The following is a 231,450-nucleotide window of genomic DNA, read 5'->3' on the forward strand; positions in this document are numbered from 1 at the left end:
TACTAAGGAATGTCATTTTTTATTTACTGTTTTCAGTATCTCTTTACTTGGACTAAATTTAATCAGTGGAACAAATTTTGCACGTTTCTAACTTTCTGATGTTTTCTTCCATGAAATCAAGATTGTCCACCAGATGAAGTAGGACTGTAGATTAGTATTGTCCCAATGGCATCTCCTTTAAAAGCCTCTCAAAACCTTTCATGTTACTTAAAAATGAAAAGGACTGTTTTCCTTACTCATGCCAGGGTTAAATTTTCAGTGCACTGAAATTTTTCCATGATTCCCTTTAACGTTAATCAGAGTTATACAATGAAATTCCTATATATCATACCAAAAATGTTTCTTAAGTAAATGTAGAGACAAAAGTACAAAGAACTATAAACTATTCGTCAGTTTTCTGACAAGCATCTCTTGTATTTTTTTTTTATATATTAATTTAGAAAAATGACCAAACAAAAAAGGGTAGAAAAATAATCTTCTTCTAAACAAAAAGCCAACACAGTAACAAAAGCGTCTACAAATGAGGCTTTTGGAAAATTATAGATGTATGAAGTTACCAGTCCACAGTTCGAAGATATTAAATGCATCTTTATTTTGACACAATATGTGTCAATCCATTATACATCTCGTTTGGCACATCCATCCTTCATCAGTTTCTCAAAGACCAAATAATAAAGCCTGACTAATAAAAAAAAATATTTGTAAAGTAGGCAATGTAGTATATGATATGAATGAATATTAAGAACAACAGTGTAAGAAATCTCCCTAAATCTTAATGAGTCCATTGACATGATGAAAGACCCAAAAAAACTCGCAGCCTATTGTTTCAAATCTCTCAAAAATACAACAAAACAATATTAATGGTTTGACTTAAAATAATAACAGCAAGAAAATTGAAAGTTCAGGTTAAATTCTGCACTTACGCCACACTATTATGCATAAGTGTTACATGTTTATTTAAACTGGCTTTTTTGTTACTGCTGCAGAACTCTATCTGGTCCAGATCCAAAGCCAATTAAAGTGAATGGAAAGACCCCCATTGACCTTAAGTAGCTTTGAACCAGGCCCTCTGTGCCCAGTGGAGTAAATTAAGGATGGATTTTCAGCCTTGTCTGCAACTCTAGGTTAGAATTAAGGTTCTTAGGTCTCTGGTGAGAACCAGTGAGGGGAGCCTCAAAATGTGCATCTTTGTCAAGTAACTTTTTCCAAAGTAGTTTTCTCAACAGCAGTCTGCTATCTGAATCCAGTAATATCCTAGTCCCGAGTGAATGGTGCACAGAGGAAAATCAGCACTGGGCAGCAGAAACCAGTAAGCTGTTTCTTTCTATTCCCAGTGACTGGGCATTCTCAGAATTCCCTTGGTTTTATTTTAAATTGTATCCTTAACATTAAGTGCACGTGATTTGTTTCTAGTGTAGCAGGGGATAAAGCATTGTTGGATGATCTGAGTATCTTATTTCCCATGTTTGGAAGGGACAATGTTCTTAATACAGAGTAATGATTAGCATGGGGATTGGGCATCAGCTGCTGGATATACAGCTGGTCAGAAATGTTTCCCAGAAATGTATTGGGTTCAAAAGCTTCAAATGAACCACAGGCAGGGTATTGGGCTCCCTGCAGAGGGGCTTGGCTGCATGGCTTCTCACCAGAGCTTAGTTTTTGGCTCTGCAACAGGGAGACTGGAAGCCTGGAGAATACTGGCTGGAGCCAGGGCTCTTGGACGCTTGGAAGTCCTGGGACAGGCTTGCAGAATCTGCAGCTCCAAAGTAGCTTGGTCATATGGACTGTCCCAGGGCCAGGAATCTCAGGTCTTCCAGACTCCAAGGGGGCTACCCCCCTGAGCTGTCTGACTCCTTCAGCCTGGTGAGCAAGCTACCAGAAGAGTCAGGCAGCCCAGGGACCCAGCTGGACTGGGAGTCTGAAAGCCATAGGACAGTTCACACAGACGGGCTGCCTTGGAGCCACAGACACTTGAAGCTGTGGTAGCTGCTGACCGAAGTTGATGTGATTCTTGTCACTTTCACTGGGCTCAGGGTTGAATAGCAGCCCTGAGGCTGACAGGCATGTTATGTCAATTTCATTCAGCATCTGCCTTGGTCCCTGGGAGCATATTTTGTTTTTGAAATACTATGGGTCAGTGTTTCCAAAATGGAATTTTGATGGAGTTTCTGGCTTGCTGAAATTTTGAAAAATTTGGTTTTGGTCTGAATTGGAATGAAATAAAATTGCAAAATGTCGTAATTTCCTATGAACAGTAAATTCAGACTTTTGGTGAGCTCTCTTCCTGGATTCACCTTCCAGCTCTCAATGCCCGAATTTACACTTGAGCGCAATGCGAATAACAACCACAACTGGCCAAGACATGGTTTTCCCATAACAAGTGATTAGACTGTGGAACTCACTGCTGCAGGAAGATGTTGAGGCCAAGAATTTAACAAGATTCAAAAAAGGATTGGGCATTTATATGGACAATAAGACTATCCAGCGTTGTTACAATTTTGGAAGCGATATTACACCTCATGCTTCAGGATTTAAGCTGATCTCTAACACGTAGAGACCAGGATGAGACCTAATGTAGGGGATGGATCATCCCACATCTGCTTACTGTAGGATTCTTACACCTTACTCTGACATATCTGCTACTTGCTCTGATGGAGACAAGATACTGTATTAGATGGACCTTGGGTTTATTCCAGTATGGCCGGTGCTATGTTCCTGTCCACTCACTATGATGGTAATAGATATTTTCACATTCTGGGTCAGCATGTGAAAGTAAGCTATCCCCATAAGAGTGCTGGCAGTAAACATCTTAATTAATGACAGAATGGCAACCCTAATAGTATAACGGAAATGCAGAAAAATGTCATTCTGCACAGCCTGGAGAACTCATTCCTACAATATAAAATAAAATCAGACATTTTCTCAAGTGTGGTTGGCATTATGTTATGCAGGGGCGCAAAGGAGGTTGACAGAAGTCTCCTCCATACACACTGGGCCCCTTCTTATTGTAGCTGTGACTTGTAGTGCTTGCTAATGGTGGCACAAGAATCTGCAAAGGGGGTGGGGATGGGCAAGATGAGGCAGAGCCCTGGTCTCTATGCAGAGCTGACCGAGTGCTGAGGAAAGCACATGTTGCAGAACTGCCACTGCAGTGTGCATATCCCAGGAGCCGCTGCAGAAGGATTCAACAGGAACTCCTCCTGGCAGCTTCTTTTCCACAGCAGTCCCTAAAACATGGGGTCTCAAGCTTCTTGCCTCTTCTTGTTTATCAACAGGAAGATACAAATGTTCACATCTGATGCCCACCTGAGGAGCTTCATCTTTTTAATAATCTCTCTCTCTCATTTTAGAAGTGCTAACTTCCTATCATGTCACCAGCTAGCAATAACAAAACAATTTTGTTTCTTTGCAATTTCCATATTTATTCCAGCCTGTGTTTTGTTTTCTTTCCTATTTGGAAGCATCCTTTACTTACTGTACATCTGTTCTGAAACAAAAAGATGAGAGTGGTTTATATATCAGTGTGATTTATAGAGAAAGATTTAAACTGTGAGCCAGTAAAGTAGACAGAACCCACAAAAACTGGCAGATGAAATGTATTAAATGAGAGATTGGCTATAAACCGATAAGATGACACATGTGCATACCAGCTCCTGTAATCAGAATGCATGCATTTCAGTCTGGGGGCTTCTGTAATAAGATGTATGCAAGATGATGACTTTGAGAAGGGATTTTTTTCAAGTTAGGAGACATTTGCTATGAAGTAAATTCTCTGTAACAAATCATAAGAATTTGTTTCTTTTCATGTCTGCGTGATGTAAGTAGAAACAAGACAAGGTAATCCTCCCCTTTCTTCATAACACATTTTCGGCTGGTGTTCAGTGTTATGGGTACAAGATTGAAGTTGTATGAGAGATTTTATTTGTTTATTCTCTGCTTCCACATTCACTTTTCTTTGACATTATAGAGCCACTGATGAAGGCAAACACCTCCGCCTCTGCACAGAGATGTGATGCCGTTTCTCATTAAGCAGTAAGGGAGGTTTGTATAGCTGGCTTCTTTTTTCACAGATATCTCTTTTGGTCCTCCACCTGCCATGTAGCCTCTGGAATTCAGGTGAGCAATGAATCTGAACTGAAAATAACTGACAGGGTTTGAAATGAGTGCAACAGAGACTTGCCTCAGTCTCTGTGAGGCAAATTAGGAACTCTGAAAAGCGGTGTGCATATTGCGTACCTTTTGGAAACTACAACATGGAGTATTACGCTGTATATCATTAGGTAGGTTGACTGCACTGATTCTGGCTCAGATGATAGTTTTCAGAAGACAGTTTTCAGAAGCTGCATAACCCATGGCTGATACAATAAGCCCCTGGTGTAAATAATAGTTGGCCTTCTTAGCACTTGTAGTGCTCATCATTAAAAACTCGGCACTTATCACACTGGGGCCTGAAATAGCACAGTTGTTTCCTACTGTCAGCGTTGGGAATTGCTGTGATATCTCAGATGGCCGCATTGTGGAAAGCGGTGACTGTTTCACATAGAGCTAGAGCTTTATAAATGTTAACTACTCACTCATCCTGTGGCACTTGTGAGAAATGGTTAATATCCCCACTTTCCAGATGAGGAAACTGAGGCAGAGCAGACACATGACTTGTCTAAGGGCACAGAGGAAGTCAATGTCAGGCTTAGCATTAAAACTCAGGAGTTTGATTCCTAATCTGCTGTGTTCAAACCACCAGAATACACATCTCTCTCTAGTAAGACCTATCCTATTACACATATATTAGTTACTTTAATCTCAAAGAGCCTTACAATTAATTATTTCATCTACCTTGTGGGAGGAGTTAAATATTATTATGTTATGCCTATTACAAGACGGTTACATTGAAGTACAGCTAGATTGTTATAAATGTGCAAGCTCATTGATCTGAAACATGCCATTTATGAAAAGTGCTGAATACAGGAAGCCCCGCGTATCAGCAAACATTAAGGACAAAGTTAGGAACAGGCTTCTGTTGTCTGACCAACCAGCAGGGAAGAGGTTTGTTCAAACAGGCACTTTTGAAACATGTTCTTATTCAATAGAAATTGCTGAGCTTCCCCTTCCATGAAAGCTATGCAGCAAGAAAATACCCTTTTCATTGGCCTGTATTTTGTTTGCAATACACCTCTTATTTATTTGTATTACGGTAACACCTAGAGACCCTACCTGAAATTAGGGCCATATTGCACTAGGCACTGTACAAACACAAATTAAGAGACCGTGACTGTCCCAAATTGCTCACCATCTAAATGTACAAGACAGACATGGTGGAAAAAGGAAAACAGAAAAGTGAAGTGACTTGCTCAAAAATGTTCTAGGATTTAATTCCTATCTGATTGTACTATTTTTCCCCCATTGGGGAAGATTAATAGAAATTGTGTGTTTGTGTATGGGGGGGGGGGGCAGAATTTGAAGTGAAATTTGCAAACATCAAAAACTGTATAGCCTGATAACTAAAACAAAAACAAGGAAAGAAGAAGTGTGACCACTAATCAGTGAGGATGGGATGGTAATTAAAGATAATCTAAGCATGGCTCAACACCTAAATGAATATTTTGCCTCAGTTTTTAATAAGGTTAATGAGGAGTTTAGGGATCGTGGCAGGGTGGATAATGGAAATGAGAATGTGGATGTAAGAAATTACCCACGTCAAAGGTGGAAGAGAAACTCAAAGCCAAACTTGACAAAGCCCTGGCTGGGATGATTTAGTTGGTATTGGTCCTGCTTTGAGCAGGGGGTTGGACTAGATGACCTCCTGAGGTCTCTTCCAACTCTAATCTTCTATGATTCAAACAGCATAGACCAAATGGGGGTCTGGGGTGGGCTGGATAATTTCCATCCAAGAATATTAGAGGAATTGGCATTTGAAATTGCAAGCCCCATAGCAAGCTTTTTTAATGAATCTGTAAACTTGGGGGTCAGACCCTATGACTGGAGAATTATTAATATAATACCTATTTTTAAGAAAGGAAAAAAAGTGATCCAGGAAACTATCTGCCCATTAATTTGACCCCAATTGTATCCAAGGTCTTGGAACAAATTTTGAAAGAGAAAGTAGTTAAAGATGTAGAAGTAAATGGTAATTGGGATAAAATACAATATTGTTTTACAAAAGTTAGATCATGCCAGACCAACTTCATCTTTTTCTTTAAGAAGATAACTTGAGTTTTTAGACAAAGGAAATGCAGTAGGTCTAATCTACCTGGATTTCAGTAAGGCATTTGATAAAGTTCCACATGGGAATTTTTTAGTTAAATTGGAGAAGATGGAGATTAATAGAAGAATTGAAAGGTGAATAAGGAACTGGTTAAAGGGAGACTACAGTGGGTCATACTGAAAGGTGAACTGTCAGGCTGGAGGGATGCTAGTGGAGTTCCTCAGGGATCAGTTTTGGGATCTATCTTATTTAACATTTTCATTAATGACCTTGGCACAAAAAATGAGTGTGTGCTAATAAAATTTGCAGATGACACAAAGTTGGGAGGTTTTGCCAATGTGGAGGAGGACCAGAAGACCAGAATATTACACAAGAAGATCTGGATGACCTTGAAAACTGGAGTAATAGAAATGGGCTGAAATTTAATAGTGCAAAATCCAAGGTTGTGCACTTAGGGACTAACAAGAAGAATTTTTGCTATTTGTTGGGAACTTATCAGATGAAAGTGACAAAGGAGGAGAAAGACCTAGGTGTATTGATTGATCACAGAATGACTGAGTTACCAATGTGATGCGGCCCTGAAAAAGGCTAATGCAGTCCTAGGATGCATCAGGCTAGAGGCGGTGGAACTTGGAGGGATGGGGGTGGGGAGACACATGGTCCCCCACTTTTTAACCTGAGTTTAGTAGCCTCAGCCAAGCATTGAGCGACATTGGCAGGGACTGTGCTTCATGGCAGGGGAGATGATAAGGTAGGTAGGTGTGCCCTGGGGGGGGGGGGAACACGGGCTGGGGACTGCTTTTGGGCACCCCACTCAGGGCATGTGGGGTCCAGGGCTCCCCACGGGGCACTGGGCTCCCTGGGCAGCTCTTACCATGTCCTAGTTCTGGCTTCTGGCCTGGCCAGGGCCCTGAGGGGGAGAGATGGAGCAGGGAGTGGGGCCACAGTTGTAGCACGGTGGCCTCCCCACTTCTACACAATTTCAGTGCTCCTGCATCAGGCAAGATGCTTCCAGAAGAGATAGGGAAGGCGCCTTATACAAGGCATTGGTTGAGACCTCATCTGGAATACTGTATGCAGTTCTGGTCTAGTCTCCTGTATTTAAGAAAGACGAATTCAAACTAGAACAGGTGCAGAGAAAGACTACTAGTATAATCAGAGGAATGGAAGACCTACCTTCCGAGAGGAGACTCAAGGAATTTTGTTTGTTTAGATTAACCAAAGGAAGGCTGAAGGGAGATATTTCTCTCTCTAAATTCATGAGAGGGATAAATACCAGGAAGGAAGAGAAGTTATTTAAGTTAAGGGCCAATGTTGGCACAAGAACAATTGGATGTAAATTGGCCATCAACAAGTTTAGGGCTTGAAATTCAACAAAGGTTTCTAACCATCAGAGGAGTAAAGTTCTGGAGCAGTGGGGGCAAAAGACCTAATTGGCTTAGCTTGATAAATTCATAGAGGGGATGTTATGATTGCCTACAAAGACATGCAGCCCATCGGCAACTGGTAGGCGCAAATACCCCAAAATGCTGGAGGGGGTACACTAGATGGGGAAGGCTCTGAGTTATTACAGTGAATTCTTTCCCAGGTGTCTGGTTGCTGAGTCTTGCTGACATGCTCAGAATCCAACTGATCAGTATATTTGGAATTTTCCCCCAGGTCAGATTGGCCGAGACCCTGGGGTATGTTTGCTGTTCTCTACAACATGAGGCATGGGTCACTTTCTGGTTTGAATTAGAGTAAATTGTGGATTCTCTGTAACTTGAAGTCTTTAAATCATGATTTGAGGACTTCAGTAACTCAGCCAGAAGTTATGGGTCTATTACACAAGTGGGTGGGTGAAGTTCTATGGCCTGTGATATGCATAAAGTCAAACTAGATTACCAAGATGGTCTCATGGTGAAACTGCAGGATAAGGGCCACAGTTTGTCTCCTCTTATCTTTGAAATAACCAAACAGTTGTTGGATATAGTAGTGAGCAGCTGCACTGAAGGGAATTTTTGCATCAGAGTTTGAATGGGAAAATATTTGAGGTGATTAGAACAATTGATTTTTTTAAAGAAAAAACGGAAATACAGTAAAAACAAAAAACAAAACAAAACAAAAAACACCTCCAACCCCTTAAGTATTCCACAGAGATAGACGAAGAAGAAATTGAACTTTACTTGCTGCATTCTATTATTTGGTAATTTTACTTTAATGACATTCCTTTGCCTTCACATTTCTCTGAGTTGCTACACACAAAAAAATCCTATTATTTTAAAATAGCTTTTTATTATCAGTTACTTAATAGAAACCATATTTAAAAGTGGTTAGAAAATACGACTGTGGAAGCTGTTCAGAAAAGAGACAGAAAAAACAAAAGCATCATCCAGCATTTGTAAGAAGATAACATACAGTTCTCCCCTTCCCCCCCATTTCTTTATTCTGTGGACAATGGTAATCATCCTAACCAAATGAATAATTTGACCAGTTTTTTCGTAGCTCCTTTTGCATAAGTTCTGTGGTTATTTATGAATGTTCCACAAAGACTGACAGATCCTGCTTCTCAAACCTGAATAATCAGGATTCTGTTGGCTCCTGGATTTGCTTTGAAAGTTCACTTAAAAACCCCAAACAAATCAAACCAGCAAACCCCAAACACTAAACCAAAAATGGAAGATTCACATAATCTACACAAATGTGTTTTTTTAATGACAAACTTTAACCAGCTAGCGCATTATCCCCCGCCCCCCCGCATATGTTTGACTACTTTTTATGGCCATCAGTTACTCAATACAGCTCAGAGGTAGAGCCCATTTTACTCTCTGTCCTACTAAGTTTACAGATCATAGCATGGGAGGCAGCATAGCTTTAGTGTCACAGGGTTAGGAATGTCAAGGCCTGAGTTCTATTCCTGTCACTGACCTACTGCGTGACCATGAGCTAGTGCCTTCATTTCTCTTTGTCACAGTTCCCCCCACAATAACTTACTTGTGTTTGTAAAGTGTGTTGAGAACTACTGATGAAAAGCCCTAGATAAGGCAAAGGGATTATTATTGTTTTGTCCACTGTTTGCAGCAGCACTGAGTAAACTGTGATTAATCAGGGAGCTATTAATGCTTCCTCCCCTAGGGAGGGAGCTGGGAGGAGGACAGGAAGGTGGGAAGAACAGCCTTTTCCTCTCCTGCTCTATTTGTGAAACAACAAAGTCAAAGGAATACTAATTGGTGCTGTGTGTTGCCTTTTATTGCCATGTCAGAGATATCATCCCCATTGCACTGTATGACATTTGCATATAATTGTTGTCTGTAATTAAAACCAGTCCATAATTAGCTCACTCTCTCATAGCAAAAAAGAAGACCTCACAATCAGCCCTTTCTGTATATGATGTTCATGCCAAACGTTAAAAGCGATACAGACACAATGGTGTACATCCAATGGCAACATCATCATCAGAGATCCTCTATGCATCTCCATGTGTCACTTGCTAAACGAGACTGGGGCATATCATTCACTGTCCCTCAAGGACAAATGTTAAAGGGGTGCCAGACAGCAATCTGCTACCAGCACATTGTGATCACCTTAGGTAGGCAGGGCCAGCAATGGAATTAAGGATGATTGCAAATAATTTGTTTACTCCCATTTCTTTGTGGGAAAAATTATCTAAAATTATTGACTATTTTATGCCAGTTTATTAAAAAAAAAGTAATATACAAAGTAGCTTTTTAAAATTGGTGCTGTGGAAAGATAGTGTTTTTTTAAATTCCCTCTGATAGTACTTATAAATTCTAATACTGCCTCTATTTCTCTAGCAATGTGGATTTGAACTAGTGTTGAATGAGTGATTAAAACTGGCATAATGTCTGTCTACATTTTATGCATTTGTATATGGATGTACATACATATGCACACACTGTATACACATTTAGTGGAATACTATGAAAGTATCATGATTAATAATTAAGGCTCCACCCTTATAAACAGTTATGCAACATACATAATTTCACACACACAAAGGTGTCATACTGAAGTCAGTGGGACCAGCGCCGGTGCAACCACTAGGCGAACTAGGCAGTGGCCTAGGGCGGCAAGTGGTTGGGGGTGCCTGGACCGTCCTCAGACATAGGCAGCTGGGGAGGGCATCTGAAAATTTGGGGCACCACTGGGTCCTAGTGTCCACCCTACTGGTGTTCCTACCCCTGTTCTGACCCTTCCTGCAGGCTCTGAGTCTTCCTGGGAAGGGGATCTAGTAGTTAAAAGAGAAACAGTCTCCAGCCTGCCAGGCCTATTAGCACAACACTGAAACTGTTAAAGAACCATTCAAGTGGTAATGAAGCCATTTATCAGGCATTTGCCAACCCCCAGGTATCTACTGTCAGTTTCTGAATGTACTGACAAAAACAGTTGTGCATGACTGTAATATTTACTCAGAACATGTCAGTCTACAGGACCTTAGTTTAAAATTTGCTTTAAAAATATTTCATTAGTGAGTTGGTGAAGATTATAAAATCACATCTCTAAAAAATCTTTGCATAGATTTTTAGATGCACAATCATCTTTAGCCTTAAATGCTTGGATCTTCAGACATATGGTTTTTTAAATAAATTCTTCAGAAGACCACCCTTCGCTAAAATACACATTTTAATTACTATAGTAAAAAAAAACTTACTTCCAAAGTCTTCCTGTCCTTTCTGTCCATCCATTTCTCCCTTCACCCCCTCTTCTCCGCCTCCCCCCCAATTGAAGGAAGCAACATCCCTTTGCTTCCAGATAGCTGGACAGAGTTTCCCAGTCTTTACTTCTGACTATCTGATGAACTAGTTTTAAGCAAAATCAGTATCTTAGTAAGATATAAAATCCTTTTGTTGAGTCTGAACTTTTGATGAGCTTAAACTTAACCCAGACTTGATATCTCTGTCTGAACTTTTAATCATAGCTCTGACCTGCGAACTACTCATGACACCCCTCTCCCCTTAAGTAGCCATCTCCCCTTTTCTCTTTTTGAATTTATATTTTAACCTGTTTTATCCTGTAGAATTTTGATTGATTATGCATGACCATTATGATCTGTTAATCACTTAGTTTACTTCTGTGTATAAATATTGATGCTCACCCCTAATAAACTTGCCACACTTACTCTGAAGCTTTTCAAGCTAAGGATAGTGTGAGCCCGTTGATCAACGAATTGGTGTCTGGTCTCTGACAGATTGTGAGCCCCATACCAACTCCGCACGAACTCGGGTGCTGGAGAGGTGAGTGAGGACTTGCTTTTTTGGGGGCTCGTCCGGGATTTCCTTCTGGTGCGGTGCCTCTGTCCAGTGGTCAGACCACTCATATACGAATTGGCAGGCGCCACGGGAGATGTCTCCCAGCCAATTCAATATTGAGGGGTCGTGTACTAGACAGCAGGGTAAACGCCAGTTGGAGGGCTCCTGTCAGACACCATGGGTCAAGGGACTAGCGTTCCTCTTGAGAGTCCATTGGGGATTGTAAATAAGTTATGGAACGAAGGGAAACTCCCAGTACAGACAGGAATGTCTAGGAGGAAGTTGTACACACTGTGTGTAAGGAATTGGACTGGGTATACCGCGGTATTGGCCGACCCGGAGATGAGGTGGCCTTCGTATGGCTCTTTCGAACAGGCTGCCTTAAGAGGAGTAAGGAGCCAGATTGAAAAAGACCATCCGGGACAGTTATGTTACTGGTTTTGTTGGGACACAGCAGCAGAGCTGTGGAAATCTTTAAAAATTATGGCAGTCAGGTATTCTCCCGAGAGTGAACCCCCTCCATGTTATTTCGATGAAGGGTGTAAACCACGGCGTGTTTTGACTCGTCAGTTGGTCCCCACTGCACCTGCCCCTATTCCTCCGCAGGGGGACTCTCTCCAGGGCGCAGAGGGGAATCTGCAGGACTCCAGATCGGAATCTCTGCAGAGGGATAAGGGGGAAATGGAAGGGCACACCTCGGGAGGAGTAATTATTAGGCAAAAGATCAAGCAGATGCAGCAGGTTGCATACCCCTCCCCTGGGGACGCCCAGAGGGTCCGGTCGCATCCGCAGATACTTACACCAGGGACGAATACACCCCTGCACCACCAGCTTAGTTTGTCTGACAAACTTCAGGGCATATCAAAAAACCTGTGACTGACATTTTCTATTCCCAAGTTTAGTGTTTTAATTAGGTACCTTCTGCATGTCCATTCTGCATAAGGGAGAGGGTACAGGGTTCTCTGTGGGGAACTGTGACTCTCCGCTACCGTGAGGCAGGCCGGGAGTCTTGTTGTTCTTTCTGCCTTGACCCCCGCCCCCGCTGGGCTGCAAGCTCAGGCTGCCATAGGGCATAGGGGCACCAGTTTAATAATACTGCATAGAGTTTGTGGGGGCAGTGAGCCCCAGCCATGGAGGAGCCGGCACGGCGCAGGGGGGCAGGAGCCCTGCAAAGGCGGTGGCACCACTAGCGGGGACCAGCAGTGCCTCCTGCCCAGGCTGTGGCCTGGCGCCCCCCTGGGGGGCCCCTTCAGACTGAAGAAGATGCATGCGGACAGAGGCCCCCGTGCACCCCCCAGTTCCCCCCTCGCCTCGCTCGGGCTCTGCGGCTCCCAGGCATGTGAGCCAATGCCGGGGCGCGAGGCCCTGAGACTGTTCCGGGAGGGGGAGGGGCAGCAGCAGCTCACATTCCACTCCCGGGAGCCACAGAGTCCGAGCACGGCAAGGGGGGAGCCAGGGGGGTGCACGGGGGCCTCTGCCCACATGCATCTGCTGCAGGAGCCCCCAGAAGACAGCTCCTCCTTGCCGAGCTGCTGCAGCGGCCCAAGCCCGGCAAAGCCAGTGAGTGGACTCGGGGCAGGTGGGGAGGGCTCACGGGGGGGAGGGGGGAGGCTGTGCACCCTCCAGGGGAGTTCAGGGGGCAGGGAGAAGGGAACCTGGTCTGGGGAGCAGCCCCTGGGCATGGCTGGCCCCTGGGGTCTATAAAGACTCGTTGGGATTTGCCCCTCAATGAACCAATGTTACCGGGGGGTGGGGGAGCTCAGGGTGGAAGTTTCGCCTAGGGCGCAAAATATCCTTGAACCAGCCCTGAGTGGGACTACTCAGAGTGAGTGAAGTTAAGCACATGCATAAGTCTTTGCAGGATCAGTGCCTACAAGTGGAAAGGTGTGAAGTGACTGATTCACTTGATTTTAAAACAACAATGATGTATTTTTAGAAATTTATGTGGACAGTATCTGCCTCAAGGAAGAAGAACTCTCCACCAACTGCCTTCATTTTAATCAGTGGCTCCAAGGAAGCTTATTTGAAACTTGCCCTGGAAAAGCTCCATTGCTACTTTGGGTACCTTTTTTCTCAGTTCGTTTCTTTCTCTGCAGAAAATGTTTTTGCCAAACATTTCACCATGTCATTCTTTCTCTAATCACAGAGTATCTCCTCCTCTTTCCAGGGCTCTGTGGGAAGCAGTTGGCCTAGGATAGAGGGAGGGATACATGCTCAGTCCTCTCCCAAGCTACAAAGGACAGATGAGACTAATTTAATTATTCTGTATGATATAACTTTAGCTTTTCAAAGAATTTTGCAAACATCCCTAATGTTACCCCTAGTGAAGTAGATAAATAAGGCTTGGTCTATACTACCCCCCTAATTCGAACTAAGGTACGCAACTTCAGCTACGTGAATAACGTAGCTGAAGTCGAAGTACCTTAGTTCGAACTTACCTTGGTCCACACTCGGCAGGCAGGCTCCCCCGTCGACTCCGCGGTACTCCTCTCGCCGAGCTGGAGTACCGCAGTCGACGGCAAGCACTTCCGGGTTCGACTTATCGCATCCAGACTAGACGCGATAAGTCGAACCCAGAACTTCGATTTCCAGCCGTCGAACTAGCTGGTAAGTGTAGCCAAGGCCTAAGTATTATTCCTGTTTTACAGATAAGGAGAAAGGGAGTTTACCTGATTTTTGCCCAAGGTCAAAGAGTAAATAATTGCCTAGTACTCTTGCCTCTCAATCAATGCCTAACCAGCAACCCACAGTGCCTCACTTACGCACACAATTATTTCACCATAGCCCTTCATAAAGGTGGGGGATATGTGAATAGCCCCTTTTTGCACATGAATTAACAGAGGCAAAGTGACTTACTCAGTGTCATATATCAAGAAAATGATAGGCCCAGAATTAGAACTTTGTTTTAAAGCCAACTCGGAACAGAGAGTAGGATTTTCAAGAGGTCAGTGGTGAGTGCCTTTGAAAATGCCACTCAGGATCTCACAGCCAAGTCACTGAACTTTTGGGTGTGTTAATTAGCTGGTTGAAACTTTTCCATTGGAAAATGCCGATTCAGTTTAATTGAAACATTGCATAGGAATGTGTTGATTCTGACAAAATTTGTGACAGAACCAAGGCAGGCAGGCAGACTGGCCAGCCCAGGTTCTGGGCTGCCCAACTTCCCACACAGCTACCTTCCTGGGATTCAGAGTAGCAGCCGTGTTAGTCTGTATCCGCAAAAAGAAGAACAGGAGGACTTGTGGCACCTTAAATTTGTTAGTCTCTAAGGTGCCACAAGTCCTCCTGTTCTTCTTCCTGGGATGTTGGGCAGTAGGAGGCAGCGGCTTGTGGAGCTGGTTCCCCAAATCCCTGAACAGTTGCTTCCTGGGGTTTCCTGATGCCCCTGGCAAAAGGCTCTTTGGAGGCAGCTGCCCAGGAAGCAGGATCCCTGATTTCCTGGAGCAGCTGCCCTTCCTGTCCTCCACAGCTCTCCAGGGGGTAGCTGCCTGGGGTGATGGGCAATCAGGACCAATGTGAAAAAATCTGTTTGTTCTCTCAAAATGGAATGTTTCAGAATTTTTGCATGAGGGAAATTCCCTTTTCCAGTCAGCTGTAGTGTTAAATACCCCAACTGAAAAATATGTCTGATAAGAATAATACTTTGCGTTTACATTCTGCTTTATCTTCTGTAGATTTCCGAGTCCTTTAAAAATGTGGGTAGGCACTGTGAACCCTGATGTACAGATGACACAGCTGCAGTATGTAGAGAGATTTTAAGCAATTATTTTGAGAGACAATATAGTCGCCATATTTTGGGTCCAAGAGGAATTTTCCCCCAAGTCAGATTTGGAAAAACCCTGGGGGTTTTTTTGGTCTTTTTCTACAGTGTGGGGCACGAGTCACTTGCTGGTTTGAATTAGAATAAATGGTGGATTCTCTGTAACTTGAAGTCTTTAAATCATGATTTGAGGGCTTCAGTAACTTAGCCAGAGGTTATGGGCCTATTGCAGGAGTGGATGAGTGAGGTTGTGTGGCCTGTGGTGTGCTGGAGGTCAGAGTAGATGATCATGATGGTCCCTTCTAGCCTTAAAGGCTGAGTCTGTGGCTAGAACATATGTCTACCACAACAATGATTTGTGTCTTGTTCTCAAGTTGACCACAAACTTCCTGTCTGACAAGTTACTCAAGCTTTCTATGGCTCACCCATCTATAAAGCCCATCTATAAAAGTGCACTCAATTATTAGGACCGTCAGTGGAAGAAGAGTGAGACAGGAACTTAGGATGTCCTGGTTCCAAATCCTGCCATGCATTCCACTTCACCAGGAAGCATTTTGGTGGAAAATAAAACAGGCACAGAAGGATTCCCAGACCCCGGGTTTCCCAAAATATTATGAAAGATGTCTGAGCAAGAGAGCAACTGAAAGGACTGTAAAGCAGAATTAGTTTTGTGCACATGAGTAGTGCATTTCCTTAGGTGTACACTTAATGTGTGTACATTGAGGGGCAAAGATGAATTTTAGCTATCTTATGGCTCCCCAATCCGGGGTTGAAAATAGGGGAGTGGGGAGGCACTAACTTCTTAGCATAAGCAATTTTTTTTTTTAAAGAACAAAGCTGAACTCTTTGGCTCATGCGCGGGAAGTGGTGCGGGTGAGAGATGTGCTGGCTGTGGCTTCCCGCCACCCCCATTGGCCTGGGACGGCGAACCGCAGCCAGTGGGGGCCGCGATCGGCCGAACCTGCCACGTCAGCAGGTAAATAAACTGGCCCGGCCCGCCAGGGTGCTTACCCTGGCGAGCCGCGTGCCGAACGATGCCGACCCCTGGTCTAAAGTATCCATTGTAAGTGGGAACATGGCTTTTGTGCACAACAATTTACAATACTTTATGATCTATTTCATTGCATCATAAATGTACTAATGACCAAATGTGCCATGAAACATCATAAAATGACATGAATTACAACTGCAGTCTATCTGTTTGTGAGTGACAAACAGGGGAAGCTGGCTTCAGCTCAGGTAATGTTGGCTTTTTGTATGGCAGGTCTTCAGTGTTTCAACAGCTCTGGGCCATCACATTCCACTCTCCCCATGGGCCAAATGAACCGTCATTACAGTAAGATTAGTAAATGAGGGTTTTTTTCATGTACACTCTGCTAATATTTCCAGCTTTTTAAACATTTCAGAATATATTTTAACTAAGGACTAAAGTGCTTCTGTGACACAACAATGCTTTACAGCTAATGTCTGTTCACTTCTAAATTATTCTAATGTATATTACTTTAGGCGCCATTAAACCGCATGCAGTTTCATCAGAAAATGTTCAAATCCCATAATGGGTGTAATGTCCTGTAGCCACCTCATCCACTCCATCTCACTCTGGAAGTCAGAAAGCAATTTCCTATTTTCCTATGCAGGAAGTGGAAGTGGAAGAAGAAGAAGGAGGGAATAGTCCAACAATGCCATAAGGGCCATTGTAGGGCTGACATTTCCAGTATTACCCTTATTCTCAGGAGTTTATTTTGCTATTGGCAGTAGTTTTGATCTCTAAGGAAGACAAAGACAAACAATGAAATGGGGGCATGCAACAACTCTATGGACAGACATTGTTATAAAACTGATACAGAGACAGACATCCCTATAATGTTTCAAAAGCATAGCACACGGCACAGCAAGAATCACAGATGCCACCTGCAAAAGACAGTTCATACAGCAGGTGGGAGATCACTACAAATATGTGGCCTGGGGGACAGAATACAGGAGTGTGTTGGGAGATTTGGGATGTATTCCCTGGTTTCTCACTGACTGCCTATGTCACCTTCAAGTCACTTCATCTCTTCTGCCTCAGTTTCTCTATCTGTGAAATTGGTCTCATGTTCAGAAAGAGTTTTGAGCTCTCTCTGTGAGAAGTGCTATATAAGTACAAAGTATTATTGTTTTATCATGGGCAAAATACAACAAGAACTAATTTATATCATTTCCTAGCCCTAGCTCTGCCTTTTCCGTATCAGTTTTAGTTTAGGTAATGTTGACATCCCAGAGACAGCAATCTGTAATTGTACTAGATCTTCTAGCTTTTTAAAAATGAAGTCCACTTCGTGTTCTGCTGGCTTTACATATGCGTCACAAAATCATCCAAGAGTGTGCCTTGCCTCTGATGCCGGACTCCTACCGGCTTCTTTTAGGATCCAGTTCAGAAGTGTGAGGCGCGAGAACTCAGTTCAGTTCATCTCTCTCTCTGCTAATCTCTGCTTGTACGACCTTGGACAAAATCACTTCAAGGGGTAATGTCATTTCAGATGTCACATTCCCACTGGAAGGGGAGGGGGGGGAATAAAGGAAGAGGAAGGGTGGGTCTTGATTTACCCTGTTGTCAAACTCCTACCAAGGAGACTAGAAGGGACAATGATGGGGAGAGAAGGATGAGAAGAGGGAAAAGGGGGAGGATTGATTGATTTACCACTCATCTCTCAGGCCAAATAGAGAACATGTTAGAAAAATGCAACCACGCAACCACCAGCTGTTGTTAGGGCGGCAGCAAATTGAATAGAAGATAGAGGGAGGAGGAGGCAGAAGTTGTATCACCTCTGATATTACAATCATACCACATTCAACCCTGACTTGTGCTTTAAATAGGGCAGCATTAACAGGTGTGTGAGGAGGATGGGGGGGCAGAGATGGAGAGGAAAAGCAAGGAATGGCAGCTTGTTTAATGTTACTGTTCCTCTCCATAATGAATGGATTGATGTAATTCATACACTAGTCCCAGGATGGAATTTTACAGTCCCCAAAAACCTACCCATTCCCAGGTCAGGTATGTGGAAGTTTATGAGTCAGCAGTCAAGGAACTGGATAAGATGATGACCAGATCAGCTATAAGGAGGTGTTTGGTAGAAGGAACGAATTGGAACTAGATTGGAAAGGTCTGTGTATAGGGGGCTAGAAATTAAATTAGATTTGAGGTCAAGTGAGGAGGGAAAGGGATGACATTTGGTTTTGGGGAGGGGAATGAAAGATTGAATATTTCTTGAGTGGGGGCTGAAAGCGATCAAAGCTTTCTGGTCTAAGAAATGACATGGAATTTGTGGAGAATGGAGGTGGGGTGGGGGAAAAGAACCTGATTGATAAATATACTTCTAGCAAAGTTTTGATTTGGTATTTTTCCTATGGAACACACCAAAGTAGAGTAGAACATCAGAGTTACGAACACCTTGGGAATGGAGGTTGTTTGTAACTCTGAACAAAATGTTCTGATTGTTCTTTCAAAAGTTTACAACTGAACACTGACATAATACAGCTTTAAACTTTGTTAGGCCAGGCAGAAGAAGAATGCTGCTTTTAACCATCTTAATTTAAATGAAACAAGCACAGAAACAGTTTCCTTACCTTGTCAAGTCTTTTTTTTAAACTTTACCTTTATTTTGTAGTAGTTTACGTTTAACACAGTACTGTACTGTATTTGCTTTTTTTGGTCTCTGCTGCCTGATTGCATACTTCCAGTTCCAAATGAGGTGTGTGATTGACTCTGGGAATCTACTATATACCCAAAAGCAGATGTTTCAAATAAAGCTGAGGGGGTAGGGGAGGAGATGCTCCAGATCCTGTCACCCCCATTTTCAAGATCTTTATCCATTTCCCCTGCAACTTGGTTTATAACTCCTGACCTTCCAACGCTAGCTTTACTTCCCTACCCAAATGGTGTAGATTATTCAAGGGCCAATCCTCTGTAATTTAGGCCACTTCCAGCCAAAACTGCTCAACAGGTTTAAATCCAATTGATGTCAACAGCATTCCTCAGAATCAGGGCTGGTCAAAATTATATTGCCAAGGCTATTTTTCACCTTCCAGTGGGGCCCAGGGTATCAGTTTTTGTAAGAGTAGATCCATAATAGGACTTGGGATGAGATGCTGAGTGCTCTCAATTGGTCTGGCAGTCATTTAGAGATCAACTCAGCAGAGTCATATCACAAGCCTCACTAGTGTGTATTACATGAAAAGTAAATCTGAGACTCGTTCAGGAGACTGCAAAATATGAACCTAAAACTGGAACATTGCTAGTAGTGGCGTACATTATGCTGTATTTGCTGTTAAATCTGGGGCATTAAATAGCTGTTATGTTCTCTCATTCTTTACCATCCAGCAGGCTGGTGATTCAAACTATTATGCAGTGTTTAAGAATGGTGATTAAGAAAGGCCTGACATGGCCTCTACAGTGTGTTTGTTCTTTGGGCTGTGACAAACATGGATGTTCGCTGTTTCTGTTATTAAATTACAAAATATGTGAGGGGATTATTGCTGTAGCAGTGGAAAATATGATCCCTCATTTAAGATAAAAGCTTCAGTGGGAGAAATAACATCAAACTGAAGATAGCGTGAAAATAAATACAGTGCATTGGGTCTACTTTAACTGGAAAGTCCACTGATCATAGATCTATTGGAAATATTTGAGCTGATGGAACAACCCCAATAGTTCTTTCCAAGAGATTCTGAATAAGAGTTTTGGATCAGCCCAACTTGTACTAGAACAACAATGGCTAGGTACTAGAGTTGGTTGGAAATTTGTGGGATTTTCCCATGGAAAATTGTGACAGAAAAATCATTTTTGTTTAAATTTCCAGTTGAAAATTTCAATTTTTCATCAAAAATCTGAAAAATCACTTTTCTCCACTCAATTTTTGGCAACTAAAAACTGAAAACTTTTACTGAAAAACCTAAAACATTTTTGTCTGAAACCTACTGGCTATTTTTTGGTTTTCAGACACAAAATATCAGGTGTTTTTTTTGGTGTTTTTTTTAGGAAAGCAGACATCATGCCAATTTGTTTATGCAAAACCCCAGTTTTCCTTGGCAAAAAATTTTGGTAGAAATTATTTATAGAAAATTCTTAACAGGTACTTAGTAGGGATCAGTGAATCATTTCAAATAACATCTCTCACAAGGACAATTCCCCCCAAATCTTCACTCAGAACTTAACTCAGAACCTTTTTCATGCTTAATGTTTTATTTTCATGACTCTTGGTTCTACAGAGATCAGATTAAGCAGTGCTAAAATATGACTAATGCTGTTCTTGTTAGATTCCCAGCCCAGATGGGGAGACCCAAGAGGTTTTCCTAGTTTGTTTAGGTTTGGAATCTTATCTAATCTCTCTGCCTTTGGTTTGCACTCCCTGATGGCAGAGTGGGTATTTTGGGGTTATCACTGGGCAGGGTATTTTTTGATGGGGGGGGTGGAGCTGAGCATTTTGGTACGTAGTCTAGGATTAGCTAACAATTTGAGGTAGGTACAAGGGACCAAATTCAGAATTTCATGGAATTGAACCAATTTACTACCGTGCTTTATTTGCCTCTAAGGGTATAACTACACTGCAATAAAAAACCCAGTCTCGGAGCCTGTGACATCTATACTGCTAAGAATTGCAGTATAGATGTTCCGGCTCAGGCTGGAGCCCAGGATCTAAGACCCACCCCCTTTGTGGGGTCTCAGAGCCCGGGCCCAGCCCGAACCCTAACCTCTACATTGCACATTTTAGCCCCACAGCCTGAGAACTGAGTCAGCTGACCCTGGCCAGGTGCAGCTGTGCCATGGGTCTTTCATTGCAGTATTAGATGTACCCTACGTTTACAGCTAAACTGTAACAAAGGTGTGGCACACAGGTGTGCTGGAAAGAGACTGGTGTGTATTTTGTAACCCCAGTCGTCTGGTGTGGATCAGGGTTACAAAAAGGTTATACTCCTGTCGCATGGCAGGGCTCAGTAGTCATTGACTCCAGTGGCTACTGTTACAAGATCTTCTATAAGGTTATGATGTTAATTACAGACGAGCAGTTGTGTCTACATTGGCAGCTTTAAAGGTAGCAAAATTTAAAATAACACTACATAATGTAAGTGATGCTCACTGAAGGGAAGTTTTCCCTTTGTTGTCTTCTCCCCCCGACACCTATACTCATATCCAAATGTGTCTGACTTATTTATGATTATCTGCTATAGGATCCATTCCTGATCCTACTCCCATTGACTTTGATTCCAAAAATATAAGCAATTCAGGGCAGGCACTAGAACCAAATTCTGATTGTGAGGGCCAAAGAGATTCTACATATTTTAATAAGATTTAAAGTCACCTGTATTGATTTATATTTTAAGTTCATCTTGTTTCACATGTATTTAGAAAGGTTGTTTCTATGTACAGTATTGTCTATTCACACACTTGTGTAAACTAAAATTATGTAAATGTGACAACAAAATGCTAATGAATTGACTTTTAGTGTATTGTGTTGAAGCAGGCCATAGGCCTTATGAAATGGTCTGGTGGGCCATAGGTTGGACACTTCTGCACCAGTGTAACAGAAAATTTGCCCCAGAACCACTTGCTTTGCTTGTAAAGCACCATGCAAAGTGATGGCATTGTGACGAGTTTGATCACAGAAACCCCCTTGGGGCTGCCAACTGATGTGCCAAGACTATTTCTGCCCTTGCTTTCCCTGCCAGCTTGGGACTCCAGAGCCCTGCCTGGTTGTGCCAGACACACTTGCTGGCCACAAACACAGACCCAGGTCTGAACCACGTCCCACAAACTGCGGCCTTAACTGAAAGCAGCTTAAGAAGTGTTCCTGTCTTTAACACTCAGATGCCCAACTCCCAATGGTGTCCAAAGCCCAAATAAACCCGTTTTACCCTGTATAAAGTTTATACATTGTTCGCCCTCTCTAACACTGATAGAGAGATATGCACAGCTGTTTTTCCCCCTCCCCCAGGTATTAATACATATTCTGGGTTAAATAATAAGTAAAAATTTATTAAATACAGAAAGTAGGATTTAAGTGGTTCCAAGTAGTAGCAGACAGGACAAAGTGAATTACCAAGCAAAATAAAATAGAACACGCAAGTCTATGCCTAATACAATAAGAAAACTGAATACAGATAAAACCTCACCCTCAGAGGTGTTCCAGTAAGCTTCCTTTTACAGACTAGTCTCCTTCTAGTCTGGGTCCAGCAATCACTCACACCCCCATGATTACTGTCCTTTGTTCCAGTTTCTTTCAGGTATCCTTTGGGGGTGGAGAGGTCATCTCTTGAGCCAGCTGAAGCCCAAAATAGAGGGGTCTTCCAGGGGCTTAAATAGACTTTCCCTTGTGGGTGGAGACACCCCCTTCCTCTCTCCTATGCAAAGTCCAGATCCAAGATGGAGTTTTGGAGTCACATGGGCAAATCACATGTCCATGCATGACTCAGTTTTTACAGGCAGCAGCCATGGTTCATATGCTATCTTGAATGTCTCCAGAAAGACTTCTTATGTGGATTGGAGTCTTCCAAGATCCATTGTTCATTAAGTGTTTCTTGATTTGGCACTTAATTTGCACATCCCTTTCTCAAGAAGCTGACCAAATGCTTTACTAAGGCTATTTAGAAATCAAGCAAGTACACAGAAAATATTCATAACTTTGAACACAAAAATGATATATGCATACAAATAGGAGGACTAGATTCAGTAGATCATAACCTTTACAGAGACATGTTACATGGCATATGTAGCGTAAAACATATTCCAGTTATGCCATATATACATTCATAAGCATATTCCCACAAAGCATTATGGGGTGCAACATCACAGGCATTACATACCTAAAAACACTTTACCTTTGAAGATAATGAAAACAATGGGTGGGACCTCTAAGTCTCTGGTCCTTGTTTTATTTTTAACAGGTGTGTTTGAATGAAAATCACTTTAAATGCAAATGCATGTCTTCCAAACGCATAGTGTCTCACACTTGACTTCCAGTCATTTGCTCTTTCCAGTACAGTTCCTCTTGATTAATGTGGCTTCTCTGAGGAAGAATGTGTGTTTGTTTATTATTTTAGTGTTTGGCAAGAAAAGTTTATACTGGATTGAAATGAAAAGAAAATCAAATTACAGCTGCTCCTGCTTCTCAGATATTTTCACTTTCTTAAAAAAATAAAAAATAAAATTGCAGCACAGCAGAACCTAGCAGGGGCAGGTGCAAGGCAGATTAGTGAGGTTTGCATATTATCATGTGTGGGTAATGCAGTGACCTCACACTTCCCATCCAGTCAATGGGGGGGGGGGGGGGGGGGGAGTGTCACAATAACTCCTTCCATTAGCATGGCTAAGGCCCTGGAAGACTGTGCCTGAGATGGCTTTGCTATAGTCGCTGGAATGAGGAAAGACTGGCAGATTCAGAGCAGGGGGAGAATCTCTAGGAAAACTACCTTTGCCAGCTCCTGCTTGTGTGTTCCTGGCGGCACGGAGCACACATTGCTTGGAGCTAATAAAGATAGCTGCCAATGCCTTCTCACTGAGAGGAATAGGGCTGTTCCCAGGTCTTATTTATGGGGATTGAGCTATGAGCTGGCCAACACCCTTCATAAGGAGTGGCGGCCTCTTTTATAGCTCCTTGCAACTGGTATCAATATCAGCAGCACAGCATGGCAGTGAGAGGAAGGATTGAGAGGGTAGTAGCAGCCTTATTCATAGCCTTCACCAGTTCCTCCTCACAGCTGTGTCACTGGCAGCAGTAAAACTGCCATGGCAGCAGGGAGTCTGGTCCTGCTACTCTAGTACTGACATCAGCGTTGACTGGAGGAAGACTGACCACAGTCGGAACCGAGCCTGCCTTGTATCATGAGCAGCGGAACTGGAGTTAGAGGGCCCATGTTATCAGGAGGGACTGTTATTGAGAGATCACCAGGAAAATAGGGGATGCTGAGTTAAGCTGGAAGCAATTCAGCCCCATGGACAAAGCAGTCCACAGGATTTAATAAAGTTTCATTTGTTCAACTTAACCTTCACCCAGCTTCACTTGTTGCTAATGAAACTTGGTGGCATGTAGCTGATCTGTGACTGCTAGCAGCAAATATCTTCAGTGGCCAGTGATGGGACACTAGATGGGGAGAGCTCTGAGTTACTATAGAGAATTCTTTCCCAGCTGTCTAGCTGGTGGGTCTTGCTTATTTGCCCAGGGTCTAACTGATTGCCATATTTGGGATCGGGAAGGAATTTTCCTCCGGGTCAGATTGGCAGAGTCTCTGGGTTTGTTTTTTTTTCACCTTCCTCTACAGCATGGGGCACGGGTCACTTGCAGATTTAAAAGTAGATTCTCTGTAACTTGAAGTCTTTAAATCATGATTTGAGGACTTCAATAACTCAGCCAGAGGTTATGACTGTCTTACAGAAGTGGGTGGGTGAGGTTCTGTTGCCTGCAATGTGCAGGAGGTCAGACTAGATGACCATGATGGTCCCTTCTGACCTTACAGTCTATGAGTCTAAATACATGCAGTAAGACAATAGCAAAGGGGAACAGGTGGCCAGGGTTCCATACACATAGTGAGATGTGTTTACTGAGGGAGACAACATGAGCAGGCAAAGGAGAAAAATCCTGCACTAGGACAGCATTGCAAGGAATGTAGAAGTTCAACCATTTTTTCAGTGTGTACCTACCTTTATTCCATGCAACAATGTTAACAGGAAAACACCCTATGTCATTTCAGTTGGATAGCGGGGTCTCCTGCAATGTGATTCCTCTGGCAAATTGGACTTGAATGCACCCATTACAAAGAGCAGTCCCAATCTAACAATGTACAATGACAGTATGATGCAGCCTGTAGAAAAATGTGACGACATAGTAACTAACCTGAAAAAATACCAGATGGTACCAACTGAAGTTTGTGGTGGTGGATGGTAAGCAGAACAGACCCCTGGTGGGGAAAACAGCCATCCAAGTCATGGATCTGATCAGGGTGCAGCATCAGAATTTGATAGCTGCCATGCAAGAAGCAAAAGGAGAAGTCCCATGGACAATGGGGATAATTTTAAAGGCATACGGGGATGTTTTCAAAGGTTAATGGTGCCTCGAAGGAAACCTGTGACTGGAAGTAGACCCCACAGTGGAACCTGTGTGCTTACTGCAAAGAAAAATTCCAGTGGCACTATGTAATCCAGTATGCAAGGAGCACAAACGTCTGCAGAGCAGGGGTATCATAGCACCTGCAGAGGGCAGTACAGCCCGGGTAAGCAGTACAGCCTGGGTGATAGTAAAGAAACCATCATGCAAATTAAGCATCTGTATAGACACAAAGCCACTGAATCAGGTATTGAAAACTAGCCACTATTCACTGCCCACAATTGATGACATCTTGCCAGAACTCTCCAAAGCCAGAATCTTTATGGTTTGTGATTTGAGGGACGGGCTTTGGCACATAAGACTGGATAAAGAGTCCAGCATACTGACTACCCAACACCATTTGGTTGCAACAGATGGCTGCACATGCTGATGGGCATAAACCCAGCACCAGAGGTGTTCCACAGGAAACTCACCAACTGCTAGAAGGACTGCCTGGGATAAAAATAATTGCAGATGATATCCTCATAGATGAAGGGAGCAATGATACAGAAATTGAACAAGACCATGACAGAAAACTACAAGCTTTTCTACAGTGATGTAGGGACAAGAACATTAAACTCAATCCAGAAAAAAATGTGACTGACACAGTATGAAGTGATATACATTGTGCATCTGCTCACAGCAGAGAGACTGAAAGCAGATCCCAGCAAGATCAAGGTAACCAAACACATGCCCGCTCCAGTGGATGTAATGAAAGGGGTACAGCGCTTCATAGCAATGACAAATTTTCTGTTCAGGTTCTGTCCACATCTGGCTGCAATAGCAGAACCCACAAGGCAGGATGTTGAGTGGCACTGGGCAGGTTCCCCAGGAGGAAGGATCTGACATGTTGAAACAGATAACAGATGCTCCTGTCCTGAAGTAGGACAGTCAAGAGAGCCACTGACACTCCAGTGAGATACATTGGGGAAAGGATTGGGTGTAGTGCTCTTGCAGAAGCAGCCAGTTGCTTATGCCAGCAGAAACTGAACAGAGATATGCCTACATAAAAGAAGAGCTTCTGGCTGTGGTATTTGGAGTTGGAGTGATTCCCTCAGGAGCCTTTAATGGTGCAATCATACCACGAGCCCCTAGAGAAAATCCTGGCAAAGTCCCTTTGTAGTGCTCCAAAGAGACTGCAACACACATTGATACACCGCCAGTGCTACCAGGTGGAGATCAGATATTGTTCATGATGATTAATAGTATTATCTGACACCCTAAGCAAGGCACATGTGCCTAGTATCAGCAATTTGGCGGAAGGGATCAGGACACCGAATCTATTAACGTGCTTTACTATTTCCCAGTTTGAACAGCAAAGCTGATAGAAATGTAAGAGGCTACAGAAAAGGACATCCAACTACAGGCAGTCAAGAGAGTGATACTAGCAATGTGGCCAGAAGACAAAACCCAAGTACCAATAGAAGCAGAACCATATTTTCAAATTGAAGATGAGCTGACTGCGGAGGATGGAGTCATATTTTGAGGACAGAGAGCTGCTCTCCCCACCTCACCATATGGAGAGAGTAGTCCACAGGTTTCAATAAAGTTCTGCTTGTTCAACTTAACTTGCATGAAACATGTTTTACTGCTGGGGGCTGGGTTAGGAGTAATGTGGAATTTCCAGTCTCCTCAGGGGAGGACGATATCCCTTGCACCAGCCCTATGGCACAGCACAGAACTTGCTCTGCCCTGGACTACTGTAAACTGTACAACTGGAATGCTGATTCGTGGGAGTGAAGTTTACTAGAGTGAGAATAAGTGAGGTTTACCATTTCATATGCAGTGTTCATTGTGTCTCCATATCAACTTGTGGCCAGAAAAATAACACAAGGTGCAAGGACTAATCTCATCTGATGTTAGTGCCTGCAGCCATGAAACCTAGCAGTTGGATCTCCTAATCTAAGCAACGTTGGGCCTACTCAGTAGTAATTAATATTACAGCCTTGCTGGATTATTAGCCCCAGAAATTAAGGGCTTGCTTGTGTTATGCTCAGTTGGAAGATGTAATGCTGAACATTGTTATTAAAGGTTTCAGAGTAGCAGCCGTGTTAGTCTTTATCCGCAAAAAGAACAGGAGTACTTGTGGCACCTTATAGACTAACAAATTTATTAGAGCATAAGCTTTCGTGGACTACAGCCCACTTCTTCGGATGCATCTTATGCTCTAATAAATTTGTTAGTCTCTAAGGTGCCACAAGTACTCCTGTTCTTTTTATTGTTATTAAAGGTGAGCCTAACACAGTTTCTAAACTGCCAGCCCCTATGAATGTAGCAATGTTTGAAGACCTAGCAATAGGGATGATATGTGATAAAACAGCCATTTCAAATGACATCATCACTGAAAGCACCATTCCCTACCTGAAAGAGGGACTTATGGGGCAAGGGGTGTAATACCACACCTGAGAGTCTGATGTGAATCCTGTCTTGCAGTAGTGGCTTTTCTGGAAGTGGAAAGTTTGGCTCTTCCACATTCCACTGGAAAAGCTGTATCTTGAGTTGGGTCCTGTGGGCGGTTGAGCTAGCTGGCTATTTCTAGTGTTTGTCTGACTTTAATTACTATGGAATATTACAAGGAAGAGAAACAGAAAATAGCCTTTGCATTATAAATGAGGATTGCCTTCCTGGAAGTCACTGGCTGGAATACTGTATTACAGTTCTGGTCTATTCCTATATGTGATCATTGCATAGTTTGCCAGAAACAAAGCAGAAACAGTGATGTGTTCAGGTAGAAGGGTGCTCAATGCCATAGAAATGCACATAAATAAAGATAACCATGAAAAAACACATTACATTCCTATTAGCAGTAATCTTTGTATTACTGTATCAGCTGAATAAAAGTTCCACCTCCATTAAACAACTGGTAGGCAGCTGAAGTGCTGTGACCACAGCCTATTATGCTGACTGTATAACCTCATTGTTTCCTTGTTCTCTCCCAAGGAAGAAGGGAGAGAACAAGGAAACAATGAGGTTATACAGTCCGTTATATCCACTTCTCTCTCCTCTTGTACCCAGGGCTTATCTATGCTTGAAATGCTACAGTGGCACAGCTGCACCGCTGCAGCGCTTCAGTATAGACGCTACCTATGCCGAGAGGAGGGGTTCTTCTGTTGGTGAACTTAATCTACCTTCCTGAGCGGCGCTAGCTAGGTTGACGGAAGACTTTTTCTGTCAACCTAGTGCTGTCTACATTGAGCTTTAGGATGGCTTAACTGTGGACATTTTACATCCCTGAATGGTGTAGTTAAGCAGATTTAATTTTCTAGTGTAGACCAGGGCTCAGATTGTAAACTCCATTGGGAAGGGACTGTATTCACTATGTGCTTGTACAGCACCTCACATAATGGGGTCTTGGTCCATGACTGGGGCTTCTAGATGCTACTGCAATACAAATAAGTTACCATAATAATGATACACATTCATGGCCAGCTTTTCAACAGTGCTCAATACTCAGTAGGTTTCATTCAGAACGTGGGAACTGCTTGTACTGAGTGCTTTTGAAAATCTGGCCATCGGCTGTAGAACTGTGAAGCTTATGAAGCAATGATTATTATTAGATAACACACACATCAGCATGGGCTTCATATAAACAGGGCAAGTTGTTCCAGGCTAAAATTCTCTCTTTACCTAAAGACAAGATAACACATATACAAAGTCTGTTAGGTTGTTTGTGGGTTAAAAAAATCTTACACGCTATGGTATTATACCTACAAAATAGTAATGTACACTCAGTAGATAGCACTGTTCATCCAAAGCATTTAATAAACTATGCACAATCATGTATAGTTGAAATGCCAGCATGTCTAGGGTGGAGGATGGCAGTAGCACCCAATAAAAATAAAGACCTAGACAGAGAAGAAATTTTGGTTAAGAAAGGCAGGAAAAACCCCTATTCTTGCAATATATCTATTTTAATCTAATCTGTACACAAATGCCAGAAGAACATTAATGTTCACCCAGAACTGAATTTTCTGCAGTCTTATCCAAATAAACTACACTCACTAAATTGTGACGCCCCCGGTTTATTTCTGTTAGGATGATGACGATGCGTTCTGAATCTAGTGGAATTTTAACTGTAGTTCCAGGGAGTCTGTCTTGCATGACGATACACTAGAAGCCCACTTCTACTCCAGATGAAATCTATAGTAAAACTTCTCTTGATTGCAATGGGAGCAGAATCAAGCCCCTGATGCTTTATTAAGATATTTCCTATAGTTCCCCAAGCTGTAGGAGTACCCAGTTTGTTAGAGACCCCACTGGCTGTGTTGTTAACCCAACCTTGAGTATGTAAATTGTTAAACCTCTTGTGTTTTTTGTTGCACTTTTGTGCTACCTAGAATATTATGTAATATAGCAGTGTCACATCAAACACTGGATGGTAAAATGGGGTGCCAGGGGCTGGATTTTCAGCCTTTCTGTTTTTCTCCTACATGCACCTTTGTTTTTTCTCCAGGATCACTTCCTTTACCTGGAAAAATTTCCCAATCAAATTCATAAAGCCACCATCTTGCTCTCCTTCAGAAAAGCCTGTGCTGTGAGGTTTAAAAGCATTACCTTCTGGCAGTGCTCAGGCAGGCTACTTTATGCAAACTGTGCCACGTTTATTCTTTTTTATCCTTCCCCATTTCCATTTCTGGATGTATCTGAAGGTGCAAAAACAGGCCTGTGCACATGCGTAGTTCTGACTCTTTAATGCATGAAAGTGTTAAATTTAGCTGTAAAACTCTATTGCTCCTGGAACCTATACTCTTTAATCCAGTTCTGACTGACATTTTTTGGGGGGGGAAATTACAGGCAATTTCGCTGCTGTTTTATATCAATCTGGTTTGATCAGTGGCAAACAAAATCCCTTTAAATGGCCAAATAATTTTATTTTAACAGCTATTGATGCAAACACATATAGAGCAATCTACAAATGTGCATTGATCTCAATAAACCATCATCTCAAGTAAGTATTTTCAAACAAAATTAAGCTCTCAAAGCTTCTAAAACAGTGATAGGGATTCAGTTTTTTCTGAGTTATGTCCTCATTGCAGAGTATGTCTTCGTGAGCAGTGCCCAGGTCTGAGCAGCCACACTGCAAAGCTATATCCAAATTACTTTGTCTTCTCTGTGTGTGTTGCTAGGAATTCTGGGGGCACATCCTGGGCTTCTTTGTGGTGCAGTAAAATGAGCTGCATTGTGATTCTTTCCCAGTAAATGGTGGGAGAACTCATCTGTTCTTCTTTGCACATGGGGGGAATTGTGGGAAGGCATTGGAGGATTATTGGCACTCGAGTGGTTTAACCTGTGTCTTCCCTACAAAGGCGATGGGTTACCATCCTGAGAGAAAGTGAAACCAAGGCTTGATCCCATGCCCCCAGGTAGGCCAGGCTGAAAGCACCACTAAACTCGGATGAGAGGTTTTTGTGTGCGGAGGGGAGTGGGGTTAGAGAAAACACCCAGATAAGAACCCCAGCTAATTCTGCAGTGAAAAGACACCCTCAGAGATCGGAGATAATGACTGCATGGAGTGTGTGTGTGCATGCATGATTTCAAGGGGCAAGATATCATGGGACTGATCAAATGCAAATTCCTCAGTACTTTTAAAACGATGACACTGTTGGTCAGATACGCAGCAGGTGTAAATCGGCACAGCTGAAGTCAATGGACCTACATCAATTAACACCAGCTGAGAGACTGGCCCTGTTTGTGTAAATACCAGATAATTTGCAGAAACTTGTCATGTTCTTAACATACTCTACTATAGTACTCACACTGGGTAGCTACCATGCTAAATAAAGAATACTTAAATCACGCTTGTGCTGTGTAATACCTTTTGGGGCACTTTTTCAAAGCAGTATGCAAGGGATTTAGCAAGATTCCTATTGACAAATTGGAATAACTTGTGAGGCTAAATCCTCTTGTTCTCTGCTTTGAAATTATACTCCAAAGTGCTTTTAAGTATTCTTCAGCTTTGGATTTAACTCTGTTCTTTAATGTTTGTGTATCAAAGATTTCTATGGTTTTAGGTTTATGCTACACTTTGTTGAACCTAAAACCAGAGAGAGTTCAAAACAACAATGGTAAAGATGCTCACTGTCATATTTTTCCATCCACACTGAGATGCTGCAGTTGTGGGGTGGAGTTATGTTTTTGTATCATTGACAGAAATGCTGCTGGCTGTACATACGGAAGTTAAATCAGAGCTTTGGTCATTTGCTGATACCATGATGTCATTTCATGAAGTGCAGCATTCCTGAGGGCAGTACTTCCAGCTAAGATAACTTTCATAATGTTGTTAGCCACTGTTTCAGAGACTGACCAGGTAGGCTAAGAGAAAAATGCAACCCTGCTGATGAGCTCTTGGATATGTATTCTGGACTGTACTTTAGTAAATAGAATGAAAAAAATCTTTTTTTAATTGGAGACTATACGTAATGTGAGTTTGAGAGTTTAGGCAGAACTTTACAATACACTTTGGCCAGTGAGTGACTTGTGATTTTTGGGTGACCTTGTTGTTGAGTGCCCAACTTGAGATATTTTCAAGGCACCTGATTTTGGGTGGCACTTTCTGAAAATCAGGCCCCTTTAAGGTGTCTCAAGTTGGGCACTCCAAAAATTGAGGCACCCAGAATCACGAGTCACTTGAAAATCTTGGTAAGCTCTCACACATTCTTTGCATCTCGTTACTCTGATATGGTATCACTACCCCATCGATAAACCAAAAAGAAATCTATTTCCTTTTAAAAATGTATCTATAAAAATGCTAGTTTAGTACTTTAGAATTGTAATTGTGCCATTTAAACATGAATGCATATCCTGGGACACTGACCCAGCACTTTATTGTAAGCTTACGCTGTGTAAAGCAGAGAAACTCCACTGAATTTCATGGAATTACATTAGATTAATGCTGGCGTGATATTGGAATGTGGGACCCTCTTTTTAACTTGTAAATGAGGGAAATAGAATGCAATGGGAGAAGTCTCATTAAGCCTCTGACATTCCCTCTCCTGCCAACATGTTGCTGTCTTACTGTTGCTATAGCTGCTTAGCCACTAATGGTCAACACTGAACATAATCTGTTTAAAAATATTTTTATATTTTCTAGAGGCCAATAAGCATAGCAGAAATAACACCTTACATTATAGAATGCAGGCATAAAATGAACATTTTTTTTGTTACCAATAAGGGATAAAAATTCACAAATGAGTCATCACTCCGCTTTGGTTTCCACATTCATGGATTATGCTATCACCTTAGCTTTCTGCATCTGTAAGTATGCACATATATGTTACCTAGAATCTTTGTATAGCAATATTATATAGCAAAGCTTTGAGATGAGAATATCATTCCAAAACCCTGTTTTCAATGGCTTATAGCTGTCTCAAAAGATTATCTTTTTTAGATTAATCTTGTCATGCTTGATGTTTAGTCCAGGAGAAACTTTTTTGGAAAGCTAAATAAAAATCCATTTGGCCATTTTTGAGTTACCTGATTTGTGAAACTTTTCAGATTGTTTTTTGCACTTAAATTACTTATATCCGTCTTTCCTTATAAACTTCAAAACCGTCAATGTTTGCAGTCTCAAAAGGTTATCCAGCTAATCTAAATCACTGGAAGAAATTTGGTTTGGAAATAAAGTTAGGAGCATCTGAAAATACTGCACCTGCTAAATGCCTTATAGTCCAAAGCTTTGCCTGTGAAAATATTCCAAAACCTGCAGTTTAACCTGCCTGCCAGACTTGCTGCCTTACATCTCCTCATGGATGTCCAGGCTTCTACTTTAGTTCACTATGACCTCAACTGAATTTGTAATCTTTCTCTGTAAAGCTTCTTCTGCCTCCTTCTATCATGGTACACAACATCACTTTCCTCCCATTCAAATGTGAAATCTGGGCATCCTCTGCAGCTCAGCCCTATCTTTAGAGCCTCACGGGCCAGGCCATGTCTGAATTTTGCTGCTTCTTTCTATATAATATTTCAAATTGGCCTAAATGATTCTATTGGGCTAAATGATTGCTTTGATCATCCAGCCATGCGTTCTGTCTTGTCCAGGCCCTTATCTTGTGCTTGGATTACAGTAGTTTCCTCCTCTCAGATCTTTGACTGTTTAATTTCCCCCACCCCCCCACATCTATTCCAAAACCTGCTGCCAATGTCATTTCCCTGGCTTGTCAGACTAACCACAACACCCTCTTTTTTGTATCCCTCCACTGGCTCCCCTTTCTCCACCATGTCAAACATAAACTTCTCCCCTATAGCTTTAAAGCCATTCATAACTTAGCCCTGTCTTACCTGTCAGATCTACTAGTTTATCACAACATTGACCTCTGTGAATGATGCTGGCCTCAATTGCCTGCTTGTCCACTTTTCCTACATGCAACTTTGTTTCCCAGTCAAAATTCATAAAGCCACCACCTTGCTCTCTTTCAGATGTTTCTTCCGTGACGCTTACAAAGCATTATCTTCTGACAGTGCTTAGGCAATCTGCTTGATGTAAAATGTGCCCAGTTTATTCTTTCTGTCTCCTTCCTCACCTCCATCTCTGCATTTCATCCATTTTTGCATCTTGTCTTAAGCCTAAACGGTGAGCTTTCTGGGGCAGAGATTATATTTGTTTTGATTGTTTGTACAGCACCCCACGCAATGGGAGCCTTATCCCTGAGTGGAGCTTTTAGGTACTGCTATAATAATAAAATAAATAAACTCACCAGATACGTGATCTGAGCCCAGCGAGTGGGCATAATGGGCTAAGCATCAGCTTTGATACCCCTGCACTTCCTAGCACCACAGATTCTAAGCCTAGCAGGGATGACTTCATCCTTCTTACACAAATATATTAAGTGCCATGCCAGTGACAGTGTGAGGGTCGATTAGATGAGGCCTTGAATATGTTCTCCATGTGGCTATTCAAAATTCCATGATGCTTCTTGTAATTGTGGGTGAAGGGGACTTTCCCCAGTGCCTTCACCAAAGCTGAACTTCCACTCCCTCTCCCACATCCTCTGTATTGACTGGCTGCCACCTTCTACCTTGCATCTGGGTGCCTGTGAGTGGTGTGAGTCCAATGTAGTTTGTGAAGCGCTTTAGGATCCTTTGTGTGTGTGTGTGGAGTGGGAGGGGATGAAAGAGGTTATATAAATGTATATATTGTTATACATGTTATCGATTATTATTAGATTTGTTTTTGCTTGAAGACTATAGAGAGTTAGTGGCCTTAGGACACAATGAGAGACTTAGATTTTTGCAATAGTGAAGGAAAGGGATTTTTAGTCATTGTTTCACTCTATTTAACTCAAACTTCTAAAAACATCTGACACAAAAGAGCTCAATGAAAATTTACAGACATGCTACACCATGCATCTCACCATGTATATCTGAAGACATGAAAAATATTTAAAGAACGAAGTGCAGCACCAACCACTGCACCATCCATCTGGTGCTTTCAGAAGTGGCCAAGCTCATGAAGTGGACTCGTGGGCTTTAGGGTTGGAGAAGTTGAGAACTTTCAGAAACTCAGCAGAGGTTTCTTGGGATAGGTAACTTCAAAGAAGGAAATACCTAGTAGAAATTTACTTTCCCACCAAGTAGATCCCAATCTGTCAATTTTTCTTTGTAGTTAAAGGGAGGGGGTCGGGAGAGAGAGATGTTTGACCGTCAGTGACTTGTGTATGACTGGCTGCTTGTTGATATCTTGTTTTAAATTCACCTCAGCAAGAGAAGCCACATTTCCCACCAACCGAACAGGATCAATCTATTTACAAAAATGAAAAATCCCAATTGATCTGTAGGGAATCTGCAGAAACTATATGTTCAGTTTTGCTGCAGGTCACAGCAGGGGATAGATCTGGCAATGACATTTGTCACTGACAATGCTGTCCAAGTTAGCTGGATTTCATTCAGAGAATCAACCTGGAGGTGAAAATCTCAGCTCCATTACCGCTATCCCAGGAGCCATCCTTTCATGCTCTTGCTTCTCGCTCTTTACCACTACAAGTGAACATTTCTGGAGATCTGGAACGCCTTCATTTCTATCCCTCTTTAAATGTGTTGCCATTTCCTCTTCTGTTCTATTTAACTTTATAATTCTCCACCTCCTTTTTCCCCTGGAGGTCTGCTCACCGGCCATCCTTTTGCCTACTTTCTCAGAAGGCTTTATCATTAATTTGCTGTACTCAGTGAAAGAATACAAAGCAAGGTGGCTTACAAGAAAACTAGGCTAAGACTGTTCAAACAATTTCTTAGAAATAGAGGCTGTACAAAATACAGTTGGGCAGGAAAGCATTTCCTTAACTCAGGAAAATTTTCATGATTTTGAAAAAATTTCCCATCCTGAATCAGGATGAAGTTGGAATCTCAAATTTTCATGAACCCACAAACTGGAAAAAAAAAAATCTTGAGTCAATCAAAATGATTTGTTTATATTTCAGCTATTTTTTTATTTTATTTACTATAATTAGCTTAAATTTCAAAGCAGAAATTCATTTTAAATCAGAAAACCAAATGATTTGTTGTAAACTTGAAACTTTTAACAAAATGTTTTTGGGTCAAGAAATTTGTCAAAATGGACCCTTTCCCACAAACAGTTCTGGTTTTGATGAATTAACATTTTTTGACTGGAAACGTCTTGTCGAAAAATTGCTGACCATCTCTAGTTCCAAGAATCTGGAGGGAAGCAAACACCCTCCTTAACCTTTCAGAAAAGGAATAGGGAAGAGCTAGGAAAATGTGGATCATAAAATTAGTGGTATAAATATTGGGAGACATAAAAAGTGGGATCACAAGACATTTAGACAAAATGCAATGTTCAGAATGAACCAGTATGAGTCCGCATAGAGTAAATTTTGTATGACAAGTCTGGTTAAGAACTAATAAAAGTTTGTTGAGATAAATACAGAGCGCAGATAAGGATGAATGTAATCTACTTGGATTTCCAAAAGTCATGTGACATGGTGCCATATTTTGCCTAAGATTATTTATAAAGTGTGGCCTAGCAGTTGTTGCCCTGACAGACAAAAAAACTGGTTTGATGACTGAGTTCACATTACAATAGTAAAAGGTTCAGATTACCAGGGGAAAAAGTATGAAGTCAATAGGGATCAATGCTGATACTCTTCATTCAGTACCCAAACGACTTAGAGGAGGACATCATTAATACAGTACCAAATTCTGGCTACCAGGTGTGCATAGAAGTAGCCCCAAAATCTTGCACTGATTCTGGCTCCACCCAAAATTTATGGAGAAGCCAACCTGCGACGCTTCCATGATAGGAACTATTGGAGGGACATTCAAGACCAGGGCTGAAAGCCAGGGAGGGGTGCTACTACATTTCTGTGTCTTCTCCCTGACCTGGCAATGGGAAATGCACAAGCACCCCAACACACATTATTTATGCTCTTTGCAGGGGTAATCGGTATGTGGACTGATCAGTGGGAGAGATGGTTAAACTGTGAATTAATGGTTTTGCAGTTTTAATATGCACTTATTTAAAGACATTTATGCAGAGGGCCAGAATTTAGCTCAAGGTATCTAAGTTTACAGACCCTATCTAATTGAGTGAGCCAACAAATGATGTCAAGGTAAAGTGTCAAATCCAGAGAGACATAAATAGGATAAGAGCATGAGCAGATAAATTGCTCATTAGTTTTAAATTAGACAAGTGTCAAGTCGTGTGGTATAAGGCCTAGTAATAGACATTCCAGTATGTTAAATGAGCATTCTACAGAACACAGCAGAGCAGGAGAAGGGCATAGCAAGAATGCTAGGCAAAATCATGAAACTATCAGCTCATTGTAAGGCCAAGGCTGAAAAAACAGAGAGAACACTGGGATGCATAAGTAGACGGACAGGACACAAGTCAGGAAATTTGTACATAGCATCATCCTTCTTTGCAGATCCCTGCACAACTTGCCTACTTCTCTGCCCTACTCTCTTTCTGATGCTTTCTCACCCTCTTGGGCTGCCAAACTTGCTTGCTGTTCCTAGGCCTGGAAAACCCTCCCTTCCTGGATCTGCTTTGCCTACACTCTTCCCCCCTCAAGACATTTCCCAAAACACACTTCTTCTATGAGACCTGCAATAGCTAGTCTACATTTTCACTTCTTCTGGATGGCTTGCATGAAATTCCTAGTAAAAAAAACACAAGGCCACCTGGGTTGTAGTAAAATAATATTAAAAACAGAGAGAATACTTAGGCTATCTAAAACAATGGGGTCCTGATCCTTGAGTGGGACCTCCAGATGTTACCATAATACTACTAATAAAAGAGAAGAACTGGTAGGCATAACTTATCTTGACTTGAACTCTGCAAACGTTCAGCTACATTGATACAATCCATGTAGTTACAGAAAAAAGCAAAATTATACTTTTCCTGAGAGTGCATTGTGTTCCTTTCTCACCAAACATTTGGTAGGCAGCATATCTAAACCCCAGCTTCTATCCTCCAGGTAGGTATCTGTCCCCTCTGATAGCAGATGATGTGTGTCATCATCCTACTTTATTTCTCTGGAGTTCCCCAGTTATACATTTCAGGTTGCTTTGATTGGCTCTTCTGGCATTCTCCCCAACAAAAGTATTTCCATAATGTATTCTCCAAGTTTCTCCTGCCATGTCCATTGTATGTTTCCCATATCCATTCAGGAGTGTATTCATTGCTTTGGACAAGATATTTGGGGTTCCTTTTTCCCCCTGTGCCCCTTTATAACTTAAATCAACAAATTAACAAATCAATCAAGTTCCAGGTCTCAGTTCTTATCGTCAAGGTTTCCATGGCCTAGACCCAGGGTATCTAAAACTGTGGGATGAACACTGTGGTTGACAGCTCTGCTCCTCAAGGCACACTGGAACTTTCTACCATATGCTTAAAACTCATCTGTGCAGGAAACAATGATTTCTTGGGAATCAGTCTCAGGCTGTGGAACAAAGTCCCCCAGGAACTAAGGACCATCACAAACCTCACTACCTTTGCTTCAAGTGCAAGGTGCATTTCTTTGATCTGACTTCTTATCTTAAACACAGCAAAGTGTACATTTAAAAACAAAGACAAAAATAAAATACAACACTGCATACACATTTTGAGAGAAAATGAACCACATGTGACAAATTTTAGTTATGTCACTGAATGCACTACCGTAAGGCACTTAGATACGAGGGTGATCAGGTCAGTATAAGAACATGTGTAGAATAGAATAGACCTTTTACTTTTGAAGACATATCCACAGAACAGTTGTCTTGTAGTTCATTCACATCCTCCCCGCTCCATGGGCTCTCTATTCTATCCTAATGAGCATGCTTTCACAGGTTAATTGCCCTAGCTTGCGTTGTCAGTCTAAATCCAGTTCACTTTCTGCTTTTATAGAGACAGGCCCACATTTTCTTATAATATCCTGTCAACTGTGTTAATCGTCTCTAGCAAATCTGTATTATTGTCAAATTAAAGTTGATGTGTAGCAGCACCATATATACTATATATATGTTGCTATTTTACATAATATCTAATCAGTTAGTCAGCATTTAGAATGTTATAACCTAGTCTGGGGCACCACGTTAGCAAAAAATACATTGAGGAATTAGAAAAAAGTTAAGGGTCTTAGATAACCTTTCTAAATGGTTATTAAACTCTTGGATTTGAGAATAAGGAAACTGTGTGTGGGCAAGAAATGTATGCGAAGCATTTCTAGCAGAGGGTGGTGTAAACATGTGGAACACCCCATCCAAAGCAGTAGCAGAAACAACTAACCTAGAAACTAAAACAACCCACCAACCAACACCCCATCAAGCACATCATACAAAAGAGTATTATGGGTTATTTACACTAATGGATTCAGCTGCTATTTTGATACTTTGGTCAGACTAGAAAGAGTCCTAAGCCACCTTTTGACCCATAATATTCCCACAAGGAAGCCACTGTATTTCCCTTGGAGAGAAAGAAGTGGAAATATGCAGATCTCTAGTGCAAGATTGGATTAATAATGCTTATTAAGGATTTGCCTATTCACAGGAACCTAGTCATGCAATGTTTTATAAAATTACTGTTTGAGCTTTTATATCTGTGAATTAAGTTCTTATTGTCTTGCACAGAGGGGGGACAAATCCCTTCTTTTTATAGCTCTTTCATTTTTACATTTCTTTCTGTGTCATACCCCTTCTCCATTAACACAAAGACTTCTTTTATTTTATAGGGCTGTAAAAAACAGCAGACTTCTCTCTTAATCAGTGTTGTCTAGGTTCATTGCCGGAGGGCCCGGGTCATTAGTAATAAAGGTCATTACTTGATGTTTCCAACATACAGAGACTGTCAAAATGATCCCTCCTCCTCCTTCCCCATGTCATTTCCCAATAATTAGAAACAGGCCCAGGCTTGCATTAGTTATTTTATTTATTTATTTAGTTAAAGAATAAACTGCCTAACTCTTGGAAACAAAAGCTCTATAATATTAATAGTACGTTCACAATAGACTAGAGGGAATGACAAAGCACATAAAGGTTCTAAAAGCTCAGACAAGAGGGAAAACTGTAAGCGTTTGGTATCAAATTCATACGAGGTTTCTCCAAGAAGCTGAATCAAATGCTAAGGGAAAATCTCATGGAGCCCTCCGGCTGCCATTCATGCTTGCCATCATTACCTTACATTTGATTTCTAGCATCTTAATTGAAAAGGCACTTTGTAATAAAAAGATGTGTTTGAATCATTTTGAAACCCAAGATTCTCTGGTATTCTTTTTGGCAAATGTTTCTTTTGGATCTCTGAGTTTATTAAACAGAGCTGCCTTCAGAAGCCTCTTACGCAGAGTGCGGACTCTGACTTGGGGTGGGGGCGGGGGAATTGCAAACTCTAAATCTGATGATTTGGTGGAGATTTTATACCTGCCTGGCTTTCAAATGTTGGTTTGTCTTCCCTGTTTTCTTCCCCTTTCTTCTTTCAGTGATCACTGTTGCATCTGCCTCCATAATTAAATGAATGCCATGTATTTAGTGTATATATAGGGTGGGTTTCATGCCAGAAAATTGTATAAAAGGACCCCTGGTTTATTCATTTGTACAGAGATGGAAATTTAGGAAAACAAAAATGTGTCTATTGTTACAGAGCTTTCACATACCCGCTAGGAAAACCGTATTTACAGTAAGTCTGGATGCAGACCAGTTCTTTGCAATTCTCATTCAATAAGTCTGAAATAAGATTAATGAATGCAATTATGATTCTGCTTCTCTCCATCCACTCCCCATTACCCCTCACATATACAGGACACTGTGATTCAGTGAGTAGCAGAGAGAGATGGCCTGTAAAGAGATGGCTGTTGAGATTTTTCCTGGGAATGTTAAATAACTTTAAAAAAAAAAAAACCCACACACACTAAATGAAAACAGGGCAAGCCAAAATTCAGGCCAGGGGTCAGATTTAAAGGGAAAAGGCTGAGGTAATAGCCACTCTCTAATCCTACATTCACTTGACCTCTTTGTACTAAACGTTAAATATTCTATTGCCTTATCACTGCTGCGTATTCTCAAGCTTTTCTATTACTGAAAGAATACCCTATGGAGCACAGTTCAAGAGGAGTCCACGCCTCCTCCTTTCACCCCAGCCCGTATCACTTTTCTCCACAAGCCAGCTGTTCTGTGAGTTTGTGCTTACGCCTCTTTGCATCTGCAAAACCGTTCAACTCCCCCCCACCCTCCTGCCCATTTTCTCTCACATTCCTTCTGTTTAGAGAAATGTTGGGGTAAAAGAAATAAACCAATCAAAAAACACAGTGGAGGCTTCACAGTATGAACTGGCAAATTGGCATCTGAAAGCCTGATAAATGAAAACTCTAATGACTTTCAGGAAAATGAATGTTTTGTCAAGTTGGCATCCCAATACCTTTCCCGTAGCTAGCTATTAAAACATTGCTTTATAAATGGTATACTTGGAAAGAGATGCCGTTTTTTCAGATCAATAATAAATCATAAACAGCTGCACTTTGAAGAAAGCTTTCTTTTTTATTAAGAAACTTGCTGAGAGTCACTATTGCTCCACTATTGCCTAGTACTTATAGAGACTGGCCTTCAATTAGGCATAATAATGATATTTTGTGTGTGTGTGTGTGTGTGTGTCTATGTAATATTAAGGAAGTCAAAATAGCTTCCTCATAATGCTGCTCTGAGACAGTTAGGTATTCTCATTTTACAGTGGTGCCAGCTGAGTGACTTTCTCTATATTACACAGCAAACCAGTGACAAGAGTCACAAATTAGAACCCAGGAGTCCTGACTCCTATGCCCCTGCTTTGCCAGTTCATAGTTTTTCACCCATCCAAAATTTCTGCAGTTGATTGACTCTTTAACATGACTGTTTTATAAGTGGGCAAAGGTAGCATTCGATGCAATGTGATTCTCGGAAAATGTCTGAATGTTAATCCAGTAGAAAGCCCATAATTGTTTCTAAATGATATGATCCACATGATGTGTAATTGTTTTGCACTGACCCAAATGTCAGTACACAGCCAAATGTACAACATAAAGGGGATTAAAGTTAAGTAAAGCACTTCTCTTATATGGATGATATTTTTTTTATACGTGGACCTGGTATGGGAGATGAACCATTAGCACTGAGAAATGTAATAGGGTATGAATTTTAAGATGGAAATTTCTAAAAACTGTTTTAAAAAACAAAACAACCTCAACCCCCCAACACACACAGGAACTGATTCACTAGTGTATTACTCCATTCCAGGACCAGCGCCAGGGTTTTTGCCGCCCTAGGCGGAATGCTCCTCCTCGGAGCATTCGGCGGCGGGGGTCCTTCCGCTCCGCGTCTTCGGGGCACTTCGGCGGCGGGTCCCGGAGCGAGTGAAGGACCTGTCGCCGAATTTCCGCCGAAGATCCAGAGCGAAAGGACCCCCCACCACCGAATTTCTGCCGAGGACGGCAAAATGCCGCCCCCCAAATCCTGCCGCCCTAGGCAACCGCCTAGGGTCGCCTAGTGGAAGCGCCGGCCCTGCTCCATTCCTTGTCATGTATTGCCACTGAATGCAATGATGTAGTGTGGAATCAGCCCCACAGTATTCACTTTTTAAAAATATAAGAACCTTCAGAAATGGTTGAGAATTAACAATTTGCTTATTGGTTTCAACTACCATTTTCCTGTGCTTTGCAATTACATTTTGTTTTTTATTTTGAGAAGATTAGATTACACACTTTAGCCCATCCACAATACTCTACATACTTTCAAACAATTGTAAACTATGAAACAAAGATTATAAGAACATCAAGATCACAGGGTGCATTTCATCACTAATATTCATGTGACTATCACACCATGCAGGCCCATGTGGAGTCAATATAGAAGGTTCAAGAATCACCTTCTATAGCATGGAGCACGTTTTGTGCACAATAAATTGGTGTTATTTTATTTAAAAAATATTTATAGCTGACTAATCCCCAAAGGTGGTTTTTTTTGTTTTGTTTTGTTTTTAATTCTGAACTGAAATGGGCTTCCTCCAGAAAAAAGAGCAATTCCTTGTTGTATTCTATGTTGAAAATAGGGGAAATCCTTAGTTTGACATGAATTTAATGATGCAGCAGGTGTGCTTTTGGCAAATAATGTTGTATGATTTTATTATTATTCATCATTATATACAAACCACTTGTACAAATCCTCTTTATTCCTTCACATATGAAAATCTGGATCTGTTAAGGAGACAGACTAATTAATTAGGGTGGTATAAGGTGAACGACAAAGTGTAATAAAGAACTGGAAAGCTCAGACTGATTATCAGAAAAACCTTCCTGACAGTGTGTGCTATTAGACTGGAATACCCTCCTCTCAGGGGACATGGTGGAACTTCTATCATTTGAGGCATTTAGATCTAGGCTGCATAAAGCAATAGGAAATATACTATGGGGAACAATCCTACACCAGCATGGAGATGGACTATATGACCTAACAGGTCTTATCTACAGCTCATTTCTATGACTCTTCACGTGATCATGAAAAGGTAATTAACTCTGAAACAACAGGGAAGCTGGAAAAAAGCAATACCTTCAGAGAGGGTAATTAAAATAAAACAGGAAGCATCCATTAGGGACATAAATTTGACTGCCCAGGCAGAGCTTTCTACCCTTGCATTAGTGCCTTTAAATCATATAACCATTGACCTCCAGTGGTTTAGGTCAAACGGTATCCTTCCACTCAAACATTAAAACAGAGTGATGCATGTAAGGCAGAGCTGAAGAAGTGGTGTGGTGGGTGGAGAGCTCCACACCAAGAAGTCTGGGATTGAGTTCAGATTCTTAAGTAAAGTCATTACTGGGTTTGCTTGGGTAAGGTGGCATGATCGGTGTTGTAATGTCTCCCTAAAGTTTGCTGCTGCCTCAGAATTCCCAGTATTTACTCAGAAATTCACAGGGATTGTTACATTGCTGCTTCTAACTCTTTTGGTACCAGTTCTCCTGCTCAGAAGTACAAAACTATATGGTAATGATTAATTAATACCTAGCCCTTGTGTAGCACTATTCTGATGTGTGAAAGTGAGCAAGCATTATAATCACTGATGGACAAACACCATTAAAATCCAAGGGATTGGCTCTATGAAATCCAAGGATTTCAGTACTGCAAGAGGAATTAAGCCTGTTGACTCTCACCCTCTTTAAAGATTTACAGAGTTACCAGGCCTACAGATGTTTGACAGATGACCAGCAGAATGCGTTTGTGCTTATAGTTATGAACCATAGTCTTGAGAGCTGTACAATTTCCATGCAGTACACTGGGGGTTATGTGGAAATGCATGGCTATGGCCCTGGTTTTTGCTATGCACCAGCTTGTGTGATCATGGATTAAAAAAAGGTTATTTTTGTACTGAAACTTGCATTTTATCTGCTCAAATCTAGCAAATAATAATATTGCTGGAAGTCACGGACTATGGTTAGAAGTGTTTTACTTAACTTCCAGGGCGTAGAACCCTAATAACAATGTAATGTAGTTGGAGTTTAGTTGGGCATTTAGGGTATGTCTTCACTGCATTCTGAGAGCAAGCCTCCCAGTCCGGGTCCACAGACTTGTGTTATTGGAGCTTGCGCTAGCATGCTAAAAACAGGAGTGCAGATGTTACTTTGACAATGCAGCTCAGGCTGGAGTGTGGGCTCTCAAGCCCCCCCACCCCAGGCTTGAGAGCCTGAGCTTCACCCTGAACCACAACTTCTACACACCTGCCAGCACGAGTCTGTGGACCTGGGCTGGGAGACTTGCTCCGAGAGGCAGTGTAGACATACCCTTAGGACCTGACCCAAAGCCCACTGGAGTCAATAGGGAGTCTTCCAATTGACTTCAGTGGGCTTTGGGTCAGGCCTTCCATCAAAGAACAAAATGTAACATTCTTACTTCTACGGTTTAGTTGTTCATCCTTGTATCATAATCCACAACGCTAAAATATTTGTGTCTCATTTTTTTGTGCCTTCTGCAACTGAATGGTATTTTCCTTATCTAACTCCCGTGGCAACAAAACGCATTGACTCCCTCCAGACCAATAAGAGCAGGGAAGACTTACAAGCAGAACTGATGTAATGAGGATCATATAGACCAAATCCTGCCCTTCTCACACATGCAAAACTATCATTGACTTCAGTAGGAGTTTGACTGAATAAGGTGGTCAGGCTTTTGCTGTATATGGAGCTATGAAACTGCAATACCTTTTTGTTTTCTGTGTGGTGTACCTTAAAATTTCTAATCGGTCTCTCTGAATACAGATTTCAGCAGTCATGTTGTTCTGACTCCATTGCAGAGGGACATGCTGTGTACTCTCCCATGGAGACTGCTTGTGTTTGTCTTGTTCTCTTAATCTAAAACGGAGGTCATTTGGACTGCAAATATCTGTTTTCCCATTGTGTATGGGAAAAGCAACAAGAATTCCATTGAAACAACAGATCTCTTCCCCCCCCCCCCCCCCCGCCCATCCCCTACAGAGTTGGAGATTTTATTTAAATTACCCCAAAATTGAGTAGGAAAAGAAAGTAGGATCATAAAAGCAATACAAGATACTACGGAAAAGAAAAAAAGAAAAAAAATAAGCTGCATTTTAAAAAACATCATCATGTGATTGGTATTAAATCAGTAGGATATGTCAGTCTCACCATTTTCTTGTATAGATAACTGACATGCAGAACTTTTCATCCATTTAAATGGCTTGTCAAGTGAATGTGTGTCTGTGAACAGAGGATAGTTACCATGATTTGGGGTAGAATTAAATCAGGAAAAGTCTATATTTCTGAAACACACAAAAAACCACCCCACAACAGCAAACAGAACCCCTAGGAAACTGAAGTCACAAGAGCTACACCAGCTAACAGCAGCTGAGGATCTGGGCCCCAGTTTGTGTAATTGCTGGCAGCATGGGATACCAGGTATGGGTTCTTGTATGTATCTCTCCATAAAGTAGAGGGACAGAAAACTAAATAAATATATTCTAAACTAACTCTGCATCCAATACTCTGCTAAACAATTGTATGTGCAACTAATGGCCAAACGTACTAGTTAAAAAAGAGGAGCACAGTTAAAAATGCATCCCCAATATTCTTCTTACAAACATTTTGATTTTAAAACCTCTTGAAATTGATGTGTGAATGAGTCATCCATTTAAATCAGTTGTAAGAAACAGTTAAGGGCCCACACCCAACACAAAGCCTAATAATTAAGAGAGACAGAAACTTTGTAACTAAACAAAACTGCATCCAAGAAAATACCAGATTGCGTCAATTTCTGTTTCCAAGTGGAACATACCCAGAGCCCTGAAACTGTGACTAGCTGCTTGGATCAAAAAGGGGCAACAATATTTTTAAACTTATTGGAGTGGGGTTTTTTTATATGAGAAGCTTCGCAGAAAGCTGTTTCCAAGTAATACATATTCTAACAGCTTTCTTTTTGAGACAGAGCTAATTGAACAGTTAGCATTGAAAATAACGCAGATGGGCTAAATTTAATGACACCTTCAGGATCTTAGTGCCATAGTAAAATGTCATTCTCCCTCCCTCATGCTGCCTCCCAATAAAATTAAATGCACTGGCAGGATGTGGAAACCCTGCTCATGTTAAAAACAAATATGTATAATTTTAGAAAATAAAAATTTGTGATTCTTTAAAGCTCAACAAGTAGCAGATCCATCCATTACCTATATGTTTTGGCGCTATCATTAATGAACCCCTTTTTCCTGTGTATAGGGTATATAATTGTATATTGGGCATAGAACCCTCTGGTTGGTTGCCTTGGAAACTAAGTGGTCACTGGCTACCAGAGGGTATGTCTACACTTAAAATGCTACAGCAGCGCAGCTGCAGTAGTTAAGTGTAGATGCTACCTATATTGACAGGAGGGCTTCTCCCTGAGAGGCGGTAGCTAGCCTGACGGAAGAATTGGCATAGCTATGCCTCTCAAGGGTGTGGATTTTTCACATCCCTAAGAGACATAACTATACTGATATATGTTTGTGGTGTAGACCAGGCCCTAGTATCAGCCAATGTAGGATTTGTATTCTAATCAGGTGAAGTATGAACATTCATTTTCTCCATTTATTATCTGACATCATCTCCGCGGCTTTAGAAAAAGGCTCATTTTTAGTACATCTGGCTAGAAGGTTAGTAATATGAAGCTTAACAACAAAACACTATTCACAAAGAACTCTGGAACTGCTATAGAAAGCCAATTACCGTTTTGATCAGAGCCGAGAATTGTACTGGATTCTAAAGAAAAGTATTCCTGAAAATTGTTTTTTTCACCTTGTATTTTTGGAGACATCAGTATTTATCCCATTATTTACAAATAACAAATTTTCTCTGGGGAACCTTGTGTTACAACCCTTTCGGACCTACAGCACAGTACTAGACATCTGAGTGTACTATAACCCCAAATTTCCTTGATAGCTGTTGCCTTTTAGACCCAAGTCTCCTCCCATATAAAAGGTTAATGAGACTTCTTTGGGAAGACTAATTATTCTGTCCCCATCCTCCAGTTCCTACCTGGCTTTTCTGAAGTCCTGGGCTATCTGGGGTTTAGGGTGTTTCCGAGGGAAGGAGTTTTACAACACACATGCTAGATTATACAACAGCCCTGTTTACTGAAATGGGTATTGGACTGGATAGACACAAAATAGTAGGTTATTTTCTGTTTGTTTGTTTGAATGAATGAATGACACCTTATGGAGGTGCAAGCATAAGTCATCATAAAAGGCTTTATCTATTTTTTGGATGATGGGAGGAAGGTAGAGGGGAGACTGGGAGAAGGACCTGCCTGTGTAGTTTCAGCCACCAAGTATTTTCATGGATTTCAAGAGAAGCCTTGGATGCCAGCCAAAATGTGGGAGATTTGTGTGAATTTTTTTCCCAATGTTAGCTCCAAAATTTGACGTGATTATGAATATTAACCCAATGTAGAATAAAGTAGGAATTTCTGGCTTCAACATGTAAATTGATTCTTTTGGAAGGTTTTGTGACTAGAATTGCACAAAGCTACAGCACAAATTTCATTTATTAAATATTTTTGTGTGCAAAACAGCTTTTCACATTCAAACGACAGATTTGACTTCGTGTTTTTATGTCACAAACAAGCAAGCCAAGTATGGGGGAAATGTTTCCATGTCTGCAAGTCCAAGAAAACCAATGAAAAATCTAGTTTAACTTACGAGGAAAACATTTGTTCATATCCGGTAACAAGGCTTTTTTATATTTTCAGCCGCTTGAAAATAATGCAGATACTCATATTGGTATGTTGATAAATTAATTAATTGTATTCAGACTTAGACTACACCTTAGTTAAATGCATCCAACGTGTCTGGGGCTCTACCTTGAACTAAATAAATGCTCCCCAAAGTCTTAGCATGAACTGGGATGGATTGTATCATAATGATAAAGAAGTACTGTGGACGAAGTCTAGAAGCAGAAGGACAACCCTGGAGTTGGTAGCAAGGAGTTTTGAAGCAGAAAGGGAAGTGCGGCTGGAGAATAGAAAAAAAAATCTAAATTCAAACAGCCGATGACCAGAGCAAAGCCTCATTTAGCATAGTTACTGTATTTCACATGAAGTCCACTAGGGACTTCCCTGTTGCTATCGATTTTACATGGAGGGCACTAAGATACTTTGGTAATGGGAGAGAGTATGAAACCTAGATAAATAGATTTTAGCAACTAGACATTATGGTGACTGAAGTATATAGATAATGTAAATAGATGGGGAAGGGAAATTAGAGGGGAGAAACGTGACATGATAGTTTGAAAGAAAAAGAAATGTCAGACAATGAAACCTCAATTCGGGTTAAACATCAATATAGAAAATGAAATGCAGGATGATTAGCACCTGAAAAATATTTAATAGAGTTGTGAGTATTAGAACTGCATACATTTTGGAGTAACACATATATCTGAATTACATTTTAATTAGATCAGGTAAAAATTTGCCTAATTTTTATCTGACAAAACATAGTTTCACAAAGGAAAACATTTTCATAAAAAAAATCTTTCTTGAAAAATTTGTTTTACAAATGAAACAAAAATCTTTGTTTCTGATTAAAAAACATATTTCAATTTTAATCTAAAATTGAAAGGGGGGAAATAATCCAAAATTATTTTTTTTGGTTTGTCAAAAAATTCATGAAAACTTTTAAGCAAAGTGAAGGGGTTTTTGGTTCAAAAATTGTTTGCAGAAAATTCTTACCATTTTTCAACCAATTCTGATTTTATCAGTTCTTTTCAACCTCCTTGTCTGGGTAAAAAATATTTATGGTAGTAACTTTTTTGTTCTCTATTTGGATACCATTTGGCACCCAAAACAGCCAGTAAGACAGAATTCGTGCACAAAAAGAACAATGCCCTTCAAAATCACTACAGGTGCTTTAAGTTGCTAAGTGACAGTGAAGGCCTTGACAATATAGATGTTGTCCAGCTCTGTAATAGCTAAGCTGTCAAATGAGATCATACCAAGCTTTTTTAATAGAATGTATTTGCTTCCATGCCATGAGAGGTAAAGTAATCTGTTTAGTTGTACAAATATCTGTCTAGTGCATTCAGACAAAATTCCTCGCGTAGTGTTTTCCTATTCTGAAAATTTTTGTTCTCCAAAACTCTAGAGCATTTTGGGAAAGTTCAAGAATTCTGAAGCACACAGAATCTCTAGCCCTCTTTATAAAGACTACACCATTGCAGAGCTCCTCTCATACTCCTGTAAATAAACATTGTGTGATACATGCCTGTGAAATCATGAAATCCAAGGTACATTTAATAGAGGGCTGGTAAAATGGTGATTAGAGGTACTGTAGTTTAGGTACTATGCATTAGAATTATGCTATTGGATTCAATTTGATTTTCCAGGTGTTATTTTTTGTTATTTGTATTGCAGTGGTGCCTAGAAGTTCAAGTCATGGATCAGGACCTCATTGTGCTAGGTACAAACAGAGAACAGAAACGTGTTTGCTGCACCAAAGAGTTAATTTTATAAAGACACACACACACGATCTTCCACAATATGATCACAATCTTATATATGTTGATTATGTGCTCAGATATTACCATAGCAAGTGTATTATAACATCTGGGGGATGGATCCTGCAGATGAAACCATTTGGGCAGATCCCTGTCCCTGTGCAGAGCCCTGCTGACTTAGATCAAGCTCTGCATGGGTGCAGAGGTTGGGAAGTAAGGATCCATTTGCAGGATCTAGACTTCAGATAGTTAGTGTTATAATGGTGATGTGGGCTTTATCCCAGTATCTTGACCTGTTTGTTTGTTTGTGATCATGTTTCTTAGGATTGTCAAAGGTGCTTATGGCATTGGATGGATACTCTTGTATTGTGTAGTAAAAGTGGAAATAAATAAATACCTTCTGAATAGAGATCTGTAAAGTTCAGATTTAGATATAGGTACACATTTTTCCATGTTGTGAGGTCATGCTAAGATGCTGTACTGCAGAGCACACAGGGAGTGCTCAAATTGGTGTGGAGAAGGGAAGTGACCATATATTCCCCAAATAGCAAAGGCATGCTATTTTTTTTTCCAGTCCCTTTACTCTGTTTTCAACTAGGAAAAGACAGACATACTCCCAGTTCAAGCACGGCTTCCAGAGCAAGACAAAGTGGGATAAGAAGTAAACTGGCAATTTTCCTAAAAGATCAAATGAATAGGTATAGTAGCAGTGATGATTGGGAATGTGACGGGAATGAATAGACACTTTAAGTTCAGCAGCACTAGCTGATCTATGTAGCATCCAGAGAGCTCAGTAACAATGGAGCAAAAGGAAAGATGTGAAAAGGGTTTAAATGTTTGTAAGTGATACTAGCTTTTCAAGGTGAGAGTGCAGCATGAAGGCAACCTTTGTGTCTGGATGATGACAAATGAACAGAAAGAGGGGGAGAGAGCTGCTTAGAGGCAGCCAACCAGCCTCCCTAGTGTTCATCCTCATGAAGACAGAGTGTCAATGACATGACATACCCTAGGGAAATAAGGTATGAGAAAGCTAACCCTTTCCATACAGGTCCTCAGCTTCCCCATACTGATCTCTGATAAAAGGAATATGTAGTAGCTAACTGGGGTTAGTTATGGGCAATGCTACTTACAGAACAAATACTACTGGGCCAGATGACAAAGTCCTTACTCGACTTTACTCATTAAATCCCCTTTTGTTGTCAATCTGTCATAACACTGACAAAACTTTTGTTGGTTTGTGAAACTAAGTACTAGATTATTAGTATTCATATTAACACTGTTATTAATACTGAATAATTATAAATTCCCCTGCACTACTGATGTGCAGGCACATCTCAGAGAAGTTGAGCTTTCCACTGTCCTGGGCTGTGTTCTCCACTGTGCACCCCCCTCCAGATCCCCTGGAAGCCTGACCTCCCCACCTTTGAACATCGGGGTGAAGCCCGAGCTTATTCTAAGTCAATGGCAAAACCCCCACTGACTTCAGTGGGACCAGATTTTTTCACCCAACTACCAAGGGTCCCTGTAGCCACAGGGCTTGGTGGTAGTATTGTCATCCTCATTCCAACTCAGCATTTTATATAATCAGAAAAGTTACTCCAGTCATTCCGCCGCATTATTCCCTGAATGACTAAAGAATAAGAGAGAGGGGAAAAGGAGAGTCTTGGTGTTTGGTAATTAGATACTCCATGTTTAGGGTTACCATATTTTGTGCCTCCAAATGGAGGACACTCCACGGGGCCCCAGCCCCGCCCCCGCCCCAACTCCGCCCCCTCCCAAAGTCTCCACCCCCTCCCCTGCTTCCCGCGAACATTTGATTCGCAGGAAGCCTGAAGCAGGTAAGGGGGTGTGTGGGGGGAGGAGGCGCGGCTCAGGCTGGCCCCCCGGCGGCTCCAGCCTGGGTCGGCTCAGGCCCTGGGGTGCTGGCCTGGCCCCCGGCCGACCACCCCTGGCCCGCCCAGCACTGCCGGCCCCCAGCGGCCCGGCGCCCCCCGGCAGCCCGGCGCACCCCCCGGCCCCGCGACCCCGGACCGGCTCCCGGACCGGCCCCCCGGCTCCTGGCCCCGCGGCCCGGCGCACCCCCGGCGGACCGGCTCCCGGCTCCGCGACCCCGGCCCGGCTCCCGGGCCCGGCCCCCCCAACCCCGCCACCCCGGCCCGGCTCCCGGCCCCGCGGGCCTGGCCCCCCGGCCCCGCCACCCTGGACCGGCTCGCGACCCCGACCGGCTCCTGGCCCCGCGACCCCGGCCCGGCACCGCGCCCCCAGCTCCTCGCCCGGCCCCTCGCCCAGCCCGGCCCGGCACTGCGACCCCGGCTCCTGGCCCGGCCTGGCCCCCGGCCCAGCACTGCGCCCCTGGACCCCGGCCCAGCACCGCGCGCCCGGCCCGGCTCCCGGCCCGGCACCATGCCCCCGGCCCCGCACCGGCCCCAGCCAAAGAGGCCCCGGCCGAGCCGTCCCTCCCTCCCGATTTTCCCGGACATGCCCGGCTTTTGGGGATTTCCCCCCGGACGGGGATTTGAGCCCCCAAAAGCCAGACATGTCCGGGAAAATCCGGACGTATGGTAACCCTATCCATGTTACTTTCAGCAATAGTTCAAGGACTAAGGGTTACAAAGACTGATAAGTAAAATATAAACAGAGACAAAGGCAAGGAGAAAGTGCCACTTCAAAAGGGCCGTGGGTTTTTTTTTTCCCCATACAGTATGTCACTAAATGTGAGGAGCTTCATGATATTTATCATCTCCCTCCCCCTCCTCCCTCTGCTTTCCCCCCTCTGAAGGAAAACCTATGATCCTATCTCTTTAGATGCTGCTGCTATTGGAAGGGATGTCTACATCTCCCATGAGCTGAATACTCACAGGGAGAAAGTCACATACCTTAGGTGAAAATCTGACCCTGAAATAAAAGGTTCATTTTCTTAGGTTTTTCCACTGGAAGCCGACAGGTTTAAAAATGAAATAAATGTGTTACCTCTGGCAATCCTGCAGTTCACCTTGGGTGCATATCTGTACTCTGTTTTGCTTACCACTCTCTCCTTCCCTCCCCCACGCTTCCTTTGTTGCTGACTTTAGACCTTGCAATTCACTTCTATTTCTCCTCTTTCAAGGGCATTGCAATACATTAGAGCTGTCCGACAAGTTTCCATGGGATATGATTTTTAACTGACTCCATAAAAAGAACAAATCAGAAGCAATGCATAGCACTAGTTATAGTCTTCTGTAAAAAGTTGATCTGGCTAACTCACTGAAGCCGACTTGTTTGAATGTGGGCAAAAAGAAAAATCAAACAGCCAGCAGTGAGTTGCTCTGCCAACTCTGATACCCAAGTGCAGGTTTTGTTTCCAAATTCTGGACTATTGGAGGCCAAGTTCTTCAGAGCGGTGCTAGATATACTTTGCAGACATCAGAGTTACAGATGCAATGCTCACAAAACCATCCTGCCAACCAGTGTAGGAAGCAACATGGGTACTGAATCGAGGAATGGAAGACTCTTCTATGGCCTTAAAGGCTGCAGAGAAGTTGTTAAGATGGTGGTCAGAAGATATGAAATAATGAGGGGAGATAATGGTGTCCAAGGAAAGTGAGACACTCCTCAAACATCCCCTTTAATTCTGAAAAAGTCTAGACTTTCCATCATTCTAGTATAAAAGTAGCAGCAGTGGAAAGCAGCTACGTCAGCTGTGATGGAAAACACCATAAACAGAATATGAAGAAAAATTAAGGGCATTTATTACACCTCTCTCCTTTTTCTTCTCGTTCTCCTAAATATCTCCTGATACTTCAGCGGAGTAAGAACTAGAACTGGGTGAAGACCAGATTTTTTGGTTTCCTGCAATTTTGAACAATTGGAAAAAATCATTTTGAGATTAGCAAAATTTTATTTTTGATTAAATTTTTTGGCAAATCAAAAGTTGAAAAAAATTTTTTTGCGTCAAATGAAACATTTTGTTTGGCCCAAAACTAAATATTTCATTTCACTCTGAGTACTGAATATTTAAAAAAATTTCTAACCAATGTCATGTCAAATTTTAAAAAACCTGAAACATTTCATAAATGTCAAAGCAGAATATTTTGATCTTTTTCATATTTTTTGTTGTACTGAAACCCTTTGGCAAAGCTGACAAAGTGATAAAATGTTTGGGTGTTGCCAAATCTGCATTTTTTTCTGTTGTCAAATGTGTATTTTTTGCCCTCTTCCCTCCTCCTAGCCCCCCCCCCCCCCAAAAAAGGTTTGTGCAAAATTTTTTGCCCAGCTCTAGTAGGAACCCTATGAGACATTATGTTCGGATGCTAGAGGGAAGGAATATTCCTAGCCTGCATGCTCCTATTGATGCTCAAATTTCACTTATTTAACAAGATAGACATCTTTACAGATACATAAATCAGATTTTCCATTAACTATACTTTTCTCTCAATTGACATTGTCTCCAGATTTTGATGCCTGATGTCTCTGATAGAGGGAGATAGGGATGGCACTAGATTCTGTGGCAGAAGGAAAGAGTGTAGGAGATTACTCCCCAGTTCATTTGATTTTTACCTGATGATTTACAAGGTATGTAAATTAGGAGACAACCACAGAAGGTACATTTAATGACATCTTAATGCATCATGGAATTTATGACATGGCATGAATAGCTTGTGCACTCAACCATTGGAAGCAGATGCTGCAATAATTCTACTTAATACTTAGAAGCAAAGTAAAGCATATTTTTTGTACAAATGTTTATGAAACATTAATAAGAATACTATGCACTATTCAATGCTGAACATAGAATGTGAAATCTTCTCCTATAAATATTTATAAGGGAGACATTTTGGTTCACTGTATAAATTTATCTCAAGCAGCAGTTTCTGAGATGCTCCATCATTTCTTTCCTCCTTAGCATGTGTAGGTTTCCAAAAGGAGAAACAGTCTAGAGGGCAGCTACAGTCATATATGTACGTAATACAGGAGCTGCTTTCAATCTGTGAAGGAACTGAAACTTGCGTATTTAGTGGTTTGAAATCAGGACTTTTTACTGTTGTATTAGTTTATTACCGCTGAGACAGAAACAATTAATTGGTTTCATTAAATTCAATAGAGTACATGGATTCTAGACTTTTTGTGGTAGTGCTTGGCTTTCAAAAAATAAATTCTGGAAAAAATATGCAGTTTTCCACAAATAATTGAAATGTTTGAATTAGTTATTCAGACTGGCCAGTTATAAGCCTTCAGGGAGCTGCTGTATATTTGCAACAAAAAATCTGTCCTTATTTTATTGTAAATTTGATTTACCACTCAGAAACATTATACTTTTTTCCCCCCAGTTAATTGGAGTGGTAAAGCTTTCAGTCACACTGTTTTCATTAAGGAGGTATCTTTTCTATTCACACTTATATTGTGTTTCTTATCGTGATGCTTAGTAGCCAATAAATGAGTTTTGGTATTTTTTTTTTCCAGGAGAAACAGGATACTCAGGCTAAATGATCCCCCTCACCCCCAGTTTAAAAACTGGCCTATTTGCTAATTGCTCTTTGCCATTAAGTGTCTGTCTGTCTCCAACATTCTGAGATATTGCAGCAAGTGTCAAGATTCTGAAAGGAATCATTCTTATAACTTCATTTTGTGCAAAGCATTAGCTCTTGGAGAAGTTTAAATCAGAAACCTGAGCTGCTTTGAACAGCACAATAGACTTAAGGAAGTGGGACACAGGAATAGGTATGACACTTATGAGCTTTAAAAACAAAAAGCCTCTTTTCTCCTGAGAGGTTCAGGGTTTTTCACAGTCCGTTAGTAAAAATCTATCAAAGAAAGTCCCTGAAAATTATCAAGGCACTTGAGGTAGGTGAATAATTTTCACAGAAATCCAAGTCTGACAGAACTAGTTACTTGCAAGTTTGCCATAACTCTTTGTGAAGTTAGATAATTAGTAGAGCTGTTTGGAAAATGGGTTTTGTTTCCAATGGAAAATGTTGACTTTTTGGTAGGAAAAAATCAAAACTGAAATATTTTTACCCCAAAATGAAATAGTTTGATTCAGAAATGCTATCATGGTGCCTCCTAGGAGCCTTAATTTGGGTACTTCATGCTCCCAGTAGCCTCTATGGGTTGAGCTCCCTGGTCAAACGACATCTCCGATGATGCATCTCCTTGTGACGGGTTTGGGCTCTTTGGGGTGTCACCTGATGTGCTGGGATGCCACTGAGTCAGCCTATTCTGCCAGCCTGTGTCCCCTTTACCTGGCCTTGCCGGGTTAGGTTCACAAGCTTCTTCCAGCCAAGCACACAGGCAGGGCCACACCCAGAGGCACAGAGAGGCAGAGATCCACTCTGGAAAGATTCAGCCTTAGGGGCTTGCTCCAACACTGTAGTGCCCACTCCTTTTAAGGGGTACAAACCCAAAGGTTTTATGAAATTCTCCCGCTCCCTCAATGTGGAGGGAGATATGTACAACTTCTTGCCCCCCATCCCCAGTTAGAAATTACATAAACTGACTTATATTATAAACAAGCAATGCATTTATTAACTACAAAAGGTGAATTTTAAGGGAATATAAGAGCTAACAGACAGAACAAAGCAGATTACTGACCAAATAAAGCAAAATATGCAAGCTAAGCTCAATATACTTAAGAAACAGGTTACAAAATGCAAATTCTTACCCTAAAAGTTATTTTAGGCAGGTTGCAAAGTTTATGAGATTCAGAGTTCCAGTTATATTCCTTTTCAGACTGGATCCCTGTCTCAGTCTGGACTCCTCCTCTCCCCCCCCCCCCTTCAGGTGGCATTAGCAGTCTTTCTTCTTGGGCAGACAATCCATGGAGAGGAGGGGTCCTGTTTTCTTTCCTCTCCACCCTGAAATAGGATTTACATAGGACGGGAATCCTTTGTTTCCCAACCTTGACCCCCCCTTCCATTCCAGTGGAAAGTTACAAGAAGTCCCAGGTAATATTTAGTATCAGGTGACAAGACCACCTGACTCAGTAGGATCACAGGGTCCATGAGTCAGTGACACTATGGAGCATCCGCAGGAAGGCCAAGCCTTTTCAAGTTCATTGTCCTCGCTGATGGGCTATCTGCCCTGTCTGGCTTTTTCATTGTTGTACCTGAAGTGTTAGCAGTGAGTGTCACCCAAAGTAGCATAGTTGAAATACAGATACATAGTCAATATTCTTAACTTCAGATACAGAAATGATACAGGCATAGAAATTGGATAATCACATTTAGTAAATTATAACCTTTCCGATGATACCTTACAAGACCCATCTTGCATAAAGTACATCTCAGTTATGTCATATTCATATCATAAGCATATTTTCATAAAGAATATGGAGTGAAACATCACACTCCTCTTTTACTGAGGTGAGGCAGAGCACCATGAGAATACCATGGAGCACTGCGTCATGGGACACCAAGTCTAAGTGGAGATCCCAACTCATAGAGGAGAATGAGACAACCATAGAATATCGGGGTTGGAAGGGACCTCAGGAGGTCAACTAGTCCAAACCCCTGCTCAAAGCAGGACCAATCCCCAACTTTTTTTTTTTTTGCCCCAGATCCCTAAATGGCCCCCTCAAGGATTGAATTCACAACCCTGGGTTTAGCAGGCCAATGATCAAACGACTGAGCTATCCCTCCCCACCATACCACAACAATTAGGGGTACTGTGCTGGCATACCTGAATCAAAAATATGTAGTTTTTATTTGAAATCTGAAAATGTTTTGTTTTTTGGGTGTTTTAGGGTTTTCTGACAAAATCAAAATGTTCAGTGGAAAGCAGACACTTTTTGTGAAAAAAATAATAATTTTTCATTGTAAAATAGTTAAATGGAAAAATTTCAACCAGCGTTAATAATTAGACATAGGTAAAAAATTTCAAATGCACCTAAAAAACTTAGGAGTCTAAGTCTCATTTTCAAAACTGATTTAGGACATATTTTCAAAAATATTCAGGCACCTAAAGATTCATATAGGTGCCTAGTGTGATTTTTAATAGTGCCTAGGCACATAGCTCCCATTGATTTAAAAAAATCTGCATCTTTAGACACATATGAACATTTTAACATGTGGCCCTATGTTTTGAAAATAAGACTTAGACTCCTAAATCACTTAAGCCCTTTTGAGATTTTTGCCATAATACTGAGTTCTAGGTTGGAAGGTTCTACAGAAATGCAAAATAATATGGTTACAATGGTTACAAACCAAAAGGAGCCAGCCAACCAAATCTTAGAAACTGGGACAATAAATATTTGAAATGATAATCTGTTTCATATTTCCAGCCCTTTTCCTAGAATTTGATCCTAAATTAGGATTTGCATATCACTGGGAGTTGAGAAGCTCTATAAATTTAAATAATTTAATAGTGGTCATGACAAAGCACTGGAGAATATACTAAAGGGCACAGTCCTGCACTTGCAGTAGGTTTGAGGGGTTAGACTAGGTGACCTGAGCAATATTTTCCATCTCTGATTGTAATGACTTTATTCTATGATTTCATTAAGCTCACTGCTGATATAAGAGGTTGCCTGCAAACTTTGACTTGCACTGAAAGAAGCTCTTTTTTCTTTGGTGGGGGGTGTCTGAGGAGGAGGGGACAAGATGACATGTGGTTATTTAGCTTGCAGTAGCCATAATAGTGGGAGAGCTCAATTAAATTTAATTAAGCAGGTTTAATGACCAAAATGTTAATACAGTACCAGTTTATTATTAAGATCAGGCGGTAATGTGATTTTTTTTTCTAATTAATTCATGCCTGCTACAAACCTCCATTCTGCTTGAATTTGCAGTCTTTGGCCCAAATTCTGATCTCAGTTGCTCAGACCTCCTGTAAATGTGGAGTAACTGTACAAATCAGTGGAGTTACATCAGGTTTGCACTAGTGTGACTGTTATCAGAATCTGGCTCCTAGTCACTAAACGAGTTTGAATGGTTCAGAGAAAACCAAATTTAGTACAAGTCCTGCCTGCATGGCAAACACTTTATGGCATGTTTGTGTAATAAGAGAAATTCAATTACTAGGCCATATAGTTAGTTTACCATTCTAGGGTGTCCAAAACAAAGAAGCTCAAAAATATAAGAGAGGATTAATAAAGCCCAAAGCAACTTGCACTCAAATAATTATTGTTCTCATTAACTCTTATTGAGCTGTGCAAATGATGCTAACATACTGGCATGTTAATGTTTTGAATGTATTTCATTAGTAGAATCTACCTGCCAATAAAATTAACATTTTCTTGCTTCTAGGTAGAAACTACTTGGCAATTCCTGTTATTTTTGCTGTTAAATATTAAAAGCTATGTGCAGTTTAATATTTGTTAATGGTCTAATGGACTGGTTGTGAAATTATTTTAAAAGGACCCAAAAGCTCTTCCCATCACAGCACTAAGAATGTTCTTGCTGTTTTTCTTACTTGGTACATGTGGAGGGGAAGCTGCACTTCTTGATTCTGAAGAAGCTGGGAAAAGGGATCTCCTTATTCACTGAGAAAATAAAAAGAGACAAAAGCACTGAGTGAAGGTTATATGTCCAAGCTACTGTTTTCATCACTTAAAATGAAATTCACCCAGGTGTGGCGTGTCCATGCAATATCCTCCACCTAGCTAAGCTTTGTAGTGCAGTAGTGCAGCGGACACATAACAATTGGTCATCTATGTGCTGTGAAGGGCATTTCCGCACTGGCTACTCATAGGTGGTACCATGACAGGAAGGCAGGTGTCAGTGGACATGCAGTTACATGGATCCCGTGGACATACCATTCTGTGCTAACCATTCCTTCTATAGCTGGAATAGCCCAAGCACTGAAGGCCTGGTCTTTGGTCCTGGCTTGGGATTGGGTTTCTTTCCCAACCTCTGTGCACTTTACCCTCATAAAACCCAATTAGTACAATCTTACCTCAGTAAGTAAATTCCCTCTGTGGGGTTATATTTTTACAAGATAGCTATATAGTAGAACGTCCTACTATATTATGTATTGAAAGCATATATTGTAGAAAGGTATGGGGAGGATAATCCCAAATTTTCTCTGCTTGTCAGTCTCTAAAGTCCTGGCCTCTCACTGTTTTTGCACTGATTTAACTAAATTGGTTTAAAAAACATTCTAACTAAATCACTGCGGCCCTGTAGCATGACACACTTGTATCAACTGTTTATATTGATGTTGATAGCATTAGCTGCTGTTGCTACCAAAAGGTTAAATCCCCCCATAGTAATAGATTTGGTTTAGATAAGCACCCAAGTGTTTGGAAGATTATCTAAATTGTAAGTAAACTTTCCTAATCTCTTAGGCTTGCAAAATTAGCCTGGGAATCTTGCTAGAATAGGCTGAAGATCTCTTATAGGACTCCCTTTCCGACACCAGTGGTCCATCTCTTCTTGGAACAGGATAAAAGTAACTTCCACTGACTTCTGAAACTGTCACTCAAAATCTAGCACAAGAAGAACTGAACCTTGGGAAATCCCCTGTCATGGTATGTCAGCAAGTCTGCTCTTGATCATAGCCACAACCCTGAAGCATGTGGGTGCGCACGTACACACTGAACAGTTATTAAAATAGAAATTAACCAAACTATTTCCAACTTTTTTTTTTAAAGGCAGCTCTGTTCAGTTTAAGTATCATTTTGGACAAAGCATCACTCTGTTATTTAATATAAACCATTTCGCCCTCCAAAGTGCTAGCAAACCAGAGGAAGTTTCTTCCAAATTGCTGGCATCTTTTTTTCCTGTCCTCCTGGAACTGCCAGAGAGTGCTTTTTGCTGCTAATTACTTTGGCTGAGAGAATTGACTTACATACCAGGATTTTGGACTGTGTTGGCTTTCCGGATGAAAGGGGATCTGGAAGCTTGCTTCATTTTTCTTTTGTGTGTCACCAGGCTAGCTTGCTATGCACGGTTATATTTTTGCAACTAACTAAATGAAAAGAAAGCAGCTTGGCATACTAAGTTTTCTACTGATACAGCCTTGGTTCTTTATTACAGTATATAATTAAATGACAAAATGACTCAACCAAAGCTTTTATGGATTTGTCTAGATTCTCTGGCGACTTCTAGAGATTTGAAGCAACCCCACCCCCAACCCATAAGTAGGGACTAGCTCATATTTTCTGCAGGCTTCAGTTAGCTGTGATAATATTTTGACAGGATATATGTTACAAATGTGAGGTGGAAAGCACAAAAAAGAATACAGAAGGAAGATTTCCCCTTCTCCCCCACTTAAATTTTTATTTGCAGCATCAAACAATGAGTGCCAATACATCCTCTTTCAACTATTCAGAGTCAAAACCAAATGCCTTGAGCTGTCAGTGAATCCAAACTCTTCCAAGGGCTATGAATTTTAGTGCAAATGTGAATGATATATAAACAGGCTGTAAAGGGAGCTGTAAAAAAAAAAGAGAGAGAGAGAACCAAAGCTGGTATTAGTCTGTCTTTGACTATAACTTTATTAGCATAGTACAGTCTACTAGGTGCAATCCTATACTGATCTTGCATCTGGAAATAATAAGGGGGTATATTCTCATATTGATGCAAGAGACTTTGCTGCTAGTTCCCATTAATGCTAAGAGGAGTTATATGGTTAAAGCAAAAGAACATCAAATTCAGAATATATTTCTTGACATCTTCCTGTAATGTCAACACAATATTTTAATTTTCAGCAATCTTATCTATGTCCGGTTGTGTTGTCATCCCTAAGGTATCTTATATGGAGAGAGTAAGTCTGCTCTTAAATCTGAAAATGATTCTCTATAGCAGCTAAATGTGGAGTTTGCACATTTCCTCTTTCTTTAGGAAATAAATGCCCAGAATCTGCAAACTTCAATGGCAGATAAAGGTAACAGCCAGTGATTCACAGCTTAAGACCAGAAAGGAAGATCATCTAGTTTGACCTCCTTTATATCGCAGGACATTCAATTGTACTCAGTTATCCCTGTATTGAGACCAATAACCTGGGTTTGACTAAAGCATAACTGGTGTTTGGCTAAAGTATTTATTCCAGAAAGGCACCCAATCTTGATCTGAAGATATCAAGAGATGGATAATCCACCACTTCCCTTGGTACTTTTTCCAATGGTTAATTTCTTTCACTGTTAAAAATTTGTGCCTAATATCTAATTTTGAATTTGTCCATCTCCAGCTTCTAGCCATTGGAGCCTGTTATGCCATTCTCCTTGTGAAGGTACTTACACACTAATCAAGTCACCCGGGGATCTTTTTTTTATATAAACAGCTACATGTGTTTAGCGTACATCTCTCACAATGAGGCAGTTTCTCCAGCTCTCCAATAATTTTTGTGACTTTTTTTCTGCACTCTCCCCAATTTGTCAACATCCTTTTAAACATGTGGACACCAGAACTACATGTAACATTCCAGTATCCGTCTCACCAGTAACATACAGAGAGGTGAAATCATCTTCCTACTCATATTTGCAACTCCCCTTTTTATACATCTAAGTTCTTTTCTGCCACAGCATTGTCCTGGGAGCTCACATTCAGTTGTTTGTCCAATGTGACCCTAAAATCCTTGTCAGAGTCTCTGCTTTCCAGGATACAGTCCCCCTCATTCTATATTCCTTTTTTCTTATCAAATGTAAGGCCAGAAGGGACCACCAGATCACATGGTCTGACCTCCCATACATCACAGGACACCAACTCCACCCTCACGCTTAACCCAATAACTGAAATCAGCCCAAAGTATTGCAGCCCACAGGAAACTAGACTATTATGTGCCACAGATTGCGGATAGGAGGGACCGTCATGCCCGAGGCCCCTGCAAAGGCAGGGAAATGATTAAGTGACATGTATGACTTTGCATTTGACTGTATTAAAACACATTTCATCTGAATAGGTTATTTTATCAAGCAATCCAGATCACTCTGTACAGCTGCCATGTCCTGTTAGTTATTTACCACTCTGCCTATCTTCATGTCATCTGTAAATTTTATCAGCCGTGATTTTATATTTACTTCCAGAAAATGTTGAATAGCATTGGGTCCAATACCAATCCCTGTGGACCCACTAGAAACAGTCCCATTCAATGATAATGTCCCATTGACAAATGCATTTTGAGAACTGTCAGGTAGCCAATTATTAATCCATTTTATGTTTGCTTTGGATATTGTATTTTGCTTATTTTTTTAGTCAAAATGTGCCATAATAGGTCAAATGCCATACAAAAGTCTAAGTATATTACATCTACGCTGTTAACTTTATCAACCAAACTTGTAATCTTGTCAAATAATGAAATCAGGCTTGTTTGACAAGACATACTTCCCACAAAACCATGTTGACTGGCATTAATTATATTAATAATATTTTTTAATTATTTGTCATTTTAATTCCATATCAGTTTTTCTGTTATTTTGCCCCGGGACTGATGTCAGGTTAATCAGCCTATAGTTACGTGTTATTTCCCTTGCCCCTTTAAAATATTGACACAACAACGCTAGCATTCTTTCAGGCTTCCATAATTTCCCCAATATTCCAACATTTATTATTAAAACATCAGAAGGCCAGAGATCTCCTCATCCAACTCTTTTGGGACTCTTGCATGCTGGTTATCTAGGCCTTTTAATTTTAAAATATTTATTCCTATTAAATGTTGTCTAACATCTTCCTTAATTACTAATGGACTGGAAAATGTTTCATCTTCCTCTTGTGATACACGCACATCATCCTGCATATTTCCAAATCCAGAAGAGAGACGTTCATTAAACACTTCTGCCTTTTCTTCATCATTAACAGTTTTACAATCTCTACCCATTAAAGGTCCTATACTATTTCGGAGACTTCTTTTGTTCAGTAGCTGTGCTGAGCCAAACCTTGAGATCTGCAGTGGGCATCCAGCATCTTTTTCCTAGCAATATTTCCTCTCCCATCTGTCCCTGACTCATGGATATGACTTAATTTTTCAGTAATACCACCATTCTCCTGAAACGCAGTTTTAGGTCCTCTTGCTTTTGTTCAGTGCTGGCCACATTAAGCTTCATGCCCCAATCATGACTGCATTGGGCCTACTTTCCACTGTTTTGAAAGTGCAAAGAGGCCCTAATCCTGGTGTATATAACCTCAGAACATCCTCTATAACATAGATCCAATGTAGTGGCTTCTACGTGGCCCTGTCTTGCAACTGGCATTGAAGGCATGGTCAGGGCTTCCCTGCACCTCTGGGATCCGTGAGTGATTCAAGGGCCTGAGCAGGTACAAATCTGGCTACTTTACCTTATGCCAGAGGAGCACATCAGAACATAATGCTCCTCTAGCGAGGATTAGACCTTAATCTTTTCCTGTTGACCTTGGTTATTCTTTGAGGGAATTTGATTGGTTGTCATAATAATCATTTACAATGAATACTTTGGCTTTCTGTAGCATCTTTCTGCTGTCCCAGTGAATATACTTTATAAATATTGATCAAGCCAGTTTCACAACATCTGTGTGAGACAGGTGAATTTTATTGCACCTGTGCTGCACACAGTGGAAATTGCGACAAGAGGTAAGTGACTTGTATGAATTCACATAGAGAATGAGTGACACCGCTGGGACCGGAACTCAGGAGTCCTAACTTCCTGGGTTTTGCTTTAACCACAAGTACCGGTACATCCTGAACTAAAGATTCCAAGCTATGTGTGAGTAAGTTCAGTATAAAATCCTGTTGTTCTTAATGAGGGTGGAGAGGACAAAGTACACAAATCCTCAGGTATAGCTATATACTAGCCCCATTTTCTTAAAGTCACGTCAATGTATCAGCTATTAACTTTAGGGCTTGATTACCAAGTTGGTTTAAACATCAACCATTCCCCCTCTCTCTGCCACAGATCTAGTTGAACACCCGTTCCTGGGCACTCAGCAGACTGCTGTGAGAGAATCCATTTCCATTGACTTAAACGGGCTTTGAATCAGGACGTTAATGCCCCAGAAAAGAATCCTTCATTTGGTAAAGGAAGTACAGCATCACAGCCTCAACTATAGAGAAGTTTCATCTTTGCTCAGACTCATTATGTTTTTCTATTGCTAATAATCACACTGCAAAAAAAAACAAAAACAAAAAACCTGAATACATGAATCTGTGTGGTAGTCTGTAATGTTAAGCAAAAGACTCATGCTTCAGATTTTATTTTGCTCCCTTCATTAGACAATTTGTCTAAGACTGATAAATTCCTGTTACCCGACCTGACTAGTAAACTGTGAAACACTGAAAATGAATGTTGGGAGGAGCAAGTGCTCAGCTGCATCTTAAATTACATGCCCTATTATGTAAATTACAGGCGATAGGTGGCAAGAGCCATGCAAAATGGATGGGTTAGCTACAGTCTTACTATTCTCGCTTTAAAATGTATACCAAGTAGAATCATGCATAAAACCAAAGGATTTAGGATTCCAGGTGTGTTTATAATATCACTCTCTTTCCTTTGCATAAAATAGGCAAATTTGATTAGAAGTGTGTGAGATTAAGGAATACTCTGCTGGTTTCATTCTGATGGAAGGGAAATGAGCAGTGCTTACAGTTATTTTTATTTTTTTACTCTCATCATTAGCAAACTGCAAATGTGGATGCTGTGTTGCCTTCCCAATCCAAACCAATTTCATAGTAAGCAGGCTTCCCACTTCCAAGGAATCTTCTAAAATCATGTACTTCAGGTTATACGTATATATGTATTTATTGCATTGGTGATCTTTGAGAAAACAGTGTTTTTAGAACATTCTGGAGCTGACAAACTCACTGTGCTAAACGTGAGACCTTGGATAGGTGGGCACTAATGTATCTACTTTAAGTTTTGTTTGCTGGGATAGCATTGTGTGTTGCACATCTTGTTCTTTTGGAGGCCCTAAGAGGGACGGTAGCTCTACAATCTTATTTCTGCTTCAACACAGACAACGTAAGGCAGGATGCTCAATCCTAAATGGCAGCACTGAGCAGTCACCATCTCAGTTGAGTTTATAATGAAGGCTTATTGAGATAAGAGATCAAAATTTTCTTAAAACAGTGTGTGTGTGTCTGGATTAGTGGACCTGGGAGCTTATGCCAGCTGTTTGGGGCTATAACCTCTGCCTTCAATAGTTACTTATAGATAGTGTCAGATTTTTTGAAACCTAAAGCCAGATAGCTAAATTTCTGAAAAGATCACACATTATAGAATAGGTGACCACAGGCTGTTCTACTGGAGGTAGTCAAATATTGCCTTCATCTCCTCTGAGTGTAATTGTTTTATAATTTGTATTTATATTTTTTTCCACACCAGTAATCAAATGTCCAAGACTGTATGCATAAAGCTAATAAAATTCTCATGCAGAGCATATTTAAAGGTCTTTCAAACTACCCATTAGTATAGTGAATAAGCTTATGTCATAATAATGGGCAGTGATGATGAACTGAGACTGTCCAGCAGCTCTGAAAACCATGCTCTCGTACTTTGTACCAAAGGCAGAGTGGATGAAGTGTCTGCACCTGCCCATGGAAGGTTCTTCCTTTATGGTCCATGTGGAATATAATTCAATTCATTTTCATTATGGAGTGGTGTAGCCATCAAGCCTACTGTACCAATTGAAATGCAGTAGTGAATTCAAATGGCTCATATTAGGTAGAGAGCTAGATCCTGCTCTCAGTTTATTTGTGTAAATCTGGAGTAACTCAGCTGAAACCGACGTAGCTACTCCAGCTTTACAAAAGGATAAATGAGATCAGAATCTGCCCTGCAGAATATAATAGGGCAAAATATTCTTTCCCATGGACCAATTGATTAAAAAAATAGAGAGGCCAAAATATTTTAGCCTGGACAATAAGGCAGCAATCTTTTGGTGTAGGTAGATCTCCACAGAGGAGATGATGATGATTGTTAACAGGAGGAAAAGAACAGTACCATGTTAGTTGCCCTATTGTTTCTCTTAGAAATTCAGTGGCCAACAATCAGGGCTATCTAATCTGGACTCCATATCTCTGTATAGGTAACACATGTGATTTTCCTATTTTTCTTTTTATAGTTTGTGTTTACAAAACAAAAAGATATTAGTGAGAAACATTTTGTGATTTCCCCCGCCCCATGCCCTATGCAAATTTCACTACAAAAATTGAAGAGGGTTCAGAGAAGAACCGTGAAAATGATTAAAGGATTAGACAACCTGCTTTATAGTGCTAGACTCAAGGAACTCAATCTATGTAGCTAAACAAAGAAGTTTAAGGGGTGATTTGATTATAGTCTGTAAGTACCTACATTGGGAACAAATATTTAATAATGGGTCCTTCAACCTAGCATAGAAAGATGTAACATGATCCAATGGCTATAAGTTGAAGCTAGACAAATTCAGACTGGAAACAAGACATAACATTTTTAATAGTGGCATAATTAACCATTGGAACAGTTTACCAAGGGTCATGATGGATTCTCCATTACTGCCAATTTTCAAATCAAGACTGAATGTTTTTCTAAGAGATAGTAGAGATTATTTTGGGGAGGTTCTATGGCCTGTGTTACACAGGAGGTCAGACTAGATGATCACAATGGTCCCTTCGGGCCTTGGAATCTAAAAAGATATGGGGTTGGAAGAAAGCAACAAAATTTTCCCAGGAGAATATTTCATCTGGGGGAAATTTGCGACAAATCTTAATTTGGTTCAGTGCAGAATTTAGTCATTTTGACTGCAAATTAAAATAATGAAGGCCCAAACTATGACATCAGTTTACTTGCAAACAATTGTTATGATATGGCCCAGTACAAATAAGTTGTATTGTGAACTTCTACATAGCCATTTTCCCATGATCTCACCATGCACTAAACATTCATTAGTTTAGCCTCAGATTCCTCCTATGTGATGGGTATTATTATCCTCATTTTACACATCGGGGAACTGAGGCATAACGGCTCAGTGATTTGCCCAGAGCTGGTAATAGAACTCAGGTTTCTCTTTTCAGTCCTATTCCTTAACTATATCACTATCCTTCCTCCTGTTAAAAAGAGACCACTGAGATCATCTAGTCTGACCTCCTGTACAACACAGGCCATAGGACTTCCCTGAATTAACTCCTGTTTGAACTACAGGAATGGTGCAAGAGCTTAGTCCCTCTCAGGATCACGCCCAGTGTATCCAATACAATGTGGCTCCAATTCTCAGAACAGCTAAGCAAGTACCTGCAGCTCCCGCTGAAGTCAAGGGGAGCAGCCGTTGCTATGTATTTCTGTAACATCAGGCTTCACATGAACAAGACCCACAGAATATCACACATCATCAATGTCAATATAATGAATTTCAGGATGTATATGTTAATCTACCCCGGGGGGGGGGGGAAACTAATCATTAGCATCAAGAAGAGAAAGTGATATACTTTAACCATGTTGGAGGCACATTTTTACTATGCCCTACAAAGAACCTTGGGTGAAGGTCTAAAGAGCCATTTGAAACAAGCTAGGGAATTTGAGATTTTAAAAACAAAGAGGGGGAAAAAAAGCCAGGCCAGGCATTGCAAGATTACATTGCATTAATAATACAGATACTGTACATCTCCCGCTCTGAATATAATGTGCCAAAATGAAACAGTTGTTTAAGTATAACCAGCTGGCGTGTTGGCTCGCAATGTGTTAGATGCCTCTGCCTAAGTTTAATAGGCTTTCACCAAGAAAAAAAGAAGAGGGATTTACATGATATGTTCACAAGGGTTACAGGATGCACAGATTAATCTGAAGAACAGGAAGCTGCTGACACAAGAAAAAAAAATGCTTTTTGTTGTTTTGGGATTCTCTCTCTCTCTCTCTCTCTCTCTCTTTGGAAACTTGTAGATAGGTTTATTTAAGGACAAGTCAATCTCTTATTATCCTCTTTGTGATTTCCTTCTGACTGTTTGTGGGGTTGGAATTTTTGTTGTTTCTTATTGGTTTTGTTTTTTTGTTTTCTGTCCATCTCCGACAATTCTGAATTTGGGATTTCCTTTGTTTAAAGTCTTCTTGATCCTCCCACAAAGTTCCGCCCCAGTTAGAGGTAATAGAGAGCTTTATTTGGGGTGTGAGGGGGTGAGAAAGGGAGGGGACCATTGTTCTCAGAAAGAACAGGAGTACTTGTGGCACCTTAGAGACTAAGAAATATATTTGAGCATAAGCTTTCATGGGCTACAGCCCACTTCTTTGGATGCAAAGAATGAAACCTATTCTGAGGATATATATATACACATACAGAGAGCATGAAAAGGTGAGAGTTGTCTTACCAACTCTGAGAGGCCAATTAAGTAAGAGAAAAAACTTTTGAAGTGATAATCAACATAGCCCAGTACACACAATTTGATAAGAAGTGTGAGAATACTTACATGGGGAGATAGATTCAATGTTTGTAATGGCTCAGCCCTTCCCAGTATCTATTCAAGCCTACGTTGATTGTATCTAATGTTGGCTCTTTCTGTGTTCAGAGTGCTGAAGAAAGGTGCTGCTGGAAAGGTGCATGGTGTCCTTTATTTATTTGCAAATTTAACTCCATTAATTTGGGCCTGAATAGGGACTGGGAGTGGCTGGCTGACTACAAAAGCAGCTTTGCCTCTCCTGGAATTAATACCTCACCATCAATTATTGGGAGTGGGCTACATCCACCCTGATCGAATTGTCCCTGTCAGCACTGGTTCTCCACTTTTGAGGTAACTCCCTTCTCTTCATGTGTCAGTATAATAATGCCTGCATCTGTCATTTTCACTCCATGCATCTGAAGAAGTGGTTTTTTTACCCACGAAAGCTTATGCCCAAATATATCTGTTTGTCTTTAAGGTGCCACTGGACTCCTTGTTGTTATTTTGCTATAGTGGAAATTCCAGTTTCAATCTTTACTATTAAGTTAGAACGTACTTTGAAACTATGCAACAGAGTCTAGAAAAGATCAACACCTGCATTGCTGTCTTCTTAATAAGATTATACTAAAGTATTACTGTAACCTCTTCCTTTTAGTACCCTTCAGTATATACTTTTAGAAAACCTCCAATAATACTAATGGCATTATTTTCCCCTTTCTTTTACTTCAAATTATTTATTTATTAATTTAAACATTTTTCCAAATGTAACTTTTACTTTGAGGCAGTTAGGAGAGGATGTTAGCCAAGCAGATATCAAACTCTGTACATATTGCTCCAACAAAGCAACTACAATGTGTTGCCCTTTATAAGGCCTCACTTTGTCCTCTGCTATTGAGAGAGGAAGCGTATATAGGTTATATTTCACTGTCAGTTATTTTCCTTAGGGAGCATTGCCCAGGAGTTAAAACAGCATACCTGAGAGTCAGGAGATCTGTTTCTATTCTTGACTGTGCTACTGACTTGCTCAGTGTCCTTGGGCAAATCATATAGCCTATTTGTGTCTGTTCCCCCATTTGTAAAAGGATAATATTAAATAATGCCTATCTCATTGTGAGACTTAATGCACTTAATGCAATTTATGTACACATTACCAGTCCTTTGGGACAATAGAACCTTTTTGAAATAGCATAAGAGTATTGGATTGACGTACTAGATTGAAAAATGTTCAATCTTGTCTGGTAACCTGTTTCAGATTCTTCAGCAGTGCCATCTCCCCCACAGGGCCAATTGATCATAATCCAAAAGTCTGTCCATGGAGCAAATTTCTTTCTAATCCCAGGTAGTTAGTGTTTGGTTTATATGCTGAAGCATCAGGGTTTATGGCTTATCTTGTGTTACTGTGGATGATCTTACTATTCATGTAAATATCTAATGTACTTTTATTAAAGTGATTTGCTGGTAGACTATTTCACAGTGGAACTTATTACATTTATATCAGTAGTTCTGAATATTTCAAAACTACCCTCCTAAAGCAACTTACAATTGAACTGATACAAAACTGAAATTCCGTTTTTAAGTTCAGACTATCTGCAACATGGCTGCCTAAAATAATCAGGAAAAACTTTTCAAAGAGTAGAGCGCTAGGTCCATGCTCAAAAAATGTGTGCATATGTATACACCCACCTTTTGCATACACAGATCTACTTCTGTGTAATTACATGTGCAAATAGGCATTTAGTCATACACACATTGGTAATAATATGTAAATGACAAAGCATTTTTATATCCACAAATGTGGGTGTACTGTGTTTGTGCACAGGGTGAAATTCACTTTTGTGTAGAAGATCAGCAGAAGACCTATGAAATACTGAAATTTAAATTACCTCTCAAAAGAGGAAGTTTGAGGGTGCATAGACCTTGTGCTGTCCCTTTGCCTGGGTGGGGTGGGGTTAAATTTCATTCCCTGTTTGTCCCCACACAGATGAGTTTCAGCTCTTTGAAAATGTGACCATCAGTTTTGTCACTTTGCTCCAAACCAGTTTTAGAATCCCATTCTGGGTTGTCACTCTGTGATAGCCCTTGCAGAGGTCTTGTTCCTTCATTTCATCCCAGCAAAAAAAATAGAGCTGGATTCTGTACTGTAGTATAGCCATTTACAACTGTGCAAACTGCTACTGTTCTGATTTGGGAACAATTTACACTAATTTTGACAGCTGTAAATGACAACACAAGGAATAAGGCAATGGAGAATTAGGCCAATATTGTTTAATCTTTATTAATACTTGTTTTATGATAGGCCTAGGAGCCCTCATCATGGATAGTACCACGTTATAATAGGTGCTGCCTGAACATAGAGCTAAAAGATGGTCCATCCTCTAAAGATCATACACTCTAAATGTAAGACGAGAGGTGGAGATAGACAGACCAACAGGGAATTAGAAGGAAACAATGAGATAATATTTGTCAGCATGATAAGCATCTTTGTTGGTTCAGAATAAAGTAGAGGTTCCTCTGTGTTCCCCAGAAGGAGTACTTTCTTAATGGTAACCTAGATCTTCTTCTAACCTGTGTTGGGGTTGAACATCTGTGATTCTTAGCATTTCATACAGAACTTCTTTCCTTACGTTGCACTATGATGTTCTGTCTTCATCATGGGGGCAGGAGATATTGTTTTGTCAGCCAGTGAGGGTGTTATCGGTAAGCTTTCAGAAGGTCCTTCTATGTGTATAGTTCATTAATCTTTATCCCCCCCCTTGGATTTGGTTCTGTAGTCGTTTAATTCTACCCACTATCTTTTTCATCTCCTCTGTTGCTTTGCCTGTGATTGCTACTTGCGGCTTCAGTTCTTTTATAGGCTCTTTGCAGGTTGTCTCATCTTGACCACGTGGGTTTCCATCTCATTGATCCTACTTAATAGCTGTTCATATTTGTCATCCAGTCCGGGAAACACCTGATGTTTCCTTTACTTCTTCCAGCAGTTCGGTATCCGATGACTTTGTGATCTCCTGGAAGACTCTCACTCTGCTACAGGCCACATCTCAGTGGGCCTTCCTGTAGGGGTGCACAACTCACTACATGGATGACATCTTCTGGTGCCAATTTGTCTTTATTTTTCCCTATTTCCTGGTGTACTTGTTACTTGCCATTCAGAATAATTTATGTTGTCTTTGATATTGGCTATCACAGCAGTGATAGCCAGTCAGAGCTCAGATGAAGTACAACTGCTGCTTCTGACAATCCTCTACCTTTCCTTTTTAATTACAGTCCTCCTGCTGTGATTGACTTGCAGGCATCAAAGTTCTATACAGAAGCTGGTACAAACTAAGGTCTCTGAATGTGTCCCAGTGGAATTACACTATTATAAAATCAACCTATATGAGATGCTGATGTCACATCCATTCTTTTGATACCACTATGTCTCCCCTAGGCCATATTCTGATCTCAGTTTCCGGACATTGGTGTTAATCTGTAATACCTTTATTGACATTAATGGAATTATTCTGGATTTATACTGACAAAAACTGGTCTCAGTTTCTCATCCATTGACTTCAGTGGTGTAACTCCTGATCTGTTCCTGTGCCCCATCTAAGGCAGGTTTTAATATCAGGGTGAAAGGTTTGAGAAACGTGTTGCTAGGTTTAATGTGTGTGTTTCCGGTGGGCTATGGTTAATGATAAAGGAATTCACCTCAGATTATTTCTTCTAGCTCTGCTCTAACAACAAAGAAGAACATTAAAATGTTTTCCTTTAGGGTTGGAAAGTATTGACGGAAATATTCACTAGAGTGAAATTCCCTGTCTGTACAGCACAAGGTGTATATGCCATTCAAGTTCTACTTAGGCCGTGTTTTGTGTGCTTAAACGCTTCATGCTGGCTCTTTGCACAGGCGTGAATTTCACCCTTGATGAAATATAAAACCTGGACTCTATTCAAGAATAGGTTAATGTTTTGGAAAATTAAGTTATAGAACTCACTTGTTCATGGGCATTGGTAAGTGAGTATTTGAACTAAATGGAAAGTAAACTCTTAAAGAGATGTGGTTATTTTTACCTCCAAAGAAGAAAGTGCTGAGAAATAAATTAGCTGAGCTTGATCATAAAATGTGCGGGAGATTGATGTGCCTGAAAATTTGGAACAGGGAAATCAAGTCTTTTTTTTTTTCCCTGGCTGGTATGAGATGCTAATAATACATTAGGCTTCCTGAAGTCCCCACACCATATTATGTATTGCAATCTGACCATTAACATCTGCAACAATGTTGCAAAAGTAGACTGCACAGTTATTTGCTTTATTGCCCAGGGAGGAAATGGTGACTCTTTTATGAACAGCTATGTGAAAGTTTTCATCTTATAAGATTTCCTCCCCTCCCTAAATTGTTTTTTTATGAAATTTTGGGGAAGAAGGAGGGTGCATGGGGTGGGGAGAGGTGGCTGGACTTTCTTTGTATTAAGAGGTGTGAAAACTGAGACTTGCTGGGCCAGATTTTGGTTTTGGTCAGGCTGATGTAAAGACAGAGAGTAACTACTGACTTCAGTGGAGTTGCTCTGGATTTATACTGGTGTAAGGGGAGAGCAGAATCTGGCCCAGTCACATACCTAAGATTACACAGGAAGTCAGTGCCAAAAGAAAGTTTAAAACTGAGATCTCTTGAATGCTAGTTCAATAACTAATCAGTCACCCAACAGCACTGAGCCTCAGTTCTCCTTTGTGCCAAATAGGACTGCTAACAGTTTACGACATACAGACATCTGGCTGTGGACATCTTAAAGCTTGTATATTTCCAGATTCTGCTTGGTTGAAGTATCATTACCCACATTTCAGAGATGAGTGAATTAAGCTTCTGAAATGTTACTTCTCTTCCCTGGGAGGAACTGTGGTTGAGGATAGTCCTGCTCAAATAAAAGGGCATGTTGGGTTTTAAGCATCACACGGAGGGAAGGTGAATGAAAACTGGCAAAATACAAGGGCAGCATGAGCCTGTAGGAATCTGGGCAGGGGAGGGAAGGAGTAACTCCCTCTCCTTCTCATCCTGTTGCATCCTCCTCACTCTCAAGATGATCACATCAGTGGCCTCCCCTTCTGCCTTCGCCACACCATGCACATCTCTGTGGCAGAAGAAGCCTTGCTACATGAAGCTGAGGAAGCAGTTTTAAAGCCTCTTGCAGCAATGCTGGCCTGATGCTGAGGGCTGTGCTGGGGAGGAAGAGAACCTTCAGATGTAGGTGCAAATGCACAAACACACACCCCACGCGGCAACCGCACACCATTCTGGTACCCCCTAAGCTCTTAAGTCAGGAGCATACCCGCCCCCCACACACACACAAAGGAGTCAGACCCCAAATTCAGACTCCTGTACACACACTGTGGATTACACAATGATTTTAGCTGATCATGGACCTAAAAAAAGTTAAGAACCATCGCACTAGGGGTTTGGTACAGGCGTGGGCAAACACATATGTCCTGAAACCTAATCTTGCTGCTGACACTGACTCAGGGTTGCTTCCAGGTCTGCTGTTTCTTCTTTACTCTGCAAGTAGTTTTGTTTAAAAAAAGAAAAAATCAATTTTCAAACAGCCAGCGAGTGGAAAATATTTTATTTCAAAATGGTGTCAGGGAAAAACAAAGCTGCACGTGTTTAGAATCAGCTGTAGGAGAAAAAGCTTTTGTGATGAATATTTCACCCAACTGTAATTATCTATTACTAAAAGCAGCGTGTATGCACCCAACAAACATTCGTTCCTTCCCCCTTACCCGCCCTGGCAAAAATCTTTGCTTTGTTTAATAGATTTTTGCCATCAGTGTCATTTCAGAATTTATTTAAATTCCCCCTGTGTATTTCCAATGAATGGCACGTGACGAATTGGGAAACATTACATTATGATTGAAATGCTGGTGTACTTGTCATAACTCCCAAGCTCCTTTGGAAGCTAGCATTCTTTTGCCATGAGAATGGTAGGGGCGTACTTTAGGAAAAAGGAAAAACCAGGATCCAGGATAAACGGGACCACTTAGAACTACGCTGTTTTGGGCGAGTTGTGGGAAGACTTTCCAATGAGAGTCTGAAATGGCCTTTTTTCCCTCCCAGTGACAGTACTTTCCAGATTAAAAGCTGTTTTCCTTTATTGAAATCGAAATGTGCCAAACATTGAACCTGCTTTGTAAGACATACATCAAGACAGAAAATATTTCACTGCAATGACATGACCTGACATTTTAAAGCAGATAACAAATGACATCTTGTCAATGGCACCAATTTATTATTCCCTCTTTTCTACCTTTTTGCCACAGTGGGATACCACATTCCTTTTAATCATGGGACTGCGTTAAACAAATTTTTACTAGCAGAGAATATAGAACACCCCTCTTTGTTTCCCACTCCCCTGACCTCCCAGCTGTCCCACCGTAAGACGTAAAGACAAAGGCTGTATTAAATTTTGCATTGTTTTATTCAATTTCTGATCCAATTATATGAGAGTCTTCCATCACTTGCATAAGTGCATGTGCTACAGTGTCAGCTGCTGCACATTAATCAGCTTTTTTTTTTTAAATCCGCAGACACTGGTGCTTAATCATAGTGCTCAAAAAAAGTGGGACAAGAAATAGATGCAAATGAACAAGGAGGAAGCTCCCTTTTGTGTAATTACAGGAGGAAATGATTAGAGTGGGTGGCCTTCCAATTAAATCCAAAAAGGCCTGGAAATGCATCAAGTTGCTGTTGTACATCTTTCATGGTCACAAAACAAAAAAGAGAAGCGACTCTTCCTCTTGTTGGTTTAATGTTTCAGTGCCACTTACAGCACTGAATCAGCACCTTTCAATATTCAAGGCCTGGGTGCTGGCCTTCTTGTTGTACTCCTGGATCTAATAGGCCACTAAGCTGAAAAATGACTAGCCTGACACCTCAGATTTGCCTTTTCAGCAATGAATACTGTCCCCTTATTTCTGTACTTTCTTAGAGAACAAAACAAGGCCTCGAGTAGTGAATGTTTCTAGCTAATGGCATTTGTGGTATGCAGCCGGTGTGTGAGAATACTATGATTTCTATTGCCAAGAAGCCTTATTGTGCAGTTTGTAAATGCGAATGCCATTTACTTGTCACTCCATATCTGAAGATGTGGGTCATAGCCCATGAAAGCTTATGTTTTAATAAATTTGTTAGTCTTTAAGGTGACACAAGACTCCTCGTTGTTTTTGCTGAAACAGACTAACACGGCTACCCCTCTGAAACTCATTTACTTAATTGTATTCAGAGCTCATTTCAAGCCCTTACAGTCCATCCAAAATACCACTGCTGAAATAATTTTCTCCTGCTGTTCTCACAATGTTCATCTTCAAATCCTTTCACTGACTTCCTTTCACCTTTCACAGCAGCTTCAAGCTTAATGCCCCGCCTTCAAGTTCCTGAACTGCTCCACTCTTGTCTTTCTCTCTGTTCTTCCTCTTTGTCCTCTTATTCCTTTGCTTCTCCCACACCTCTCTCCTAATCATCCAATTTATATCTTCACATTTCCCTCTGTGCCTTCTTCCACATCACCCTTTACATTTGGAATGGGTGCCTTTCGCTTGTATGACAAGCAACCTTCTCTTCCCTTTCAAATTCCTCCTCCAAAAACTTCTCAGTAACAACCCTTTCAAGCTTCCTATAGTAAGCTTGACTGCTTGAGCCCGTAGGAGCTGCGGATGTATCACATTGTTATTTTTGAGTTTGTACTATACAGGAGGGGAAGAAATCTTGTGGTTAAAACCCTGGACTGCAATTCAGCCACTTTGGGTTCAATTCCTAGCATTGCCACAGACTTCCTGTGTGACTTTGGGCAATTCACTTAATTTCCGTATCCCTCAGTTCCACATCTGTAAAACAGAGATTATAATACTTCCTTATTTCACAGGAATGTTTCAAATATAAATCCATGAATACTTGGGAAGTGCAAGGACACTACTGTGACGGAGGCCATATAAATATCTAGATAAGATAACGTTTCTGACTCTGTAACCACGTGCTTCTTAAGCAGAGGATCAGAGCTGTCATGTCCACTTGCCAGTGGAGCAATAGAGCTCAACATGCGAATGTGCATTGGAGTCATAGGCTGCTCCCAGTTCTGGGACGTGCCAGGCTGTGTAAGAACAAGGTTTAGTTCATTCCAGCATTCACTGGAGACCAGAGTCCTTGAGAAAAAAAATAGAAGGGAATGGGGATGAGGGTGCCACAAAAAATTCTGAAGGGCCAAGTTCAGCTTTTGAGAGTAGCGAGGTCAGGGTTTACAGTGGCCCATGGTAGGCTACAGAACCTAGAACCAGTGAGCCACCACATGCATGTTCTTGCGCTTACTACACGACTTTCTGAGCAGGAATCCACAGAGAAATTCATTTGGCTTTTGGGGCTTTCTGTTGTGTTTTTGTGACTTTGAAAGTAGTTGCCAGGGTGGAACTCAGTATAGCATTACTAAATTACTAAATTATTTGAGCCAACTGAAATGGACTCAGGCATCGGTAGAAGAAACAGTGCTGCTGAGTTTCAGTTTTAGTGTCTGAGAGCACTCTATCGTCCCAAACCTTGTTCTGTGGTGGGCAGGATTGTCGTGCTGGGAAGGAGATCAGAGTGCTGTAGGTCACCGTTTCCAAACCCAATGCAGACTTGGTGCCACTCCTCGGGTGATGTAAATCAGCAGATCTCTAGTGACTCTAGTGCAGCTAGCCCATTTACCCCAACTGAGGATCTGTCCCTGCTGACTGGCAAATACTACAAGCAGATGTCGAAGGAAAAGCACTCTGTAAAACACTCGGGAAGGGATAACAATGCTTTTCATTCTTCCCTTCCCTTCTTAAATTGTATATGACAGAAGCAAATAAGCCACGCTTCAGCAAGTGTCTTAAATACTGTTGTTTCCCTAAAAGGATTATTACACTGTGTGAATTCCCATTTCCAGAGTGGTAACTGCTTTCACAGTGACTGCAGCTTAATGTTCTACATGATAGAAATCAGATATTAAAAATCCAAAATACTTCACTATATAAGCAGGCTTTTGATAAACAAATACCTGCCTTCATTGAACTGATTAACTGAGCTGAGTGATAAACCCTCATCTAATAATGCAACCTAACATACTGTGAAAAAACCAGCACAGTAAGGGTGATGTTGTAAATGTGAAGGATGTCACAGCTCTGAAATGAAGCTGCCAGAGGGACGTGTCAACACCCTGGTTCGTCCATCATGCAAAATATTTTTAATATGAAAACTTTTAGCTTAAATACATTTGGTTAAGAAGGCAAACTTATTTGGGTTAATTTCAAGTCTATTTCCTAGACCTAGCACCAAAGCCTAGGGAATGGTGGACGTTTTATAAACTGCATCAACTATGGGCCCAATTCTGTACACGTTAACCACCAGGTGAGTAGTGCTGTTGAAGTCAATGGAACTGCTCACAGTCATAAGTGCTACACCTGGTGGTAAGTTCAGGCAGGATCAGGCCCTAAAGACAACTGGAAATTTGTTGTGGTGAGTCTTATATGCTCCAGTCCGGCAATCAGCTCTGTGCAGAAGAGGGGACCAGAGTTCCAGTGCTTTTGTGAAGGCACAAGGCCATTGTTCCTGCAGATCCCTTAAGCCTGGGGACAGAACCCTGACTCACTCCATGGAGGGAAGTTTCAGCCCCCTCCCTCCCTGCCCCAATCCTGACAGCAATTGGGGAGAAACTCTACAAAGGGATCCTATTGGAGTATTCCTTCTTCAGCTTTTGCTGTCGGAGCTGATAATCTAGGACTACATTATACTAGCTCAGGAGTATTGTAGCAGCCTTTTAGCACTCTCCGAGTTACAGCAGAGTCAACATTTCTATTACAAACACTGTTCTTCTGTCGTCAGTCACAACTTGTGCTGTGCTGGCGCTTAGCCTCCAAGATTTCAGCCCCATCAGCCCCATTTTTTCTTTTGAATATTCAAGCAGTCCAAGGAGCTCTTTAAAAATTGCAAGGGGCCTGTAAAACAGATGGGGCCAAATCCCACCTCTCTTACACCATTCATCCCACTGACTTTGACAATAGTACAAGTGAAAACAGCAGGGATTGAGCCCTTTGTACAGGAATTTCAGGCATTTGGCAGGAGCGATGGAAGTTTAAAAATGGCTTGTTTTTCTTTCTTTGTCGGTTCATAGGGTGACCAGATGTCCCGATTTTATAGGGACAGTCCTGATTTTTTTATTATATAGGATCCTATTACCCCCCACCCCCTGTCCCGATTTTTCAAGCTTGCTGTCTGGTCACCCTATTGGTTCATCACTGTTCACTTTTATTGTTGTACGGTGTGATGGGGCGGAGTCCTCCATACTAGCCCTGCAAGAGCTGAATTAGGCCAAGTGGGCCCAATCGGCTAATTAGGCTGCAAGGAGGGGAGATTTAGTCTGGAGGCAGCTAATTAAGGACAGGCTCACCTGTGCAGGAACAGGCAGGGCCTGTGTGAAGCCAGGTAGCTGGCTGCAGTGGGGGGCTGCTGCTGCTGGGAAAGGCAGCACAGAAGTAGATTGCAGTCACGCCCTGAGTGGAGGGAGTTGGAGGCTGGCAAGTCCAGAGACAGGAGAAGCCAGATGTGTATGAGGAAGCCCAGGGAAACAGCATTAATAGGTAGGACTGACAGGGACTGCAGAGGGTGGGCCTGTATTACCCTACTAGCAAATGGGGAGTGGCGAGGACGTTGGAGGCCACAGCCAGCCAGCCGGCCTGGAAAGACTGTGAATTGCCTGAAAGGGGAGGACTTTAGTGACCTGGCTGGAGGGCCAAGCCACGAGAGGAAGTTGCAGATCTGAGAGTGAACAGGGCAGCAGAGTGAGCCTGGATGGGGGAAGACACCACTGGAGGAAGAGCGCAAGCTGGCGGAGGATGGCCAGCAGGAGGTGCTGCTCCCGGTGAGCAGAACCCATGACATACGGCTACGTATTTTCCATATGGCTAAAAATGTAACTTACATCTGCTGGAGCAGTATATCTTTCATACTGGACCAAACTGTGCACCCTCAGTGAAGGAAACGGGTATGCAGAGGCATAAAGTGAGTGCAGAATTTGTTCCACTCTTTATGTACAGTACCTGTCTGTATTTGGGTCTATAAAATGCTGAGCACCCTCAACTGCCAATAGGAGAATATGCAGTTCATCTGCTTCTCATTACGTTGCAGGACTGGACTTTTGTAACCACTCCATGGCGATGGACTTTGATCTCTGGGTTGATACCAGGCAATACTCTCTAATGGTTCCTGCAGAGATGACACTTCAGAGGAGTGTGTAAATACAACTAGTATTTTTTTAAACTTTGTCTAAATACATATTTACATGAAAAACCAAAATATCTCCACTCATAAGAGGCTTGTTTCCCCTTTGTAGCATGAAATGAAACAAAATAAAACCCAAGAAATATATACCACTTATAACCACCCTCACTGTTCAAATTATATTGTGGGTTTGACCTGTGGTGTGTAGTTTAATGCTAGCTCATGGGGTAGAAGTATAATGAATGCAGAAGCACTCAAGACTTCTTCAAAGGGTTCTATAAATATACCTCTCAGGTATAATTGTACTAATTTTCTTATCAGTATGTATTTCTAATATTTCTGCATTTATATATGGTATGAAAGAATGAAGCTGATTTTAAAGATGCCACAGTAAATTCTTAAATACACACAGACATAAGAATGGCCATACTGGGTCAGACTGAAGGTACATCTAGTCCAGTACCTGTCTTCTGACAGTGGCCAATGCCAAATGCTTCAAAGGGAATGAACAGAACAGGCAATCATCAAGTGATCCCACTCCCTGTTGCCCTTTCCCAGCATCTGGCAATCAGAGGTTTAGGGACACCCAGAGTATGGGGTTGCATCCCTGGCCATCAAGCAATAGCCATTGATGGACCTATCCTCCATGAACTTATCTAATTGTTTTTTTAATCCACTTATAGTCTTGGCCTTCACAACATCCCCGTGCAATGAGTTTCACAAGTTGACTGTGCATTGTGTAAAGATGCACTTCCTTCTGTTTGTTTTAAACCTGCTGCCCATTAATTTCATTGGGTGACCCCCTAGTTCTTGTGTTATATGAAGGGGTAAACAACACTTTCTTATTCACCTTCTCCACACTATTCATGATAATATCTATCATATCACCTCTTAGTTGTCTGTTTTCCAAGATGAATTGTCCCAGTCTTTTTAATCTCTCCACATATGGAAGCTGTTCCATACCCTTAATCATTTTTGCTACCCCTCTATGTACCTTTTCCATTTCTAATATATCATTTTTGAGATGTGACCAGAACTGAGCGCAATTCAGAACTAGTACATTCATTTTTCTGGCCAGGTGAGGTGCTGTACTATTAAAGCTGTAATAGGAGCTGGCACAAATTGCTAATTGCCTTAAAACTATCCATGGTTTGGCATGTAGCCCTTACACAGCTCCCTGCATATCAGTTTGGTACTGCATAATACTCTGAGAAATGAGTATGGATGTGGACCAGAACATAGAATGAATGCGGTTTCCAAATGCCAGCCTTTAAGATACTCAGTTTCTAATGTTCCAGCTTAGGCCGATGTTTAAACAAATTCACTATGTAATGTCTGTGGCACAGTCATGCCCTCACAGATGTCAGTGAGAGGTTAGATCAGGAGTAGGCAACCTATGGCACGCGTGCCAAAGGCAGCACGCGAGCTGATTTTCAGTGGCACTCACGCTGCCCGGGTCCTGGCCACAGGTCTGGGGGGCTCTGCGTTTTAATTTATTTTTAAACGAAGCTTCTTAAACATTTTAAAAACCTTATTTACTTTACATACAGCAATAGTTTAGTTATATATTATAGACTTATAGAAAGAGACCTTCTAAAAACGTTAAAATGTATTACTGGCACGCGAAACCTTAAATTAGAGTGAATAAATGAAGACTCAGCACACCCCTTCTGAAAGGTCCCGACCCCTTTCGGGTAAATGTTGATTTCAATAGAAACAGGCTCAGGTCCTTAGGGAACATAGGCAAGGGAGCAAGATTTTCAAAAGAGTTCAGTTCCCAGTCAAGAACCTAAACAAGGGCTAGATTTTTAAAGCCGTCAGTTTCCGGAAGCTCCCGCTGTGACACTTAAGGCAAGATTTTCAAAGTGCTCCACATTCAACAAGTTGCCCTCTTTTGAAAACCTGGCCACTTATTTTGGTGCTTCAATGAGAGCTAAGTACTTTTGAAAATCTCACACTAGGAATCATATCCTTAGTTACATGAAGGCCCCTTTGTATCCCACTGGCAGTGCAAATTAGAATATGGCCTTGGGAATTTGGATTAAAGTAAACAATTTAAATTTGTTCTTCTGATATTATGGTTGTGGCTTTCATATAAAGTGGTGTAATTTAATTTTTTTGGGGGCGGGGGAAACAGAAACATTCCATATTTAAATGTACTGGAGCTTTTATAATGTAATTTATCATTTCTGTCAGCATAGAGTATCCAATTATATCTTTTACATAATGTAAAAATCTTAACCCTCACAGTAAACACAAACATTTGAAATTTATGGTATATTTGAATTTCAATCATCTTTGTCATATAACACTCTCTAGTTCACTGCAATATAAATGAGAATACATGCTATTTGGTGGTTTCTTTTGTAGGTCATAAATTATATACGATGTTCTCATTTAAAAAACAAACAAAAAAAACCCTAAATATCAAACATGTCGTCAAGCAAATGTGATTGAAGCACTGGTCTAGGAAATTTGTTGGCCTCATGTAAAGTCTGGGACGATTACCCCTTAACCTGTCATAAATTACCTTGGCTATATCTAAGCTGAGGACCACTGCTGCTGTGATAACACATTTGGTTTTCTTTGTGTGTGTTTTTGGGGGGAGGAGGGGGCGCGGAATGAATTTTATGAACCTGTTTCCTTCAAATGGTTCTTCCAACTATGATTTCCCTAATATTTTATTAACTAAGCATGGTTGCAACTGGTCAATATTTGGACCGCTCACAGAAAGCAGGGTGCTTGTGGAAATGGCTTTGGGGACTCAGTAGAGGGACCCCATTTCTCTGAGTCACTTCTGCACCAACACCTCAGCCTGCCTGTGCTGCTGCAGGTGCTACATTTTGGATTAGACATAAAACTGAAACTCTGGCTCTTTGTCATTAAAGTTCCCCTCTGGAAAACCAGGGGTTATTGGTTCCCAGCTCTTCTTAGAAAAGTAAAGATGTTTGATCCCATGTCCTATCCAAATACCTATGGGTTATCATGTTCTAATTGTATCCTACATAAAATTCCCTGGGCAGTTTCAGTTGGCTATCATATTCTTCAACACAGCTAAGCAGTTTCAATGTTGCACTCCCAAAGGGGCTGCATCTCACTGCTTGGTGAAGTATTACTTGGATATAGTTTGTAAAGTACTTTGGGCCCTTGGGGAGAAAGATACAAATAAAGGTCAATGTCATTCTTTACCCCACAGTGCCTTCTCCTTCCATCATGCAGAGTAAATTTCAAGCATAATGCTCTTTCTTTATCCCACATTTCTAGAGGGCTAGTGCCTGGTGCAGTAACAAATCAATACTTGTTTCTGTCCCAAACATTCTTTCCAGATACTAATATGAATTTAATTTGAAAGGCTTCAAGCTGGCTTTGGCAACAACCAGAGATGTGGTTAAAAAATTCAATGAAGCGCAATGGCAGGTTCTAATTCATTGAGCTATTGGAACTGGCGCATATAGTTCTCGGACTATAACACCAGTGAGATAAAAGTGGCTCTGCTCCTCTACTTGTATTCTTATGTTTCTGTCCATATGCATGGGCTGCTCGGATGTGGGAGACTTTTTTTTAGTTAGTGTGACCAGCTAGCAAGTGTGAAAAATTGGGACTGGGTAGTGGGGGGTAACAGGTGCCTATATAAGACAAAGCCCTGACTATCAGGACTGTCCCTATAAAATCGGGACATCCGGTCACCATAGCTTTAGTTGGCCCTCCAACAAAATGGAGGGATCTTTGTTACTGGGTGAAGAAAGAAGGGAAATAGTTTTAAGGCAAAAGGTGGGAGTCTGTATTATTACTTTAGGGCAGGTCTACACTAACCCCCCCCAATTCGAACTAAGGTACTCAACTTCAGCTACGTGAAGTTCGAAGTACCTTAGTTCGAACTTACCTCGCTCCAGACGCAGCAGGCAGGCTCCCCCATCGACTTCGCGTACTCCTCTCGCCGAGCTGGAGTACCGCAGTCGACGGCGAGCACTTCCGGGTTCGACTTATCTCGTCCAGACAAGATGCGATAAATCGAACCCAGAAGTTCGATTTGCTTGCCGCCGAACTACCGGGTAAGTGTAGACCTACCCTTAGTGTGTCTAGGAGCAGTGCTGATATCCACTCACAAAGTGGGCAGAGCACACAGAGAACTGATTTTCAGAGCAAAGCTGTACTGGACAAGCCTGCAAACACTTGGGTGAGAGGCATTGCACACAAGGAGCACCCCTCCTCATCCCCAGGCTCCCTCCTCCCCCCACTGAGCAATCAAGGGCCAAGTTCGGCAGTGTTTACTCAGCTAAGATGTCCACTGACTTCAACTGGAGATTTTTTTCAGAGTAAGCACTGCAAGAGAGGGAATGTACACCACCATCCTTTCCCTTTATATAATAGTTAGCCACTTACCTGCTTCTGAATGTTTCACTTGCATCCAATCCCTTGCATTAATTTCAGTGGAACATTAATGGATGATGACAGCATAACAGATACAGTGGGAGCAATAGAAAGTGAAATCGTTAAAGGGCTCTTATGAACTAACTGTAGCAAAAGCAACAGCCACGTAGATACAAATAGTGTGGCGTTGTGCATTGTAAAGCAATCATATCTCTTTAATCCTGCCATTCTCAGGTGTATTAGTGGTAATAACTACAGTACAAATGTAATATGGTATATGAGATTCAACATTTGGATAAGCCTACTACACAAGCAGATGTCCCTGGTGCAGCCTAGCCTGGTTTGCTGAGGATAAGAATGAGTGACTGCTATAAATCACTTTCTTTTTTAATAGTAGCAGATTTCTGCAGCCTTGGTATAGTGCAATTGGAATGCCGCATGCAGTTTGGGGCCTCTCACTATAAAAATGACACTGAAAAGTTAGCTAAAATTCAAAGGAGTGCAACTAAAAATGCAACTAAACTAAATGTTAGTGGATATGATGCATAGTATATAGATGTTGATGTGATATTCTCCCCCCCCCCCTCTCTCTCTCTCTCTCACACACACACACACACACACGATGAGTAAGAGGAAATATGATACCCTTACATATAATATCTTGTATAATAAAGAGACCGAACACATAGAGCCTGATCAAAAGCCCAACTGAATAAATGAAAAGATTTCCATTGTCTTCAATGGGCTTTAGCTCATATCCATATGCAGTACATATAATCTGAGGTAGGTAACTACTATACCCACATTAAATAATAAAGACTTTTAACAATGGCCCAAGGAAGTCAAATTACTCATTTAATGATGATGTAGAAAGTCAACAAGAACAGAACTGTCAGCAGGGGAAAAAATAATGGAAAAGAAGGGAAGGGACATTTTTCATTCATTTGTTTAGTACAATTGAGTGGCAGCTAGAAAATAGCTAAAAATTAGAAAAAAATACCTAAAAATAGTAACATTCAGGCCAGCTGAAAAGGGCCAGATTCTGTTCTCTGCATTGGTGTAAACCCAGAATAATTCTGCTGAAGTCCAGAATAGCACCAGAGTAAATGAGAACAGAGTCAGTCCCAAGTTGAATTTTCTACAGATGGGCCATTGAGTCAATGATGAGTCTGCACCTTTGCCATGAGAAGTTTATGGAAACAGGAGAGAGAGAACACTGTTCTTAGATCCCAGTCCTTCAATGAGCTCTGTGTGGGGTGATTCCCTGTCCCTGCTGGAACCCCACTGACTTCTGCAATGAGCTCCCTGCCACTGCATGGCTTTGCCTGTGGGGAGCCCTATGGGCTGCCAGAGTCTGCCTATAAAGCTCATTGCAGGATCAGGGCTTTACAGGCCTTCTGGAATCTTAGTTTTTGTAAATCTATTAGTCTGAGGTATGCTGTGTTTTCCAGCCACAGTTTATGCCCCCTCCCTAGCCTTCGACTTTTGTCAAACTCCACCAACAAATACACAACTTAGAGTTTCATCACATTTTCCCTCTGTGTCATCACCTCTAGCATCAGGGTTTCCTTCCTGCTTCAGAAAGCTTCCATTATGTTTTTGTTCCCTTTTGGCATCTCCAGACAGCCATTCTAGCCTCCACTTCAGTGGCATGTGCCTCTTGGTAGGCTGATTAAGGCCATTGGAGGATGCCTCACCATCACCAATTACAAGAGGAAAAAAATCTGTCCTACTTAGATAAATGTCATTGCTGTCCATATGGTGCAGATTACTTAGAGAAAAGGTATATGAAGCGATATTATACAGTCAGAGCATGCCAAGCCCAAAGGCCACAGCACAGCCTTATGGGGCCTGATTCTCCTCTCTCTTACACCAGTATAAATCAGGAAGAATTCCATTGACTTCAGTGGAGTTTACACAGGTGCCAAACTAACATACAAGGAGAATCAGCTGTCAGTTTGTTGGAGATTAAAGAGGAAAGATCATAATAGTCTCACTTGCCATTTCTGAACATACTGCTCAGTTGCCTACATTGCTGCTTCAGATATCTGCACTTGCGCGCGCACACACACACACACACACACACAAAGGACTTGGCAGGGTCTGAGGTCAATCTTTTCTCAAAGCCTCTTACTGAAGGGATCGGGTTAATCTTTATAGCCAGGTTCAAACTAATTAGGATGACTAAAGACATCGGGAAGAAAAAAAATAGACAATCTGCCCTTGAGAAATCCTCAGGGACATAGCAATGGAGATGTAGCTGCACAAATGCTGAGTCTAAGAAAGAATCTGCAACAGACTGAACTGTGCTTTCGCAGCTTTGTTTTCAGCAGCTTGTGGCATACATGACAAAAAGCAATAGCTCTCTGCTTTATAGGTGAATTGTAAAACAAAACAAAATCTGAATTAAGCACAAATGTGTGTGCTGAACATGTCCGCTGTGTGGAAAGTTCAGAGCAGAAATAATTTTAACTAACTTTTTTCAAATTATTGTTTCCTCTCTGTGAAATCTTCTTGGCACTTCCTATTTCATTATACTTTCTATTTTTTTATTCCATCCAGTGTGACCCATAGGTCAGATTTTGTTCTTATGTGGAAAAAACAGTGTAGGGGGCCTGGAATTTCCACATGGTTTCCCTCGTGGAGTTTCCTTTGATCTCTTCCATCTGAGCAAGGCAGAGTTTGCCCAAACCCATAATAAAAGCAAAGGTTACTTCGTGAAATCCATGTAGATCTCTGTGGATGAGTCAGAGGTCTCCACACCTGTGCTGGGGTTCCTCCCCAAACCCCTCTTTCCAGATCTTTGGCAGTGTGGTCCCAACGGGATTTTCATATTATGGAAGGGGTCTGCAGGAAAGTTAAAACAGCTCGAGCAGATCCCTGGCTCCGATTGAGGACCCTTTGTGAGGTCTGGAGGTAGAGGTACAATGTGGCAGTGACATCTACGTGCTCAGGGGAAGATAGGTACACAAGGAGTCCCTCTGAGTATGGATCTGCGGGGCGTGAGTTGATATTTGTGATGACACAGAATGATGCATTCTAGTATATTCTATGTGAACCAAGATGTGGCACAAGGATTTCAGAGTGTAAAAACTAAAAATTTTTTTAGAAAGATGAGTTAAATTTTGTTTCTGTGCTGAATGCCTCCCACAGCCTCATTAGTAGGGACATAACATTCATTGCAGGAATATATGCTTTAAAGCATGAATGGAATGTGAGTAATGTATCACTAATCACTTTTTTTTTAAATCTTGACCAAGATTGTCATAAAGGTGAAATCTTCAGTGAGGTGTGTTTTCAGTAGTTTTTTTTTTTTTGGGGGGGGGGAGAGAGAAATCAAGCGTTTGTAAGATGTCTCATGTTGAGCACGCAAAATCACTAGTTACTTCTGAAAAATCTCAGTGCATGTTTCCTGAGCTTTCAGTCTCTTCATGAAGGATTTGTTCTCTCTTGCAACTTGCCGCCTCCATGTATTTAGGTCTGACTATTCCCCTCAAGGAGAGCTAGATTCAACTCCCATCAGAACTTCATTAAGGATACACCTGATCACTATCACACATCATTTTTCATCAACTATAAGCCTTACCTAAACCATCTCCCACCACTAAAGATCTGCCATGATACCTGTGCTGGCTTTGATTACAAGAAGCTAGCAGCCAGACTCCCAGCGGCTGTAAATAAGTGTAGTTCCTTTTAAATCAGTGGAGCTACCCCAATTTTCTCCACTTGAGGATTTGGCCATAGAGCTGTGAATCTGAGTCTTTCTACAGTTGGTGAAGTCAATGACCAGACCTGCTAATATCTGGTTAGTAGGTTCTGTACAGATAGAGAATCAGATCCACAAATGATGTAAGCTAATGTAACTCCATACAGTAGAAGTCAATGAGCTGTGTTGATTTACACCGGCTGATGACTTTGTCCAGTGATATTAACCACAAGAACTCAAGAAGGTTCTTTTTCAGGTGCACACTTTGCATGTGAAAAATGTCACTGTCTGGCAATGTTATCTGTGATTAGGGAGAGCTCAGGAACCTGTAGAAAGTGTTAGCTTAGGCTTGGTCTACACTACCCCCCTAATTCGAACTAAGGTACGCAACTTCAGCTACATGAATAACGTAGCTGAAGTTCGAAGTACCTTAGTTCGAACTTACCTTGGTCCACACTCGGCAGGCAGGCTCCCCCGTCGACTCCGCGGTACTCCTCTCGCCGAGCTGGAGTACCGCAGTCGACGGCGAGCACTTCCGGGTTCGACTTATCGCGTCCAGACTAGACGCGATAAGTCGAACCCAGAACTTCGATTTCCAGCCGTCGAACTAGCTGGTAAGTGTAGCCAAGGCCTTATTGGCCTGTGAATTGTAAATATAGATGTGAATGGGAAAATATGTAACTGCATTTTATTTTGCCTCTAAATGTTACGCTGAGTTGGTTTTGTGTGTTTTATGAAAACATATTCTTAAATACTGTACAAAATGCCTAAGTTTTTCATAATTAAGCTTTGAAGAAAAGCAAATGCAAAAGGTACCAATGTAATGCACAGTCTGCAATGCAAGCAGATGTTGCTTTTGAATGAACATCTTCCATTGCGTAGCCTCTGGCTGCAATGACTGCCATTCAAGAGAAAGATGAAGAAGCAACTTGGCATGCTGTGGATGCTGGGGGACATACAGTATGCTAACTAAATAGTTGCAGATCCTCAAAATGTAGTGCCTCTAAGCATGCTGGGTGGACTCAGTTTTTAAATGTAATTAGAGTGCAGCTTGCCTTTGATAAACATCATTTCTCTTTAACTGAGATTATTTACATAAATTGGGAGAAAATAAGGTGGAATTGATAGTTTGTGGTTTAAACACAGCCTTGCTGTAATACCACTTGTCAAGATAAATAAAACTGTGCGATAATAAGCAACCCAATACCATGCATGATAATCAGAGGGGAAAAAACATAGGGAACTACTTTGAGACTCTGTTCATGATGCTCTAGAAACACACACAACAAACACACACCAGACATGTTTCCTCATTACCAGAATAGCAGCTGTGCTGCCAAGGCTCTTAGGATTTTGTAAGCACTTTGCTCATACCACTATGTTAAATTGTTCTGGCCCTCTGTCTCAGGCAAGCTTAACCAGCAATATGGGGATTCCCTTGGTCTAGGCCCTAGTATAGGAGCATACAAGGGGGAAGGCCATGGGAGGAAGTGTGGCCAGAGTGCTGCTGTACTTCAGCAGTCTTGGCTACATAAATGGCCCTTTGGGGGCTGTTGCAGATGGGAGTCATTTAAAGAAGCCCCGAGGCTGCTCTAAATTATGCTGGGGACTAGGAGAACTCAAAGATGGCTCTAAGCCACCTTTATCCCCCTCATCACTTTTCAGGTATGTTGACTGAAGCTGTGATTCAGCTGACAATATGGCCCGTAATATTTATTTATAATCAAGCATCAAAAGTGAACTGATAACAAGAGACACATTCCAATGGTGCTATTTGCAGAGCACAGAACTATTCCATGTGAGTAAGAGTAGCAGAATCAGGTCTATAAACATTAGAGTTTTACACTATCTGAAATGTTGATAGTAATTAACAATATGAGGAAAGGATGTTGCTTTTTTTGTAAGTACTAGCATCTGATTTCACAATAAAGCACCAACTCTGGTTCTTTGTTATTAGCTGAGTTGTGCTATTAATTATTCACAAGTATCCAGGCGTTTGTAAAGATGTTTATCCAAAAAGTATTGCAAAAATGATCACAAATGAATATTTTCTGCAAATTTATAGCCGAAGTGAATTTTGTGCTATTTCCTATTTGTCATTCATTATTCTCGAGTTCAAAGAGATTTAACCATCTGATCAGGGAACAGAAACAAGAGCATGTGACTTAGGTGGTCACTCATATTCAATGACTAAAGAATAGTGAATAATCAAAGTGAACAATCTGATAACAGCCCAGAAGTTGGAAACTGTTCATACAAAAATAGTTCAGCAAATATTTCTGAGTGACACATCCTTTTGCAGAAATCAGGATCAGTGCTGGAAGAACTTGGGTACAAGAAGAAAGGGTTAAATTTACATAAAATGTAATTCACAGTGAATAATTTGACCAACTCTTGGTTGAAGTTTCTGTTGCTGTGGGACAGCCGTAAAATGCTGTCCATGCAAAACCCCACAGAGATACCTACAATATGTACTTTCCCTCACTAGCTTGAAAGCCCTTACGTTCTCATCATGGGCAGGTGGGCACAGTGACTGGAGAAAGCAGGTCAGGTTCCCTCAGAGGGATGTACAGGTGGCAAGGCCTGCAGAGTGCTGTACGAGATCAGAGAATTTGTAAATGGTCTGATAGGGGAGGGTGAGTTGTGCACTGGGGACAGGCAGGAAAAAAAAAGTACACTAGGATAGCAAAATGAAAGCTGATGAAAAGGAAGAATACAGCTGTGGGTCTGCATTCCTACCAATAGAATTGGAAGTTATTTTGAGAAGACTGCTTTGTGCATTAGAACTTGGCTTCTTTTTGTGTTCTTTTTCCTCCACCCTTCATTTGTTTTTTTCTTTTTGTTTTGTTTTTTAATTTTAGGTCCTGTTCCTGCAAACTGCTCCATGAAGGAGTGCCTCATGGAGGCCTATTGACTCAAGCATGGCTATGCATGGGCAAAGAGGTCTGCCCGCGTGAAGTAACTTGCAGGATCAGGACCGTATGTTAGGGTTACCATCCGTCCGGGTTTCCCCGGACATGTCCGGCTTTTTCAGTGTTAAATGGCCGTCCGGGTGGGATTTCTAATCAAGTAGAAATGTCCGGGATTTCCCCCTTCCCCTCATGCGGAGTGCGGTGCGGCTGATTGGACGCCTGGCCTGATTGAAAGCCGCTCGCAGCCACTACGGCCTCTAGCAGCCAGAGTCCCTCCCCCTCCCCTGCTCCCTCCTCCCCCACAGAGCAGCGCGGCTGTGTTTGATTCCACGTGGAGCCTGCACTTCTCCCTCTGCCAGGTGAGCAGGGGGAGCAGGGCAGGCGGCGGGGGGGGGATGTGTGTAGAGGCTGCAGGGGCGGGGGGGTGCAGAGGCTGCAGGGCAAATGGGGAGCATGGGGCACAGAGGCTGCAGGGGTGGGGGGGTGCAGAGGCTGCAGGGCGAGTGGGGAGCAGGGGGCACAGAGGCTGCAGGGGCGGGGGGGGTGCAGAGGCTGCAGGGTGAGGAGGAGCAGGGCAGGCAAGGGCATAGGGGCTGCGGGGCGAGTGGGGAGCAGGGAAGCACTTAGCAACCCCCAACCAAGATCAGAGCGGGAGGGAGGAGGGGGAATGCAGGGTGCTCAGAGGAGGGGGCAGAGTTGGGGAAGGGACTTTGGGGAAGGGGTTGGAATGGGGGCGGAGAAGGGGTGGGGTTGGGGCGGGATCGGGGGTGGGGAAGGGGCGGGGTTGGGGTGGGGCCGGGGGCAGGACCGGGGCCCCGTGGAGTGTCCTCTTTTTTAAATGTTTGAATATGGTAACCCTACCGTATGTTATAAGCACTTCAGGACATGGCTTGTGGCTTGCTGTAGCTTTAAGAAATGCCCAGGACAATGGAGTCTAATCCAGATTGGCACCTTTGGGTGCTATCACATTAAACCAATAACTAATAGCTAATTTATTATAACTAGTAGGAAGTGAGCCAACAAAGATGAAATAGCCCTACTGTTTCACATTATAGAGGCCTGTTAAAGTCATATCCATCAAGTTACTGATCCATCAAAACAAAGACTGAAAATTGCCCAAGTAAATTAATGACCTGAGGCTGTTTTCTAAAACAACTCCCAAAAGAAGATTCATTGATCAGATTTTGAGTCACCTTTACACCCACTCATGTGTTTTGTTTGTTTCTTAATTATGATCTAAAAAATAAAAAGGAGTCATATAAAAAATGGAAACTAGGACAGATTACAAAGGATGAATATAGGCAAACAACACAGGAATGCAGGGGCAAGATTAGAAAGGCAAAGGCACAAAATGAGCTCAAACTAGCTACGGGAATAAAGGGAAACAAGAAGACTTTTTATCAATACATTAGAAGCAAGAGGAAGACCAAAGACAGGGTAGGCCCACTGCTTAGTGATGAGGGAGAAACAGTATCAGGAAACTTGGAAATGGCAGAGATGCTTAATGACTTCTTTGTTTCGGTCTTCACCGAGAAGTCTGAAGGAATGCCTAACATAGCGAATGCTAATGGGAAGGGGTAGGTTTAGAAGATAAAATAAAAAAAGAACAAGTTAAAAATCACTTAGAAAAGTTAGATGCCTGCAAGTCACCAGGGCCTGATGAAATGCATCCTAGAATACTCAAGGAGCTAATAGAGGAGGTATCTGAGCCTCTAGCTATTATCTTTGGAAAATCATGGGAGACGGGAGAGATTCCAGAAGACTGGAAAAGGGCATATATAGTGCCCATCTATAAAAAGGGAAATAAAAACAACCCAGGAAACTACAGACCAGTTAGTTTAACTTCTGTGCCAGGGAAGATAATGGAGCAAGTAATTAAGGAAATCATCTGCAAACACTTGGAAGGTGGTAAGGTGATAGGGAACAGCCAGCATGGATTTGTGAAGAACAAATCATGTCAAACCAATCTGATAGCTTTCTTTGATAGGATAACGAGCCTTGTGGATAAGGGTGAAGCTGTGGATGTGGTATACCTAGACTTTAGTAAGGCATTTGATACGGTCTCGCATGATATTCTTATCGATAAACTAGGCAAATACAATTTAGATGGGGCTACTATAAGGTGGGTGCATAACTGGCTGGATAACCGTACTCAGAGAGTTGTTATTAATGGTTCCCAATCCTGCTGGAAAGGCATAACGAGTGGGGTACTGCAGGGGTCTGTTTTGGGACTGGCTCTGTTCAATATCTTCATCAACGACTTAGGTATTGGCATAGAAAGTACACTTATTAAGTTTGCGGATGATACCAAACTGGGAGGGATTGCAACTGCTTTGGAGGACAGGATCATAATTCAAAATGATCTGGACAAATTGGAGAAATGGTCTGAGTTAAACAGGATGAAGTTTAACAAAGACAAATGCAAAGTGCTCCATTTAGGAAGAAAAAATCACTTTCACACATACAGAATGGGAAGAGACTGTCTAGGAAGGAGTACGGCAGAAAGGGATCTAGGGGTTATAGTGGACCACAAGCTAAATATGAGTCAACAGTGTGATGCTGTTGCAAAAAAAGCAAACATGATTCTGGGATGTATTAACAGGTGTGTTGTGAGCAAGACACGAGAAGTCATTCTTCCGCTCTACTCTGCTCTGGTTAGGCCTCAGCTGGAGTATTGTGTCCAGTTCTGGGCACCGCATTTTAAAAAAGATGTGGAGAAATTGGAAAGGGTCCAGAGAAGAGCAACAAGAATGATTAAAGGTCTTGAGAACATGACCTATGAAGGAAGGCTGAAAGAATTGGGTTTGTTTAGTTTGGAAAAGAGAAGACTGAGAGGGGACATGATAGCAGTTTTCAGGTATTTAAAGGGGTGTCATAAGGAGGAGGGAGAAAACTTGTTCACCTTAGCCTCTAAGGATAGAACAAGAAGCAATGGGTTTAAACTGCAGCAAGGGAGGTCTAGGTTGGACATTAGGAAAAAGTTCCTAACTGTCAGGGTGGTTAAACATTGGAATAAATTGCCTAGGGAGGTTGTGGAATCTCCATCTCTGGAGATATTTAAGAGTAGGTTAGATAAATGTCTCTCAGGGATGGTCTAGACAGTATTTGGTCCTGCCATGAGGGCAGGGGACTGGACTCGATGACCTCTTGAGGTCCCTTCCTGTCCTAGAATCTATGAATCTATGAATCTTTATTTTCAAAAACTCCTCACCACAGAGTTTAGAGTGTTTCAGTATCTGAAAAATGTAATGCAGTTAGCAACATGGGGAAGTGATATTTATTCAGGGAGTTGTTGGTGCGCTTTTATTTAGAACGGAAGCCCACTAAGGCCCCAGTCCTGCTAAGACTTCCCTATACACTTAACTATGAGCACAGGAGTAGGTGCACTGACATCAGTGACTCTTTGTGTGCTTAAATCTTTGCATGATCAGAGCCTAATGTATTAAATCATTCATTTCCATGACAAACTTGTCATTTTCAAAAGACGTAGTTGTCTTAAACACACTTTTGGATTAACTTAATAAATTGTCCTGCACTGTAGGTGTAGTAAAGCTGCACTTATGTGACACTAAGGATATGTCTACACTGCATCTGGGAGCTAGCCTCCCAGGCTGGGTCCACAGACTTGTGCTGGTGGGACCCCCTCTTCCCCATCACCACCCCAGGCTTGAGAGCCCTAGCTCCAGCCTGAGGTGCAACATCCACACAGCTATAATTAGTGCATTAGCACCAGCCCAGCCACCAACACAAAAGTCTGTGGACCTGAACTGGGGGAGGGGGGATTGCTCCCAGTTGCAGTGTAGACATACCCAATAGGTCCTACACTGTAGTATAGCTATGACATTGGCTCCATTGTGTCAATAACTTAGTGTGACTTTAGATGCTTGGGAGGCTTGTGGACTGCAACTTCCTGGATGATGCTCCACTAAACCACCATGTAACTTGGAGAGTTTGGATGGAGGCCTCTGGATGCCAGGTAAACCATAGATTGGTGGGAAGAGGAAAGAACTGGCATCAGGCTCTCCATAAATATTTAGGTCCAATTTCTCAGAAAATCTTTCATTCAGCTGTACATGCGAAAATATATATTTGCCCAGTTGATTCACAGTATTGTGATTGCACAGATAGACATGGTGCTTGTGCATGCACATTACTATTTATAAATCTAATTGGTCATATGCACACACAACTACGGTAGCTGCATGTGCAAATTATGCACAGACGCATGTGCACACATCTCATAAAATGCCCTTTAGGTGCATTTCCTAGTCAGTTTATGAACCTGGATCTGTAAGGTCTACAACACCTACTATAAATGAATCAGAGATTATTGCAATTTTTGTCTGTTTGAAACAAAGGCATGCTGACCTACATAAGCTGATCTGGCCCCATAGGATGTGGATCTCATCTCACTTATTATTAAAATGGTTTTAAACCAGTGTGAGAGATCAGAATCATTTCCATAGTGTCTTGGGATGAAAGATAGCTTTTCCACATTGTAGTTGGCTCCCAAGCAGATGAGAGTTGTATTTGTGAATGACGGTGAACTGGTCTCAACGTTATTTGTTTACTCAAATATTTCAAACAAATTCACATCCCTCCCCCTCCCACTATTCAGGTCTGAATATGAAGCAGATATCTGTCTTATATTCCAAGCATCGCTTTATTCTGTAGTATGCATTCACGACCGAGGCCATCAATCTGGTTTTTAAAATGGGTGGTGTGCTAGATAATATAGGTGTCCTGTGAATTCTGACGCTGGGGAGGCAGCACTGAAAGGTTTTTACCTGCTTTAACTACAAAGAAGGGCTTTGGCTAGAGACTTGTAAGTGATATTAAAAATCTTCACCTGCCTAGGAACTGGGGCAATATTTATTGCAAGCAATAAATATTTGTAAATTTTATGTGGTGGTTTTCGAATGATATTTCATGTCTAGTTTTATTTTGAGCTATTTTTTAAAACTTCAATTCCTCATGAAAACAAGTTGTATGGCTTATAGTATTACTCTGGCAAAATGATTTCCATAAATAAAGCAAGATGCAATGGAAGGGAGCATGTATAAAGATTAATGCATCCGACTTTTAGGTTTATAGTGACTAACTGTAATTCCTGAGACTTAAGTTATTGGAAAGAAAATCTCTTATGGAAACAGGCGACAAATCCAAAACTACCTGAGCAGCATGAGCAATTTACTTTCTCTTGACTTAAAGAATTGTAGTTTTATAGCCATTTTCCTTGAGTTTATTGATTTCATACAGTTTTCTACAGTGACATAACGCACCTGGGTTTTAGACACACAGAGGGAGACAGAGGGTAACTAATGCTTGTGTCATTTGTCAACCTAATGTAATCAGTGTGGGCTAGTGTTGCCTTCATTGTACAGAATTTCAAGGGGAGTGTTCTCTTCAAACCAAATGCCTCCATAGTGAAAAAAATAAGGAATAGGATGATATAGTGGAATAGAGGTGAGTACGTATTGATTCTAGTGCTAATCAATTGAATGCAAACAAAGGAAGCTACTATAGGCTTCTGATATCTTTCATTAAATAAGTATATCCTGGCTCATAAATAATGAAATTTCAGTTGGAAAAGTATTCCAAAGTCTGGATGGTTATAAGAAGTGTATATAAAACTCTTAAGTCTGTGTTTAAAGAAAACCAACCCCCAAACAGGAACTCTTATGAGAACAGACTTTCATAGCATTTCTGTTCCTTCCTTCTTTTAGTTAAACTGGAAAAGCTGAGAGAATGACCCCTCTCAAAACATGTTGTCACTTTCACTTTCAGTCCCAGCAATAAGTTAGAAGTGAAGAATAATGAAAATGCAAATAATAATGCAACTTATCCTTTAGCATTTTCAAATAGAATACCATCAAATCAATAGCTGGGCAAACATGCAAGCAAAATGATGGAAAATATACTATGAGTTTGCTACTCAAAGAAACATGACTGCCCTGACACTAAGTGCTAGATGCTACAGCAAATGATTATTACTGGCATAAGCTTAGATTTTCAAAGGAGCCTATGGGATTTAGGTGCCTATATCCCATTGAATTTTAATAGTGTACAGTTGCCTAACCCCCTTAGGTCCCTTTGAAAATCCCCGTTGTAGCACTTACTACTATGAACAGTGCTATTGACATCAGTCGAACTCACATTAAAAATATTTCTCCTGTAGAAGTGTTTATAGAGGGCTGGGCCCTAAATGAGTACTGTGTCAGTAAATAATTTAAAACTAAAAGTTAATCAAATTTTTGATACCTTCAACAACAACAAAAACTCAAACCAGAGATTTGGTTCAGATTAAGCTTATATTTTAGGCAAGGATTTGGTGCAATTTTTATTTCATCTCCACTAGATGAATTATCTGTGCTTAGGAAGGAGAATAGCATTCATTTGTTCTATATTATTTAAGTGAGTTCCTATGCTTTCAATCTGTAATGATCCTCTTGCAATCTATGCATGATATAGCTATGTCATTGGTGTAACATGCTATCGACAGTGTGTGATCTAGAAGAGGCACCATTAAAAACTCAGTATTCATTAACCCAGGCACCCGCAATAACCAGCTTATCTTCCTGTATCTGAATAACAAAAACATTAGTACCACATCGTTGCAGAATGGCAAATTTTGAATTTTTAAATGGTGACTGCTGTCACTAAGTTTACCACTAATGGTCATTTTTAAAACAAAAACCAATAACTCAGTTATAGTTTTGCAATCTTAAAACAAAAAAAAGCCCTCATATTTCCAATTATGAAAATGCTGCACATAGTTTGGGCAAGCCACTATGAAAAAAATCCAGACCAGACAAAAATCTTACACCTCTCATCTGTCCACACTGAGCCCAGAACTTTATGAAAGCTTATAGTTATTCTCCAAGCCAGTCTGTTAAATGCTCTTCTTTCCCCACTGATTTTCCTGTTTATCTAGTCTATCTATTCTAAGTAATTTGTCTCTCTCCTGGTTACGCAGCGCCAATCCAGGACCCAATAAGGAGGTTAGACCCCCTTCTTCAAGAAACAAAAGCTTTCTGTTTTCTCCCTTTTCTCCCTTCTGTTCTCCCCTGCCTCCTGCTTCCTCCCCTCCCCCCCCCCCCCCCCCCCCGCAAAATCTTCTCTAAATCCTCTCCTGATCTCTACCTTTAAGGGCAGATCTGGTGCCCTGAACTCTGCCATCTGCATTCAGTCACTGCACTATGATCTCACGCTCTCCCAAAAGATGCAGTAAATTCTGGATTGTCTCAGAGTTTGGGAAAGCAATGTAGACCGCATGTAGATATCAGTAAGAAAACTTTGTAAACTTTAATTTAAAGCTGAGAGCACATATCAATGACTTAGTAAAAATCCTTACACGGATAATGTCATTAGTTTAAAAAACAAAACAAAACAAAATCAGATACACAACCATGAAACCCAAAGGAAATTCAGTTAATTACAAAAAAAAATCAAACTCTTTAAAATATGGGATTCACAATTAAGATGGCCAGATTACCTTAACTCCGCATGCATCCTCAGTGAACTGAGGTCCTTTTTTGCTCTCTTTGTTCCTTTTATAGCTATTTTGCATGTTGTGCTATTTTTGGATCAAGAGATTTTTCCAAGGGACTTTAAGAAGTCCTCAGTCAGTGGCTAGAGTTTGAACAGCCACTGTACTTGTACAGTCTGTAGATGAATGATTGAAAACTTGCAGCACAGAGCTTTGATTTAGAACTGGTTACAATGGGGACACAGACACACTTCCATGGAGTCTTGTGGCACTTGGATCTTTGGTTGGCACATGGAATCGTGAGCCCAGTCCTGCGAGCTGCTAAGCACTTGTTCTGAGGCACCAAGGCCCAGATCCTCAAAAGGTCTTAAGGTGCCTAGCTCCCATAGATTTGTACCTTAGGCACCTAAATATTTTTGAGGACCCTGAACACATCATAGGATTGGGCATATAACGAGAATGACTGCCTTCTGCGTGCCATTTGTCTAACCAGAACTTTAGCAAAGCTCTGTCTTTCTGTACAGTCTATATGGCAGTCAGGAAGACCAGAGTTGGTACAGTACATGTACTCTTCAGAACAGCAGTCTAGTTTTAGGGTCAGTGACACAATAATAGCTTTTTCTTTTTTTAAGCAGATACGGTAGCCTGAGCTTCTGACTTTTCCAGGGCATCACTATGAGGGCAGAGTTAAGGTAGCTCTTGCTGCTAAACTGCCTCAAGAATTCCTAAGGCTGTTCTAATTTATTCAAAGAACTGGGCAGCCCCCTTGGCCCTCCCCCTTCCCTCCCACTCACCTTCCTGCACCCACAGTGCTTGAAATGATTCAAAATCTTATACTGTATGTGGAAAGCAATTCTTCCAGGGGCAATCCTATTGCTCCCAGCTCCACACACGTGCAGATAGCGAAGAGCAGCATCAGTTCTCAAGCATAGTGGGCTGCAGTAAAAATTATCCTAACAACAAAGTACCTAAGAAAATATCCATTCATCCAGTAGTTCCTGTGGCAGTGTGGCAATGGAGAAGATGAAATCTCTGAAATCAGATCTGGCCACCTTTTATATTGCAGGTGGCTCTGAAACAGAAGAGCATCCTTCTGGTATGGACAACAGAGACAGCCCTGATCTTGGTTAGCTGACTGCACTTGAGTGGAGCTTCATTATCATTGAAGCCAGTCATGGTCAGTTTTTCCAGTGGAGGCTAAGAGGCTTGTGTGAAAATCAGGATAAGACTTAGTCATAGAGTTTAAGGCGAGAAGGGAGCATCAGATCATCTAGTCTGACCTCCTGCACAACACAGGCCACTAAACTCTACCCCGTTACCTCTGTGTTGAGCCCAGTAACCTGGATTAGAGTAGAGTATCACAGCCCTCAAGAGACGAACAATTGTTTCTAGTAGGAGGGACCAAGGCATGCCAATGCCTGAGGCTCCTGAAATGGCAGGAAATTTCTTTGGCAAGATATATCCATAATATAAGAACATAACATAAGGACGGCCATCCTGGGTCTGACCAAAGGTTCATCTAGCCCAGTATCCTGTCTTCTGACAGTGGTCAATGCCAGGTGCGCCAGAGGGAATGAACAGAACAGGGAATCATCAAGTGATCCATTCCCTGTCACCCATTCCCAGCTTCTGGCAGACACAGGCTAGGAACACCAACCCTGCCCATCCTGGCGAATAGCCATTTATGGACCTATCCTCCCTTATCTAGTTCTTTTTTGAACCCTGTTATACTCTTGGTCTTCACAACATCCATAGGTTGACTGTGCATTGTGTGAAGATATACTTCCTTCTGTTTGTTTTAAACCTGCTGCCTATTAATTTCATTCGGTGACCCCTAGTTCCTGGAGTAAATAACACTTCTTTATTTACTTTCTCCACATCAGTCATGATTTTATAGACCTCTATCATATCCCCCCTTAGTCCTCTCTTTTCCAAGCTGAAAAGTCCCAGTCTTATTAATCTCTCCTCTTATGGAAGCTATTCCATGCTCCTAATAATTTTGTTGCCCTTCTCTGTACCTCTTTCAATTCCAGTGTATCTTTTTTGAGATGGGGCAACCACATTTGCACACAGTATTCAAGATGTGGGTATACCATGGATTTATATAGAGATAATATATTTTCTGTCTTATTATCTATCCGTTTCTTAATGATTTCCAACATTCTGTTAGCTTTTTTGATTGCCTCTGCACATTGAGTGGATGTTTTCAGAGAACTATCCACAATGACTCCAAGATCTCTTTCTTGAGTGGTAATAGCTAATTTAGACCCCGTCCTTTTATATGTATAGTTGGGATTATGTTTTTACATGTGCATTACTTTGCATTTATCAACATTGAATTTCACCTGCCATTTTGTTGCCCAATCACCCAGTTTTGTGAGATTCCCTTGCAACTCTTTGCAGTCTGTGTTGGACTTAACTATCTTGAATAGTGCATCCGATGAAGTGGGTATTCACCCACGAAAGCTCATGCTCCAAAACGTCTGTTAGTCTAGAAGGTGCCACAGGTCTCTTTGCTGCTTGAGTAGTTTTGTATCATCTGCAAATTTCGCCACCTCACTGTTTACCTCTTTTTCCAGACCATTTATGAATACATTGAACAGCACTTATCCCAGTACAGACTGCTGTGGGACACCACTATTTACCTCTCTCCATTCTGAAAACTGACCATTTATTCCTACCCTTTGTTTCCTATCTTTTAACCAGTTAATGAGGGCTTTCTGGGACAGAAGGGCAGGAAGAGTAGACTTTAGAGGTAAATGAAGATATAGTTTCCTAAATCAAAAATAGAAATCAGTCAAATGTGCATAACATGTTAAACTCCTTTTTTTAATTTTTTACTCTATACTATTTTTCTGGTTTGGTTTGTACATATGTGGTTTTCTTAATGTGATTTAAATATATCCTTATTTTTTAAAATGTTCATTGTCCCTGTATAAAGGCTGCTATTCCCATGTTAACAGTTGCCTGAGATATCTCCTGTATTATATCTAACTAGATAATGAATTCTGGGTATTCAGTACCCATAATCCCCTTTAAGAAGGACAGCAAAGTGCTTTTGCAATTTTACTCTGATAAAACTCATCTATCATACTTGTTGCAACTGTGTAATCCGTCATTACTGCATTGTGAATTTATTTCCTTGCGCTCCCTCACTCTTTAGTGTTTTGCACATGCACTTTCTACCCCTAAAAGATTGATGCATCTCAGTCCTGACCTCCTCAATAGGATAACAGGTATTTTAAATAAAATTATGTAAATAATCATTAGAAGCCACTGTTTGCCATTTATTGATTCGGACTCAGATAAGACAGAAATAGTAGGGGGTTGGAAATTGTGATAAAACTGGCAATGAATTAATAAAAACATGTCAAGGGTAAGACTGGTGTTACAGGAAAAATCAAACAAGTGGCCTTACTGGGCAAGAAAATGACTTGTATGTGTCAGAGATGAACAGTCTCTCTGACCAAATCCAGGATATGGGCTTACAGCTGAGACAAATCATCCTTTCTCTAGGGGAAAAAAACCATGGCAGTCCTAGGAAATAGTTTTCTTGGTATCTTCGTGTTGAGGTGAAATGAGGGATAGGCTGATTTGCCTTTCATCCTTACAGAAAAGGGTGGGGAAATGGCCTCTCTGACCTGTGGGAATCCCGAAATCCACGGTGAAATCCTGCACTTCGGAGGCATCTGTGGGTGGCTGTGGCATTAGCAGAGAGGACTGCTGCTCCCATGCTACTCCCCACTCCATGACAGCTGAGATCCCTCCCTGTATTGCCTTAAACTTTAACTCTTGTTGGGGGGGATTTCAATGTACATGCAAGAATCCACATAAGACAGTGCTGGCAGGCCAGGGCTGTCTTTCATGGAGAAATCCCAACTGTCTTGAGTATGGGAGGGACTGTGCTGCAAAGCATCCCTGGCTTTAAGTTCTCCTTGCCCAAACGTGTTCCTCCATCCCCCAGAGACTCAAACAGGTGAAGAATATCTGATGGGCTTCCCTAGAGATGGAGGGGGGGAGAAGCGGCAGCACCCAGGTTCAAACTTCCTCTCAGCAAATGTGGGATGACTTTTGCAGTGTTTTATCCCCACCAGAGAAAACAATAAACAGGCTGGGATAACAGCATGCCCTCTTTTGCATCATCGCTACCCATTTCAGCTAATTTTGCAAGCCTCTCCAAGCTCAGGTTTCAGCTCTGACCTCCTTGCCCATGTTATTGTTTTTCACAACCTACCATTAATATTCTTGCCTTCATGCCCATTGTGATCATTCCCCTACTGTTTGAAACGTGGTCACGAGGACATGGCGACACCACCAAATTGATCAAGGGGTTGTTTTTATCTTTAGAATCTGGTTCATTCCCTCCTCCCATTTCTAAAATAGGTACTCTGCTCAGCCTTGTCTTCATTACAAATTAAGGTATTATTCATTATTATTTTTTTTATATATTTGTTCTCAGCAATGTGTAAGGGGAAGAAGATTTGAGAATCAGGTCACTGAAGGTGTAAGCAGAAGAGACCCTGTTGGATCATCATCAACTACCTTTCCCTGCCAATGCAGGAGACAGTCCCCTGATCGAGGATGCAGCAGGCACTACACTTGACCACAGCCAATGTGCCACATCTGGATAGCCATAGGTACGAAGAATCTCATCTACTTACACATATTCGGTATGATGGGCAATAATCTAACAGTATTTGCATCCTTACCCACCCATTTTGAGCACAGTGTACTGTACGCAGATTGTAGTACTATTTGTCATCTAGGGCTATAGTATTTATTTGTTTTGATATAGTTTGAAAGCATCTATCCCCAAAAGTAGGCACTTGTACATTAGTTCTGAAGTATCTAACGTAATTATCATCCAAATATGAATATATATTAGATTATCCTTATAAGCCACCATATAGTGTAATTAAGTGTGCGCAGCATCATATAATTGTCTCCAATATGCCAGATGAGGAACGCAATTCCTACCTCAAGGGGCTTTTAGACTAAAGGCACAAGAGGGAACAATACAATGCACAGCTTAATGAATATCACACAGGTGATCACTAAGTGGTGTGCCATGGCAGCTGCTATCCTACATCATGGAATGGGGGCAATTTCAATAAGTTTTCAATCCACTTCTATTACTATTCATAAACTCAAGTGAGCCCGTCTCTGAAATGATGGAAAGGCAACAGCACCTATTCACTGTGACCCCCTGGCCTGAGAGGCTATTTCCTCTGCATATAGCAATGGTAAACAATGTGACAAATCCGGAGCTCCTTTTTCAGTTTTACTTATTCCTCACTGGGTCAAAACTCTCTCTGACATCAGAGAAATAGTGTGGTGAAATATAAAGCAAAAGAAAAAGTCCCCTGAGTTTGTTAATCACGTCACAAAGAACAACACTAGGCTTCATGTGCTGTTTGAAGGTTTATATCATTCTGACATGACAAACATTCACACAGGCTGCAGGATTAGAAGTCACTTTTGGACTCTTGAGGCCAGATTTACAGGAGTATTTAGATGCTTAAAGATACAAGTAGGCACTAGTAGGCTTTACAAAGTCCCTGACCTGGTTAGGTGCCTAGCTACTGTTGAAGTCAATCTGAGTTGCGTGTGTTCAGCACTAGGCAGTATTAGGCCCTTGGTGATCATTGCTGGCCACTTATCAAAACAAAATGGCTCATCCCTTGCAAAACGCTGGTTACCTGAGCTGTGACCACCAGTAAAGAGCCTGGACCAGTGAGCAGGAATGGGATCGAATGCAGGAAAGGAGGAAAAGAAGGAGAGGTCTGCAGTGGTACTAGAAAATGTCTGAGCATGAACCAAAACAGTCCACTTCATCTCACTGGATTTCCAGTGCACTTCAATTTCTGGCAGAACAGTTTGGGGGCATGACAATGGGAGGGGATCTCCAGCTGGTATAATGACACTTTGGGGCCACTTACAACTAGTGCAAGCTAGAGCAACATCAGGATTATTCTGACATGTGGATGGGCCGAATCGGACCCCAGCTAACCCCAGGCTCGGAAGGAGCTTTACAGTGGCATTCAGCCACTTCCCCCCTCTGGTTCTGCGCTGAGAGGATCTCAGCTGTGCCTAAAGATTAGATCTTTGATTTATAATGCAGAGTAGAGGAAATTAAGAATACATTAAAAAACAAAACCATTCCATCTTATTCCTGAAGACACTTTCTTTAGCGTCTGTGACATATTTTGATTAGGCATGTAGAATCAATCTGCTGATAGGAATAAAGTTAAAACCCTAAGCTTCAACAGGAGTGTGACACTAGCTGTCTGCAGGAAACATCCATGTGGTAAGAAAACCAATGACACTGGTTTTAAGAACAGAGCAGGAGGATAAGAGGGAAGAGGTGGTAGGAGTTGGCCTCCCTGATTTTTTAGAATACTGAGCCTAACCCACCCTTGGCCCAAGGGAAAGAGGAAGTTTCAACAAACAAAATTAATTAAATGATTTTTTAACTTAAACAATGGACTTTATTCATGAATGTGTGTGGGTGTGTGTGTGTATATATATGTGTGTGTATGTATGTAGGGTAGCAATCAATACATTCTGCACTGAAATGAAGCCACTGCAGTGCAAGCGTGATTCATCAGTGTTCACATATTAAAAAGACCAGGTTATTCAAAGAACAGACCTTGCTCCCAATGCATCTGCAAGTTAATCTGCTCAATAATACTGTAAACTTTACTGCTTTACACTTCATAAAGATTGTAGAATCTTTCAGCACAGATCAGTCATTTCCTGGGATTGTAATGGAGCAGTCCCAATGGAAAATGCCTATTGTGTCTTATGCTGTCTTCTTCCACACCCCCACAGGGCGGTAATGTTCTCTTTTACAGAACCTAATTTGTGATCCTCCCTATAAACGGTATTATCTCATTTGTCAGTGAAAGCAGAAACATTTTATCACACTCATCAAAAAATTATGTATCAGTAACAAGTAGGGTTTGGTTGACAAATAAGGCTTGAGAAAGAGCAATTATGTTTTTAAGGATCTGAATGGCTGCTTTTATACCTCATCTAGTAGAGATCTAGATTCAGAGAAGAGGACAAAGGTTCTAATCCTCCCCACTGCACATCTGTGTATGGTATAATCAATTCCTACTACTGTACATGGACCAGATCTTGAAAGGCACTAAACTTTTGCTTCTATGAAGTTGGGGGAACTCAGTAGTTCACAGGAGGAGCTCAGTGCTTCACAGGACAGTGGGAACCATACACTTTTAGTTTAGAAATTCCTTGGAAAAAATAAGGATAATGGACCAAAGCATGCAAGAAAACAATCATGGGAGATATGTACATATGAAGAAGAACTGGGTTGAAATACAGTACATCCAGTTATATCTGTGGCCTCATCTTTTATCTATTCTGGGTGCCTCAAATTGTTCTAGCCTGAATGCCCTGTCAACCCCCTTCTATCACAGCCATTCTACCCTACACACTGAGCACTATCCCAGTTCCAATTCACCAGGCCACTGCACACTCATTTCATCTGCAGTGCCCACAAGTAGTGAGTCAATGACAACACATTTCTTTAAATTAAAACAATTATGTTTAGAGATGGACAAAAATTGTGACTTTCAAATGTCAAACTTGGAAATTTTAAAAAAGTGCACTATGTTTTCAGTCCAATTTTTAGCCAGCTACAATTTCAAAAATTTTCAAGTTTCAAAATATTGAATTCTGAAACATTTAGGGGAAAAAATGGGGAAAAACTTCCTAAGCAAAATTCAGCTTTTTATAGCAGCTCTTTCTACTTACTATGTCCTTTCAAGTCTGATTGTATAAGGACTGTATTTATTGCAAGTCTTGACTCTGGCTACGGGTGGGACGTTTAGGAAAAAAACCCACTTAGCAATGGAGGTTTTTTATGTAAATGCTTTCATCTCGGTAAATCCTGTTTATTTAAACGAAAAATGAAAGAAAAAGAAATGTAGGTATAAATCAATATTAATCCTCTAGATAAATTTGTAAAGACTACCATACAGAAATGGCTTCTTCTGAGTGCTGATGTTCTCCAAACATGCAACCTTTTGCCTGCTGTGCTTAAGATCAGCCCCTTTGAGACACTGCTCTATATTGACAACTTGCAAATACTATGCCTACCTGTGCATCAGTACTGTTGTAAGGCAAACACCTTAAAATATTAGTCAGCATTCATAATTTGTCTCCCCTATATTTTATATAGTGCTGCACGCTTCTCTAGATGTAGCTAGACAGACAGGCAGAATGTCCATCTTTAATTTGCAGTGATTTTATCCCACTCTTGGATTTCTGGAACCTCGTTCTCCACACTGATCTATAAGAATTTTGAAAAACCCCGGTGCTGTGAACGTATAAAGTATGTTTATTGCCACTACAAGAATTCTAAAGGAATTAAGATGGAAAATTCTCTGAATACCTCTTCTGAACAGCGTGTTTCAAACGGAACCAGTAACAGGAACCAGTTTTTGAGCAACCCTCATTAGCACATTGGACAGTTTTCCCCCAGAATTCCAAGGTGCGTGCAGCTCTATTCCTTATTGGACAACCACAACCCTTGTAGGGGTTGGAAGGTGCTGTTCTACAACAGCAGCCCTTCAGAGGAATTCTGGATGACACGCAGAATTTCTCCAGTAGGTCTAGAGCAGCCTGTGGTGGAGTGGCAGCTCCACCATCCTTCACAGTGGTGCAGTTCTGTAGGCTGGTGTGAAACGGGGGGCCATGGCCCTGCCTTTACTCGATCCCCTTTGGAAAGGCTAGCACTGCTGGCTGCAGTAGCCTGGATCACTTAATCTACTCCCTCTCCTGGTTGTAGATGGCCCTTGTGTTGGGCACAAATGGGTAAGGAAGATTCCTCACGCTCTTCCTCCATCTTACATAGCTACACAGAGTCAGCTGGAATGAGGCCTAAAATGTGTGTAATACTCCTATCCCCTCCAGCCATTACTAGAAAGATGTGAGTCTATTTATACTGAAAAGCTTACGGACAAAAGTATCTACTACTAAACCTTCCATTGAAATTCTCTCCAGGGGAGCTTGTCAAAGCTATACAGGTTCTATAATGTTTGGGCAGCTGTCTGCTTTCAATTGTATTTTTTTCCATTTTTCCTCCATGTGATATATAATATAGCTTCAGGAGCAATTCTGGTTATAAAATTATGGAAATGTGGCCTAGCTGGCTTTTATTTGAAAAGTTATTTCATTGCATCTCACTAAAGAATTTCTCTCAACCCCAAGGGCTGATATTAGGCAATGCTTTATTTTTAGATATTTAACAGTCCTGATTATTCTATTTAAATTACACTGTTAAGCATGTAAATGACTTTACTTCCTTCTTCCCTTACTGCACAAACAAATCTCTTATATATTTTAAACCTGATTGCTCCTATCTTGTCTCCATTCACTTAGCCGATCCTGGTAGATTAGTAGGCCAGTCAACTTAGAAACAGACTGAGCTACATAGAATTTGGATCTAATTCTATAAAACTAACATTAACTTCAGTGGTGTTGTTCCTGGTTAACACCAGTTTGTGAGATCAGAAGCAGGTTCTTAAATGTTATTGTGTCCTCTTCATACAGCTTGAGTGCTAGTTAGTACACCTCTTACTTGCAGTAATGAGCATTTGCTGACTTTAATGGACCCACTTGCAAGAATAAATGCTTGACAATGGGACTAAGACGGACTGCATCTATGAGTACTTAAATCTTATTTGATCAATAGATTAACCTGTTGTTGACTTTCATTTTGCCCGTCCTTTTAAATGGAAATAAACCTGCCCCATAATGACAGACATTGGCAATCAGATTGTTCCATTCACATCCAGTGTGACACCGTCCTTTTATTTTTTCTTGTATAGTAATTAGGACGAGGTGGACTGGACAATTTAAGAAATGACATTAACTTTTGCCAGGTACTACAAACAAACCAAACCCAAGCCCAGGCCCATCACTATGGAAAGGTAGCAGGGAGCACGACTTCTCCAGTCCTGTCTCACCAGCTCCTCTCTGAAACCTCCTGGATGCGAGTGAGGAGTACCAAGTGGCAGCTGCTCTCTCTACCCTACTGCTACAGCTCAGCAGCATCCCCGCTAGTTCCCTGCTGTGTCCCTGCTGCATTGGTGTGAGGGGAAAGGAAATTAGTTGCCTTATTTTCCCCCCTCGTACATCCCATCCAGCTGTGATATTTGGACTAGAGCCTGGAAAGGGAGCAGGATCAGTGCTTTGCAATGTCCCAAGTGTAGCCAGGCCGGAGGAGGAAGGAAAGGAAGACATCTTCTCCCTCAGCCTCCACCCCACTCCAGAAGGAAGTCAGAGATAAGTTGGAGGGCAGGGAGCATGGGATGAAATTGTGATAGGGTGGAGGCACTAAGTCAGTTTTCTGGGATAGGGTGAGGCAGTGATTAGAGTCGTGGAAATTCTACCAGGTGAGGAGTAATGGAACAGACTGGACCCCTGGTCAAGATAGATAAGAGACAAATGAGAGGACATAATAGAGGTATGCAAAAAAAAAAAAAAAAAAAGTGCTCCAGTTGCCTGGGGGGGGGGGGAAGCATTCACAAACAACCCCCCAGCTTCTTTATCACTGCTTCATTTTATTCTCCAATCTTCACTCACCGATCCAGAATTCATACATCCCAATACTATAGCTATGAAATATATGGTCAGTTCTGCATAATATTAGGCCCCTGTTGTGTATAACTGAAGTAACAGGGTACTACAAACAGCAGCTTATGCACCATCTCTACATATCAGTTCATTTAATGAGGCGCATGCAACAGTCCCTGATGCTTCACAGACTGTGTCTAGAAAGACCATCATCTTGTCAGTGCAGAAAAAAAAAATCTGCTTCTCTAAGCAAACTGAATCTGCTTATCAGCTGCAAATAGAAGCCTTGAGCCTGGCAGTTTTTCAAAGAGTGGAACTGGTGAAAGGTGTTTCTAAATTACACCTGAAACAATCACTTGCTTTGAAGTTTTGATATGTCATGTTGTGCTGCCAATCAAGATATGTCACCAGCACATCTTGTTGCATCATACTATATCTGGCATTACCAAAACAAAGCCTTACACAACATGTGCTTGACAGGAGTGGATTATATGTCATCACACTTCAAAAAAGAAAAATACCTTGAGAACGTGCTAATATTCTGAGCCCTTGTTTCAGAGGCAAATCAAGGCTGTATGAGTGAGCTTACCTGGCAGCATGCTTAAAAGAAAGAGCATGCGCTCTCCTTTTTCCTTAAATTTTCACCTACCCCTTCATCCTAAGCCTCTAGTATTTTTCTTTTTTTGAATCAGTAGCTGTATCACAACACAAACCCTGCTCTTGACAGAGAGATGGCAAGTACTTGAAGAATGTACGTCCGCTGCGTAACCAGATATTTGCGGTGAGAAGGGTGGCTGTAGCTCAAAATGGAGGATTGAGACTGGAACTGGGCATCAGATTTAAGGCCCACAAGGTCTATTGTGATCATCTAGTCTGACCTCCTGCATAACACAGGCCAAAGAACCTCACCCAGTAATTTCTGTATCAAGCCCATAACTTCTATATGAGCTGGAGCATATCTTTTAGAATGATATCCACTCTTGATTTAACAATTTCAAGTGATGGGCGATTCCACCACATCCCTAGGTAGTTGTTATAGGTCTTATTGTAGTGCCTAGGAGCCCTACGCAACAAACCAAGATGCCCTTGTGCCAAACGCTGTACAAACCACAGAACAAAGACAGTCCCTGCCCCAAAATCTTACACTCTAATCATAAGACGAGAAACAACAGATGGGCTACAGACAGGGGAGTACAAGGAAACAGTAAGGCAGTATTTGTAAACAAGATAGGTAGTGGTTTCAGCACACCAGCAGCCAAACATTGTCAAGTATTTTGTAAGCATCATGGCAGGGCAGAATTTTAAAGAGGGATTTAAAGGAAGATAATGAGATCGCTTTTTGATGGTTATGAGGCTGTCCTCCCAACTGTGAAGGCCAGTATGAGAGAGAACACAAAAGTGCTTGTTTGGAAATTTAACAAGTGGGCAATGGGTGCTGGTATCATGGGCCAGTTGGAGGTGGGAGCTGACTTTTTGATTCTGAATGAGAGAGTATAGGTAGGGTGGGACTAGGTAGTGAACAGCCTTGAGAGTGAAGACAAGAGGCTTATGTTTGATACAGAAAAAAAGAGGGAGCCCCGAGCCCCCCCCCCCACCTGCCTGGAGGAGCCCCCAGCCTGCCTCCCCTCCCCAGACCCCAAGACGCCCAGAGAAAAGCGTGTGTCTCTATTCTCCTCAGCCACCCCGGAACCTGCATGGGGCACAATAAATCAAAAACTTCCCCCCCAAAACCCTGCAACCATGGTGATTGAATGTGTTTGTGGATAAGGTTACCCAGAGATAAGGTGTAGAGGGCAAAGAGAAGGGAACCAAGGATAGGACCTGAGGAACCACTATGGAAAGTTGGAGGTAAGTTATTCCAATAATGAATTCCCTCACTTAACATTTATTTCCAGTTTGATTTTCAATACTGCCAACCCCATGCTTTCAAAATTCATGAATTAGGTGCTAAAATCTTGAATTTTAAAATATTAAACGAAGTGAGTTTTTTCTCTTCTGTGGTTGGAGACTTTAGGGTTCACATTTTCAAGCCCTTCTCTACAGCTCTGAGGGCTAGAAGCTTACTAAAAAAAGTGCTGAGATTCTCAAGTGATAAGATGATTTCAGCAGTTGGCTTTGAGGAAAAAAACCACATTGTGGAATTTGCATTAAAATTGCAAGCCTTGGCAATACTAGATTTTGTATAGCTTCCAACCATTAGATCACGTTAGGCCTTTTTTGCTAGATTAGAGAGTCCTCGTCTATCAGAAATCTGTGCCCCACATAGGTACAATTAGATTGCTATCAAGTCGCCTCAACTTTCTCTTGGATAAACTAAATTGATTGAGCTTCTTAAGTCTGTCACTATGAGGCATGTTTTCCAGACCTCGAATCATTCTTGGAGCTCTTTGCTGAACCTTTCCAATATTTCAACATCTTTTGTGAAGTGTGACATCAGAACTGTTCACAATATTTCAGTAATGGTTTCACTAATGGCATATACCGAGGTCCTACCACCTCTCTACCCCTACTTGATATTCCCAGGGCCGGTGCAAGGAAGTTTCGTGCCTTAGGCGAAACTTCCACTTTGCGCCCTCCCCCAGCCCTGCGACAGCTCCCCGGCCCCCCTCCACCCTGAGGCGCCCCTCCCCCCCGCGGCAGCTCCCTCCCCCAGCCCGGGGAGCCATGCGGCAGCTCCCCCCCCGCCCTGAGGCACGCCCCCGTGGCAGCTCCCACCCCCCGGCCCGGGGATCCGTGCGGCAGCTCTGACCCAGGGGTTCCCCTGGACTGCCGGCGGCTCGTTGACCCAAGATACCCCTGGGCTGCCGGCGGCGGCTCAGACTCCCTCTCCCTCCCAGCCGCTGTGAAAAAAAAAAAAATTGGGGGCGCCGCTTTTTGGCGCCCCCAAATCTTGGCGCCCTAGGCAACCGCCTAGTTTGCCTAAATGGTAGCACCGGCCCTGGATATTCCTGTGCTTACACATCCAAGGATCACATGTGTACTCTTAGCTACAGCAACCCACTGGGAGCTCATGTTCAGTTGGTTATTTATCATTACCCCTAAGACTTTTTCAGTTACTTCTTTTCAGGATACATCTCTCCCTGGTTATGAGTATGACCTACTTGTTTTGTTCTTAGATTATTACCATGCATTTGGCTGTTTTAAACCTCATGTTGTTCAAATAACCCATTTTACCAAATGATCCAGCTTGGTCTGTACAACTGACCAGTCCCTATCATTATTTGCCACTCCACCAATTTTTGTGTCATCTGCAAATTTTACCAGCAATGATTTTATATTTTCTTCCAGATCATTGATAAAGATACGGAATGGCATTGGACCCTGTGGCATTGGACCGTGAGACCCTGTGACGGGGTGTATCTATCACATACTGGCCCAGCAGGGGTTAATTGCACACTGTGGGCTGAGAAGGCCACACTCCTCTGTCCCTGCTGGGCATGCTCAACCTGGAGACAGGATATAAGAGGAAGCAGCTCCATTCAGTTGGGCCAGACTGCTGAGGAGGAAGGATGCGTATTGAAGGTTCCCACACAGGAGCTGCCGGAGCCATAGACCACAGAGGCCAGACATGCTGAGCCCCAGACAGATCCCCAGCTGCCTGCGGAAGCCAGAGAGGGGATTGAGCCTTCAGGAATTTCGCTAGTCGACGACCCCAGAGGACCCATTGGAAGACAGGGTAGGAAGTAGCCCAGGGGAAATGGACATTGATCTGGTTGTAGGATAGGGAAATAGGCCAGTGTGTTTTGGCAGATCCCTGCTGACCCAATGGTGAATACAGTTGCCACTGTCAGGGCCCTGGGCGGACCCAGTGGAGTAGGGAGGGCCTGGGTCACCCTACCTCAGCCACCACCCTCCTCGGGCAACTGGGCCCCCGCAACTCCACACAGGAGGGTAACTATAGGGACGCTGGCCACTGGCCACGCTACCCTGAGAGCAAGGGCAGGCCCAAGGGACTCTGGCCGCTAGGCCGCACTACCCCGCTTTATAGGCGGGGCCATCAGTATAGGCTTTAGCCAGCTGAGGCATAACCCCTCATCGACCACATGTGACCTGACACCCCATGACAGGATGTGTCTACCCCACAACATACCCCACTACAAATACCCCCATTGGATGATGATTCTCCATTTACAAATTACTTTTTGCAATGTCAGAGTTAACCAGTTTTTAAATCCATTTAATATGGGTTACATTGATTATATATAGTGTTAATTTTTTTTTTTTTTTTTTTACTCAGAATGTCATGGAGGACTAAGTTAAATGCCTTACAGAAGTCTAAGTATATTATGTCAACACAGTTACCTTTCTCCAATTCTTTTAATACTCTAGGGTGCAAGCTATTTGATTCTGCAGATTTAAAACAGCTTAACTTTAATAGTTGCTGTTTAACGTCCTACTACTGATTACCGATGGAATAGAAAGGATTTAATTATCACTGTAAGATATGAATACATCATCTTGCTTCTTTCTGAATACAGAATAGAAATATTTATCAAATACTTCTACCTTTTCTACATCATTGATAACTATATTATCCATGCCTAGTATCAGACTATGCCATTAATAGAATTTTGATTTTTTATATATTACAAAAATTCCTTCTTATTTCCTTAACTCTATTGGCCATAGATTTTTCACGGATACCTTTAGCTTCCATTATCAATTATCTGCATTCCTAACTGCTCATTTCTACTCAGATGTTTAGAGAGGTTCTGATCCTATTCCCTTATCTGAATTGGTGGTATTTAGCAGAGTCCTAACAGTACCCCATTGTGCCAAGTATCAGAGGGGTACCTCATTGTGTGATTTATCAGTTAGTACAGTGATCCATAAGTATTCCAAGTTTTGTCATTCTGAATTGTCAGTTATTCTAAACTAGGTAATTGTATACGTTATATAGTGTTCCATCCTGCCTCCCATCTACCCACTCTCTCTTTCCAAACTAGGGTGTATCCAGTGATTTTAACTTTCCAGTTACTTGACTCATCCCTCAAACATTTTGATAGAAGATACAAAGTTGAGACCACCTCCTTGTGTGAAGTGCAAAAATTCTGAGGCTGGACTTAAATTCAGGTCTTGTATGCATTCTTTCAAAATACCTTTTTTGTTTTAAAACAGGTGTTCTTCCAAGCACACGTGCACAACTTCTCACACACAATAGTAGGGATGTGTCCATGTCATAACACACAGATTTGTGTTCTGGTTCATGACCATAGAACTAGAGTAGGAGTATCTCCTTATTGAACTTGAATAAATATTCCACTCCAAACTATAAATAGGCTTAACTTCACCCAAAACTCAGCCCAGGTCACCTCAGAACTTATCAAAACTTTGTGAAAATGCACAGCAAAATCTGGGTTAGTAATGAATCCCAAATCCCGGAAAGATTCCGTATGTGAAATTTTCACACAGCTTTAATCCAAGGTGGATACAACATGGAGTTTGTGTAATTTGACACCAAGAGTGTCAAATTCCTTTATCTCTGTGGAAGTTGGGGAAATAAGTTAACAATCAGTTCTAACTTCTTCAATGGCCGAAATAGAGAGACATTTAAATGACATATTATGCTAAAAAGACTAAATCAACAAGTTAAAGCTTAAGAAGGAGGTAGGATAGTATGTTTGCCATGGGGCCTTATCTGAGATGGAGCTGAAGTGGCCCAAAATTGATTTTAATGCACCTTGGAAATTCTTTTGTTTAATGTTCCTAATTTGTTTTGTTTCAGAGACTGTGAGAGGAGAAAAAAAATTGACTGCAGAAGCTGTGACAGGTTTAATTATATTTGAGGATATAGAGGAGATCAAAGCTGAAGAGATAAAAGCAGCAGCTACTGTATGGGCTGAAAATATCTCCCAAATCATAAACACCCTTAAGTACAGTGCTTCAGAATCAGCCACCTTTAAGTCAGGAGAGAGTCACAGCTGAAATGGAAGTCCTCTAGTTAAAATATTTTAGGACTTGCATTGGCTGCCTTGGCTAGCCCTGTACTTACACAGGCACCAAAATGTCTGGGATCATTCACACAAAAAACAGTAAACCAAACATTTCCACCTTGGTCAGTGGCTCTAAAATAGCCCCCCATGAGCGGTATTGCTTGTGGATTGCTTTGCAGAGATAGCAGTTGGCTGTTGGCTAATAAAAATCCATCTTTATCCACAAATATAATTGGACCCCTACTGCGGTAATGACTCTGTCACACTTTTCATTAGCTGGGAACGTTTTATTTTGGGAGGAATGGGTTTCTTTTCCTCCCAGATTTTAATGGTAATGTATGATCCATTAATAATGAAATTATCAAAACTGATAGATCTTTTTGAATGCTTATATATAAAGAGAGTAAGATGTAATGATGTGCTGCCAACCTTTTAACAAAGGTCTCTCTCAAAATTCTTTTGCCTCAGTCAAACTCTCGCTCTGTCCCCCCCTCCCCAAATGAAGCAATTCCATACACTATCACCCTCAAAGCCAACAGTTCTATACTCTTCCCCTAAAACAATCTTTCCATTGTTTCAGTGCCCCCTCTGAATCCATTAATCCTTACACCCACACCCATAGCCTACTACCCTTGACATATTCTTTCCCCATCCTTAACATCTCATGGAAGCTCCTTTAGTGGGCTTCCTTTCCTGCAGCAGCAGCAGAAAGTAGTTGTCCTGCAGCCTTTTCTGGCAAATTAGTAGTAGTCAGATCATCATGTGGTCTCTGGCTGTCGGGTGGATGGCCAGGTGAGCAGTCTCCCCTAGTCGGTGAGAGTGTGCATAAGCAAGTGAGGATGCTGTGTGGAGTGAGTTTTACATGGGTGCTATTGAAGGGTCATTGAAGGAACCGGGATCCAGGCTTCTTCCCACTATTGACTCTTCAGGCACCAGCAGGGAGAGAACTGGGCTATACAAGCTACAGTTGAGACCGCAGCAGTTTGTCCCCCTGTTCCTGTCCTCCTCCTCTTCCTCTTGTGTTGCTGCAGCCACTGCCTCCCCACTGCCAGAGTCTTTCCCCAATGCCAGACTCTTTCATTTTCATTGGAAAGGCTGTGGCAGCATGACCCTACACTGCTAAAAATAGCAGTGTAAACTGAGGAGGGACTGGTTGTATGCACAGAGAGCCGTGTAGGGTACAAACCCTAAGGTTCTGGCATATCTGTGCTCTGCTGACTTAAGCAATGCCTTGCCACCTACACTGCTATTTATACCCTTGCTGGGGGTGGGACACACAGTTTACGTACTCTACATGAGTGTGCAGTGGAGCTATATCCTTAAAGTCAGTTCTACTATAAAAACAGACATCATCTTATTCACGAGAACCACTCCCTTTATTCAGAGTCATAGTCCCTGATAACAAATAGGTATTTTGTTCATGCTAGTCCTTAGAATGAGCAGTAATGGGAGAGGGAGCTGAATTCTATTTCTTCTCATGTGTCATCCACAGAATTGTTAACTAAATTCAAATTTCAGGGCTCAATTCTTTCCTGGGTTACATGTGTGCAATTCCACTGAACAGAGTAGAGTATAAACGGAAGACAATGGAATTGCATAGGGTAAACCCGAGGACAGAATTTGGCCTGCAGAATCTTTATAACTGCTGCTGAAGCGTGAGAAGAAAAGAACCCAGCTTCACTTTCAGCTCCCAAGTTGTTTTCCTAGGGCTGGCGATTAGAAATAATATTTTGATCTCTGTGGAATAATCACAAATCCTAGTTATTCTACCTGGATAAATCTCTTTTCTTTCACAGTCTAATTTTACCTTCATGAAAATAGCCAATCCCTTTACTCACACAATGGTTATATGGACAAAAGTTGCTAAAATTCTTGAATACTTACCATTCTTCCCTCCTTCACCCTTGCTTTGTGACAGTCTGCTGTTCCCCTAGGAGTTTGTCTATTTCTGTTTGAAGAGTGGGACATGTTTGGTTTTACTAGATTTAATCAATTGCTTGATTAAAAATGAACATATATAGTCCTTTGATCAATTAAGGACACAATATAATTACACAGATATATCAATACTTTCCAAAGTCAGACATTTTACATTATAATGATACATTAATGATCAGATGCATATCACACTTCAAAGAAATAATTTTTAAAATATCTAACAGAAACAGATTATCTATAATCCATGCAAAAATTCCTATGAGAATCAAACCTTCACAGCCCCACTGGGGCAGGCCCTCTGCAGTTTCTAGGAGAAGTTCTCTCTTTCCTGTTGCCAATCCAGTCACTAGCAACAGCAGGGAGGCTTCAGCTTTGTGCTTAAATCTGGGAAAGGCTTATCAGTCCTACAGTGGGTATCAGAAGGGCTAAAATGATATTTCCAAGTCAATCCCCCTACAAAGGATGCCCTTTCAGAAATAAACCTAGATACCTTGTTAGCCTTAGAGAAGGAGATAAGACAAAGTCCAGCGTTTCAGGCCTTAGAGTGAGCGCCAACAGAAAACTCCAAGGGACGGTTAAGCTGTATATATTAAACTCCCAAGTCCACTGGGGTATACTGTCCAGTTTTAAATCTAAAGCCCTTAAACCTCTTTATGGCTGCCCAGCTGTTTTGAAGGGAAAGGCTCAAAGCCATGGTTTACAATGGGGATTTTCCAGCAAAAACTAGATCTGAGGAAAGCCTCTGGTAGCTTGGATACATGGCTATGCTATGGGAGATTCCTAAGAAGATATACGAACTACAGGAGACTTCCTGGAAAGCAATACTGTACAGTAGGAGGGGCTGAGAATTAAGCCTGTACGTGGCTCCAAGGTTTTTCACCTCAGTTATGAGATCCATTCCTCATGTCCTAAAAATCTGGCAGTGAAAATGATAATTTATTTAACTGCCTTGATTTCAGCATAACCAGTAGAGCTCCTAAAGTAGGTTATTGTGTTCACACCCCACCCAGAAAGGGTGGTCGGCTTTCTAGTGAATCTAGAAAAATCTATATTAAAGCTATAACGTGGGCAGACACCTTGCAAGCGCCTCTCAGGGCCACAGGTCATTCTGCAGTTCCCTACCTCTGTTTCCCCCTCTGCAAGGCACTTAAAGAACTCACCCAGTTCAAAGGTAGTTCAAAGAGCCCCCTATTGGGGTCCAATTCATTGAGTCCTCAGGTGCATATTGACCCTCTAGACCCCAACCCCAGTTCAGTTCTCGCTCCTGATAATCCAAGAGTCTTTCAAAAATAGAACACAGGCTTCATCCCAGTTTCAGCTGGGCACAGCCCTGCCTCCCTGAGTAACTGTTGTTCTGCTTTCCAGCACCTCCAGCCTCGAGTTCGTCTTTCTCCACAGACCTTTCCAGCTGGGCCTTTGCGGTCTCTCCCCTGCTTGGACAGGGTCTCTCCCAAGCCTCCCTGCCTGGAGAGCTCTCCTCACTCTCCCCTGCTTCTTGAGCTTTTCCCCCGGTGACTCAGGGCCCTGCAAGAGCCTTCTTACACTCTGCAGTGTTTCTACAGCTGCAGTTTCCTGATCTTACCCTCTTCATTGCAACTTCCTGCTCCTTTTGTAGTGGAATCAGGTGATTCCTCGCAGGAGGATGGCTGATCCTGTAATCAGGATTGGCTTAGCCACCCATGGGGCAAGCCACCCAGTTACAAATACCTTTACCTATATTTTACTTACTGGGATTCACAATGGATTCCAAGGTCTTGATACTAAACTTTCACAGTGCCCACTCCAAAAGGAGTGGACAAAAACGTGACAGGACGTGCTGCACAATATTCCTCTTCTCTCAGAGGGGCCAGTGTATTTTATGTCACATCTAGAGAACTTATACCTTACTAGGTAATGGAAGAGATTTTCCTTTAAGTTTTATAGTCAAGATATTAAGTCTACTTATAGTTCACCATGTTTCTACAATAAAACACTTTACCTTTGTTGAGGATATTAAAGTTCTATTTTCATTTCCCAGTTGCCTTAGTCTTTCACCATTCAACATAGGCAGGTACAGAAGATAAGCCCTTCTCAGAGACATCAAGAAAATGTATTACCTTTAAAGCAACACCCTTCAGAAATCAGTACATAGATTACGCTGATCCACTGATGTGGTTTCTTTTAAAAATTTCTAACAGATGTGTCAGTAATCTTTATTTTTTCAGAATATGCTGTGTGATACAATACGTTGCAACCTCTACTACAAATTATTAGAGCATATGTTGATGAGGTCTAGAAATATTTTGCGTTTTTAGCGATCACAGTTAGGATATAAGAATTAGAGGTAAACTGTCTAATTGTCAGCAATTTCTTAGTAATACATAATAAACTAAACAATTTATTAGGACCCCACGGATTCAAGCATTGTTGATGTAATCTGTATTCTGTCTGATTACACAACGTTAAGAAATCCTTTCTAAATTTGATGTTCAGACGGAGGCTTATGAAAGATATAAAAAAGGATAAGGAGACTCTCAGGTATGGAAAGGTCTGGGTAAACATTGGCCATGTTTGATAGATGTACATATCTGGAAACTCCACCCATAATCACATCTATTCTGACATGAAACGAAAGAGCAAAATACTAGCAGCCCTGCTGCTTTGCACTCATGCAAAAAGCCACTAATACTCAGTGTCTGATTTTCAGTGAGGCATCAATCTAGGCTCTACTTGTGCAGAAGCATCTCTGCCTGCAGACCAGCCTCCATACTTGCTTTTCCAGTAATAACACCTCCCTGCTCAAGGTCATGAAATCTATATAATCTATCTGCCCAGGCGTTTGTGTAAGCTTGGGCATTCATAAAATTGAGAGTACAAGAGAAGAGCAGGGGTCAAAAAATCAGGCCCTTAGTACATAAGTGATGATTTTCATATAAGTAGGAGTTTGGTCGTTGGATTCCAGGATGCATTCCCCAGTATATTATCCATTTTAAAGTGGGTCACAGTTTGAACCAAAACTGTTTCACAGTCTCCATTTTAAAATAGTCATCCTTCAATTGAAATTTCTCTGTTTATATTCAAACTAGCACAACAGACATTACTGTGCTTTTGCATCAATATTTTTCTTTTACACTGTACAGTACAGTCTGAGAGTGTAAACAAACCACGTCAGAAATGGACAGGAAAAGTTTCTTTTCACAGTTTTGCAAATGGACATGAGTTTGGATTAAGGCTAGCACTTAACAGGGGCTAGCAGAATCACATGATCATAATGAAGTTTACAAATGTTAGCTCACTATAAAATAAATCCACTGTTGCTAAATCACTTTGGGGACCTTTTTATCATAAATACCCCTGGTTATCCTAAAAAAAGATGTGAACTGTTAAAAAAAAAATAGACCAAATTATCCAGTAACTAACCCACGTAGTCCCACTGAAAGCAAGAATTCCATTGGCTATAAATCACTGGAGAATTTGGTTAGCATTATTTAAATATATATTGTCACAATCTGAGATCATTAGCCACAAACCACAGTGCTGCTTTGTTTGGAAAGTTTTCTGCTATGTTAAATTCACCCCCACATGTACAATTGTATTCCCTGACTCCATGCCAGAGCCCAAAATGTTGTGTCTGTATTGCATTGGATTGGCGCACGCGCGCGCACACACACACTTTTCATGTATTACAGTGGATCATCAACAAGGGAATTAAATGCTAATGTATCATTAGATCATAGGCTTTATAGAGATTTGGAGGTGTAAATGGTTTCGCACCCATCTTCACAGCATTCTGGTCCAACTACAGCAATGTTCTGCTTCAGTAGAGAATGAGAATGCTGATTTTGCCTTAGCAGAAAGCTAGGCAGATATCCTCCAAATTGCATGCGACACCACCTCCTTGCTGTCATTATGAATATTCTAGTGAGAAGAAATTTCATGTTTTCTCTATACCCCTTTAGTCACCAGCAAAGTGAATGCATCCAAGCTCAAGCTCTGATGGGGGCCCAATCTGCAGCCTGTTAGTCAATGGAACACTCCCATTACTATTGATAGGCAGTGGCTCATGCCCTTGGAAAGGATGTGTGCAAGGTCAACACACACCCATGGTCTTGGGCAGCCCCCAGATTCAGCCATGTTGGTCAGGGGAACATAAAGTGTGAAGAAAACCTTTGACACGTATTTTGATAAAGCTTCTACTCTAGGGGGCAACCTCTCTGAAACCACATGACAAGTAAGAAAGATATTTATTAAAGAGTATTAATGACAGCATGAAGGTAAATTTTGGCCCATGGGATTGAGTATTTCAGGATTTGGTCCTCAGACAATATTGTAACTGATCTAGGTAGGTTATATACTCAAACTGCATGAGCTGTGGTAAAGAAACTCACTACTGCTGGTTGCCTTGATTCTACTCCCCAGGTCCTTAGAGTCCAGGTTTGCAAAGCCTGGGGTAGCTGATATTCCCACGGGGCCACCAATGGGCATCTAGAGGCATAGCCAGGGAGCACTGTGGAGAGTAGATGTCATAGGAAGTACTGCCCACTAGACCCAGAGTGACAATACCTCTGGTCCTCTGATTGGCCAACTGCCCATGCTTAAGCCCCGGAGTTGGGCCAGGAAGTTGTCTGGGCAGCTATAGAGATCTTGGTTGGCTCCAATGCCAGACTTTGCTTGTTGCCTGATCTTTGGTCCCTGACTCCAACTTGACTTTGACCCTTTTTCCTGCCTCTCTTTTCTAACCCAGTACTGCCTCTAATCTCCAGTCTCCAACTCCAGCCTAACACTGACCCTGGTTCCTGCCTTTCGATTCTAATGTGGTGCTACCTTTGATCTTCCATCCCTGCTGGGCAAACCTCAGCCCATCTGTGACCGCTAGACAAGACTGCCTACACCTCAGTCCGATCCGGCCCAGTTTGGTTACCTGCCGCGTCCGCAGGTTTGGCTGATCGCGGCTCCCACTGGCTGCGGTTCGCTGTCCCAGGCCAATGGGGGCTGCAGGAAGGGTGGCCAGTACGTCCCTCGGCCCGCGCCACTTCCCGCAGCCCCCATTGGCCTGGGACGGTGAACCGTGGCCAGTGGGAGCCGGGATCGGCCGAACCTGTGGACGCGACAGGTAAACAAACCGGCCCGGACCACCAGAGGCTTTCCCTGAACAAGCGGTGGACCAGCTTTGAGAAGCATTGGTGTAGAGGACAAAATCCAGGGCATCCAACTTTGCATACCTGCCATACACTCTACCCACCACTAATGAGAAGATAACATAAATAACAATAACAACAAAACATTGCTTGGTGACTTTTTAATAATCAAATCATATACTCAGACTTTGAGGCCTGACCGCCTGTATATATCACAGGTCACCAATACCACTCAACATCCAGGCTCTAGACATGACAACCAAAATTACATTTGCATATCACTTTGACAAAGAATAAAAAACCCCAACAACAACAATACCCCGGCACACCAACCAAAAAACCCTCTCAATGCAAAGTAGAAGGGCTTTCCTAGCTTTCCCTGGAGAATGAGCTTTGACCTATGTGCTCTAACGGGTCTTTGAGAAACTCTGCACAAAGCACTGCTGGTAAATCCTGACAAGCTTATACAGAATTTGAGTCAGTGTCTTTCACTGATAAGGGAGCCTCCCTGAAGCCAACAGATATCACAGACCTGATATAGATGTAACATACAGGAAAAAAGCACCTTTGCTATACTGTACACAGAGTCTTTTAGATAAAAAAATCTTTTAAGAGTTGAACATAAAATGAAGGCTGGCACGTTATTTGCTGGAAGATGGGAAGGGCTACTTCAGAGTCATTTTAGCCTCTAGAGTAAATAGAGCATTTAAGCGGTTTTAGAAACATGTATTATATATGAGAGCAGAGCCAGTGCAGAGTATTGACTAATCCATATCTATGACTTTAAAGAAACCAAACAGTGAGTCAGAACCTTGGCTATGCACTCTGGTGGTACAAGTAGTGTAGAAAACCAGAACAATTGGCCACCCAGGGATTCTCCTGGTTTGGGGGGCATGTCCCTGGATGGCATAAAGCTTGTGTAGCTGGCTCCTACTCCAATCCTTCCCATTGAAAAAGAGTGTGCAGAGAGTCATAACCACGAGGAAGGGGTGTAACCAGGGTACTACAGTTCTGTGATGAGCCCAGGCTGGCATATTAGCCCCTTGGGGCAATAGATAACTTCCCCCTAAGCTGCTCTAAACATTGGAGATGAGGAAAAACTTGTCCCAGAATTAAGTAGCTGCAAATGGTTTCTTTGCAGTTCCTCTCTCCTGCTATAATCAACAGTTACTGTGTGCAGCTGTGGACTGAGCTCGGGCACTAGTAAGCCCCAGTTGTGCCTGTTCAGAACTATTTTGATTGATCACACTGTTATTTATTCAGGACATGTGTTGTGTATATTAAAATATGCATCAAACTTTGTGATAAATAATTGAACTTCAAGTTTCAGGCCACAGCAAATTATTAGAGAGGAGTTTAAAAAAAATATAGGTGGCTAAGTGCTTATAATGAAAAACTACTGCATCCTTTTGTACAATGATGGGAAAGTGTCTCTGTTGTAAAGATGATGTCACAGAGTGGATGTTTCATTTGTGAGTTCTGGGAATGTTTTCCCTCTAGAAAACCAGGCATTGGCAATTGTGACATTATCTGTGGTTTGACTTTAAGGTAAATCTTTCCATGGTTTTCCTGCACGAACTGTAACAATTCAGAGTAGTGATTAAACACACGTCTCATGCTGGTTAAGACTCCTCTGTGATATGTTCTGGGACTGAATTCCTTTCCATTCTATTTTTATGTTTGGCAATTATAGAGCAATAAGTTAAACTTGAGAAATGCAGTAATGTGAAAATGAAGAAATATAGCTTTCCTGTTGAAACTGTATAGTTAAGGAAAAAAGCCAGGTTTTTTGTGCGTGCTCCCAGTAGCAAGTGATTAATAATATTTAATATGAGAGAAGTGACACATGACCTTTCAAGTGGATTATAAGGATCTCTATTAGGATGGCTGAGAAATAAACATCCCAGATATGACTTACTGGTCCAGATGTTTCAGCAAAGAATGCTTTCTCTTATTTCTACAGATATTTTTAAAAAGATGGAGTCTGCGCTGGCACAAGAATGTCTATAGAAGTAACTGCATTCACTGGGGCTCTCAGTTCTTGCATAAGACAGCTGATAATTCCAAATGAAAAACAAGGGGTGAAGGAAGGACCGGTATGCTCCTTTGTCTGTCTTGTAATACAGAGAAATAAACAAAAGACCCGTAAGGATGATTATTTACAAGGAAGCTTGTTGCCCATTAATAAAATACAGAATAATTCTGACAAACACAATCAACTGAAATACAATAAGGTTTGCCTTATTCTTATTCTTTAAGTAATGAGTACCTAATAGCCACCGGAAGCCTAAGTTTGTTTATGCTTTCAATAGCCCCCCTCCCTCACTTCCATCCAGTCTTTCTGGTTACAGTTGTGGGTTCTCAACTACTTTTCAATTCTTTTTCATAAGGTGACAGAAAACCCACAAACATCAACAGTGGTAACATTTTGTAACCAAGAACTCACTTTGAGAACAGGCTGCAGCTGTGTATGAGGTAAGCCTCAGTGCTTCTTTCCCAGAGTTGAATAGAATATTAGTTCATTTTGTTTCACTACAATAGGATTAATTGCCCTGAGACTGATGGTAATGTGTTGCCTTGAAAATACATAGCACTACGGAGCACTTTAAAACTGCTTGCAGACATTAGTCTTTAATGCTCCCCATCCTTCTAAAGCGGTGAGTACTGTTATTCTTATAAGTAGAGAAATTGAGGCAAAGTGTTTGAGACTTACCCAACACCAAAAAAAAGCTTTGAAAGAGCTATGATTATAAATGTGAGGGTTCTGTCTCCCTGTCCTATGCACAGATCATTTATGCATCCCCTCTGCAATTCCTTTCCTGCCACAATTTGTCTTGGATGAATTTCCTGTTTCTGGGATTCTGCAATGATAATAAATGGGAACATTTCTTTAATCTTATAGAACTAAACTTTTACATCTATGGTCTTGTCTAGACTAGGAAAATAGGTAACATAGAAAGGCACTAAGTGTAGCGTAGCATTCTAATTCATGGTAGAAATATCTACCGAATACAAATTGTGTCTTAAAAAAAAAAAAAAAGAACTGTACTATTAAAGAAAGAATATTGTATTTTGCATTATAGCTATTGGGCTTTGAATAAATATTTTCTCAAAAGAAAATAATAGAATCACAATATTTAAGTAAGTTAGGACTTTCACAGTCAAGTCAAATGATTTGTGAGCTCTCTCAATAGCTCTGTGTTTCTTTAGACAAAGGCAGGAAGCAACTTGTTTGACAGCTATCAGTCAACAGCAGATTATGAGAAATAAATATGTGCAGTGCAGTTCCAAGTGCTGGATTGTCTCTGTACCACTTGTGACATTGCCACCTTGCTTCTTTAATTCACTTAAAAGGTGCAGAGAAGATATTTTCTGTTGAACAGAGTAATGTGAGAGTCCAGTGGAGAAGAGCTCCATTATCTTTTGTTGGGGGCGGAATAGCTCAGTGGTTTGAGCATTGGCCCACTAAACCCAGGGTTGAGTTCAATCCTTGAGGGGGCCACTTAGGGATCTTGGGCAAAAATCTGTCTAGGGATTGGTACTGCTTTGAGCAGGGGTTTGGACTAGATGACTTCCTGAGGTCCCTTCCAACCCCGATATTCTATGGTCTCTCTTGAGGAAGGTTAATCTTGTGGTTATGGCACTCGCCTCAGATGGAGGAGATCTAGCTTCCATTCCCAGTTCTGCCTCAGACTTCCTCCGTGATAGCAAGCAAGTTGTTCAGTCTTTCTGTACATTGATGGTACATTCCACCACCCTTGGTCCTTTTTGTCTAGATAGACTGCTCTACAGGGCAGGGATAGTCTCTTGCTATGTGCCTATGTAGCCTTTACACGGCGGGGCCTTGATTTTTATTCTGAGGCATCTAGTTGCTACTGTAATACATGTTGTTATGGATTATCCCTGCCTTTCATGTAATAATAATTATTAATTCCCTCCATTACATATGCATTATTCTGCACAAAGTGCTTTTTGTTTGGTAAATATGAGGATGGGATGGCTGTAGGGTGTTGGAGGGCCAGAAGAGTATAGGTAGTATATGTTGGAGGTGGTCCCGTCCAAATCAGGATTCAGTGTAACAGAATTGCATGACAGTCCTCTATGCAATGAGTCCTGGGGGTCAATGTTTTGGTTAGAGGATATTATAGAACAGTGGTGGAGACATGCAAATCACAAACGATGTGAAAAACTGCCCCAAAGTGCTCAGAATATGGGGAGGCATAATATGACCATTATATTTCCTAAAAAATGCCCAACAAAATTGGAAAGCTTAGGTATATAATGTTTTAGCTCATAATGTCTTCAGCCGAGAAGTACATAGTATCACTTTAACTTTTGCCATTCAATCCACAGTGCTTTTCTGTACCAACATTTTTACTGGCATGTCTGCACTGCTGTTGGGATGACTAAAATAACTCAAAGCTGCTGAAGATTCAAGAACCTTCCAGACATACGTAAAGCAGCAGCAGCAGCAGTAATATTTAAAAATCTTCATAAGCTTCAGCAGATTCTAAGGGAAATGGGCACCAGGTCAGCACTCACAGAGAGATAAAATCCATTTGAGAGAATCTAACTTTTCATAATGCTGCTGATGTGTCATCTTGGCAGCTCAGCACTGACAAGAGATAGTGGGGGTTTTATTTCAGGTCTCAACAGCTGTTAAAATGAGGACATAAGAAAAGAATTAACCCCTCTGACTATATGCCGCTAGACATGGTGATGGGATTAAAGTGTATTTTGCACAGTTCTGTAGTGTATCACAAGTAATCAGCTGGATCTGTGACATTATTGAAATTCCTTTAAACCCATCATTAGCATTTCTCACTTGACATTCTTAGCAATTAATCCCTGTGCCCTGAGATTGAGTCTCTTGCTGCGAGGCCTTGAGATCCAAACATTACAGCTAAAATTAGTCTTGCGTAACTACATGGGAAATAGCATGATCTAGTGAATACAGCACCGGACTTGGAGTCAGGGCATAAATCCTGGCGTTGACATTAGCCTGCAGTGTGACCTTGGGCAAGTCACTTCACTTTGCCTCAGTTTCCCTTCCCCAACTTGTCTGTCCGGTTTATTTAGGCTGTAAGATGTTCCAGCTGTCTCTGACTATGTGTACATAAGCATCTCACATAATAGGGCCTCCATCTTGGCTGGGCCTCTAGATGCTACTGTAATGCAAATAATAATTATAATAGTCTTAAAAACGTACACCTTTGTTTCTGTAATTATTTACTCTTAATTGCCCACCAATGAATATAAGAAGATCTAAAGTATGATGCAGCAAGGAACACTACATAGTAAACTTTCACTAGCACACGCAGCCCTTCCTTTCCCCATATTTGCAGGGTGATTGTAGCAGCCCCGAAGAGCTCTATATAAGCTTGAAAGCTGGTCTCTGTCACCCACAGAAGTTAGTCCAATGAGAGAGATTACCTCACCCACCTTGTCTCAATACTTTCAAACTGGGGCACCTAAAATCAGATCTTCAGCTCAACAATTAGGCAAAGGAAGCTGTGGTGTTCATTGTCTATTAAAATCAGGCCAGTTATGAATATTAGATTTAAATACATATACTTTTAAATGAAAGAGGGAGAAATAAAAATACAAGAGAAAAAAGTACTATGCCTCCAGATCAGTTTTTGAATAGTAGTGAGGAGTGGGCTTGATTGGGGGAGGCTGGCCTTACTGGCACCTATGTATTGCCACCTGTGTGGCACCAGCTGGTAAAGCAATAGACCTAGTACAGCAATATCATCAGGATCCAGTAGCGTAGTAAGTATAGGAGGAAGTTACAGACCCAACATCCCCTCAGCAAAGCTCTGGTGCAGTCCTTTCAAAATGGCTGCCAGAGCACTTCTAGGGGAAATATTTATTTCCGCGGGTATTTGTGATCCTTTTGCTTCCTGTGAACATTCTTATGAATAACATTTCACTCACTCTAAAGTTTACAAATAAGTGAATGAGGAGGATTGTGGGTGATTTGGTGTGTTTTATACACCAGGATATTCACATTTGTCCCCCCATTTTCTTTATTTTGCTTTAATAAACTGAAATAGGCCCAAACCTAAATCTGGGATCTGAATAGCTCTAGACTGAAGAATTTCAAATCCAGATCCAAATTCTGCAGCTTGTGCCCATACTACTGTACATATAAATAAGAGAAGCCACAAAACCAGCTTTAGGGCAACAAAGTTGACAGGGTGACCTCAATGTAGTTAAAGACCCAACTAATCAAAGTCACTCAGTTACCTCCTTCTGGGCCAGTTTTCTGTCCAATCAGCTATTCTATATTTATTTTCTGCTCCTTCAAATATCTTATTAATTTTCTATTACTTAGCTCTTCCTGTCCTCTTTAACAGATTATTTATATATTTAAAAAACCCTCCTGCTGGCCACTGCTTATATCATTCTTTATTACCCTCTTTAACCAGATTGGCCTTTGCTGCCATTCTCTCTGTTTGGATTTAATGGGGGTGGGGGGTGAATTTCAGTTGCAGTCTTTCTGGCAGTCTCATAAATAAGTCTCGCTTTAGTGCAGATTCCCTATGTGCTACAGGAATCCAGTCTGAAGTTCCCAGGGAATATTTCATTCCTCAAACCCCGTTTTTTGGTTTGTTTGTTTAGCTTTCTAAAGTACCTAATCCTGGTGATCAAAGCTCTAAGACACATATAGATAAAAAATAAAATAAAAGTTTTCCCACCTACAAGAATATTAGCACATTTTTCTATTTTTGAATCTGGCTAAAAGCAATTGCTTTGCGTAAGGACTGATTCAAATGTTTCACTATAAAGAAAAAGAAGGCAGTCTTATTTGGCAATCACCAACCTGACCCAGTGCATTTTGAATCTTCAAAATGTTATCATAATGTCACATGGAGATTAAGGGGTTGTTTAACCTATAAAGCCCTTGGTACCCTGGGACCTTCCACTGACCAGCCTCTTGCTATCGGCAGAGAACGTTGATCTAGAGCTCTAAGTTGAAAAGAGAGGAAGCTGTTGGCAAGGTGTCCTACAGAAGGCCTATCTACTTCAGAATTTCATTGTCTGAAATAGTCCAAGTTTTCTGAATTTCAGGTCAGTGTGAAAATCCCATATATTTCAGCAGGTGTTTGAGGTATGCTGGGTATAGAGTTTTGAGATGCTGAGTGTTTTTGGTGGGATATTGGACTCTCTTTTGGATTGAGAACTTCTATGGGACCAGGAAGTGCTATTGTAAAATTATCTGTTGCTGATGATCGGCTATTTTGTTTTTGTTTGGAGTAGAGATTGGTGTATAGGGACCCAGTAATCTGTACGCTGCTGCTATTTTTGTTGTTGTTTTTACCGAGTGTGATTTTAATTATCGTTCAGGCACCTTTGGGTAGGCATCTTGTCTGTCTTTGTATGTGTTCAAAATAAAATAAATAAGTGCATGTAAGTGGTCCCAGCTGGACACACAATTGCCTGTTTTGTCCCTGACATTAAGGAGCATTTTTCTGAAAATTTAGCCCACTGTCAACAGACAACAAAAGAAGAGTGCAGTGCGTAATTAGCAGCAATAGTAAATTGGGTCTTAATAATAAAGGTGTACAAAATGGTTTAGCTAAAATAACATATAGCCCAAACTTTTATCTGATACTTGATCTGAACCATCTAGGCTTTTACAAAGAGTTCAGTTAATTTTCATATTGTCTATTTTCATGTACAGTATAGCTCTGTGTATCCTGGTTTTGGTAAGGATCAGAAGCAAACATACAAACATAATTAGAGATGTGCTCGAACCTCAAGAATTGCAGTCAGATGCATAATTTGAACACCTGAAAGTTTGCAATATGTACAGATTAGAGCTGGACAACACTTTGACAGATTATTTTTTCCTTCAAAAATTCAATATTCAGGGCCAATAACTATTTGTCAAGTTCAATTATTAGTTTCTCTTGAGGAAAAATAAATGCAAAAGTATGGAAACATTTCATTTCAAATGTTTTAAAACATTTCATTTTGATTTCTTCATTTCAAAACACTGTTTAGAGAATGTCAAAATGTTCCATTTCAACTTTTTGATTTCAAATTTGACCATTTTCAAAGAAAAAATACAAAAAAGGGAGAAAAAACACCCAAAATGGCTGAATTTAAATGAAAAAAAATGTTTTGAGTCAATTCAAAACATTTTGGTCAATTCAATTCTTCTTATTATTATTATTATTTTATTTTATTTATTATTTAGTTTTAGAGTTTAGACATTTTTTGGTCTCTGAATTGTCCCCCAAACTGAAAAACCAATTATTTGCTGAGATCTTGTACAGATGTGGGAATATGTATTGGGTCCATCACTAAGGAAAACGTGAAAAAACATTCTTGTGCTTATCTCATAGCATAAGGAGTACTGGGACTCTTGCCATGAAACCTGTTCTTGAGAGATTTGCACCTCCATCTCTATGTTAAAGAGGTTTGTATAACTTTGGAGCAGCATTTGTGCTTTCGGATGCTTGTCTGAATTGATTAAATGAACCTCAATCCTTTCTTAACTCTTGCACTTGACTTGCTGTGTGAGCTTGGGCAAGCTATGCAGGCAAATGTTCTCACTGATTTTGGGTCCCTCAAGTGTTCAACTTGAGACATGAAAGTCCTATTTTCAGACATAGTGGCACCCATAAATTGAATTGAAATCAATTGGAATTGTGGGTGCTGAGTACCACTGTCAATCAGGTCCTATGTGTCTCAAGTTGGGCAATCAAACTTAGAGGGTACTTTAAAATGTTGGACTTAACCTCTATCTGCCTCAATTATGCCCTCCGTAAAATGGAATAATAATGCTTTCTACACTGCTTTGAAATGTGCAAATGAAAAAAAAACATGCTAGAGAACTCAACATTAGTGTATTAATATGAATGCTCCACATAACCCAGGGAGCTTTTGCATTTTCATGAATGACATATTTATCTTCTATTCTATCTTCTAGAAAAAAGAAAAAGCTTGCCATGCTGAAGTATGCCTTAAAGGCAATGCTGCCTCTGGGATCTCACATTAACATAATGATAAATCTGCTGTGTATTGCCTGAAAATGTTGTATGCCAATGTGCCAGAATGTGTTTTCCCAGCACGCGTCTTGATTAGCATCTTATTTACATATTGGCAGAAGAGCGCTCCTGTGAAAGACCTACAAAATAAACTATGTTTTTAACACAATCTTTTCTTAATTGTGTAGTCTGGCAAAAGCAGTTACTTGCTGAGACAGCAACTGGGGACATTATGTGGAAAGTACTGTGGAGCCGTGAAACATGCATGAGTTTCAGCCAACCTTTTGGGTAGTTTTGGTACATGTGGTCTTGCAATGCCCTAGTTTCACTTGCAGCTCCAGAGGCCATGAAACTGAGTTATTTCAAATCAGTCATGAAACTGGTGAGTACCAATAATTTCGCTACAAAACCATAGAGATTATTCAGTGACAAAGCTATTTTGTTTCAGGTAAACCTAGTATCAATTTCCCACTTTTTGCTGACAAACAATAAAAAGATTTGCTCTAACCTCGCAAACCAGAAAACAGGTGAATTTTGTGCTCCCGCACCTCTTTTAAAAGGAAACCCTAACCTGGCCTCATTCTTATGATCCCTTCTAGCCTTTTTGGATAATGTTCCACAGCTAACCACACGTTGCTCAGAAGCCCTTTTCCACAGGAATAGGTTGCAGCAGCAGATAGCATGGAAATTCATTATGAAGAAAATAAAATTACAGTACCAAAGCAACAGTCATTTCAGGCTGTGTTTTAGTTGGGTGCGTAATTCTTCTACAATGACATTTAAAATCATGCCATCTTGCCCAGGGCCGGCGCTTCCACTAGGCGACCCTAGGTGGTCGCCTAGGGCGGCAGGATTTGGGGGGCGGCATTTTGCCGTCCTCGGCGGAAATTTGGCGGCGGGGGGTCCTTCCGCTGTGGAAATTCGGTGGCGGGTCCTTCGCTCGCTCCGGGACCCACCGCCGAAGTGCCCCGAAGACACGGAGCGGAAGGACCCCCCACCGCCGAATGCTCAGAGGAGCACTGCCGCCTAGGGTGGCAAAAACCCTGGCGCTGCTCCTGGTCTTGCCTCTTTATAGTGGTTAAAACTGTACTTATACACTGGCAGTAGAAGATGAACAATGAGTTTTTCTAATTGAAAGATACTTTATCTCCAACTCCTCATGATATTCATAGCTCAGTGGAAGATAAGGTTTATTTAGAGCCATATTGGGAGGCAGGGAAAAGTAATCTGCGTCCTGTAAAGGGCTGCAGCAAAATACTTCGTCTAAGGTGTAAGGGGACATTAGAGAAGTAATTGTGAGTCGGAGGTACACACAGACCCTTATTAAGGAGTTTCAGCAAAGGCTCAGGCTCGCCCCAGTAAATACTAGTTTGGGAGTTGTAGTGCAACACAGCATGCTAATCTTCCCACACAGAGCAAACAGTGAAGGGGGTTGCTGTGAAATATGTCCTGCATTACCATGCTAACCTAAGGGATATCTTATTTAACCAACTGCACAGAGTCCTGTTGGTAAATCTGACTGCCTCCTATTGGTGACCATGGCATCTGGTAGATTTAGGAGATCTCTACGGACAGCTTAGGAACATGAAATAGATGAGTAAGACAAAATACATAAAAATGGATAAAAGTGTCATAAAGCAGACAGCCAGGGCCAGACAGATTAGTTTAACTCCCCACCCCATCTCACCAAAGAATTTAAGGATCAACAATTTTGAGAGGAGAATTTAAAACACACTTATGGTCCAAAAAGAGGTTATGAATGATACACAGATTATGGGAGGGATTTAAAACGAATGCTCGGAGTTGGCATGTCTTCCCTTGAAGTCAAAAGGAGCTTTACCATTTACTTCAATGGGAGCAGAGTTAGGTCAATGTTGAGCACTTTTCAAACTCACATGGTACTTTTTTATGTGCACACATGTGCTATGTGATTTCAGGCTTATATGCATATTTTCTGACTGATGTAGTGCTTTCCTACTTGGCACTCATGCTATCCCAGCGAAACCAACACAGCTAGAAAGACTATCAGAATAGTTACCTATGTACCTATCTTTACTACTGGTGTTGTTGCACAAACCAAACCGCCTCTGCCCCCCACCAAAAAAAAACCTAGTTTGAGTTGCAGATCTCAGGCGAGTTCGTTGGGGTGGCAAACTGAGCAAGTTTAGTCTGGAAATCATTGAGAGACAGCAAATAAAGAACCCAAAGTGCCATATTTACATTGTCATTTTTTTAGGATATAGTCACATTATTTATTTTAAGATAACTTAGGGGAACTCAGTTAGTCTGTCTATGCATTAGGTCTATATCTGCAAGAGAGGATATACCACCGTCACCTGCCTACCTCATGGGATATCATGATGATAAATACACTGAGACTGTGAAAGACTTGTGTCCTGCATCACTCATTAGGGATTCTTCCCATTATCTCTTTCATTTTACCCTTTTTCTTAGGACAGTAGAGTAATAGGGACCATATAAATACCATGGATTAGACTGATAGATAATTTAACATTTTGAATTGGCCTTGCATGTCCAGTTTTAATCAAAATGTTATAGAAATCATGGTAAATATAGTACAGTAGAAACTTTTCCACTTTCTTATGCAGGTGGTGATTGTCCTTTAACCCTGCAAGCTGCAATCTTCATTACTCAAGCAGATTACTCCTTGGATCCCGCTCATTTGTCTTGTCCCCCAGGCAGGTCAACAGGGAACAGTGCCTGCTTTCAGTGGACCACAAGGATTGCCATTCTGAGTCCAGCTGCTGTGCAGAAGGTCAGGACGGGAGGAGGAGAAGGTTTCTTGCTAACTCCTATGTCTCAGTTGGGCTCAATCTGGCCCAAAAAGAAGCAGCACCATAAAGCTAGCATGAGGCCCTAGGTAGTATAACTCTCTCTGACAGTAACTGGCTGTATATCCAGAGATAAGAAAGTACTACATTCAGTTAGCATTGTGTGAGAAAATACCACCACACATTTCTGTGAATAGGCTATTTGGCAGAACATGTACAGGTCCATTAGCACAAAGGGACAGCAGCCTTGTTTACTGCAACCCAAACAAAAGAGTAACCTGAAAGAGACACCAGGAACACCCTTGTACAAAACAGGACAAAAGTGCAGAATATCCAAGGTCTCACTCCTTAATCACAACTGTTATTCTCTGCTGACTCTCTGACCACTTCTTTAGTCCTCTCATCAGCCTAGGGTGCAGGTTTACTCACAGCTGTGGCTTTTGTACTTCTCTCATGGTTCTCATAGTGCCCTGGCATGAGAGTCTCCTTGTTACACACAGCCTCTAGCAAGAGGGAGTCTCTCTTGTGGTAGTTGAGAGTCAGCTCCCTGCCACCTCCAGCCCTTCACTCACTCAAGCATTCTCCTCTGGACTTATGTCAGCCCTGGTTTTTCCTTTATCGGTATACCCCAGTCCCTAAGCCCTTTTGAAGTGTTCCCTTATAGTATTCAGTCCCTTATCCATGGAACACTTACAGAATTACAAGGGCAGCTGTCCCCAATTCACCAGTATACAAATCAATTTGTTGATTCAACTCCCGGTCAGCTCCTCTATAACCTCACCTCATTGTAAATCTAAGTTTATTATCAAAGGTTACGATTTAATAGATAACAATCAAGGATAATGGAAACAAAGGTTTTATATAAAACAAAATCATAACATGTTTTTCTAAAGATTAACCTTAACTTAGCCCGCTAACCTATCTCAAGCCATCCTCACCCCAAATGTCTTTCGCAGCCTTTCACCCAAGCCTCGTTGAGACCCCGTTTTCATGAATGTAAACATGCTCTCCGTTTACTTCCTCAGCTGCGGGATAAAGGAAGTCTCCATGCCTTCTACCTGTATCCCCAAAGTTCTTTGTCTATCCTCAGAGATAGTAGCACTCCTGTTGCTTGTTTTGCCTGTGTGCTCCTTTCCTGTTGACTTTATATGCAAAAGACCACTATGTTGGGTTACACTACTTTACAATAATTAATTTACATTTGACAGAGAGGAATACATTTTACATCCTGTCTGAAACTTTCTCCTTGGTTGGTGACAGACTTTTAAAATATATTTTCAGTAGATATACAGTTTCTTAAATATCATCTGTATGTATATCACAAAGATTGAGGATCCTTATGACAAAAGCTTTTATTGGAGATTTCACATGACATCATTTATGGATAAATACCATGAAAGGAATGTTCTAAGTGTAGTGTGGTTGTCAGACCTGTTAAGAGTTGCTGTTACACAGCAGTGAACCCTTTGACTGGTGGCATTGAGTGGTTTTTAGGGTCACAACTTCCCATTCCTGTATCCACAACACTTTCTCCTACTGCATGATATACAAATATAGCCAGTGTCTCCATTCTTACAAAGACCACATACAAGCTTTTAAACTCTCACTCCTTGGACAGATCTGTCAGACATAAAGCTGTATCTATTCTGCTGTGATCAAGGAGGACGACACAGGGAAGCTCTTTCATTCTTAGCAAGTACGTGCAAGATGCTATAGTGATCCTGATACTGGGTGGGGGAGTCCAGCTAATGTAACCAGTTTTGCTCCACACATAGTCTGGTAAGGGTTGAGGCCCAGGCCCCAGATTTACACACCTGCCATTTCTAACAACTCAGGACATTATTGTGATCTTGTGGACATTAAACTGAAGTGACTATTGGGTTACACCAGTGTAAATCAGGAGAAACAGCAGTTTCTGGTTCTCAGTGAGAGGAATGCTTGTGGTTTAGTTTTGAAGCAAGGGTAGGGCTCAGTGCTGGGAAAACTCCCACAACCACACTTGACCCATTCTGCCTGCATTTGGTCTGTGTAGGCAAAAAGGGTCAGGTAACCTCCACTTGGCTGCTACAGGCCTGCTCTGCCTCCAATATTCCCCCAGGAGGGCAGCCAGAATTTGACTCATAGAGAAGGAGGAATTTTGTGCCACTCTAATCACTCTATAGAGGCTCATGAGACTCCTAGCTAAATGCAGCTAAATAAAATTTTCCACTTCAGCAACTTATTCAACCAGAGGGAATTCTGCCTACAACACAACTGAATGTAGTCTTGCTCAGAAAATAGAAATCATTGATTATACCATATTCATTGGAGACATTGTTCTTCATTCTGCCCAATGGACTGTGCTTTCAGGAATCTTTTTCGATTGCCACTAAATAAGTCAGTGTTGAAAAAGCACTGACTAGGATCTGGATTACTATTATTACTCATCTGTTTGCAGCAACATGGGTCAGGTTCAAGCAGGCAGGGTTCTTTTTAAAATTAGCACACTTCCGGCTTGGGCCCCACACAGAATTTCAGGGATCACTATAAACCTTCCTTGGGTGCCCCTGTAGACAATATTTCCCAACTTGCAAGCACTGAGTCTATGTGTGAAACAAGGAAAAGGGAAGACAGCATTAACTTGGAAAAACACACCAGGGATAGAGCTATCTATGTGAATGAAAAATAAAACACTTTCCCTGATGGTAGCTTTGACAATAGTCTGTTAACTCGGTTCCCTACCCATGAGTGTGAACTTCCAGTAGACAAATGTCTTTTTACCATGTCACTTTTCCTTCCCCATCTGCTAACTCTCAACGTGTTTGGTGTTAGTGGATAGCATAGTCCCAGAGTCCTGAAGTCCGCTCAGGCAGACCTATCTCCAGTCTTATGGGAAGTGCTGCCTGGTGCTGTCCTGGGGCTCCACCACCTAACCAAAGTATAGAGATGTCACATCGTGGGGTGCAATCCAGACCAGTAAGGGGCTGTGTCACCACTTGCCCTGAAACCTTGGGTGCCTCACAGTGCTTTGTTGCTGTAGCTCTCAACCTGGGCTGCTCACAAACAGCCAGCCAGCATTGAAGACACATCCTGAGTGTCTGGGTATAACTGCAGTCCTAGTCCAGCAACTCTGATGCCAGCAGCCTGTCTGCAAACCCCAGACACACTCTGACTTCAATCAACCTTGGTTATTAGCTGCAGGGTACTGTCAACACGCTCCCAGTCCCAAATTTCCCCCCAAAACATGTGTCCAGCTCCACGCTCCTGGACAGTTCAGATATTAGAGGTCTGTTGCCCCAACATGGGGGGCAATATACAACAGTTTGTAGTTAAATAAACTTGTATTTTGTATGGTAACGCCAAGTAAAGTAGCAAAGAGAAATTTTAAGTATAAAGCATTAAAGTCAGAAATGGTTACAAGAGCAAGAAAGATAAAACACTTTCCAATAACTAAGGCTTAAGAAGCTGCACTTGATTCAAAGTAAAACCCTTTACCACATGTTCCCAGCAACTGGCCTGAACAGGTTCTCAGGTCATGATGCCCTGCAAAGTCAAAGGGCTGATTCCTTTGTCATCTTAGATGAAAGAATGAGAGAGAAAGAAAGTCTACCTGGGGTGCTTTTGCCCCTCACTTTTATAGCCCAGTCACCCTTTGAAACGCATTTTCCCCAAGGGTTATTCCTAGATCAAGTTCCTTCCGGCTGTGAAGTTGGAGATATGGAATCATGTGGTGAAAGAGGTTCCCTGTTGTTGTTTGCTAAAATGCAGATCCATCTGTTCCTGCCCCCTTCACTGACAAAGAATGGCCACTTGCCCGGTAATTGCCAATTCACTTTGATGACACCTAGCTAGAGGCATCAACTTGTCCTTTGTCTTTGAGGAACAGATTACCCCCCACCCCATGACATTTCAGTCATGATTTCAGCTTCTGTTCATACCTTTACATATAGTGTTACTGTACACATTTCACCATGATATTAGTAACCCAGAAGTTATTAGTTTTCAAATGATACCTCACAAGGCATATTTTGTACAGAGATTACTACAATAGCATGTAGGGTGTGAATACAGGGATGCATTCGCTCACACTTGGATATGGGAGCAGGCACTGTGAGAGAAGGGAAGTAGAGGGAAATAAAATCTGCAGACTTACCAGAGAAAGAGAGAATCAAGGGGGGGGGGGGGAACCAGAAGGAAATATAGTTGGTGAAAAAGGGAATTGATCAAAAATCTGTTAGTGAAAACAGATTCTGAAAATGGTAAATGAGAAGCCCACCCACAAAGGACCTGAAATATATGAACAGACAGAATGACTGTTGGAACCTCTGTTGACAGAACGCAGTTCAAAGGTGCCTCTTTTCACTGATTTATCCACAAGTGGGGTTTCTACTCCTACTGAAGTAGGAGTAGAAACCCCACTTGTGGATAAATCAGTGAAAAGAGATGCAGCCACAGGAACCTCGAATCTAAGGAGCACTAGCACTTCAAGGTGAAGAGAAGCAAATAACAGGACAGCAAGAGTGGAGCTGGACTTACAGCCAAGGAGTGGAAAAGCTGATTCTTCTCTGAAGTGACACAGTATATTGTTAAGGAAACGCTTTTGTTCTTATTAATAAAGCACCGGTACTAACTGCACAGTGTGTACAAGCTCAGAAGGTTAAGGAGTTTGTAATCTATAATTTATTATTATAACAACAACTAGTAAGTCTTTGGTAATGTTCTATATTATTTATGTTCCTGCTACAATGTTGGGGGTTTCCCTTACAAAGTTGAAAAAATGTAAAATGATCCCTTCTGTCTCAGCCTCTCCTCACGGTTAGTACAGCCCAGATGGGTCACCACCTGGTCCCCAGTGCTATCACTGACTGGATGCTAAGCAACCACGCTACCATTTAAGCTACTCCCCTGCCCTGAATAGGTCCCTGACTCACCCATGTCATGCCAGAGGCTGAAAGGACCCGGAAGGAGCCGATTACTCCTTTCAGAAGTGGCAGTGGGAGGCATTCTTCTTGTGGGTTTGCTAGCTCAGGTAGTCAGAGTGGGGTGCTCTTAGGGTTTGAGCCCTATGGTGGGCACAGGCCTTAGGAGGGTGGGTTTTGCCCTTTTGTGCTCTGAGCAAGGAGACCAAAAATAGGGAAGGAGGCAGGCTGGCTACCTCACATGGACCTGGCAAGAGTCCACCTCACCCTAGTGCCTGGAGAACACACCACAGCTTGAGCTAATTCCTCATCTTCAGTTAACCTGTCTCAGGCCACTGATACAAAGAGATGGCTCTAGGATCTTAAACAAAGCGACAAGCAAGGTGTGGCTCCCCCTGCCACAGCAAAGCAAGCTGGAGAATGCAGGCATCAATCCCATTACTGCTCATATGCAAAAGGAGCACTTTACCATTTGATCTAACCCACCTGACAAAAAACAACTCTGATGTCATCCCATTGCAGCCTGTTCCTTGTACCTGAAATGGCTGTGGGAAGGGCATTTGACACAGGCAGCCTATCTCGGCTGGTAAGCGAGGAGCATTAATAACACCAGCATTGCAGGTGTGAGTCTCTGTGCTGGTCGGTAGCTCCATGTAGATTGGCCTTGCCCTGTGGCTTTTGGCAAAGGGCTAAACCAAAAGAGAAGGAGATGGGCAAACCACCCTCCCACCCCCAGAGAGAAGGGGAGAGCCATTGCCCCAGCACCTCAAGAATGTAGGCATTAATCCTACTATTTCTTGCATGTAAAGGGAGTGCTAATCCCCATGATGAGACACTGGCCCCAAACAGCCTATGTTGTGCCAGAAGCCACAAAAAACCCACAGCAGCCTGTTTCTCCTGTCAAAAGGGAGGCATACTTCTTGTGGGCTGGCTACAGCAAGTGTTTAGAGCACGGTGCTAGTGATACCTGCATAGCCTCTGTCCAGACTCACAACCACTGGCTCCAGCCTGCTCTCTCTGACGCCATGTGACCCCACTGCCTTGCTCTCTATGACCCCACTACCTCCCAACTCACACTCATTGACTCTCTGCATGAGCCCAACCACCTTCAAATTTATAAGCATTAACCCCTGTGAGATGCCCCACTGCCTCCAGACTTGCCTTCATTGACCCTGCTTTGACATAAACTGCCTCCAAATTTTTCATCATTGGCCCCTACATGATCCCACTGCCCTAACACTTGCCCCCCTTCAATCACCAGTGAGCCTCATTGCCTCCAAATTTATACTCACTAACCCGCTAAGTGCCCCCACCCTTGCCTTCAGGCTTGCTCCCTGGGACCACATGTGACCACTAATAGTTCTAAATTCACTCTCATTGATCCTGATTGTCTCCAAATTGATCCTCATTTAAGTCTGCATAAGTCCACTGCCTTGCTACTTGCCCTAACTAACCCCTTGTGAGGCTCACTGCTGACAAATTTATAGCCATTAACTCCACTACTTCCAGCCTTTCTCCATATGTCCCCCGCTGAACATCCCACTGCCGCCAGCCTTGCCATCACTGACACCTGCATCAGTCGGTTGCCTACAAATTTAATCTCATTGACTCTTGAAAGAGCATCACTAACTCTAGTTTCTCTGTGACACTGGTGTAACCCCACTGCCTCCAAATTTAGCATGATTGCCAGCCACAGCCTCCAGCTGTAGTCTATCAAAACACCGGCTTGAAATTTATCATCATAGACCTCTGTGCATGACCCACTGATACATCTAGTCCATGCTCTCTGTGTCCGCGTGTGACGCCTGTGCATCCAAATAGAGTCTCATTCACACTGGAGATTTCCACTACCCACAGCTATGCTGTCTATGACTTGTGTGACTATTCCCCAACCAAATTTACACTCTTGACCTCTGCCTTCTGCCTCCAAATGAAATCACATGAGCTCTCCATGACCCCAGCCTTCCTCTCTATGTCAAATTGATCCACATTGACCTATTTGTGACTCCATAGTGGCTGCAGCATAGCAGTCTGTGACCTCGAGTGAACCTTGTGCCTCCAAATGACATCTGATGAACTCTGCATGACCCCAGCCTTCCCTCCTGTGTCCTCATTTGACCCCTCTAAATCCAAATTGATCCTCATTGGCCTCTGTGTGACCCCATAGTAACTGCAGCCCTGCTCTCTCTGACCTCGGGTGAACCCTCTGCTTTCAATTAAACCACTTTGAACTCTCCATGACCCCAGCCTTCCCCTCTGTGTCCTCATTTGACCCCTTTGAAGCCAAATTAATCCTCATTGACTCTTTGTGACTCCTTAGTGACTGCAGCAAGGCTAGCTGTGACCTCGTGTGAACCCTCTGCCTCCAAATGAAATCACATGAACTCTGGATGACCCCAGCCTTCCCCTCTGTGTCCTCATTTGACCCCTCTGAAGCCAAATTAATCCTCATTGAACTCTGTGTGACCCCATAGTGGCTGCAGCAGGGCTATCTGTGACCTCATGTGAACCCTCTGCCTCCAAATGAAATCACATGAACTCTGCATGACCCCAGCCTTCCCCTCTGTGTCCTCATTTGACCCCTCTGAAGCCAAGTTATTCCTCATTGACCTCTTTGTGACCCCATAGTGACTGCAGCAGGGCTATCTGTGACCTCATGTGAACCCTCTGCCTCCAAATGAAATCACATGAACTCTGCATGACCCCAGCCTTCCCCCCTGTGTCCTCATTTGACCCCTCTGAATCCAAATTGATCCTCATTGGCCTCTGTGTGACCCCCTAGTAACTGCAGCCCTGCTCTCTCTGACCTCGGGTGAACCCTGTGCCTTCAAATGAAATCACATGAACTCTGCATGACCCCAGCCTTCCCCTCTGTGTCCTCATTTGACCCCTCTGAAGCCAAATTGATCCTCATCGACCTCTGTGTGACCCCATACTACTTGCAGACCTGTTTTCTCTGACCTTGTGTGAACCCTCTGATTTGCATTAAACCACATTGAACTCTCTATGACCCCAACCATGATCTCTGTGTCCTCATTTGACCTCTCTGAAGCCAAATTGATCCTCCTTGACCTCTTTGTGACCCCACAGTTAATGCAGCAGGGCTAGCTGTGACCTCGTGTGAACCCTCTGCCTCCAAATGAAATCACATGAACTCTGCATGACCCCAGCCTTCATCTCTGTGTCCTCATTTGACCCCTCTGAAGCCAAATTGATCCTCATTGACCTCTGTGTGACCCCATAGTAACTGCAGCCCTGCTATCTCTGACCTCGGGTGAACCCTCTACTTTCAATTAAACCAGTTTGAACTCTCCATGACCCCAGCCTTCCCCTCTGTGTCCTCATTTGACCCCTCTGAAGCCAAAGAAATGCTCATTGACCTCTTTGTGACCCCATGGTGACTGCAGCAGGGCTATCTGTGACCTCATGTGAACCCTCTGCCTCCAAATGAAATCACATGAACTCTGCATGACCCCAGCCTTCCCCCCTGTGTCCTCATTTGACTCCTCTGAATCCAAATTGATCCTCATTGGCCTCTGTGTGACCCCATAGTAACTGCAGCCCTGCTCTCTCTGACCTCGGGTGAACCCTGTGCCTCCAAATGAAATCACATGAACTCTGCATGACCCCAGCCTTCCCCTCTGTGTCCTCATTTGACCCCTCTGAAGCCAAATTAATCCTCATTGACCTCTTTCTGACCCCATAGTGACAGCACCAGAGTTATCTGTGACCTCATGTGAACCCTCTGCCTCCAAATGAAATCACATGAACTCTGCATGACCCCAGCCTTCCCCTCTGTGTCCTCATTTGACCCCTCTGAAGCCAAATTGATCCTCATTGACCTCTTTGTGACTCCATAGTTGCTGCAGCATAGCAGTCAGTGACCTCGAGTGAACCTTGTGCCTCCAAATGAAATCACATGAACTCTGCACGACCCCATCCTTCCCCCCGTGTCCTCATTTGACCCCTCTGAATCCAAATTGATCCTCATTGGCCTCTGTGTGACCCCATAGTAACTGCAGCCCTGCTCTCTCTGACCTCGGGTGAACCCTGTGCCTCCAAATGAAATCACATGAACTCTGCATGACCCCAGCCTTCCCCTCTGTGTCCTCATTTGACCCCTCTGAAGCCAAATTAATCCTCATTGACCTCTTTGTGACCCCATAGTGACTGCAGCAGGGCTATCTGTGACCTCATGTGAACCCTCTGCCTCCAAATGAAATCACATGAACTCTGCATGACCCCAGCCTTCCCCTCTGTGTCCTCATTTGACCCCTATGAAGCCAAATTGATCCTCCTCGACCTCTGTGTGACCCCATACTACTTGCAGACCTGTTTTCTCTGACCTTGTGTGAACCCTCTGATTTGCATTAAACCACATTGAACTCTCTATGACCCCAACCATGATCTCTGTGTCCTCATTTGACCTCTCTGAAGCCAAATTGATCCTTGTTGACCTCTTTGTGACCCCATAGTTAATGCAGCAGGGCTAGCTGTGACCTTGTGTGAACCCTCTGCCTCCAAATGAAATCACATGAACTCTGCAAGACCACAGCCTTCCCCTCTGTGTCCTCATTTGACCCCTCTGAAGCCAAATAAATCCTCATTGACCTCTTTGTGAACCCATGGTGACTGCAGCAGGGCTATCTCTGACCTCATCTGAACCCTCTGCCTCCAAATGAAATCACATGAACTCTGCATGACCCCAGCCTTCCCCTCTGTGTCCTCATTTGACCCCTCTGAAGCCAAATTGATCTTCATTGACCTCTTTGTGACTCCATAGTTGCTGCAGCATAGCAGTCTGTGACCTCGAGTGAACCTTGTGCCTCCAAATGAAATCACATGAACTCTGCATGACCCCATCCTTCCCCCCGTGTCCTCATTTGACCCCTCTGAATCCAAATTGATCCTCATTGGCCTCTGTGTGACCCCATAGTAACTGCAGCCCTGCTCTCTCTGACCTCGGGTGAACCCTGTGCCTCCAAATGAAATCACATGAACTCTGCATGACCCCAGCCTTCCCCTCTGTGTCCTCATTTGACCCGTCTGAAGCCAAATTAATCCTCATTGACCTCTTTGTGACCCCATAGTGACTGCAGCAGGACTATCTGTGACCTCATGTGAACCCTCTGCCTCCAAATGAAATCACATGAACTCTGCATGACCCCAGCCTTCCCCTCTGTGTCCTCATTTGACCCCTCTGAAGCCAAATTGATCCTCATCGACCTCTGTGTGACCCCATACTACTTGCAGACCTGTTTTCTCTGACCTTGTGTGAACCCTCTGATTTGCATTAAACCACATTGAACTCTCTATGACCCCAACCATGATCTCTGTGTCCTCATTTGACCTCTCTGAAGCCAAATTGATCCTCGTTGACCTCTTTGTGACCCCATAGTTAATGCAGCAGGGCTAGCTGTGACCTCGTGTGAACCCTCTGCCTCCAAATGAAATCACATGAACTCTGGATGACCCCAGCCTTCCCCTCTGTGTCCTCATTTGACCCCTCTGAAGCCAAATTGATCCTCATTGACCTCTGTGTGACCCCATAGTAACTGCAGCCCTGCTCTCTCTGACCTCCGGTGAACCCTCTGCTTTCAATTAAACCAGTTTGAACTCTCCATGACCCCAGCCTTCCCCTCTGTGTCCTCATTTGACCCCTCTGAAGCCAAATAAATCCTCATTGACCTCTTTGTGACCCCATGGTGACTGCAGCAGGGCTATCTGTGACCTCACGTGAACCCTCTGCCTCCAAATGAAATCACATGAACTCTACATGACCCCAGCCTTCCCCTCTGTGTCCTCATTTGACACCTCTGAAGCCAAATTGATCCTCATTGACCTCTTTGTGACTCCATAGTAGCTGCAGCATAGCAGTCTGTGACCTCGAGTGAACCTTGTGCCTCCAAATGAAATCACATGAACTCTGCATGACCCCAGCCTTCCCCCCGTGTCCTCATTTGACCCCTCTGAATCCAAATTGATCCTCATTGGCCTCTGTGTGACCCCATAGTAACTGCAGCCCTGCGCTCTCTGACCTCGGGTGAACCCTGTGCCTCCAAATGAAATCACATGAACTCTGCATGACCCCAGCCTTCCCCTCTGTGTCCTCATTTGACCCCTCTGAAGCCAAATTAATCCTCATTGACCTCTTTGTGACCCCATAGTGACTGCAGCAGGGTTATCTGTGACCTCATGTGAACCCTCTGCCTCCAAATGAAATCACATGAACTCTGCATGACCCCAGCCTTCCCCTCTGTGTCCTCATTTGACCCAACTGAAGCCAAATTGATCCTCATCGACCTCTGTGTGACCCCATACTACTTGCAGACCTGTTTTCTCTGACCTTGTGTGAACCCTCTGATTTGCATTAAACCAGTTTGAACTCTCCATGACCCCAGCCTTCCCCTCTGTGTCCTCATTTGACCCCTCTGAAGCCAAATAAATGCTCATTGACCTCTTTGTGACCCCATGGTGACTGCAGCAGGGCTATCTGTGACCTCGTGTGAACCCTCTGCCTCCATATGAAATCACATGAACTCTGCATGACCCCATCCTTCCCCCCGTGTCCTCATTTGACCCCTCTGAATCCAAATTGATCCTCATTGGCCTCTGCGTGACCCCATAGTAACTGCAGCCCTGCTCTCTCTGACCTCGGGTGAACACTCTGCTTTCAATTAAACCAGTTTGAACTCTCCATGACCCCAGCCTTCCCCTCTGTGTCCTCATTTGACCCCTCTGAAGCCAAATAAATGCTCATTGACCTCTTTGTGACCCCATGGTGACTGCAACAGGGCTATCTGTGACCTCATGTGAACCCTCTGCCTCGAAATGAAATCACATGAACTCTGCATGACCCCAGCCTTCCCCTCTGTGTCCTCATTTGACCCCTCTGAAGCCAAATTAATCCTCGTTGACCTCTTTGTGACCCCACAGTTAATGCAGCAGGGCTAGCTGTGACCTCGTGTGAACCCTCTGCCTCCAAATGAAATCACATGAACTCTGCATGACCCCAGCCTTCCCCTCTGTGTCCTCATTTGACCCCTCTGAAGCCAAATTAATCCTCATTGACCTCTTTGTGACCCCATAGTGACTGCAGCAGAGTTATCTGTGACCTCATGTGAACCCTCAGCCTCCACATGAAATCACATGAACTCTGCATGACCCCAGCCTTCCCCTCTGTGTCCTCATTTGACCCCTCTGAAGCCAAATTGATCCTCATCGACCTCTGTGTGACCCCATACTACTTGCAGACCTGTTTTCTCTGACCTTGTGTGAACCCTCTGATTTGCATTAAACCACATTGAACTCTCTATGACCCCAACCATGATCTCTGTGTCCTCATTTGACCTCTCTGAAGCCAAATTGATCCTCGTTGACCTCTTTGTGACCCCACAGTTAATGCAGCAGGGCTAGCTGTGACCTCCTGTGAACCCTCTGCCTCCAAATGAAATCACATGAACTCTGCATGACCCCAGCCTTCCCCTCTGTGTCCTCATTTGACCCCTCTGAAGCCAAATTGATCTTCATTGACCTCTTTGTGACTCCATAGTTGCTGCAGCATAGCAGTCTGTGACCTCGAGTGAACCTTGTGCCTCCAAATGAAATCACATGAACTCTGCATGACCCCATCCTTCCCCCCGTGTCCTCATTTGACCCCTCTGAATCCAAATTGATCCTCATTGGCCTCTGTGTGACCCCATAGTAACTGCAGCCCTGCTCTCTCTGACCTCGGGTGAACCCTGTGCCTCCAAATGAAATCACATGAACTCTGCATGACCCCAGCCTTCCCCTCTGTGTCCTCATTTGACCCGTCTGAAGCCAAATTAATCCTCATTGACCTCTTTGTGACCCCATAGTGACTGCAGCAGGACTATCTGTGACCTCATGTGAACCCTCTGCCTCCAAATGAAATCACATGAACTCTGCATGACCCCAGCCTTCCCCTCTGTGTCCTCATTTGACCCCTCTGAAGCCAAATTGATCCTCATCGACCTCTGTGTGACCCCATACTACTTGCAGACCTGTTTTCTCTGACCTTGTGTGAACCCTCTGATTTGCATTAAACCACATTGAACTCTCTATGACCCCAACCATGATCTCTGTGTCCTCATTTGACCTCTCTGAAGCCAAATTGATCCTCGTTGACCTCTTTGTGACCCCATAGTTAATGCAGCAGGGCTAGCTGTGACCTCGTGTGAACCCTCTGCCTCCAAATGAAATCACATGAACTCTGGATGACCCCAGCCTTCCCCTCTGTGTCCTCATTTGACCCCTCTGAAGCCAAATTGATCCTCATTGACCTCTGTGTGACCCCATAGTAACTGCAGCCCTGCTCTCTCTGACCTCCGGTGAACCCTCTGCTTTCAATTAAACCAGTTTGAACTCTCCATGACCCCAGCCTTCCCCTCTGTGTCCTCATTTGACCCCTCTGAAGCCAAATAAATCCTCATTGACCTCTTTGTGACCCCATGGTGACTGCAGCAGGGCTATCTGTGACCTCACGTGAACCCTCTGCCTCCAAATGAAATCACATGAACTCTACATGACCCCAGCCTTCCCCTCTGTGTCCTCATTTGACACCTCTGAAGCCAAATTGATCCTCATTGACCTCTTTGTGACTCCATAGTAGCTGCAGCATAGCAGTCTGTGACCTCGAGTGAACCTTGTGCCTCCAAATGAAATCACATGAACTCTGCATGACCCCAGCCTTCCCCCCGTGTCCTCATTTGACCCCTCTGAATCCAAATTGATCCTCATTGGCCTCTGTGTGACCCCATAGTAACTGCAGCCCTGCGCTCTCTGACCTCGGGTGAACCCTGTGCCTCCAAATGAAATCACATGAACTCTGCATGACCCCAGCCTTCCCCTCTGTGTCCTCATTTGACCCCTCTGAAGCCAAATTAATCCTCATTGACCTCTTTGTGACCCCATAGTGACTGCAGCAGGGTTATCTGTGACCTCATGTGAACCCTCTGCCTCCAAATGAAATCACATGAACTCTGCATGACCCCAGCCTTCCCCTCTGTGTCCTCATTTGACCCAACTGAAGCCAAATTGATCCTCATCGACCTCTGTGTGACCCCATACTACTTGCAGACCTGTTTTCTCTGACCTTGTGTGAACCCTCTGATTTGCATTAAACCAGTTTGAACTCTCCATGACCCCAGCCTTCCCCTCTGTGTCCTCATTTGACCCCTCTGAAGCCAAATAAATGCTCATTGACCTCTTTGTGACCCCATGGTGACTGCAGCAGGGCTATCTGTGACCTCGTGTGAACCCTCTGCCTCCATATGAAATCACATGAACTCTGCATGACCCCATCCTTCCCCCCGTGTCCTCATTTGACCCCTCTGAATCCAAATTGATCCTCATTGGCCTCTGCGTGACCCCATAGTAACTGCAGCCCTGCTCTCTCTGACCTCGGGTGAACACTCTGCTTTCAATTAAACCAGTTTGAACTCTCCATGACCCCAGCCTTCCCCTCTGTGTCCTCATTTGACCCCTCTGAAGCCAAATAAATGCTCATTGACCTCTTTGTGACCCCATGGTGACTGCAACAGGGCTATCTGTGACCTCATGTGAACCCTCTGCCTCGAAATGAAATCACATGAACTCTGCATGACCCCAGCCTTCCCCTCTGTGTCCTCATTTGACCCCTCTGAAGCCAAATTAATCCTCGTTGACCTCTTTGTGACCCCACAGTTAATGCAGCAGGGCTAGCTGTGACCTCGTGTGAACCCTCTGCCTCCAAATGAAATCACATGAACTCTGCATGACCCCAGCCTTCCCCTCTGTGTCCTCATTTGACCCCTCTGAAGCCAAATTAATCCTCATTGACCTCTTTGTGACCCCATAGTGACTGCAGCAGAGTTATCTGTGACCTCATGTGAACCCTCAGCCTCCACATGAAATCACATGAACTCTGCATGACCCCAGCCTTCCCCTCTGTGTCCTCATTTGACCCCTCTGAAGCCAAATTGATCCTCATCGACCTCTGTGTGACCCCATACTACTTGCAGACCTGTTTTCTCTGACCTTGTGTGAACCCTCTGATTTGCATTAAACCACATTGAACTCTCTATGACCCCAACCATGATCTCTGTGTCCTCATTTGACCTCTCTGAAGCCAAATTGATCCTCGTTGACCTCTTTGTGACCCCACAGTTAATGCAGCAGGGCTAGCTGTGACCTCCTGTGAACCCTCTGCCTCCAAATGAAATCACATGAACTCTGCATGACCCCAGCCTTCCCCTCTGTGTCCTCATTTGACCCCTCTGAAGCCAAATTGATCCTCATTGACCTCTTTGTGACTCCATAGTTGCTGCAGCATAGCAGTCTGTGACCTCGAGTGAACCTTGTGCCTCCAAATTAACTCACATGAACTCTGCATGACCCCATCCTTCCCCCCGTGTCCTCATTTGACCCCTCTGAATCCAAATTGATCCTCATTGGCCTCTGTGTGTCCCCATAGTAACTGCAGCCCTGCTCTCTCTGACCTCGGGTGAACCCTGTGCCTCCAAATGAAATCACATGAACTCTGCATGACCCCAGCCTTCCCCTCTGTGTCCTCATTTGACCCCTCTGAAGCCAAATAAATCCTCATTGACCTCTTTGTGACCCCATGGTGACTGCAGCAGGGCTATCTGTGACCTCATGTGAACCCTCTGCCTCCAAATGAAATCAAATGAACTCTGCATGACCCCAGCCTTCCCCTCTGTGTCCTCATTTGACCCCTCTAAAGCCAAATTGATCCTCATTGACCTCTTTGTGACTCCATAGTAGCTGCAGCATAGCAATCTGTGACCTCGAGTGAACCTTGTGCCTCCAAATGAAATCACATGAACTCTGCATGACCACAGCTTTCCCCCCTGTGTCCTCATTTGACCCCTCTGAATCCAAATTGATCCTCATTGGCCTCTGTGTGACCCCATAGTAACTGCAGCCCTGCTCTCTCTGACCTCGGGTGAACCCTGTGCCTCCAGATGAAATCACATGAACTCTGCATGACCCCAGCCTTCCCCTCTGTGTCCTCTTTTGACCCCTCTGAAGCCAAATTAATCCTCATTGACCACTTTGTGACCCCATAGTGACTGCAGCAGAGCTATCTGTGACCTCATGTGCACCCTCTGCCTCCAAATGAAATCACATGAACTCTGCATAACCCCAGCCTTCCCCTCTGTGTCCTCATTTGACCCCTCTGAAGCCAAATTAATCCTCATTGACCTCTTTGTGACCCCATAGTGACTGCAGCAGAGTTATCTGTGACCTCATGTGAACCCTCAGCCTCCAAATGAAATCACATGAACTCTGCATGACCCCAGCCTTCCCCTCTGTGTCCTCATTTGACCCCTCTGAAGCCAAATTGATCCTCATCGACCTCTGTGTGACCCCATACTACTTGCAGACCTGTTTTCTCTGACCTTGTGTGAACCCTCTGATTTGCATTAAACCACATTGAACTCTCTATGACCCCAACCATGATCTCTGTGTCCTCATTTGACCTCTCTGAAGCCAAATTGATCCTCGTTGACCTCTTTGTGACCCCACAGTTAATGCAGCAGGGCTAGCTGTGACCTCATGTGAACCCTCTGCCTCCAAATGAAATCACATGAACTCTGCATGACCCCAGCCTTCCCCTCTGTGTCCTCATTTGACCCCTCTGAAGCCAAATTAATCCTCATTGACCTCTTTGTGACCCCATAGTGACTGCAGCAGAGTTATCTGTGACCTCATGTGAACCCTCAGCCTCCAAATGAAATCACATGAACTCTGCATGACCCCAGCCTTCCCCTCTGTGTCCTCATTTGACCCCTCTGAAGCCAAATTGATCCTCATCGACCTCTGTGTGACCCCATACTACTTGAAGATCTGTTTTCTCTGACCTTGTGTGAACCCTCTGATTTGCATAAAATCACATTGAACTCTCTATGACCCCAACCATGATCTCTGTGTCCTCATTTGACCTCTCTGAAGCCAAATTGATCCTCGTTGACCTCTTTGTGACCCCACAGTTAATGCAGCAGGGCTAGCTGTGACCTCGTGTGAACCCTCTGCCTCCAAATGAAATCACATGAACTCTGCATGACTCCAGCCTTCCCCTCTGTGTCCTCATTTGACCCCTCTGAAGCCAAATTAATCCTCATTGACCTCTTTCTGACCCCATAGTGACTGCAGCAGGGCTATCTGTGACCTCATGTGAACCCTCTGCCTCGAAATGAAATCACATGAACTCTGCATGACCCCAGCCTTCCCCTCTGTGTCCTCATTTGACCCCTCTGAAGCCAAATTGATCCTCATTGACCTCTTTGTGACTCCATAGTTGCTGCAGCATAGCAGTCTGTGACCTCGAGTGAACCTTGTGCCTCCAAATGAAATCATATGAACTCTGCATGACCCCATCCTTCCCCCCGTGTCCTCATTTGACCCCTCTGAAGCCAAATTGATCCTCATCGACCTCTGTGTGACCCCATACTACTTGCAGACCTGTTTTCTCTGACCTTGTGTGAACCCTCTGATTTGCATTAAACCACATTGAACTCTCTATGACCCCAACCATGATCTCTGTGTCCTCATTTGACCTCTCTGAAGCCAAATTGATCCTCGTTGACCTCTTTGTGACCCCATAGTTAATTAAGCAGGGCTAGCTGTGACCTCGTGTGAACCCTCTGCCTCCATATGAAATCACATGAACTCTGCATGACCCCAGCCTTCCCCCCGTGTCCTCATTTGACCCCTCTGAATCCAAATTGATCCTCATTGGCCTCTTTGTGTCCCCATAGTAACTGCAGCCCTGCTCTCTCTGACCTCGGGTGAACCCTGTGCCTCCAAATGAAATCACATGAACTCTGCATGACCCCAGCCTTCCCCTCTGTGTCCTCATTTGACCCCTCTGAAGCCAAATTAATCCTCATTGACCTCTTTGTGACCCCATAGTGACTGCAGCAGGGCTATCTGTGACCTCATGTGAACCCTCTGCCTCCAAATGAAATCACATGAACTCTGCATGACCCCAGCCTTCCCCTCTGTGTCCTCATTTGACCCCTCTGAAGCCAAATTAATCCTCATTGACCTCTTTGTGACCCCATAGTGACTGCAGCAGGGTTATCTGTGACCTCATGTGAACCCTCTGCCTCCAAATGAAATCACATGAACTCTGCATGACCCCAGCCTTCCCCTCTGTGTCCTCATTTGACCCCTCTGAAGCCAAATTGATCCTCATCGACCTCTGTGTGACCCCATACTACTTGCAGACCTGTTTTCTCTGACCTTGTGTGAACCTTCTGATTTGCATTAAACCACATTGAACTCTCTATGACCCCAACCATGATCTCTGTGTCCTCATTTGACCTCTCTGAAGCCAAATTGATCCTTGTTGACCTCTTTGTGACCCCATAGTTAATGCAGCAGGGCTAGCTGTGACCTCGTGTGAACCCTCTGCCTCCAAATGAAATCACATGAACTCTGCATGACCCCAGCCTTCCCCTCTGTGTCCTCATTTGACCCCTCTGAAGCCAAATTGATCCTCATTGACCTCTGTGTGACCCCATAGTAACTGCAGCCCTGCTCTCTCTGACCTCGGGTGAACCCTCTGCTTTCAATTAAACCAGTTTGAACTCTCCATGACCCCAGCCTTCCCCTCTGTGTCCTCATTTGACCCCTCTGAAGCCAAATAAATCCTCATTGACCTCTTTGTGACCCCATGGTGACTGCAGCAGGGCTATCTGTGACCTCATGTGAACCCTCTGCCTCCAAATGAAATCAAATGAACTCTGCATGACCCCAGCCTTCCCCTCTGTGTCCTCATTTGACCCCTCTAAAGCCAAATTGATCCTCATTGACCTCTTTGTGACTCCATAGTAGCTGCAGCATAGCAGTCTGTGACCTCGAGTGAACCTTGTGCCTCCAAATGAAATCACATGAACTCTGCATGACCCCAGCTTTCCCCCCTGTGTCCTCATTTGACCCCTCTGAATCCAAATTGATCCTCATTGGCCTCTGTGTGACCCCATAGTAACTGCAGCCCTGCTCTCTCTGACCTCGGGTGAACCCTGTGCCTCCAGATGAAATCACATGAACTCTGCATGACCCCAGCCTTCCCCTCTGTGTCCTCTTTTGACCCCTCTGAAGCCAAATTAATCCTCATTGACCTCTTTGTGACCCCATAGTGACTGCAGCAGAGCTATCTGTGACCTCATGTGCACCCTCTGCCTCCAAATGAAATCACATGAACTCTGCATGACCCCAGCCTTCCCCTCTGTGTCCTCATTTGACCCCTCTGAAGCCAAATTAATCCTCATTGACCTCTTTGTGACCCCATAGTGACTGCAGCAGAGTTATCTGTGACCTCATGTGAACCCTCAGCCTCCAAATGAAATCACATGAACTCTGCATGACCCCAGCCTTCCCCTCTGTGTCCTCATTTGACCCCTCTGAAGCCAAATTGATCCTCATCGACCTCTGTGTGACCCCATACTACTTGCAGACCTGTTTTCTCTGACCTTGTGTGAACCCTCTGATTTGCATTAAACCACATTGAACTCTCTATGACCCCAACCATGATCTCTGTGTCCTCATTTGACCTCTCTGAAGCCAAATTGATCCTCATTGGCCTCTGTGTGTCCCCATAGTAACTGCAGCCCTGCTCTCTCTGACCTCGGGTGAACCCTCTGCCTCCAAATGAAATCACATGAACTCTGCATGACCCCAGCCTTCCCCTCTGTGTCCTCTTTTGACCCCTCTGAAGCCAAATTAATCCTCATTGACCTCTTTGTGACCCCATAGTGACTGCAGCAGAGCTATCTGTGACCTCATGTGCACCCTCTGCCTCCAAATGAAATCACATGAACTCTGCATGACCCCAGCCTTCCCCTCTGTGTCCTCATTTGACCCCACTGAAGCCAAATTAATCCTCATTGACCTCTTTGTGACCCCATAGTGACTGCAGCAGAGTTATCTGTGACCTCATGTGAACCCTCAGCCTCCAAATGAAATCACATGAACTCTGCATGACCCCAGCCTTCCCCTCTGTGTCCTCATTTGACCCCTCTGAAGCCAAATTGATCCTCATCGACCTCTGTGTGACCCCATACTACTTGCAGACCTGTTTTCTCTGACCTTGTGTGAACCCTCTGATTTGCATTAAACCACATTGAACTCTCTATGACCCCAACCATGATCTCTGTGTCCTCATTTGACCTCTCTGAAGCCAAATTGATCCTCGTTGACCTCTTTGTGACCCCACAGTTAATGCAGCAGGGCTAGCTGTGACCTCATGTGAACCCTCTGCCTCCAAATGAAATCACATGAACTCTGCATGACCCCAGCCTTCCCCTCTGTGTCCTCATTTGACCCCTCTGAAGCCAAATTGATCCTCATCGACCTCTGTGTGACCCCATACTACTTGAAGACCTGTTTTCTCTGACCTTGTGTGAACCCTCTGATTTGCATAAAATCACATTGAACTCTCTATGACCCCAACCATGATCTCTGTGTCCTCATTTGACCTCTCTGAAGCCAAATTGATCCTCGTTGACCTCTTTGTGACCCCACAGTTAATGCAGCAGGGCTAGCTGTGACCTCGTGTGAACCCTCTGCCTCCAAATGAAATCACATGAACTCTGCATGACCCCAGCCTTCCCCTCTGTGTCCTCATTTGACCCCTCTGAAGCCAAATTAATCCTCATTGACCTCTTTCTGACCCCATAGTGACTGCAGCAGGGCTATCTGTGACCTCATGTGAACCCTCTGCCTCGAAATGAAATCACATGAACTCTGCATGACCCCAGCCTTCCCCTCTGTGTCCTCATTTGACCCCTCTGAAGCCAAATTGATCCTCATTGACCTCTTTGTGACTCCATAGTTGCTGCAGCATAGCAGTCTGTGACCTCGAGTGAACCTTGTGCCTCCAAATGAAATCATATGAACTCTGCATGACCCCAGCCTTCCCCTCTGTGTCCTCATTTGACCCCTCTGAAGCCAAATTAATCCACATTGACCTCTTTGTGACCCCATAGTGACTGCAGCAGGGCTATCTGTGACCTCGTGTGAACCCTCTGCCTCCATATGAAATCACATGAACTCTGCATGACCCCATCCTTCCCCCCGTGTCCTCATTTGACCCCTCTGAATCCAAATTGATCCTCATTGGCCTCTGTGTGTCCCCATAGTAACTGCAGCCCTGCTCTCTCTGACCTCGGGTGAACCCTGTGCCTCCAAATGAAATCACATGAACTCTGCATGACCCCAGCCTTCCCCTCTGTGTCCTCATTTGACCCCTCTGAAGCCAAATTAATCCTCATTGACCTCTTTGTGACCCCATAGTGACTGCAGCAGGGCTATCTGTGACCTCATGTGAACCCTCTGCCTCCAAATGAAATCAGATGAACTCTGCATGACCCCAGCCTTCCCCTCTGTGTCCTCATTTGACCCCTCTGAAGCCAAATTAATCCTCATTGACCTCTTTGTGACCCCATAGTGACTGCAGCAGGGTTATCTGTGACCTCTTGTGAACCCTCTGCCTCCAAATGAAATCACATGAACTCTGCATGACCCCAGCCTTCCCCTCTGTGTCCTCATTTGACCCCTCTGAAGCCAAATTGATCCTCATCGACCTCTGTGTGACCCCATACTACTTGCAGACCTGTTTTCTCTGACCTTGTGTGAACCTTCTGATTTGCATTAAACCACATTGAACTCTCTATGACCCCAACCATGATCTCTGTGTCCTCATTTTACCTCTCTGAAGCCAAATTGATCCTTGTTGACCTCTTTGTGACCCCATAGTTAATGCAGCAGGGCTAGCTGTGACCTCGTGTGAACCCTCTGCCTCCAAATGAAATCACATGAACTCTGCATGACCCCAGCCTTCCCCTCTGTGTCCTCATTTGACCCCTCTGAAGCCAAATTGATCCTCATTGACCTCTGTGTGACCCCATAGTAACTGCAGCCCTGCTCTCTCTGACCTCGGGTGAACCCTCTGCTTTCAATTAAACCAGTTTGAACTCTCCATGACCCCAGCCTTCCCCTCTGTGTCCTCATTTGACCCCTCTGAAGCCAAATAAATCCTCATTGACCTCTTTGTGACCCCATGGTGACTGCAGCAGGGCTATCTGTGACCTCATGTGAACCCTCTGCCTCCAAATGAAATCAAATGAACTCTGCATGACCCCAGCCTTCCCCTCTGTGTCCTCATTTGACCCCTCTAAAGCCAAATTGATCCTCATTGACCTCTTTGTGACTCCATAGTAGCTGCAGCATAGCAGTCTGTGACCTCGAGTGAACCTTGTGCCTCCAAATGAAATCACATGAACTCTGCATGACCCCAGCTTTCCCCCCTGTGTCCTCATTTGACCCCTCTGAATCCAAATTGATCCTCATTGGCCTCTGTGTGACCCCATAGTAACTGCAGCCCTGCTCTCTCTGACCTCGGGTGAACCCTGTGCCTCCAGATGAAATCACATGAACTCTGCATGACCCCAGCCTTCCCCTCTGTGTCCTCTTTTGACCCCTCTGAAGCCAAATTAATCCTCATTGACCTCTTTGTGACCCCATAGTGACTGCAGCAGAGCTATCTGTGACCTCATGTGCACCCTCTGCCTCCAAATGAAATCACATGAACTCTGCATGACCCCAGCCTTCCCCTCTGTGTCCTCATTTGACCCCTCTGAAGCCAAATTAATCCTCATTGACCTCTTTGTGACCCCATAGTGACTGCAGCAGAGCTATCTGTGACCTCATGTGAACCCTCAGCCTCCAAATGAAATCACATGAACTCTGCATGACCCCAGCCTTCCCCTCTGTGTCCTCATTTGACCCCTCTGAAGCCAAATTGATCCTCATCGACCTCTGTGTGACCCCATACTACTTGCAGACCTGTTTTCTCTGACCTTGTGTGAACCCTCTGATTTGCATTAAACCACATTGAACTCTCTATGACCCCAACCATGATCTCTGTGTCCTCATTTGACCTCTCTGAAGCCAAATTGATCCTCGTTGACCTCTTTGTGACCCCACAGTTAATGCAGCAGGGCTAGCTGTGACCTCATCTGAACCCTCTGCCTCCAAATGAAATCACATGAACTCTGCATGACCCCAGCCTTCCCCTCTGTGTCCTCATTTGACCCCTCTGAAGCCAAATTGATCCTCATCGACCTCTGTGTGACCCCATACTACTTGCAGACCTGTTTTCTCTGACCTTGTGTGAACCCTCTGATTTGCATTAAACCACATTGAACTCTCTATGACCCCAACCATGATCTCTGTGTCCTCATTTGACCCCTCTGAAGCCAAATTGATCCTCGTTGACCTCTTTGTTACCCCACAGTTAATGCAGCAGGGCTATCTGTGACCTCATGTGAACCCTCTGCCTCCAAATGAAATCACATGAACTCTGCATGACCCCAGCCTTCCCCTCTGTGTCCTCATTTGACCCCTCTGAAGCCAAATTAATCCTCATTGACCTCTTTGTGACCCCATAGTGACTGCAGCAGAGTTATCTGTGACCTCATGTGAACCCTCAGCCTCCAAATGAAATCACATGAACTCTGCATGACCCCAGCCTTCCCCTCTGTGTCCTCATTTGACCCCTCTGAAGCCAAATTGATCCTCATCGACCTCTGTGTGACCCCATACTACTTGAAGACCTGTTTTCTCTGACCTTGTGTGAACCCTCTGATTTGCATAAAACCACATTGAACTCTCTATGACCCCAACCATGATCTCTGTGTCCTCATTTGACCTCTCTGAAGCCAAATTGATTCTCGTTGACCTCTTTGTGACCCCACAGTTAATGCAGCAGGGCTAGCTGTGACCTCGTGTGAACCCTCTGCCTCCAAATGAAATCACATGAACTCTGCATGACCCCAGCCTTCCCCTCTGTGTCCTCATTTGACCCCTCTGAAGCCAAATTAATCCTCATTGACCTCTTTCTGACCCCATAGTGACTGCAGCAGGGCTATCTGTGACCTCATGTGAACCCTCTGCCTCGAAATGAAATCACATGAACTCTGCATGACCCCAGCCTTCCCCTCTGTGTCCTCATTTGACCCCTCTGAAGCCAAATTGATCCTCATTGACCTCTTTGTGACTCCATAGTTGCTGCAGCATAGCAGTCTGTGACCTCGAGTGAACCTTGTGCCTCCAAATGAAATCACATGAACTCTGCATGACCCCATCCTTCCCCCCGTGTCCTCATTTGACCCCTCTGAATCCAAATTGATCCTCATTGGCCTCTGTGTGACCCCATAGTAACTGCAGCCCTGCTCTCTCTGACCTCGGGTGAACCCTGTGCCTCCAAATGAAATCACATGAACTCTGCATGACCCCAGCCTTCCCCTCTGTGTCCTCATTTGACCCCTCTGAAGTCAAATTAATCCTCATTGACCTCTTTGTGACCCCATAGTGACTGCAGCAGGGTTATCTGTGACCTCATGTGAACCCTCTGCCTCGAAATGAAATCACATGAACTCTGCATGACCCCAGCCTTCCCCTCTGTGTCCTCATTTGACCCCTCTGAAGCCAAATTGATCCTCATCGACCTCTGTGTGACCCCATACTACTTGCAGACCTGTTTTCTCTGACCTTGTGTGAACCCTCTGATTTGCATTAAACCACATTGAACTCTCTATGACCCCAACCATGATCTCTGTGTCCTCATTTGACCTCTCTGAAGCCAAATTGATTCTCGTTGACCTCTTTGTGACCCCATAGTTAATTAAGCAGGGCTAGCTGTGACCTCGTGTGAACCCTCTGCCTCGAAATGAAATCACATGAACTCTGCATGACCCCAGCCTTCCCCTCTGTGTCCTCATTTGACCCCTCTGAAGCAAAATTAATCCACATTGACCTCTTTGTGACCCCATAGTGACTGCAGCAGGGCTATCTGTGACCTCGTGTGAACCCTCTGCCTCCATATGAAATCACATGAACTCTGCATGACCCCATCCTTCCCCCCGTGTCCTCATTTGACCCCTCTGAATCCAAATTGATCCTCATTGGCCTCTGCGTGACCCCATAGTAACTGCAGCCCTGCTCTCTCTGACCTCGGGTGAACCCTGTGCCTCCAAATGAAATCACATGAACTCTGCATGACCCCAGCCTTCCCCTCTGTGTCCTCATTTGACCCCTCTGAAGCCAAATTAATCCTCATTGACCTCTTTGTGACCCCATAGAGACTGCAGCAGGGTTATCTGTGACCTCATGTGAACCCTCTGCCTCCAAATGAAATCACATGAACTCTGCATGACCCCAGCCTTCCCCTCTGTGTCCTCATTTGACCCCTCTGAAGCCAAATTAATCCGCAAAGACCTCTTTGTGACCCCATAGTGACTGCAGCAGGGCTATCTGTGACCTCGTGTGAACCCTCTGCCTCCATATGAAATCACATGAACTCTGCATGACCCCATCCTTCCCCCCGTGTCCTCATTTGACCCCTCTGAATCCAAATTGATCCTCATTGGCCTCTGCGTGACCCCATAGTAACTGCAGCCCTGCTCTCTCTGACCTCGGGTGAACCCTCTGCTTTCAATTAAACCAGTTTGAACTCTCCATGACCCCAGCCTTCCCCTCTGTGTCCTCATTTGACCCCTCTGAAGCCAAATAAATGCTCATTGACCTCTTTGTGACCCCATGGTGACTGCAGCAGGGCTATCTGTGACCTCATGTGAACCCTCTGCCTCCAAATGAAATCAGATGAACTCTGCATGACCCCAGGCTTCCCCTCTGTGTCCTCATTTGACCCCTCTGAATCCAAATTGATCCTCATTGGCCTCTGTGTGACCCCATAGTAACTGCAGCCCTGCTCTCTCTGACCTCGGGTGAACCCTGTGCCTCCAAATGAAATCACATGAACTCGGCATGACCCCAGCCTTCCCCTCTGTGTCCTCATTTGACCCCTCTGAAGCCAAATTAATCCTCATTGACCTCTTTCTGACCCCATAGTGACTGCAGCAGGGCTATCTGTGACCTCATGTGCACCCTCTGCCTCCAAATGAAATCACATGAACTCTGCATGACCCCAGCCTTCCCCTCTGTGTCCTCATTTGACCCCTCTGAAGCCAAATTAATCCTCATTGACCTCTTTGTGACCCCATAGTGACTGCAGCAGAGTTATCTGTGACCTCATTTGAACCCTCAGCTTCCAAATGAAATCACATGAACTCTGCATGAGCCCAGCCTTCCCCTCTGTGTCCTCATTTGACCCCTCTGAAGCCAAATTGATCCTCATCGACCTCTGTGTGACCCCATACTACTTGCAGACCTGTTTTCTCTGACCTTGTGTGAACCCTCTGATTTGCATTAAACCACATTGAACTCTCTATGACCCCAACCATGATCTCTGTGTCCTCATTTGACCTCTCTGAAGCCAAATTGATCCTCGTTGACCTCTTTGTGACCCCACAGTTAATGCAGCAGGGCTAGCTGTGACCTCATGTGAACCCTCTGCCTCCAAATGAAATCAGGTGAACTCTGCATGACCCCAGCCTTCCCCTCTGTGTCCTCATTTGACCCCTCTGAAGCCAAATTGATCCTCATCGACCTCTGTGTGACCCCATACTACTTGCAGACCTGTTTTCTCTGACCTTGTGTGAACCCTCTGATTTGCATTAAACCACATTGAACTCTCTATGACCCCAACCATGATCTCTGTGTCCTCATTTGACCTCTCTGAAGCCAAATTGATCCTCGTTGACCTCTTTGTGACCCCACAGTTAATGCAGCAGGGCTAGCTGTGACCTCATGTGAACCCTCTGCCTCCAAATGAAATCACATGAACTCTGCATGACCCCAGCCTTCCCCTCTGTGTCCTCATTTGACCCCTCTGAAGCCAAATTAATCCTCATTGACCTCTTTGTGACCCCATAGTGACTGCAGCAGAGTTATCTGTGACCTCATGTGAACCCTCAGCCTCCAAATGAAATCACATGAACTCTGCATGACCCCAGCCTTCCCCTCTGTGTCCTCATTTGACCCCTCTGAAGCCAAATTGATCCTCATCGACCTCTGTGTGACCCCATACTACTTGAAGACCTGTTTTCTCTGACCTTGTGTGAACCCTCTGATTTGCATTAAACCACATTGAACTCTCTATGACCCCAACCATGATCTCTGTATCCTCATTTGACCTCTCTGAAGCCAAATTGATCCTCGTTGACCTCTTTGTGACCCCACAGTTAATGCAGCAGGGCTAGCTGTGACCTCGTGTGAACCCTCTGCCTCCAAATGAAATCACATGAACTCTGCATGACCCCAGCCTTCCCCTCTGTGTCCTCATTTGACCCCTCTGAAGCCAAATTGATCCTCATTGACTTCTTTGTGACTCCATAGTTGCGGCAGCATAGCAGTCTGTGACCTCGAGTGAACCTTGTGCCTCCAAATGAAATCACATGAACTCTGCATGACCCCATCCTTCCCCCCGTGTCCTCATTTGACCCCTCTGAATCCAAATTGATCCTCATTGACCTCTTTGTGACCCCATAGTGACTGCACCAGAGTTATCTGTGACCTCATGTGAACCCTCAGCCTCCTAATGAAATCACATGAACTCTGCATGACCCCAGCCTTCCCCTCTGTGTCCTCATTTGACCCCTCTGAAGCCAAATTAATCCTCATTGACCTCTTTCTGACCCCATAGTGACTGCAGCAGGGCTATCTGTGACCTCAAGTGAACCCTCTGCCTCGAAATGAAATCACATGAACTCTGCATGACCCCAGCCTTCCCCTCTGTGTCCTCATTTGACCCCTCTGAAGCCAAATTAATCCGCATTGACCTCTTTGTGACCCCATAGTGACTGCAGCAGGGCTATCTGTGACCTCGTGTGAACCCTCTGCCTCCATATGAAATCACATGAACTCTGCATGACCCCATCCTTCCCCCCGTGTCCTCATTTGACCCCTCTGAATCCAAATTGATCCTCATTGGCCTCTGCGTGACCCCATAGTAACTGCAGCCCTGCTCTCTCTGACCTCGGGTGAACCCTGTGCCTCCAAATGAAATCACATGAACTCTGCATGACCCCAGCCTTCCCCTCTGTGTCCTCATTTGACCCCTCTGAAGCCAAATTAATCCTCATTGACCTCTTTGTGACCCCATAGTGACTGCAGCAGGGTTATCTGTGACCTCATGTGAACCCTCTGCCTCCAAATGAAATCACATGAACTCTGCATGACCCCAGCCTTCCCCTCTGTGTCCTCATTTGACCCCTCTGAAGCCAAATTGATCCTCATCGACCTCTGTGTGACCCCATACTACTTGCAGACCTGTTTTCTCTGACCTTGTGTGAACCCTCTGATTTGCATTAAACCACATTGAACTCTCTATGACCCCAACCATGATCTCTGTGTCCTCATTTGACCTCTCTGAAGCCAAATTGATCCTCGTTGACCTCTTTGTGACCCCATAGTTAATTAAGCAGGGCTAGCTGTGACCTCGTGTGAACCCTCTGCCTCGAAATGAAATCACATGAACTCTGCATGACCCCAGCCTTCCCCTCTGTGTCCTCATTTGTCCCCTCTGAAGCCAAATTAATCCACATTGACCTCTTTGTGACCCCATAGTGACTGCAGCAGGGCTATCTGTGACCTCGTGTGAACCCTCTGCCTCCATATGAAATCACATGAACTCTGCATGACCCCATCCTTCCCCCCGTGTCCTCATTTGACCCCTCTGAATCCAAATTGATCCTCATTGGCCTCTGCGTGACCCCATAGTAACTGCAGCCCTGCTCTCTCTGACCTCGGGTGAACCCTGTGCCTCCAAATGAAATCACATGAACTCTGCATGACCCCAGCCTTCCCCTCTGTGTCCTCATTTGACCCCTCTGAAGCCAAATTAATCCTCATTGACCTCTTTGTGACCCCATAGTGACTGCAGCAGGGTTATCTGTGACCTCATGTGAACCCTCTGCCTCCAAATGAAATCACATGAACTCTGCATGACCCCAGCCTTCCCCTCTGTGTCCTCATTTGACCCCTCTGAAGCCAAATTAATCCGCATTGACATCTTTGTGACCACATAGTGACTGCAGCAGGGCTATCTGTGACCTCGTGTGAACCCTCTGCCTCCATATGAAATCACATGAACTCTGCATGACCCCATCCTTCCCCCCGTGTCCTCATTTGACCCCTCTGAATCCAAATTGATCCTCATTGGCCTCTGTGTGACCCCATAGTAACTGCAGCCCTGCTCTGTATGACCTCGGGTGAACCCTGTGCCTCCAAATGAAATCACATGAACTCTGCATGACCCCAGCCTTCCCCTCTGTGTCCTCATTTGACCCCTCTGAAGCCAAATTAATCCTCATTGACCTCTTTCTGACCCCATAGTGACTGCAGCAGGGCTATCTGTGACCTCATGTGAACCCTCTGCCTCCAAATGAAATCACATGAACTCTGCATGACCCCAGCCTTCCCCTCTGTGTCCTCATTTGACCCCTCTGAAGCCAAATTAATCCGCATTGACCTCTTTGTGACCCCATAGTGACTGCAGCAGGGCTATCTGTGACCTCGTGTGAACCCTCTGCCTCCATATGAAATCACATGAACTCTGCATGACCCCATCCTTCCCCCCGTGTCCTCATTTGACCCCTCTGAATCCAAATTGATCCTCATTGGCCTCTGCGTGACCCCATAGTAACTGCAGCCCTGCTCTCTCTGACCTCGGGTGAACCCTCTGCTTTCAATTAAACCAGTTTGAACTCTCCATGACCCCAGCCTTCCCCTCTGTGTCCTCATTTGACCCCTCTGAAGCCAAATAAATGCTCATTGACCTCTTTGTGACCCCATGGTGACTGCAGCAGGGCTATCTGTGACCTCATGTGAACCCTCTGCCTCCAAATGAAATCAGATGAACTCTGCATGACCCCAGGCTTCCCCTCTGTGTCCTCATTTGACCCCTCTGAATCCAAATTGATCCTCATTGGCCTCTGTGTGACCCCATAGTAACTGCAGCCCTGCTCTCTCTGACCTCGGGTGAACCCTGCGCCTCCAAATGAAATCACATGAACTCAGCATGACCCCAGCCTTCCCCTCTGTGTCCTCATTTGACCCCTCTGAAGCCAAATTAATCCTCATTGACCTCTTTCTGACCCCATAGTGACTGCAGCAGGGCTATCTGTGACCTCATGTGCACCCTCTGCCTCCAAATGAAATCACATGAACTCTGCATGACCCCAGCCTTCCCCTCTGTGTCCTCATTTGACCCCTCTGAAGCCAAATTAATCCTCATTGACCTCTTTGTGACCCCATAGTGACTGCAGCAGAGTTATCTGTGACCTCATGTGAACCCTCAGCCTCCAAATGAAATCACATGAACTCTGCATGACCCCAGCCTTCCCCTCTGTGTCCTCATTTGACCCCTCTGAAGCCAAATTGATCCTCATCGACCTCTGTGTGACCCCATACTACTTGCAGACCTGTTTTCTCTGACCTTGTGTGAACCCTCTGATTTGCATTAAACCACATTGAACTCTCTATGACCCCAACCATGATCTCTGTGTCCTCATTTGACCTCTCTGAAGCCAAATTGATCCTCGTTGACCTCTTTGTGACCCCACAGTTAATGCAGCAGGGCTAGCTGTGACCTCATGTGAACCCTCTGCCCCCAAATGAAATCACATGAACTCTGCATGACCCCAGCCTTCCCCTCTGTGTCCTCATTTGACCCCTCTGAAGCCAAATTGATCCTCATCGACCTCTGTGTGACCCCATACTACTTGCAGACCTGTTTTCTCTGACCTTGTGTGAACCCTCTGATTTGCATTAAACCACATTGAACTCTCTATGACCCCAACCATGATCTCTGTGTCCTCATTTGACCTCTCTGAAGCCAAATTGATCCTCGTTGACCTCTTTGTGACCCCACAGTTAATGCAGCAGGGCTAGCTGTGACCTCATGTGAACCCTCTGCCTCCAAATGAAATCACATGAACTCTGCATGACCCCAGCCTTCCCCTCTGTGTCCTCATTTGACCCCTCTGAAGCCAAATTAATCCACATTGACCTCTTTGTGAGCCCATAGTGACTGCAGCAGGGCTATCTGTGACCTCGTGTGAACCCTCTGCCTCCATATGAAATCACATGAACTCTGCATGACCCCATCCTTCCCCCCGTGTCCTCATTTGACCCCTCTGAATCCAAATTGATCCTCATTGGCCTCTGCGTGACCCCATAGTAACTGCAGCCCTGCTCTCTCTGACCTCGGGTGAACCCTGTGCCTCCAAATGAAATCACATGAACTCTGCATGACCCCAGCCTTCCCCTCTGTGTCCTCATTTGACCCCTCTGAAGCCAAATTAATCCTCATTGACCTCTTTGTGACCCCATAGTGACTGCAGCAGGGTTATCTGTGACCTCATGTGAACCCTCTGCCTCCAAATGAAATCACATGAACTCTGCATGACCCCAGCCTTCCCCTCTGTGTCCTCATTTGACCCCTCTGAAGCCAAATTAATCCGCATTGACATCTTTGTGACCACATAGTGACTGCAGCAGGGCTATCTGTGACCTCGTGTGAACCCTCTGCCTCCATATGAAATCACATGAACTCTGCATGACCCCATCCTTCCCCCCGTGTCCTCATTTGACCCCTCTGTATCCAAATTGATCCTCATTGGCCTCTGTGTGACCCCATAGTAACTGCAGCCCTGCTCTGTATGACCTCGGGTGAACCCTGTGCCTCCAAATGAAATCACATGAACTCTGCATGACCCCAGCCTTCCCCTCTGTGTCCTCATTTGACCCCTCTGAAGCCAAATTAATCCTCATTGACCTCTTTCTGACCCCATAGTGACTGCAGCAGGGCTATCTGTGACCTCATGTGAACCCTCTGCCTCCAAATGAAATCACATGAACTCTGCATGACCCCAGCCTTCCCCTCTGTGTCCTCATTTGACCCCTCTGAAGCCAAATTAATCCGCATTGACCTCTTTGTGACCCCATAGTGACTGCAGCAGGGCTATCTGTGACCTCGTGTGAACCCTCTGCCTCCATATGAAATCACATGAACTCTGCATGACCCCATCCTTCCCCCCGTGTCCTCATTTGACCCCTATGAATCCAAATTGATCCTCATTGGCCTCTGCGTGACCCCATAGTAACTGCAGCCCTGCTCTCTCTGACCTCGGGTGAACCCTCTGCTTTCAATTAAACCAGTTTGAACTCTCCATGACCCCAGCCTTCCCCTCTGTGTCCTCATTTGACCCCTCTGAAGCCAAATAAATGCTCATTGACCTCTTTGTGACCCCATGGTGACTGCAGCAGGGCTATCTGTGACCTCATGTGAACCCTCTGCCTCCAAATGAAATCAGATGAACTCTGCATGACCCCAGGCTTCCCCTCTGTGTCCTCATTTGACCCCTCTGAATCCAAATTGATCCTCATTGGCCTCTGTGTGACCCCATAGTAACTGCAGCCCTGCTCTCTCTGACCTCGGGTGAACCCTGCGCCTCCAAATGAAATCACATGAACTCAGCATGACCCCAGCCTTCCCCTCTGTGTCCTCATTTGACCCCTCTGAAGCCAAATTAATCCTCATTGACCTCTTTCTGACCCCATAGTGACTGCAGCAGGGCTATCTGTGACCTCATGTGCACCCTCTGCCTCCAAATGAAATCACATGAACTCTGCATGACCCCAGCCTTCCCCTCTGTGTCCTCATTTGACCCCTCTGAAGCCAAATTAATCCTCATTGACCTCTTTGTGACCCCATAGTGACTGCAGCAGAGTTATCTGTGACCTCATGTGAACCCTCAGCCTCCAAATGAAATCACATGAACTCTGCATGACCCCAGCCTTCCCCTCTGTGTCCTCATTTGACCCCTCTGAAGCCAAATTGATCCTCATCGACCTCTGTGTGACCCCATACTACTTGCAGACCTGTTTTCTCTGACCTTGTGTGAACCCTCTGATTTGCATTAAACCACATTGAACTCTCTATGACCCCAACCATGATCTCTGTGTCCTCATTTGACCTCTCTGAAGCCAAATTGATCCTCGTTGACCTCTTTGTGACCCCACAGTTAATGCAGCAGGGCTATCTCTGACCTCATCTGAACCCTCTGCCTCCAAATGAAATCACATGAACTCTGCATGACCCCAGCCTTCCCCTCTGTGTCCTCATTTGACCCCTCTGAAGCCAAATTGATCCTCATCGACCTCTGTGTGACCCCATACTACTTGCAGACCTGTTTTCTCTGACCTTGTGTGAACCCTCTGATTTGCATTAAACCACATTGAACTCTCTATGACCCCAACCATGATCTCTGTGTCCTCATTTGACCTCTCTGAAGCCAAATTGATCCTCGTTGACCTCTTTGTGACCCCACAGTTAATGCAGCAGGGCTAGCTGTGACCTCATGTGAACCCTCTGCCTCCAAATGAAATCACATGAACTCTGCATGACCCCAGCCTTCCCCTCTGTGTCCTCATTTGACCCCTCTGAAGCCAAATTAATCCACATTGACCTCTTTGTGACCCCATAGTGACTGCAGCAGGGCTATCTGTGACCTCGTGTGAACCCTCTGCCTCCATATGAAATCACATGAACTCTGCATGACCCCATCCTTCCCCCCGTGTCCTCATTTGACCCCTCTGAATCCAAATTGATCCTCATTGGCCTCTGCGTGACCCCATAGTAACTGCAGCCCTGCTCTCTCTGACCTCGGGTGAACCCTGTGCCTCCAAATGAAATCACATGAACTCTGCATGACCCCAGCCTTCCCCTCTGTGTCCTCATTTGACCCCTCTGAAGCCAAATTAATCCTCATTGACCTCTTTGTGACCCCATAGTGACTGCAGCAGGGTTATCTGTGACCTCATGTGAACCCTCTGCCTCCAAATGAAATCACATGAACTCTGCATGACCCCAGCCTTCCCCTCTGTGTCCTCATTTGACCCCTCTGAAGCCAAATTAATCCGCATTGACATCTTTGTGACCACATAGTGACTGCAGCAGGGCTATCTGTGACCTCGTGTGAACCCTCTGCCTCCATATGAAATCACATGAACTCTGCATGACCCCATCCTTCCCCCCGTGTCCTCATTTGACCCCTCTGAATCCAAATTGATCCTCATTGGCCTCTGTGTGACCCCATAGTAACTGCAGCCCTGCTCTGTATGACCTCGGGTGAACCCTGTGCCTCCAAATGAAATCACATGAACTCTGCATGACCCCAGCCTTCCCCTCTGTGTCCTCATTTGACCCCTCTGAAGCCAAATTAATCCTCATTGACCTCTTTCTGACCCCATAGTGACTGCAGCAGGGCTATCTGTGACCTCATGTGAACCCTCTGCCTCCAAATGAAATCACATGAACTCTGCATGACCCCAGCCTTCCCCTCTGTGTCCTCATTTGACCCCTCTGAAGCCAAATTAATCCGCATTGACCTCTTTGTGACCCCATAGTGACTGCAGCAGGGCTATCTGTGACCTCGTGTGAACCCTCTGCCTCCATATGAAATCACATGAACTCTGCATGACCCCATCCTTCCCCCCGTGTCCTCATTTGACCCCTCTGAATCCAAATTGATCCTCATTGGCCTCTGCGTGACCCCATAGTAACTGCAGCCCTGCTCTCTCTGACCTCGGGTGAACCCTCTGCTTTCAATTAAACCAGTTTGAACTCTCCATGACCCCAGCCTTCCCCTCTGTGTCCTCATTTGACCCCTCTGAAGCCAAATAAATGCTCATTGACCTCTTTGTGACCCCATGGTGACTGCAGCAGGGCTATCTGTGACCTCATGTGAACCCTCTGCCTCCAAATGAAATCAGATGAACTCTGCATGACCCCAGGCTTCCCCTCTGTGTCCTCATTTGACCCCTCTGAATCCAAATTGATCCTCATTGGCCTCTGTGTGACCCCATAGTAACTGCAGCCCTGCTCTCTCTGACCTCGGGTGAACCCTGCGCCTCCAAATGAAATCACATGAACTCAGCATGACCCCAGCCTTCCCCTCTGTGTCCTCATTTGACCCCTCTGAAGCCAAATTAATCCTCATTGACCTCTTTCTGACCCCATAGTGACTGCAGCAGGGCTATCTGTGACCTCATGTGCACCCTCTGCCTCCAAATGAAATCACATGAACTCTGCATGACCCCAGCCTTCCCCTCTGTGTCCTCATTTGACCCCTCTGAAGCCAAATTAATCCTCATTGACCTCTTTGTGACCCCATAGTGACTGCAGCAGAGTTATCTGTGACCTCATGTGAACCCTCAGCCTCCAAATGAAATCACATGAACTCTGCATGACCCCAGCCTTCCCCTCTGTGTCCTCATTTGACCCCTCTGAAGCCAAATTGATCCTCATCGACCTCTGTGTGACCCCATACTACTTGCAGACCTGTTTTCTCTGACCTTGTGTGAACCCTCTGATTTGCATTAAACCACATTGAACTCTCTATGACCCCAACCATGATCTCTGTGTCCTCATTTGACCTCTCTGAAGCCAAATTGATCCTCGTTGACCTCTTTGTGACCCCACAGTTAATGCAGCAGGGCTAGCTGTGACCTCATGTGAACCCTCTGCCCCCAAATGAAATCACATGAACTCTGCATGACCCCAGCCTTCCCCTCTGTGTCCTCATTTGACCCCTCTGAAGCCAAATTGATCCTCATCGACCTCTGTGTGACCCCATACTACTTGCAGACCTGTTTTCTCTGACCTTGTGTGAACCCTCTGATTTGCATTAAACCACATTGAACTCTCTATGACCCCAACCATGATCTCTGTGTCCTCATTTGACCTCTCTGAAGCCAAATTGATCCTCGTTGACCTCTTTGTGACCCCACAGTTAATGCAGCAGGGCTAGCTGTGACCTCATGTGAACCCTCTGCCTCCAAATGAAATCACATGAACTCTGCATGACCCCAGCCTTCCCCTCTGTGTCCTCATTTGACCCCTCTGAAGCCAAATTAATCCTCATTGACCTCTTTGTGACCCCATAGTGACTGCAGCAGAGTTATCTGTGAGCTCATGTGAACCCTAAGCCTCCAAATGAAATCACATGAACTCTGCATGACCCCAGCCTTCCCCTCTGTGTCCTCATTTGACCCCTCTGAAGCCAAATTGATCCTCATCGACCTCTGTGTGACCCCATACTACTTGAAGACCAGTTTTCTCTGACCTTGTTTGAACCCTCTGATTTGCATAAAACCACATTGAACTCTCTATGACCCCAACCATGATCTCTGTGTCCTCATTTGACCTCTCTGAAGCCAAATTGATCCTCGTTGACCTCTTTGTGACCCCACAGTTAATGCAGCAGGGCTAGCTGTGACCTCATGTGAACCCTCTGCCTCCAAATGAAATCACATGAACTCTGCATGACCCCAGCCTTCCCCTCTGTGTCCTCATTTGACCCCTCTGAAGCTAAATTAATCCTCATTGACCTCTTTCTGACCCCATAGTGACTGCAGCAGGGCTATCTGTGACCTCATGTGAACCCTCTGCCTCGAATGAAATCACATGAACTCTGCATGACCCCAGCCTTCCCCTCTGTGTCCTCATTTGACCCCTCTGAAGCCAAATTGATCCTCATTGACCTCTTTGTGACTCCATAGTTGCTGCAGCATAGCAGTCTGTGACCTCGAGTGAACCTTGTGCCTCCAAATGAAATCACATGAACTCTGCATGACCCCATCCTTCCCCCCGTGTCCTCATTTGACCCCTCTGAATCCAAATTGATCCTCATTGGCCTCTGTGTGACCCCATAGTAACTGCAGCCCTGCTCTCTCTGACCTCGTGTGAACCCTGTGCCTCCAAATGAAATCACATGAACTCTGCATGACCCCAGCCTTCCCCTCTGTGTCCTCATTTGACCCCTCTGAAGCCAAATTAATCCTCATTGACCTCTTTCTGACTCCATAGTGACTGCAGCAGGGCTATCTGTGACCTCATGTGAACCCTCTGCCTCGAAATGAAATCACATGAACTCTGCATGACCCCAGCCTTCCCCTCTGTGTCCTCATTTGACCCCTCTGAAGCCAAATTAATCCTCATTGACCTCTTTGTGACCCCATAGTGACTGCAGCAGAGTTATCTGTGACCTCATGTGAACCCTCAGCCTCCAAATGAAATCACATGAACTCTGCATGACCCCAGCCTTCCCCTCTGTGTCCTCATTTGACCCCTCTGAAGCCAAATTGATCCTCATCGACCTCTGTGTGACCCCATACTACTTGCAGACCTGTTTTCTATGACCTTCTGTGAACCCTCCGATTTGCATTAAACCACATTGAACTCTCTATGACCCCAACCATGATCTCTGTGTCCTCATTTGACCTCTCTGAAGCCAAATTGATCCTCGTTGACCTCTTTGTGACCCCACAGTTAATGCAGCAGGGCTAGCTGTGACCTCCTGTGAACCCTCTGCCTCCAAATGAAATCACATGAACTCTGCATGACCCCAGCCTTCCCCTCTGTGTCCTCATTTGACCCCTCTGAAGCCAAATTGACCCTCATTGACCTCTTTGTGACTCCATAGTTGCTGCAGCATAGCAGTCTGTGACCTCGAGTGAACCTTGTGCCTCCAAATTAAATCACATGAACTCTGCATGACCCCATCCTTCCCCCCGTGTCCTCATTTGACCCCTCTGAATCCAAATTGATCCTCATTGGCCTCTGTGTGTCCCCATAGTAACTGCAGCCCTGCTCTCTCTGACCTCGGGTGAACCCTGTGCCTCCAAATGAAATCACATGAACTCTGCATGACCCCAGCCTTCCCCTCTGTGTCCTCATTTGACCCCTCTGAAGCCAAATTAATCCTCATTGACCTCTTTGTGACCCCATAGTGACTGCAGCAGGGCTATCTGTGACCTCATGTGAACCCTCTGCCTCCAAATGAAATCACATGAACTCTGCATGACCCCAGCCTTCCCCTCTGTGTCCTCATTTGACCCCTCTGAAGCCAAATTAATCCTCATTGACCTCTTTGTGACCCCATAGTGACTGCAGCAGGGTTATCTGTGACCTCATGTGAACCCTCTGCCTCCAAATGAAATCACATGAACTCTGCATGACCCCAGCCTTCCCCTCTGTGTCCTCATTTGACCCCTCTGAAGCCAAATTGATCCTCATCGACCTCTGTGTGACCCCATACTACTTGCAGACCTGTTTTCTCTGACCTTGTGTGAACCTTCTGATTTGCATTAAACCACATTGAACTCTCTATGACCCCAACCATGATCTCTGTGTCCTCATTTGACCTCTCTGAAGCCAAATTGATCCTTGTTGACCTCTTTGTGACCCCATAGTTAATGCAGCAGGGCTAGCTGTGACCTCGTGTGAACCCTCTGCCTCCAAATGAAATCACATGAACTCTGCATGACCCCAGCCTTCCCCTCTGTGTCCTCATTTGACCCCTCTGAAGCCAAATTGATCCTCATTGACCTCTGTGTGACCCCATAGTAACTGCAGCCCTGCTCTCTCTGACCTCGGGTGAACCCTCTGCTTTCAATTAAACCAGTTTGAACTCTCCATGACCCCAGCCTTCCCCTCTGTGTCCTCATTTGACCCCTCTGAAGCCAAATAAATCCTCATTGACCTCTTTGTGACCCCATGGTGACTGCAGCAGGGCTATCTGTGACCTCATGTGAACCCTCTGCCTCCAAATGAAATCAAATGAACTCTGCATGACCCCAGCCTTCCCCTCTGTGTCCTCATTTGACCCCTCTAAAGCCAAATTGATCCTCATTGACCTCTTTGTGACTCCATAGTAGCTGCAGCATAGCAGTCTGTGACCTCGAGTGAACCTTGTGCCTCCAAATGAAATCACATGAACTCTGCATGACCCCAGCTTTCCCCCCTGTGTCCTCATTTGACCCCTCTGAATCCAAATTGATCCTCATTGGCCTCTGTGTGACCCCATAGTAACTGCAGCCCTGCTCTCTCTGACCTCGGGTGAACCCTGTGCCTCCAGATGAAATCACATGAACTCTGCATGACCCCAGCCTTCCCCTCTGTGTCCTCTTTTGACCCCTCTGAAGCCAAATTAATCCTCATTGACCTCTTTGTGACCCCATAGTGACTGCAGCAGGGCTATCTGTGACCTCATGTGAACCCTCTGCCTCCAAATGAAATCACATGAACTCTGCATGACCCCAGCCTTCCCCTCTGTGTCCTCATTTGACCCCTCTGAAGCCAAATTAATCCTCATTGACCTCTTTGTGACCCCATAGTGACTGCAGCAGAGTTATCTGTGACCTCATGTGAACCCTCAGCCTCCAAATGAAATCACATGAACTCTGCATGACCCCAGCCTTCCCCTCTGTGTCCTCATTTGACCCCTCTGAAGCCAAATTGATCCTCATCGACCTCTGTGTGACCCCATATAACTTGCAGACCTGTTTTCTCTGACCTTCTGTGAACCCTCTGATTTGCATTAAACCACATTGAACTCTCTATGACCCCAACCATGATCTCTGTGTCCTCATTTGACCTCTCTGAAGCCAAATTGATCCTTGTTGACCTCTTTGTGACCCCATAGTTAATGCAGCAGGGCTAGCTGTGACCTCGTGTGAACCCTCTGCCTCCAAATGAAATCACATGAACTCTGCATGACCCCAGCCTTCCCCTCTGTGTCCTCATTTGACCCCTCTGAAGCCAAATTGATCCTCATTGACCTCTGTGTGACCCCATAGTGACTGCAGCAGGGCTATCTGTGACCTCATGTGAACCCTCTGCCTCCAAATGAAATCACATGAACTCTGCATGACCCCAGCCTTCCCCTCTGTGTCCTCATTTGACCCCTCTGAAGCCAAATTGATCCTCATTGACCTCTTTGTGACTCCATAATTGTTGCAGCATAGCAGTCTGTGACCTCGAGTGAACCTTGTGCCTCCAAATGAAATCACATGAACTCTGCATGACCCCAGCCTTCCCCTCTGTGTCCTCATTTGACCCCTCTGAATCCAAATTGATCCTCATTGGCCTCTGTGTGACCCCATAGTAATTGCAGCCCTGCTCTCTTTGACCTCGGGTGAACCCTGTGCCTCCAAATGAAATCACATGAACTCTGCATGACCCCAGCCTTCCCCTCTGTGTCCTCATTTGACCCCTCTGAAGCCAAATTAATCCTCATTGACCACTTTGTGACCCCATAATGACTGCAGCAGGGCTATCTGTGACCTCATGTGAACCCTCTGCCTCCAAATGAAATCACATGAACTCTGCATGACCCCAGCCTTCCCCTCTGTGTCCTCATTTGACCCCTCTGAAGCGAAACTAATCCTCATTGACCTCTTTGTGACCCCATAGTGACTGCAGCAGAGTTATCTGTGACCTCATGTGAACCCTCTGCCTCCAAATGAAATCACATGAACTCTGCATGACCCCAGCCTTCCGCTCTGTGTCCTCATTTGACCTCTCTGAAGCCAAATTGATCCTCGTTGACCTCTTTGTGACCCCACAGTTAATGCAGCAGTGCTAGCTGTGACCTCCTGTGAACCCTCTGCCTCCAAATGAAATCACATGAACTCTGCATGACCCCAGCCTTCCCCTCTGTGTCCTCATTTGACCCCTCTGAAGCCAAATTAATCCTCATTGACCTCTTTGTGACCCCATAGTGACTGCAGCAGGGCTATCTCTGACCTCATGTGAACCCTCTGCCTCCAAATGAAATCACATGAACTCTGCATGACCCCAGCCTTCCCCTCTGTGTCCTCATTTGACCCCTCTGAAGCCAAATTAATCCTCATTGACCTCTTTGTGACCCCATAGTGACTGCAGCAGGGTTATCTGTGACCTCATGTGAACCCTCTGCCTCCAAATGAAATCACATGAACTCTGCATGACCCCAGCCTTCCCCTCTGTGTCCTCATTTGACCCCTCTGAAGCCAAATTGATCCTCATCGACCTCTGTGTGACCCCATACTACTTGCAGACCTGTTTTCTCTGACCTTGTGTGAACCTTCTGATTTGCATTAAACCACATTGAACTCTCTATGACCCCAACCATGATCTGTGTGTCCTCATTTGACCTCTCTGAAGCCAAATTGATCCTTGTTGACCTCTTTGTGACCCCATAGTTAATGCAGCAGGGCTAGCTGTGACCTCGTGTGAACCCTCTGCCTCCAAATGAAATCACATGAACTCTGCATGACCCCATCCTTCCCCTCTGTGTTCTCATTTGACCCCTCTGAAGCCAAATTGATCCTCATTGACCTCTGTGTGACCCCATAGTAACTGCAGCCCTGCTCTCTCTGACCTCGGGTGAACCCTCTGCTTTCAATTAAACCAGTTTGAACTCTCCATGACCCCAGCCTTCCCCTCTGTGTCCTCATTTGACCCCTCTGAAGCCAAATAAATCCTCATTGACCTCTTTGTGACCCCATGGTGACTGCAGCAGGGCTATCTGTGACCTCATGTGAACCCTCTGCCTCCAAATGAAATCAAATGAACTCTGCATGACCCCAGCCTTCCCCTCTGTGTCCTCATTTGACCCCTCTAAAGCCAAATTGATCCTCATTGACCTCTTTGTGACTCCATAGTAGCTGCAGCATAGCAGTCTGTGACCTCGAGTGAACCTTGTGCCTCCAAATGAAATCACATGAACTCTGCATGACCCCAGCTTTCCCCCCTGTGTCCTCATTTGACCCCTCTGAATCCAAATTGATCCTCATTGGCCTCTGTGTGACCCCATAGTAACTGCAGCCCTGCTCTCTCTGACCTCGGGTGAACCCTGTGCCTCCAGATGAAATCACATGAACTCTGCATGACCCCAGCCTTCCCCTCTGTGTCCTCTTTTGACCCCTCTGAAGCCAAATTAATCCTCATTGACCTCTTTGTGACCCCATAGTGACTGCAGCAGGGCTATCTGTGACCTCATGTGAACCCTCTGCCTCCAAATGAAATCACATGAACTCTGCATGACCCCAGCCTTCCCCTCTGTGTCCTCATTTGACCCCTCTGAAGCCAAATTAATCCTCATTGACCTCTTTGTGACCCCATAGTGACTGCAGCAGAGTTATCTGTGACCTCATGTGAACCCTCAGCCTCCAAATGAAATCACATGAACTCTGCATGACCCCAGCCTTCCCCTCTGTGTCCTCATTTGACCCCTCTGAAGCCAAATTGATCCTCATCGACCTCTGTGTGACCCCATATAACTTGCAGACCTGTTTTCTCTGACCTTCTGTGAACCCTCTGATTTGCATTAAACCACATTGAACTCTCTATGACCCCAACCATGATCTCTATGTCCTCATTTGACCTCTCTGAAGCCAAATTGATCCTTGTTGACCTCTTTGTGACCCCATAGTTAATGCAGCAGGGCTACCTGTGACCTCGTGTGAACCCTCTGCCTCCAAATGAAATCACATGAACTCTGCATGACCCCAGCCTTCCCCTCTGTGTCCTCATTTGACCCCTCTGAAGCCAAATTGATCCTCATTGACCTCTGTGTGACCCCATAGTGACTGCAGCAGGGCTATCTGTGACCTCATGTGAACCCTCTGCCTCCAAATGAAATCACATGAACTCTGCATGACCCCAGCCTTCCCCTCTGTGTCCTCATTTGACCCCTCTGAAGCCAAATTGATCCTCATTGACCTCTTTGTGACTCCATAATTGTTGCAGCATAGCAGTCTGTGACCTCGAGTGAACCTTGTGCCTCCAAATGAAATCACATGAACTCTGCATGACCCCAGCCTTCCCCCCTGTGTCCTCATTTGACCCCTCTGAATCCAAATTGATCCTCATTGGCCTCTGTGTGACCCCATAGTAACTGCAGCCCTGCTCTCTTTGACCTCGGGTGAACCCTGTGCCTCCAAATGAAATCACATGAACTCTGCATGACCCCAGCCTTCCCCTCTGTGTCCTCATTTGACCCCTCTGAAGCCAAATTAATCCTCATTGACCACTTTGTGACCCCATAATGACTGCAGCAGGGCTATCTGTGACCTCATGTGAACCCTCTGCCTCCAAATGAAATCACATGAACTCTGCATGACCCCAGCCTTCCCCTCTGTGTCCTCATTTGACCCATCTGAAGCCAAATTAATCCTCATTGACCTCTTTGTGACCCCATAGTGACTGCAGCAGGGCTATCTCTGACCTCATGTGAACCCTCTGCCTCCAAATGAAATCACATGAACTCTGCATGACCCCAGCCTTCCCCTCTGTGTCCTCATTTGACCCCTCTGAAGCCAAATTAATCCTCATTGACCTCTTTGTGACCCCATAGTGACTGCAGCAGGGTTATCTGTGACCTCATGTGAACCCTCTGCCTCCAAATGAAATCACATGAACTCTGCATGACCCCAGCCTTCCCCTCTGTGTCCTCATTTGACCCCTCTGAAGCCAAATTGATCCTCATCGACCTCTGTGTGACCCCATACTACTTGCAGACCTGTTTTCTCTGACCTTGTGTGAACCTTCTGATTTGCATAAAACCACATTGAACTCTCTATGACCCCAACCATGATCTCTGTGTCCTCATTTGACCTCTCTGAAGCCAAATTGATCCTCGTTGACCTCTTTGTGACCCCACAGTTAATGCAGCAGGGCTAGCTGTGACCTCATGTGAACCCTCTGCCTCCAAATGAAATCACATGAACTCTGCATGACCCCAGCCTTCCCCTCTGTGTCCTCATTTGACCCCTCTGAAGCCAAATTAATCCTCATTGACCTCTTTCAGACCCCATAGTGACTGCAGCAGGGCTATCTGTGACCTCATGTGAACCCTCTGCCTCGAAATGAAATCACATGAACTCTGCATGACCCCAGCCTTCCCCTCTGTGTCCTCATTTGACCCCTCTGAAGCCAAATTGATCCTCATTGACCTCTTTGTGACTCCATAGTTGCTGCAGCATAGCAGTCTGTGACCTCGAGTGAACCTTGTGCCTCCAAATGAAATCACATGAACTCTGCATGACCCCATCCTTCCCCCCGTGTCCTCATTTGACCCCTCTGAATCCAAATTGATCCTCATTGGCCTCTGTGTGACCCCATAGTAACTGCAGCCCTGCTCTCTCTGACCTCGGGTGAACCCTGTGCCTCCAAATGAAATCACATGAACTCGGCATGACCCCAGCCTTCCCCTCTGTGTCCTCATTTGACCCCTCTGAAGCCAAATTAATCCTCATTGACCTCTTTCTGACCCCATAGTGACTGCAGCAGGGCTATCTGTGATCTCATGTGAACCCTCTGCCTCGAAATGAAATCACATGAACTCTGCATGACCCCAGCCTTCCCCTCTGTGTCCTCATTTGACCCCTCTGAAGCCAAATTAATCCTCATTGACCTCTTTGTGACCCCATAGTGACTGCAGCAGAGTTATCTGTGACCTCATGTGAACCCTCAGCCTCCAAATGAAATCACATGAACTCTGCATGACCCCAGCCTTCCCCTCTGTGTCCTCATTTGACCCCTCTGAAGCCAAATTGATCCTCATCGACCTCTGTGTGACCCCATACTACTTGCAGACCTGTTTTCTCTGACCTTGTGTGAACCCTCTGATTTGCATTAAACCACATTGAACTCTCTATGACCCCAACCATGATCTCTGTGTCCTCATTTGACCTCTCTGAAGCCAAATTGATCCTCGTTGACCTCTTTGTGACCCCACAGTTAATGCAGCAGGGCTAGCTGTGACCTCCTGTGAACCCTCTGCCTCCAAATGAAATCACATGAACTCTGCATGACCCCAGCCTTCCCCTCTGTGTCCTCATTTGACCCCTCTGAAGCCAAATTGATCCTCATTGACCTCTTTGTGACTCCATAGTTGCTGCAGCATAGCAGTCTGTGACCTCGAGTGAACCTTGTGCCTCCAAATTAAATCACATGAACTCTGCATGACCCCATCCTTCCCCCCGTGTCCTCATTTGACCCCTCTGAATCCAAATTGATCCTCATTGGCCTCTGTGTGTCCCCATAGTAACTGCAGCCCTGCTCTCTCTGACCTCGGGTGAACCCTGTGCCTCCAAATGAAATCACATGAACTCTGCATGACCCCAGCCTTCCCCTCTGTGTCCTCATTTGACCCCTCTGAAGCCAAATTAATCCTCATTGACCTCTTTGTGACCCCATAGTGACTGCAGCAGGGCTATCTGTGACCTCATGTGAACCCTCTGCCTCCAAATGAAATCACATGAACTCTGCATGACCCCAGCCTTCCCCTCTGTGTCCTCATTTGACCCCTCTGAAGCCAAATTAATCCTCATTGACCTCTTTGTGACCCCATAGTGACTGCAGCAGGGTTATCTGTGACCTCATGTGAACCCTCTGCCTCCAAATGAAATCACATGAACTCTGCATGACCCCAGCCTTCCCCTCTGTGTCCTCATTTGACCCCTCTGAAGCCAAATTGATCCTCATCGACCTCTGTGTGACCCCATACTACTTGCAGACCTGTTTTCTCTGACCTTGTGTGAACCTTCTGATTTGCATTAAACCACATTGAACTCTCTATGACCCCAACCATGATCTCTGTGTCCTCATTTGACCTCTCTGAAGCCAAATTGATCCTTGTTGACCTCTTTGTGACCCCATAGTTAATGCAGCAGGGCTAGCTGTGACCTCGTGTGAACCCTCTGCCTCCAAATGAAATCACATGAACTCTGCATGACCCCAGCCTTCCCCTCTGTGTCCTCATTTGACCCCTCTGAAGCCAAATTGATCCTCATTGACCTCTGTGTGACCCCATAGTAACTGCAGCCCTGCTCTCTCTGACCTCGGGTGAACCCTCTGCTTTCAATTAAACCAGTTTGAACTCTCCATGACCCCAGCCTTCCCCTCTGTGTCCTCATTTGACCCCTCTGAAGCCAAATAAATCCTCATTGACCTCTTTGTGACCCCATGGTGACTGCAGCAGGGCTATCTGTGACCTCATGTGAACCCTCTGCCTCCAAATGAAATCAAATGAACTCTGCATGACCCCAGCCTTCCCCTCTGTGTCCTCATTTGACCCCTCTAAAGCCAAATTGATCCTCATTGACCTCTTTGTGACTCCATAGTAGCTGCAGCATAGCAGTCTGTGACCTCGAGTGAACCTTGTGCCTCCAAATGAAATCACATGAACTCTGCATGACCCCAGCTTTCCCCCCTGTGTCCTCATTTGACCCCTCTGAATCCAAATTGATCCTCATTGGCCTCTGTGTGACCCCATAGTAACTGCAGCCCTGCTCTCTCTGACCTCGGGTGAACCCTGTGCCTCCAGATGAAATCACATGAACTCTGCATGACCCCAGCCTTCCCCTCTGTGTCCTCTTTTGACCCCTCTGAAGCCAAATTAATCCTCATTGACCTCTTTGTGACCCCATAGTGACTGCAGCAGGGCTATCTGTGACCTCATGTGAACCCTCTGCCTCCAAATGAAATCACATGAACTCTGCATGACCCCAGCCTTCCCCTCTGTGTCCTCATTTGACCCCTCTGAAGCCAAATTAATCCTCATTGACCTCTTTGTGACCCCATAGTGACTGCAGCAGAGTTATCTGTGACCTCATGTGAACCCTCAGCCTCCAAATGAAATCACATGAACTCTGCATGACCCCAGCCTTCCCCTCTGTGTCCTCATTTGACCCCTCTGAAGCCAAATTGATCCTCGTCGACCTCTGTGTGACCCCATACTACTTGCAGACGTGTTTTCTCTGACCTTGTGTGAACCCTCTGATTTGCATTAAACCACATTGAACTGTCTATGACCCCAACCATGATCTCTGTGTCCTCATTTGACCTCTCTGAAGCCAAATTGATCCTCGTTGACCTCTTTGTGACCCCATAGTGACTGCAGCAGGGCTATCTGTGACCTCATGTGAACCCTCTGCCTTCAAATGAAATCACATGAACTCTGTATGACCCCAGCCTTCCCCTCTGTGTCCTCATTTGACCCCTCTGAAGCCAAATTAATCCTCATTGACCTCTTTGTGACCCCATAGTGACTGCAGCAGAGTTATCTGTGACCTCATGTGAACCCTCTGCCTCCAAATGAAATCACATGAACTCTGCATGACCCCAGCCTTCCCCTCTGTGTCCTCATTTGACCCCTCTGAATTCAAATTGATCCTCATCGACCTCTGTGTGACCCCATACTACTTGCACACCTGTTTTCTCTGACCTTGTGTGAACCCTCTGATTTGCATTAAACCACATTGAACTCTCTATGACCCCAACCATGATCTCTGTGTTCTCATTTGACCTCTCTGAAGCCAAATTGATCCTCGTTGACCTCTTTGTGACCCCATAGTGACCGCAGCAGGGCTATCTGTGACCTCATGTGAACCCTCTGCCTTCAAATGAAATCACATGAACTCTGGATGACCCCAGCCTTCCCCTCTGTGTCCTCATTTGACCCCTCTGAAGCCAAAGTGATCCTAATTGACCTCTGTGTGACCCCATAGTGACTGAGCAGGGCTATCTGTGACCTCATGTGAACCCTCTGCCTCCAAATGAAATCACATGAACTCTGGATGACCCCAGCCTTCCCCTCTGTGTCCTCATTTGACCCCTCTGAAGCCAAATTGATCCTCATTGACCTCTGTGTGACCCCATAGTGACTGCAGCAGGGCTATCTGTGACCTCATGTGAACCCTCTGCCTCCAAATGAAATCACATGAACTCTGCATCACCCCAGCCTTCCCCTCTGTGTCCTCATTTGACCCCTCTGAAGCCAAATTGATCCTCATTGACCTCTTTGTGACTCCATAGTTGTTGCAGCATAGCAGTCTGTGACCTCGAGTGAACCTTGTGCCTCCACATGAAATCACATGAACTCTGCATGACCCCAGCCTTCCCCTCTGTGTCCTCATTTGACCCCTCTGAAGCCAAATTAATCCTCATTGACCTCTTTGTGACCCCATAGTGACTGCAGCAGGGCTATCTGTGACCTCATGTGAACCCTCTGCCTCCAAATGAAATCACATGAACTCTGGATGACCCCAGCCTTCCCCTCTGTGTCCTCATTTGACCCCTCTGAAGCCAAATTAATCCTCATTGACCTCTTTGTGACCCCATAGTGACTGCAGCAGGGCTATCTGTGACCTCATGTGAACCCTCTGCCTCCACATGAAATCACATGAACTCCTCATGACCCCAGCCTTCCCCTCTGTGTCCTCATTTGACCCCTCTGAAGCCAAACTGATCCTCATTGACCTCTGTGCGACCCCATAGTGACTGCAGCAGGGCTATCTGTGACCTCATGTGAACCCTATGCCTCCAAATGAAATCACATGAACTCTGCATGACCCCAGCCTTCCCCTCTGTGTCCTCATTTGACCCCTCTGAAGCCAAATTGATCCTCATTGACCTCTTTGTGACTCCATAGTTGTTGCAGCATAGCAGTCTGTGACCTCGAGTGAACCTTGTGCCTCCAAATGAAATCACATGAACTCTGCATGACCCCAGCCTTCCCCCCTGTGTCCTCATTTGACCCCTCTGAATCCAAATTGATCCTCATTGACCTCTTTGTGACCCCATAGTGACTGCAGCAGGGCTATCTGTGACCTCTTGTGAACCCTCTGCCTTCAAATGAAATCACATGAACTCTGCATGACCCCAGCCTTCCCCTCTGTGTCCTCATTTGACCCCTCTGAAGCCAAATTAATCCTCATTGACCTCTTTGTGACCCCATAGTGACTGCAGCAGGGCTATCTGTGACCTCATATGAACCCCCTGCCTTCAAATGAAATCACATGAGCTCTGGATGACCCCAGCCTTCCCCTCTGTGTCCTCATTTGACCCCCTGAAGCCAAATTGATCCTCATTGACCTCTTTGTGACCCCATAGTGACTGCAGAAGGGCTATCTCTGACCTCATCTGAACCCTCTGCCTTCAAATGAAATCACATGAACTCTGGATGACCCCAGCCTTCCCCTCTGTGTCCTCATTTGACCCCTATGAAGCCAAATTGATCCTCATTGACCTCTGTGTGACACCATAGTGACTGCAGCAGGGCTATCTGTGACCTCATGTCAACCCTCTGCCTCCAAATGAAATCACATGAATTCTGCATGACCCCAGCCTTTCCCTCTGTGTCCTCATTTGACCCCTCTGAAGCCAAATTAATCCTCATTGACCTCTTTGTGACCCTATAGTGACTACAGCAGGGCTATCTGTGACCTCATGTGAACCCTCTGCCTCCAAATGAAATCACATGAACTCTGCATGATCCCAGCCTTCCCCTCTGTGTCATTTGACCCCTCTGAAGCCAAATTAATCCTCATTGACCTCTTTGTGACCCCATAGTGACTGCAGCAGGGCTATCTGTGACCTCATGTGAACCCTCTGCCTCCAAATGAAATCACATGAACTCCTCATGACCCCAGCCTTCCCCTCTGTGTCCTCATTTGACCCCTCTGAAGCCAAATTGATCCTCATCAACCTCTGTGTGACCCCATACTACTTGCAGACCTGTTTTCTCTGACCTTGTGTGAACCCTCTGATTTGCATTAAACCACATTGAACTCTCTATGACCCCAACCATGATCTCTGTGTCCTCATTTGACCTCTCTGAAGCCAAATTGATCCTCGTTGACCTCTTTGTGACCCCATAGTTAATGCAGCAGGGCTAGCTGTGACCTCGTGTGAACCCTCTGCCTCCAAATGAAATCACATGAACTCTGCATGACCCCAGCCTTCCCCTCTGTGTCCTCATTTGACCCCTCTGAAGCCAAATTAATCCTCATTGAGCTCTTTGTGACCCTATAGTGACTGCAGCAGGGCTATCTGTGACCTCATGTGAACCCTCAGCCTCCAAATGAAATCACATGAACTCTGCATGACCCCAGCCTTCCCCTCTGTGTCCTCATTTGACCCCTCTGAAGCCAAATTAATCCTCATTGACCTCTTTGTGACCCCATAGTGACTGCAGCAGGGCTATCTGTGACCTCATGTGAACCCTCAGCCTCCAAATGAAATCACATGAACTCTGCATGACCCCAGCCTTCCCCTCTGTGTCCTCATTTGACCCCTCTGAAGCCAAATTAATCCTCATTGACCTCTTTGTGACCCCATAGTGACTGCAGCATGGCTATCTGTGACCTCATGTGAACCCTCTGCCTCCAAATGAAATCACATGAACTCTGCATGACCCCAGCCTTCCCCTCTGTGTCCTCATTTGACCCCTCTGAAGCCAAATTAATCCTCATTGACCTCTTTGTGACCCCATAGTGACTGCAGCAGGGTTATCTGTGACCTCATGTGAACCCTCTGCCTCCAAATGAAATCACATGAACTCCGCATGACCCCAGTCTTCCCCTCTGTGTCCTCATTTGACCCCTCTGAAGCCAAATTGATCCTCATCGACCTCTGTGTGACCCCATACTACTTGCAGACCTGTTTTCTCTGACCTTGTGTGAACCCTCTGATTTGCATTAAACCACTTTGAACTCTGCATGACCCCAGCCTTCCCCTCTGTGTCCTCATTTGACCCCTCTGAAGCCAAATTGATCCTCATTGGCCTCTGTGTGACCCCATAGTAACTGCAGCCCTGCTCTCTCTGACCTCGGGTGAACCCTGTGCCTCCAAATGAAATCACATGAACTCTGCATGACCGCAGCCTTCCCCTCTGTGTCCTCATTTGACCCCTCTGAAGCCAAATTGATCCTCATCGACCTCTGTGTGACCCCATACTACTTGCAGACCTGTTTTCTCTGACCTTGTGTGAACCCTCTGATTTGCATTAAACCACATTGAACTCTCTATGACCCCAACCATGATCTCTGTGTCCTCATTTGACCTCTCTGAAGCCAAATTGATCCTCGTTGACCTCTTTGTGACCCCACAGTTAATGCAGCAGGGCTAGCTGTGACCTCGTGTGAACCCTCTGCCTCCAAATGAAATCACATGTATTCTGGATGACCCCAGCCTTCCCCTCTGTGTCCTCCTTTGACCCCTCTGAAGCCAAATTAATCCTCATTGATCTCTTTGTGACCCCATAGTGACTGCAGCAGGGCTATCTCTGACCTCATCTGAACCCTCTGCCTCCAAATGAAATCACATGAACTCCTCATGACCCCAGCCTTCCCCTCTGTGTCCTCATTTGACCCCTCTGAAGCCAAATTATTCCTCATTGTCCTCTTTGTGACCCCTTAGTGACTGCAGCAGGGCTATCTGTGACCTCATGTGAACCCTCTGCCTCCAAATGAAATCACATGAACTCTGCATGACCCCAGCCTTCCCCTCTGTGTCCTCATTTGACCCCTCTAAAGCCAAATTGATCCTCATTGACCTCTTTGTGACTCCATAGTAGCTGCAGCATAGCAGTCTGTGACCTCGAGTGAACCTTGTGCCTCCAAATGAAATCACATGAACTCTGCATGACCCCAGCCTTCCCCCCTGTGTCCTCATTTGACCCCTCTGAATCCAAATTGTTCCTCATTGGCCTCTGTGTGACCCCATAGTAACTGCAGCCCTGCTCTCTCTGACCTCGGGTGAACCCTGTGCCTCCAAATGAAATCACATGAACTCTGCATGACCCCAGTCTTCCCCTCTGTGTCCTCATTTGACCCCTCTGAAGCCAAATTGATCCTCATCGACCTCTGTGTGACCCCATACTACTTGCAGACCTGTTTTCTCTGACCTTGTGTGAACCCTCTGATTTGCATTAAACCACATTGAACTCTCTATGACCCCAACCATGATCTCTGTGTCTCATTTGACCCCTCTGAAGCCAAATTGATCCTCGTTGACCTCTTTGTGATCCCATAGTTAATGCAGCAGGGCTAGCTGTTAGCTCGTGTGAACCCTCTGCCTCCAAATGAAATCACATGAACTCTGCATGACCCCAGCCTTCCCCTCTGTGTCCTCATTTGACCCCTCTGAAGCCAAATTGATCCTCATTGACCTGTGTGTGACCCCATAGTAACTGCTGCCCTGCTCTCTCTGACCGTGGGTGAACCCTCTGCTTTCAATTAAACCACTTTGAACTCTCCATGACCCCAGCCTTCCCCTCTGTGTCCGCATTTGACCCCTCTGACGCAAAATTAATCCTCATTGACCTCTGGTTGACCCCATAGTGGCTGTAGATGTGCTGTCTGTGACTGAGTGTGAATCCTCGTCCTTCTAGTTGAGCCTCTCTGAAACTGTATGACCCCAATGTTGCTGTCTGTAGCCTCATTTGACCCCTGTGAATCCAAATGGATCTTCATTGACCGTTGTATGACCCCCATTGTATGTGTAGCCCTTTTCTCTGTTACCCTTTTGCCTTCAAATTAAACCACATTGAACTCCCAATTACCCCAGCCTTGCTCTCCGTGTCCTCATTTGACTCCTCTGAATCCAAAATGATCCTCATTGACCTTTCCAGGACCCCATACTACCGCCATCCCTGCTGTGTGACCTCATGTGAACCCTCTTCCTTCAAATGCAGCCTCCATGACCTTTTCACGACCCCAGCATTGCTTTGTGTCTCGTCATTTGACCCCTCTTTATTCAAATTAATCCTCATTTAGCTCATTGTACCTGAAGCCCTACTCTCTGTGACCTCCTGTGTACCTTCTGTCTTCAAATTGAACCTTTGTGCTCCCTCAATGACCCCTGCATCGCTCTCTGTTTCCTTATTTGACCCCTCTGCATCAAAATTGATCATGATTGACCTCTGCCTGACCCCACACTGCTTCCCACTATGCTGTCTGTGACCTGTTGTGAACTCTCTGCATTGAATTTAACTTCAGTGAACTCTCCATTACTCCAGCCTTTGTTTCTGTGTTGTTATTTGCCCGCTCTGGATCCAATTTGATCCTCATTGACCTCTGTATGAATCTCTGCTCTTTGTGTCATGTGACCCCACGGAGGCTAAAATGATTCATAGTATCCTCTGTGCCAGCCCTCATAGTCTCCAGCTTACACTCTTTGTGACCCCACTGCCTCCGAGGGACCTCTCGAAGGCCTCCACTACCTCCAGTCTGGTTTGCTGGGGCATCATTTACCCCAGTGCCTCCACATCTATCCTCATTGATATCTGCATGACCCTCTCTATCTTGAGCCTTTTTCTCTGTGATCCCCCACCCCACCCCCAAGATTGCCTGATTGAACCCCAACTCCTACCAAGCTTTTCATCAGTGATCCCTGTCCGTCTCTGTTTCCTCCAAACTTGCTCTCCTTGACCCCTGTGACCCTGACAGCCTCCCTATGTGCCCTGCATGACACAATTAACTCCAGACTCACCCTTCTAGGCCCTCTTTGCCTCTAGGCTCTTCTGCCCTTACTCCTGCATAGCCTATTGTCTCCTGACCTGCCATCATAACCCATGCATAGTAAACAGAAACAGGCTAGTGAGGTGACCGCGTCACAAATGCCTACTCCAGCACCTGAGAATGTGGGTTTGATTCCACTGGAGGCTCCCTTAGTTGAGGCTTTGCAAAGGACTTGCTTTGTTCCCTCACTGCCAGAACCAGGGGGCGCAAAAAAGGCAGCATGAGACAGGCTGACTAAAGAATGCAGACATCTATCACACTACTTTTTGCATGGACGGGAATGGCTCTATCATTTGGACTCAGACCCTTGACCGGAGACTGTCCCCACCACTCCCATGTCATACCATAGGCCACAAAGTTCCCTTGGCAGCCTGTTGCTCCTTTCCAAACCTCCAGGGGAAGCATGCTTCTTGTGTGCTGAGTAGAGTGTGGAGCTAATAATGCCTGTGTTGTGGGTTTGACTCCCCATGGCGGTCACTTGGTGCCTGTGTGCCTGGAGAGGGTGGTTTGGGCTCTTTTGCCTGAATGCTATAGGGAGAGGGGGCAAAAAAGGGGAAGGATGTGGGCTGGCGACCTTGGAGGGACTCGGGGAAAGTCCTTGCCCCACTATCTGGAGGGCACAGGCATCAATCCCCTTGCTGAAACAAGCAGGCTGGAGAATGCAGGCCTCGATCCTGCTGCCACTCACATGTAAAGTGAGCATTTAACCACTGGAGCTAATTCCCCATGCTCTCAGCCATTGTCTGCTGTTGTACGGCGAACAACGGCCACAGCTGAGCAGCTTTCTAGCCCACTATGGCTTGCTTCTTAGGAGGCCAAGTGGGGAAAAGGGCCACTGGAGATGCTCAGCCCCCTGGCTGACAATACCTTCTAAACAGAAAGAGCAAAAGGCCTGCACCCCACCCTGCCAACCTCCTGGCGTGGCTCAGGGGCTGGACTAGGTTACCTGCCGAGGTGCCTTCCAGCCCTACATTTCTATGTCTATAACTCTATAAATATGGATTGCTGAACTGTGGTGTGATGACACTGATCAATGGGACCCCATCAGACCTAGGTATAATCTATACAGGAAGGGCAGATTAGGTCACATGGGGGGGGGGGGTCTACATCTGAAACTAGAGATTAGATGGAGAACTCCATATTCTGAGAGCAAATAGTAGTTATGTCAACAGGCAAAAGGAGGTGGTGGTGCTCCTTCTGAGTAGATGGTCAGCTTACAGTAGTGTCAGTACACTCTGACCTAAGCAAGTAGAGATCAATATTTATGATCTCTCCCCCTGTTTAGGAGGGGAAAAAACCACAAAGTTTGAATTAGTTAACTTTAATTTCGATCCCGATACATTTACACAAACTTTGCAGTAAAGATCACAAGAGAACATGAAAAGCAAGAAGCAATTAGAAAACCAGTTTCCTGCATTTAATGAAATGTTACAGTAACAGAAGGTCATTATTCAGTTTGAATGGGAAATCCATGCTAACAAAAGTGTTCCTCTTTCCACCTGATAAATGCCTTCTCAGATTACATCTTTGTTTCAGTAGAAGCCCTCTGTGTATCACACTCAAGTTATGTGCCGTTGGTTGCAGATTGGTTGGTACTTGCTCTTGACCAAATTGTGGATTCCAGAAAGAGGCAGAGGAGCCTTGATTAAAAAGCAACTACAAGGCAGCAGACAATGGACCTGAGGAACATACTGGGAGAGGTTCCACGAGAGCTATTGTAATTACTTGATGGAACGGTTAATTTAGTTTAATTCCAAATAACTTGGAAGCAGATCCATCAGGATAACCACCTTCCTACATGCTCTGCTCTCTTTCACACACCTCGAAGCTATGGACGGAGGTTTGAATTCTTAATCCAAAACAAAAATGATTCCTCAATCTATTCCGATGTTTCCAGGTTCAGAGAAGCCCAATTTACACAGCTCTAGAAGCAAAGATTGTAAAATCAACACACTAATAAAAGTTTTGACTAAGGGGAAGGAGTCAGACAGGTGATTCTGGAGGAGAAGCGCTGTGCTGCTCACACCCCACTCCTCATCGCTCAGGGGCTTAAAACAACAGGATGCTGCAAATACTGAAACAGAAAATAGAAGAATTAACATGTTTGCCAAACAATGCTCCATGCACATCAAGATGGACTTCGCACACATAAATCATGCCCTATATTTCCAGAGAGAACAATCATCCATACACTGACATTGGATATCTATTACAACAAGCCCATTCTCCTCCTTCAGTTATTTTCACAATTCCATTCTGTGTGCTATGGAACACGTAAACTGACCACAGAGACAGAGAAGTAATCCTTGTCCACAGAATAAGGATAATTTCTCCTAAATCTTCATGTGTACTGTATTGCCAAATTTTCAGACTTAAGTGCCTAACATTAGGCACCTAAATTAAGTATTTAGACCCTTAAATAAGTTTCCTGATTTTCAGTTTCCAAGCACTCAGAATTCTCAAAGTGACAGGCCACTGTCTTTCTATTTACACCTTTTAAATGACAGATAGACCCGAGTCATGAGGTTCAGATCTTGATCTCAGATTTCTTCAAGTCTCAGGAATGACTGGACTCAGGATTCTTGTTTAAAATCCGTATTCAGATACACACAAGCTTCAGATACAAACATTCTGAAAGTTTGTGAAAAAAAGGGGTCTGGATCAGTTTCCATTTTGAATCCATCTCTTATCTATCACAAAAACTGGTCAAGAAATGGCAGAATCTTTCTCTGGAAATTCCTACATCAGACTGAGTCACAAAAGTGTCATTTAGATGAATAAATAAAATATCTCACCTTTTCCCTGCTCACCGCAGTTCGAATCCTTCATTGAGGCAAAGTGTGGGTTATTAATGCAGCTGGGTTACACTGCTTGTTCATGTAATCAGACACCTGTTTAGGGAGAGTGTCCTTCAACTTCCACCCTTAAAAAAACCAAACACAGACAAACAAACAAACAAGCAAAAACTATAACAGCAGCCTATCAGAAGAATGTGACATACATAATGCCCATTCAAGAAGGTAGAAGGGGAACAAAAATCATGTTCATAAGATGAAGATGGCTTTAGCTGCAGATGTGTTTACAGTAATAATTAATTCTGCTTCATAAGGATACATTGGCATTCAGGGCTCAAATCAGCACCACAACACCTTAGAGCTGTAATGAAGTAACCAGACTGTGATTGTGAGGCCCCATTTAACTCTTCGTGTTTTGTTTCCAGAATTCTTGCTAATGAGACAAGTAGCATCAGTGCTTCCATATCAGGAAGGATTGATTTAAATGAAAACTATTTAAATCACTGATTATAATCATGATTTAAATCAGCAAGCAGGAAACCTTAATTTTAATATTGTTTTCATTTGTATTTTTTTGTGATTTTCTAAAAAAAAACCCCAAAAGTCGATACTCAGTGGCTGGTAGACATTAAAACATGTTGATTTGCAACTAAATATAGCCTTTACACTAAATCTGGTACTTCTTTTGCTAAACAGGAGGATACACTACAGCTATACCCATTTATTTAACTTAACATATATTTATTTAGATTCTTAATTTTTAAAGTTTTATGTTAGAAGATGGTGAATGATGTATTTCTTATTTACTAGATGATAATTAATTTTTCACTTGTGATAGGTGTTAAGCTCTATTTGGATGGAAACTGGAATTCAAATAGAAATGTGCGAAGATGGCATTTTTAAAAATTGCATAAATGTGCTGGGTACATGAGAATTTCTTTTTTCCAAAAACATTTTGCTTTTAAAGCTAACTGATTTATTAAACTGTAGTTAGTGAATTGAAATGGTTCTTTCTAGTTACCATGTCCTTCAAGACTTTAGAACTAGGAGAATTTCATCTTCTCACACCTAGTTTTTATTCATTGATGGGAAGAGGAAATCAAGCTTTTCTGCTTTATTGATTTCTTAACTTTGAATGAACTAGTCATTGAACTGAATTAGTTGAATAAATGGATATGGAATATGTATGATCCTTGCACCTGTAGAAGAGATTACTGCTGTCAAAAGATGGATTAGCAGTTCAACACACTCTGGTTCCAGGTGCTTAGCCAGTGACCTCTACTAATTCAGTGGTTTGGCTTTCTTTAAAACTTCAGCAGCAAACATATACTGCTTCATATTTTTTTATTTAGTGTAATTATTTTACGTAAGTTGTCACACTCTAAAATGTAATTTTAAACAGGTTTATTTTTAAAAGAAAAATATATTTGATTTAAATAATAAAGTCCAATTTAAATGAAAAAAATCTCTTATTTTTGATTTATGTTTAAATCATCAATTTTTATCCACCCTGTTCCATACTATACAATGTCTATGCAACTTGTAGCTTCCATCTCTGCTGTGAAGGTTACATTTCCATCTCTGGCTGTTCTCCTACAGCAGGACCTTTTCCTTGCACAACCATGAGATCAAGAGACTGAATATTCAAACTCTGAATTTCACAAGTACATCAAAGCACTAGGACTGCACTTCCGCTTAACTCCTTACCTCCAGTCAAACTGGCCTTTTATTGACACCCAGTGAACAGCAGTATAGGGTCAAAGGAGATCTGTAATCCTTAAGGGGGTTCTCCTACCAGCACACAAGTTCCATAGCCCAAGTGGCAGGATAGCAGGGCAGCCGTCTGTTTTAGAACACAGACATATAAAGACGGCAGGAAGGTCATGGGATTGCCACTCTTACTTCTGTGCTGCTGCTGGCGGCGGTGCTGCCTTCAGAGCTGGGCAGCCAGAGAGCAACAGCTGCTGGCCGGAAGCCCAGCTCTAAAGCCAGTGCCACCACCACCACCAGCACAGAAGTGAGGATGGCAGGAATCGGGGATGGGTTACCATATGTCTGGAAAAGGAGCTGCCAGCGGAGCGGGGAAAAAAAAAAAAAAAAAAAAAAAGCCGCGTCCTGCTTCTCCCCCCTCCCTCCAGCGCTTGCGCCGCCATACAGCTGATCAGCGCAAGCCTGGGAGGGAGGGGTGAGGAGGAGGAATGTGGCATGCTTGGGGAAGAGGCGGGGCCAGGGCAGGGATTTGGGGAGGGATCCAATGGGGCAGGGAGGGGGCGGAGTCGGGGCGAGACAATTTGCATCTCGGCATGGGGCCCCGCACCTGCTAAAGCTGGCCCTGGACGTATTGGAGCATGAGATTTCGTGGGTGAATACCCACTTTGTCGGATGCATATGTCTGGGTTTTCCCAGCAGCCTTCCGACTGGGCTGGAGGGATCACAGCTGGGGCTGCAACTTCCCCGCCTGGGTCAGGAGGCTGCCAGCTAGGGCCGCACCCTCTCTGCGTGGGGGGAAGAGGTGACAGATGGGGCCACAGCCTCTCTGCGTGGGCAGAAGGGGGTGACAGCTGGAGCTGCAGCCTCTCTGCATGGGGACAGAAGGGTGACAGCTGGGGCTGCAGACTCTCCATATGGGGGGAAGGGAGAGACAGCTGGGGCCGGAGCCTCTCTGCATCGGGGGAGGGGGTGACAGCTGGGGCCGCAGCCTTCCACGCAAGGTGGGGCCAGACAGCCACCTTCACTTTTATGCTGCCTTCAGAACTGGGATCCCAGCCAGCAGCCGCAGAGCTTCCTGCAACCCAGGGAGGTTTCCGGCAGGAGGTCTGACCCAGCTCCAGGAGTGGCCCCTGCAGGGGAAGAGGAAGTCCCATCCCTCCCCAGCCTGGGCTGGGACTAACAGTTAGAGCCCATCCCATAGTAGGAGCCCCCAGGCAGAATGCCCCCAGCCCTGCCCCCTCTCCAGATTTCATGGTCCGTGACATGTTTTTATGGCCGTAAATTTGGTAGGGCCCTACCAATTACCTTTGGTGACACCTGGCTAAAGGGATCAGCTTGTTCTTTATTTTTGATATTTTGTTTTGCATCCTGTGAGGGAGTAGAGAAACTGCCATCCAGCACACTGGGGGTTAAAGAAAACCTTTGGGTTCAGCAAGCCCCACCCTGCTATACCTGTAGCCAGTGGCAGGCAAGGAGGGGGTAGAAAAGAAGGGAGCCTGGCTCAGTTGAGTGCTAAGTGGTAAGGGGGCAGGTGTTCTCTATCTGCCTGAAGGGATGGCTCAGTAACCCACCAGCTAGTACAGGCACTTGAGGTAAGTAAGGGCTCTTCTGCCAAGGGGAGGCTGCAACTAAGCCCCAACACTTGGGGCAACTAAACTAGTGGGACCATGACCAAAACTGAAGAGACTTGCAGGAAGTAACCCAGGGAAGTGGGTCTTGACTCCCTGCTTGGGATTGCTTGTTTAGGGATTGATCTACACAGGGCCCTGAGCTGGGGGTGGGGGGTAGAGAGGGAGGGTCAGGGTTCCCTTACCACCCCATCTTGCGTTGCAGACTGAAAGACCAGTGATCTAACCCTTAGGTTGCTTGGCCATGGAAGACCCTATCACACCCTCCTGCAGATTGGTCTGGTAAATGCATTTCAGCTTATGTTCCTAACTCTTACTATGTGTTTTGTACATACATTTCACCATGATATTGGCTAGCAAGTTATTAGTTTTTAAATGATAGCTCACAAAGCATATTTTGTGCAAAGATTCATACAATAGTATGTAGGGTATGACTATAGGGGTGCATTTAGATCACAAGTGATTTCAACTTCATTATTGAATGGGAAGGAAAGAACTTACCAGAGTTCACTCAGCTCTGCTGCTGTGGCTTCAGTGAAGAGCTCTGTTACATCCCAACAAAGAGCTGTCTCATCATCTGCAACAAGCTCCCAGACAGAGCTTTGATGTATGTAGTCTCTGAGTTGTTTTAAATGTTATGGTGACCCCTGAAGTGTCACTGAAGGAATTCTGGGTATAATGATTATGCAAATGAAGTTCTTTCTGTAGCTCTGCTTCCCCAGTTCACCAATAGATGGGAGCAGAGTGCTCCTTCCCCTTTGGTGCTTTAGACCACAGACTTTCCATTATCATTATTTAAGGTTTATATTACAGTAGCTCCCACGGGACCAAATCATAATTGGAGCTCCATTGGACTGGGTGCTATGCAAATACTTATGACAATACAATTCCCTGCCATGAAAAGCATACAACCTAGGAAGACCTACATATTCCATATAAAAGGGTGAGAGCTAAAATATCTAATCCATGTAGTTTTATACACCTATAAAACTCTTTTGCTCATTATAAATATATGGAATAAGTATCAACTGTGTCTATTGGCCCCTTAAGCTATTAGGTGGGTTTTGAGGATGCAGTTGCAGGATCTGATAATGATACTGATTCTGGGAGGATAGCAAAGGGATGAATGAGTGAAAGGGAAGCTAGAACCCTATTGTTAGCACCCCCTGAACACTAAGGGCAAGGGTCTGCACCACCTGAAACACTAGACTTTGAAGTGGTAGGGGTGTAGCCACAACCCCATTTTCATTCCACACCCAGTAGAAGCTGGAGGCTAGTCCCAGAGGAAGCGTACACTGCACCTTTTAAATGGCTGTGCTGTAGATACCACCTCAGTGTGTATTCTCCAATGTGACCCAGGAAGCAGTCTGTTTGCCTGTCTCCTCTGTATTCCTAGTGTTTCTGGCAACTGCCTCAGCATGGGGCACCTCGAACAACCTAAGGCAGATCTGGCTTAAAAAGCCTCAATATAGCTCAACGTGTTCAGCTAAGTGTTCTTATTTGCGGGAGCATACCCAAAAGAGAACTTCAGAGTTTTTTGGGGTCATTCTCTCACCGCTTTTAAAGCTTTGTCTTTCTATTTTTATAATGCTATAATTTTGTCATTAAAATTTCATGTCTGAGGGTATGAGTTTATTGATCATTTAAATATAAAATGATCCGACATTATAGACGTGATACCATCTAGTCAGGACAGGCAAGTTTGCAGCTCCAGCAGAAAAGCAACATGGGTACCGAGCTAAAATATAACAAACATTGCAACTTCTTCGAAGTAGCAAACAATCAGGCATTCAAGAATGGATCCGTGTGTGCCCATAAAGCTGAAGATGTACTTATTTGCTGGTTACAGCACGTGGCAGTGCATGCATAGTAAGAGGGAGGTAGATAAAAAACCTGAATGTAGAGATACCATGTCATGCCTGTGTTATATGATCATGTGCAGTATAGTTTGTCTAAATGTTGCTTTCCAGGACTATATCATAATATAACAGTCTGGTGCAAGTCTCAAAAATATTAGGCTATTTACACTGAGGTCAAGAGCTTCTTAGCTTTTGATCTGTGCCCTTTATAGCGGTATTCATTTTAACTCTTCTTAACAGATGTTTTTCTGCCTCAAAAGAACTGCAGCTATATCTAACTGCCTAAAATTGTAGGCTGTGTTGTAAATGATGCATGGGATAAATTGTCAATACATGCTGTCCAAAGTGTAATGACAGTATTTAAATTTTTTATGATTCTTCCAATGTGCTATTGGAAATTGAACTCTGGAATGAGAACAATTTACTAGATGAAGAACAAAAAGAATCTTTTTAAAAATGAATATTTAATTCATGTAGTTAGACATATAATTGTTCAGCCTCAGTTCTACCATGTTTCACTATTTTTCCCCCTCAAGTTTAAATCTAACCTGAATATATTAAAATAATGGGAGGCTGTCAGTCATATTCTGATCCTCTAGGAATGCATATATGTGGAATGGTTGGAATGCTTAACTCAACCTTATTCCATATATACCTGTGAACCTTCTGAATGACGAGTGAAATACAAGACCGACTGGATCCATAGTATTTAACATAGAAGAATTTACTTGTGAGGGATATCTGTCAAGTATGAATATCCAAATTTACCAAGTATCCCTAAAATCAGAACTTCAGGTTTTGGCCTTATTATAAAGATACAAAAACATAGCACAAATGTGGATTGTAGCAATCTCTAGAGCAGTGGTTCTCAACCTTTTCAGACTACTGTAACCCTTTCAGGATTCTGATTTGTCTTGCATACCCCAAGTTTCACCTCACTTAAACGACTTACTTATAAAATCAGACATAAAAATACAAAAGTGTCACAGCACACTACTACTGAAAAATCACTTGCTTTCTCATTTTTACCATATAATTATAAAATTGATTGGTCTATAAATACTGTATGTGTATTTTAGCATATAGTGTATATAGAGCAGTATAAAACAAGTCATTGTATGAAATCGTAGTTTGTACTGACTTTGCTAGTGCTTTTTATGTAGCCTGTTGTAAAACTACACCCTCTGGAAGACCTGTGTTCCCCCCCCAGGAGTATGTGTATCCCTGGTTGAGAAGCACTGACCTGGAGAATACTATGTAGCCCACTGGCAAGGGATGCTACTAGGACTGGCTGGAACACAATTCCATTTCATGAAAAATGTTGATGCATCAAAACCAAATTCATTCATATTCCAAATAAAAATGTTTTGAAGTCTCATGAACAAAACAAGGGAGAATGACCCACCCAAAATTAGCCAATAGACTGATGGTTAGAACACTCAGCAGGCATGTGGGAGAACCAGTTTGAAGTCCCTGCTTCTGAAAACCAGGGGCTTCAACCAGGGTCTCCCACATCCTTGGTAAGTGCCCTCATCACTGGGCTTTAGCTATTCCGGGATCTCTTCCCCCATCCTGGATCTTTATATATAAAACTTTCTCTACAACATTTGGTTTTGACAAAATGGCATTTTCTACAGAAAAGAGTTGTCAAAGTTTGACTAGCTCTAGACACTACAGTAACATAACTATCCAGCAGATCATTTTACATTTTTCCCTGTAAAATCTGTCAAGATTGGTCAGAACAAGTCACTGAAGAGTCAGCTAGCAGGACTTGGTGATACAGGAGCAGAATTAGACCAGGATCTCAAAGCCACAGCTATCAAGGAGAAGTACTAGTGGACCATATCAGCATGTATGAGTTTTCTTCAAGCCTCAACCTAGCATCACCTGAAACCGAACCATAGAAGCAAATAACTGCTATATGGCCCTGATACAAAGCCCATTGAAATCAATGGAAAAACTCCCATTAACTTCAGTGAGCTTAGAAACCTATTCTATGTCAATATGTAAAGTATGGAGGCTTTTAGTAAGCCTGCTTAGCTACCAAGTTTTCTTATTAAGCATCAGCCATTCTGCCTATCCAGCAGGGCTTCAGAAGACTGTCCTGATAACCAGCAACCTGCTCTTTAAAAAGAAGTCACTGTTAATTAGTTTCTGGTGGCCCTTATTTAAGCAGCTATTGCAGACTGTGAATCAAATTCAGTGTTAGTAGAAGAAAACAGCTCTGCTGGAATCAGCAGAGTACTACCCCACTTATGGGCCCTGTATCTTAGAAGAATACAAATGTCTTGCCATTCTCGTTGGTGGCTGAGTGTGGGAATCAGGTTTTGTGCACTTACAGTGATCATGAGAACTAAGTAAAAAGACACTACTATTGACCACAAGCAAGTTATAATGGAAGGAAATTTTCCTTCCTTCTACCGTTTAGTACGCTTACAGTATAATCTTGCCTCAGGATCGGCCCAAGTTTTTCCTTCTCAGAGCACAGGCTTACAATATTTCAATGATTTTGTTATCAACATGTATAGTGCTCATATGGGCCTGTGAGGTTTAGGAACATTAATAAAAATCTTTCTAGGAAAGTGGCCAATAATAGTGCTTCAGCAAAAGACTCAGACTTTCCAGTGTCCCTGAGTCATCCTGGTAATGTCTTTCATACACATTACAATGGTCTGTAGAAAACTTTACTCCTCTCCCTGGATGTCTCTCTATGGAGAAGAAAAATAATAATTGTTTTAATAAATCAAAGTGTAACGTCGCTACCATCCACAGCTCTGCTCAAATAGCAGCAGTATGACTGTCTCTCCCTTCAGCTAAACCAGACACTCTCAGGGATTGCATCATGCACTGTAGCAGAGCACTGTGTATAAGTGCAAGGCAAACAGTGCTCAGAACAAGACAGAGGAGCTCAATCCTGCTTTAATGAGTATGATCTGTCTAGTCCACTTTCACCCACACCCAACAATCAGTGCTCCATGGCTTGTGAATCTGTGCAAGACAAAGGAGCACACTAGGGGAATGCAGGTTGGAGCTCAGGGCAGATAAGTAATATAGCCTGAGTTTGTGTTACTAGTCCATGACCCTCCTTATCCGTTGGGATCCCACTTTCAGAGGGTTCACTGGGGCAGTAATGGCCAGTAGTGTTCCTAGCAGTGTGGCTCTACTGGAGCCAGGCTGCCAAGGAGTGGGATTAGCACTACAGTGGGCCAGAGGAATTAGGCAGATACAGGCCTAGGAATTAGGCAGATACAGGCTATAGCCCCTGATTGCCTTCTAAGCCTCTGTGGATGGGCCCAGCAGCCTGTTCTGTCACAAAGCAGGGTAAGCTCCCCTGCTCTGGAACTATGGGGAAGTGTCTCAGCAATAAGCACCTTTATGGGATTTCATCTCCTTTGTTTTCCCACAGAAGGGGACAATCAGGAGTGTATAGCTTTATGATGAAACGTATTCAAATGCTCAGCCATGCACTGGGGACTTCACAAAATGAGGCCATATCCAAAAGTAGGTCAGAGTCCTAAATCCATATTTTGAAACCGTAATAAAAGTGGCCTGATATTCAGAGGTGCTGGGCATAAGCAGCTCCCATTGACTTCAAGGATTTGAGCCTAACTTTAGGCATCCAAATTTCAAACTTTAGCCATGGGCCCTGTGCTGAAGAATGCATCTACATTTAACAGGACACAACAAGAGAAGGTCATAAAAAGCCTCCCAAAGGTGGAGGGGGGAGGGGGGGAAGGAGACACAGGACTGGGAGAGAATAAGATCACATTGTTACTCAGCAAGGCATACACATTTTGATGGCTCAGTTCCTTTTTATGATAGTGATTATCTGTTTATCTATCCTCCCTCTCACTTTCCATAGATGAGACAGCATAAGCAAGATTTCAGGAGAGATGTGAATGAATGAACATGTATTTGGCAAGCATTCAGAGCAGTGCATTAAATAGTTTGGGACTTGCACTAAAAGTGGATATAGTGGAGTAGAAAGTAATTGGGTTTCACTGTACACAAGAATGCTTTATTGAAAGTGTTGTCAAATTTGCTACTCCGAACTCCAGTTTTCAGAATTAAAAAACCTAGCTTTATTTTACAATTGGTTCCACGTTGCCTTATGAATTCCTAGCCTGGTAAAGTAGAGGGACATATGAGAAAGATTCAGACAAACTGAAACCCATTAAACATCCTTTTTTCCATCCCAAATGCTTTATCAGTTTGGGCTCTTCTTGTTCTAATAAGCAGATTTTCATTTTAATAAAATCTCTGCAAGTAACAAACTCTTAATATTCAATGGGGCTTTTTATGTGTGTATGTTTTTAATTGCAACCAAAGTGTTGAAAGATTGAAAAATCAGGCACTGTGCATGTGTTAATACCTTTAAGACATGAATATGCATATCCATATTTATTAACAGCTTCAGACAAATGATACAGCATTTTTATGAGGCCTGATTTCAGTGATCTGCATAATGACTAGACTGAAGTAAAGCCGTACTTCTCTGATTTAACAAAAGACTGTGCAGAACTATATGTACATCTCCTGATGCATTTATAGCATGCCCATTGTCCTGGTATATGGGAGCAGGTTGATTTGATTAACCCTGGTTGAAGAGGCTGCAGTACCACAGCCAAGACTAGAACTAGGTGGACTGGGTCAAAGAAATGAGTTGTTTTGCCACAACCTTATCCAGTATTATCCTATCAGCCAATCGTCTGCCAAAACTCTCTCTACGGTGACATCCATGCCAATTCCAATAAGACAAACTCAGCCTCCCCATGAGGTAAGATGAACATTCTCAATGCTTTCATATATTTTGGCTTATTGAATATTCCTTTGCCTCTGTAAAATCCATGATCTTGGCTTACACTCACAATAATGGCATGACCCTGGGAAGTGCTGAGAGCCTTCAGCTCCCATTGACTTCAGTGGGAGATAAGGATGCTCGGCATCTCAAAGGATTCTGCCTATGTGGATTCTGCAGTCAAGAGACACTTCTGCTTCCCTAGTGCATTTAATTGACCCTCCAAAGTTAATTTTGCACCCTGCCAGGGATATGGCCCCTTAAATACACATGACAGTGGATAGTGTAAGACCTTCTTCTCCCCTCCCCCAGGAGTTAAAAATGCTACATAAGAGGAGGAATGAAGAATTGCCATGCGAGTACAGAGAAAAGGTGTGGCAAGAGGTGAGAGTGAATTCAAGGGTAGATTTCACCAAGACTTTTAATGAAAATAAGTGATGCCAAAAGTAGAGATGTGACTGGAGAGCTGAAAGACTAGAGAATTTCTTTTAAAAAATGGTTGTGGGAAATTAAAGGACATGACCAAGCGTGCTAACAGCTGAGAAGTGGGAAGGTAACATAGAAGGTCAACAGGAGAACAGTGGAGATATAGGACATCTACAGTAAATGAAGACAAGCTATCTATTTCCTAGAACTGGAAGGGACCTTGAATAGGATTATTTAAAAAGCGCATGAAGTAATATATTGGTTAGATTTTCCACTGGTGTAAATCAGCACAGATGTGTTACTTGATTTACAGCAACCAAGGTTCCATCCTATTGTATTTATTCTGACATATGACCAGTGTAATTTCACTTGCAACTCTGCCATGGGGGAAAGCATCAGTACTAACTTAAAAAAAAGTAATGATTAATATTGAATTTTAGGCAGTTGAGTAATTGCCACTATCTTAGTACAAATTAAATGAGAGAGTCAGCAGGACTGCTCATGCACTTAAAGGTGAGCACATGCCTAAGTATTTACAGGCTATTGAGATCTCAGACTGCCATCTGATCTTGTAGCCCAAAGACTTGCAAGGGAATGAAGTATCAGACTCAGTGTCTAACCATTAATGTCCCCCAAAATGCACTAAGATGGTATTAAATTGACTTTTTTTTTCTTTAAATTTTATCTTGTGATGTTCCACTGAATAAATTCTTACTGGGAAGGAAAACTATAAGTTGCTTGACTAACAATCCTTTTTTATCAATCGTGCAGTTAACATTTTTGATTTGAAATAATCAAGGTTTTCATTCATAACAAACAAGAGTCTTCAGTTGTTTACTGTTTCATTGCTCTGGCTACTTATTGTATAGAGCCAAATCCTCATCTGGTGTAACTTGGCATAGCACCATGAAAGCCATGGAGGTACAGTGATTTACACCAGCTGAGGATCTGGCCTGTCTGTAGACTAATAACACTTACTTTACAAATATGTATCACATTGAATGTGGGGGTATGAATTTCATTTTCTTTCACTATTGGCTATTTAAACACAAGTTCATTGCCAGATCCTAGCTTTTAAAAAAGAGAAAATGAAGACACGTGCATGACTTTTTTAACAAGAATCTGTTATGCAGCTTTACTCAAATTAAGTCATTCCTAATGTGTCCAGAATTAAAGAAATTAGGGATTAGGTTAGTGGGAGCAACTATCACATGCTTCCACTACACCAGCCTCCACCGACTACATGTCTTTCCAGCATTGTGCTAACGTATCATATTTTCACAGAAATGCTTGTTTGTTTCTTTGTTAGTGGACTCCTCTAAAAAGAAGTAAAATTTGTCGTTGTCTTGATTTTTAGAATGTCAGACTTTTGTATTTTAATATACTCCCCTGATTGATTAGAATTGGCAATGACTAAGCATGCAGCATGGTTATTTCTATTTTAAGTATGTATACAGCCAAGTCCTTGAAAAAATTTAAAAGCCCTTCAGTTCTGTCTGGTTAATTCTACAGATCTTGACCATTACAGTTCAGGACTGAAGTGGTTAAGTTTCAGCAGACCCCTTCCCTCTCCCCCTCTCCCCAAAAAAGGGTTGGGGGAGGGTGATTTGAACTTGAAGAGCAATAAGAGTCCACTATTGCACTAAATGGTTATCATAGCTATAGAGTGATTTATTACAAACTGAGCTGCAAGGTACAAATAACCTTCAAATGTTATCAGAGGAGGAGATATCGGAGAAAAATGTGTCTTGGTGTCTTGAATATGTCCCCAGACCACCAGCAGATTTTTTTCCAAGCGCCCCTCAAGACACAATAGGACTCAATGTCAGGCAGTAACATCCAGTTTGAAGAATGACTTTGTAAGTACAGACTGTTTTGCAGCTGCTTACTGTGCCATTAATACCCCCTCCCCCCAACTCATGCAGCAAACTTGAAATAGTTAACATGACAATTAAGGTCTTCAAACTCAACTATGAAATAAAGACTATTGCTGTTGCATAGTTGAGTTTAGACAGTAGTTGGAAAGATTAAAGGCAGAGAAATGAGTTCCTGGTGACTGAGACAGGACAGAATAGCTGCAAACTTGCTTTTTTTTTTTATTGTTTTGAGTCCAGGTGCTATGCAGACGCAGAGGATCTTTCGCAACAAGCGCATTGATTGTTATGACCGTGGCATGTACCCAGAATGACAAGGTAATTTCAGCACACCGCGATGCTGTCATTTCAATAAGCAGAGGTAGGAGTACTAAGACAAACACCTACAGCATGTACTGACCCCAGAACCAATTTTTTGGAGGTCTGATCACATCACAACGCTCATGGTGATTATTTCTGACAATGAGATGACCAACAGATGGAGAAGAGGGGCTTATATTTGTGTTGCTGCTAAGTATTCATCTTTTATATCACTGTGTGAATTTCAGGCCAGGGAACCCAAATTATCTCAAAAATTCAGCCTACTTTCATTCAGGTTTGGGCTAAACTGATGTGCCGATTTTTATTGCTCATGAACTAAACAAGCCATTACTAAACTTTTAGTACTGAAGATACAAGCACAGGCAAAGGGTAGTTGGGTATTTTTGAGAAGATTTATAACTTAAAATTTTCAGATACAAATACTTAGTGTTAGGCCTGGAAGGCCATGTGCAAGCACTTACACAGAAGGGTTTTTATGTGCTCTAATATGGGATGGAGGAGCCTAATATCAAGCACCCAGGTTTGAAAAGGTTGGCCTGCATATTTTTTGTATACACACACAGCCTTTTGACAAGTTTCCAGCATGGCCCTCTGTTACAATTTTTGGCAATCCTGACTTAAACTTCATAAGGACAAGGAATTGTAGAATGTTTGTTAAAATTCAGCCTCCAGAACTGTCACTCCAGCACAGTTCTTGAAGTTGGAAGTTCTCTCCTCTACAGAACCAGTAAAGCTTGCGTAGCGACAGTGTAAACTTCATGACACTGCCCTGCCAATGGTGAGATGAACTGAGTGTAGTTCGGCCTCCATGCCCTATTTATCTAATCTAGCTTCGCTTATAAAACACCCATCATTTTGGACTTTCAGGAGAAACTGCTACATAAAGGTGCCAAAGAATGGCAATTTGTGACTGGTTTTGATGATATGGAACTGGACACTGGAGTTAGGCTTCTCCCCAAACTTGTTTCACACAGGCCACTGATTAGATGGCAACAACATGTGGTCACTATTGCCCTGACCAGATTTTTTTCCAGCAACCTTATCCCATTAGCAATCTCGTCTGGTCTCATGGTGCTATAAATCTTCTGATGTAGTAATAAACCAATCTAATATAGCTGTACATATTAATAACCAAAAGCAGCTGGTGGTTGTTATGAGCTCGCTATTTTCCCTGCTGCTTTAGCCACCATAGTATAAAGTTATAAGCAAACTTCAAGGAAATGAACAGGATTTTAATTTTACTACCAGTAAACTAAAATAAACTAATCTTTCATAACAGAAGATTGTCATTGAAATGGAAATTATACTCAGTGTAAATGTCATTTCCTTGCTTATAGTTGAAGTTCAGCCCTTGAACAGCATTGTCTATTCCCATTATTACTCTCTACACTCCTGACAGTTCTTGTATTAATTGCACCAGATTGCTTGCCTTATGCTTTTTCGTTTGTTTTTCTCCCTCCTCCCTAAAGGGTGTGTGGGGTTTTTTTTTTTTTTTGAAAAGTTGGCATCCCTTCAAATATGGGTCAGGTAAGGAGAGGGAAAGGGAAGCTAAACTTTGGGCAGGCTCTTTACTGACAGAACCAAAAGCTGGATATCCCCAAATCCTTTCTCAAGGTAATTCGTTACAAGGTCTATAGCCCTAATTACAGTGGAACTCACTTATAGCAAATCTGGCTATTGTAAGACCTCATTTACTGTATTGATTGGCCCAAGATATTAATTTCAAAACCAAATTTAATCTGTTTACCAAAAGGTTGGAGGTGTTTGGCTCTGTGGTTTTGTTTTCAATCCAACAGACCTGAACCAGCTGTGAATTTCAGATTTCAAAGTATGGGGATGTTCATATCTGTTGTGTTGGATTAGGCTTTTTTCTATTTTGTGAAGGAAACTGACCGCGCCAAATAGGTGTAGCTTAATGCATAAATCTCATTGAAATTCAATGCCATCTGAGTGTCTAATTTACTTAGGCTCTTAGAAGTGAGATTTTTTTTCAAATGTACAAATTATAATTACTGTTCTAAATTTCTGTTCAAAGTGAGGTTTTGTGTGTGTGTGGGGGGGAATGATTTCACACACTTCTCTATACAACACAACTTGCTTTTTCTTTGTTTCTGTATTTAGAATGGATAGATTTAAATGTAGGCAGAAGATGTTACCAGGATGACATAGCGTGTCCACTGCATGGTTTGGTTATGTTGACGTCAAAGGACTCCTTCTACAATTTAAAGAAGTTCAGCTGTTAGCTTTGAGAACTTGTATCCGTTAAAGGAACCTTCCTTCTTTTTCTTTGCCTCCCCTTTCCTCCCCCAATGTCTTTGCTCAGCAGATGCTGCCCAGGACATCCTCCACATCATGCTATTTATAGTCCTATATTGACAGGCTACAGCACCTCAGGTAGTACTGTTCAGGTCTGCCAGTTCAAGAGTATGAACCGTATGCTGAGGAGAAAGGTGTAAGGTAAATTAGCATTCAGTCAGCTGAATTTGGGTAATGTCAGAGGAGAAATGAAAGGGCAGGAACCCTCAACTTAAAAAAAACCATAGTATTGTTTTCAAGGTGCTGGCTGAAGGGAATTTTCCAGTTGGCTGGCTTTGTGGCCGGACTGAATTGGTGTTTAAGGAACTATCCTTTCTTCAGTTGCTACTGGTCTAATTATACTAGCTTACAAAAGCTGTTGTAAAATTAAAAGAAACACACGTGCTTGGGGAATTAAGATGCACTCCACAAACAAGTGCACTGCCAACATCAGCAGACACAACCTGATCCCAAGTCCACTACAGTCAGTGGACAGATGCCACTGAGTCAATGACCGTTGCCACAGGGCCTTAGTGCATGCCAGCAGCTCAGAACAACAACAAAAAAGCATTTGTGAAATGGCTCCTAAGACATTCATTCTAGAAGACATGTGGGGCATCTTAGTAAGCACAATGAGGTACTTTTAAAGAAGCATTGGGCCAAAATCTACTCTGCTACACCCATGATATTTCATCAAAAGTTGTAGTTGCAAAGCTACAACTGAGGGCAGGATTTGACCCTGTAGTTCTGAAGGTATTTACATAGATGACTATCTATTTGACCTTGACACAGGTAATAAAAAGCATTGGAATTTTAATAAACCAAAAAGTATTGTCAAACTTAGATTAGGTATAGTTTCAACAGTGATATCTGAGGATATTCCACACACAAAACCTATGTTAGGGCTTTGAAAAATTCTCAAAATCAAATCACGTGGAGACCAATGGCCACTGCCAAAAGAACCATGCAGTCTGTTAGATGCTGCCTGTTCTGGGTCTCCCAATCCCAGACTCTCTACTCTGAAATGTTTTTTAAAGTGAACAATAAACCTGTGTTCTGCAGGCCTCTCATGTTCATTACAAACAGGGCAGACAGAAGTGTGGTAGCTGTCCAGTTCTGTTGGTGTACTATTGTACACTGAGCCCCATTGTTCAACTATCTGTGTTCCCCAGAAAAAACTCCAGTCTAATTTACATCTTTTGTATTCCGGTCATTGTCTTTTCTCTTTGCTAATGTATTGATGTTCTCCAGAACTCGTCCTCCATACGCAGCTCATTCAGTCTCCTCTTTTTAGTGAGTTCCAAGTAATTGTTTAGATTTACATTCATCTGAGTCTCCTCTCACTTCTTAGTCAGTGCACTTAAGAGGATGAAGCTGATTCTGAGTCCCAGAGGTGAAAGATAGATGCTTTATCATATAAATCACAAACTGTTGTCATTCTTTTTGTCCCATTTCAAGAGACAAAGGGATACAAAGTGGAACCTTTTCAGAGCTAGGCAGTGGTGAAAGCTGTAACCCTAGTTGTAATTAGTCATACATAGAAGCCTAATTTAGTGAAGGACTGGAAGAGTATGGCGTTTTTATTGTTTCAGACTAAAATGTATATTGAGTATGAGTGGAGATCTTACACTTCTGACACAGGAAGAAATCCACTAAGAATACATATGTTCTGAAAAGTACAAGGATGAATTTGAATTATGAAAAGGAAGAGACCTATTATAATGGCATTAAACCAATTAAAGAGACAACTGAACTACAACAATGGCCTCTTTCCACTTAAACCTAAAAACACACACCTTCAAATCCAGTATGTGTGCACTTTACTTTACACTGGCTTTGAAAAGAGAAAATAGTTTGCATAGAGCTGGGAGAAAAATCTGAGATTTCTCCACATCTAAAATGAACACACTAGGGCACATTCTACTTTCTGTGCATGCAAATTTCATTAATGTGAGTAAGTGATGGGTGTGTACTGAAAAGACAATAGGCTCCATTGTGTCCCTCTGGTCTGTGAACTGTGGGATAATGTTTTCATTGCTGGGACAGGCCAAAGTGCAGATTTGGTCTTTCCTAGGTACTCACTGCTTTTAGAAGTGCTCCTTTATGATTGGAAACTATTTAAAAACTGGTCTTTGAGGTGCCTTGTGATCAAGATGTGGCATAGAAAAACTGATCTGTCCTTCCCAGCACTTACTTTACTCTATCAAATGCTGGGAGAGAGGTGGGGAAGGTTTCCACCTGGGGCAGCCTCTGAGGAGCAAAGTAAAGGGGATGGTCATTGACTCTTGAAATCATTTGAAAGAACACAGGCATATTTTCACTGTTTGGGGAAAGAAAAGCAGCAGAGAAATAAGGCAGAAAGGAAGGTGGGTGACAGGTTAGCAGCACCTAGATACCATGTTTCAGAGTAGCAGCCGTGTTAGTCTGTATCCGTAAAAAGAACAGGAGTACTTGTGGCACCTTAGAGACTAACAAATTTATTAGAGCATAAGCTTTCGTGGATTACAGCCCACTTCTTCGGATGCATACCATGCTAGATACCATGGTGATTGACACCAGAAAGACAGTACATGGATGGATGTTGGGAGGATAGGAGTGAATCAGTGAGGGGCCATACATTAGCAGAGATTTGATAAAACTAGCTTCTCTCAAATGTACATGCTGCTCAGCATGTACAAGCTCCAAGGATCTTTCTACGGTAAGGACCAGATTCTGCAGCATGCTGAGCAGCACTTACTCATGTGAGTAATTTCATTGACTTCTAATGAAACTACGAGAATGACACACAACTCTGTTGGCAGGGGACAGGCATTCTACATGCTTGAACCATGAAATGAATTGTATTGCAGGCGCCAAGCAAGGGACCCCAAATCAGAAGAATTTATATCCTAGCACACTGTGAGTGTGCAGAAAATAGTGGAACCTGACATTTCTGGGTACTGCCAGCTTTCTGATGTTGGCAGGTCCATTGAATCAAAGTGATTTTCATCTATCTCAGCTCCCCATAGCTGAAGACAAGGGTAGGAGATACTTCAGGAAGCCCTAGTGCCCTGATGGGAACTGTCACCTTAGCTCTGAAATGATATGACAGGACGTTGTGTCACTAGCAATATTAAAGGGAACAACTAATGGAATGTTAAAACAGATATTGGTGGCAGTACTAGGAGTGTAGGTTTTTTGACAAGCTAGGAATATTCTCTCCCCTCCCTGCCCCCCTACTATAGTTCCCCTGGGTGTAAATATTAAATAACTTCATAGTCAGACTGTATTTTCTCCTTACTTGTATTTGATTTTAAAGTGATCATTTGCTAAATATTACAACACATTATTTACCTTTGTCCACAGCTTTTCGGGCCTTCTGCTTTTGCAGGAGTGGCACAGAAAAGCCAAGTCAAGATAAGGCACAACACAATGTCCTTTTATCTATCATGGTGTGGTGAGCTGAACGCTTAAGCTATTTTAATATCATTCTAATTAAGTTTTTTTTTTTTAAAAGCTGAACAGTCATGTAATACAGGAATACATTAATGGCTCTGTTCTTTTTACAAACAGTTTAAGACCTATTACGATGCAATTCATGATTCAGCTGTGTGGTGTATCGTCTATTATAAAAAATATTATAGCAGAGTTGTAGTAATCATTAAGAAAAAATGAAGTGTAGTTAAGTGTAAGCTTGATAGAACCGCAGGGCCTGGACAGGCTAGAGAAATCCTTTACCCTAGCAGCAGAAGAGTGGAAAAGGGCAACTGAAGACCTTAACTCTTAAAGATGACACAGGCAGCATAACTTGGCTGTTAGAACAGGTGAGAGCCATTCAGTACTGCTGAGTTGTGTTCCCAACTCGACTCTGTATCACAGTTTAGTCGTCTGTAAAATGGTTACAATAACTTATACACCATACAGAGATGGTGTGAGGTATGTTATAAACAAACTGATTCTTACAATTCTCCCAAGAAAGGAGCTATGCACAATACAAAGTATTAATATTAAAAGCAGAAATGGGATAGAACTTATTCTGGAAGCCCTCATTCAAGGGGGAATCCATTGATCAGTACCCCTCATATCCAAGTTTCCAGCCTGCAAGTCTTTCCCTGGCAGAGGAGAGGGCATGACAACTATTACTGTGTAAACATGGATTACTTAAAACAATGTGTTGCAAGAATATAATGCTTTGTCATCTATAGACCCCAAAGTACTTTACAAAGGTGGATAAGCACTATTCCCATTTTACAGATGGAGAAACAGAGGAACAGATGAATGGAGCAATTTGTTCATGATCCTGCAGTCAGTGGCAGCCTGTGACCGAACCCAGCTCCCCTAACTGCCAGTCTACAGCTTAAACCTCTCCATTACAGCTGCCCTGGACAAGAATGGTAATTGGGGTGGGGAGAAGATAATGTGCTAGTAGGCAGCTGGGTGGGAGGAATAATTCAATCCTCTCTCATTTCTCATAACTAGAGTGCCATTTGATTTTCTTTTTTTTTTCTTTCATGTTAGTATGACTTAGATGCACTGCAACTCATTAAGGGTAATTGAGTTAAGTCAATTTGTTATCCAAATAATAAAGGAACAGTGTACTAAAAATGAATTTGCACCATATCACTCTACTTCAACTCTGGGAACTAACATGAAGCAATTTATTCCTCTCCAGTTTTCCTGTTAGGGAAATAAATACTTTACAGAGCAATGCCCAGTCCCCTTTCACTTCTTATCAATCATCTTTATGCTGGCATAAAAAAACCCTGCCCCACTGGTTTCAAACATCTGAATTGATACACACTGTCAGTGAGTTGGGGCACTGGGATAAACAGCACTGGGATCTGACATTGAGCAAAAGGCTCATTCATGTATCTGTTTAAGAGTGTTTAAAATAAGAGCTTTGTCAATTAAGGTGGATATCCTTAGTACTCCTTTGGCTCAGTGTCCTTTTATATAGTGAGCATTGCATCTTACAACCAGGTTGCTGGGAAAATATTGTAACTGTATATAAAATGTTGAATTTAGTTTTTAAGATGGACATTTCAGTATGCTTCTTAGTTAATCTATATCTACCGATTCAAATATCTGAGAAGACTACAGTACTTCACTTTATTATAATAAATAATACTTTTATGTACATCACTTCTCATTCATAGATCTGAAAGCACTTTGTCAAGGAAGATAAGGATCATAATCCCTATTTCATAGGTGAGGAATCCCTGGGATACTGAAAGATATATAATAATGGCGCTACTGTGTCAGACCAAAGGTCCATCTAGCCCAGTATCCTGTCTTCTGACAGTGACCAGTGCCAGGTGCCCCAGAGGGAATGAACAGAACAGGTAATCATCAAGTGATTCATCCCTTGTCACTCATTCCCAGCTTCTGGCAAACAGGTAAGGTTACTTGTCTACACTCACATTGCAGGTAACTGTCCTATATATGGGGTGATGAACTGGAACATCTCAGCACCTCTGGATCTTCCCATTACTTAGATGCCCTTAAATATCCTATTTATTGCTCAGTTGAAGATACCTCTAACTTGTCAGAGGGACCCAGGATCTCAGTTTTTCATCTACATGTAGGAGACTAGGCCAATTCTAAAACTTTTAGAGCTTGGATCCATTATTCAGGGCGAGCCTAGTGCAGCAGAGACAATGTAGTCTGCAGAACTGACTTCTTTGCACTTGTTCATCAGAATGCAATGTTCTATTTGTTCAATAATTTCTACAGTAGAACCCAAGTTACAAAAACCTTGGAAATGGAAATTGTTCGCAACTCTGAACAAAATGCTATGGTGGCTCTTTTTCAAAAGTTTACAACTGAACATTGGTTTGATACAGCTTTGAAACTTTACTATGCAGAAGAAAAATGCTGCTTTTAACCATCTTAATTTAAATGAAACAAGCATAGAAACAGTTTGCTTACCCTGTCAATTTTTTTAAAACTTTCCCTTTATTTTTTTAGTAGTGTGTGCGTGTGTGGTTTTTTTTTTAAGCAAATAACTTTGCTGCCTGATTGCATACTTCCAGTTCCAAATGAGGTAGGTGGTTAACCAGCCAGTTTGCAACTCTGGTGCTCATAATTCTGAGGTTATACTGTATTTTTCTGTGGAACTGCAAATCCAAACCCCTTCAAGCACTGGAGATTCAGACTGGTTTTGGTTCCAAGTCAGATCCACATGTGGAAGGAATGATCTGTCTAGTTCTAGTTTGGATGTGGTTAAAATTTCCTGAAAATAGCTTTTCTTACAAGATTTTGGTAATTTGATTTTGAATCTGAATTCCAATCCAATCCTTGTCTGGATTCAAAAGTGATCCCAAATTCTATCCTAATATGGATTTAAACACCACTTTTTCAGCACATCTGATATTTAGCTCTGTTTCTATTGCTCCCCCGCCCCCCCCCCCTTTTTTTTTAAATTCGGACAAAAGTGTTAAAACGGTATGAGTCTCGCCTTTGCACTTGAGTTTTACTTTCCACTCACAGGTACTGAATGTATATTTTTGTTTTTAATAAAAGGTGTTAAAGCACCAGTTCATTATTTTCTGACAAGCCTAAATAGCAATCATTGTTATGCAGTGCAACCAATTAACATGAATACAGGAAAATCGGTTACTTTAATTTCACTTCTACGTTCAGGCATAATTTGCCAAGATTTAGCACAAAAATGTAAGAATATTAGACATGGGCCTGAACTAAACTTTCAGATGTAAACACCCCTGAACACTGTGGAAGCTCAGATCTGGATCCAAACTTTGCAGCCTGTGTTCAACTCTTTATAAAACAAACAAAAAACTCTGTGGATGAGCAGCGCTAGAGCTCAAAAGCATATACAATGATAACAATATTTCAGTCCTACATAGTGCTTTTCACCCATAGACCTAAAGTGCTTTACAAAGGAAGGTATATTAAATAGGTCCAACATGTTAGCCCTATGATGGGGACAAATATATAACTAGAGATTATCTTGCTCACTTAAACTTATTGGATCAGACTTCAACGGAGCTGCACCATGTTATATCCGCAGAGGTTCTCGCCATTATTTTAAACACTTTGGCAGCAATAAAGATTGATTGCTGATATTCTCTTAGGCTGAAAACTAGTTGCTTTTAGCACTTAGCTGAAGAAGCATCTATACATTTTCTTAATACTACTTGTGGCAGATTAGAAGCTTTACTAATTACAGAGCATTGTTTTGTTGTTTTACTGTACAGCTGGAAGAGATTTCATTCCCTGTCTCTGTCTGGAAACGAAACACTGATGGGCAGAGACACACGAGTAAGGGAGGGAGTATTTTATTCCAGCCCTGTTCATCCAATGGATCAATGGCCCACAGCAAGCAATCTCAACCAGAGCTGCTTGGCAGCAGGGTCTCAGCAGGGATGGTCTCAGCAGGTTCTGCACTGTTGGCCTTTGTCCAATCACTTGGTATACTGGCCTTGCACCTCATGTCACTCATTCAGCCTTCTTACATTTTATATTACTGATGCAAAGATAATGACTTTTTTTTTTTTAAAAAGGACTGGGCCAAATCTGTTCTTAGTGTAACTCCATTGACTTTAGGGATGAATCCAATGATTTCACACAGTTTACAGAAGACCAGGCCAATCTTTGTTTGATTACCCCACCCAAATGAGTTAACCACTCTTAATAGGAAAAAAAAATCCCTTATTCTAAAATCTTTCATGGCTCTCCTGGCAGTTATAATTGTCTTTTCACCAAGAAAGAGCAGCAGCAGGACAGAGCCATAAGCCACTCTAATTTGGAGAGGATATGAGTGTAACACTGCAGCCCTCTTTTAGTTTGAAGGGGAAGTAAGCTAAAAGACTGAATTCTGACCTTTTTCACACCCTGGCTTCTTTAAATAATAAAAAAAAGCTGTACAAAGTGTAAATCCAAAGCATAATCTGGCCCTGAAATAATACAATGTGGCTTTCAGGTTTGCACAAAAGAATATACTTGGAACAGTTTACAGTAGTGGTTTTTTTTTTTGGGGGGTCAATAACGGCAAAGATGAGCACACTATCCAGCTATCCAGGAAGGTGTGAAAGAACGTCATGGGTAGGAGGAGACAGAGGGAGTGATGAGAATCTAGGGCTTGCTCGTATAGTCATTTACATTGTGCAAAATCCAAAGAGTGCTATCATTGGCACTCCTTTTGAACAGCTGTAAGTGACTGTGCCAGGCACAAGACAGTGGAAAAGCAGACCCACAGGAGTACAGATCTGTCCTGACCGCACAGCCTCCTCCAATCTCTCCCTTTTCTGGCCTGCCCCTGACATCCTCTCACCCCACCTCATCCATTGGCCCATCCCAGAACATCCTATGCCAGGACATGCTGTTGAGACAATTTAACCTCTGCAGTACAACCCCCCTGCACAAGGTAATCCCTGCTATGGGATCCTTTTCTGTGCCCTATGGCTCCTTTATACCTACCTAGCTCATGCAAGGGTGCCACAGGCCAGTGATTAATAGGACTCATTTTAACCTCTTATATATGGAGGTGTGACCCTAAACGGTACACACCATATCCTGCCAAGTTATCCCATGTCCCTGTGGAAGACCCATTGGCATAGCCAGGCTTAGCATTTAGGGCAGGCCTATAAAACAATTTATTTTTATTGCCCTTCTCCGAGAACCATAACTGTATCCCTATCTAAACCCACTAGCTTATGCTTCCAAGTCAGAGTTGAAAACACCCACACTGCCTGGCCAGTGTAAGTTTGCCCTGCCACTGTCTGTGCTACATTGGCTCTGGGATGGAGTCTGCACTCTCTTCCTACTTAAAATTGCCATATGACTCCATTGGAGTTATTGGTGCACAAATGCAGGATAAATAGATGACTTTTGTCTCCAGTGTTCTGAATCTGATAGCTCTCATCACTATTAACATCACTGAATCACACAAGGTAAAATAAAATAAAACTAACTGCAACTCTGCAAAATCAGCCAAGAACTGAAAGCTGTGATGTAAATGTTCTTTCTACCTCTTATAACACAGATCCTGGAATCACAACTTGGGCCTGATTCAGCAAAGCATCTGCTTAACGTTAAGCATGTAAATAAACCTCATTGATTTATTTTCCAACTGAAGTCAATGGGACTAATCTCATACTTAAAGATAGGCATATGTGGAAGTACCATGCTGAATCAAGGACCTTAGCTGCTAATGCTGTCTTCACAAGGCATAACAGAATACAACTTGCTCTGCCATAGCTGAAACTACTCTGGAGAGCAAAGAGGAGTGAAACGATACTTTTGTAAGTACAAGGACACACCGCAGATGTGCTGGATGTGAAGGTGCCATTTAAACAAACATTTTAATGTTCACAACTGTACTTGAAATTCACATTTACAATAAGTTAAACAAATCCACAAGTAAAACCAAATAAAAATAAAGTGTTCTGAATATAAAAATAAATACATTAAAAAGATGAACAACAAAATCTCCACAGCACTGGAGACCAAGGGAGTGCTAAAGAGCACAGCTTTTGATACTGCCTCTTTACTAGTAATTAGTACAATAGTCAATATACAGGACCCCAGAGTCCAATGTTCTCATTCTTTCTATTGTAAAGGTACAAGATACAAACAATCATTCAAATGGCACTCGTTCTAAAATGAAAAATATAATTGTTACTTAACTCTCTCCCTAAAACTTTATTTATGTTAGCACAGTAACCTGGGGCCTCACGATTCCCCCCACTAGAAAATGTATGGAGGTGATCTTTGCAATAGATCTCGCCAATGGTGGAGTCAACCAATACAATGGCAGTGTCACCCATGCTTTGTGAGGAGCCCTCTGTAGAGCTGGGGATCTGCCATATCAGAGGTTAGGCAAAAGGGACCCACATGATTTCCCCCTCCAATCCTGTGGCTTCCATATGACTGAAGCCATCCAGGAAGAAGCCCCATGTTCTCTGTGGTGGCCTTGGATCTGTTGCCCACTGGTGCTGAATTCACTGAACTAGGTGGTTCCACATGGTTGGGGAAGATCTGCATCTTTATGTGCCTTAGACACCCTTACAAATCCATGTCCATGTCTCTAGTTTTCACAAGGGTCATATCACAAGATTTCACTGTTTGACTTTTTGCAAAAACACCTGCATAATTAAGTGATAAATTCTTAGAAATGTCTGAATTTATATTCTTTGACACTTTGTTTCATGATTTTGCAAGTATTTTTTAAAAATGTGGATTATGCTTTATAATATGGTGACATCAATGACATTTTTATACAGGTAACAATGTAATTACATCATTTTAACTTTCTGATAACTAATCAGCAGTAATTCATATAACTGGAAGGTTAATATATGTAAATTGAGTTATTACCCTTTAATACATTAATGACATTTATTTAAACTGCAGTTACTCATAGTTAAGGATTCAGTTACATGAATTAATGGGAATTACAGGAATCAAAGTATAAGAAGTGTAATTACAATGTAATTACAGTATAGATAGGGCATAATTACAACTCTGATACAAATATTAAGCAATTTGATAAATGTATTTTAATTGCTAGCACTATCTTATTTCAGGAATTTATCTAAATCCTCATATTAAAGGATGTTAACTGTATTCCAGATGAGGTCACCCAATTGATTTATGTGAAGGCATAAGTTTTCATACTTTGCTCCCGGGGCAAATGGATTGACAAAGAGACACACTGATAAGTCTCTGCAATGGAAATGCTTGTGCAATCTTAACTCTAGACATCCCTAGATGACTGCGTAAGTGTCATTTTTACAGATGAGTATGACAGATATGCATATCTGAGGCCAAATTCTAAGTCAAAGGTAAGTCTACTTAAGTCAGTCAAGTTACTCTAGATTTGCCTTGGTCTCACTAAGTGCAGAATTTGGCTCCTGACTTATGATTTTGTCTCTGAAATAATATCAAGTTTTCTTAGGTTGGGACAGCAAGAGGGAGTTAAATTGTCTACAAATTTGTTTAGTTAATATGCTCAGACTATTTTCAGCTGAGATGTTTTGGTCATTATTAGAAAGATTAAAAGATCGGTGGTGATTATGAACACCTGACAGGGATAATCCAGGTTCTTGATTGCTCAAGGCTCCCAGGATTTTTTTTTCTGAAGATACTTGGGTGAGAATCACTACTCCTGGAATACCTGAACCCCATAACATCCAATCCATCTTTCTCAGGAAGATGAAGAATGGGGTGGACAATGCTAGGGTTGGAACCTGCAATGGCATTTGATCCAGGTAGTTCTAAAATGCGGTTTGCACCACTCTGCCAACCTGGATGATACTGTAAGATTCTGAGGAGTTCAGGAAAATGAGCATAAATTCCTTCATTGAGGGAGAGAAGAGAAGGTTCCCTCTTTTCCCTCCTCCCCCAAGTGTTCATCTAACAATACTAATGATACAAGTGGAATAGCTGTAAGCATAATAGTCCATAGTGCATAATCCAAACACTGATAGCTTTTGTATCATGTTAGTGAAATGGCTCCCTGGAGTAGTCTAACCTCTGTCAAGAACATTCCATGCAAACTACTACCAGAAAAGCCTTTCATTTTCTCACATTAAAATACAATAATAGTCACACAATTTTTTTTCCAGTGGAAAATATATAAATAGCTCTTAAATTAGAGACCAGATCTAATCACTTTTTTTCCTGTTGTGGCTTACAATAACAACTAGTTTGAACGCTAGGCTCCAGTTAAGCAATGTTTTACTAAATACAGAGGGCTAGATGCCATAAAGCAGTATATCCCTATTAACTTCAGGGAGGCTATGCAGATTTACCCCAGCTGAGGGTCTGGTTCAGAGACTTCTTTTAAATAATTGCTTACAATAGAAGTGTCAAATAGGCAGCCAGTAGGCCAGATCTGGCCCTCATGATGTCTATACGTGCCCCATGTAGTAGTTAGATTATCCAGAATCTCAGCTTTCATTTAAAAAGAAATCATTTCTACCCCTCATTGGTTACAAAGAACCTTTAAAAATGAACCAACGATGAAGTGACACACTGTCTGCAAACAGCTTGATTTAACAAAAAGGAGACCCACCAAGGTAGAGTAAAGGGAGAGGAACTGAAAGAATGAATGGAATAGAAGAGAGGCAGGAGAAGTAAGAAGAGCACATTTTCTCATAGAGGGATTCTGAATGTGACGATCAGAGTAAAGAAATGATAGATAAGTTGAGTTTCTATATAAAGGCTATATCCTCCCCTTGTGCTCTCTGTAATCCTCCCTGTGATATCAGTGAGACTCTGCTGTGGACTGAAGGGAGTATGAAATTCTGACTTTATATCCACAGACCCTAATTAAATGTGCAATCCAGCTCTTCCCACCAAGGGACCTTGACACCATTGCGCACCCATTTTCTCCCCCCCCCCCATTTTTAAAAAAAAACTTTTGCTTTGTGACTGTACTTGGGGTGGTTTTTTTTTTTTTTTCAGAAGAGCTCAACAACAATTTAAGCACCCAATTAAATGAAGAAATTTTCAGAGGTGCTCAGCATATTGAGTGCTGAGGCCTTTTGAAAATCTTGCTCCACTTGTTGGTTCTAAACTTGAAAATCTGCCCTATAAAATAGCCAGTTATGTGAGCATGTCAAATAACCTCTATTTAAAGGGCAATGGTAGCAGAAAAAAAAATGTTTAAGTATAAAAAATGGAATAGAAAATACTGAATACAGATAAACATTCCTACTAATCCACAGAAAATGCAATATTAGGAAAAAATAAGCATAAGGTTAATGGCATTGTTTTTAGTGATAGGAAATCAAGTAACTGAATAGTAAACAGGTCCTTTTTAATTGCACATGCAATATTCCCAACAAGTCTTCCTGTAACATACATACTGTATTTGAGAGCATTATTTTTGCTTGCAGACCTCCCTACCTTTGTGTACACAAATAAGTACCTACACACAATTACCTGTTTAGTCTATGCAAAACACCTTTTACAAGAGCAAATCCAGAATTTTACATATATGAACAGATGCATTTGCAAATATTGGAGGCATGGTCCAAGAGATCTGTGAAACATTTATCCCAGGAAGATTTTAATGTATAACTTACCAACACTATCTCATTTCTAAATGCATAACATTTTTGCTCAGTGGAATTCAATTTGGATTGGGGAGTTTTTTTCAAATAAGTATCAGTGTTTATGGCCATTGTATGTAGATTAAATCTTTCTGGTCTTTAGTGTTATTTCTAGTGGCACTCCTGGTGTTGCACAGCTGTCATCTTGGGTAAATGAAGAAACTTATTATATAGTGAAAGTTAAATTATTAACTTTATTAAATTTAAATGTTTTAGAGAATTTCAGTTTTGGCTGTCTCACTACCCAGTTCACATGTCAACCCATTGCCAAGTCTGTTAGAGGTGCTGCACGTCTTCAGAAGGTGCTCAGCATTTTAAAGGATTTGACTATGTGTTAGTAGCCTTTTCTGCTCAGTTCATCTAATCTTCAAAAGCCAAAATTGGCTGTATCACATTACTTTCTCCTCTCCTGATCTTGGATTTACAGAAGGGTTGATATATAAGAGTGAACATAATGTTGAGTGTTGATGATGATGATAATAGTACCTTAATCTTCCGTACAGTTATTCCATTCATCTAAAAGGATCCCCAATCTAATGAATAGATGTCTAAACCGAGAAGACTGGACTGTCTGGTAGGTGGGTGAGCTGTCTGAATTCTCTGGGTGGACACACACACAATGATCATTTTTTAATGTCTCTCCTGTCACAGTATTTTTTTTTTTTTTTTTTTTTTTTTTTTTGGTGGGGTGATGAAATGTCTCCTTTGGCTGTCTTATCTGTATTGGTCACTTTGAAATCTGGCATGGAACTGAAATCACACAAAGGGAATGTGGTCAGGCTTTCAACTCTGTGGGAGGAGGAGGAACACCCTTGCCTTGCAGTAAGAAGAAAAGGATTAAATATAGGTTGAAAATTTTCAACTGTTCTTGTAACTAATACTTTGCTTCCTTCCCACCTTCGCTCCCAGAAAGGGCTTAATAGAAGTAGAACATTTCCAGCTTCTGTTCATTCATGGAATGTCAAGCAAATCAGGCATTTTTGTAGTGTGTGTGTGTGTGTGTGTGTGTGTGTGTGTGTGTGTGGCAGCTGCATATTTTTGAAGGAGGTTTTGGAAATTGTTTGAGCAACTGGAAAGCAAAGCATTTTTCATATAAATAGGGAACATTTTTTTTAAAAAAATAGGTTCTGGGCACCTAGTGCAATTGTACACATCCTTTCTATGCTTAGAGGAGTTATAATTTGGGGTCAGAACAGGGGCAGATGTAGCATCCTGATTCATGAGGTGCACAATACTAAACTGCCAAAGGGGCACCAACCAACCGCCGCAGCCCCCATGGACCAGCACAACTACCCTAAGAATGGCCCGGTGTGGAGCAGGAAGTCCCAGTGTAGGAAGGAGGGGTGCTGGAATGAAAGCCTGCCCCACACTCACCGTGCAGGCCTCAAATTTGGGCCTGGCTGAATCTTTACTGAAGTGAATCCATAGCTTATCTTGTCTTGTCAGATACTAACAGGCCTCTACTGTATTCTGTTTTTCTAGGTCTCTGCTTTCCTACACAATATAACATTATTATTTGTTGCCTGGCCCCATCCCCTTTTTCTTTTCCTCTTCTTATTTTATTTTTTTTATTTTGAGTCAATTCAACTGTTTGGGGGAGGGAGGAACCTATGCACCCATCTATATTACCTTTTTTTAAGATGAAGCATAGGTTGCTAAAGAACATGCCTGACATCCTACAATGTTTGTACTTATCGGAGGGGGAGGGGAAAGGTGCTATTGACCTTAATTACAAAATAGTGTGTTTTAATCCCTCTAGAGGACACAAGATCACAGTGGTAAGAATCTATTGACTTACTGGGGCAATAGCCTTTCCCCCTTGAGCCTTTACCCATGTCCTTCACATCCCGTCATGTCTTCCCAAACCTTACCCATTTCACAGACCCTGTTAGGTGTGGCCCTGTATTGTGCAGAAGTCAAAAAAAAAGTCAGGCTTCCATAATTTGCACATCTGGGAATGCTTTAGAAAATTCTGTTTAAGGGGTATACATACATACATACATACATAATTCTTGTAGGGCACCTTGGTACTTGGCCTAAGTGCCCACATGATAAAACAGTAAGGTAAACAAACCCTCAATAAGCAAAGCAGCCTGGGTGTATCCTGATGGCATAATTTTAAGTCAATTAACAAATCTTAAATCAGAACCTGATCTTCAGCTGCTGTAAACGGGTGTAGTCAGTGGAGCTATGTGGGTTTACATGGGCTGACTCTCTACCCTGAGAGGCTTAAGAACTCAAGAAAGGAATGTTGACCATGTTTGTCTGGAATAGTGAAACTTTGGGAAACTGTATAGCATTCAATGGCCTCTCACACAAACCTTACTACATGTGTGGTGATTTACTGCTGTTGTACTGAGTACTATAAAAATACTAACAGGGCGAAAAGGTTAAAGGAAACTGTCCTTAAATAAGATAACTTTTCAAAAATGCCAGAAAAAATGGTTTGTGTGTTTTTGGTGTGATATATATTTTTTTTAATTAAAAGCCTTAAAAGGTGGTGGCTTTTTGTTGAAAACTTTGCAAACCACTAAAGCTGAGAGAAGGAGACAAATGCCTACAAAGTCACTTATCCAACAGAATATGGAGAGAGAGATTTCAACACTGTCTTGGGCAAAGGGCAGTTTTCAAGGGCAAGAATAGTTAAATAGAGGAAAAAATTGACATTATGTAAAAATGACCCTTGCTGCTCTTCACTGAAACCAAGGAGGGGGTGGGAGGGAACATCAGCAGAATAGAAAACGTTTGTCATTAAAGCCCATGGATGAAGCCTTGTGAGAGATCTTTGGATGGAAAATTTTATGGCCAGTTTTTTTCAAAAGTGGCCACTGATTTGGTTGTCATCAAAACAAGTGGCTTTAAAGGTTTGTTTTATTTTCATATGGAAAGCTTTTTGTGTTCTTGCAGTTGGCAAGAGCCAGCACTTGGCTTTTGAGGAATCCATGGAGAGGGGTCACAGCTCAAGGGGCCCATCCCATGCCAGGAGTAGCTCCTCATCTCACAGCCTCAGAAACCCACTAAAGTCCTCTGGCTCAACTTTGGGCTTCTCCATCTCTAAATGAACAAAACAAAAAATGTAAAAACTAAATAAATTGGGGAAAAAAAGGGAATACAAGAGATCTAGACGTAGGGATGATGTTGGATTAACCAAGGAAAGAAAGAGTTCCAGGCATGAAGGTCATTGTGAGCAGGTGTGAGGATTCACTGTTGTACTACAAGCAAAAAAATAAATCTACTTTTCTATCACCACCCTAGCATAGTGGTTTGGGATGGGGGGGAAAAGAGAAGAAAGCCAGTTGGAAAAACTCTAGTGCACAAGTGAATCCAAAATGTCACTGCTCTAGGGTAAGATTCTCAACGTTTTTCCTAACAATAGAATGACCATCTTAATAATAGCTATGCATTTCAGCAATGGGGAGGAAGGAGACACCTATTTTTAAGTGGCACTAAACAACTGTATTAGAAACAAAGGGCAAGTGATGCCAAGATGGTTACAAACTAGATATCTGAATCATCTGAAATTTCTTTGAATTATGCTACTGAGTATTATATTCTCTCCTTCCTGCCAAGAGAGAGGAACCAAACTGAAAATGACAGACGTAAAATCTTTATTTACAGCCTATGATGAAACGAGAGGGTGCAGTAGAACTCTGTCTTTAATCTTGCTAAAAAAGCAAACTGAAATGGCCAGCCAGAAAAAGAAGGGCTCCACAGGGAAGGAACAACAGAGTGGTACAAAAGTCCCACAGCCATGTCTGAAAGCAGCAGAAAAACAAAGGATTCCAGAATTTTTATGTTTTATAATTATAAAGAAGTGCACAGAAGCCGCACAGACCCATCAGAGATGGGGTATGGGATATGAATCCCCACCTGTAAAATGGGGATAGCACCATGTAATTATCTGCCTCAGAGGATTAATTAGTGAATGTTTGTACTGTGCTTTGAACATGAAAGGCACTATAGGAGTGCTAAGTATTATCATTAGCAAGAGGGAACATCCAGGTTCTGTTAAACCTCAGCTCACATAGTTTCCAATATTTTACATTCCTGCTAGATAATCTGTAATCAGACTGACATTTGCTACCACTTTTGGGCCAGCTCCTCAGCTGGGATAAATCATTGAAATCAAGGGACCTGCACCTATTTATGCCAACTGAGAATATGGCCCTCTCCTATATGCATTACCAATACAATTGGGTTTAAAAAAATATGGGAATAAGTTTCATCATGGGGTCTGCTACAGAATAAGTGTTAGCAACCTTAAGACAACTGTTGTTCACATAACAGGCAACACTGTGGGAGAAATTTTCAAAAGCACCAAAGAGCGAGAAGCACAAGTCACACTAAAAGTCAATGTGACTTGTGCTTCAAACTCCCTTTCGTGCTTATGAAAATCTCCCTCTACAGGTTTCTGGAATTTTTATGGATGTGATTGTATGAAATAATTAACCTTTCTATAAATGTGTATTCTGAGGAAATGCTTGTCTGTATCTGGATTAGGTATATAGATGTGTAGAATACAAAACAAAATGAAAACAACCTCACCTGGTTTAGGGTTTATAGTCAACTTTTAAAGTCAACCCAACTTCACTAAGATGTTCATGAAGGTTTGTAAGCCTTTTGCTCAAACCTGGACTAATTAATTAAAACAATGCAAAACTTGCAGTTTCTCATGACTTCAATGTAAACTCCAGTTGAAACATGGAGATTTTGACTGACTTTTCACTTTGAGTTTTTGGGTGTGCTTGAACTGGAAATTTGGAGCAAAAGTAAGTAAAAATCTATGTGAACTGAAACTTTGGAGAACCAGAACTGCCAGACTGTCCAGAGTTCTAATTATTTGCCTAAACAAAGGAAACACTTCTGCAATTCAAAGAAAGTATGTGAAAAACACAATTGAAAAGAATGCAGTACAAGGGAGGATATCCGTCAAAGATGAACATTTATTAACTATGGCAAGGGCCCAATGATGTATGTTGTATTCTAGCAAACATAATCTGTGTAACTAACTTTCCATCATACGAAGTAAGAAGAGAGCAGGAAAAGGAACCTAAAGATTAAATCTGACTTTCCTTAATCTAAAAAGGAAACAGTGGAAAAACATACTGGCTGAAATCCTGGCTCCAGTGAAGTCAATGACAATATTTCCATCAAATTCAGTGATGTCAGGACTTCATCCATTGTGTCTAATCAATTTTTGGTGTAATTCCACTTCATGAAGAGGAGTTACACTAGAGATTAAGAATGAGGTATGTGATATATGCCATCATGTGCCAGCAACGCCCCTCTGCCATGTACATTGGCCAAACGGGACAGTCTCTACACAAAAGAAGAAATGGACACAAATCAGACGTCCAGAATTATAACATTCAAAAACCAGTCGGAGAACACTTCAACCTCCCTGGTCACTCGATTACAGACCTCAAATTCACAATACTTCAGCAAAAAAACTTCAAAAACAGACTCCAACAAGAAACTACAGAATTAGAATTAATTTGCAGACTGGACACCATTAAATTAGGCTTGAATAAAGACTGGGAGTGGATGGGTCATTACACAAAGTAAAACCTACTTCCCCATGCTAATTTTTCCCCCTACTGTTACTCACAGCTTCTTGTCAACTGTTGGAAATGGGCCATCCTGATTATCACTACGAAAGTTTTTTTTTTTTTAATCCTGCTGATAATAGCCCACCTTAACTGATTAGTCTTGTTATAGTTAGTATGGCAACACCCATTTTTTTCATATCCTCTGTGTGTGTATATACATCTTCCTACTGTATTTTCCACTACATGCATCCGATGAAGTGGGTTTTAGCCCACAAAAGCTTATGCTCAAATACATTTGTTAATCTCTAAAGGGCCACAAGTACTCCTCGTTCTTTTTGCTGATACAGACTAACACGGCTACCACTCTGAAACTAGAGATTAATTTGACCTATTGTGTTTAGTAAAGTCTTCCTGGCAGGGGCGGCTCCAGGCACCAGTGCCTCAAGTGCGTGCCTGGGGTGGCAAGCCGCGGGGGGCAGCCTGCCGGTCACCATGAGGGTGAGAGTCAGACTGCCTTCGGCAGCATGCCTGCGGGAGGTCCGCCGGTCCCACTGCTTCGGTGGCAATTTGACGGCGAGTACGCCGAAGGCGTGGGACCGGCGGACCTCCCGCAGGCATGCCGCCGAATCCACGTTGCCAACTGGACCTCCCGCAGGCATGCCTCACTGCCATGGTTGGGGCGGCAAAATACATAGAGCCGCCCCTGCTTCCTCGATCAAAGAGGACTGTGCTTACAAAGTTGGAATTTCCTAAGACTCAGGGCAGAACTCTGGAACACCACAAGGAATTTATCATTTTCCTCTAGTCTACCAGGACCAATGAGGTAAGGCTGCGTTTTCGGCCAGAAAGACATCTTTGCTTTCCAAAAGGGTGAGATGCTTATGGTGACTTTGTGGAGTTGACATTACACTGTTCTCCTTTGTATCTGCCCAGAGAACACACGCTGCACCAGCTCCTAGTTTGCCAGTACCATCACTTCAGTGTGCTCTTCCCAGGAGCTGCCTACAGGAATTTTGACTGAGGCAATGATCATTCCTCTTAGGAGACCAAGCCCTCTACACTCTCCACCTGTGCAGGTAATGTCTGTAAATCATAATGCAATCCATAGTACATTTCACACTTGTGCTAGCCCCACTGAATATACTCCCTCCCCCCCCGCCCCAACCCTATGATTTCGTACAGTTCCCAGTACAAATGTCAGACTAACGTGGGTGAAAGGAAGATTAGCAGAAACAGTCACGTTATTTCACACCTAATCCCATCTACCAGAAGTGGGTCATTATCCATATAGTATTAGAATATGGCATGGCCTTAAAGTTATATGAAACTCATGATCAATTATATCCACAATAAAAGCAGAAGAATTTCTGCATGGTGTATTTCTGTACACTTTCATTCAGTGTTTCATTAATATTTCTTTGGGGGCTAGTGCAAGGAAGAAGAAAGGGTTAAAAATCCCAGTCTCTCAGTTCCTCTTGCTATTATGGACTGCAAGTAGAGAAGAGAGAGGAAGGAATATTTTCAAGCAATCTTTGTGAGTTACGCTGCTCTAAAGCCACAAAAAAGCAAAGACAGCGCTATGATGTTGAAATAAAGCCTCATACTACCCTATAGTACCTCTACGTTTCTGCAGATAAAGATTTTCATGAGTCTTGGTAGAGAAAATATACTTTTGGATTCAAATGATATTTTTATTTATTTTGCCACAAATGCAGATTTAGAATTTCTATCAGGAACATGCCAAGCACATCAGTCCGGGTGAAAAATCTTTGTTCAGAAGTGATTAGAAAGCCATACATTTCTGGTTCTCTGTATAGATTGTTTATTGGTCAGTTTCTGTTTGAATTGTTATCTAAAAATTAAAAGACCAATTAGTTTGAATTTATGCTGTACTGGATTACAATTGCATTCTTTTAAAACAGGTTTTTTCCCCCCTCTGACAAGATGTCCCACTTTAGTGCAATCAATCTGCCTCCTTGCTGCTCCCATCATATAAGAAGGTATGGAAAAGTCACTATGAGGTTCTCTTTTTACAGCTGTCCACAGCAACCACTGTCATGTAGCACACATGGAAAGTGAGAACTGCTGGTGTGTTTCTGACTTCCTTCTGTCTCATAGCGTTTTAATAATTTGACTACTAGTTATCATGGCCATGAACTACCCTCAGAGGCAAAAATATGCCCAGGCACATCATCTCAGTGGGATCCCTTTGTTTAAACATGTTAAAGACATAATTTAATAACATTTCATAACCGATCCTCAGCTGGTGTATGTCCACATAACTCCATGGACATCAATGAAGCTACACTGATTTACTCCAGCTGAAGATCTCTCTTTGTTCATGAATCTGGTAGACAAGAGCTATTGTTTGTGCAAAATACAGGAAAAAACCAACCCTCCCAGAGAGTAATCTCATTGTGTGCCACAGTACTCAGAGTTCTCACATCTAGGCTGAGGAAACACAATTAGAAGAGAGGCTGCATTTACAATAGGTAAATTAAGGTTTGTAATTCACCACCCTCAGACCAGAGTGATTTGACACTGTGATAAAAATGCATGACCTTATATACCACCTTGGGTACCAACCATTGGAGCTGTGTTGGTAATGAATGATGGGTCCTAATTTCCATTGAATAGGAAAGGTCAAGAAGAAGGATGGAAAGGCTGTCACAGAGCAGGAAAAGTGATCAGGAATTTAGAACTGGGGAAGCAAAAGAAACATTACTATGGGGCTGGAAGCTGAAGAAGGGAGGGAGAATAGTGGGCGTGGAGTAAGGAGTAGCTGGAAGCAGTGGGAATTAGGAGCTGGAAGAAACGGCATTGGAGACTACAACAGTGCAAACACAAACACACAAAATGAAGAGTGACTGTGTAGCCCAATGGTTAGGGCACTACTCTGTGATATTGGATTTTCAAGTCCCTGCTGTGCCCAGGTCAGAAATGAAAATCTTTGTTTTGAACCAGGAACCTTGCTAGTTGCTGTAAAATGGAAGCGTCCTCCTCAGGACAGCTCTGGCATGGCTTTGTGTTCCACTGGCAATATTTTGCATATCCCTAGCGGAGAGTCAGGGGAGTGAGACAGGTGGCAGGAAGTAAACAGAGAGGCTGGGGGTTACCAAAAGATGTGAGTTGTTCATGGGACACTGGTGGATTTGTGGGCAAATGAGTTGGGGATGTGTGCCAGGACCTTAGGATAAAAAAAAAAAATTAAATACAGACTTAGGCAGGAAGTTTGATCTAGTAGGGGGTAGGGCATGTGCACAGGCCTGGGGAGACCTGGCTTCGCTTCCTTGCTCTGCTACAGACTTACTGTGTGACCTTGGGCAAGTCACTGCAGGCCAGCTTTTAAAGGGATTTAAGCACCAAAGATGCAGATAGTCACCTAGTGAGATTATAGAAGTGCCTAACCTTTCAGTTAGGCATGTAGGTGCTTTTGAAAATCCCATTAGATGTATATCTGTATCTTTAGGTGTCTAAAAACCTTTGCAAATCTGGTCCTTGTGCCTTGGTTCCCCATTTGTAAAATGGCAGCGGCGGTAATAGCACTTCCCTACCTCACAGAGGTGTTAAGAGGATAAATATTTTAAGATTGTGAGGTGCCCAGATGCCATGGTAATGGGGAACATACAAGTGCCTAAGATAAATAGGCAGACAGGGAGTCTGAGAACTGCAGGTAGATACCGGGGGAATGCTTTGCCTTCCTCACTACCAATACTTACACTGCAGATAATGATTTCAGATTTCAATCATAATAATCAATCAATGTAAGATGACCTGCCATATACAACTAGCGCTCATAGGAAAGGTTTTCCATCAGCTCATTGATTGCAATGGGCAAAGCTGAAAAAGGACAGGCTTGTGTTAACACCTATGTTTGCGAAGGGACCACAAACCTGGATTTGTATGGCATAAATGAGATATCTATTATTGGGCTCGAGCCACTGTTATTTTCAAAGAAGGACCCCTAGATATTTTGAACTCGGCCCTTGTTGCTCCAGTCAACACTTGGCAGGATGATTACATCCAGACCAGCCTCTGAATAGGTCCTGCAGAGTCTGACAATGCTACAACAACTTCAATTATCATAGATAGGAAATATGTGATTAAAAGAGAAGAAAACACACTTTTTCCCCCTCCTGTGATGGCAAAAGTCCTGTAGCCAAACACTGGCTGTTCATGCTTGAAGACAAAGAAGTTAATGCTGGCTTGGCTGGGTATCTATTCAGCTGAGGGATTAAGTTATGAGACAGAGGAATGGAGCTGGAGAAATGACTATACAATCCTACACGTGCTGCTCTGACTTACCCTAGCGCAGCAGGCTGCAAAGCTCTGTAAATCACAGTAAACAAGTATGCTGATCGATCATATGCTGCTGGACATACCATGTGTGGCTGATACTATGCAGGAGATAAATTGAACTTCTTTCCAGGATTTTATATTGCCCCAACACATTCTAAATGCAAACCAAAATTCACTTCCTTACAGTATTAAGTCTCAAATTATTTTTTTGCATGCAAGCCATGCATAATGGGCACTGTGAAACAAAGCATGGAGATGATCATGGGAGAAGCAGGCAGACAAACATTTCAGGCTAAGATCCTTGGCAGAGCAAAGAAGCTGAGGGAGGTTCACATTAAGAGTGGGACTTTAGCTGAAGAATGGAAGAAAGCAAGGGGGGGGCTGGAATTGATATGGAAAGCTGGGAGCTGAAGGGAAGAACTTCAACGTGGGGAGATGCTGAGAAGGGCAAGGATTCTCGGATGTGTGTGGAAGAGGACATACTTGGAAGTTGGGATTTGTTTTGTGGTTTGTGGGTTTCATTGGTTGTCTGAGAGGAAAGAGGGGAGAAATAAGTACTGTGACGTGAGAGAGCACTGCCACTGCTTGTCTTTGAGGTAGCCTGGGGCTGAAGAGTAAGGAAGGAGTTCAAAGAAGCATTAAATCAAGTTATTTGCTGGGCAGATGGCTGGTTTCTCCAGCAGTGGGTCCAATTTTGAAGACCCGTCTTTGGCGAAACTCCTATTGACTTCAATAAAAACTTCACTGCTACATCCATGGTGTCCAACTGTGAACTTGCTTACACCTGTGAGAATCAGAAGTACCTCCACTGACGTCAATAAAGTTACACTGGTGTAAAACTAGTTACGGGAGGAGAATCATGAGTCTGTGAATGATCAAAATGAAAACACATTAAAAAAGGTACAATCCATACTTCTAATATCTTTTTTGATACCCACAGTCTGAGGTATATTGCACATCATGCAATATTGTAGATGTGCATGATCAAGATTCTGCCACCATTTTGGCCATGATAAATCAGGACATCCTAGGCTATGTCAAAACTTAAGAAAGTCAGATTTAATTTAAAAAATAAAACAAATTTCACTCTGATGCTTATGAGGTGGGGTTAGAACAAAGTTAAGCCTGACCATGATGTTGAAAACTCATTTCCACATGAACGGTGTCCCTCTTACATCTACATCATAAGTTCAAGAGTTGTACACGTGCTACCACCAGCTATCAACTTCCAGTTAGCAAAGCTCTGAATTACTTTAGCAAAATGGCGTGCTCATGTGAGTCACAGCTCACGCTATTGTTCATTCAGTTATGTCTCAGTAATTTGAACTAATTGAGTCAAATAATATAATGTCACAGAACTTGGGTGTAAACAATTTCTGCTTCTGCTTTAGGTTCTCATCTTCAATTATCAACTCACACTAATCACCATTACTGTCAGAACTGACATCAGAGTCTACAGCAGTATTTAACTTATACCCAGTTCTTATTTCAATAGTCTCATTTACATATTTTATCTATTTTCCACCTTTATGTCTCATTCTTGGTATTCTGTCTAAATTAAAAGTGAGCTCCCCCATACTGTACTTATCTCTTTTCAGTATTTGTCTTATTCCCATTGCATTTTTTTCTTTTTAGTATCAGTCCTTTTATTTTCAGGATTGTATCTAACCCTGTAAATTCCCTGTTTGTCTCTTCCCCCCCTTCTGCTCCTAATGACTCATTATCATAACTTGTTTCTTCTCACTGACTCTCTGAATGACTGCTCTGCGCATGTGTCTAATGAAGGGTATTGCAGACAATCGAAGGCTCTCAGCAAGAGAGTGCCAAACTGCCAGACCCTAAATCATCAACACCCTGTGTGAGCTCTACCGGAGAACAGTGGTTTTAGCTTGCCCTAATTTGAGATCCATAGTTATATGGTGTTCAGTGTACAGAGAGCCACTTCTGCTGCTGCTGTATTATTGGAACGTTTTTAGAGCTACACTGTATCGATACAATAAATAACATAAAACATGTTCCTTTTATTAATGATGCTTAATAACAGGCAAACAAAATATTATTTTAATCTCCATTGTGTTTCAGACTTTTATATATTCTCCTACATCTTACAGCTCTATCTTTTCTCCTAACCTTTTCATTTCTGTTATTATTCTTTGTTTGCCTCCTAACTATATCTAGCCTTCTACAAGGTCTCCCTTCATTTCAAACCCCTTTTTCTCTGCACACAATATGTTGGGATGCCAGGATCCCCACACTTTTATACCTCTCTCTCTCTCTGAGCTTCTCTCTCTGTTTCTATGTAACTGCATATTTCTCCCGTATCTTATTATGTTTACCCCTTCCGTTCCCTTATCTCCGTGTATCTTGCCTCTTCTTTCACATGTCCTTCCACTATTCATTCTCTCCCCCTTGCTCTCTATTCCCATTTCCTTATTGATTTTCTCAACATCTAATCATTAACCTTTTCCAACTCGTAATCCACCACAGGTCTTTTTTTCTTTTAAACCTTCCCACTAAGCAGAGCAATTTGAATTGAAACTTGAATAGAACACAGGTCAGGATTTGAGTGCAAATATGACTGTGATTTGTTCAATTTAAAAGGTTATATTGCATTTTGGATGCTTGGTCTGTTTCATGGGGTTTACTAGACAAGCACGTAATATAGTCAAATCTGAGATAAACTAACATTATCTAGCCAAATGAACAGAACAGGATTTGAGTCCAATCTCTGTGCAAAAGGTGAACTATGAAAAATAATGGCATACCATAAGAATAGCGCTCCATAACAACTCTATTTGCTTTGGCAAATCTGAAAGTGGCTTATGGTTTGGGCTGAATTTCCATATTAAAGCCTTAATCAAATATGATCAGAGTTTAACCCATTCCCAAATCCATCTATTGATACTTACACTGTTTATTTACTATGAGGCTATGCCATCATTTCAGGAATAATAAGAAGAAACCATAAGACAATGTAAGAATATTTAGCTGGAAGAGAGGAAGATGCAGGAAACAGCATCCAGTGTCAAAATGATCACTTTCAGGCTACAGCTACCAGAAAGATGGCATGCCAGGAAAAAAAAGTTTCACTAAGAAGAGTGAATCATAAATGAAGGGACTCCAGGGCAGAGGGCTGCTTCAGCATGCTGTAGACCACTACTACCATTGTGTTTTCCATGTGCTTCATTTTGGCTGTCTATTCCAGAATTGGCTCCCTAAGCATGTCTTTACTAATTGTAACACTGATTGTCCCAGTAAAAGGAATTAATATTGTATGAAACATAAATGCTATTTGGGTGGAATGGCAGAGTTCAGCAGCATAGTCCTGTGGTGTGTATGGGAAGAAAATACGAGAGAGAGAATATCTATCCCTAGGTCTTATATTTCTTGCAGGCTTTCATGATTACAAATTCTGTAAAGCCTAGCAATACCATGTACCTGACCAAGATCTACTGCAAGGTTCTTTTATAGTACTTTGTAGCAAGTGTCTCACTGAAGCAATAGGTATTGTATATCAAATGCGATACATTTTCAGTTCCATGCGAGACATGCCACAAAATACTGTATTCTGTACTTTCAATTGAAATTTGCAAACCAGGCAGCAGTATGTCTCAGCCAGGAAAAAAGTCTTTCACTGTGGCAATATGGGGCTGACCCAATACAATTTGCTGCATGAGATGGAGGTGTAGTAGACAGGATTTGGGGTGTATGTGCAGAAAGACCACCTCCCTT

General features: G+C 43.0%; 2 long non-coding RNA genes across 2 annotated transcripts; one reads left to right on the forward strand and one right to left on the reverse strand.

The window, feature by feature from the left end:
• Positions 1 to 3,965: 3,965 nt before the first annotated feature.
• On the forward strand, positions 3,966 to 122,114 carry LOC135983550 (uncharacterized). The gene is made up of 4 exons (XR_010601229.1): positions 3,966 to 4,041; positions 103,164 to 103,341; positions 112,595 to 112,982; positions 114,253 to 122,114. It is a non-coding gene; the product is annotated as an uncharacterized LOC135983550 (long non-coding RNA).
• A 66,297-nt stretch (positions 122,115 to 188,411) lies between these two features.
• Positions 188,412 to 193,886, reverse strand: LOC135983551 (uncharacterized). The gene is made up of 3 exons (XR_010601230.1): positions 193,741 to 193,886; positions 189,902 to 190,029; positions 188,412 to 189,180 (listed from the first exon to the last, which is right to left on the reverse strand). It is a non-coding gene; the product is annotated as an uncharacterized LOC135983551 (long non-coding RNA).
• Between the last annotated feature and the right edge of the window lie 37,564 nt (positions 193,887 to 231,450).

This window comes from Chrysemys picta, chromosome 5 (genome assembly GCF_011386835.1).
Source record: "Chrysemys picta bellii isolate R12L10 chromosome 5, ASM1138683v2, whole genome shotgun sequence".
Lineage (NCBI taxonomy): Eukaryota > Metazoa > Chordata > Testudines > Emydidae > Chrysemys > Chrysemys picta.